The sequence below is a fragment of the Euwallacea fornicatus genome, chromosome 1, assembly GCF_040115645.1.
Source record: "Euwallacea fornicatus isolate EFF26 chromosome 1, ASM4011564v1, whole genome shotgun sequence".
Taxonomy (NCBI): Eukaryota; Metazoa; Arthropoda; class Insecta; order Coleoptera; family Curculionidae; genus Euwallacea; species Euwallacea fornicatus.
In genome coordinates, this window is record NC_089541.1 from 3,767,604 (window position 1) to 4,047,781 (window position 280,178).

General features: G+C 35.2%; 7 protein-coding genes across 12 annotated transcripts; 2 read left to right on the forward strand and 5 right to left on the reverse strand.

Annotated features, from left to right (window-relative positions):
• Positions 1–311: 311 nt before the first annotated feature.
• LOC136339960 (uncharacterized) lies at positions 312–195,411 on the reverse strand. Of its 6 annotated transcripts, XR_010732231.1 has the most exons (8): positions 152,943–153,084; positions 138,783–138,872; positions 120,112–120,317; positions 104,254–104,389; positions 103,625–103,770; positions 93,805–94,072; positions 84,044–85,760; positions 312–323 (listed from the first exon to the last, which is right to left on the reverse strand). XR_010732231.1 is itself a non-coding variant. In XM_066283642.1 (7 exons), exons 2-7 carry the CDS (start codon positions 138,844–138,846, stop codon positions 85,666–85,668), a joined length of 915 nt encoding a protein of 304 aa, XP_066139739.1. In that variant the 5' UTR covers positions 138,847–138,872; positions 195,390–195,411; the 3' UTR covers positions 76,756–85,665. The 6 variants fall into 6 exon arrangements, 5 of the variants coding, with proteins under 5 accessions (XP_066139739.1, XP_066139750.1, XP_066139719.1 ...); XM_066283642.1 differs by lacking the exons at positions 312–323; positions 152,943–153,084 and adding an exon at positions 195,390–195,411 and having other exon boundaries at positions 76,756–85,760; XM_066283653.1 differs by lacking the exons at positions 312–323; positions 152,943–153,084 and adding an exon at positions 161,630–161,659 and having other exon boundaries at positions 76,756–85,760.
• Positions 12,379–16,685, reverse strand: LOC136338968 (acyl-CoA Delta(11) desaturase-like). The gene is made up of 6 exons (XM_066281822.1): positions 16,495–16,685; positions 14,319–14,625; positions 14,126–14,256; positions 13,866–14,071; positions 13,634–13,816; positions 12,379–13,580 (listed from the first exon to the last, which is right to left on the reverse strand). The coding sequence occupies exons 2-6, from the start codon at positions 14,614–14,616 to the stop codon at positions 13,328–13,330; spliced, it is 1,071 nt and encodes a 356-aa protein (XP_066137919.1). The 5' UTR covers positions 14,617–14,625; positions 16,495–16,685; the 3' UTR covers positions 12,379–13,327.
• Positions 16,820–20,229, forward strand: LOC136338970 (probable glutamate receptor). The gene is made up of 9 exons (XM_066281837.1): positions 16,820–17,122; positions 17,741–17,914; positions 18,030–18,267; positions 18,319–18,532; positions 18,584–18,754; positions 18,807–19,042; positions 19,097–19,305; positions 19,357–19,622; positions 19,679–20,229. Exons 1-9 carry the CDS (start codon positions 16,883–16,885, stop codon positions 19,941–19,943), a joined length of 2,013 nt encoding a protein of 670 aa, XP_066137934.1. The 5' UTR covers positions 16,820–16,882; the 3' UTR covers positions 19,944–20,229.
• Positions 36,367–38,804, reverse strand: LOC136350714 (4-pyridoxate dehydrogenase-like). Its single transcript, XM_066302730.1, has 7 exons — positions 38,586–38,804; positions 38,313–38,528; positions 38,006–38,265; positions 37,375–37,811; positions 37,125–37,325; positions 36,728–37,070; positions 36,367–36,671 (listed from the first exon to the last, which is right to left on the reverse strand). The coding sequence occupies exons 1-7, from the start codon at positions 38,764–38,766 to the stop codon at positions 36,432–36,434; spliced, it is 1,878 nt and encodes a 625-aa protein (XP_066158827.1). The 5' UTR covers positions 38,767–38,804; the 3' UTR covers positions 36,367–36,431.
• On the forward strand, positions 108,553–110,399 carry LOC136343277 (glutamate receptor ionotropic, delta-2-like). Its single transcript, XM_066289892.1, has 3 exons — positions 108,553–109,255; positions 109,310–110,350; positions 110,395–110,399. The coding sequence occupies exons 1-3, from the start codon at positions 108,553–108,555 to the stop codon at positions 110,397–110,399; spliced, it is 1,749 nt and encodes a 582-aa protein (XP_066145989.1).
• LOC136339943 (UDP-glucosyltransferase 2-like) lies at positions 171,412–215,324 on the reverse strand. Its single transcript, XM_066283588.1, has 4 exons — positions 215,157–215,324; positions 173,510–173,886; positions 172,049–172,885; positions 171,412–171,985 (listed from the first exon to the last, which is right to left on the reverse strand). Exons 2-4 carry the CDS (start codon positions 173,763–173,765, stop codon positions 171,486–171,488), a joined length of 1,593 nt encoding a protein of 530 aa, XP_066139685.1. The 5' UTR covers positions 173,766–173,886; positions 215,157–215,324; the 3' UTR covers positions 171,412–171,485.
• Positions 215,325–259,274: 43,950 nt separating this feature from the next.
• On the reverse strand, positions 259,275–264,006 carry mmm (missing minor mitochondria). Its single transcript, XM_066290999.1, has 16 exons — positions 263,811–264,006; positions 263,599–263,753; positions 263,391–263,544; positions 263,072–263,334; positions 262,902–263,017; positions 262,596–262,850; positions 262,385–262,546; positions 262,139–262,325; positions 261,531–262,007; positions 261,218–261,477; positions 260,992–261,163; positions 260,214–260,335; positions 260,015–260,156; positions 259,790–259,961; positions 259,512–259,735; positions 259,275–259,459 (listed from the first exon to the last, which is right to left on the reverse strand). Exons 1-16 carry the CDS (start codon positions 263,951–263,953, stop codon positions 259,275–259,277), a joined length of 3,189 nt encoding a protein of 1,062 aa, XP_066147096.1. The 5' UTR covers positions 263,954–264,006.
• Positions 264,007–280,178: the final 16,172 nt, after the last annotated feature.

Sequence of the window (280,178 nt, forward strand, 5' to 3'; positions counted from 1 at the left end):
GTTGCAGTCATTAATGTTTTTCCTAATGATTCATAAATTGCTCTTTCAAATATTTTGTCATCGACAATAGGTTTGTTTCTTTTGTAAAATGTTTTGAGAGGTCCGCTAGTTTTAAAATTATCTATTATGTGTTTGAGGACCTTTCGGCGTGGTTTTGTTTTTTTGTTATGAATATTGACTAAAATTTATAACATGTTCTGGTTAATACTTTGTTAATTTCAACATAAATGATAAGCATATTGGCAAAATCTTCGTTTATATAATTTGCGGATGTCGTCATACTTAAAGTAGAGTGCTAAATATTGAAAAGTGTGTGTTTGCAACTAAATTAAAATTATTAGGTTCAGATACAAACAAATGAATTGGAAGAAGTACTTATTGTTGATGTTAAATATGTATTCGTTGAAAGAATAGGGAAGGTTCTTATTTAAAAAATAAGAGTTTTTTTACAATTGTTAAATGCTAATTTTGGGATACCTTTTTGATCACCTTGTATAAAAAGGCATGATTTAACTCACTGATCCAAGGGCGTTAAAGGTTTTGTACAACAGCGTAAAATTTCATTGAAAAATTCTCAGCCATTTACGAATGATTACAAAATACATGAATGCCTGTAACTGTCATTTTTTTTTGTAAAATTCTAAATATCTCGGAAACCGTGAAACATGGGTATAGAATATTGCAGATGAAAAATGTTCATAGTATTTCATAGCATCGAAATTTGATATAGTAAGCAAGGTGTTCCATTTAAAATAGGCGAGTTGGCATTCATTTTCGGTGTAACCGCAAGTGATGTTTTTATAAATAAAATATTTTTAATCAATAAATCACCTTCACTTTGACATGATACCTAAATTTACACTTTTTCTTAGTAACAGGTTTCAAGATGCGGACAGAAATCAATATTCGCGGGACCCCCAGTGTATGAACGTTATTTACTATTTAATGTGTTGCAAATCTGTATGAACCAGGCTTGATCGTTGGGAAGTCTACAATTTTTCGCGATATAAGAATTACGGTGGTTGTCTGATTCATGGATACATATCATCCGACATTTCATTTTGCCGCAGACACTCCCCCAAATTACCGCCAATCCTGATCATTTGTCTTGGAGCGAAAAATATTTCCCTCGTATAAAATTCATTTTACATGTGACAGAGAACATCGCTCTTTCGGATTTCATCCCGAATAATCAAGCCGAGGCGAAATGCAAAAAGTGCCGATTTGTTTTTCCTCAAAATTATCATAAATTTGCATCTTGTTTCCCCTCCGAGTGTTTAGAAGTCATTAGCGTGGCTCCTGCGGGGGTGAGTTCTTCTATTGGCCATTTACCATAATTTAGTGAGCCACTTAATTGCCCGGTTTCCTAGGGTAATTGCATCGTTACCGCTGGGCTAAAATTTTTCTATAGCCGCGACATTTGTCGAGATACTCGGCTATATTTTCAATTAACAATTCCTCAAAATTAATTTGCAAGTGCCGCACAAAGACAATAGGAAATTTGCTGGCTGGATTCAGAAATGGAGCACACCAAGTCGGGCTCATTAAGCCGAACTTGGAAACACATTGCGGGCTTAAGTAAATAATTTCCATAATTTTGATATCACTGCAGGCGCTTGGCTTTAAGTAGTTGCTCTGCTCTGCACTCCCCTTATTTTCTGGAAAACTAGTAAGATTTATTTTAGACCTCGGGCAACATTTGCAATTCATTAACATTGCAGCCATATCCATTCTCAAATTGATTTCGTTCTCACTTAAATCTACCGCTTTTTCGTGGGTAATATTATGCAACGTAAGGTAACTGTGCGAAACGATATTCTCATTTTTACCCCGTGCAGAAAAATTATCTCCAGTAAACTTAGTGGTTTTTATATCGTTCTCACTAACGGAAAGAACCCTCCGGAAGTCGACTATTCCCCACATAAATTTCGTCATTACAACTCAATTTCGTTTTCGATTAGATTCAAGAAGTCCTGTCTCTTCCGTATAGTTTCAGCCTCAAACGATGTAATTACCGTTACCTACTTCCAACTCTACCCTGAGAACATTGAACCGACGTCTTAATGAAAAATGTCGTTCGGCTCGAAACTAATTTTATAGACTGAGACTGCGAGATAATAACCCTGAATAATAATGCGTTTAAAACCGAGTTCAGTGCCGAAATCTCCGGCATGATATATTGCGGTTGTCTTTGAACAATACGCCAGTGCCGTAATTACAAAGGGTGGGCATTATCACCTTGAACCCTGCAAAGTTACACTAAGCTCGGCGCAAAGATTATAAGACACTTCAAGTTAATCTGGGTTATTATCGCTTCATAGCCTGCTATCGTCTGGAATGGAATTAGTCCATCGTGTGCGTATCACCTGGAAAAGAGAGATAAATGCTGGATACAGCTTATTATTTTCAAGTTGCTTCGTCAATCCGGTCCTCAACTTTATGCGAATTTTCACCTCAAAATTTAGTTGATTTGGACATGCTGGCGAAATTTCTCGTTCCCTATCGGATTCCGGCTAGCTCTTAGAATTTTCAAATTGGACATCTTATTCCAACCTGTCTTTTCTTTCCAAATTTCCAACAAATGAGAATATTTGGAGTTGATTGACTGTAATACGGTTTGTGCTTCTGGAATGGAAGTACTCTGGGGTCCGACTCTTATATTGTTAGAACGAATGGAAAAATTGGAGACCAAATGGGACAACTGAAACTCGAACTTGACAAGACTACAATTTGAGCACTAATGCTTCCCATGTTTGCTTATGACAATGATTTTTTTCCTAAAACTTTATATATAATTTTGCCTCGAATGCCATCATAGCTTCCAAATAACGAAGCAAGGGAGCACGACAAATGTTTGAAAGTGAAAGGAGGGAAGTTGAAGAGAGTGCGAACTGTGCAACTTATGCCAAATTCTGGGAAATAGGAGGTCCGGGCCAGTAATTACAGTTTCTCCATGCAAGGTCTCTTAGGAAAACTATGCATCCCGAATATCTTTTCGTTGTTTGTTAAAAAAACACGTCAATTTTTATAGGGAGATGACATCACTTGGTAAAAAAGTTGTATTCAAAATATCACTCCTTTACCCCTGGACCCAGCCCTTTGAAATTTTTAAATTGAAAGAGGGGCTGTGTTATATTTCGTTTCAAAGATAATTTTATTCTCTTCATAGTTAAGTTTTAATTTTTTATTTTTGTGCGTCGATTTTGTAGAAATGAAACAAAATCCAAATAACTTGATTTCAACCATTTTTACTGATATACTTTTTTTTGTCGTAAGAACTGTTGAAACTGACCTCTATTAACTTCCATGCACACATCCAGCTGATCCTCAAAATGTCGTCGCGCATTGCCTAACATTTCTGGTGTTGTTGACGTGCACTCTTCGACGATTCAGGCACGTGATTCCCTGAGGGACTCAGATTATGTGTCAAAGATTTTGGTCTTCAAATGTCTCCGTAAGAAAAAATCCAGGGAACTAAAGTCAGAGGATCTCGCGATCCACTCTACTGGACCTCTTCTGCCAGTCCATCTTTCAGGCGATTCTTCATTTAGAAATTGAGAGACAGCGGCAATGTAGTGTGGAGGCCCTCCATCCTGTGGAAAAACTGGTCTTCGTTCTGAGAGGCGGGTATCTTGTTCAAATATTTCAGTTATACTTGTTGGTATGGCATCTTGTAGAAATTGTAGAAAATTTCTTCCATTTAAGTATCCGGGAATGAAAAATGGTCTAACAAACTTATTACCCAAAATCCCCGTTTAAATGTGCAATATTTGTGGTTGTTGAGTATGGGTTTCTCGAAACAAATAAGAATAAAAGTTATTCTAGTAACGACACTTATGTCTGTTAAGTTCACTATTTAAATAGAACGAACATTCATCACAAAATGATGTGTTAGACAACAAATGTCTGTTTAAATGTAACATGTCAGTAAAGGATTCACAGAATTCTAATCAGCGGTCGAAATAATCTTCATTAAATTCTTGTACCAGTTTTATGACGTAAGGATGGAATTTTACTTCTTTTTAAAATTCTATGAACAGTACCTTTTGAAACGCTGGATTAATCAGCAGTCTTTCGTACAGACGTTCCGTTGTCCATCTGAACATATCTCAGAACCGCAATTTGGACTTTATCACCTCTCGCTGGTCGGTCAACTTTGTGTTATTTAGTTTGGACGGAACCAGTCTCATTGAATTTTATTGACAACTCAAATGCATAAGGGCGGCATACTTTCTCAGAATAATTTATATTGAAGACATTAACTGTCGTTCTAGCAATTTTTTTCATGACACAGACTCACAATCTCGATTCTCTCTGGTAACATGTAAACCATGTTAATCAAATTAAAAATTGAACGAACTGCAAAGTCATGTTTTGCGACGAAGCATTAAAATCACTAAATGCAGAAGAAAACATCAATAAACTGTCTTTCCAAAAAATTAGGGTTTATCAATTTTAAATGGAAAGTTAAAAATGCGAGTTTCGTTGGTAGATTTGGAACGTTGAGGCGTTTTAAGTCTCACTTTACACCTTCAGGAATTATTACAACAACATTCACGGTTAAAATCTAGTTATTTAGTTTTTGTTTAATTTCTACAAGACTGACGTACAAAAATAAAATATTAAAGCTTGATCGTGTTGAGAACAAAATTGCCTCTCAAACGAGGTATAACACGACCCCTCTTGTGATATGAACATTTCAAAGGGGTGATCCCAAAGGTAAAGGGATGCCATTTCGAAAACAAATTTTCCTTGTTCCTATTAAAGTAGACGCGTTTTGGCGTTTTTTGACATTAAAAAAAATGTTCTGGATGGACGCTTTTCCCTGGGACATTCTGTATGTATAAAAGGAAATTTGCCGTGTCATAATAACTGTCAGCGTACCGTTATACGCTTAGTTTAAGAAGTTTGAAGGGGTTTTCAAATGAAGCCGACATTTTTATTATAATTTATAAAACAAATTGGGTAGTAAAAGATCAACCAAAGTGGTGCCTATTTATTTAAGCATTTTCTTACCGTAATTATGCCATATTGGCATCTATCTAACTATTCAACAAGACACAAGAATTATTTGATGCAATTGGACGCTTGATTTCAATTTGGACGATATGTGTTTATGGCTCAAATGTGTTAAATTTTATGCACGTCACAGGTTTCATATCAGCAGTGATGCTACCAAAATTAATATGTAGCAGGAATTTGTCAGGTTTTGGCGCAACGCTATCAGTATTTTGCAGTATTTATCAGAGTAACAACAAAAGTTTATAATTCTCAATTCCAACATATCAAAATTCAATTTACCTCTCTAACTGAATTTAGTGGCAACAACGGCCCATTATTTTCCAATTCTCTTTCGAAATAGTCGACAAGGGACGCTACAGGCTCTTCACGCCGATTGAGAAATTGGGTATTATATCAACAATAATAATAACAACATCGACGATAAATAACCAAAAGTGCTATTTTTGTTCTTAAAAGCACAAATTTTTACCGTCAAAATTAATGAACTAAGAACACAACGGTTAAAGCTCCAAATGAAACTAAACCTTCAACACATTAAGCGGCAACTGTGCAAAAAAAAAGGTTTTTTTAGACATACAAATATGTTTTTATTCTTTTTTAGCATATTAACTTTATATGACTTGTCATTTTACGTAAGGCGACTCTTAATCGATACATTTTGTGACGTGAGTAACAAGTTACTTGATTTTTTTGTAAATTTACGTTCTTGGTTCAAGAACATCTGACGGATATAATATAAACAAAAGAATATCGATTACGATGTTTTAATATTTAATCCAATCATTTGCTCCTTGTGTAGGTAACATGACATGATAATATTGATGTCGAATTTACTGCTTCACAATATACAGCATAGCTTCACATATTCATGCTTCAGCTATGCTGCTATGCTATGATGTTTGGGCAGGAAATAGTTCATTACGATTTTCAACTTATTTCCAATAAGACCTCTTACATCTAATTTTACAACGTTTACTCACATTATACTTGTATTTACACCGACCTCGTGTCGTAACAATGTACATCCCAGTTATACGTACATTAAATATTCTTTATCTTTACAGATTGCTGTTGATTTATAAACTAAGATATTCATCATCTGCAATGCTCCCGATAATTCACCTCTGCAGTCGCTTGTAGAACCCTTTCTTACAACCTAAATATTTTTCCACTATTACCTCTAAAACACACTATTATTACGTGCGTTGAATGATTGCAAATTACCTTTCCTCGCCTTTTTTTTAAATAGTTAAATAATGAGCTAATAACATGTGTATGGCTCATTATTTACCTAGCGAACTAATCGGCTGCAATATTGTCATTTATTTCCATTTTTGCATTAATTGTGATTGCCATGGCAGCGAACGTCAAATCAAACGTTGATGTTACGATTAAGAATGAGTGGTTTTTTTGTGTTTCGAATTTAATGTATGCTTAATTTAGGTAAATTTACTGTATCTTTTTTCTCATTTAAAAACGGAAAAAAATCGTTTATACACCAAAACCATGAAATAAATATGACCTCACGTCTTAGTGTCATTCCTTAAACCTTGAAATGCTTTTGATCTGACGTGACCATCATGTCCTAGATCGCTCAATGCTATCGGCTTCAGTATTTCATCTTGGCTTCATAATGATGTCGTTTACAACTTTGGTGTATACATATGATAGGATATACAGGATGAATCTTAAGTGGAGGTGTTCCTTTTAACACGAAATAGATCTCGAAAAACTGAGCAAAATCTTTACGTAACATTTTTTCGAAATCTCAAAAACAACTGAAATATGCGTGTACGAAACTTATAGCAAACATGAAGAGTTTTAATTATAATATTATTCTCTCCGGGATTGCTACAAAAGATGTTTAAATTTGTCCCTTATTGGTTCATCTGCTCTAATTCTCGTTAGTCTTTTCTACAACTCTGTAAAACATCCTGTGGGAAGACATCTTTTTCATTGGATTCTTTCTGCGGCGTTTTCTGTTCGTTCAACTAATTCTTACCTCTGTGTAAATTTCACTTGCAAACACCAAACTTTTCATATAACCACCCAGAAAAAAATCACGTGATTTAAGTTTGGTGATCTTCCCCACTATCTTATTGGTCCGTTACCACCTATCCACTTGTTAGAAAATTGGTTATTTAAAAATTCTCGTGCTTTTTTACTTTTTTGCATACATCCACCTTTAGGTTGTTTTTGAGATTTCAAAAAAGTGTTTCGAAAAAATTTCGTTTAGTTTCCTGATGTCGATGTATTAAACCAAAAAACTCTTAATTAAGATTCACCTTGTACGGGGATATACACGGTGTTTCCAATTAAGTCTAGAAAATTTAAGGGCGTAAGCCTGGATGGACTTCAAATAGAAGATGTCTAATAAACAAATGTACACAAATGTTTCGTTTTCATGATACAGGGTGTTAAGATATACGAAAAACAAAACGTTTTCCTTGACTATTTCCAATATGTCTGAAATAGTATTTTTGAATTTCAGCATGCGAATGTGCATTAAAAAAGTCCCATATTAACATGTACTCAGATTTCTTCAATGCGACAGTGGCGTGCGTTCGGGATCTTTATTGTTCTATTTACACTCGAAATAGACGATGTTGAGGTTGCCGTTAGTTAAGACCGATTTTTGTATTTTTTGTTTCAAATAGAATCGAGAAAAAAACTTAATTAAATATTATAAAAATTGTTAAAAATGACTACCATTACTTATAACGAAATCTTGTGCCCTGCCACTTAAGCTGCCATTTCATCAGTGAGTGAACAGAGAACAGTAAAAATTAATACTTATATTATTTTTTATATCAGTAAAAAAACCAATTAGAGCCATATTGGAAATATTTAGGGACAACGTTTTTTTTGTATATTTTAACCCCATGTATTTTGAAAATGCAGCATTTCCGAACATTTGTTTGTTAGATATTTTCCACTTGAAACGCATTCAAGAACACTCTCTTAAATTTCTAAACTCACTTTTAAACACATCCTATATAATATAGTGAGACAGTTTCCACATAATATTACCCTCTAATGTAGTTTATTGCATTACTATATAGCTTAAATAGGACTTTTTCCCATGATAGGTGGTCAGTTCCCTTATTACAAAGGAAGGTACGGTCAGTTTTAATACTTAACATGTTGATATGTTCCAAATCCTGTTTGCTCCAATTAAGTCCATTGTCCAATGTTAAGTCCAATACAGCAGCGGACGTCCCATCAATCTTGCCTCTGTTCTCGAAAATGCGTTATTGGTTTAACCAGTTCAGACGTTATATTACTTAGTGTAATTCCACATATATACGAATACCGTTGATATTATATTCAATTAGATGAATAATGAAAATGTTGGAAAGAATAATAATGAAAAAATAAAAGGAAAATGAAGAGGGACATCTCGTTTAGTTAGTGAAAAAACACCCACAATTCGGGTATCAAGGGAATGACCTTAACAAGTCGCTTTTTGTATGAGGTTATCAACAAACAGATGCTAAATTATCTCAACAATTGTATTCAAAAAGTTATTAAATTCAGTTGCGTTTCTTTTTGTTAGTAAATTTTTCGTAGTAATTATGTTTCCATTATGGTTGAAAAAGACAAACAAAATTACGCAAAGGTTACGTGGTGTCTTCTTTGGGTAAACATTACTATTGTTATATACGGTTCTTTTACTTTTCGGAATTGAACTTTGCTTATAAACCTGAAGAAGGTCTCGTACTCCGCATCCCTAGGCATCCCGCTAATCTGTTTAACTTCGGCCATGTGCCTTGAATAATGATCGATTTATATGGTGAAAGCATGGCCTAACAGGGCAATGCTTGCAGTTTGACGTGTTTCTGTTTTTCTTCGAATTCATAGTACAAACAAGGCTTGATTGAGGACTTTCTGCCAACGAGATTTATTTTTCTTGGCAAGGAAACCTCGCATGATTTTCTGCCATTTCTGATTCCACCGGTCCATTGGATTTACACGTAGATTGTAGATACCTACGTACCTCAGTTAAAATTTTCTTCTTTTCGCCATATCGCTATGCTATATCGCTATTGTTTACTTATAATGCCTCTATCTCTAGAAAAGACACTACGTATCGACTCTCCACGACGCTCAACGATTCGATTGAATTATCGGTGGAGAAAATTCTTATACATAAAGTTTTACATCTATGCAGAAATAATCCTTCATAAAATGGAAAGAAAAGAAAAACAAAAAAATTTTGGAAATGCTCCAATAAAGTGACTGAAAGTTAAAAAAGCGGGATTGTCTAATTTGTCTTGTAAGGCAAGGGAGGTTCACAATGGTCCAGTTGTGAGGATTCTCTTTCTATCTTGCTTGAATTTGCTGCAGTCTTTCAGTCATTCTTGTCACGTGTGTGTCTTTGTATAAAAGTTGGTTGGGAGCTTAATCTTTGTAATCAGTCTTAATGTAACTTGTTCTGTTATTTGTATGTATTATTTCGTTTTTTCCGTTGTAATTTTTCTTCAGTGTGTGTTCGTGGTCTAATAGTGATATACAGAGGAATTTGTATATTTTGTTACAGCTTTTGTACTGGTTCCTTTATCGTTATGCGCCAGTGATCGAAAGTGTTTTGTCCCTTTAGTCATTTTTATTTGCTCATTTCAAACTTGTTCAGTGAATTTAAGTTTTTTTTTATCGGTTGTTCTTAAGTATTTACGTGTTTTTTTGGTTCAGTTGCGTGACGTTTGATGAGAATTCAGGCAGGTTTTTGATAGCATTTGATGTTAGTTTCTATTTATAGAACCGTACAATTGTGTTGTCTGTTAGGGCCTAAGTCGTTCTACCGATTATTTTGACAGGTATAGTGGGTGCAGTATCGCAAGCATATGTGTTCATATATAGAAAGAAAGTGTCGCCAATCCTGATTTTTAGTTAATTTTTTTTTTATTTTCGCACTTTTTCGGTATTCAGTTTTCTAAGTGAAAGTTTATCATAGATGACTTCGGTTGACAGTAAGGTAACTTAATTTGTGTCACCAAAGGCAGTGTTGTCATGGTAAAATGTGTCAAAACGCCGGAAAGCATTTTAAGATAAATATTTATTTCTTTTTTTCCTTCGAGCGTAAGTCCGATAGAAAACTAATGAAAATTGAGGTCGACTGAAAAGCGCCTCGTACTAAAATTCAATTACTGGCGGCTGTTTTAGAATCATGGAAAGTAGTAACTGAAAAGTATGCATCCAATTTATTGTTGGGCATTCCTGATAGCCTGCAGACGTGTTTGAGGATGCATTGCCAAGTTATCGGCAAATAATATAAACTTGTGGACCTTTATGTATAATAAAATTTTGTTAGGAAAAAATGCAATTTAGAGGGTTTGATTGGAAATAACTACTGAAAATAATTACTGGAAATAACGATATTCAGTATTAGTTTTTTTTTTCGCAGTTAAAATCGAAATTAAATGCAATTTACGAAGATAACTGCTTCGTAATTTTTCATTTTTGAATAGAAAAAAATTAATTGTTCGGAAAATGTCCAACGTCGTACTATCGTGATTTGCTGAATCTCAAAAGGTCATTTAGGGCTTCTTATTTAGAACTCAAAAATTAGATCCATTTTTGGTCAAACCAAAAGTGACAAAATATTAAAAATCATTCAAAAATATTCGTAATCTGGTCCTGTATAGGTGGTTAAAATTTCAAATTTTTATACGAAAGAGCTTCAAAAAAGCTTTAGGGTGGAACCATATTCAGTTATCATCCGGTTTTCGTTGAGGCAAAAAACATTATTGTGTTGTCGTATAATATATAGAATTCAGCCATATGCTGCATATCCCATAGATGGTTTTAGTTAAATGAAAGTTAGATCCTTGACAAATTTGTGTTGCAATCGTAATCGAAATATGGAGCTAAATTCAACCATTACCGAAGCACCCTCGCTACCCTTCACATAAATTAAACCCACTTGAATTTGAAATGATGCAGTTCCCAAGTTTGTGTGTATCTAGACGCGTTTAGCTGTTTCTGTAGCTAAGTTTGTTTGCTGCAAGAAACTTTAGGAGATTATGTCACTTAACTAGAATCTGTCCAGGCTTATTTAAAGTTACCCGCCCGCTTAGAGCCAAGTTGGTACAGGCTGTCTCCCAGGCAGCAGTCCACCCAGGAGTAATGATTTGTGTGTGCATACTCAAAGCAAAATCTATCACCTTTTATATTTTATAAATTGTTGTGAAAATGTCTGAGAAGAGTGGTAAAGAATAAATCTGTGCTATTTAATGGTGGCGTATAATAAATCTGCCCAGCTTTGTAGGCAACAAAGAATGCCCTTCCAAAGGGAAACAACTCCGTAAATTTACGGGGCGGGCCTCCGTCGTTATATCAAGATTATGGAAATTATTTAGATAAACTCCTAAAGTGTTTTCAAGTTGGTTTGTTGGCTTTGGGGTTGTTGTTTGTGGCATAAGGAAAATAGCTAAACAACTTCGAAATAATATCTACCTTATACCACGATTATGCAAATTTATGTGATAGAAGTTCAATCATGCATGAGAACACGTCTTCCAAACAAGGCGAAAAAAATGTAATGAAAAAGCGAGAATACGAGATCAGGCTAAAATTGGGAATACATTGCGAGTTTAACAGAATAATTTGCATAATCTGGATTTCCCTGCGGGGGTTTGCATTTAAATTTAAGGTGTTGTTCCCTTTTGCACTTTCTTTGTTTTCCGGAATCTGAGGAAGATTTATTGACATGCAAGAAACAACTCAGATTTACATTTTATTGGCTCACTGGAGTCGACACACCCTGTTGTTCTGCGGTATTATTCCCGGATTACCTCTTGGGAGGTAAACGATGATCCATTATCGGGGTTGTTTTGCAACCTTTATAGCCAAATTGACCAATACGTGTAACATTTATTGAAGATGGAAGGCCTTTGCTGGATTAGTGTCGATGGGGAATATTTGCAAACGAATTGAAATCGAAACAATAATTAGTTTAATTTTTACTTTACATTGATGAATTCTATTGACGCGTGCCGGGCGCTTATCGATAATTAGCGGACAAATATTGGTACGCGTCAGATAATTCCCGTTGAAATTGTTCGATAATTGCGATTTTTAAGTGGACATTTTAAAATGTGAGGAAAAACAAACCATTTAGTATCGGACTTTAAAAATGTAAAAAAAAGTCTAATTGCATTTGATTAAAGACCCATTTGTCACCATTATTTGTTTTGATCTATATGACCAAAAACCAGTATTAAATGCTTCGTAATATATATATATATATAACCATATTTCTCTGATAAATGCCTATAGATGGATAGAAAAGATAGAGTAGACGTGCCAACTGCAGTCAGATCTCAGTTTCTAGATAGGATTTATAATAGATAAATAAGTAGATCTACTAAATAGTTAGTTTTACATTGTGTCTAAGCTCATGTAATGAACAAAGATATGATGCGAGGTAAGAGGCCCTAAATATGATTTGATCGCGCAATGGTGACAAATGAGAACTTGAACGTAAATGAAGTAATATTTTTTCTGACACGAATTTGTGGCCTTATGGATACGCGTTTGCTTTTGAACGTTACTACGGGTATCTCGATAATAAATCAAAAATAAATATTTTTAAAAAGTAGTATATGTCGAAGTTAACTTAATTCAAAATTTTCATATTCCTATCACTTTTAGATTCTAGTAAACTTTTAAGGACCCTATTGGGTGAATAACCCTTCATACATATTATTGAACGCGTATACTTATTGATGTTAAGAAGTTTCTATTTGGGAAGTAGCAATGAATTTTGGGCTCATAAGCTCCAATTGCTGTACATCGGATAATTTCTGGTTTTAACATTTTATGGATTTCCAGACATCTACATCTATTAGTAAATGTCGACCTTCTCAGATGTTTTTAACTTCATCTTTCTTTCTTTCTCATCCTAATTATCTTTGGTAATTCTGATACTTTTTTCCATTTAAGTTTTTTTTTTAATTTTAAATCGCATACCCTTGAATTTTAAGAAATACCAAAACTGGTAGTTATATCTGAAAAGTAATAAGCTCCTAAGACAACAAATAGAGAAGAGGGCTTGTTTTTCGATATTCGAGAGTATTGTTCTGTAATCAACGTTCTATTTTTAAACCACAGGGAATAGTTATCATCAGTTAAATAATGTTCTTTCTTATACGATAAGAACCTTTGATTATAACCCATTCTAAATCGATTTAGAAGCAATTAGCGACATAACACGAAACTGTTCTTCACTTTAACCAGTTAAATCCACACCTCTAAATATGTTGTACGATGTTAACTTCACCTTGAAACGATATACCCACTTATTCTAATATTGTGAGAGTATGTGTGAACCATCTCCTTTGTCCTTAACCATATTGTCAATAATTTCTGAAGATGTAGTCTTCAACTCGTAAGCCCAACCCAGCTTGGCGAAAAGATCCAACCAAAAGGTGGTGAAATTGGGACGACGGCCTATTTCAGCTGCTCTGTAATCCCAAGGAAATGAGTGATGGTAGTTGTGCCATCCTTCACCGAATGAGACCCATGAAACCAGTTTATTTTCGGTTGGTTGAATGTGCCTGCGGATATTTTTGAATAGAGTTAAATAATCTTGCGAAAGTCTGACACTTACTTGTTATAGGGCTTATTACCGTAAAAATGGGCAAAGCTGTTAACCGCCCATGTAAAATTAAGACTTAGGCAATATCTTGCTATGTTTATATGCGTGGTGAGTAGCCACGGCTGGGCGAAGAATACAGGGGGTATTATGATGGGTAAGATGAAGCAAAATATTAATTTAAACCATGCCCAATGTCTGGAATTTACAAGTCAATCCCAAATTTTCAAATTTCAATCCCATCTACCTGATGTGAAATGCCACCAATGGATCACCGCATATATCACTAACATCAATCATTTTCCCCTTGCGTATCACTTCTGGGTGCTTTTTCATGCAAAGCCAACCAACATGTGCAAACAGGAATCCTCGATTTGAGTTATGGGGATCAGCCTCTGTTTCGCTGAACTTGTGATGCACTCTATGATCTTTTACCCATTCAAGTAATGTGTTCTTAGGAAGTATTTTAGGCATAATTTTCCGGTAAATTTAGCAATGATTACTTACTTGTCCAGCTACCGAGTAACAAAAAAGAAGGATGACTTTCAAGGGAAGAGTTGCTTTGAAGCATTTGTGGGTCCAATACCTGTGGGCCCCAGCGGTGATTCCAAAAGCCCCAATTTCACCGATAAGTAAAACTGTTATGAAATGGAAAAAATTAAAATTCATAAAACAAAAATTATAAAAATAAAAATATTACCATAACAGAAAAGCCAAAAGTCTTTTATGTAGTTAAACGTTATTAGAGCGTGAAGCGTTAGTAGATGTAAAACTAATATTCCTATGAGGTTCCCCCAGTAGATTTTGGTCTCAAATTCTCCTAGGAAACATTTGTATCTCCCTTTCTTTTGAATTGCTTGTGAATTTTCATAGTTGTTTGCGGGTGGCAGTTGAATTGTTTCATCTAATTTTAGGTGATCTTTAGTATCGCCTTTCAGATTTAATCGCAGTTCTGCTTCGTAGATGGCTTCAGTCGATTGCCACTGAGGTAGAATCATTTTGAAAGTCTGAAATGGGGTAAAAAAGAAACATATTTAAAATTGAAGTTTTCTGATTAAAGTTCGATTTGAGACCCTTATTGTTCAGATCAATTCATCATCTTAATTGAATGTTAAGTGAGCCTTTAAGTAGAAAATTAAAGGACATGAGTAAGAAGGATAGACAAATGGCACGAATGTTATCTCTTGATGTTGTTAGTGAGCGTCGTTCTTAGGTTCACTTTACTGTCTTAAGTTGATTTATCTAATTTCATCTCATTTTAATTAAATATCTATTCTACTGAAAAGTTTTTTGAAACATATGAAAGATTTACAAGCTTTCATACTTCTATGAAAATTCGTTATGAGCTCATGTTCTCATCATTTATTCGCACGTACCAGCTGGCATGAATACCTGTTTGATTGTAGTTATTTAAAACAACCGCAACCCTAACCAAAAAATGCAGACATTCGTGTTCAAATTACTTACTAATTACATTCCTAAGGTTAAGATCTTTAAAATGTTTCTTCAATAGCCTTATTATAGTATTTTGACGACTTTGTTGACTTCTGTTTTGACTAATTTCACGGCTGATTATATCGTTAAGCGCTGCATCTTAGTGAAATTTTCTTTCTTTTATATTATATTTCACATGTCTATCTTTCTCTAATTTAATTTGCATTAGTTTGATTTTATCGTTTTTGAATAAAAATTATTTGATTTGCTTCTACTGAAACTGATCAACTTCTACGAACTTTGCGACTCGGATTGATGTATGTTTATGCAATAAAACATGATCCGAATTATTGATCGGTGAAAGAAAACTTCCTCGAAATCGAGAAAGTTTCCTTTTTATTGAATTCTTGATTACCTATTCAGAGAATCAGTAAATCAGACCAGGCTGGGTCAATTTAAACTATTGGGAAATTCAGGTTGCTTTTAAAAAGCTACAATAAAACATTGTAGGTCTGTACGGATATTCAGATTTCATGAAAATAATTTTCCTAAACAACAGCAATGAATTTAATGACTATTGAATCGATTAATTCCTCTCCCAAACGAGCTTTCGACCTTTTTGTAATTCTATTATTTTGGCTTATTGTTTTTTTACCGTTTTTATTAAAATTGTGTATTATCAAGAGGTGTTCTTATCAATGGCTTGAATATAAAGAAGACGAAATATGGGGATATAAGATGAACTTCCTAAAATGCTTATAAATGAGATTGTGAGTGAGAGTGATGTGAAAATCTGTGAAAATGGGAATTTGATTCAATCATGTATTTTTAAACAAAAATGAATTTTCAATTATCCGCTTGTGTTATCTTTGAGTCGTGTTTTTTTTCGTCCCAAAAACCCAATAACATCACATTGAAGTTTTTCAAAAATTTTATGTGAAATCGTGTAATATAGGAATTATACGGAAGGGCGTTTTCAAGACTTGAGATTTTTTTGTCTTATATTTAAAACAATTTTGAACATTTTACTTCGGCCCACATTATTATTTAATGTTGGGAGATGGTAAGATTTCTCTGAAAATGCCATTAACAAAATTAATTCATTAACGGTAATGTCATTTAATGTCTGTCGGATTAATTACGACGTGGAAAGGAAAATCAAAAACAAACTTGATTATATTTCCTAAATTCAGCTGATATTTCCCAGTCAGGTTTGGAACAAAATTATATATACCCACCTGCACGTATTTACATAGGTATATTGAAATATAATTACCGGTCATTAATTGAACATGGATCTAATGTGTCATTAATGCTGAATTCCTTTGGTATTTTAGTAGAGATGTGCATGTTTTGAAATATTGTTATTCATTCAATTCAGTGGAGGGAAAAAATTTCCCTCCCTACAAGGGAAACTTTTCTCTTTCCACTTAATGACTCACTCTATTTAAAGGGCATTCCTCAATGTCTTTCTTCACAAATACACTCAGACCAGTATGACGCCACTAAGTTACTGTATTCTGGCCTTTCTGTTGTATGGTCACCAGTTTCAAGCTCAAAAGTTTTATTGGGACAAATCTTATATCGATTTAACGGATTTAAATAAATACGAAAAGTTAAATTGCACTACCAAATTGACGACAGAAATCATTTAGCTAATTATTGACTATGCGTCATGGCGTAGTATTAATTTGCTGTACATTGTCGATAGTTCGATAAACTCAGGTAATAATGGTTGTTTTTAGTTAACAAACGGAATGATATTTAAACAATAGTCATTTTTGTTTATGATTTCGATAACCTCGGTGTGCTTGGCGTATACTTCATTTGATGTTATGGGAGGGCAAGCTGCTATCAAATTCCTTGAGAAATCGTTTTCTATTTTTTCTTATAGCATGCAATATGAAAATTATTCGACTCTACCTAAACAACTGCTTCAACAGTAATGGTCTTAGCGTGGCCTTTCAGAAGAACTTTCATAGAGATTCAAGTCGCAAAGCTCAAGCCAAAACCGTTTTAATTGTTTCTTTTATAACAAAAGGCATGAACTTGGAAAGCTATTCGGACCAGGTCAGTATTGTAACCTTGTTAAGGGGTTCCTTCGATAAATGAAACCACGAAAACGCCAATTTGGTTTACATAAAATGGACTGTAACTTGCATTTACATCAAATAATAAAAGATTTTGGTCTAAGTAGGAAAAGAGAGAATGCTTCCACACGAAGAGACGAAAAAAAAGAGAAAAAATTACTTCGATCATCCCTTAAGTACTAAACCCGAGGAATTCCAACCAGGGGCGTACCACCACCAAGAACCTTTACGGGCTATGGCTACGCCGTATCCCATAAATCGCGGCCATTTGGGGAATATCTATACTAGTCGCTTTTTTGGGAATATTGCAGCCCCAACAAATTGCCCATCATGGCAATAGTCTCGACCGAAAAAGCTTCCTTTGACTAGTAGCATATTCCCCAGCCAAAACGTACCCTTAGTTTTGGCCTGATGGGCCATGTGGTCTGGCACCCAGATGGTATTCTCAGAATAAGTATCGCTGTATATGGGCGTAACTTAAGGGATAAACTACAAATATAGAACAAAAACCAAAATTAACAACAACAAACAAAAAACCAATAACTTAAAGTCCCTAACAAACCTCCTAGTTAAAATTTTCTCAATCGGTTGTTTTTAGTTGAACCTCTTTGACGATGACCTTCATTTCAAATGGCTTAACATTTACCCGGATTTAGACCTGACCAATAAAACGGATAAATTGGTTTTGGAGAGGATGAGATACAGTGAAATGACCATGGGCATGGACTTGGTCATAGCCGTGTCGATCGCAAAAAACGCATCTAGAGATGCTGTAAGCTGAGTTCGGATACTTTAACTATTATAAATTTTGTTATTATAATAATATAATACAAAATTTATATAATTAATAAATATAATTAAATAATAATAATAATATTATGCCATAGAAAGTGCGACTTCTGGAGGGGTGTAAAAGGTTTCAAGCTTTGCCAATGAATGTGGCTGATAAGGAAGTTAAAAGAATTTTGCCTTTTAATACATCATTGAAAAAAAATCAAACTTTTAACGTAACGTTTTCTGACTTGTGTAACGAACCTAGACCGAACATCAAAAGCTCTTTTTGTATGCTACAGGTTTACAAAATAAGAAAAAACAGCAACACTACTATGGTGATCATACCTCTAGGTAAAACTCAAACTCATTTCATTTCGTGCATGAAGTAAAACGAACTTAAAGGTTATTGGAATTATGAAGTTGGAACCGATCAACTAAAAAAATTTCAAACTGACGAAACTAGAAGAGATTTCTTGCAATCTCCTTTGATATTTGGCAAACAAGAATCCAGCAAAGAATCTAAAGCGATTAGCGAGGAAAGCTTGGTTGAAGATGTGAACGATATGGAGAATCTTAATAAGATTGCTGACTATATCACTGCCTATCTTAACGCTACGTAATTCTTTTTACTGTTTCAAATAAAATATTTTTAATAAGAAAATTTTAGACAAAAAGATATCGTTTTTCCTAACCTAGGACTGAAAGCTGTAAATGGAAACTGGAGCGGACTTCTCGGAGCAGTAATAGACCAAGAAGTAGACATAGGATTGGATAGTGTGATTAAAACCCCTGATTTATATAACGAAGTGATTTTTACCCATGACATTATGGTTTCTGAGCAAGTCGCTGATTTTTTTTAATTTAATTTACTTGAGACAATCAAATTGCAGACGAAATATTTATTTAAAGCCAGAACAATCCAATAGTGCTCGAAATATCTTCATGGCTCCTTTTTCTCCAGACCTGCTTTTCCATGTCTGCGTCACTGTCATGATTTTTGCAGCTGTTATGGCTCTTTACATAGCAACAAGAATGGAGAAATTCACTAGGTGTCTTGGAATGCAATCACACGTTATCGCTATATCTGATGCTCTGTTTTGGATAATTGGAGTAATCAGCATGCAAGGTATTCGAGTCTTTCATACAACGAATTTTACTTGCCCTACATTCTCAATCTTAGGCACTCAAATACAACCAAATTCCGGCTCTGGAAACATGATAATTTTGTTCTCATTGTTCTTTGCCCTAATCATTTACAACTCGTATTCCGCATTTATCACCTCGATGCTATCAGTGAAACTGAACCGAATTAGGACTATATCTGATTTATTGAAAAGCGACTACGATATTGGGTACATTAAAAACAGCCCAGATGAAATATTCTTAAGAGTAAGTAAGAAAAATCTCCAAGATGACTCAGAATTATGAATTAGCTTTCAGACTGTGATAGAGCCAGAGTTGAATCAAATATACCTGCGAGGTTATTTACACAATGATATCAAGAACATTACCGAAGGGTTGCTAAAAGCGACGAAAGGAAACTATGGCCTTTTCGCCACTGGTCATATGGCAAGGAAGGAGTTTCTGAAAATAAGCGGCTACAAGTGCAAGTATGAGATAATGGAAATTCCAGCCCCTCAAGCCAAGAATAAAGTCGCCTTTCCAATGTCTCATATTTCCCCGTACAGAAAAGTTATAAATTTATGGTAATTGCTATAAATTAATAATCATTACAATGTTTGTATCATCCTTACTGTCTCAGTCTAATTAGAATGAAAGAAGGAGGAGTTCACCACTATATCAACTCAAGGATAGCTCCAAAACTGCCTCAATGCAACCAGCAATCCAGCTATCAGAGTGCTAGGATCAATGACATAGTGACTTCCATTGCATTGTTTCTCATTGGATTTGTATTTTGCATCGTGTTGTTTTTAATGGAGTATTTGTGGAAGAAAAGAAAGAAAATTTGCGGCAAGTTTAGAACTACCTATCGATCCATATCACTAAACTTTGAATTTGTAAATTGAATATTAGGTAGATAGTGTAAATTTCTGTGAACTTAGATAATTTGGAGAAAGCGTGGACTCACTAAAATGTGTGAAAATTCCAAATGCACAAACTTCTTCATGCCCAATATTTCTTTAATTTTTTTACTGCGAAAATGTCTTGGGAACACTGTAGCTACGAAGGAGCACGACTATGGATTTTTAGCTTTTTTATTGTATTAAAGATTATTAAAATTTTTACTTACGTTCTGCATTAATTTTAATAACATTTCACTACAAAGTCTGTGCACTACTGCCATTGGCAGCACACGCCATCGGATATTTGACTAGACACTAATACAGCTAGGATCACTTTTTATTTAATTGCTTTAGTTAATATTTGCAATTTGGATAATCACCTGGCGATGGTATGTTTAATTATAATTATAGATTTAATATGTTTTTGGTTATATTTTTAATTTGTGTGTCGGAAATTTTAATGCTCTTTCAAGTGGAACGATGGTAATCTCTGGCGAGATTGAATCACTCAAAACATATCTCGAAATTAGAAAGAGAAATTTTCATTTTGACTTTATTCGTGTTTTCACTTACCCTTTTCTCTTATTAGGACGAATTATCTAAAATCTAACACAGAATTTTTTTTTCAAAAGACCACCTTTTTGTATTGCTGAGAAAATAGGCTTAAAGGGTTAAAATTCCCGAAATTTCCAAGAAAACATTTTATAATTTTGATTCCATTCAGTTTCTCGATTTTACTTTCGGAAACCATTGCGTGAGAAAATTTCATAACTTTTACCAGAAAGAAGATTGTTTTCTTACTTGTACTTTTGGCAAATATGTATAAAGATTTATAAAGATTACGTTCATAATATTTCATAGCGAAAGGTCTATTTTTAACTTTAGTTGAATCTTAAATTTACATTTTTTTCAGAAAGCGCCATGTTGGGATGACCCTTTTGAATTTTGTGGGAAACGACACTGTTTTGCCATGAGTCACAACAAAAAACATTCGATTTCGAAATTGAAAAATAAAAACTCTAATTAATCTAAAGGCTCTTCGCTCTGTGAACATAACTTTTAGATCAAAATAACATGTATATTTAAAACTTTTCTTGATTCATTTAGAAAATGGTCTTTTTTTCCAAATTCATACTATTAAATTTTAAAGCTTTTTTTAAATTTCGTTGATCTGGGTAGTAATAAATTTTGCTGTAACAAAATCGTAACAATCTCGAGTGAATAGTAATAAATTTAGAAATGAACTCGGATATGAAGCTTCTACAGTTCTGCTTTGAGCGGTTCGTTCTAATAATTTTTCAGTTTTGGGCAAACTGGGGCTTTTATCGCTCTCATTGTGGTAAGTAGTTGCCTTGTGAAGGTTTACCCTTAACCCCGATTTCGCTCTGGTGGTTGCCTACTGATCACATGTTCGCATACGCTATATATGCTATATCAAATGTACTTAGATTTCGACTAGGAATTTGAATATGCAAAAATATACTGGGTGTACCGTTAAAAAAAATTGCAACTTTTTTCGATATAGCTTTATGCGCTATTATGTATATTTTATTATTATTTCAATTTGAAATTTCAACATAATCCTACATGTTTCTGTTAAAATTATTTTTGAAGTTCCTACAGGGCTGTGAAATATTTTCTGCAAACTCTATTGTGGGACACCCTGTACACAGTTATGAGGGTAACTGTACGCCAAGGTCCCGAAAAATGAGAGAATTCTATTTCGCAAATCTAACTTGCTGACTTGAATTATACTATAAGATGCTTCTTTCACAATGGGGCGGGTTAAACATTTTTCATGTTCTCGAAGAAAAGCATTTTGATTTACGATTACTAACCCGAAACTGCCCGAGAGTTTCTCCTTTGTGTGTTGATAAGTTTTAGAAAAAAATCCAAATAAAATTGAAGAAATTATTTTCCAGAATCCAGATTACCGTGATTATTTTATATTCGTGAGAAATTTTAGACAAGTTTCAATGTTTGAAACGGAACTTTCTTGAAGCACAATTGCTAACCTGAACTAACCTAAAAAACTTTTTCCGCTAGGAGGATGTTTTAGGTGCTACAGGGTTTCCAAGAAAATCACAATTCCCCATTACTAACTTGAATTGACTTTTTAAATGTTAATTCATCAGAAAAGATTTTTTATTATTCAACCCTCCATAAATATTATAAAACACGAAGTATTCTTTAACAAACATTTCAATTTAACCACTCCTAGCTTGTTTGCTCACACAAACAAGGCTCTTAAGGCTTTAGGCGCCTCTAAAATTACTTATACTTACGACCTCAAATTTAATTTCACAGAGTTACTTTAGAGCGCAACATTTTCATCAAAGTTAGCAAAGAGGAGACAAAAGTTTTCTGGGGTCCGTTAAGTTTTGGGAATGACAGTCCAATTAAATGAACTTTACTTTATGTAATTCTGTTTAAGAACAAACAACTAGAAACATTTAATCATCGAGAAGAAAGAGAGCAATTTGCTCTTAATTAGGTACAGCTAGTGTAATTATTAATAGTAGGTTCAGTGGAAATGAGTTATTAGCTGTGGTATTCAATAGGTGTTTGAGTAATATACTGCATATTTGCAAAATCATTATCGGTAGATTAATGTAATTTCAAGATCATTTGTATCACTCTTTAATATTGCAATAAAAGGTTGTGCTTAGACTCGCATAAATTTAAATCCATTCTTGGGGTGAAAAAAGTGGACTATTCTAGTTGAAAGTTCGGAAGTAAACAGAGCAAAAGAGGAGGAAGCTAAGCAGAGAATAAAATTATTTGGATTTGATTCAGATAGCGCTCTGGAAACGTTGATAATCGCATCACGTCGTTGTTCTGAACTGAAGAGTCTAAGGGCTTTTTTACTTGAATATTTATTCTTTATTTCGTGGAGTTTTCAAGGTTCTAAGGCCAATAAAGTTCACTTAATTTGCACTCAAGTCGTTAATTAAGAGGTTTTTGAATTAAACGACTGGCAAGCCCATAAAAGAAGTTCGATTTACCGCAAGTTCTACATATTTTTTTCGTTTTTTGCCTATATTAGTTCTACGTCAGTGCGAATAGTTTCAAAAAGTTCAATAACATAAAGAGATGACATTGCTATCAGCCTAATTTCACATTCAATCCATGTTCGTTCATATCTGGTATTATTTATTTACTAACTTCTCCAACATCGTTCAAATTCAGAAAAGGGCCAGCAGGGTCCTCCTACAATATTTATTTAGAAAATAAGGCAAATATTTAAAATGAATCTGAAATTTTTTTAGGCAGAAAAACATTAGTCGCAACTGTTTGTTTAGACATAGCAATTTGATACGTCAAATGGCATAGTTTACATGAAATTCAAATGCAACGAATTTGAATTGAGTTAACTGCCTTATTTCGCAGAGGTTTCAAAACAGTTGTGCAACGGTTGGGCAAGTATTGCAGAACTGTTTGAAGTTTGTAGGGAAATATATGTGCATTTAAAGCTATTTCAAGCATAGAGCGTTATTCGGAAGAAATCTCGGCCGTTGCACAACTGTTGAGTCTTCTGAACGAGATTAATTTAGTCAACTGTGTTATTTTGAAAAAGAAACATTGGCTATGTCAGTCTTAGGTTTGAGATAAAATTGCGTCTCTTTGAATGTTATTGATCTGAAAACTTCTATTACTTCATTTAAGGAGCAGAAAATATTGAACATCGTCTGGTTCTTAGTTCAGACACTCCCTGGTTTACATGGTTGGAATGACGCCGCTACAGGAAAGTTCTATTGATCTTCTGTCGATCGAAGGCCGCAAGTCGGATGTTTCTTGATCAAGCACCCTAGCTAATTCTACTTTTGGTTCGTTGTTCACGTAATTTTGAAGATGGGTTTCCTTATGGTTTCAGAGATTTTTGCTTCTTACTGCCTTGATTAAAATTTAGGACTTAGTTGTTACTAAATTTTTAAAATTTGTCTTTTTTATTTGAGGCAAAGTTTCTGATTTTACTATTTGACAATTTTGTACTGAATGGTTTCTCTCTTAATCTGTAGGTAAAATCCTAAAGGTTGAATTGGCTCATTTCTTATTCCTTAAGTCTTCCCTTGAATAGGAAATTCCCCAATTCTACTGCCGTTTAGGTTTCCATTTAATTTTAAAGAAGTGTTTCTCTTTGACCCAGCAAAATCTTTATTTAAAAATTAACAAGATTCTCTCTGATTATTTTAGGAAAACTTTTGGCACTACTCGATTCACGAACAAATTTTTTTACTAAATTTTCAAAGCCTGATTATTATTTGAAGAAAACCCCTTAAAATTGATGAACTCATTTATCACTGAAGCATCAAGACTTTTCCCTACGTCTTCAGGAAAAATCCTTTAATTTTCTAGATGTTAATTTATTTACTGAATGTTCTAGTTTACATTTTGCTGTTATTGATTTTTCTAATATTGAGTCTTCGAGATTAATCTCTTTTTATCGAAATACAACCATAAAGACTTGTTTCTCTTTCTTTAACCAGAAGCTCCGAGTTTTCAACTGAGACTTCCTACTTTCAAAAAATTTTATTTATTTTTCATGAGGTAAAGGCGAGAAACTAATACCGTCAACTCTTATATTCAACTGTGCTGTAAGGTCTCTACTTCGACGACTTGTTCATTTGCTATGGTAATTTTCGAACTTTGCGTCGTCATCTTACGGTAAATCCTTTGGTTTTAATTTGATGCATTTCTTATCGAATCGCTAAAATACTACTGCAAGAAAAAAAGAAGGTGAATTTTTCATTTAAACTTTGCGAGTACTGTAAAATAATGAAGTTATTTTTTTGTAGATTCATACTACTGTCTGTGACATCTATGTAAATTGTCATGTTAATATATTCAATTTTTGTAGGACTGGATGTGTTTTTGTAAACATAAAAAAGTGAGCTTTTCAATTTTTACAATGCCTGATTTTGTTGAGCGAAGAATTTCCATTAAATTCAATTTACTGAATGAATATTCGGTTTCGAAAACATTGATGATATTGCAGAAGATATTTGGTGATGCGGTTATGTCACAGTTTTTTTTTTATAAAGGGTGCAAAGAGTTTAAAAAAACCCGAGAAAGAGTTCAAGACGGACAAAGACCCACACGACTATCAACATCTACCGATGAAAGCTACGTCAAGGAAATCAAAGATTTGGTACTTCAGAATCATTGATTGACAATCAGAGACCTTGCTGATGCTTAAGGCATTTCATATGGATCAACGTTAATCATTTTAAGAGATACTTATGCCTCATGCGCGTTACATATCAATTGGTTCCGAAAAAAACTAAATTTTTTTATTCAAAAAGCGTGGCGTTCAAATCTGTCAAACAATGATTTCTGATTACCAAGACGTCATGAAACACATCACAAGAGAAATGAGACCTGGTTTTATAAATGCGACCCCGAAAAGGTGAAGCAAGACGGAAAGACTCGCGCCAAAATCGTTAAAAAATCAAATTCATGTCGATAATTTTCATGGATTCTTGCGGTGTTGTGAATGATCGACTTCTTCAGCCAGGTCAAATTGTTAACACAAAATATTATTTGAGTGTTTTGCGTCGTTTGCCTAAAACTATTAACCTCAGGCCAGAATTATGGGGAGTCGATTATTCTTGATCATTGCACCGTTCGATATTGCATTGATCCTTTATGAACATTTTGCTCTAAAACTCGACCCATATCGGTCCATAACCCCCTTATTCACCTGATTTAGCACTGTTGGATTTCTGGCTGTTCAACAAGCTCAAAAGACCACTCCGGAAACACCGTTTCGACTCGATTGAGGAGATAAATATCGAATCGAAGAAAGTATTAAAGACCATCCCGGAAAAGACTTCTCTGACTATTTGCAGGATTGGAAAGAATGTTGGCATACGTGCATTGTGTCAGTCGGGGAATACGTTGAAAGCGATGACATTTATTTAAATGAAGATTTTTCATTTCATAAATAAATTCATTTTACTTTTAGGTCAAAGTAGTAGGTCTACCCTGTTGTATTAAAATTCCAAGATTTGTCTCTCCTTCATCCGACGCACTTCTTGCATTTTCGGTTTAGCCATTTGCTAATTAATCTTCGAGGCTTTGCTTCTCAGACAACATCCCTGGATCTTCTTAACACGAATTCCCCACTGAACCGTTGAATCGTCCCACTTCTTGAGGCAAAATTCCCGGATCCACTATTGATTCATTTTCTCTAATTCGTCCTTATGGAAAAATCTGTTCGAGTTTCGCTCGCACCTGCTCTCTCAGGGATGCGTTGTTGTGCAATAAGAAAAGATACCAAAGTACGTTGTATACACCCTGAGGTTTTCATTATATGGCGTCGCCCTAAATCATTAACTAATTATACAGACTCCAGTTCGTTTCATCTAAAAATGAAATAAAAGTTATTACTTCACAGTTGGGACAAAGTGTTAGTTCAGCGCGCAGGTGTACGAAAATGCTTTATGAGCCATAACGGATAGTTTATATGACACTATTCCAGATTTTGGGTAACTTCTACATGCATACACACACGTAGGTCGCGTTATAAAATGCAACATAAACCGTAAGAATAACTGCCCTATTTCTATTTGCTCTATAATAATTTTTCGTCTAAAAAGATGACAAAAGTGGGCCATAGCTCAGCTGAGTCAAAAAGAAAACAAAAAACAAACAATAGCCCTCTCCCAGATAAGGTTTTTATAAAAATTAGCCATAAAAGAAGTAATATGGACTTCCGGAAGAAACTCGCTCCCATTATTTGCGATAAAATCTAGACAATTTAGAAAGTTTTAGAATAAGAGTAAGAAATAAGAAGCTTTTAGAGCCGGAATCTGGGAAGAGACCCCATATGTCTGTTTAAGCTGTTGTTTTCCTAAAGAGGCTCTGAATAAACTGCGTGAATCGCAATGAAGCGGCCCTTAAATGAATAATTTCTCCAAATTTTTCCTTAACACCCCTCCCCCCCCTTCTCTACCCCCTTCTCCATCACCCTCCGCCATTTCATTTGATCGAAATTCTGCAATAATAATGAGCAAAAATACTTGGTTTTGTATCGGAGCCGAGGGAGAAACAATCGCCCTAATTCCTGTTTCCCAGCCTTTTGTGTTGAAACGTGTTCAAGTAAATAGCTAGAGCTGAGTTATTGGCCGAGCATTTATTAACCGCCCAACATCAAAAGACAAAGGCCATAACTTTGTATTGTAACCGGTCGGAAAATAAACAATTCACATCAAAGAGTTTGAATCAATTCCGAATCATAAATCTTGTAGTGAATCTGTTGTTGACAGGCCAATTAGATGAGCTTTGTATTAATCCTCAATTTATATAAATGAACTCCGGCCTTTTAAATGAATGAGCCCTTCGATAGGTCCTCGAAGCGGAGGTTTGTGTTCCTGATTTTTTTAGCTTATCACGAGCAAGTCGTATTTTTGTTTTATGAACGACGAAGTCAACAGCAGCGATCCTCGGGCTATTTGAAATTACATTTTAGGTTTAATATTCGTCGTGTATGTATATGCCTTCGGGTGGTTCCCAAGAGGTAAATGTGTGAAGGAATTTGTTGAGTGTCTATACAGGGTGTCCGTTTCTGGAGTTCAACCGTGTGAATCTCGGTAACAGCAACACATTCATATGAGATCGGTTAAAGTAGAGTTGACCAATTTGGAGTCCAACGATATTTTGGCGGTTTACAAAGATATATAGCTGAAGTTTTAGGAAAAAGTGTTTATTTTCCTTTGGTTTACTTGGAGAGTTAACTCAAAATTATTGACACTTTGTCATTGCACCACTTTCTCTCCTACACCGCGGCGATATCAGATTTGAAATCCGACGTTTAGATTTAGGATAATCATCATCACCCTTAATTTTTCTTATGGGCGCGATCTTCGATCTTCACATTAAAAAGAAATATTTTTGTTTCGTATTAAGACGTGTCCATAAACCGAATGGAATTAAGGTGGAGACTTTACAGGCGATGGGTGGTTCCGTGTTTCCATTTTTTTCGGTTAGAGAGATGAAACGAACGCCCTCTATAAGCACCTTCAAGAAATAAGGTTTTTTATTAGAATTTTCAATATCAGACAATCTCTAAAGTGACTCTTTCAGTCGCATTTCTCTAATACATCTGCCAACTTTTCCTTAAGGCTCTAGCAATCACTTTCACGTCTTACGTTTTCAAGTACAACTTGTTTGTTCCCATTTTCAATTGGTTCAGACGTGTTTGTCCTTGAACAGAACAAATAACTGGCCGAGTCCATTTTTCCCTTTTTGTGCCTCGCAAGGCCCACCTTTATTGCTTTATACAGAACCAATCCATTATTTTGGCCCTTGGCCTCGTAACGTGTTATATGAAAATAGAGCAATTGTTCTGAAACATAATGTATCTCGTACTTAACAAGAGAGATCTGAAGTGGGGTTAACGATTATTAGCAGTTGTAACCCTTTTAATTGTCTCATTAGTTGGAAAGGGTGGTGGATTTGAGTAATCCATGTAAGTGGGAATTCCTTTTAAATCCTAAAATTTAGAATATGCTCGAATTTTATTTTAGAAAGAAATAAGAGTAGCAAAGCGAGGGCGAGCGAAGCTGTGCGATTAGATGTTTGGAGCTCTTTTCGCCCCCCAATCGACCCATTTCTGCTTCATGTGGGCCTCTTTTTCTTCGCCACTCTGCTCGTTTTCTTCACGAAGGAGAGCGGTTTATCCCATTCAAGAGTTGAAAGCTCCTCCAGGAGTAGAAAAACGGCTGCGTAACATTGAACCTTCAAAGCTCCGACGCTCTGTTGAATCTTCAACGCGTATGTGTGGTTCTTCTTGTGGCGATATAGATAGTTGATGAATCGATTACTGTTTGCTTTCGTTCACCCATCGTCCAGCTTGAACTGAAGAATGGCAATCTGCAGTAGGATTAATAATGATCCTTGGCAATATTGTTCGAAAAACTGTCACATAATTTGTTAAAATTCTTCAATATTCTCCAGTCTTATGTAACGGTTCGTTATTACTACTCTAAAGATCGTTTTGCCGTATACCGTGCCGTATACAATTGTTGTAAGCATATCTAGCTTAGAGCTCCAACACAATGGTGCTTTTCCTGGGATCGTCGTTTTGTTACTCTTAACGTTTTTATTACTAAACATCCTTTTCGGTCTTTAAATTTATCAAAAAACACAATTTCAGTGCATGTTAGCTGCTCGCAACATGCAAGCTAAAAATGCTAAAGCTAAAAATGAAACAAAATATTAGTTGCAGCTCGCAGGTGCATATAAACGGTTTACGAGCAATAACTGCACTACTTTATTCCGCAGGAGTGTAGCATGTTCATGCGCATAATATCTTAACCCTGCGAACTGAATATACATATATGTTTTAATGTGGTCATATGATAATGAAATTTGTGGTAATAACAATTATTGTTAAAATTTAAGGTGGTAATTCTAAAATTTTTGTTACTACAGATTCAAATTTGCTTGAGGCCCTCAGGAGAACTTTTCCTACTGAGGCACTATTCAATGGGTTTTGGTGTACAATGCATCAAATATTACAGTTGGTATTGTAATCGAAAAGCACATGACACTCTGAGATAATAATATAGTTTCCAAGTTAGTAACAATTGTCCATTAATTGGCAAGAACGTAACAATAATCAGAAGTTAGTAGCATGTTCTGATGAAGACAAAAATAGACTGGAAACTTAAGTTTTTTTTTTTGTTGATCTTTATTGATATTCGTTCGTATTGACATCGACGAGGGCAATAATTATCATTAGTCGACTCACATTAACGTACGCTGTAGATTACTGTTTTGCATTGTCTGGTGTTGATAAGGCGACAGGAACTTAACAATTGTTTGGTGGATAGATGATATTATCCAAGACTCGAATAATTGTCTAGATGTTCATTGTTATTCCTCAATATGATGATTATTGTTTTTTATGCGAAGAAAGTTGCAAAAATCAGATTAATTGAGTAACTGTGTTCTTAACTTCAGAAACTTCTGGGTGGGATTTCAACCTAATAAAGATACAGGATGTTTAATTAAAACAATTCACTTGAAATATTTTGGATGCAAAAAATTATTTCGGAAAATCCCAAGAGAAGTCGATTTTGCTATAAAAGGCGACATTTTTTGAACGTAAAGTCACGGATGTAGGTTCAACCCCTGCACGTGGTGGCATCCCTTTTCGAGAATCTTAAATCGCACGGGGAGTTAAGAGGCACATCTTTTTCAAAGCATTTCAATTCTCTTTCTAAATATGGCGAAATTTTGTTGTTCTGCGTGAAAAACAAAATAATAATAGTAATAATAATAAACTTAACGGAAAATGAAAACGAAAAGAAAAGGATGTTCGTCACCAAAGACTTGATAAGGTGATGGATTTTAGGATTTTACATGAAACAGTACGCTGTAGACAGTGAAATTCGTTGATTTGTTATTATCCTCTATTTTGAATCAAACGATTCTAATCCTGGTTTACACCACTGCAGAGAGATTTTAAATTGTCCCTCTCTATTTCAAAAACAACGAATTGGCCTGCTCACTGCAAGAACATTCAATGAAAAACATCCCTATAAGGATCTCGGCCATCTCCACGTGATAAATTTCCCTATAAGATTCATCTCGTGCAAGAACTCAATGGAGATGATGCAGATCTCCGAAAACAATTTTGTCAAGAGATGGTTGAAAGAAGTTTGGACAGCGCTAATTTTTTATATTCTACATGCTTCTCTGACAAATGCACATTCTGTACTGGAGTAATTCGAATTCTAGAATTATGAGCATTTACAGTATACAGAAAAGTTCAATGTTTTGCTGGGACTTTGGGAAACAATTAATGGTCTATTTTTTCTACCTTACGACTTGATGACTAAACCTTAATTGAATTTGCTCCATGATTCCACCTACCCTCGCTTTATAAAAATTTTTGGAAACGACAATTAGATTCCAAAAAATGATGTATTTTTTCAACAGGATGATGCTCCGCCACTTCATGCAGCTCCTATATGTGATTTTTGACATCAACATTTTCCCGAACACTGGATTAGCAAAAGAAGTTTCATTGAATGGCCTCTGCGATTGTCAGATTTAACACCAATGGACTTTTTCTTATGATGCCATTCAAAAAGTGTTGTTTATAACACGAAACCCAGCTTTCCGGACGTCTTTTACTATCGAATAGTGGTAGCATGTGATGAAATGACCTGGGAACTATTACAAGGTGTTTGGGAAAATGTTGAACAAAGATCTTATTATTGCACGGAAGTTAATAGGTCGCAATTAAGAAACGATTAAAAACTTTTTTTCGGTTTATTTCACCGACTCAACTGACTTCCACGACTTTACGTTCAAAAGATGTTGACATTGAAAGCAAAATCGACCCGTTTCAGAGTTTTCTCATGCATCGAAAATATTTCAGGCGGCCTGTTTTAGTCGGAACACCCTGTAGATTTGCAATTTTCGCGTAAATTAATGGGCCTCCTACGGCATTATTATTTTATTTCAGGTTTTGTCAACGACCTCATAGCTCGCTTTTGCACCTTTCCATGCTAAACTGGCGCCTCTATTTTGCACGGCCCCCCATATTTAACCTGGCATGCTTTTCGAGCAAATTATGCACAGATAAAATTACGGTCTGAATGTAAAACGAATTACCGCTTGACGTAGCCATATAAAGATGAAAAACGATTATCATAAGCAAATTTTACCCTTGTAATTGCTTTTTCGCATCGCTCGTTTGGGTTGTGACATATAACGCCTATTACAAAGGAATTATGCCGGGGGATGAAATTTGTCTGGTAAAAAGAAAACCCTTTTGCAGCTTTGTCAGTTTAGCTGATTGCTACATTGATTCCTAGTGGGTATTATGGACTTAGAAAATAGAATTTTGAACGCAAATACGAGAGATGGATTACGAGCTACTGAACTTTTGGCAACTAAAGACATACGTTATTAAATTTCGGCACAATGTTCGCTCTTTGTGATGGTTTGCTTGAGAATGTGCTGTGGTTGTATTTGAGTGGCCATCAAGCACCCTTATTAAACTCGTGGCTTCACTCATGCTGTATTAATATTTCAATTAGTTACCAGCACCATGCTGTATCTGTACAATCTGTCCTAAGCCACAGTGGCAAATAAAAATAAGGATTGAAGATTATTATAAAGCTCGAATATGACCGTCAAATACAAACAACGCATAGAGGAAAAGTCCAGGTTTGTTGACACAGCTCCTTAAGAAGGAAATGGGATTTTCCACCTAAGCCCCTCGCTGTTGGATTTGTTTGTGCTTTATCATTTTCCTTTTAAAATCCCTCTAGCGATAAAGATTCTGGAGTGGTCAAGTCCAGGGGGATTAACTAAATCTCCGAGGCGGTTTCGAGTTTCATGCCCAAATAAAATTGCCTTCGGAATAGTTAAAGCAAGAATGTTCTGTAAGTCAACAAACGGTACAATTTCTACTTGAGTTATGTGCAGAATCTTGGTCTGATAATGCATATCGACGGCAGATTTATCAGATTTCTATATGTGAAATTCTGATGGAAAAAGATTTATAAGGTCGATGTTCTAAAAGCTTACATGATCCAAGTCAAAAGCCTCGATTTTTATATACGTGAACAATAAATCTCAACGGTTTTATTTTCCCTTTATCGCTGTTCAAACTACAACACCTTGGGTCATAAAGTTGGTACACCGGTTGAATCCCAAGGGATGAAATAAATCTTCGCCTAGTATTTACTATCTCCACTCCCCCTAGGAGATATCTATAGAGCATTTTTTTTTAACAAATTTCAGGATTTTGAAAAGAGTCGAGAATGTCACAACAAATTATGAATTTGTACACATCTAAACCTCGTTAAGCCAAAAATATTTGTGTCCCCCATTTTAAGTCTGCTCGGACTCCAAAACTAAAGCTGTTCTGTTTTGGTTGCCAGGCCCATGAACAATAAAACTAAACTTTCTCTATAAAAATGCCATTTTTATCGCCGCTCTACTGAACTCCCGCTAAACCTTATCGGATGGAGCATTAGGGCATATAAATTTTTATTCCCAAAACTTGGATGATTTAGATAATACACTTTTGACATAAACCATATCACTTACCTATACCTCGGGAGATAACGGCTAAAAAGGGATTATGGGGGGTTCAGACAAACCGCTATATTTTGTTTCGCATTTCAGCCCAGAGGAAAAAAACACTTCGAAAAGTATGCAGTAATGGATAACCAAGTGGTTTTTTTCTATTATTGCACTTCCTCATAACGAATCGTTTCACCTTCAAAATCTAAATCAAATATTACTCGGGACTTTAAAGCTCAATATTTTTTGCAGGGCCCGGCGAACTTTCAGTTAAACAACTCCTGAAGGAGTAAATAGTCCGCGGCTATTTATTTTATCTCCTGGGATTCGGCCATTAAGGCGAATTTATAGCCGAAGGTGCAGGACTTGGAAAAGTGATAAACCAGAAAGGGAATTTTAGTGGGCCCCAGATTAGGATAATTGCAGTTACTCTCTTATTGGATAATTTATTCCAGAATAATGCCAATTTTTCAAAACCTTTATAAATATCGTTATAAAGAACCATTATGGCAAACATATGCGTAACAGTGACAAATTTATAAACCAAGTGTCAGCTTTGGCGTATTAATAAGCGACTATGTTAAAACAATGCGAAATGTGACTGGAAATGTGTTTATTTGAGGAGCTTTAGATGTGACGTTATTTAATAGTTAGGGTTAGTCTATCGCTGTATTGACAATAAATTATTGTAAAATACCAAATATCATATAATTTACAATTCGGCTTATATCTCAGTTTCGTAAAGCTCGTCACTAAAATATGATCATCAATTGTGACCTGCAATGTCACCCGAAAGAGGAAGCCAGAATAAAAGCGACAATAATAAACAAGAAGCAATTGGAAATCAAAAGACTGGAACAAACATGAAGAACAAGAGAGGGAGAAACGAAGACAAAAAGGGAGATAGCATATTTCTCGGTAGTTCTCAAATCCCTGCAATAATGCTTTCGCATACTTTTATATAAGCTGGAAGAGAATTTATTGTGATAGTGCTGCCATTTTATTGGAGTACTTCATCTAAAACAAAATTCGCCCTCAATCAGATTTGCAAGTTGGTAGAGAACCTAAGGATGCTCTAAAAAATATCTATATGCTCTATAAAGACGTCTGTAAGGGCATCGATGAGTTTATCAAAACATTTCCCGTGAAATACGAATTTATTTTTAAGAATATACTACAGAATAAAAAATTGAAGTTGTGAATTATCAAATCGAACATCAAAGCATAAGATTGTCAAAAGTAAAGCAACGTGATTGGGAATCAATCATCAAACAATTTCCATTTTCCAAAGCAACCAATGGAAAACTGCTATTCTCCTCAATAAAATACTGACAAGTTGACCCTTGAAAATATGTTTTTTGAGGAATCTTTTTCTTACAACAAAGACCTAATTCCACAAACTACTTGAGTTTTGAAGAAAAACTACTCAATTTCACGTACTTTGTCTTCTGCACCTTGAAAACTCAAGAAACTGGTGTTGCTTTGCCGCTCTGTGAGCAATACTGTACTTTCCCTTTTACGGCCAAGTTATAGAACGTATAGTTGGTAGTATATACGTTGATAGTTGTAAAAGTACTCAACCTAACACTTAAAAAAAATGGAAAATATTACATTATTTGTCAACAGAGTCTCTTTTGAGATTGACACATTTTTCCCAGCGAGCTTCTCTTCCCTATTTCTAATAAGAAGTTTTATTGCTTCAAAATAGACATCAACTTCTTTATTATTTGAAAATCTCTTTCTACCGAGCCATTTTGTCAAGTTTGTAAATAGAAAATAATCTAAGAGGGCTAAATCTGGCGAATAAGACGGATAAGGAAAAAGTTCGATACCAAGTTTATTGATTTTGGTCACCACAATAACGAAAGTGTGAACTGATGCGTTATCTTGATGAAACAAGATTTTCTTTTTCGCTCAAACGCTACAATAACTTTGTATAATATTTTCCTTTAGAGACAAGGCAATAAAAATTATACCATGTGTTCCTAAAAATTTGACGCCATCTCCTTTCCTGCAGATGGAACGGTTTTCGTCTTCTTTAGAGTCGATTCTCTCCCTTGAGTTCATTGTTTTGACTGCTCTTTCCTGTCAGGAGTAAAATGATGGACTAATCTTCCACCTATAATCGTGAATCGACGCCAAAAACTCAGCTTTATTGCTGAGAAACTTTGCGAAACTCTTCCTTGAAACATCTTCAAGGCGCTGTTTTTGCTCAATTGTGAGTAATCACAGCACCCATCTTTCGCATAGCTTTCGTATATCCATTGGTCGGTCAAAATGCGATGTCCAGTACTTTTTGAAATGTCCATCATATCTGCTAATTTTTCGCGCATTTTTTCATGACAATATCAGGAGTGATCGGAGCTGAAGTGTTATTGGATTGACTATTGCGGAGGTCGTCTTGGCAGCTCGTACACTGCCACTCAATATTTTAGAGTTGTTAACGAAAGACCAGAGTCCCCTAGTGTAGAATCCAACTCCGTTTTGATGTTGGATAGGCTAAGACCTTTCAAATAAAGGTATTGAATCACGTATCGATCATCAATTTTTTCCATGTTTATCAAATCTCTAAAGGCATTTACTAAAAACGGTTCCAAAGTTAAACAAATGAATGTAGTATCTTCAGATTTTAGATGCAAGCTTTTTAAGGTTAGGTCTTTGTACTATAGGCAAATTTTTAACAAAAAATTGCCATCTATATGTCATGTCTGGTACTTCTAGGACTATCCTCGTAAATTATTTAAAACTATTTTAAAGATATTTTAAAGCTAAACAGAAAATACGCTTGTCAAAAAATCCTATAAAAAATTGATGGTCCTGCATGAGATTTCGTAAAGGAAAATCTCAACTACGTCAGTGTCATGCTCTCTTAGCTCCTTGAGCTCCTCTCAAGCTCCTTTCTTTTCTTCCTTTACTCCTTGTTCGAAACCATGAGAATTCAAGATGAGATAACGGAAACAACTGGTACGCTCCCTTTGTTGCAGTGGAAACATAGACTTTCTTATATTTTACATATTTTTATGTTTTTTATTCTCGTTTTGTTTGTTCGATTTGAATACGGAACATTAAAAAATGCTTAGTTTCATCTTTCAAGTTACTCACTACTGTTAGTTTCTAGGCCGAAAGGAAGAGACGGAACGACTCTATGAAAAATTAAAATATTCTTCTAAAAATTAAACCTATAATCACGGTATCTGTCACACTAAGACATTTTATGTGTTTTTATCTTGTTATCACTCTAGAATCTGATTATGGAATATTGGAAGAATCTTTCTTCTCTTCTAGATCATGCTTTGACCACTTTTCTAGTGATTTTCTAAGAACTTTATGACAATATTTCTCTAATCTTACTAAATGTACACTAAATAAAACTCAATTTTCATTTTTAAAACTAATATATTTTAAATTATCCAATTGCCTTCTTGAGACAAGAAAACAACTTTACGAACATCTAATATATTTTCCACGCCTTGCGCAATAACCATATTGTTTTTTTATTACATCAGAAATCTTCTCTGCAATCATCACTACAGCTGCATTTGGATGTCCAGAAATATGATCTGGAAATATTCCTGCATCAACAACTCTTAGTTTCTTAATTCCATGGACCTTTAAATTGGCATCTACTACAGATTCTTTTGGATCATTACCCATTTTGGTCGTGCTCACCGGATGAAAGAGCTGCAATAAATTATCAAATTTCAGTTCTCACCAAATTTCATTAGAAGTCAACTCACAGTTGTCGACAGTTCCTTTACATTACATAACCAGTACTTTTTGGTCAATTTGCTCAATTTATCACATTTTTTGGAAGGAATCGTGATTAATTGTGCATTGAATTCTTTGAAGGTTCGAGTATTGTTGAACTTCAGAGCAACCTCGACTCCTTTGTACATATTTTCCAGGTCAATACCCTCTGGATCCGAAAAATAATTGGGATCGATTACAGGGTAGTCTCTAGGATCTTTCGATTGCAAAGTGATACTTCCCCTGGATTTGGGATGCAATAGTTCTATGTTTACAGATATGTCGCTGTGCCTCCGCAGCTGTTTGAAGCTCTCAATGTATTCATCAGTATAGCTAAGAAATTATTTTAATACACTTCCTTTACATATATTAAGTGGAGATTTTTACCCGAGAATCGAAGCTATATCTGAAGTGATCATGGGGGGTCCGAAGAAGAAAAATTCAATTTCAGGTTGACCGTCGTCTGGCCCCATAAAGTTCCAGAAGCTAATGGTTTGCTGGCCTAAACTTGGGGTCAGAGGTCTTTTATTCTCAGTCCACAGTTTCACGTTTTCTTCCATAGATGTGTTGTAAAATGTCCGATTGGTCCTTGAATATATTGATTATAAAGGACTTTTTTAGGAATATTCATTACTACCTATAAAAAATTCCAGGGAAAAATTGATGGTCTTGCATATTTTGGCCAACAGGCAAAATTTTTTTGATAGGAATTCCATGTTTAGTCAACTCATCTTTTGGACCAATTCCCGACAACATGAGGACCTGAGGGGAATTCACCGCGCCAGCAGATAAAAGAACTTCCTTTGAGGCCTTGACGGTGCACTGTTTCCCATTTCTCACATAATTAACTCCTACAGCTACGTCTTTTTCGATGAGTATTTTAGTCACATAGGAATTAGTGCTAACCACAAGATTGCTACGGTTTCTTGCTGGGTTTATGAAGGCATGGTTGGAACTTGACCGTGTATTCCTATCCAAAAAGAATTGCAATCTGCTAACTCCATCTTGGTCCTTGCCATTATAGTCCTTCTCAGTTTTTCCTAAGTCGATGTGGCAATCCACCAAAGCTTGGGTCTAAATTTAGAGAAAAAAGGTTGAAGATTTATTACTTGTAGTATGGAAGACAGGGGCAGGAGAATCATCACATAAAATGTTTAAAACTACACCAAAGCAAAGACTGAATCTGCGTCTCTAATTGATTTAAGAAGCAATTTTTACGAGATGATTCACTCTGTTTTTCTGTGCCTCAGTAGTGTTGGGGATTTTACCAAAAAAGGAGTATCATTTGGGATTCCTATTGCCTGGGGTCCATTGAATCCGTGGTAATATCGATCTATAGGAGAGCTAAAGGTGGCACGTTCGGGTTTTTTGAAGTACGGTAGAATCTCATTATAAGACCAGCCAGGAGCAGTTTTACCCCAATCATTGAAATCATCATGATGGCCTCGAACGTACATTCCGAAGTTAATGGAGCTGCTTCCTCCTAACATTTTTCCTCTTGGGTAAGGACATTTTTGGTTTCTAGATCCTAAGATTAACGGTCAGATTTGCAAGCTTTAAGAATGAATTACTCACCTAGACACATATTTTTTTGAGCAGTGGTATTGTAGCCCCAATTATATTGACTTCTGTGCAAGTAAATGTTCATGCCCAACATATCGGAGAGTTGAGGAGTCTCAGGACCTGCCTCCAATGCCAAAACTTTGAATTTTTTTACTTCTGTCAGTCTGTTTGCTAACACTCCTCCAGCAGTTCCCGTGCCAACGATAATGAAGTCAAATTCTTCTTGGGCTAAAATTTTTCATGATTAGTGTGATTTTGTATAGTGCAAGTTAATTTAAATCGTACGACAGGGTTCATCTGTAATGTCAGGATTCTTCTCGTAAAACCTCTTATTATTAACTGGAAAAACGTAGTTCTTAGAATTCTCCATTAGCTGTTGCACTTTTCGTGTTAAAGTGCGATAATCTTCTTCGCCATATCCACTAGCTGCTAAAGCCAGTAGGTACAGTACGACCTTTGCAAACATGATCCTTACTTCACTTGCACTAGAAAATGATTGGTCTATGCTGCTCTCAAGTGAATTTATATGGAAAAATAAAAGCCCCACTTAGAATTTATGGCTAAATTATCTAAATAGGTTTCCTTTAAGTGGTTTAAAGGAAAAAATAAACATAATTTATTATTTCGTAAAGTTAGTGTTTTTTTTTGGGAACGTCATTCTTTTTTTGATATGATTTATGGAGTGTATAGAGAACTCTTTTAATTGTATTTGTTTTTAACAGTCATTTTTGATAGTTACCCGCCTTTGGAAAAGTGTGGAAAGTTCCTTATAGCTATTCAGAAAGAATACAAAGAAATACAAAATTTTATTAATTTATCCCAAAAAGTTGTGAAAATACTATCATAATAAAAAACTATTCTTAGGAGCCAAACTTTAACACCCTATATATCGAAAATGAAGTGCCTTTTCATATATGTTTATACGATGCTTTCGTCATATATTGAGGCCTGAAGTACTTCGTTGAGTTTATGACATTGTGTTCAAAGACACCTTATCGACAAAAACACAGGGTCTTTGGTAAGTAGTATAGGATACTGAATAGCATATCAGAGGAGGTCATTCTGAATTAATTGAACCAAACATATCTATATACCAAGTGTTCTTGATATATACAGTGGTCTTGACTATACTTATATACAGTTTTCTTGATAATTAAGTTTTTAATATTTTTTTATTTCACCGTGATTTTCTACAGTTATTGAACTGGGAAAGATCATCAAGCCCTTTTATTACAAAAGTGTACCAAACTTTTTTGTTATGTATGAATGGGTTGTTTAAATTATTTAACCAATAAAATCTAAATTGCCTTTATTATTTATCTAGAACTTCATAAACATGTTTTTTTTAGTTTGTAGTACAGCAAATGGTCAAATTCAAATGTGGATTTTATTTGAATACTTGGATGTATGTTTATTCATTTTTTTTTTTTACTTTCTTAGGTAATGGATTTTTAGTTCTTATGGAAAGATTCTTAAGAAACATTTTAAAAATTGAAGCAATTAGTCTTAATGGTCTTAATAATTAAAAGTTTTAATACTTTTAAGTATCTACCAAGCGCATTCGCCAATACTTAAACCAGCCATTTATTATTATATTAGGATTTCGGTTTCTTATATTTTTTAAAATAATTTTTAATACGATCTGCATATTTGCATTATGCAGGGTGGCGCATCGAAAACGAAACAGAAGCATTTTCAAGTACTTGAAAATTTATTTTCGAAAAATGCTCGAATATGTAAACTTTATATTCGCCGGGGACACATTAAGACCGTAAATATATTCCTTTCACATTAACTCCTTAGTCTAAATGAACAAAATCCCTAAAATCTTAGATGAAAAGTAGAATCAAGTAGTACCTTCTTTAAAAGGTCTTTCGATTCTCCTTATGATTCCCAATTTGACTAATTTTGATTCAGGAATTTTCGAGAAATTTGATCGAAAGATGTGTCACATGATATGAATTAATAATATAAAATTGGCAACAATTGAGGTAAAAATAAAATAAAGCGGATACTTTTGACTGACTTTTCAAAAGAATTCTGGTAATTTCAACCACTTGAGAGAGTGAACCCCTCTCTCAAAAGAAATTTATTGGAAGTACCGATCTATTTAACGAGTGATAAATCACTCATTTATTAATGAAAAATACTTTTTAAAAAGCACACATCCAATATCGTCCTACGTTTTAATTAATTAATTAAGTGTTCGAAGTGGCGACTATCAGTTTCTAAACAGTAATACAAATTTTGCTCAAATCACTATCGTATAGTTTGGAGTATTTGAGGCTTTATGTGATGGCATTCATTTATTATTTTTTGGCAAAGGTCTTCTAAAGAGTTCAGTTGAATTGCATAAATTTTGCTTTTTAAGCGACCCCGCAGAAAAAGATCCAAAGGTGATAAATCTGGTGACCGTGGGGACCACTCAATAGCGCCTCCCCTTCCAATTCAATGACCTGGAAACCGTTCATTTAAATACTCTCGGACACGTAATGCGTAATGGGGAGGGGCACCATCCTGCTGAAATAACACCTAGTCCTTGATATAATTTTCAGTATTTTCACATAATTCTGTTAGTGCCGGATCAATTGCATCTTGTAATAATTTTAAGTACGTGTCACTAGTGCGATTTCCTAGTAACAAAAAAGAACCAATAAGATAATCGCCAAAGATACCAGCCCAAACATTAAATTTTTATGGATACGGAGTATGCTCCTCATGAAAAATTCTGGGATTTTCATCAGATCAATATCGACAGTTATGCCGAATCTTCATACCGTTTAGAAAAACTGAACATTCATCAGAAAAGCAGATATTAAATAGATAATAATTTCCAATTGTTCATTCACTTATAAGTTTGCAAAATTGCAAAGGGCGTTTACAATCATCCTCATTCAATTCTTGCAATAAGTGAATTTTATATGGATGAAAATTATGGGCCTTTAGTATTCTTTGATTAGTGTGTCTACTAACTCTGGTTATAGCACAAATAGATGAGTACTTAATGTAGGATCCAGATGAACTTGTCCTAAATCCGCAACGTCGATTTCTTTATTTCTGTAAGTATTTCCATAGTTTCTTTTTTCATTAGCCACAGAGCTAGATTGGCGAAGTTTATAAACCAATTCCAAAACGTACTTCCGTTGTACGTGATTATCTTCATGATTCTGTTTGAACAGTTGGGCGATCCGGCTGACGCACTGATGATTTTCAAAAAATAATTGAATAATTTCTACGTTTTCTGCAATTGAATAAACCATTGTTGATTTGCAAAACGTAAATAGAATTATATATTTTGTCTAAGACGTGTTTATTTTGTTAGTGTGTGCCAAACAAGTTTGTTTTCTTCTTCTTTTTGTAAAAGTATTCAAAACACAAAAACGATGTTTTATCTTTTTATCGGAATAAAAAGAAATGAAAAGTACCTGTTTTACGTTACTTTTACTTTAGTGGTTGCCATTTTCACAATATTAATTCATATTAAATGATACATCTTTTAATCAAATTTGTCAAAAATTGCTGAATCAAAGTTAGTTGAATTGGAAATCATTATAACGAGAATCGAAAGACCTTTCAAGCAAGGTACTACTCGATCCTACTTTTCATTTAAGATTTTAAAGGTTTAACTCACCCCGGCTAGGGAGTTGATGCGAAAGAAGCGTGTATACGTTCATAATGTGCCCCCCTCGAATATAAAGTTTACGTGCCCAAGCATTTTTTGAAAATAATTTTTCAAATACCGAAAAATGTCTTTATTTGGTTTTCGATGGGCCACCCTGTATAATACTTAATACTAAAAATGATATTTTATTTTTCAATGTAATGAAAGGAAGTACTCGGGAATTTCTTAGTTGATTTTGAAAAAACAAAAAAGGAAAGTAAATGGACTTCACGGTGAGTTTTGATTGTAAAATGTTATTAGATTTTATTGCAATTAATTCTAATTTGTTTTAAGTCTATTTGACAATAAAAACAATAAATGTCAATTAGTGTGTTTCACAACGATAATTTTTACGTTTAAAGTCTTAAATGTAAATTACGCAAAATGACGTCTTTTAGCAACGAGGAGTACGGTGATATTATTTATTGTTATGGAAAAGCTGATGGAAATGCCGAGATAACTAGACGATTTTACCAACAGGGTGTTCCAAAACGTCGGACTCTACATGCAAATAAGTTTAGCCGGCCCTATAGTGACAAGAGAGAAATTGCATCAATTCACCGGAATTTAGGCCCCATAGACAATCACAATAGGCCTGAAGAAGAAGAGCAAATCTTTCTTGTCTTTACACCAGATATATTAGGAGAGTGACGATCGAACACCACCTAAATTTCTAATGTCTAGTTGCTCCTAAATGCCGAGAAGAAACAAGAATTTCATTATAAAACTGTGCAAGGCTTGGAACCCAATGAGTCAGTACGAAGATTAGAGAAGGTTTGTCGTTTTTTGCTGAATTACGATATGGAAGAGACAAAGTTTCTCAAGAGGATTCTTTCGACAGATGTGTCAAAATTTACCAACGAAGACATTACAATTTACATTATTGGAACGACAAGGATGATAATTCTCATATGAAAAGACAGATTCCCTTTTAACATAAGTTTAACGTTAACGTGTTGAGGCGAAGGTATCACTGATTCATTCCATTGTAGCAAACTCTCTAGTTGGCCTCTAGTCTTCTGACCTTACATCTGTTGATTTTTTGCGTGAGGGCGCATGAAATTGCTAATATACGAAGAGGAGATTCAAAATGAAAACCATGTGATTATCAGAAGTAATTATGCTGTCCAACAACTTAAACAAAAAAATGCGACTTGGTATGACCACAACAACAATGAGAAATAGAGAACGCAGATGTATTCAGAATGGTGGTTCTCATTTCGAATATAGTAGATTTTCTTTGTTTTTTCAAAATCAATTAAGAAATTGCCGAATACTTCCTCTCTTCATATTGTAAAATTAAATTTTATTTTGTAGCATTAAATATTATATAATGCGATAATGCAGGCCGTATGAGAAATAATAAAAAACTAAAAACTTCGCATATCTAGAGAACTAAGTTAAGATAACAATTGACTAGCCTAAGTTCTGGCGAATGCGCTTGGTGGATTCTTAAAAGTATTAAGACTAATTGTTCGAATTTTTAAAATGCTTTATAAGAATCTTTTCATAAGAACTGAAAGACCATTGGTTAAGGAAGCTTTTTAAAAATTTGAATGAACATATACTTAAGCGTTCAAATAAAATTCATTTTTGAGTTTGATTCTTTGCTGTATTACAAACTAGGAAAATCATGTTCATGATTTTCTAGATAAGTAACAAAAACATTTTAGATTTCACGGTGTACATAATTTTAAAAATCTATTCATACGTAAAAAAGTTTAGTATATTTTTGTAATAAAAGGGCTTGTTGTTGTTCTGCATTTCAATAATTATAGAGAAGCGCAGTCAAATTAAAAAATATTTAAAGCTTAATTATCAGGAAAAATGTAGCACTTAGTATACATATAGGCATATTTGGTTAAATCGAATCAAAATGACCTCCTCTTATACCCTGTTTAGTATCCTGCACTACCTAACAGACGTCCTGTATATTTTATACCTTGAAAACTAATGGAAACTTTACTGAAAATCCTTTATAGCTACAAAATCTCCTTTTAGATCAGACAAACGATTTTAGTAAAGATCAAGTGAGTTTAGTGCATTATTCCAGAATGAAAGAGTTTTGTTTGAAAATTCTTGCTGAGATCTTCCTTGAAATTTCTCTTTGAATTAATAAAAAGCGTTCCATTAACCTAATTATCCGTAATTTTCAGTAATCTACTTTATGTTATTTATTCTAGGAAATTGGTTAACATTGACATATTAAAAGATATTTTAACGCACGTGTAACAATTATAAAATTGCACGTGCTCTAATTTATTTATTTGGTGAATGTGTTATCTAAAGATAACCACTTTTAAGTGCTTAAGTAGCAATTTCTAAATATTGTTAAAACTATAACAATAAATATGAATCCGTCACGTTAATAAAATGCAAATGCCATTTGCTATCTATTACTCCCTATTCATTGTGTTAAAGATTACACAAAAGACACATTTAAACGGTAGAAGATCAGCGAACCCATCTAGAAATTTTAATAAGGCATTTGGCAGTTTCTGGCACAGCGGTCTACTGTAAAAAAGTAAATGCCAAAATAACTGCTTTCCATGATCAAAAACCTAGTGAAAAACACATAATTAGGAGTACGAATTGCCGACTCCTTTTTTCCCTTTTTTTTTGTGAAGAAAGGATCCCTCGGTATCGCCGCTTTCATTTTTGTCTTATAAGATAAACTGCCATAATGCATACAACCATGGCTTACCGGACAAAAAGAGCATACATATTGCAATACGCAGTACTGCACATATTATACATGACAAAAAGGCAGAAAATGTGGTAGAAAGACTTCTGACAGTAACGGACAACAAACTGAAGTCTTAACGTTAATAGCAGACCGTTACGTAACTAAACCAAAAACCCCGTAAAATACTTAGAAGTAACAAGTAAGAGAGAACCAAAATTCATAAATCACAGTCCAAATATGAGAATAGAAATTATGAATACGAATGAGCCTTAGCGACGATTCAGAAGCAAGTGGATAGAAAATGGCAGTCAAAGTCGAATCTCAATCATCAAGGAAGATGGACATGTGACATATCGTGAAATTGAGGCATCATTGGGGATTCCATGGACTTCTAAAAATTTTTCGTGATAAATTGGGTGTGAAGAAAATTGTGTCCCGTTGGGTACTGCATCTATTGATCAAAGAACAGAAAGAAGCTAGGCTGAAATAGTCTCATAAAACTCTAGACCGCTTCAACGAAGGAAACTCTTAAAACGTACGCAATATCGTCAGTAGTGAGGAATCGTTAATTTACTCATATGAACTCGAAAATAAACGCAAGTCATTTCTTTGGGTGTTCCCCCAGACAGAAAGAAGAAAAACTAACAAAAGCCATCCATTTTCGGAGTGTGTCCAAAAATGTGGTTGTACCATTCATCTCAAAAGCAGGTCATGTAGTGGCAGTTTCCTTGCAAGATCAAGGCACTTTTATTGCCGATTGGTATACAACCATTTGCTTGCCGAAAATTATCACGTAGCTTAGAAAACCCAACCCTAAGCGATGAATCGTCCCCAACCAAGACAGTGCAAGGTCGCACGCACCTCGGAAGACAATGTAATTTTTAAGGCAACAAAACATCGAACTGTCAGACCATCCTTCGTACACTCCCGATCTATGTCCGAACGACTACTTTACCTTTCCGAAAATCAAGAACGGACTACGTGGTCAAAGGTTCCAGTCCTCAGAAGAAGCAGGCGATGCCTTTAAAAACGTCTTTAGTCTGTACCAACAAATAAGTGGAACAACTTTCAGAAATGGTTCCAGCGAATGCAAAAGTGCATTTGATCTTCGTGGAGAATATTTGGAAAAATAACAGTCGTCAAAAACTTTTTATTCTTTTAATTCAGCTCTATATGCAAAACTTAAAAGAGAGCCCTGGTAAAGGGACAAAATAAGGTATAAAAGTAAAGGAATCAGTACAAAAACTGCGACAAAAATGTATAAGTACAGCGGCAGACCATTAGACTACGGACATATACCGAGGGCGAATTCCACGGAAAAAACGAAACAGTAAATGCAAACAACAGAAGAGAATGCAGGAAGACTGATTCAAAAGAGATTTCCATTTACATTTACAATTACTATGCGAATGCACATTCGTGATAAGAATAAGAAAGACTGTAAAAAACATTTTGAATTCTTTTTGGCTTATAAGACAAAAAAACAATTCGGCTTACTTTTCCTTTCAACCGCTTTATCGCAACATTACCAAATATAATATTTTTTTCATTTCTTTTCTTTGCACCCTATCAATGAGCTTTTTGACTGAACAAAAGCTATGAATGAACATTTTATGAATTTTATGAACGCTCTGGAATTGAAATTGAAATAAATGCATAAATTTTATGCATTATGAATTATTTTTATGGCTTTAAACTCACCAATACGTTCGCTGCACGAGTTTTATTCGCTCAGAATCGCAAACACGTGTTAGATGGATGGAACATATGTTGGGACTCCGGCTAATCTGACAAACTGGCGAAGTATTTATTATAAAATTTAGTTTTTCCCAACAAATTGTGATCAATTTAGACATTAGGAAATTACATGTTGGAGTTTTTACACATTACCGAGAAAAAATCAGGTGTTTGAAACTTTTCTTAAAATCAGCTGATGTAAAATGCTAAATCCTCGTAGTTCACGAGCGCAATAATCCACAATAAAAGAAAATTCTGATCGTTAATAATCCCATATGAATTACAAATCACGGTAGACAATTTTGCAAATAATGCAATGGTGATCACGGAATTTTAATGAAGAGTTTTAAGATAAAACCCCAGATATATTATCATAGAATATGCTACAATTGTTAATCTATGATACGTCACTCGAGGATTTTCAGGCTACTTAACCCTATTCAGGTAACTCTAGATTTTTCAGGGTTGTCCCGGTTTGCGACGCCAAATGCAAATTTCACTTTAAGTTAGTTTTCAAATATGACATAGTTTAGCCCCTTTAGTACAGGTTTCGTAAATCCCAGGGCAAAGCCCTATCCGCGGCTGTACGTGGTGAATCCTGGATGCCTCTGATCTCAATAGACGGCGTCAGGGGGGGCATTCGATAAGGAATTCAAATAGAAATGTATATAGCTTGGAGCTCCGAGCGGGTGTCTTGTTGGCAGCATCCGACTTCAGAGGAACAGTCATTTTGTTGATAGAAGAAAACCTAATTAAACGTCCTGCTAACAAGGGTGAAATATAGTGAAAGTGGCGAATAACGATGTCGATTACAACAAGTTGCATATAGCGATAGAAATTCGAAGGTTTGGTTGGATTTGCATTTACCCCGTTTTAAAAATGTCCGCAAAATTGATATTTTTCGTTGTTTGCTGGCTGGATATATACTGCGTGATATAGAAAAGGGAAAAACCCGTAAAAGTAGTTTTATTTAAATCATTTTTGGTATGCGCATTGGTATAGGGGAATAAAAAAAAAGATTAAATTTTCAGCTATATTTTTCAATATATATACGAGTTATCAGGAATTTCAAGTTTTTTTTTATTATAAAAATTGCAATGAAATATCAACAATATGACTGCAAAATATCATTTATTGGTGTACAGTATGCTTTCAGATTAATCAAATATGCCTAGACGTAGAATGCAGTGAAATTTTCATCAATTGAGCGAGTTTTAGAGAGGTCGAGTAATGGGTCTATGAAAGACTGGTCGGTCATTTAGGGAAATCGCCATTAGATTGAACTGTAATGTACACACTATAGTGAGATGTGATTAGGCATGATTCCAAGAAGAGCAAACACGCAGAAGGAGAGGTAGTGGATGATCTCGAAGAACTATAGAACGCCAAGATCGTCGCCTTCTAATTATGGCCCAAAGAGATGCATTCGTCTCAAGGACGCTGGCAAACCAGTAGTTTACTAAGCATGGAAAGCCCATTGGGATTCGAACCATTTATCGCCGCATAAGAAGTTTTGAACTGATTTTCTACAGTCCCCATTTTGTGTTACCCCTCACCTTAAATCATCGTTAAAATCGGCTGCAGTTGTGCAAGAAACGGATAATATCGTGTTTAGTAACGAATCCAGATTCTGTTTGGTTATGCATGATGGTCAGACAAGAGTAAAAAGAAGACGAAGTGAAAGACGGGATCCTCAGTTTACAATACAGAAGCATGTGTATCAGACTATTGAGGTAATGGTTTGGGGTGCTATTGCATATGATAGAAGATCACCTTTACTTTTCTCTAGAGGTAATATGACAGGCTAAGGATATATCCAAGAAGTCCTGGAACCTCATCTCGTGTCTTATCTGGAAACTCTCGTTAATCGAGTTTTCCAGCAAGACAATGCACGACCAGATGTGGCTAAAGTTACTCTAAATTTCGTTCAATAAAATTCAATCAATTTTCTACTTTGGCAACCTTGATCTCCAGACCTTTCACTGGCTGAACATGTATGGCATATTGTAGGTAGAAGATTGCATAATTTACCTAATCCCCCACAAACCATAACGGTGCTATGTCATACTGTCCAGTTAGTTTAGAATTAGGATCCCCCAAACGGACATCAATCACTTCATTAGATCCTTGCCCGGACGTGTATAAGAATGCATAAGACACCGCGGAGGACCGACAAATTATAATTTTTTTTTGGATTTCGACAATTAAATTTGGTAAATATTTTAATGAAATATTTGTTTTAGCGTAAGAAACATTTATACCAAAAATGATTTAAATAAATTTTTTTTTACGGGGTGTTCTCTTTCATACGTCACGCAGTAGAGAATAGTAACCGTAGTGTAAAGTTGGCACTGGTGGCATTTTTTGAAAAGTCATTCAAAGAATGAGCGACATTTTTTTTTAAAACAGTAAAATCCGAGAAAATGTTTTCATTTTCTTTTCTTTTTTTTTTCTATCATGTGCTAATACACATATTTGACACACCTGCGTACGATTGTGGTTTTTCTGTGGTTTATACATAAAACTGCTAAAATGCCTCTGTTTTGTGAATTTCGGTCTTTGTTTGCGGAATTTCTAATTGAATGTTGACAGTGTCGACTTCGTATTGCAATTACTATAAATAAACAAAAGATCTATTTATTTAACCCATTTACCGACGCTAAACAACTAAAAGGGCGATAAAGGGGTTTGTTGCTTTAATCCATAGAATCTGAGTTTTTTATGTACCGATATTTTCGTTTGAGTTTTGTCTCAGTAGATGTCTCAAAGAAATTGATTATTTACAGAGAAGTGTGAAAAGTATTGGAATCATCGGAAAAAAATCTGAATTACGAACAAGGACTATATCAATTAGAAACTTTGTTCATTGTATGCATTCAGCTCGTTTGCGTTCTTGTAATTTTGTTGTGTTTTAAAAAATTACTTAAATAAAAAAGAACAATTTTGTCCATTGAGAAGAAACGTATAATATATAATTTCGAAATCTAAAGCAGATAAACGTAACAATACCGTTGCAAATGAGTTGCGCTTATCGCTTGCGACATTTTCTACAATTTGGAAAAACCGAGAAAATACCAAGAATGCATTGATAAAAATTTGTTGTCAAAGAAAAAACTTAAGTTATCCAATCATGGGGATATTGATCAGGCATTATTTAAGTGGTTTAAAAATGAAAAAAGTAAAGGATCAGCAATCAGTGTTCCCAATATTGCGAGCAAAAGCGAAACAGTGGGCCAAACTAATGAATAAAGACCCGGCATATAAACGCTCAGGAAGTTGGATTAAAGGCTTTCTTCAAAGACATACCAATGTTTATGAAAAAATTAGTGGTGAAGTAGCGTGTGTACCAGTTACAGTGACGGAAATATGGCTCAAAACTGGGTGACTAGAAATTCGAAAAAAACTATCAGAATGGTGAGATTTTCAACGCAGGTAAAACATGTTTCTTTTACAAAATAATTCTGAATAGAATACTAAAATTTAAAAGAGAGAAGTTCACAGATAGAAAAATTTCCAAGTAACGAGTTTTTCTTTTTGTTGCTATAACGGAATAACAAAACTTAATTTGATTATTATTAGAAAATCAAAAATATTCAGTCGTTATCTGTGACCTACACGTCTAATAAAACGTTTGAAAAACGTCAGAGCTGTTTATAAAAGTTTTGCAAGACTGCGACACTGAATTAAAAAAAAATGAAAAATTGCTCTTGGTAGACAATTTTCCGACGCGCTTGAAAATGACAATTTAGAGAATATTAACGTTCAACATCTATCACCAAACATCACATCAGTTCTACAGCCAGTTGATTAGGCTACCATAAGGTCAATGAAAGTTCATTTTAAAAAGCTCCAGCTAACGGATATTATTGAAAACAATCAGCAAAACGAAAAGCGTATTATTTATCTTTTGAATGCCATATCAATGATTTCTAAAGCATGGATCAGGATATCCCCCCTAAAAATCACGATTGGTTTTGGAAATGCAGATTTACAATTAGCACCAGAAGCTGACGACTTTGAAGGGGAGCATGATCTTCCTTTAGCTGAGGTGGCAAGAAGGATAAATTATGATTTTGAAAAAGAGAATGATGTACCTCTTGTTATGATAGAATAAAATTTCGCATTGTCAGATGAATTATGAACTGATCTTGTAAATGGTGACCCTCACTTGGAAACAAATGCTGGTTTATTTGTCAAGCAAATTTCAAACGAAGTGTTTGCCATTCAAGAAATCCAACATAAAAGTGAGGAAGATTCTGAAGGTGAATAAGATTTTAATCACCATTCATTTTAAAAGTCCTACAGACTGTAAAAACTTCGAACAGTTTTGCGTTATACAGTTATTTTAGCGACAAAAGACTTATGACCAAAATCAGTTCCGCAGATTGATTTATTTTAATTTACGATGGAAAAGTAAACAAAAATTACTGAATGCTTGAATAAATAAAATGTTTTTACCATACATACGTAAATATAAATAAGTTAGAAGTTGTTTTAAATCATTTACGTGTTTTTATTAATGTTATAGTTTTTCATTTTTCAAATATATTTTTGTGTTTTTTTCGTGTTTCTTTAATCATAAAGAAAAAAGTCTTGATGTAGCATCGACCGGTTCGTTATATCAGACTTTCACTGTACAAGAAAAAATCCTGATGTTGCCTGGTAAAATGCATTTACTTCAGACAACAGAAAATCCAGTTCTGCTACGAAAGGCTGTCGCAATAATTCTAGGGGATAATCGACCAACGGAATCTCCGATGTTTGGATTATCACATAAATAACGAAACTCCTCTAGAAACAACGAACAAAAGCAGGAAGTATCGCTTTTCGGGGACCAAAGCCAGCAAAACATGAAACATTTAAAAATTCATTTGTTCCCACGAACTGGAACTCCACCACGAACTTGACTAGAAGTCTTTCCGCAAGTAGACAAAATTCAGTATGGGAGATGTTGAAATAATAGATTCACCTTCTGAATAGCAAGCAAGGAAAGAGATTAAAGAATCTAATAGAACATTCGTTTCCTGCCGGAAATAGGTTTAAAAAAAATGACCACTACAGGCCAAGGTGTTTATGTTGTACTGGAAGGGCATATATTTACAATTAAAGCGAGGGGCATAGAGCTGATTCCATGACTTTCCTAAACTACAGGGAATTACTGAAGAAGATGAAAATTGTAGTGGTAGGCTGCAAAAATATCTTCAAGAAAAACATCCAAGAAAGAAAAAAATTTTTCAGCTAAATTCAAATAGCGCAAGAGCTGCGCTACTGGAGAAGAATCTTAGTTAACACAATATCCAGTCTTTCGTAAGACAGAGACCTAAGTCAAATCTCAGTGACAGATGTACATATAGACACAGCCAAAGACTTAAAGATGAGGAATGGTTTCGGTGAAAGCGAGTTGGCGTTGGTGAGACTAGAGTCCTTTACGTATCGTTTTATTAAAAGGACGAATAAAAATGCAGGACGATATACGGGATGAAATATTTTAGAGTTTATGTAGATAAAAATATAAGGCGGAACGCAAAAGATAGGAAATATCCTGATACTATGCTGAGGACCATTACCTTATGTTTGAACGAATCTGACTAACGTCTAATTGTGGGATATGGTACTGCAGTGCAGAAAAGGGGAACTAAATGTTAAAAAATATGCAATGGTGGTCTTTTATTATATTTATAGGAATTTTTCAAATCGATGAATTGTTAAATATGTAATGACTAAGAACAATAGAAAGCAAAACGGACTCAATGCGATGGGTGGCTAAAGATGTCCATTAGCGACGTAAAGGTTTCGCATAAAAAAAATGCAGTAATAGCTGTTTTCAGTTCAATACACTCTCTTTTTTTAAGATTTGCGTTTGGTTGAACTAAATTATCACACTACAAGATAAAAGCTCATTATAAAGCACATTGAGTGCAGCTGCGCAAAAACAGATTTTAGATTATGCCATGAAACTAACAATAAGGCCATAATTATTTTTGAAATCCGCAACTTATCCCCTTTTCCTCTTTGTTTAACCTAATTTCTTATTGTTATTGGATGGAGAGCGAAAAACTCATTTTCTTGGTTTCCAAGCCAAGAATATAGAAGTATATATTTAGGGTGCCTCTGTGATACTATAGTTCAAAGGTTCATTTCAAAGTTTCATTTTCTCACATCTGACATACCAAACTAGTCGGAATTCGTAAGGTACGTTTGATCATATGTTCCAATCTGGAAATTATGATAGTTTGTGCTATGATATAAATATTTTCTCTATGTTAGAAAATGCTGCGTGTCAATGTAAAAATAATAAACACACTATTTGTTATCCATCATTCACTCTTTGTTTTGACGAGCAACAAATCTAAACGGTAAAAGATCCGCAAGTGTACTTCTAGACATTAATACAGCATTTGACAGTGTCTGGCACAGTGGTCTACGTTATAAATTATACAAAGTTCAAACGCCAAAAGACCTATTTCATATAATCAGAAACCTATTGGAAAAGAAACGAATAGTACAAGTACGAATTGGCGACATTCTTTCTTTTCTTTTTTCTGGTCAATAAAGGCTCTACTTTAATGTATACTGCCGTGATATACAGTGTTACTGGTAATTCGACATATTGCTTTGGAGGGATGATGGGGCATGAATTAAAGAGTAAATTGAACCAATATAAGCATATTTCAAAGTTCATTTGTTTATGAGTTTTTTTTAAATTTTAGGTCTTAATGATTTAAGAGTGATTTTTCAACAAATCCTTTTTGGACTTTTTAACTTTCACTACATAATCACTTGTCTAACGTTATGACCTTCCGTATGGAGTGAAATATGTCCGGAAACATTTGCATTATGTGAAGATTTAGTTATTATTTAAAATTAAGTGAAATTGTTCATCTAAAGCATTTCGACTATTTTTTTTTGAATCGCAAATGATTCGTCGGACATGTAATACCTCATTGAACAGCTATTGAAATGAGAACATTTTTAGAGAAATGTGTACGCATGCTACATTGAACATTTTTTGAAAGCTACTACGAAGAATTTGGGGTAGTTGATCTTCAAAAATTATTTTATGAAAATGTTTACTCAAAGTCTTCATATAATGCAAATGTTTCCGGGCATATTTCATTCCATACGGAATATCCTAATGTTAGACAAGTTATCAAATAACAAAAGTAAAAAAATCTTTTAAAAATGTTCATAGAAAATCACTCTGACATCATTAATACCCTTAAATAAAAAAAGTTGAAATAAATCAAAATCTATCGAGTTTTAGAATATTCATAGATGGGTTCAATTTACTTCTTACCTCATGCCGCATCATCTCCCCAAAGGATGTATATATGTATGCATATATCAACAAAATTATCCATGCTCCACATTCGTTCCTGTCCTTTTAACAAATGTTTTATTACATTTAGCCATGATGAAGGCGTAACTTCCTTTAAAACACATTGAAAATATTAATGAGATATTTTCACATTTCTAATATATATGACCACTGGAGGATTTATCAGGCGTCTAGACATTTCTTGACCCTTTTTTTGTGTGGTCTATGGCCATGACTAATTTCTTCATTATTCAGATGGACTATAAAGGGACAAAACATTTTTGATTGTTGACGTCTAAATATAAAGGGATCAGTACGAAACCCGAAACATGATGAAACAAGAATAACTGAAAGACGGCAACAAATTCAGGCAAGATGGAAAGATCAATCGTCGGAACTGGATCATTCCGTACCTGGTTTAGAAGACAAATAAGACAATCCCGCTTTCTTTTTCCTTCAATTTCTCTAGAACATTTCCAAATGTACTTTTTGTCTTTTTCTTTTCTTTGCGTTTTACCCATGACTATTTATGTATAAATGTAAATGTTTTTATCGCATTATTTTGGCCTAATTCCTGGCTAAACTGAACGCGGTGAAATAGTGCTTCTGTGTAAACAGTGTGAATAGTAAAAGAGTGCTAAAACCGAATGGTAAATAATTTAATTCCGGTAATCTTTTCTGTGTTATTAAAATTCGACTTTTTGTTTTTGTTTACTGAATTTTTTGTGAGTTTGATGTATCATGTCTGTCGGTGTGCACAAGGTCGACGATTGGTTATAAAAATTTCCTTCTCCAGAACATTATGAACATCATTTGACGCCGGTTGGTTTGAGAGCGACGCTGAAACATGGCCCCCGTTACAAAAAACTATCTATTATTCCACCCCGATTCAGAACAGAGAAAGTACGTTTTTGCGATGTGTCGCGACACACAGACGAGGATTAGACCTATCATATTTCTAAAAGGGGGGGTTTGATGGTGGATTTCAGTTTTAGACTCGGTTTATCATTTCTTTCGATTTACCCCGGGAGAAAAGCGTGAAATATGAGGTTCTTGAACACTTTTTTACGTATAAGAAAAATGAATGATTTATCGTATTCAGAGATTATGGGCGATGTTCAAAATAACGTCGCGTTATTATAGAATGTCACCATTCTTACTACACCGTGCCTTTATGTTCCAATATAATAGAACAATCTCCAAGATGAGAGATTCAACTTGAGTAAACATTTTGTCATTAATTTTTGCAAGCATTATCATCATTAATTTCTTTAATGATACAACTTTTATGATCAAATATACAGGGCGCCCACTTAACAGTCCCTTGTATTCCTATGAGCTTAATTGTAATTTCGTAAAAAAGCCAATTATGGAGATGTGTACGAGGTTAATTAAGGTAAGATTTAAAAAATAGGGGAGACCCTGCAGCATATCCCAGAAAAGCGGGCAGTCGTGCAGTGCCGTTTTTTTAAATGGCATTCTCTACATTTTTTCACATGATAAAATCCTCTCTTCAGCGTGCATGTGAGTTTCTAAATTTTCTTAAACTAGTATGCAGTGATTCGAAGTCACGACGTTTTAAAAGAAATTTTAGACGTTTGCAGTGCCTCGCAAAAAAATTAATATCGCGTTCGAAATGACGATGAAAATTGTTTATTAAGATCTCGGGTTCGCACACAACGATTTCCTAATAGAGGATGTCCTGATGTAAGCAATCTAGGAAGTCAAAAGGAGTGTGCTGAACGGACAGGAAGTGTTAGTTATGAAAACAAAAGTCTAAAGAAGAGGGTCTGATTAGGAGAATACAAACTGGACATCGCTTTATCAAAAGTATAAAACCCAAGCATTAGTATAAGAGAAATTAGTCAGACGCTGTCAAAGTTCGGTTGGATGAACTATCAAAATTTAAAACAAATAACATCGAAATCGTGACAACGCATACCAAACATGCAGACGCATGGCCATAAATGCAGGTACTCCTGAGGTCATTAATGCTTTCACTAATATTGGATTCCTTTAAACTTTCTAGGTTAATTATCAGGATATTCTCTATTAGGAAATCGTTGCGTGCAAACCCGAGATGCTAATAAGCAATCTTCGTAATTATATGAACTGCGATATTAATTTTTTCATGAGGCACTGCTAATGTCTAAAATTTCTTTTAAAACATCATGGCTTGGAGTCACTGCATCCCAGTGTAAAAAAAATTTAAAAACTAGTACAAACTGAAGAGCGAATTCTGTCACGTAAAGAAAATGCTGATGGCGCTGTTTAAAAAAATTACCCTTTATGATACCCCGATTTTTTGAGACACCCTGTAGGGTTGCCGCTATTTTTGAAAATCTACCTTCATTAGCCTCATATAAACCTCAAATAACTGATTTTTTTATTGAAATCACAAATCAATTCATAGGAGTCCGAAGGGTCTGTTAAGAGGACCTGTACAGTAAACAAGTTAAAAATTTCAATATTTATGTTATGCACTTACCACTCTCACTTTAGTTGTATCAACAACACTTTACTAAAGCATAGATTGTAGAAGTAGCTTACTCAATCTCTTAAGAGAAACTAGATGCTCGACAATACGGTACATCTATATCATTGTTGCTAAAAAATCATGAAACCTTATAGGTGGCTAGTTAAAACACGCATGATCTCCTCTATAAAGGTCATCTCAGGATAATAACAATTAAATGTACTACATTTTCATATTAAATTCTAATAATAATCCCAGAAATCGGTAGTTCTCTTGGGCTTAGCATATGATTAATGTTGGAACTTAATGAAATTAATGCATAATGGTAATTGATCTATTGTAAAATAGATTATGGAGATTTACTTGTTAAATTAGAATTTTCAAGGAGTTTTTTTTATATGTGAATTCGTCAATTAGTTAAGCAAAATTAAATTGTTTGTTAAGGAGTGTAATAAGAGAAAAAAAATTTAAATAAAGATTCAAGTATACAAGACAATTAACATTTTATATAATCTGCTAGTTTGTAGTGCGAAGAACAGAATAATAAATTTTTTCAAAACTTTGCATTACATATATTAATTTTCGGTAAATGCCTTTATTTTTGTGAAAAGATGGGGTATTTAGAAAACGTCGTGGATCAAATGTATAATTTATATATTCAAATGATACCAAAGAGGTTTTATTTAGGTTTTGGTGAGCTCGGATTAAAACCCATGAAAAGTGGTACAGATAGTGATTCCTCAATACTAATGCAACTAGCAAGTTTTGTTTAAACTTACTTTTCCCATTTTCTCGTAAACCTCAAGTTATACAAAAATTCTAATCCAAAATAAAACGCAGCTAAGCAGTTGGCTGAAATTTAATTATAACACTGCCATAATTAAAAATTTTAATTTTCATTCAAAAATAAAATTTTAAATATACGCAATAAAAGATCTATATGACAAAAAATATCTTATGAGCCCTCCTTGTGAGTTTTAATTTACCTTCAATATATCAAGGTCCAAACAACTTTATCTTGAAAGTATTCACGAAAATCAAGAAACTAACCGTACTATCATTTTTTATTTATTCTCGTGTTAAAGTTATCTAGATTTTAATTTTTCGGTTCTTAGAGCATGTTCGAATTCGTCTTCCGGAAAGTAATACTTTACCCAGAACCTAATTTTTATCGTGAAAATTTATGTTCATAAGTTCAGATGAACTAATTATGAAACATTTGAGAAACCTTTTGAGAGTAATTTTTGTTAGACGTGAGATCTCTGACTGTGAGAGTAAGCTATCGATAAAGTTAAATTTTGCCCAGAACTCAAATTTTGAGATGAAGTCCTGATCTATGGGGTCAAGATATAAACCATGAAGTTTGGATTAACTAAGGGCCGAATTATTGAAGGGCTGTCAAGTTTAAATGAATTATACAGTCCTGTTAATTTGAAGATCGAGCCTCGGAATTAATTCCTCGTTCACAGTACGTTAATAATTTGGCACTAAAGATAAAATTGATATTACAGAAAAGTTTGTCTGGAAAATAATTTCCATGGAAATCGAGCATCCAACCAATGTTCCATCTTTCTTCTTTCGTTTCCAAAGAAATTAAAGTCATCTTGATAAAGCTACTTGAACATTCATTTCCCGGCATTTAAGGCCATAGATCAGAGTACTGACAAACATTATCTGAAAGGTAATTCACCTTTCGTTTACCGCTAGTTAGTTATCTTCTTAGCGGAGCTACCTGAATATTATTTCTGCGGCCCTTAGTTTCGAAATGGGTTCACTAACAAAGAGAATCATTTTCATATAGAAGCAATATTTCAGATAACGTTCAAATTAAAATTATATTTGGTGATAATAGAGTACTTAACAGAGGGTAAAGTTATAACATGATTTTAATTTTAGAGCTGAATTCAACATCCATGAACATTTCGAAGTAGTCAAGAATTTTTTGAGACTCTGCAGAAAAGGATATCTATATGGTTAACTCTGCTACAGCTAAACTAATAACTGATCCATAAGAAATAAATTATATCATCAACGATGGAAGCTCGGGAAGCTGCTTTTAGAGCTTGCAAATTTCTTTAATGTCGATAAATCAAGGTTGAGCTAACTTGGTCGAGTGGATAATTTCTTTAGAGTCTACAAAAAAGAATAGAAATTTATTGGTTTTCATGGCTTCGATCGATTGGCTCTTAGATCCTATATATCAAAGTCCTGATAACTTAATCAAGAGGACGTTTTCCATGAAAATGGAGAAATTGATCACATGTCTTTTTTCGATATCCTTACCAGTTAAAGTTACCAGGCGATTGATAAGTCGATCCTTAGTGTGATAAAGCTTTAAGACAATTATGCGGCTAAGGGTAATTCAGATGATTAACCTTAACGAATTTCAGAGCCTACAAGAGTAAAAATACATATGTAAATCATATTAAGCTTAATTTTTTTAAAGTGAACTGGAATCTACAGAAACCATCGGCTTTTTAGCCGATTAAAATTTAACCACAGTTGAACCTGAAGAGTTAGGGCATAAATGATATTTTCGATTTCAACAATGCAAGACTCCATCTAGGGGGTTACACTGGATTCAGAATATATTTCAAAGTTTACAACTTTACACCTTGAACCTAGGTTCCTGTAAGAAGCAGATAGAGCTATTTCAATCAATTAATTTCAAGAGTTTGTAGAGCAGGTTCGATGAACATACCAAAGCTATTCTAGCCACTATTATTTTCAATAAAAAAGGATCAATTCAAATTGGATTTATAATCTAAAGGAGTCAAATTTGGGGGTATATTGTGGGGGAAAACGATTAACCTTGTCAAATAAGTTATCTCTATCTAGAGCCTTAATTTAAGATTCGATTACTCTTGCGGTCATGCTTGAGTTGGAGTAATTGTCAACATAGGATAGTGCAGGTTCTCTAATGGTGGTAGTACCAAGAATCACTGAGGGTCAAATTTGGCCTTTGAATGAGGGTTTATGTTTGAAAATTAACAAAGGATTATTTGAGAATAATCTGTTTTTTTTTCTTCGTCGTGTTTCCACAACATGAATGATTATTCGTTAAAACCGTCTATTCATTTTATTCTAAATCTATTTAGATTTACACACGTATAGTGTTCAGTCCCATTCACGTCCACATACAAGAATACAAGCGGAGACATTTTAAGTAGAAGGTGAATCTTATTTGCACCAAAAAGACAGGTTGCGTTTTCAATTTGCTCGTGGTTGAACGGGAAAATTACATTATTTATCTTCGTTGGTGACAAATTGGAAAGCCCCGAGAAAGCTTTATTTGTCGGTGCGAAACGAAAACTATTAGCGCCTCGCAAAAAAGGTGGACCAACGGAGAAATAGGGAAGTTTCTGTCGAATGGAAATGCTGCTCTACTTCCTATGGATGCTGAAATTGTGATGTCAAATACTCCTAATTCCACAATGTAAAGAAAAACAATAATTGGGATATAACTTATTTCTAAAAAAGAGGTACAAGAAGTAACGCGCTTAAAGTACCCGGAATCTGGTAAAAGCCCTTATTTTGGGTTCATTATAGTTAAGCGGCCCATTCGCTCTCCTTAATGGCAGTTTTACATTAGGGAGTTACTTTTGCTCTTGGCTGGGGCAAATGCAACTAGAAGGAAAGACGTTTAACGTGAAACTAAATTTTGAGAAAGTGGGTTAAGGTCGGGTATTCGAAGCGAGAACGAAGAAAGGTGATGTAAAAAAACGGTCTTGTGAATGAGAAGTTAAAGAAGTTAATAATCAATTGTTATATACAGGGTGTTTCATAAACATACCGACAAGCAATCAGAGAATGTAGAGCTCATAAAAACAAGTATTTCGAACGAATAAAGTTAGCTTAGAAATCGTTTCGATAAGTTAGTATTGTTCATTCTAAATACTTGTTTTTATGAGCTCTACATTCTCTGAATGTTTGTCGGTATGTTTATGAGACACCCTGTATATAGTGCGGTTTTAAATTCCCCCCTGTTAACTTTTTAATAACTTTTTAATAAACAATTATATAAAAAAATATAGCTGCATTAAATAGAATAAAAAATACTATTTTTTGGCATTTGTTTATTTTTTTAATTGTTGTTTACGTTACCGGTAGGACGAAATTATCCATTTTTTAACTTGAACCATGAGTCAAGTCATACCTCAAATTAAGGGTCTTTCAAAACTGCATTCAATTGTGTGACTATCAAAACATTTAGCAACCAAAAAGATAAGATAATGGTGATAAAACTTGTAGATTTTTAAATTCTGAACATGATGCCGTCGAGAAAATTGGCTTTAAATTAAGTAAATTTTTGAGACTTACAGTTATACAACTTTGAAAGCATATTTTGGCGATTATGGGGAATTTCTTATAAAACACGTCAAACTATAGCTTATTAGGTCCTCTATGATCTCCAGACAACTAATTTCGCAATTTACAGTGGTTAGCGCACAATACCGATTTCCGTGGAACTTTGCAGCTGTCAAATTATTCCGAATAACCAGGAAATCGTTAAGTTTAAAGATAAGACACCTTGACCAAACTGACCATAAAATTTAACGAGAAATCCAAAAAGAAGAAAAAAATCGGAGCGTTCCATTCAAAATAAGGAAGTTACATATCGTTACATTTTTTGGGGCCATCATTGGGCACATTGGAAAGTAATTTCTGGAAATACGACTTTATGTACTGTGTGCTCCTGCAGAATAAAAAACTTGTTAACTTTATTGGTATGGAAGCTAAGAAGGTGGGATGCACTGTTGCAGGAGTCTATATATTGGGTGTTTCAGTTTTAGTCTGCATAACTTTAACAGCGTATGGACGCCCAAAAATATGTTTTTCCAGTAAAACACATGCGCCGTTTATAGCCGTTAACAAGTCCAAAATTTTGTTAAAGACTATATAACCCTTTTTGAATTTTTTTTTCATTTTTTAAATAAAGTTTGAACCACTTGTATCTGCTAAAAGAAGCCTTATTGGAAGTTGTTTTATACAGCAAACTGATATAATTTTCGGACGTTCCATATTCCGTTAAAGTTATGCGAATTAAAACTGAAACACCCCGTATTTTTGGGAATTCCTTGCTTCCCTCTACCAGATAAATATACGTTAAAGCCAACCCTTGTGGTTTGTCCAATTTTCGATTCTTCTCTCCTCCATCGCATCCAATAAACTCTCAGCCTTTCAGCGGCGTATAAATCAAGATTTAATTTTCTTATACACCCAAGACATAATTTATCGATCAAATCAAGTTGAAGTGGATGCAGAGAGCGCCCCGGGGAGTTTCAATTTTAAGGGAAAACAATCAAATAAATTTCTGGCGGAAATATCAATTTGCAAATAAAACAATAAATTGCAAACACTTCAATATTTATGCCTTGCCAAACGGTCGTGCTCTCCATCGGGAACTTTTAGATAAAATCTGCGGCCAAAATAATAAAATACGGTCTCTATATCGTATAAAAGAACTTAGTTGCTTGTTCTTCCCCAGTGAATGTTTAGAGTTTTACTTCCATTTTAATTCTTTAATAACACAAGCGAATAGAGGAAGTTTGAGCGTATTAAACAATCGATATTCTCAAATGAACCAGCATGTCTAGTAATTAAATTAGTTTTCCTTTATCAGATTTTACCTCGAAAATATAATTCAGGATTATATTATTAGCTCTGGCACATTATGAGTTCCGACTAAACCCCGGCTTCCCATGTCAAAGTTTCCTCATTACATGTCTTTAATTCCTGAATACACACTTTTATTTGGCTTCAAAGTTCTAAGCTTTTATCAGGACGGGCTTATACAGATTAAGAGGATTTTATTTACAAGAGAGAACCTGCTAAGCCTGGATAAAGGGCTCGTAATGAAAAGTACACAATATAATAGTGGTTAGTTAACGGAAAATATAGCTTCCACGGTCCACGGTCGGAAAGGGCTTGTTGGTTAAGGTTGAATAGGTAGGAGGTTGCTCTTTTCGTTTTTGTGAGATTTCTCTACAAATTTACGGTGGGAGAGAGAATTCGGGTAAAGTGCCGTCCGCAAGGAAATAACGTTTAAACACCTAAGATATATCATATTGATCCGCATTTATGGCATTTAAAGGTTATTCCAGTCACTTTGGAATTCTTAAACAGATTCCTGAAGTAAATTTAAGAACTTCTCGTTACACTCGACGAATATTACATTACTATTTTCCCCAGGTGACAAATTGAAATGCCGGAAAGAGGTTTTCGTGCGAAAGGAAACTATTAGCAGCCAACAAAGAGCCTGCTATAAGAAAGTTACATGCTTTTGAGTGGGAAAATGATTTTTCTGCGCTCAAAAATGAGGTTTCGAGTGGGTACAGAATGGCGAATCTCTTTGTTAAAAAAGCCGTTATAATAACGCTCAATATTTACTGGATACTTTTGATGATAAAGGTGTGGGATTTCAGTGAGACAGTCCCAGTAGAACGATGAGCAGAACATCAATCCGTTTCTTAGGGACACATGATAGGAGATTTAAAAAAAACTGTATCAACATTTCACCACGCTAGGCTCAAGGCTAGTTGGTAGACTGTTGTTCGAATTCTGTTTGGACTTTTCGCCTATATCGACGGATTGATATTTGATTTGGGATTAACTGCAGGGTGTCTCAGAATGGTGGTGCAAAATTCGAAGACATTAAAGAGAACGTTGCGATAGAAAATGTTTACATATAAACCCCAAGTTGAAAACGAACCGTTTTGGCTCGGAAATAATTTTTGTCCAATAATGTTTTCTTGCCGACACAAAGAGACATCGGTATGTAATTAATTTTCTATCAAAGGCAACGCAAAAATAAGAAAATTATGGTTGTGGTTTAAAATGGCGACCCCTTACCTCGTTACATAAATCTGTCTGTAGAATTATCGAATCACGCATCCTTTCTAGCATGTGTGGATCCTGCTGAACGAAAAGACAGGTTGCCATTACTCTTCCTAACAGTTTGGTGGTGACAGGGGTTTCATAGACCAAGGGCTTGAATCCCAGAGATGCATTCCCAGAGGTAAAAATCCTAAGAACTTAAATCGGGACTTCGTGCTAGCTAATAGAAATCTTTCCATCGAGCGCCCAAAAAATTCTAGGGTTAAGTGATTCTGCACATGGCGGGGGTAATGTAGAGGTGCATTTTCATGTTGAAACAACATTGTATCTTGTATCTCTACAGGAACGTTTTAATAAACCTTATCAATAAAAATACTTTAAGTATCGATGTCTTTTAGTGTCAATGCTAAGGCATTTCATTTTGGACAAACATTGATCCAGACACAAAACGGGTGATTTTCGATTAGGCGTTTACAAGCAAAAATTTTGTACAGCGATTTTCCCTACAACTTTCTCATGTTTGACACCATCTTTTTGAACACTCCTGTAAATCTGTGGTGATAAAAGAACGTCAAATCAGTGGCTGTAAAATCCAGTAGTTACAGTATCAGCAGCTACATCCTTGATTAGAATGATTTTTAACAGAACAGTTAAAAAAATACCGAAATCGGTAAAATGGCGACAATAGTTCAACTAGATCCAGATGGACGTCAACAACACAAATTGTGGAGCGTTAAAGCGTCCACCAAAAGTCTTTTCCGGTACTTTACTTTTCGTACATGATCCACAGGGTCTTGTCCAATCATTAATGCTTTTGTTCAATCTCGATCATTGACAATATTTTTAATTCTTTCTATATGTTGCTTGTCCACTTATATGTGAGACATTGTGTGCGTTATTGAAAACTTTGTACTCTTGAGTGAAAGAGGAGCATAAGAGCTTACTCTTTGGAACTTCAAGTTAACATCTCTTTCAGGTGAAGAGATACCCGATCTAATAATAACTACTTTAGGACATTACCAATATATGCTATGCTAGCCAGATTTTCGAATAGCTACAAATAAAATGTGAATTTATGACGATCGCTAGCTGTCCTTTAAGAGCACATCTGAATTTCACTCCAAAAGCTCATAAAATTCGGTTTTTGCTAAAATCTAAATCAATTATCAAAGTATTATATTGTCGAATAAGTTAAAATAATCTGCGAAAAAAATATAGAAATTTGTTGATTGCTCTTGAGAGCTTAAATGTCTCATAACTTGTAGTGGTATGACACGCACTGGGGAATTTCGCAATTTTTTGTGTGATATGTTTATAACAACAAAGTATTGGACGGAAAATAATAATTTGAAAAAAATAAAAAAGAGAAAAAGCACTATCAATATACAACTGCGATTGTATAAAAGGTGAATTAGAAAACTTGTTGAATGTTTGTGAATGCTTTTGAAATAATTTTGAAATTAAAGACATTGAAATGTTTTGAACACGATCTATTAGAATTGGGATAATTTGCCTCTCTCTTAAATCCGACAAGAAAACCAAATTCGTAAAGCCCTCTTTATATACTCCACGAATTTCGAGGGTCGAAGATCGAGGGTTCGAAATTTATTTATTTTTTACTAGTACTATACACTCTACTCTTGACACAGGGTGGTCCTAAACTAATGGGCTAAAGATTATCTAAATATGCTTTCCGAAGCATGTTACTAGCTGGCTAAATTTCTCTTACACTGAAGTGAACAATTCTAATATACAAAATGTTACTGTTGCTTATAGGTCTTACAATAGTTGGGACATTTCATCTAAATTTTGATATGAAGATAATCATTTAGTTTCTGTGTGAATCGCAACTGGCAACGGATCTGTATGGATCATAACCGAATCTTAGAAAATTATGATAAAAAAACACTAAACACGTTTATATATTCAATAGTGAATTAAATTTCTTGCAAAGAAATAGTCAATGGTGTAATTCAAAAGAGTTAGGGAGGGTAAAAAGGTATCTGACTATATCGAAAGTGTTACCCTATAGATTGTAATGATCGCTTATCGATCTGCTGATTGAAAAATTAAAATAGACGATAGATTTAGGCAAATCGTGCCATTTTTGCAAAAAGAGCATGTGAGTTACATTTTCAAGCAAATGCAATGTAATCACATTCCACATTTAATTCCAACATTCGTTTAAGAGAAGCAGTTTCCATAAAAATTGCTAACTTCCATTTCCCTGAGAACCCGCATTTATCCTTGATAGAGTTAACTTTATTCAAATTGTTTAGTAAGATAATCAGTTGTAACTTAGCCTTTGGGAATAAATATAGTTTTTAAATCGGATTTTTCGATGCTCGATTTATAACTTGTGTATGAAGGTTAGTTTAGTAGTTAGGTCCCACCCTGTAGAATTCACTAGCTATTTTAAGGTTAATTCGAAAAACGATTTCGAAATTTGAGGCACTTATATGGGAAAAATCTGTGAGTGAAAGTATTGCTGATGCTTCAGAACGTTTGCTGACAGATATAGATTTGCTGAAAACAAAATCTGTGTCTATGTTAAAGAATAATACCAAAAACTCTTTACTAACTTCTTCAAGGGGCAATTCATCATTGTTCGCACAGGTTTCTCGGCCCTATCGATTCTTTATTATCGACAAACAAACTTCCGTAAGTTTCGATCAAGCAGAAGAACTTTGGGAAAAAGGTAAATAACCGAAATGGACAAGCCATTGATTTTGTAAACACCGACAGTTTAACTCCAATTTTCAAACAAAACAACATTCGGACTAATGGCCGATTTATCTTAGTTTTCTTTTTCGACCGTTTAGGAGCAGAAGTTTTTAGGTTTTATGTCGGAGCATGGGGAAAAGAGAAAAGTTGCGAAATAATAGGAAGTTTTGGATAAGACGTGGCCGAGTTTTTCCCAGAGTTGTTCGGGTTTAACGAAGACATTTTAGCAAAAAACACAATACCGCTCGCTGGGTGTAATTTCTCCGGCAACATTTCGGCATCAGGATCCATAATGGAAAATAGTGGGCGCAGCCTTCTTTCTTGTCGACTGATGCTAAACCGCAAACAAGGGCCCCTGCTTTAGCCCCGGAAAATAAGAGTCGCTTCGGGAAACTATTCAGGAAACGTCGACAGGTTTATTAGGAATCATTGCTTCCTGGTGTCGGATGTTGGTTAATTTACTGCTGAGTGTCTTGCAACGAACGATATATGATTCCGAATCTCAGCATGAGATTCGTATTGGGAGAACCAGAAGCGCGTATTTTATTCATTTTTAGGACTATTTATTTTTAGAATGCCTATTTCGGAGAGTTTAGATCGAAATCGTTATTTATATCGTTGCAACTCTGAGAGAACACTTCGGAACAAGATTGAAGAACATTTCTGCAAAGTTTTTCAATACGTTGCAACAAAGAAACATTTTAAAGGTGAAATCTCCGAGATATAGAAGATTGCGTCTAGTTTCGGATCAAGAGAGTCCAATGGAGACATTGATTTCCTCATTCGGCAAACTAAATAAAAGTAAGTGAAATAGTGATAAAATCCATGCAAAGTTTACTTGGAGACCACTTTTGCGCACTTACAAACATGCAACAAGAAATTGTATCGCACCATCTTCCTGCAAAATTTTCTTGTTACTCATCGAAGAATTGTGTGTCGAGGATATGTGCGTGTGACAGAAGATCGTCCCGTATCCTATCAGTAAAATACACAAACGTTTCATCAAAATAAAAAAATAAAATTCTGCCGATAGATAAAATCTATTGCACGTACGGAAAATAAATCGCGACTATCTTAGAAGACATGCAGAAAAGTGATCTAACATCAGTGTATATTCGTTCTTTGATGTGGCGGAGGAATAAAAGCAATCGAACCCCTTGATGTTACTATGATGCAATACGGTTTCCGCAAATAACGCGACGTTGTTTCTCAGGGTCGTCCATCCTTGCTAGGGGACTGTGTTAAGTAGGACAATCTTCCCGTCATATTCCTATCTTCAGATGGGCCATACGGGGTGTTAGGAAAATTATTTTCTTAAATTTAACCGATGATTACGCACATTGCTTTGAACAAAAAAGTTCCTTACAACAGGTTTTGAAAGCTTAATAGTTAAAAAAAAAACATTTAAGTTGGTAACCGAAGAGCTATGATAAACTTATAATTTCAATAAAATGATGAGAACGTTACTTGACAAATGTTGATTGTTTGACGTGTAACTAGAAAAGTTGATTGGTAAATGTAAAGTTAGGTGGCAACGCCGCACTGAACGTGATCGAGGAAACGACATTTGCTTTTGTTTTGATTATTTTTTGCAATTCGTTAATATCCGACATCTGATAAATCTGACCTTTTATTAGTACGCGAATTTATTCGGACTTATTACAATACCTACGTGAAAATGTATTCTTGACGCGAGTATCATGAGATGCTTTTCATTTCTGGAGAACCGTTACAAAATTCGTTATCCAGAGAGAAAACTTTCAGTTCGACAAACGGAATTTTTTATCGGGTAAGGGAAAATTGATTAAAACGATGTCGTACATGCATGGACTCAAATGGTGGACACTTCGAACATTTAATGTAAAAAAAACAATAACAAATTTGTGTTTCGGTTCTGATGTGGGCGGTATAAAGTGTGGAACATAATACGTTATACAAATTAGAGGTGACAACAATAATTCTAAGATAAGTGGTCCTTGTCAAAATAATAAAATAAGAATACCGTAATGTTTAAATTTTAACTATAAAACCTATCGGACCCAAAAACCGTGTAGAAATGCATATCTAGTTAATACCACTCTTTAGGAATGTATCGAAATAAAAAAACACGATGAGACGTTGCCAGGTCGCAACAGTTCTTTTTTGTTTTTCGGGGAAATCGTTGTATTTACGACCTCTGTTGCACGGAACTTTTTTGTTTAAAATGATGCTTTTGATCATTGCTTAAATTTACGAAAGTTGTTTAACTAATACCTTGTATATCGCACAAAACTACACATAGCTACAAAATTTTTGCATCAACTTAGTTTTTGGATATTTTATTATGCGGTACGAATAATGCGTGAAATATTGAAACATATGAAAACAACTCTAAGGGCATATCCATTTTTCCTTAGAATCTCTGCTATTGGCATACTAAAGTTTTGCCGAATTGTTAAGTGTATATAGTGATCCTGTCTTTGGTTAGTAACCGGTCTACGGACATTTCCCGGTCTAGCTTGCATAGAGTTGTCTCTAAATAGCGATTCCATATGGGTAAACCGTCCCTTTGAGAAACGCTTATTCGTTCAGCGACAAACCTCTGTGAATATCCTTTTTCCACTAAAGCCACTATTCATGCATGATCAATTTGTGGTATCACTTGATGATGGCCTGTTTTGGTTTGAAGCCTAAAATGGTACTAGCCCGTAATATCAAAATAAACGTCGATTTTTTTATTTCAGAAAAAAAAATGTAAATATTTTTTAGTGATATAAAACGGGCATCGTTGTTAGTGAAAAACCGTAAATATGAAGGTAACAAAAAAAAATTGTGGAAAATTATTTAAAAACTGAAAATTCAGGCAATGTAAAAGTTTCGAAGCTATGTGCATAACATTAGAAAAGTAACAATAAAATGGTTTTTATTCAATTTGGTCGATGAAGTGGTCTGTTTACTATTTATGTACTCTAGTTTTTATTGCATTTAATATTGAAAATAGATTTCTGACTTTTGTTTCAAATTTGTGACCGGCTTAAAGTCTGTGGCTTTTACGGGAAACCTGCAAATAAATTTTGTTCCGACTTCAAATTTGAACAATTTCGTATCCATTCATCGAAAGTTGGCTTAACTTCGGGCATTGTGTTAAATATAAAGTAACTAATTGCTGGTGGAAGCACGAAATACTCCTATAAAAATCTCGCTATAGTGCAACACCAGCAGCCCGAATCCGAACTGAATATAACGGAGACAATTTCCAATGGCTTTTCCTCTGACAGTTGTCTCGCTGGTTATATAGGGTGCTTCAGAAAGAAAGTGTCATAGGTCAAAAGTGGATAGACCATTTAAAATGTAGTTAAATGCCACCCGAACGAGATCCTAGCCTGACTCTTCTTAAAGATATAATATTTTTAGTAAATTTTAGCCAAAATCCGACAATTTTTTTATCTAAATCTTCTAGTTTTCCACTTCCTACCACTCAAAACACAAATACAACTACATTTTAAAAATTCACATCAAATTTAGCTTTTGCTGATAAATGCCCTTTATAAAACCCAATGGAGCCGCCTAAAAAAATAGGAACATCTCAAACTCCATTTATTACTCAACGATAGCTTGCGCAAAAAAGTTTCCAACTACTTGCTCTACTCTTTGCGATTTCATCAAAGTTGTCCTATTTAACATTTCAAACGATATATCGACTTTTGTGTTTCTTGTTTCTAACTGTTTGATGTGGTATTTCCAATAAATAAATTTTTGAATCTCAAAACTGGGCATACCGTTTAACAGTACCTTAAATAGGACAACTTTGATGAAACCACTAAGACTTAGCTGGCAAATTCATTGCGTGAGCTACCAATGAGTAGACGTCTACATTGAATGCAACAAGGCAAATATTTTAACAAAAACCATCCTATTTTATAGGAACTTTAAAAACGGATTTTAAAAATTTAGTCATATATGTGTTTTGAGCTGTAGGACGTGGAGAAATAGCAGATTTGGATGAAAAAGTCGGGTATTTCACGAAATTTACTAAAAATCCTATATCTCCAAGAAGGGTCAGGTTAGGGCTCTTATTTTAGCTGCATTTAACTATATTTTAGAGTGTCTATCCAAATTGGGTAGGGCGGGTCTTGACGATCGATGCGTGGTTATATCGCTCCAGCTACATTTTTTTTTTATCAAAGGGAGTATAACAAAAAAGGTCTCTAGACGGATCGGGATATGATTTCATTCAGGATCTAAAATTACTTCTATTAATTGACAAGGAATAACTACTACCCAAAGATAGCAAATGTGCTGCTTGAAACCGCAGAGTATGAAATAACGAACATTGCCATGGCGCGGATTAAAACCAGGTAGGTAAAATTGAGTGATTGAAGAAATTACGAGGATAGATCCAGAAGTATCCACTTAAGACTTAGAGAAAAAAGAATAGGAAAATATTGCATTCTTTCTCGAGATTGATATGCGTTTTCTAGTGTTGTTCTATGGAGCAGCTTTAAGTGTTTCAAAATAGACATCAATCGTGGACTTCACCTCTTTATTATTAGCAAATATCTTTCCATCGAGCCATTTTTTGAAGTTTGGAAATAAAAAATAATATGAGGAGGCTAAATCTGACGAATAGGGTGGGTGCGGAAAAAGTTCGAAACAAAGTTGATTGATTTTGGCTAACGTATTTATGGAAATGTTGAGTGGTGCGTTGTCTTAGTGAAGCAAGGCTTTTTCGCCATATACGGTCTTTTTTCCCTATTATCTTCGCTCAAACACAGTAATAAATGTATATAACATTCTCCGTTTGTTTTTCCCTTAGGGAGATAGTCAATAAAAACGATCGCATGTGCATTCCAATAAACTTCATCGTCACCATTTCTGTAGAGAAAACATTTTTCACCTTCTTTGGAACCAGTTGTTCCCATCGAAACAATTATTTCAATTGCTTTCTCATCTCAAATATGAAAGGATAGATCCATGTTTCATTCATGGTAATGAATCGATGCCAAAACTCGGCTTTATTGGTGCGAAACTTTGTCAAACATTGCCTTGAAATATTCTCACGACTCTGTTTTTGTTCAATTATAAGTAAGCGCGGCACCTATCTTAAGCACAGTCTGCTCATATCTAATTGTTTGGTAAAAATGTTTGTGCAATTTTAGCAGACTATCTTCCTGTACGGTTTTGTGTATTTTCACCAAAATATCTGGAATGTTCAAGTCTGGAGTGTTATTCCCACTCAATATTTTACAGTTGTTAACGAAGGACCAGAGTTCCCTTAAATAGAATCTAACACCGCTGTGATGTTTAATGGACTAAGCCCTTTCAAATGAAAGTATTGAATCACGTATCGATAACCGATATTTAATATTTGCAGAAAATATTTAAAAGTGTTCACTAATAACGACTTCAAAAAGATAATAAATCAACGGAACTCCTTAAACTTTAGACATGCGCTTTTTATGTTTAGTTTAGGTCAATTCAACTTACTTCAGGTTAGTTCAGCTTTTTTGTAATATAAGCAATTTTTTAACAAGAAATCGCGATCTATATGGCAGCTCGAGTACATCTGGAACTATTCTTATTAATTACATTTTCCTAGTATTGTTGAAATCTTATAGTGAGAACATTGAGAGAGCGAAATATTGATTCGTCGGGAGGAAACTCAGCAAGACTTACTCGTTATCTATCATAACACATTCTCTATCATACCTTCATTATTAAAGCCAAAACCGCCTTTTACCAAAAAAATCCTTATTCTGGAATGTGAATGCCTTATGTTTTGCTTCTTTCAATTTCCAAGGAAATTAAATTTAAACGTTAAAACGTCCGCTGCTCTGGAACGTAATTTAGTAATTTAGCAACATAACAAATTGAGTCGACTAGTACGTAACATTTATTTATTTTAATTACCGCTGTAGCAACGTTTTGCGAAACGATGTTGCCTGTCGGCACTTCAAATGTTTGTTTTCCCTAGTTAGGAAAACAAACAAATGTATAGTACACTTTAAAATTTGTTTAATTTTTTTTAAATCCACTTTATTTTCAACGACAAAAAGCCCATAATCTAAACTCTAATTAAATTGAAACGAAGCGACCGGTGCTACTGTGAAAGCTAGACCTTTAAGCACACTGGCATTGAGTGTGTAGCAAAATATCGCAGTCCAAACGAAGTTAACCTGGACATAGTCTATTGTGGCAATTAATTTGGGAACTAAATACCTGTTAATGAAGATCCTAATTTGGACAATGTAATTTGAATCCCCTTTAGTGCTATCGTTGGAGCGTGTAGTCCCTTTGAGTATTTCGCATTATTCACATAAGATGGTGGAAAAGCGCAATTCAAGTCTCTTGGGAAAGCCTTGCACTTAAAATATGATCATTCTATCAGAGCGTGGAGAATTACGAACTTATCAGGCTAACTATTCAAACTTGCAGTAAATCATCATCCTTTGATCCGTGGTAAATTGGGATAGGAATGATTATGCCTTACTCTAGCAAGTGATAAAACGTCTACTCGAAAATTCTATAATCCTCCGGTAAATACCTACCTTTACTGCGAGCATCAAAGTTTTAAGCTTACATGGTTGCAGGCTAATCTTAAATAAGAGGATTTTATGTAGCATCGATCCAGGATGAACGGATAGCTCTAATGAAAAGCGTGCTGTAAAATAATGATGAATTCGATATTCGAATTCATCATTCCGTATGTAGCGGAATATGTTTAGTGCACTTCGAATCAGAAATTAAATATTGCATCACTAAAAAGAAAAATGAAACTAGGTATTCTGCTTATAATTACATGAATGTTGCTTGTTAGTTAGGGAAATGGATTTGGACTGAATGGAAATTTAAAATGAACGCTTAATACATCTACTAGAGTAAATCTCAATATAAACACATGCCTAAAATTAAGGATATTAAAGATTTTTATTAATAAAATTTTCTTTATCTGCTTTGCAGTTATGTATGTAGCAAATCCTGGTATCTGCGACGTTTATTAATTTAACATGCAAATAGGTGGAATTGGTACACAGTGTAAACTATGTAAAATAACTTTTTGCGGTATATGGAAAACCTTTAAGTTTGGCATATGAAGTTGTTGAACTGTAGGTGTCTTATAAGGGGCCGATCGATCATTGTTCTTCCGTCGTTTTAGTTTTCATTATTTTAAAAATGCTGAAACGACATTTAAGTGAAAATGAAATGTTACGAGCTGTAGAAATGCTTGAAGCTAGGCTATTGCAAGTTAGCCTATTTTCTTACATGCCGGTTTAACGGGCCCGTCACCGGTTATACGGTAGCAAAGTAAACGTAAGTTAATGGATTCTTTTACACGTTTGACCACTCCTGGTTGTGGTCAAACATGTGAAAGAATCGCTTAACTTACGTTTACTTTGCTACCGGATAACCCGTAACGGTTAAAGTGGCAAGTGTGAAAGTAGGCTTACTGTTACCGATGTTATGGGAACCACCCAGACCGACATCTCTTGACTCTAGACCTGTTATCGAAACTGGCAGCGTACGACAGAAATATTTGGGTCGGCTAAAAGTGACACCTCCTCGTATGAACCGTTATGTCCAATTGGACACTCGAGCAAATAATACTGTGACTGTAAACCTGTTACTTAATCATCTACACGGGACTCATAATTTGACATACCATCTACAAGAGAGTGAAAGAAGGTAATTTAGCTTACAAAAGGCTTTAGGGGTGCCAACCCCTAAATCGTGGGAATCGCGCCGTCGCACTAGCCTAGACTCAAGGATAAGTGATATAGGAATCGGATTAATGGAGAAGTATTTTGTTTAGTGGAGAGCCTCGATTCGGTTTGCATCCATATTCTCGAAGAGTACGTCTTTAGAGGGCACTCGGTATACGAAGTCGAATTCAGCACACACAGGACGTTCACAGCTACAGAAGAGCATCAATCATGGTTGTGGACAGGAATTTTACTTGGTCGTGGAATCAATCTTACTTTCCTAAATCGTTTTTTTAATAACATACGATTATGTCAGGAATATTCTAGAATCTGTTGTTGTTCTATACAAAATCATTATCGGTGCAGATTTTATCTTAATGCGCGATAATGCCCCTCCACACACTGCCAGAGTCACTAGAAATCTCCTGGAAGATAAAAAAAATAGAGTTTATATATACAGTCGAGTTTCACATGGCACTGCGTACTCTCCTGATCTCGACCCAATTGAATATATTTAGGACGTCCTTCAGGGAAGGGTTGTTCGAAACCAAAATGAATTCTAAGACCGAAATCAGTTAATTCAAACTCTCTAACGGGCCTGGAATTATATTAATCAGCACGATTTGAATAACCTGATCTTGAGTAGGGAAAGGCGATGGAGGACCAGTATAAATACACGGGCTTGACACATTCCATATTAAACTTTAAATTTATATGTTTTTTTGAAGAGTTTCTAATAATTCCTTCTACTACAATTTATTTTTTGCATACCCTTAAATCGCCTTCTGTGCAGATCTCTTTGTTTGAAATTTGACAAATAGAGATAAAAATGACTATCATAGATATGTTCAAGGTTCGGTTCAAAGTGAAAGAAATTATTTATTGGCACAATCTAGAATATCTCAACATTTTCAGCATGTGTGTATTGCAAGAATTTTAATATCCCAATGTTGCGAAACACAAACTCGTTGTTTTGGGATCAAATTAAGCAGTCGTCATCCTGTGAAATTAGCAACACTTTCGTAGGCTTAATATTCCCTTTAATATTAAGCGGCACTTATGCGATTGTTCGGCGAAATGTCTTCCTTCCTTTGGGTTTGGTGCAAAATAGTCTGCGAATTCCGTACATAACTAGGGAATTATACTGTGTTCATTTCGTGCAAACGGTTACTGACAAGGTACGTTGCCCAATTTTCCAATTTAATTAAATTGTTTTGGATAAAGTAGCGACTTGGCTCCATTGTCCCTCGAGAGTGTTTCTAAATTAGAGAAAGATTGGGTTTTTGCATATAATCTAAGCGTGCAATATTAGCAGCGGCACTTAAGCCTAGATTCCTGGTAGCTTTGAGGAATGAAATGCAGCGCTGTCTCATTGGATCTAAAAGTTTAACAGTGGATTTAGACGAGAGGTGGAGGAGAATATGAGAAAAGAAGCAAAAATTAGGAAAAAATAACCCTCTCTATCTTCACATTTTTCAAGGTCCTCACCACCTCTGAGCTAAGCGGAATACCGGGCATAATATTTCATTGTCATTGAGAGTTCCATCCATTTTCTTAAAAGTTTTAAACTTGGAAGGCGAACTTGAAAAATGCGTGGTTATTGTTTTACGGCATAAAAATGTAACAAAATATCGAAAAAACAATTCTCCTACTCGTATGCTACAATGTAAAAATTATCTCGGAGAAAACACGTACACCACAGCATTTCATTAAGTTGCAAACCCCAAAGAACTCGACAAAATAAAAACTTGAAAATGATGTCTAGTAAGGGGAACTTAAATGCAACATTTTCAAGAATGCAAAAAAGCTGCAATTTAAATATTCCCGGTGGATTTAAGGGAAAAAAGGGACACCACCATGATGCCATTATTGATTCCAAAAGTTCGGAAGTGAGATCATCACAATCCCCCCTTAATATCGCATATATTGTTGACTCTAAATTCATTTAAAGTTAAAAAAAAAAATGTAGCAAGAATTATGATATTGTTCCGCCATCCAACCCAAAAGGAAATAACAACATTTCTACCTAATATTTTTATCAACGTTTTAGCGCCAATATCTTAAAAAAACCAGTTGAAATATTTACCTAAAAAATTTATTAAATGTATGATCGAGCTAAATGAACTTTATGACTCAATATGGAGCTATATAACTTACTGTAAATGTAGATGTGATACTTATTTTAATTTCCCAGATACTGAGATTTTTTACATATTTTTTAATGAACTCTGAAATACCTCATAAAGAAGGTGTTTAAAATTATGATATGGAAATTGTGGAGTTTAAAATTACGTTTCCAAATGTCCTTGAAAAGAATTATTCAGTGTCCATGTAGAATCCAGTTTAGTTGATTAAACTTAACATTGGCATATCAAATCGTTTTTTGGTCAATAAATGTATTAATGAAAACGATTAATAACATATGCGATTTAGCAAATGATTGGAGCGATCATGTCAATAGATTGAGATTATTAATCGCCCATTAATATATAAGTGAATTTCAATATTTTTCTTCTTGAAAAAAAAATTGTTTTAGATTTATTATAAGATAACTAAAATAATTAATATTTCCATTTTCAAAGGGAAATTGAAGTGTTGTACGAATATTGCAAGACATTCGTGGTTGTATTGCTGGAAATATACGAGTTGTTTACGTCAAAAATACAATCTCGATGACAGTGGTAGAACCTTGACAGGAAGCAGAAAGACAGATGACAAAAACGTTTCTATCTTACCTTTGACTGTCGAGTAAGCGTCAAGGAGGATCACAATACTCTGTTTTTTTGATTTTGCGTATACTTGGTTATCTAAAATAAAATAGTTTATTGAAGTAAAAATATTTAAAACTAAGAAAAAAACATTTGCTAATTAAAAAAAAAAACAATTTATTGGCAACAAGTACAATATTTCAATGCAAATATCGCGAAACCGCATCTTTGTCAAAACGACCCAATTATTTGCAATTTTCATATTTCGTTTAGTTTTGGAAATACCGGGACCGGAATTGATATTTTTCCAAAACGAAGTTCTTTTAGCTAGATTTTCGAGCCATCTGACCCTCAAATGAGGCAGATGTTCAGTTTTTAAAGTGATCATTAATCAGCTAATAGAGCTGAGAATCGAACTTGAAAAAATGTAGAACGTTCCTGGAAATTTCGGAATTGGGAAAAAACTAGGGCTTATTAAAGTTTGATTGGTGATGTCTCATAAATCAGTTGAGCAATTTCCCTTAAAAAAATGATATTGATTCTTGGGGTAGTTTTTAAAATTGTATCTAATTCAAATGGCGTCCACCAAGGTTTTGCTGTACGAGCAGAATTGAATAAAACAAAACCTCTCAATATAAATTTTTATTTAATATACTGCAGGTATACTTTCTTTAACAATAAACATTCAGATAGTTAATCGTAGTTCCTAAATATTGACGAAATATTTTTATAATATGTACTTACAACTTACGACTAGATCTTAGGCCCGGTCATATAATCCATTTAAATTAAGAATAAGACACACACAGTGTTAATGGGGTCAACCCGAACTAACCTTCAGATATACAACCAGGCCACAAAACTGCTACTATCGCAAAACCATTTCACCCTCATATATTCAACCCCACAACAAATAAATCGTATGATTTGTTATAACAGATTTGTTTTATGTTCTATTGAGCCATTTATATTTATACATTTAATTCTAGAGGCGGGTATTATATACATAGAATACTTGAGTTCCTTCGTTTAGTTTAAATGTGGAATTTTTAGCATTTATACAGAAGAAACAATATTGAAGTGTGCAAGTAAATCTGCTTTACGATCGTTCCATTGGTTGCAAATGATTATTACAGATATATGGAAAATTAAATTGAACATAAATCGCCACAAAATAATACAGGGTTAATCTCAACATATGGTATAAATGGATACAAAATTTAACTCTTTTTGGATAATTATGTTCAATATTACTTTATGCAGGTGCGTAAATACGTGCTTTCTTTTCTTTAACTAAATGTGGAAAAGGAATTTTAAAATCTCTTCGACTTTGAATTATCGTTCAGAACTATCGAGGTTCGAGTATTTTTAGAAGTACCGAAAAAAAGGATAAGAAAGATAGAACGGAAATGATTATGAAAGGAGCGAAAATTATAAAATGAAAAGCAATAAAATCTGTTTTGGAATCAAGTCCTTAATAATAAATTATAGTGAATACATAAATAAAATGATAATAAAATAAATGCGATTAAAGTAAAATAAAAGCTGAGATGGAAAAAATTTGAGAAAAAAATTACAGAAATTGTCTATCAAGCATTACAATTGGAATTTAATTAAAATCGGTATGTTTAGAATTTTATACACATAAACCCAAAAAATTCGAAACTTTCAAACGGTAGAAAACGAATCTTTTTTTCTGTTGGACGCTAAGTATATATGATATGATGACATTTGTAAATTATTTTTTTACTTAAAGAAAACAGTCCAGTACAACTTGAATATGGGTAATAACCGTCGAAAGAACTGCTTCTGTTTGTTTTTTTTCTCAATTTACTTTCTGTTATATCTTTTATTGCAATCAATGGAATTTCCGCAAAGCGAGTGGGATGGTAAATTTTTGCATTTTGTAACTTTAACGTCCTTCACACTTATCTCTGTCCTACCTTGCGTAACTCTTTTCTATCACAATTTTGGTCGTTCTGAAACATGAATCAAACATAACATAAAATGTTATTATTCAAATTTATTTAAATGAAAGATACTGATGAATCTGCCGTATTTACGCATCTGTAGAAAATTATTTTATCGCTACTTTCCCCAAAAATTGGTAAGTTTTTTATTCATTTATTCCATATTTATTTTTCATTTAAATCCCATTTTTTGTTTAATATGTCCAATTATTTGCTTTATTTCGTTGCTATCGTTGGTGATAAATTGCCACCAGTCGAATGATCGTAAAACAGATTTTGTTTTTTTAATACTTATCTGATGCTTACTGTAGTCACTTGTGCGTCAGCGTTAAACATTCCATGGTTTTCTCACAGAAAATAATTCTTCTATTTAATTCTCGTTTATATTCGTAACCGTTTAACCCGTATTCGAAATTAGGCCATACCAAATGTCTATATGTAGATTTGATGAGTTATTAATTATTAATTTTGAATGTGCGAGTCTCCTTTATCCAGGGAAAAAGCATATTGGGGCAACATAATGTAACTAATTAATTAACCACCGTAAGTTCTCAGTCTATTCGTCCCAATGATGCTTTGCAACTTTCTCCATAAATTATTTCCGGATTCAGAAAGGTTATAAAATTAAGTAATTAACTTCCGTTTAATAAAATTAAACGCAAATGAATGAAGGCGTAATTTAGGTATCCGCAGAGACTTAACAAGGGTCCGTGTAGTATTAGCTGATAAGCGGAGCTGCCTATAATTTTCGGCTAATGGCTTTGGGGTTCTTTCGTATACCGGTCTCTTGTGTGTTTATCGGACGACGACAATGTAAAGCTCTCGAATCCTTTAAACTATGGACTGGCCACGTTATTTCATTTATCTAGCCCGGATATCGGTCGAACAGTTGTGGGAATAGTTTGGCTTATGCTAAAACGGTAAGTGCATCTGAGAACTAAATTCGTACTATGCTATAAAATGCTGCTGTGAGAATATGTTGCGGAATAACTTTCACCAATAAATATCGACAGGTTGAATTTTCATGTCCAGAGTAGCAATCAGCATCATATACGGTAAATATAAGTTTCACAATAAAAGAGAGCTAGCTTCGGGTTAATTTTTTTTTAGCTCGGAACGAGAGGAATTAGGAGGATGTGTATTTGCCGTGAAGAATTCCTAGCTTGCCAAAAATCTCCAGATTATGTGGATTGCCACACGATGGATCCGGTCTTCTCTGACTCCGTTTGATTGGAGTTTTGGTGCTCTAATGCTTTTCATTCACATTCAGTTCAAATATACAACAGCTCTTATCGACAATAGGAAAGTTTTTCTCTCGTCACACACACACACACACACATACGTTTATACACACAGAGAAGATAAAGAACTAAACACTTCAAGGGAAATGTAAAGACATTGATGCGCCAGTATCGGCAAGACAAACGGTTGGAAGCACGCCAAGAAATCGCCCTCATCATAAAGGAAAATTATACTGGAAAAAATTTAAAAAAAACTGTGATGGCGCAAAAAACAAACTTCATTGGTGCCATCTATGAAGATGGTACGACACGTTGCATAAAGATATGGCTGGTGCATAGACTGGACACTTTCAGATAGCCTTCAGTACTTTGGCCATTGGTTAATTTGGTGAACATAAGGGGAATTTTGTGAATGATTTCAACGAAAATAATTGTAACAACCTATTGGGCCACACGTACAACCTAATTATGGACAGAGAATATGATGGAGCATTAGCGTGCATATCAAAAACACAGTGACGCAAAAAGACAAATTAAAAAGTAAAATTTAAGAAGGTTTAACTCTTGAAATTCACGAACACATAGTAAACTAGCTGAATAACTGTTTTATAAACAGACAAAGATTGCAGCAAATTCAGGCCAGGTGGAAAGGCAATAGTTAAAACTGGACCATTCTGAATCCTCGTTGCCTCACTAGACGAATAAGACAATTTCGGTTTCTTTTCCCTTCACCCACTTTATCAGAACATTTCGAAATGTAATTTTTTCTCAGTCCTTTTTCTCGCATTTTATGAATGATTACTTATGTATGGGTGTACGTATTTTCGTCACAGCGACAGAAAGGCCAAGCGGTCGACAGTTTTTTGCCTTAGAAATAAAGATTTTTTATGATATTACTTCTTCTATTCTATATTATTTATTTTAATAATAACGACATACAGAGTTTAAATAAAAAAAAAGGACAAATATTAAAGAGTGATTTTACATTCGAAAATATTAAGAAAGTTCGTTTAAACATGGGCCCTCAAAAGCCCCCTAACGACCCTTTGAAGATGGCCCTCAATAAATGCGGAAACGCATATAAAACCTAGGAGGAGGAGGAGGGAGCTACATTGCTTAACATATTCTTGTACCATTCAACGTTGATGTCAATATTAACATCGAAATAAGATTTCTTCTCTAAAATTATACACGAAAGGTACTCTTGAAAAATTGTCGTAAGACGAACCTTTCAACAGATGTGGCGCTTTAAAGGAAACATTGCAAGGTAAGAAACTGAAATTACGTAGTGAAATTGTCTGGTAAAACAAAACTTTTTTTTAATGGAAGTTACGAAACGATATCAAAGGTTAAGGAACGAGTGCAAAATCAATTAAAAAATTTCACTCGGCTTCTCACCTTGCAATATTTTTTTTAAAGCGGCATATCTCTTAAACGGTTTGCCCTATATTTTATCAAGAGTACCTTTTCTATGTAATTTTAGATAATAAATTATATTTCGAAATCGAATTATCATAAAAATTAAAGAATACAGAAATATGTTAAGTACACTTAGTCCCCCACCCCCTCTAGTTCCGCATTTCTTGGAGACCACCTTCGAGGAATCGCAGCTCCCTTAGGACGATTTTGTGGACCTATGTTTATATCAACTTTCCTTCATATTTTCGAATACAAAGTCAGTACTTAAAATATGCCCCCTTGTTTCATTTACACCCTGTATATTGCTTTTATTTTTAATAAACTTATACACTAACTGCTTTATGCATTACTTACCCGATATTCATCTATCTGACGAACTTTGAAGATAAGCTTATTGCTTCCCTTCGTGGCGTGATGATGACTAACGACGAGAAAACTTTGATTAAAAATGTGAAACTTCAAAGAAAAACTCGCGAAATCAGGAAGCAATTCCTAGCAACCACATTTTTACGGAACGAGGGCAATTACTTTAAACCTAAATTTACAGTGACTAAACCTCTCCAAAACCACAGGAATATTGTTCCTGACGTCATATTTACTCGAGTATTAGACTGAAACTTCATTTTGAAAATCCGGCACGGCAGTAAACAGGGCTCGTACCTTAAACGGGGCTGTCCATGGTTTAGGGGATTTTCCAGGGATTAGCTACGTCGTCGAACGCCAAAACCTATTCTCCCTCACACATTAATATGTTTGGGTTGAGGAGGGTTATGAGCAGTCGTAACTCAATATTAGCTTCCGAAATTCTGTTACATACCTCTGCCCTGGTTCTGTCCTCTATTTTCACACAAATGGAAAGTCTGAACGTAAATGGAAGACTTAATACACTAAGTTAGGTTTCAATTCTCGGTAAATGTACCTCTGAGCGCATGATAAGACTAATTAGATAGCCTGGGGAAGACATGGGATGAAACACATTCCAAGACCCACATATCATTTGAGTAATTTATATTCATCATACACCAGAGCATGCAGTGTAAATAATCCCAATCGAGCAGATGTTTCAATCGTGAATTCCACAAGAGATTTAACAGAGTAACACTAACTCGCGTTTCTCCTTCAGCAGCATTTCCCTTTGGGCAACTCGGAGGTCCTTTGTGAAAATGACATCCTCTGGCTGCTTATGAAAATCAATAAATGTATGTAAATCTTGCGTGCTGAGATGACTGCTTGTTATGTAAATGTGGGATAGTTTATGTATGTGCCTGCTTTAAGATGTCGGGACGTCGAAAAAGAAGCTTCTGCTTTGTGACGAACAACAATTGGGCCAGGAAAATGCCTCCGTTTAAAGCCGGATATTATGTAATTCGAGACTGGAATTTTCTTTCTATTCATGAGATGTACTGAGATTATGGTAATTTAGGGGGTTGTCATAAATTGGAGCAAAAATCCACATAAGAATAGTTGATGAATCTATAGAACAGAAGAGCTCAATTCCCTAAGGCAGTTCAGTTCGATGCTATAAAAGATCCTTTTATACGCAAAACTGAAAATTGTTGGTTATTTCACATTTTTCTCGTCGATTTATATTTTGAAACATAACGTTATTGAGTATGATTGAAAGTTTATTTCACGAGATTTGTGTAGAATTTAGTATATGTCATTTCTAGATCAGGGCAGTAGTCCTCATATTAAAATTTATAGAAACTTCTCAATCTCCATTTCTTAGAGAAATGTTAATCACGACTGCAATTGACCTTCGACAAGAGTAACAATTTTCGAAATTTCCGTCAGTCGCGGCTCGTTCGTTAGAGTGGAATGAGTGACCTTTCAAAAATTAAGTAGAAAAGCGTTGTGCATGTTTTAGAATTTTAGTTCATTGCTAAAACAAATGTGTCATCAAAAACACATCTAAGTGTTAGGTGTGTTTTTGATGTATTTAAGCTCAGTAAATTTAATATCCATGCATGTAACAAACGCAACTAAGAAACACTACAAAATTTACTAAACAAATTCTGGAGGAAATGCCCTTCTGGAATCAAATTACATGTGTATTATAACAAAAAATTACTAATGTATTTTAGCAGCAAATAACCTGATAAATGTGCATATTTGTGACGGCCTTTTTAACATTAATGGCCCTAACGGCTAGCATCTGTTAAGGATTCTTAACGTTTGCCGTCCATTAAGAGCAATTTATCATGTGCATATTGAGGTATGTTAAATGTAAATAAGAGTATGGGGTAACGATGAAATACTTCTCTGATATAAACCCTATTTAATGGCCACATTAAGAACGCAGCAGGGTATCTCGGTATCGGCTGGCTGCCTGCACTTGCTGCACGTCTTTTAAAGGGGCCCTGAGAGTTTTCGCATGACAACAAATGCTCGTGCAATTGCAGCTATCAACCGAAATCTCTGTCAACAGCCGTCTCGTCTCGTCTCGTCTCGTCTCGTCTCGTCTCGTCTCGTCTCGTTTCGTCTCGTCTCGTTTCGTCTCGTCTCGTTTCGTCTCGTCTCGTCTCGTCATCTGCGATCGCACGCGACTTGTTTTCTGCCAGTAACGTGCGTTATTTATTTGTTTTGATTTGATAGTTTTTGTTCTATCTTTTTTTGACATAGAGGGTGATGCATTAACAATAGGATAACCGAAAGTTGATTGTTTCGAATATATACAGTGTGTTAAAAGTTAAAATTTCAATTACGTTTTGTGCCAATGCTCTGAAAACATCTAGGTTGGTCACTTGAAAATTTGTAAAGTTATGTTTTTTTAGGGGAGGAATTATGTCTTCTAGAAATTGAAAATACACTTGCTTTGTTTTGCGTTTAATTTCTCGTATTATCATTTTTAGACATAGTGTCCGTTAAATAAACCTTTTTCCAAAAACGGTTCGAGATTTTGAAATGAAACAATAATACATCGTTAATGGAAAAATAATTGTTTTTTCAGATTTAGAATCGAATTTCATGTTAGACATGCCAGGTAAAACGTTATTACCTGTAAATTCTGTAAAGTTAACTGTAAATAATGCTCTGTCTTAATAACGCGAAAATTGCAAAGCTTATTTCGTTTTTTACCTAAAAAAACGTAACTACAAATTTTCAAGCATCTGACTTAGTTATTTCCAAATAAGGCCAAAAAAAATTAAAATTTTAACTTTCAATACCCTGTATATCTGAAACAATCAACTGTCGGATAGAGCATATTTTCTCCAATTGTCACCATTTGACTTGTAGTATCTCTAGCTTTTCGTTGCCTTATTGTTAATGTATGTGAATGTTTGCACACGTTTTTGCTAATTTTTAAATGAATTTCTAGTCACAATGCTGCCGTAAAAGCTGCCACTGATTCCCATGTGCGTTTAGTATTCTGTTTCAGCTCAAACCGGAGACTGATAAACTTATCGCTTATGAGGTACTTAACATGAAGCACTTAGAGGGATGAAGGCTTATTCTCAGTTTATCATTTATATTGAGAACTAGTACAAATTGAGAAAAATTTTAGCATAGAAAATTGCAAAGGAAAAGGTGCTATTTAAATAAGTAAACGATAAAAGTAGGGCATGAAGGGCCAATAAGGTTTCACCTAGGGAGCCCGCTCTTCCTTAAAGAGGTTCAAGATTGAGCGCTGGGTCGAGAAGTGGTGATTAACAAAGCCATCAAATGGGACGTGGTGGATTCAGTTCATATAACGTAACGGGCCTTGATGGTATAATCCTTGCAATGTTGCCGAAGGGACTGGACACAGACCTTCAAGCATGGTGAATGGCTGTCTCTTTTCGCTTTTCAGTCCACGCACGTGTTACATACAAGAAAAGCAATTTCTGTATAACATTTAAGTTCCATATTTCAGCTTAAATTTTCATGTTAAATCGGGTAAAATAGGTAGATAAGCGTTTTGTCTATCTCATAGGCTCATCGCTTATTCTGGCAAGGTTTAGGACCCAGTCATTGCTTCTTCCTTACATCAAGGGCGGGTAAAATTGGTAAAACTTTAAATTAGAAATTTAACTTAAAGGAATCCCTAAGTTTTGCTTAGAAAAAAGTTCATTAATGGAGGAATTGCGATTTAATCATTAGCGCAATGTTTCTGAATATTAATCTCAACATGACTTCAATGTGTTTTTTCACTTTTGCTGCTGAGTCTAAAGTACCAATAATGTGCCCTACATTTCTCATAAATGTGGAGAACGCCCTAGTTACCTTTTAAGCACAGCTTTAACAAAGTAAACTTTAAAGGGCTCAATAAGTTATCTTATGACATTCATTGTCGATAATTTTTACATTATGTACATCGATCACATTGTTCAAACCTATGACTAATATATTACAAACGGGAAACATTTATCTTATTACATCGCTATTATTGATTGGTTAGGTCTTTGTGTAAATTATTGCCAGATTTTACAAAAATTTAAAAACCAGTGGGGCAGACGCAAAACATTAGAAATCTCATTTCCTACATTTCGATTAAATGTTGCGTCACTGCTTCACTGATTCAGTTAAAATTATTCATTAATACCTAGCTAAATAGGAATATTATTATTTGAAATTGGTTTTAAAATTACATTAAATTCCAATGCATATTTCTGCAACGGAATGAGCGGAAAAACAAACTGGGAATTAACAGACCTAAAGTAGATTCGTTGTAATTTTAATTCAACCACTTAAAAACTTAACAGTTGTTGCAACAGTTGATTTAGTGTTCGTTGTTAATTGTTCCAAATTGTTAAAAAATAATTATTATATCATTCTCTATCACTCAGTGCTAAACTTAAACGTAACTTGCGTTTGGAAATATGCATTGTTGTCTGGTAAAACTAAAGGAAATAACACAGTCTCTTATTCTAAGGTCGCAATCAAGTTTCCTCTTCCCTTTCTTTTATTCACTAAAGCAAACTTCACTAAGTCATCGGAACACAACTTTCGAAATGGACGACAGCACACAAAAGAACATCGTTATGTTGGGAATAGTCGACCTCCATCTGGCACTGTTTCCAGGCTCTGAAACAAAAGTTTTATTTTACACAGAAGGTAAATGTCGCTTCTAAATTGGTTCCTGAATGATGATCATACCGGGTGGCCGTTTGAAAACGAAACACGCGCAGCGCTGAACAGCAAAGAGAATTTATGAAAAAACTCTCGGACACGCAAAACTTATTTTTGAGGGGGAAACATTTTAGGCTAATTGGGACTTCCCTATCTGCGACCCCTCAAGCGAGAGGGTGTTCATCTCCAAAATCTTAAATGGAAGAGAGGGTCGAGTACTTTACGACCCTCCGAGTTTCAAGCCTCTGCTATCAACACAACCAAGACGCCGGCTTCCTAAAATGCGCAAATTCAGTTATCCACGTTCATTTATTTTACCTTTTCAACTTTACTACGATAAGTTCAGTGCTATTTCCTTTATTTTGTTTTTATTATGCAAAAAAAAGGGATCTTTTCTAAGTACTAGTAAAACACGAGGAATTATTTTTTTGTTATTTATCCGAAAATGTAACCGGACTACATTTCAGCATTAAAAGTATCGGCGAAAGAAGAGCGATAATATTTCGTTGGGTTCTATATTTTAAGTGATACTTAATAGAACCGAAAGTAATGTAATAAATATGGCATACTCAATTGCTGAAAGGGTACAAATAATATTGCTTTCTTTTGGAAACAATGGAAATACTAATAGAACGGGTCAAATCTCCAATGAATTACATCAAGACCATTTTAGTTACGTTCATCGAAATATGTTTTGGATTTAGCGCAATAAATTCGATAAACTCGATCGGTAAAAAATAAAAGTGTCAAGCTGAAAATGCGGTTGTGAGTGAGGCTACCAAGGTGCCGGTTTTGGAACACGTTTTTTAACACTTTACATTAAATACAAAAAAATTGGAGGTGGTACCTCATATCAAGCGTATGAGCATTCTAGTGATTTCAAAAAATATATAAATTTCATCCGTACAAAATACATCTAATGCAAGAACTTAATGAGGATGGTGTTGACAGGCGTTTGCAATTTTATAGAAGCTAGTCAGAACGGACTCTAAATGATCAACAATTCCTCTTTAATGTATGTTTCTCAGACAAATTCTTGAACGGTGCCATGAATCGGCGTAACTACCGTTACATATCTGATGAGAACCTTACAATTATTCACCGCAAAAATTGAATGTTTGGGCTGGAGTTTTGCTGATCCTTTGCAAGGCAAAATGGCAATTTTACTGGACAACGGTATTTTGAGTTATTGAAAAACGCCATTTATCCGGCATTAATAGGGATAATTTGAAACGATAATCAATACCTAGAAAATTATTTGATACTTCAGCCAAACGGTGCGGCATCTCATTATGCACTGACTGTTCGGCAGTATTTAGATCAACCGTTTAATGGGAAATGGATTGGAAGAAGAGAGCTCATGGAGTGGCCTCCCCGTTGTTCAGACTTAAATCCATTGGATTATTTTTTACGGGGTTACTTAAAAAGTAGCATCTATGTCCCCGAACCAGCACCTTTGGATGGCTTACGCTAGCGGACAATTAACGAGTGTAATCAAATCACTCCACAGATTCTTCAAAATGTTCGACGGCGGTTTGAACAAAATCAATATTTTATGAAGATCGAAGGTCCGAAGTTCCAACATTTACTTGTAATAACTCGACTTTTACGCACAGAACGTAAAACGTAATCTCTATTTTTGTGTCAGAATCTAATTAAACTTAAGTAAAACCGTTGTAAGTTGTTAAGTAAATGTTTATTGCGCCTGCGTAAAGACCACTGTTTTCTACTGCATTATTTAACTTTTATCCGAATATTTTTTGTTACCGCAGTACAGTGGAACAAGTAAAATAATTGAACGTAAAAAACTGAATTTACCTACCCTTGGGAAGCCATTATTTTGGTTGTTTTGATTGCAGAAACTCAAAACACGGCGTTTATAAAGGGGCCTCTTGGGTTTTAGATTTTGGAATTAAACATCCTTCCACTTAAGAGGTTGCAAAGGGAGGAGTACGAAGCAGTCTAACATGTTTCCCCTTAAAAATAAGTTTTACGTACCTCAGCGTTTTTTTATTATAAATTCTCTTAGCTCTTGTGAATTGAGCCTGTTTTGTTGTTAAACGACCACCCTGTATATTTTGTCTAAATGAGTTTCAGAAAAATGCGGAGATAACAGTTTATTTTAAGCAGCTGCTCCAATCCAGTGTTACCTTTAAATGTAGTTATGACACTTAAGTATTAATTGCTCCTATTTAGAGAACTCAATAGTATAACCGTTTTGTTCGTAATGAACTCCTGCAGGAATAGTTCCCTCTACCAAGACATACCACAAACAATGAACAATAAGTTACCGTTCACATCACATAAACTCTGCTGCATACTTGCTAAAATAGTTCCAAGGGACTGAGTATCATGTTAATTGGCAAAATTAGATTGCATTAAATTTGCTTTTGAACCTGGTTGTTGCATTCCTCCTTAAAGACAATCATCGCTAAGTAAATTTAAATTACGGCATTTGATATTACTAGAATAGCTCTACAGGTAGAATTAATAACCGGTACTGGATCCTCGCTTCGGTTAGTAGTCTCGAATGAATGAGTAATATCGGTCAAAATAGGAATTTGTGTATAAAGTTTGACAAACGCTAATACAAGACATGTAAATCCTATTGCATTGTAGTATTAATTACCTACATGGAAAGAGCAAAATATACCCCCTTTATCCCCTTAACGTCTCATCAAAAAGTCTCTCCTAAACAAGCAGCTTCCCAGTAAAGTAGATTTATCACCTTTAGCTTTAATGACAACCTTAACTAACCCAAACTAAAGTCATTAAAGCAAGTTTGAAAACACCCATCTCGGAATAAGTGAAAAACTTTATAGCCGAGATAATGAACGTCCATATGGCACGGTTTGCCCAGAATCTAATAAAATTTATCTGGAGCAGCACGATATTGGAAGGGCGACTCTTTAAAATAAAGCAAGAAAATTCGATTATTTAAGGAGTTTTAAAATTTGTTTGGGGTACTCAGGTTGCATATCTAATGAACTGTATGAGAACTAAGGAGATAATTCAAGACTCACAATGGAAGCTTCAGGGTCATGTTCTAACGATCAAATTCAATTCGATTGAAGTTCGAGTGAATGATGGGCTTAATTTTCCAAAGAAGAAAATATAAATTTGTTTTGGATCGAGTAAAAGGACACCTCATTGAGCAAGCGCAGAGATGACTCTCGAGATAGAAAAAAAAGATGTGATTTTTGCATATTGGACAGAAGAAAAGAGTTACGACACGTAATCTTCCTTCATCACGGAATTAACTTCATGGTGAAATAAGTTAATTTCTCGCTTGGTGAATAGCTCTTCTAACAAAAATTCATTAACATTTTTCGAGGTTGTGTGTTGAATTAAGATTTTCGGTCTCGTCACTAAATGTTGAATTTAAATCATTTTCCATTCCCTTCATATCCTTTTTGTTTCACTTCCTCTGGGACCCCTCATTTAGTTCGGTCTCTCGCTTCGTCGTTTTATTTTTCTCTGACTAGAATTTTTGATACACACAGGCGATCTTAATCAAAACTCTCGCAAAATCACAATCTTTGCATTCTGTATCAGATCTATTTCAATTATCATCTTGTTATTTTCCGCCTTGTGGTTCTTTACTTCGGAATGTTTATAGTGTTATATATATAGATAGCACACGATTGTGTGCTACTTATAATTCCCTGTGTGCATATTCCTGATTGGTATATCGGAGGACGCGAATAAATTTTCTTCAGTTTCGATGTCTTTTTTGGCTTCTTTTTACGCTCTGTTACGGAAATTGAGATCTTCGTTTGCAGACCATTAACCTGGAAGATATGTCGACAGAGAAATGATAACCGCAAAAGACATCACGTGAAGTATACGAAATATGCACACATGCCCAAGAGTTTGAAATATTGAGAATTCAAATATGTATACCCTTCGTTACTGATGAGGGTAGAATTGATCTGGTCTACGATTTAAGAATAATGGTGTAGAGCGCCCCAGGAAGACAGACCCTACTGAAAATATGTCAAACTCGTGTCCCTTTTGAAGGTGAAAGAGTTATGTTTTAGGGTGGAATTATGAAAGAAGTACGTACTCTTTTACTGGTCCTGAAGTGAAAAATCTGTTGTATTGTTTTCATCAAGAATGTTTTATGTTCAATTGTGCGTTTATTTCGAGGAGCAGTGTGTAAAAAATTGATTTTTATATACCTCCTTATCGAACTACTATAGTACAAAATTATCTTGAAGAGAAAGGAATTCAAAGAATACCATGGCCTGCCAATTCTCTCGAAATAAAATGCATAGAACCTCTCTGGTATATGTTAAAAAGCCACATTAAAAGAAGGAATAATTCATTTTTTACCCTATAAGAATTTAAAGTTGCTGTACATGAGGAAAAGACAAGAATTCCTCGAGGACATATTGATCATTGGATCAATGATTTGCAGGCATGCATACAACTCCATGGAAGTAATACAGAGTATATATTTTTTTATAATTTTAGATTTTTTTTTAAATAAAAATTTTAATCTAATACAAAATAATTTAAAATTATTCGTATTAAAAGAATAAATATATATATTTTTAATTGTTTATATAATTTAGATTTATATTTGGTTTATTCGAATTCCCATTGTTTATGTGGATAAAAAAATATCATTGAATCTATAATAAATATAAATATTCGAAACTTTTGATATGTGTGTAGATTGATCATGAGTTTAACACAGATCAGGTTAATATAAGTTTCGAGTCTATTGACTTTCATCACATCGATTAATAATTAAGCGTTTTCTTGTTTCTCCACGTTATTTTACTGTGTCTAAAATTTGGTGTAGAAAACAGCCTTTTAATGACTAATTCAGGTGTTATTGTTCAGTTTATTATTATATTAAGTGTTTGAAAGTATAAAGTAGTCGCTTAAAAGACACAAAAACACCGTGTGAAAAGATGTGTTTCCACGTTGATTCTGATCAAGTCTCGACTCAAATGAAGATTGAATACAGTTTCCGAAATAGGAATAAAGTGAAAGCGATTCACAATGCTCAAAGAAAGGAGCGACGAAGCGCTGAGGACTGCTTCAGTTTGAGTGTAGGAGGCCCAGATTAAAGTTGGGGTGGAACATAGCTTTTTAGCCACAAAAGACGTAAAAGTAATCCTCAGCTTACGAGTAGAGAGAAAGCTTACATCGTAATGAGATAAATGAGGGTTGGAAATTGATGAAAAACTATTCTGGCAAAATGAACTATTACAAAAGAAAGATTGGAAAAACAAATCAGGTTTCTGACATGCAAAATTCATATTTTCAGAACAGCAAACTCGGTATAAGATTCGAAATAGGAGTGATCTCCAAAAAGTGAGAAATTACTAGACGCTATTTTAAGAAGACTAAAATACATTTAATTGTGAAGCATAAAATCGCCATAACGGGATTACTCGTTATACCTGCATTTTAAAACTTTTTTAATGTAGTTAAATTCTCAGCAGGAAGGGAATTTGAAGCCATTTATGTATATTACAATAGATCTGAAGCTTAGGACTTCTAGATGTTGTCCCTCGGAATTATCGATATATTTATTTTGTGAATTTACAGAGCTAGGTAGAGAAAACTGCAGTAATAATATTTGCAGTGAATACAGAGTAAAGTATATTATTTTAAATGAAAGAATCCGAATAGTGCTGTCAGTAGGTCCAAAGTTCCATTCAAGTATAGAACATTTAACAATCTTTCCCATCTTCATTATAGATATGTTAATTTGGTGAATTTGCAAGAGGAAATGTTGCAGAGGATGAAAGGATTTTCATAAAGGTTTTGTCCAATCCGAAGTTCCAGGTCACTAAACGTAGATTATTTCAATAATTTTTCCCTAAGAGAGAATAGAGACATTTGTTTTACAAATTTACAGAGCAAAATTGAAAAGTATTGGAAATTTCATTAAATTTGCTTTTAAATTTTAAAAAAGTCTCCATAGAGCTTCTAATAGTAGTTCCGAATTTTCAGGCCTCTAAATGTGCATTGTTTAAAAATCCTTTGCCGTAGTAATTATCAAATGAAGTCAAATTTGCAGAGCGAAATGGAAAAATTTGGCTCTAACAAAATTTACAAGCAATATAGGGCAAAGTTTGCTCTTTGAAGCGATAGAGTTCACATATAACTGCAGTCTACAGAAAAAAATTGCTGGTGCTTAAAATTAGATTATTTCAAAACAATTTTCCAGGATCAGATAATTTTGTAAATTCTCAGAGCGAAGTGAAACAATATTGCAGTAATTAAATTTATAAAAAATTTAGTGCAAAATATGCTCTTTCTCAAGATATACTTGTATAAAGGCGCCAGAAGCTTCCAGAAGTTTTACACCTTTGAATATTGATTATTTTTAGAATCTCTCCCTTCGTGCTGTACATATTTATTTTTTAAATATGCCCAGTGAAATATGTAGTAAGGAATAAAATTTATTAGACATATGGGAAAAAGTATGGTCTTTCAAGAGAAGTAATCTGCAAACTGGATAAAATTTCCGTCAGTACCTCCCAAGTTGCAAATCTTTAGATGTAGATTATTTCAAGTGTCTTTTCTTCATCATTGCGAAAATATATATCTTGTAAATTTGCAAAGAGAAATTGAAAAATGTTGCTGTATTGAAATTTCCAAAAAAAAATTATAGGGAAATTACGCTGTTTTAGATAAAATAATTCGCATAGGACTGCGGTTAATAGGTCAAAATTTCCACACCTTTTAATGTGGGTCATGTCAAAAATATTTTCCTTCGCCATTAACAACATATTTGTTTTGTAAATTTTCCACGCAAAATGAAAAAATATGACAGTAAAGAAACTTTAAGAAAATATGAGAAACATACTCTCTCAGATGAAAGACTTCTTGTAGAGTCAGTAGATCAATAATTCCAGACCTTTAAATATGGATTATTTCGAAAATTTTTCCCTTCGTCATTATAGACATAAATATTTTCGTCAAATTTTCCGAGCGGAATGAAAAATGTCGTAGCAATGGAAACTATAAGAAATATATGTTAAATTATGTCCTTTCAGACGAATGAGGCCGCATAGAACTGCTGTAGGTATATCCGCACTTCCAGACCTCTGAATACTGATTATTTGAAAAACCGTTTCTTTCATCATTATTTATCTTGAATATTTATAAAGGAAATTGGAAAAATAGTGTTCTAATAAAACTTAGAAGAAATATAGAGGAAAGTAGGGTCTCTCAAATTAATGATGCCACATAGAGCTGCAATGTGGACTCTCAGTGAAGAAATGAAAACATTCCTCAAATATGCGGAATACGAAGTATGATTGGAAGCACTTCATAGCTTACTCATAGGTGACTTTGATTTAAATGTATGTTGCTTCTGAATAAGTACTGGGACTACACAAATTTTAATGTAGAACTGTAGATATGAAGAGAGAAATGCATTAACAATTTATTATTACCGGAAGGTCTAGAAATTTAAAAGAAGAAAAAATTGATGATTGTGGTTTCTTCACTCGAAATTAGTACATGAAGAGAAACACGAGTGACATAAATATCGTAAATCATTCTTGACACGAGAACAGATTTGACACGTAAAATTACTTCACCTTACCTGAGCAACTACTTTGAGTAAACCCGTCTCAGCGGATGACTTTCGTAACTTTTAGCTCATTTGAGCAATTTGAGTAAGTAAAACCTCGTTCCCGAATACTAAACTTCTTCTTTCTTTAACATCACTTTTAATGCGTTTAAAGACTAAAGTTGGTTTATAACTGTTATTTATTTATACGATACAATTTTGCTAAGAAACTTTTCAAAATCCGGATTCACATGTCTTGCTTTCCTTCCGCAAACTTTCCGTTTTGTTCGCCGGCGTGTATTTTGAAAGTTTCACTAATGATCTAAGTTTGCAGTTTAGTGAGTTCGAAATGAGCGTTATGGGAACTTCTAACTGCGTTTTAAGTTGTTTTCTTATCTGCACAGAAGAATAATCGTATATTTTTAATTGGCAGGATTAACTTAGAAAAATTCTTACCTCCTAAAGGATCCAGTTGACTCTGCGATTGCGTGGAGCCCAATACTTGAGCCTGTTTCGGGTATTCTTGAATGGACTTCATATCCGACCCCTTGTAGATATTAAAAAGCGACGCATTACAGCGAATATTCATATCTCCATGGACAAAATTCGCCTTGTTAAGGTTTATGGTGATTTTCGATTTGGTATATTTAAGGTCCGGCTCATTTCCAGGCTCCACCTCTGTGGAATAGACTATGATGAGGTCGGAGATGTTTTCAGCAACAATCTGCGACAAAGAATGAAAAAGCTAATGCAGTTTCCGAAATTACTGTCACTAATGTTGGTGCAACAAATTGAAAATCGCGATATGAAAATAATACCGGCGCCATTTTCGAAAATAATCAGCTCTGCAAATTTCACGTAATGCAATTAAGCCAAACCAGGAAATTGATCGAGATGCGAAATTGCAATTTCACAGTCATAAATAGCGGTTCGGGTGGAATGTTGGATATAATAAATTGACCTAATATTGACCTATAATTTATTTTTATTGCTGCAAAAAGTATATAAAATATACAATAATGTTATAACATTAGAATGATCATCATCAAATAACAACCATTAACTCATAAGAGGCATTATACAGGGTGGCCATTTAACAGCCATTGGGACTCCTACGAGTTTATTTGTAATTTCATAAAAAAATTAATTATGGAAATGTATATGTGACTAATGAAGGTAACTTTTAAAATTAGTCACAACCCTGCAGGGTGTCCCCAAAAAGCAGGATATCTTAAAGTGTCATTTTTTTAACGAGACCACCTGCATTTTTTCACATGATAAAATCTTCGTTGGATTCTATGTTAGTTAGAAATCATGGCAACTCATACTGAACACTCAATTATTTAGCCATGAAGGCATGTTTTCCCGAAATAATGAACATTTCCATTGACATTTACGATAAATAGACATTATTTTATACCGAAATAAAGAAAATAGAATTATCTTTCATCTTCCCCCGTTAAAAAAACAACGTTCTATATGAAAAAATCAAGAAAATTGAAGTTAAAAATATAAAAATGAAATTTGCTATTGTGAACACTCTCTATGTATTTTTGTTTAAATGAGTATTCGCGCTTGCTAAGGTGATTCTACACGTGACTTCATTTTAAAATAATCACGATCTGACCAAAGGGGGGAATATATGTAGGAACCTTGTTTTTTTAAGAACTTTTTCTCGAAAATGACTGCGTTCTCTGATTTGTTACTTTATATAGTTAATGTTGGCTATAAAAAATACAAAGCATTTTTTCAATACTTATTAATCGTAAACCAGTAGTGACATAAAATGTACACGTAAAAAATTTGCGGTACACTGTAAAGGTCGGTAAAATCGTGTGCAACAGAAATACCAACAAATTTTCGTCGATTTATGAATACTCCCTTTGCACGAACCTAAAAAGTTATGAAAATTCGGAAAATTCCAAAAAAAGGCAACGTTTAAAAAAAACATGTTTTCTTTAGAAGTTATTGTTGATCATTTTTTATAGCGTTAAACAAGAAATATGGAAGAGGTTTTTTGAACATTTGAGTGAAATTGGTCAAGTAGTTTTCGAGTTATAGTTTACCACGTGCGAAATTTTGAATATTGAGAAAACCGCGTTTAAAGTTTTAAAAAGAGAAACGCCCAATGTAAGCATTCAAACTTTCCTTGGGGTTCTGCAAATGGTCATCTTAACAGTTTTCGAGCAGACCTCCCTTGACAGTTTTTCATATATCGGCAAAAATTACATTTCATGACGCCCCTCTTTTTTGGGACACCCTGTACGGTTGTCACTAATTTCAAAATTTACCTTGATTAGCCTTATATACATTCCCCTAATTGTTATAGTTGTGATATCACAAATACACTCATAGGAGTTCGAGGGGTTGTTAAATGGACACCCTGTATGTAGTGATAAAATTCAATTGGCTTTATTGCTAAAAAATACGAACATATCCGCATTGCATCAATTCAAGTTCCAATGACAATCTGTTGGGAATTACATGGGAGACCTGTTATTCAATCGGGATTTAGTAAATTAATAAACTCCATAATACCTCCACTAGTATAGATAACACTGTCCGCTCATGTAAACTGCTTTAATTAATGCTTCGTGTCGAAAACCACATTTAACCTGGAAATTTTATACGTAGTTGTTAGGTCCGTATACAATACTGTACCACGAAAAGGTCAAAAACTAAACCAAACTAAAACTTCTCGATGAACCTAAATTAGTTTTTCAATAAAACTTCGGAATTAAAATTGACACGGGGCAACTTCATGTAAATATTTTCCCTTGATATTTAATCAGTGGAGTCGAGCTTAGTTGGAAAACTTTGAGCTGTTGTGAGGTTTTGATATTGTTTTTCGTGTAGGTTGGATACAGCTCTATGGGATAAGTTAAATTAGTTCCATGATTGGTACTGTCGAAATTTTTACTGCAACTGATTTTTCGCTTCGATTTGCAAGCTGTTTCGTGCTAAATTAGCGCTGCTAATGGCCAAGCCGTTGCATCTTTTCCTAAACGAAAATACCATTTATGCTCCTTTTCCTTCATTAAAAACTATTTACTGAAATAACAATGGGTCACAGCCCACAGGCTGTCCAAATATTTATCCTAGACCCATGATGGCTACCCCAACATTTATTCTATAAACTTAATAAATTCGACGGCTTCGAAAGTTTGTCTAGCACTAGAGCTCATAATAATTGTTTTTGGCATGGCGAGTGAGACCAAACAAGTTAAATGAGTTTATAAACAACAAAATTTGGACGAAACTTTGTTCGAAATACGAGTAATAATTATCTTCGCTCCGGTGAATCAGACATAAACATTTTAATATTAATGAGGTTTAGCTGAGTTATTGTCCACTAGCATGAAACCTAGTTAGTTAACCTCGTTTATACTTGTTTCGGGGTTTATTATTTTCACTCGTAGTGTTGTTTCATCGCACATGAACTTTCTCATCTCGCATATAATGCTTCAATAGAGCATCCACTATAGAACAATACTTGATTATCTTAGGGACAAAATGCGGCGAATAGCGAAACTACGGTTCTCAAAGAGCCTCTATTTAATCATTTATCATAATGCCATATATATGTGTTATGTATAAGCACACATATAAAAAAATATAGAGGTTTCCTTTAGGGTCAAAAAAATAAGCCAATTTCAGTCAGTGAACGTGGAGGTGAGGGGCATAACAAATTGAATTTGCAGGGTCTTCTGAACCCTGCCGACACAAGGGACAGGCACCCTTGTCAATTCATTTATTATAGACTCAAATATGCCGGAGGCATCTTGCTGATCGGAGGTACAGGTTAATATGCCATGATGATTCGTTTTATTGGGCGAGATATTCAACAGTTGCGACTTCAGTCTAGGATAATTTAGCATATTGGGAAAGATTTTTTGAGCAGGAGATCTTATGGAATTTCTAGCAAAAATCGACCATATATACAACGGGAAAGTAGTGGGAACTATGAGGCAAGAAAATAACTATTCGTTTCCAAAATAGACCATACATGGACAGTGCGCGCAAGTTTCGCAGCGCCCGTAGGAAGTCGCGGAAAGTAGAGGAAAGAGATCAAATACTCTTCAAGTCTTTATTGTCCAGTAAAGAGGAGATTTTTGTGTTCAAGCTAACCCTCTACGTTTAATTATAATGTTAATTACTACGTTATTAAGACACGTTTCTGAATAATGAATGTTAAAAAAATTATACATAGAGGACCAATAGCCCTGCATGAATTTGTTAGACATTGAAGGAAATATTTTTCATTAAAATGCTGCAACACTTCAAATATTGTTTTTTGTTGTGCATTTTTTTCACGTAACACATATGTGTACAGGGTTACTCGTGAAGTAGATAAATGTACTTTTTCATTTTTTTTTTGTAATAGAACCTCATGTATAATATGAATTTTTGGAGTTTTAGGAAAATTCTAAACCTATTTCATATAACATACCCATACTTAAATCGAACAGTTTTCGAAAAAAAAATACAAAAAGTAGAAAATAACAATAAAACTATTAATACACAAAAAATAACAATATAAACTATTATAATCTAATGTACTAAATATGCGAACTATGCCCCGTTGACTTCCTTCCTGATAATGGGCAATCCGCAATTCAAGTTTCTCCAAAGCGTTTCTTATCATTTGAGGAGCCATTTGTTGATCTTTTTGAGTAATATTATTTCTTAACTCTTCTATACTGGTGGGCTTACTTAAATACACCCTATGTTTTGGATAACCTCATAAAAAAATTCATAAGGATGAGGTCAAGAGATCTAGCAGGTCGTTCTAGTTGTTACATTGCGCAAATATTTTAATAACTGTTCATTTTAGACATGGATATTTACACGAAATATGTTCAGAATTTCTCAAAGAACTTAAAAACGTGATCAGATCAGAGGTTGCATAAGGAAAAAATGAAAAAGTACATTTATCTTCTACATAGGTAACTCTACACACATGTCTGTTAGTATGAGTCAAAAATGCACAATTAAAAATAATATTTGACGTTTTCTACCACTTAAAAAAATATATTTCTTTCAATTCTTTACATATTTATGGGAGGCTTTAAGTCCTCTATGTATATTAGATCAATCAGTTTTTCAATTATAATATAAAATCGTAGTTTATTAGTAGTTGAGTATTGATTTAACCACCATTGGGAAAAGAACTTTTCCCTAGAAAACGAAAAATGGTGGTACCAATATGAACAGAAGTTAAATTTTTAGTAAAATTATTTTTTGCAATTGACATAGCGGTTCATCCATCAATAACGTGCTGTGGATAGTACTTTATTAACATATTATTAAAAAATGTATGATAATTATTGAATGTCGTTTATTCTCATAAACAAGAAAAAAATTCATATGCTGAAACGCTTTATTCAAAATAACAGTGACTCTGACTTTAAGTTTTAAACATATTTCAATTCGTACCTTAAAAAATTGAAGGAAAAGCTGTCCGACTTTGGAGCATAATCCATGACTTTCTTTCAATCTCAAAAAAAAAATTATAGGATTATCTTCTTTAAGGGCATCAATCGCAATATGTTTCGAAAATGAGTTAATAGTGCTTTGAATGAAATTTTTAGTGTGATTTCAGTGGCTTCAGGTTTTATTGGTTCAAACTTGTTGCAGTTTGATGGCAAAATGCAAGTCAAAACTCACATTTAAGAAAGTTCAACTTTATATTTTAGTTAAAAAACTGATCTATTTATAAAAATAAATCCTTAACATAATCCTAATCTATTCAAAAAAAGTGTTTTAGTAATGGAACAATTCTATTTCTGTAACTAACTTAAAAACGAAATAACGAGGATTCGTTCGCCTAAATTGAACTTTTCTTTTTAGGTGGAAAACGAAAGGTAAAGAAAATTTTTAATTACTTTACTGGGCTTATTTAAAAAAAAAAAACATATCAAGAGTGCTCTAGTCATTTTTCTCCATGTCCTATAGCTATCGAGAAAACCTATATACACATAAATTTGCTAATAAAAAGTCCAATTTTCTATGCAGATCGTATAAAATCGTCAGTTTCTTGCCAAAAGAGTATTGAGTTTGAGCTCTAAAAATGTTCTAGTGGCGCATTTTGGAGAACAAAGCAACCAGAAGAGACCGTTGTCGTTGTGAGCAATGTATAGTTTTCTTGGCAAATACAAGAAATTCATTGAAATAGATGAGGAAGTAGGGGCGGAAAATGAGAGATAGCAGTAGGGATATGTAATATGATATTTCCTAACCTATAATAATGTTAATAATGCTAACATTCCATATGTATTTAAATGAAATAGCAAATGGAGATATCAAAAGCAACTTGCTATCTCAGAAACTTAAAGAGATATTCCAACAGCGCTCCAACGAATTTATAGGGTGTTAGGGGACGCGTAGTGTCTATTAATTATTTAGAGAAATTTATCCAGAAATTATCCACAGTGACATAGAGAAGAAGTAGGTTGATCCTCCATAAGGAAATTTTGAGACAAAATACTAGTAGCAATCTTAGAAATAGGTAATGCTTTCTACTTAATTGAACGACTGACTCTTTCGTCGACTCTAGTACTTAAATACCGGAGGTCAAAGCCCTATCTACATACCCACGTGGTGACCCCTGGAGGCATCCTTTTCGCAATCCGGATAACCCACTTCGGAGTACAAAGACAGAGGTAATAAACGCGGAAACGGAAGTATGAATGTTTAATGGGTGAAACCGGAGAGCGTTTGGACACGGGCCTGTCGAAAGGCCCATCTATTGCATCATCAGAAACCAGTTCTCAGGGCAAACCCAGAAATAAAGGACGTAGAAGGTCAAGAAGAAATGACGAAAGCATCAAAATCCTAAGGACGACCATACAAGTATTGAAGTCAAAATGCAAGGAGAAGCATCTCAGGAGAAAATGCAAACATAGAGCAACAATAAAAGCAAAAATTCCTGTCGGATGCGTACACATTAGAATTGGTAACAACACGATACGGGACCAGAAGGGCATAGAAAAAGTGGCTTGAAGGAGGAAGAGTGGCTTTTCCCCGTAGGTTGAAAGGACATATGTATTTTGAGCATAAGGAGGCGCGAAGCCATTATGAAGATGCTCTCGCACGAAGAGCGGAAAAAACTACAACAGGACCAAAATGACCCAAAGAGACAGAAGATGTTTTCAAAATGCAACAGATGAGAAAAATAGCGGTATAAACTAGCAAAAGGCGAGTGGAGTAGACAGTAGTTACTGGCAGTTCTTTCCGTCGCTGACGATATATCTCTTACGGACAGTTTCGGAATCGGAAAAAGTTTTTTCAATCTGAGGTTTTCAGCGAGTAGGCCTTCGGTGAATCCCACATTGCCCGGCACCAGGACACCAGAACGAGTACCTTTTGAAAATTGTATTCGTGACAAAAAAGTTTTTAAGTATTAGAATACATCTACTATGAAGTCCAAGAAGCTTAAGAAGTTCAGTTAAAATTATCTTAAACTAAAGGCACTTTCAAAATATCGAAAATATTTATCTACATAATCATTTATTCGAAACTAACGGGTAATTACGCACAGAGCTTATCGGAGCGAGTTATTTAATAATATTTGCCAACCTGATCAACAAATTATCGATCTGTGCATAAATGATGTTCATTTCCAGAAAATGAGACTATCAATCATTTGGTCTTCCTGCGGTTGTTACAAAAACTCGGGCATAAATAATCATTCATGAAATGGAAAGAAGAAAGAACAATAAAAAACAGTTGAGAATGTTTCAATAGAATGGCTGAAGAAAAAAAGATGGGGAATCGCCTTGTTTATCTTGTAAGTCGAAGATGGTCCAGAATGATTCAGATGTGATGATAGTCTTTCCATGTTCCCTAAATTTGTTGTAGTATTTGTTGTTAAGTCTGTGCGTATATATAGTAATTGCTTGGATTTTTTACCGTTGTAATCGGCATGAGTGCAATGTCCTTTATTTGTGTGTATCACATCGATTTTTTCCCTTGCATTTGCCCTCAGTATGTGTCCGTAGTCTGACAAACGTCTGCACGTAGATTATCTTTATTGCAGTTTGTATACTGATTCTTTTGTATATTTAGTTATTTTTCTTCTCATATTTCGAACGTAGTGATTATCAGTTTTAAGGGGTTTACCCTGGTTTTTAGTTTAATTATGTGTCTACTATTAATATTCGGGATTTTGCTTTAAATAGTTAATTTGAGAGTAGAAGTTACTTTTTGGTGGCAGTTGGTGTAGCCTCCATTTATAATATCATGTCATTGCGTTGTCCGTCAGCGTCTAAAGCCTTTTTACAGCTTTCTCCGGAGTTTTGGATACAATAAGTGCAGTATCGTCACCGTGTTGCAATGTGTGCTGTTTTGTCCATATGTTTCCTGTCTTTTAGGCCATGGCTGTATGTCCAATATATTATCGCGGCAATATACATTATAAAGGAAGGATGAAAGCGACAATTTCTGAGAGAGCTCTTGTTTAGAAGAAAAGACGAAAACAAGATGTCATCTATTTGTGCTTTTAGATCCTTGTTTCCGATAAATATTTAATGGTACTAAGCAGGTATTGTAGCATTAAGATTACTGTGCCAAACGTTGTTAGATACCTTATTAATGTCCATAAGTGGACTTGTCGATCTCTTATCATTTAGATGCGCTATTGCGTGTTATGAAGAACAAATACTGGGTGAATAGTCGAGTGTTTGGATTTAAAGTGAAACAGTTACGTTTGTTATACAGAGCGTAAATGAAATAGGGAGACATATTTTAAGAACTGGTTTTACATTCGAAAATATTTTAAAAAGTTGTCATAATCATGGGTCCATAAATGCGTCGTAAGGAAGCTGCGGTTCTTCAAAGGTGTTTTCCAAGAAATGCGGAATGGCGTGCGGAACCAGGAGGGAAGCTACATGTACTTAATATATTCCTCTGTTCTTTAACTTTTATGACAATTTGACATCGGAGTATGATTTATTGTCTAAAATTATACAGAAAAGGTACTTTTAATAAATTGTCGAGAACAAACCGTTTAAGACATATGACGCTTTAAAGGAAATGTCGCAAGGTGAGAAGCTGAAATTGAGTAGGGAAATTGTCTAATAAAACAAAACTAATTTTTTTGATAAAAGATATAAAACGATAACAAAGGTTGAAAAAACAAGTTCAAAATCAATTAAAAAACTTCACTCGGCTTCTCACCTTGCAATGTTTCCTTTATAGCGGCATATCTCTTAAACGGTTGGTGCTACAACAATTTATCTAGAGTACCTTTCCTGTGCACTTTTAGACAGGAAATCATACACCGATGCAAATTGTCATAAAAGTTAAAGGAAACAAGAATATGCTAAGTACACATACCCCCCTCCCCCTTCTGCACGCTATTCCGAATTTTTTGGGAGCAACCTTCAAAGGACTGTACCTCCCTTAAGAGGTTTTTGCGGACCTATGTTAATACCAACTTGTCTTCATATTTTCCAATATAAAACAGTTCATAAAATATGTCCCCTTATTTAATTTTTCCCCCATGTTTTTCAATGAGTTCCTGAAGTTTTTTTTTTTAATATGCAATCAAAAGCTTTATTTAGCACCGGAAATAATGTGATTTGTTGGTCTGTAGTTTAGCATTATTCCTATTTTCCTTGTTTCTGCAATAGTGTTATTCATAGTACAGTTGCACTATATGTAAAGCCCTTCAAGATTTTACTTTGAATTTTATTTTCTCCCAGTGCTGGGTTTTTGGTATAAGTTAGTATGAGTGAATTATTATATGAAAATATTCCTTAAGCCCAAAATTACTTATGCATTTTTCAGTAAATATTGCCGTGCAGTCTACATAATTATTGTTGAATAAAATGACTAAACGGATTTTTCATTAAGTAAGTAAATACAGCGAAATGTACCCTCAGTTATACAAACCAACCCACAGGCCCCTTCCTCAACACCTTCGTTTTTGCGATACCTATCTCTAAACCCTGTACAGTACGATTACCGCATTGGCCCACGTTTGAATTAATAAAACGGCCTTAACGATTACGTCGTCTGGAGTTTCTAAATGTTCAAGAAGCGCCGAATTTTCATCTTTACGGCCCTAATCGCGAGTGAACGGGACTTGAATGTTTAATAACGGATTTTGACAGATTACGCAAATGAACATGGAAAGTGTCGGGGAATTGGGGACGTGGGCTAAATATAATCCGTCAAATGGCAAACATGTCGATATCGGGAAAACAATCTATTTCCCTTTTAGCTGAGTCCTTGAGTGATGATTTTCCATGCGAAACTTTGTATTTATACTCACAGTTTGATTATTGTTGATAATCCAAGTGAAATTCATCCCTGGATATGATCCTGGCAAGAAACACTCGGCCTCGATGGATTTCCCTATTTCCACCTTTGTGCCATTGTGAAAGAGGATTTTGATATTAGGGTTTTGGTCTGGAATACCTGAAAAAAAACAATTACGTTTGTGTATTTGGTAAAAACCATAATGAAACACCAACAAAACAGATAGGACAAGAAAAGGGACATTTCCTAGGATTTCTCTGGCCAACCCATTACTGGGACGATATACCTTAATAATCCCCGAGGATGCTTGCTTAAGTAATAACTGCTTTTTGCTCACAAACGTTGGAAATGGAAAATTGTATGGAAATGTAATTTCGTAATGGATTAGGGAATTTATGTTTCTGCTTGGCTGACAGTTAAGTTGTTCGCCTCTGAAATATAAATGGATGGAGAAAATAACTCTGGGTGTTTTTGGCATTTTATTGATTTAAGGATTTGGATGTTTTTTTTATGATGATAAGGACAGGCTCCATGTAACCTGAAAAATTTCAAAAGACTTTCAATTCGGAAGACGAATATCCTCCAAAAGAAGTTGATTTAAATAAGTCGAACGAAACATTTTTTCGTAATATATTTACTCACCCATGACCGTCATATGGGCCGACAAGATGTTCGTATGAAAAGATGGTGCATCCGCTGACACTTCGCACTTGTAATTCCCCGTCAGTTCCGGGTTGAGATTCCTGAGGGTGACGGCCTTTTCCCCTGATTTTGAGTGCTGGAACAAAATTTATCGACTCAAGGACTAAGGCCAAACAAATTTCCAGGTAGCTAAACGGCAAGAGCTCCTTTTTAGTGCTCACCAGAAAATTCAATTTGTCTTCTGGTTTTAATTGCCGGGAGAAAATTTAAGCAGTTGGGAAACCGAGATTATTACAGAGGTTTCTTTTGTGGCCCAAAAAGGTAAAACTTTGACTGTCAGTATTTTATAATGATTGCTTGAGAATTCGCTCCTCCCCCCCTTAGAACTTTATAGCGTGACATTGATATTTGCTTAAACACTTCTACACTGCAAATTAGTAATTTTAATTTTTAAAACTATCGATTCAAAACAAATTTTTACTTCCTACGAAATGAAGGAGATATTTTTCCTAATTAAAAGTTAATTCTTGATCTTCTCGGATTTTAAATCCAAAGGCCTCAATAGAACTTTCTTAAATTACATTAAAAAATCTAGAACGTTCTGAGGGATCGGCTGAAAAAACTTCACTTTATAAAACTGGGAAAAACTAAAATTGTCAGTAAATTTTTGATTTTTGAATACAAAAAAAGTGCATATAATTCAAGAAAAAAATACCGGGTAAAAGTGGAAATATTAGACACATACTTACTTGGTATGTTTTGGGTTTTGTAGTCGCTAGAAATGTTGAAAATGTGAAATATTAACGCCTGGAAAAACTAAGTTTCCGTTATAGGTAAACAGGCGATAACCCCCGTTGTTTGTAAAGCCCGAAAAATTACTTTAAAATTACTCAAATAATCCAAAATATTCTGACATGAATCAGCTTAGAAAAATGTGATGGAAAAATAGGTATGATGGTCATTTTCACTGACTTTATGAATCTACAAAACTGAAAAAAAAAAGAACTGCATGATTTTTTGTAAATTATGGTTATTCGAAAACTCTCGATCTTCCATCGCGCTGAATTTTATCGCATTACATTGATATCGGCTTAGGCACTCCCAAGTTGCAAAGTACCTAATTCTATTAGAAAATGGCGGTAATAAAATGAATATTAATTCCCTCGGAAGCGAGCGAGATATTTTCCCCAACTAATAGCCACTCCCCGATAGATATATATTCCCCAGATTAACTTTATTACACTTTCAACTAAGATGGAACAATAACGATTACAACTTTGTTCTCGGGGGCAATGTTGCAAACTCGTATTACTGTAATATGGCCAAAACGACATTAAAGTTTATTAGCCCCCAGCCACATTAGAATGTCGGCTACTATCTTTAGGAGTATGTGCCGTCGAGATGATTTATTGCTAACCGAAATCAACGGTTTTTCGCCATTATGAGAGCATTAATCACTTAAACTATTAAAACCTCTTTGAATTATTTGGAGGTTAGTTGGAGCCGAGAACTCTCCACTAGCAAGACCTTAAACTATTTTTTTGATAGAAAATTGCCTCGTTTCCTAAAGACTTAACTATTTTAATACCTACTTCGTCTCTTAGATTTTTAGTGGGCACCTATATCCAGTAAGTAAAAAACACTTATGAAGAAAAATTCCTAATTTATATTCGAATCATAGACAAATGGTATATCTTATACAAAAAGTTGTATTTTTTAGATTATGTAGTAAATTTACTGTACTTTTGCTTGGTCACGAACAAAGTAGAGGACGTGATGGCCGTGCAAAGTAAATATATAAATGTTGGAGTAATTATGTCCAGGAGTAACACAATTTTAACAGAATTAGCACGAGTTTAACTTCTAAACTATGGAAGATTTTTTAGCTAAAGTAGAATCGCTTTTTCAAAAATCAAGTACCTTTTAAAAACACAAATTTATCAGGTAAGATTTGTTCAGGTCAATGGGATTTAACTCTGGTTTTATAAAACGAAATCAATCGTACAGGTCTATGTATTGCTTCCCAATTTCAGAGTTACAAGTCGTTTTCTGCTTGACTATGCCACTGAAAAGTGCCATCTACCCCTCCCCCCCAAATTAAAAGTGTTCCTCAAAGGAGAGTTTAACTAGAGGTTGAAAACTTTTACGTCGAGGAGATCTAATCTTAGACTGTTAAGTGCTACCAATGACGAAACTCTATACATACTCTGTACATGTTTTTTTCTTCAGCTTCTCTTTCGCTTTGCTCCACTTTTGAGAAGAAATATGCTGAAAATTAATTCCACAAATAACCCCTTAAAAGGAACTGTATCAAGAAATTTAAAATTTAGAATTCAAAGACACTTTAATTTGAACTCCAAATTTCATCAATCACGCAGCCTATCTTTTTTTCCACCAGTTCGAAATATGACTATAATTATATAATATATATAAGGTGTTTCAAATTAGTAGGCTCATCTGCTAACCACAGATTGCTTGAGCGAAAATAATTAAACTTTCCTTATGCGACGTTTTTCTTTGGCGCTTTATACCCATCCTACAATGTTGAAGTTGTTGAAAAAAGAAAATGTATATAATTTCGGTGTTTCTTGATATATTTTAATTAAATTTGCTGTGTTGCACAATACGATGAGGCAAACTTTGGCTGTCATTTGGATAAAACAATTTGAACCAAAGCGGAGAAAATGAGAGGTCAAGGACACTTTCCTTCCCAACCTTTTTTTTGCCTACACCAGTGATGAACGTGTTTAATATTTTAAATTAAATGTTCCTATATCTTAATTTTTCATTCTTGTAAAACTTTTTTTTTTTGCCACTTACCTCAGAGGGTATTCCAGCATATTGCCTCTCAATATATGGCACCTATTTTTCTATTACGTTGGGAAAATATCTCTAAAAACAGGATGTATCGTCACATGACTATCTTAAATATCTTGTTATGGGTAAAACAAATCTTTTCCTTAGTATTTCGTCTAGATTTTATCCAATTTCAATCAAAAACGGACAACGATTCTGAAAAGTTCAAAATAAATAATAGTAATACAACTAAATGGATTGAGTGAATCTAAATTGTTATATAGGACTAATGTCAATTAAATCTAAAATTCAGTATAATTGCCCCGTTCTTTAATGCATGCCCTTGTATAAAATATTGAAACGCAAAATGTTGAAGTATTCACAAAGTAAGTGGTAAGTTAAAATTTTACAAGAATAAAAAATTAAGATAAAAGAACATTTAGTAAAAAATTAATCACGTTCATCATTAGCGTGCGTAAAAAAATGTGGGGGCATCGTGTCCATGACTCCCATTTTCCTCGTTTGGGTTTGAAATATTTTTATCCAAATTATGGAAAAAGTGCCCCTCGTTGAATTGTGTACAACCGCAAAATTTCTTTACAATGTGACAAGAAACACCGATGTTATTAACAATTTTTTTAACAACTTCAGCACTGTGTTGTGAGTATAAAGTCGTAATAAGGACAGTCAAATAGTTTTCGCTCAAGAAGTCTACGGTTAGCGGATTGGCCTGCTATTTTCCAACTCCCTGTATAGTGTTGTTCTTTATCTACGCAACTATGCAATTGATAATTATAATTCATAAGATAAATTCAGAAATCGGTCTCTTAGAGAGTAGTTTAATTAGTGGATCGAAATTCTGACATCAAGAAGATGTGCGTTGGGGCTATGGAATGCCGTCAACTGGGCATTTTCCAATAAATCTAACTTCACTCGAAAGTTACAGCTTCCCTTCTACTTGATACCAGATTTAGTAAGAAAGTTTTTTAAGGTAAATTCAAGAAATCATTCCTCGAAAAGGACTTTACCTAGAAAATTTTAATTTAAAGGTCAAAGCAACTTGTGTTTGAGTTTTGAAGATACAGCTCACTTTCTATTTGACTACAAAATTGAAATGCGTAGTTTTTAAAAAATATTCATTTCCACCTTAACACCTTAATAAATGAAATTGTAACGTATCATTTTCGCTCCAGGCCTGGTTGTTAAATTTTAATAAGACGTCCTACATGGATAAATCATAAATTCAATGAACATCACCCGTGGGCCCTCTAATTTACTTCCAGGAGGTATGCACAGCGCCAGCTTCTAATTATGGCACGAAACCATCAGCCATTCTACATGAGGGTAAATAAAACATTTTGAACTTTTCTCTCATTAGTATTACAAAAGCCAGCACTTTTTTGAACAGTAAAAAACGTAATTTCACATTCTCCCAATTAAATGAAACATTCTGTGGCATCCTTAATTTTGCTACTATATTCCATACGATGCTCGAAAATAATAATGGACTTACACAAAAGCCACAATCCTCTGGCAATGAATATTGCGAGACATCTTTTTAATCTAATTTTTGAAAACGCTAACACGTTGTGCTACATTTACGAAAAGGACGTCTACTTAAAGGAACCATTACTAAAACAAATTGGAAAGCCTTTAGTAATGTTAGAATTTAAGAATGAAACCATAATAAGATCAAGATACATGTCCAGATGCCAGGGATACATTTTGAATATAAACCGCTTTAAATCGTTCAAAGCGCTCTTGAAAAGACGAGATTCAAGCACCGATCTAATCAGAAATCGCAGGAGAATGGCCATTCTATACAACGATAAAGCCCCAGTACGTTTTCCTGAATTCTTGGGATTATATGCGCTCGATGTGATGGAGTTGGAAGTTTATTATGACAAACAAATATCCCTTAAAGGTTATAGGGTGGTTCGCCTGGAAAGCGACGAGGTTGTGTTTCAGTGGGGCGTTAACGATAAGGGCTATTCGTTCGATGGGAAAAAATTTGCCCAAAGGGCCTGGAATGCTGGTTCGTTTTTTAAAAAGTTCAATTACACGTTCAAATTCGCGATGTTTAATTGCGAACCGTTTATCTATGTCGATGCGGATAAGGGGGTTTTGGGGGGGCCTGAAGTTAGCCTGGCCAGGGAAATGACCAGGGGTTATCCTGTGGAATTTGTTTTTCCCGATAGAAAAATTGGTAATTTTAATCACTAGTAAGTCTAGCAGTGTTGTTCCTTGATAGGTGTTTCAGCGAATCCATGGAGCTACGTCTTGAGCACGGTCGAAACGAAAAAATCTGATATGGCAGGTTGCTCTCAGTTCGTCACAAATATGGGCAAGAACAACGTCGACTTCACCCTCAACATGAACCAAATATGCAACACATTCCTAGTTCCCAAAGCTCGACCGTTACCAGCGGCATTTTTCCTGGTCCAGCCCTTCAACTTTAATGTTTGGGTTGCATCTAGTTTTCTAATGATCTTTGCCACACTTACCCTCTTAGTTTTCATGAAATATTGGGGAAAATTTAGCAACTGCAAAAGTGCATTACCGGAAACTGACTATAGCTCAGTTTTAATAAGTGTTGTACGGGCATATTCTTTTGGCAATATGCAGCTCTCGCGACATGTCTCCAGAATTTGGTCTATAAGATTATCCTTTCTATGTCTGATATTTCACAGCTTCCTCACTAGCACCTATTACAACGCAGGGCTTAGCAGCAACATTGCCATACCAAGGCTCGGTCGCCAAATCAACACTTTGCAGGATATAGTGGACAATGGACTTGTATTCCAAGAGAAATCATACATACAGAAAGACTTTATCCATGTAAATTCCTCGTTGTTTAACAACTTGGCTTTGCTGTACCGACAAGGTGATCGAACGAAGACAATCCTCGATGGTACGAGTGTAGTAACAGTTAAAACCCTTGAAAATTCTTATGTGACTGATTTGTACGGATTTAAAGGCGAAGAATTGCAGAACTACAGGGCTTTGAAAGAGTGCATTGGGAATTTTTACATGGGATTTGCCTTACAGATAAATTCGCCATTTAAGAGAGAATTTGACAGGGTGGCCCAGAAAATTATGGAGAGTGGTATTATGAAGAAGTGGCTCAATGATAGGATATACCCAGAGAAGAGGGTGCAAGACCCATTTTTCTCGTCATTTAATAGCAATGTCCGGTATACAATAATTACGTCTGAGCGTTTATTTGGGGTTTTTGTGCTGCTGATTGTGGGGTATGTCTTGTCATGCATATCACTAGTTTTCGAGATATTGTACTGTGAAGGTGGGTATATTCTTTTTCGTAGACGTACTGCGTTTGTTAATTAGAATAAATATAAAAATCCCACACTTAATAAGTAGTAGAATTTTAAGCAATATATGATGATTTTTATGATATATTGGGCAATTTACCCCAACATCAGCACTTTTTCAAAATAAAAAGGACAGGTATTCGAATTTCAGTCCACTCTACACTCTCGAACATAAAATTAGGGTTACTTCAAAAAATTTCTCAAAGCTTGTACAAACCAATTCAAGGGGAACCTTAGCCAGCTTAGAATGGCTTCTCTTTGAAATCTAAAATGACTTTAAAGAATAATCACCTGTTTCCATGAGCGGTCAACAAGAAAAGCGGTCCAAGACCAAAATTCCTGAAATGCGTTATCAGAATTTTTTGTTCTGTGTCTTTATGTGAATATTGAAAATTCTACGACTAGTGTCAATATAATTATCATTTTGTTCTTTCGTTAAAATACCCTTAAATCCTATCGTTGAGGCTATAGAAGGTGCTCGTGGATAGAAAGAAATTGCTGGAAACTCTGAAGTAAGTCTATCTAGTCTGGAACGAGTGAAGATGAAGGGACTGAATTGCTCACTCCAAGACCCATATCAAGATGAGGAACGGATATAACAGCTGGAGATGATAGTTTTTTTGTTTTTATTACTTTGAGGAATCGAACGGTTATGGCAATCTTCTTTCGAACTCATCTGCAAGAAGTAAAAAATGTAAAGTGAGTGGACCATTAGAAAGCGACCTCATGCTGTTAGATTATCTTCTCAACCTAGAGTTATAGGGCCTCTGCCTGCTTGTGAAGAATGGCTTGAAAGGTTGAATTTTGCACAAGAACACTTATCTTGATAGATAGAAGACTGGAGTCGGGTATTTTTTCCCGATGAATCTCAATTTTGAGTTAAGGACAGAAGCGCGAGAGAGTGGTGATGACCAATCAAGAGATGTGTCCAAGCTCCACTTGGTAGATGCTCAATTATGACAAAGTAAGAATTTATTGTGAAGCTCATACGGAGTTAGTTTTTATCCGAAATGGGACTCTAAACTAAACTGTCAGCGAGTCTACAAGACCATAGTGTACCATTCATAGTTATTCTTGGAGACAACGTAACCCTTACGCATGATAATGCACGACTCCACATGGTTACCGTTTTTCTCGACGAAGTTTAAATCACGCGATTTGTCTGGCCTGCTCAAAGTCCGGATTTTAATCCGATAGAACATGTTTGGAATGAGATAAAGAGACGCTTACGGAAACCTGTGCCCGCTCCTAGAAATTCCAGAGAGCTTCGCGAAATGTTGGTGCAGGAATGGGACAATTTTCCGCAAAATTTGATCCAAAACCTGATTCGAAGCATGCCTTGTCGTCTATAAGCTGTTAAAAGAGGAAATATTCGGTACTGAAGTCCACAAATACTGTAACGCTCGAGATAAATGCATGTTCTTTAATTACATTATTTTTAATATATTTTCTGACAAGAACAAAAATTCATTTTCATTCGAGCAGTTACTACAAAATTACCGCATAAAGTTAGTAAATTATGTTAGAGGTGAAAAAAACTTGAATAAATTATGAACTATTAAATTAAATGCAAATTACGGAATGACCCTAATTTCATGCTAGGGAATGCAGTTCCGTTAGAAACACGTAAGGGCGAAAATGAACCTTTTGTCCAACCGAACGGGCGAATAAATTTCTTCCTCGAAATTGCAAAAAAATTACTTCCCACTCACACATGGTCCTAGAAACAGGAGCCAGATTTCAACAGCTTCTTATCATCTACAAGTGACCAAATTTCTACTTCTCAAATTCTTGTGTTTTAATAGAATAGGCTAATTTGGTAAAGTGAGAGGAGAACGCTCAATACAAGTGATGTGGCTCCGGTCAAAATGTTCAAAATACTCATATTCCAAACTTGAAGGGTTTGCGTAAGGGAAAGCAGAAACACATAAATAGAATTTTCGTTGACAAATTTAATGGATTTATGTACATTGCTTGCCACCGTTTGAGGTCATTAAAATACAGTTTTAATAATGTTCCTCTGAAACTATAAAATCAACGTGAAATGGACATAAATCGATCAAATTGATCAAATTAAGGTTTATATAACTTTAAACTGCGATAATTCTGTTTAAACGTTCCAATACCACCAGATGTCGAAGATTTGCCTGGAATTATAGGAATAATGCCAAACGTATCCAATTCAGCCAAATCCATGAAACCGAACTTTGTATAAGGTCCAACACGGAGTATTTGAAATTATGGCTGAGTTGAAGAGGTTTTATGGATGGTTTTTTTGATAGCTCCTTAGGAAAGATGGAATTTAAGACTTCAGGTTGGAAATTTTTTGGCTCTTGCTGCGTTCTTCTTGTTCGAGCCGAATGAAAATTCTAAATGTATGAAATTGCGGTAATTTGTTCAATTTTCAGATTCATTTGGAATTACATGAAAATATCTTTCAATGGCTTATATTGGCTTAGTTGGAGCAAACTGTGCTCGTTAGCTTTCAGCTTTTAAATTCGGTTTCTATATCCTATTAAATTCGCAAAAAGGAATGAAGCTTTCCTAATATCCACTGCGGTTTAATCCTTCGGAATTCTGTTTTAAATATGTACGTAGACAAAGTTTTTGTTATGAAAACCTGTGATTTTGTGCTTTTCAATAGAATAAAAACTTACGTTGTGCTTACCACGTATGGCTCACACGTTAAGTAAACAATGCTACCAATAATTCATGGTGTTCAAAGTTTAGGGACGAAATTCGGCTTGGTATAGAAACGGGTGCTTAGCCTCTATTTCCAATTACCCCACAAATTCTTGCCTAACATACCCAGACCGAACTATGTGATTTGAAGTGAAGGCAATTAAATTTCCCTTAAAAGTTTGCTCTCCGGGGGTGCCACTTTCGGTGGAAAGTTTTCCTTTGGAATCTATGATTATAGAGTTCGTTTTATGAAGGTTTTCCAGAAAAAAGAATGTGTTAGGTTAACAAGGGTCGAGTGCCACATCCGAGGATTTTGTTCGGAGTGATTGCGAGGGCGAGACCATTAAAATTAATGACTCAAGAGAGCGAAGAACAATAATCGTCTCGGCATTTTTAAATATGAGTGAATTGTTTTCGGACGTCAGAAGAAAGGCTTCGCAATGCCATTTCATTTTCTTTTATTATGTTTTCCAGAAAAGTTTCAGCTCGTTACATTTTATCGTAATTGAATTCTAAAGCAGACTTTAGAACTCAACACAAATGGAATATTTATATATTTATTTAGAGCTCGATTTGGGATTCCGTTTATCAGGTACCAGGGAGAAATTTTGAGCTGAAGAGTTCAGGATGACTTTACCCATATTTCTTATTCACTCTCCGAATTTTTAGTGACTCGCACGATAAAATTTGATTAATGTTAATTTAAAATCATCGTATTAAACAGAAAATTAAGCGCAAATCTCATTTGTCGCTCTGTATCTCAAGTAATTGAGCAGTGAAAAGGTGGAAAGAATCCTAAAGGTACTATTATATGGCCTATTGACCCTGTCAAAGACGAACGCGCTTGGACATGGAACTGACTTTCTTGACATGGTAGGGGAAGAGTTACCCTACCTACTGCGTTTCTAGCTTTATGCTCGACCGGCGCGCGCAGTGCTTAAAGTGCTAATAACTTAGAGACCGATTAACTAACTTGGAAAAACTTACCAAATAAAGCGAACACTAACGACCTACCAAAAACATACTTTTCTCATTATTAAAATTCCGTAATAAAAAATGACATTTTTCGTAGGTACCCGGCTGCTAATTAGGAGGCAAACGAGCAATAATTGAAAAGTCGCAAAGCGTAAGCTTAATTCCCGCTGCTTGAAAAACAAACCTCCCTTTCCTACAACATCCTTTGCAAGAATTAAGTCTTATTTACCATGCAACACAAAATACAAATAGTTCAAAAACTATTTAAGAGCCTTAGCAAGTGGTGTCAGCAAATATTCCCCAAGGAAATATGGTAATTGCCGAGTGAAACTTTAAGCTCAACTAACGGTCTTATTAATTAAATCTTACTGTAGCTTCCATAATAAAACTATTAAGTACATAACTTTACAGCGTGACATTGTTGTTACTTAGGAATAAATAGGGGCTAGTTTATGGCCAAGTTTCTTGTGCCTGATAATTAATTACTTGCTTTGGGGTATTTGAAAGACAGCAGGTTGCCTGCCAGTGCATTAAACTAATAACTGGGACACACAAGTGTTGGCATAAAATATCTGTTTACTGCTGAAATATTGTCTGATTTTCCGTTTTTCGAAGCACGCTGTAATCTAGGTCTTACAACCATTAATTTGATTCCTAAAATGCAATTATTATAAATCTCCGAACAAAAATTGCAAATACTCGAATTTTTCATTGGCCAATAATTTAAATGCGTAACTTTTACTTCTCGGACTGCATAACAATGCCGAACTATTATCCATACTTTATTACCCCAATTCCCGGAAATAATGTCATTTTAAAATCCGATTTAAGACTGAACGAAGCTGAATAGCGACTTTTCCAACAAAGCTTTAAAGGGAAACTTAAGAGAATGCTATTAGAAAAATATTGGTGCTCCCGACGCCAATGACACAGACCGAATCCTTTGCCCCATAATAAGTTTGTAGAATAGGATAAACTTGTGTTTGGAGACGTTTTACATTAAGAACTTATTTTCCTAGAATCTTCTTGTCCATGGAGGATTACATACATTGCGGTATTAACTAAGTAGATGAGATAAGCAGGAAGCTCGCAAGATGTAAGACAAGCCCATACCATGTTCCTATCGATCTATGATCGACCGAAGCGCCCCGAATATCGGTTTCTACCCTCAAACCACAGACGAGACGTAACCCGTAAATGGCGCTGTATTAGTAACTGAAGCAACTACCTGCAGCGTCGCCCTCTACCTTCCCACCGCCACAGCTCAAGAAATCGTGAAGGATCGCGGAAAACCGGGCCAGTATTAGCTTGAAAACTACCTAATTTGCTCTAAATTAATTAAAAAAAAATGCACTGTAGCGGATATTTTGCATAATTCAAAGCCTCGACTCACTAAGAGAGATCAACAGGGCATTCGAAATCTCTCGAGCCAACATGAAGGGCAGCGCTCCTAGTTATCTTTTTCACCCCTTGTCCCAACACCACTATGCCATTCCACGTCAATGCGTGATCGACTGTGGATGAGCCAAACTGATGAGTGTTAAAGACTCGAAATTGTTCTTTGGGGTGCTCTAATTGATAATTCCGAGGTACAAGTATGGAATACTTGTCTCGAGGGGGTTTAGAGATTCGTGTTGATTTCAATTAACGAGGCAAGATTTTAAGTTGCGAAATATATTCGCCGTAGTGCATTTATTTGTCTATTTGCAGCACAGTAAAACCCTTCTCACATTTTAAATAGATGATTTTAATCCCTGCAGAAAATAAGAAAATGGCAAATATGGTCCCTCATTATTATTCATATTCCCCTCTTTATAAAAATTCATAGCTGCTTCCCTAGTTCTCAAACCAATCAAGATAAGGACTCCTTAACGGAATTTAATTTTGTTTTATTGTCTGCAGGCGTAAAATCCCTGCTCATTACTTTTCACCGAGATTATATTTTAAAGCGATGTCCTTTGAATTCAAATAATAAAGTGCGCTATCTGGCTAGAGAATGCGTCATTATAAATTTTAATATTTTACCTGAGCTGGGAAGGACCTCGAGAAGTCGAATCGTTCTGTTTTTATTGGAATTTTTCAGCGCTACGTCGGATTTCGTGTTCGCTATTTTATGACTAGAGTAACGATGCCGGCATTTGGATAAAATAAATGTAGCTTCCCAGTTTCTGTTATGATAATCCAGGCGAATGAATAAATTTCTCCACTTCATTCCAGGATTTCTGGAAAGATTTAGCAAACACTGCAAGTTTAAACGTGCATTTGCAGCTTTTTTATTGCAGGTAACGGACAATCGCTTTGTACGAGTATGAGCGCAAAACGCTTAAGCAATTTATTATGAGCGGATCCCTCCAGGGAAGATAAAATAAGCTGCTTAAATTTTGAGCTTGTCAGACAATGTAAAGGTGGTAGCGATGGGGATGATTTTCCTTATAATCTGGTTATACGGCTCTGTTACCTACAGTGAAGAATTTTGTTATAATTTTCAGATTTCATGGAAATTGAATAAGCCTCTTTCCTTTAAGGATGTGTCTGCTCAAAGGAATTGCAAAGTATGAATTATTATTCGTACTGAAGGCAACATTGACAGTCAGGCCAGGGGCTATTGAATGGCAAAGTTATCCCTAACATCCAGGGCCGGCCTTAGCAAGACTGGCGGCCTGGGCGAAATTTTTAATCACCCCACCCCCAAGCAAAACCGCCGACCAGGGAGGTTCGCCATCTTTCCTAGTCTGCCCCCCCCCCCCCCTCCGGGTCGTTGCCTAACCTTGGCCCCCATAACGACTAACACTCTTTGGATACGAGGACATTCTCAAAAGTACCCGAGTTGGCATACAGATGGCGATTTTTTTGCCAACAATTTGCTAATATAACAAAGACCTAACCTTAAAAAGCTTATATCTAAAAAGCTGCCCAGACGACCTCCACAATACTCGGCCCAATGGCACTCCAGATTTGACCACTCCAGAGGTGGCGATGAAAATCTACAAAACTGTACTCGAAGATTGACATTTTAAAATGTACTGTACATCATCGTATTTTTACCAAACAATTGGATGTGATAAATGTGGGCGCAGGATAGGTGCCGGGATTATTCACAATTGAACAAAAACAGCGCCATAAGGAGGTTTCGAGGAAGTGTTCAGCAAAGTTTCGCAGCAAGAAAGTCGAGTTTTTGCATCGATTCAGAACCATGGACGAAACATAGGTCCATTATTTTACACCTGAAACGAAAGAGCAGTCAAAACAATAGATTCAAAGGGGAGAATTTGCTCCAAAGAAGGCGAAAATCGTTTCATCTGCAGGAAAGATGAAGTGCATTAGTTTTTTGAGATATTCGTGGGATAATTTTTTTTCACCATCTCCCTAAAGGAAAAACGATAAACGGAGAATATTATACAAATTTATTTTAACTCCTAAGCGAAGAAATTAGGAAAACGCGAGCGTATTTGGCGAAAATGAAAGTCTTGTTCCATCAAGACAACGCATCAGTTCACACTTCCCTCATTGCGACCGCGAAAATTAATCAACTTGGTTTCGAACTTTTTTCTTACTGTTTTGAATTTAATGTAATCTATAGATAGTTAGTTTTAAGTGTACGTTTCAATAGGGTCGAGGGTGTAGCGTACCCTTACGGTACGCCCATGGCCACTCTTATCGTGTATATTAAAATTCTCTGCCATATTCTTTGGCGGCACTAGAATTCTCAGCCCCATACTTTGTCCGCGTGGGAATCCCCAGCAGTATGCTGCGTCGGCTCAAAATTTACAGCACCAATTCCAATTGGCCGCATTTCCAAAAAAAGGATTTTCCCCTACGGTTTAAAACTGCGGGCAATTTAGATGTGCTTAATTGCACCCCAACCAGGGTACGCCCATGGTCATCACCAGGGGATTGGAGTATTTAAGGTTAGCAGAACATATACTGGCTTTCTTCTGTTTTTCTATATCGCAGCGCAGAAACTGCGACGGCGTTTATGAATTTGTAAGCTACTCTAGTGCATAATACATTTATTCCGAAAAGTAAGAAAAGCACTTAATTAATTCCAAAAAATTATCGCAATTGTAGTTTTTTACTCTTATCCACCCTGTTCGCCCGATTTAGCTCCCTTAGATGATTTTCTTCTTATTCTATTTTTTATATATTTTTGCAATTTGAAAAAACGGCTCGGTGGAAAAAGATTTGCCAATAAGGAAGGAGTGGACTTCGAAGTTGATACCTATTTTGAAACGCTCGAAGCTGTAAGGGCATAGAACAGTGCCAGGAAAACTGTGTCAATTTCAAAGACAACTGTGTTGAAAACTAATGTGATGTTCTCCAAACATTTTTTTCTGATTGTTAGGTCGGGTACTTCTGAAACTATCCTCGTAAGTTTAATCCTCTCCAAATTTCTCCAACCCATGTTTCTGCCATTAAGGCATCATTTATTTAAATGCGACAAATCTGTGTAAGTGAGAGATGTGGAAATTATGGCCTTTTGACCTTATCAAAAAAACAGTAAGGATAATTGAAATTTTAATCCATTAATAAACTATTGAGCGATGATAGCATGGGTTCAACTCTTTCCGGCGCAAATATCCTAAAAAGTGATAAATTAACCCTCATCGTTCCTCTGCATCTCCTATATACGATTAAAGCGAAACTCCCCTGGCAATTGCAAGCATGTATCTCCTAGCATTACCTTTTATCCACTTCATGAAAGCTCAAAATCATCAATAATTCACCATCCTCGCTAATTGGCGCAAAAACAATTCACATCGCTGTAAATGATGAAAGCTGTATCCTCGGAATTATCTATCCTTTGAATCGTTATCCATTCAAAGTTGCAACTTTCGTAATTCCCGATTTGAATTAGGTGGAGCACTAATAAAAGAGAACCACTACTTGGGACTAATTGTGCCCTTGCTGCATTAGATTTTTCAGCTGCAAAATGTAGCAAGTTCTTGTAATAAAAGCGTTTCTTTGTGTTTAACTCCTTGTCTGCATGATTCTGGGCTTAATCAGAGTTGGAGTAGGCCCCTTTATGATGATTGAGCAGTTGTCTATCTGAACTATTGTGTACCTCTAAGGCTTGACTAACTCAGAATCTAATGAAGTAACTATAAGCTAAATTATATTCAATTTAATCAATTTGAAATGTTCATTGATGTGTTTGAATATTGGTAAATGACTCACTTGGAAAATTTGTAGGTAACTTCCCATTAAACTACCACTTCAGGAGCCTCTGAACCTAAACATCGGTTAAATTGAATCCCAACTTAAAGAGCTTTTGTTTAGTCCTATGTACTCCCGCATGTTAACAAGGCGTAAATTCGTATCTAATCTAAGTCAAAACATTATCAATAACTCATTTGCTTTATATTGCTTCGATATTAATTGTAATTATAGTGATTGAGCTTGCCTAATTTTCAATATGAAATTAAGCGCTATTGTGATACCGGAGCTTTTGATAGAGAGATTAAAGCGTGAAATCTCAATTGATTTCCTCGTCACAAGCTTCCTTATTAAGGACTCCATAGTTTCCATTTTAGTATGCGCTATTGTACTTTTAGGAAACAGTTCCTTATTATTTGGGTCCTGAGGATGGCGATTTAAAATTCAATCTGAGTAGCGTAACGTAACGAGCACACATTTTTCTCCTAGAGATAATGAAGGGAATTTAAGGAGATATTTTTGAGAGAATTTTCTAGCATTCTTCAGACTGCATTGTGGGCAATGTTTGTTGAGAATTGAAACTAAACCTATGTAGTTGAACAGTCATGAGCTCTAGAAGAACATAATTGGTAGGAATTTTAGTCCCTTGCTCTAAACTCAGATATGATCCGAAACTCGAACAATTTCCTGCAAAATTACCAACTCGCTGAGGCTAAACTTCCCAACAACAAAACAAAAAAGAATTCTCGAAGACATAAACTAATTTCACTCTTAAATACCAGCAACTTTCAGCGAGAAAACGCATTACTTTGTCAGTGAAAAAGCGGTGATAGAAATCGATAGTTAAATTATAAAGGCCGCTTGCAGCTTTTTATTTCCACTTGTAAAACTTTACTGTAATTAATTATTTACGGTTACTTACATCCACGACAACATGCTTCACATGGAACGATCGTTCAGGAGGAGACTCTCTGGGCGTATATCGATAGAATTCTTCATTTTGCCAGTACCACTTTATCGAATACAAATCGGCCTCTTCTAGATCGTATTCGCACTTTAACGTTACAGTGTCTCCAGTTCTTGCTGCTTCTGGAACTTTTATCACCATCGATCTTAACGAAGATGTTTCTGAAACAAAAGATACATCGTTATTTAGTGCTTTAATGAGTAATCAAAATTAGTGTCTTTACGATTTCTTGCCGGTCTTAAAGTCGGCTTTAAAAAGATTTTGCCCTATTTATCAAGACTTAAAACTAGAATTAATGTTACGCTTGTCAGTAAATAAAAGTTGACAATGATCGACATTTTTTAAATCCCAAAATGGATGCTTAGTTACCGATTCATGGGCAGATTTCGTCGCTTTAGGGTCATGTTTAAAAACCCCTTTCCCGATCTGAAAATAGGCTTGAAAAATTGGAGCTATGCAGTGATGGCTTTGAAGTATTTTAAGAGGCGCCAATATTTGCTTAGAACGGCAGAACTCTCATGTAACAAAAATATTTGAACACAAATCGTTTTTTTTTTTTTTCGAATTAGGAACGTTCCAACACGTTAAATTTCCAATTGAAACCAAATAGTTTACAATTTTATCAACTTTAAAGTAGGCTTTAAAAACTAAGTTTTAAAAGCTGAAAGTCGCCAACGTTCTCTTCAGTATATTTATGTAAACTCAGGTTTTTCGATTTTGCTTAAAAGTTTATTAATTGTGGTTTTTAATTAATTTAATAGTGTGTACTTACAAATTTTTGCACTCTTAAAGTTGGCGTTTTTTTGTAATCTTGCATAAAAACTACAGATTTTACACTCTTAGGTAAAGCGTATACATATATAAATTCCTAGTTTTAATTAATGATATATCCAGAAGGTCTTTTTTACTCTTGAAATCACCTTCGGCAATTGCTGTGCACTGATTTTAGAGCAGAAAGTTTGCTGCGATTTCTGATCGAAGGCGCTTTTCTACTCTCTCAGAAAACATTAATTTGGCACTGAAAATCAGTTTACCTATGATATTTTGTAAAAGATTTACCACCTAAATGAATATTTTGAAAAACAAAGAGAAATTCGTACAATATCAGAAGAAATGTGTTCCAAAGTATCTGTAAAGATTTTTCGGCAAACTTAATTAAAATTTCAGATCGCCAGCACGTTTAATAAATCTATGGGCATCTTTTAGACAAAGGGACTTAAAAGGAGATAAAAACTAAAACTTAGAAGGTATCAAATACTGATGCATGTTACCGAAGCAGGGGTTCAAAGTATCATATCAGCCAAAAAATAAAAGTTTTTCGAACTCTTTTTCAACCAATGAAAATTTGCGAGCCATCGAAATTGAAAAAAGAAATTAATCATAGGAAAAAGACAGTTGGCTGGAATAATTAGAGCAAACAAAAGTTAAAAGAGTATTTCGTTCCAAGAATTATAGATTTGATAGGCGAAATCTGAAGGAAACTGAGAAGAGTGGATTCGTTATTCTACTTGCCACAGAGTGGCAAGTAAAATCTGATAGACACTGAGTAAACACAACGTAATAAAGCGGTAAAATAAAGTGTAGTAAAGCTCTGCTAAAATAAAATCTGCACATAGTAAATCCTGAAGTAGTTAGTAATGGGATCCCTATATGTAAAAGTACATAAAACCTCAACAAGCTTCTCGAAGCGTAATGAAATCTGAGCTTTAAAATGCCTTTCCTTCTCTACTAAAATCTCCATTAGCAGATTAATTTTTCGGCGCAACTAAAACTAGCAGTTGGGTCCCAAAAATAGGAAAACATTTAGGAAACGAATGTGCCCCAGTAGGAAAGTTGTCCGGAATGCGGTCTTTTCCCCTTTTCTAATGGGTCCTCGACTGCTAAGTAATGGAAACCAGTCGAGATTTAATTACTCGTAGCTGAGTAATTTAATTCTCTTCTAGTCGTTAGTGAATTAGGAGTCAAATGTCAGTCGTTGTTCTCATTTGTCATTTGAATTAGAATCAGTGTAGAGCTCGACATTTAGGGTCTTGTAAAAGTGTGAACTTCTTTTGATTAATATTGCACTAATTACAGCATAATGTAGCACATAATAAAATACCAATACTACCATCAGCAATATTATTTTCAAGCTCTAATTCTGCTGATTAATCAATAATTATAATGAGCACATTGCTTTTATTCACATTGTTGCCGTTTCACTGGGATAAAATAATATTACATTGAACAATTACCAAAACATATTCCAGAGAATTAAATAAATAACGTAACAATTTTGGTTTGAGGTTTCAAGTATAATGGGATTCATTATTTTATTTTGTGTTTTGTGGTATCACTGCTCGGGGTTGATATTTATTTTTAATTTTGAACCCAAAAATTTTAAATATCTGTCGAATTCCGGCATAAAATATAACTTTAAAATAGAATAAAAATATGAATAAATTACACATCTTTAAGATGTAAAAAAAATATGGAATCAGGGCTATTCTATTCCATATGTTCGTTTGATTGATTTTGAAAAATCTTGTAGTAAGTAGAGCTCATCAAACACATGACACTATACACGTAGGGTTACGTAACTAACCTTCCGCTTTAGTTTCGTACCTATTCATTTTGTAAATATGCGTTAAGTTCGATAAAGGTTGGACAGTAGTCATTACTTTTAAGATAGAAAAAATATCCCCTGGGGCACGGCACTGGTAGGCATTGGCTAGAACATGAGAATTTCCCATGCCATGCCTTGTCGATGTTGGAAATCCCCGCAGTAAACCTGGTCGGCATTGGAGCTGCATATAGTGAACTTTGTCGGCGCTGGAATTGCCCGCAATAGACCTTGTCGGTTCCACAGCTGCAGTTCCAATTCCCGGTTAAGACGCCACGGTTTGATGCGGCAAATGGTGCAGATACACAGGCACCCTAACCAAGGTACGCCCATGGTTTATCACCATGGGTGTTGGTATTTAAGAATGGAAAAGGCATGGAGGGCCCTCTTTCTCCCCCTTGTTTTTTTGGGATACGGTCGGTCACTGTAACGCAGTCGTCGTGTCCGAGGTCATCAAATTCATTCAAAGTCACTCTAACACTCTCTGTATATTCCGCATTAATAAACGTAAGCTTGTATACCTTCTCTCTGACCTGTGATTTCATTCAAAAGATATAAACAACATCATATATCTAAAGTAGTATCAAAACCCGATGCTACATACAGAAATAATCACTATCACCACTTGAATTTTTTTTTTAATTTAAAGTTTGATAAATTGCGGGGGGCAACTCTGAATAAAGTAATCCCAAGATTTTCTAAACCGAAAAAATGTCAAAATAAAAACCGAAGTAACGTGCGAATTTATACCTTAATTGGGAGTATACATCCTGTCACAAACCTACGACAACAAGGCCACAAATCAGTGATTTTTTTCACTTTATGTGTATGTAAAATTATTTTTGCGCTCGCACTAAATTGAACCCGTACGTGAGAGATTGAGTTTTGATTGGATTTTGATTAACATTTCAGGTTTTGAATCGGAAATCGTGACGAAAGAGGGGGGGGGGGAGAATAAGTTCGATGTATTTTATCATTCAATTTAAAACTATTTAGCAATTTATACGTAACCATTACACAATTATGGAAAACGTTCATTAAATTCAGTTTATTTTAACATTAGGTATACAAAACTGTTTAGTTCTCATTACGAATACATATACAGACTAAAACTACATATTGAATATTAATATCAAATTTTCGTGTTTTATGAGCTGCACATAGAGACAATGCCATTATTTGTTCTGATCGGCCATTGATTAGGAAAAATGAATTTTAATATAATTTTGTGTATTGCTACATGCATCTAATTGCTACATTAAATTACAATTTAATTTTGGCTTTTAATATATACAGATTTTGTTACAGAGAACGTTATTTTAAAGAAATTACGAAACAAGTCGACCATATACTCACTAAAAGGAATTAAAACGGTTTGAAAATGTTTTTTTTTGGCATACGCTCTTCATCGCTCTATATAATGAAGCAATCTAATAACTTAAGCAATTCCAAACCCTTCTTCGTTTGGGACATTTTTCTTTTCTCGATCTACTTACAATTCTTCGAACGAAATTAACTTTATCTTTTCTGAAGAAAAGGAATGATCAACCTCAAAAGCTCGTTTTGCTCAGAACACATACTTTATCAGAAAATATATAATCGTTAAATAAAGTCTGACGCTCCTACGAAGAATTATGAGCCAAGTTGTCCACGATGTGTTGTATAACGTTCTTTATTTCATTTACAGCGTAATAAAGTTGGTGGCGGTAGTCGTACGACGAAAAATATTTAAAATTTATTCGTCTTTTCTTGTGGACGCTCTCGCATATTTTCGAGGTTACAGTGTAGTTTTTGAGCCAAATGGAGATAAATCTTTTATGGTGTGAATTTCAACTATGCGCTAGTTAATTCATTGCTCAGAATAATACTTTTCGTTTCGATGATTTAATGCTCCAGACCGGGAACTCCATTCGAACAAATTGCAGAAGATATAGCACGTCGTAAATTCACTTACAGGTTTAGTGAATTCTATCCCTTTAATCATTGAATTAGTTAAATGAAATAAAACTACAAAAGGATTCTATTTTGGCTCATTTAACTTCAAAAATGCCGGCATAAAAGACAAAAATAGCCGATCCATAGCAACAGATGTGAAGCTCTTTTCCATGCATTAATTTAAATAATTTGCATGGAATTTGCATTGTGAGCAATGCTAATTCACATATCAGGGCGCGACTAGCAAAACACAAACGACGAAGGCTGCTCCTGACAAGTTTATTACTAATTAAGAGCTTGCAATAGAAATGCTAATTTGTTAAAGATTTTTTTTATTGCAGTGCAGTTAGATTATGAAGGCATTGCACCGAGATCGCAAAAACATAAACACCGTTTATAATTATGAGAAGATGTGATAGATTTCGAGCACTGAACAATTATAAATCCTGAATAACAGAATTGGTGTTTGTTCCCGTTCAATTAGTGATAATAATTTACATGAAGGCGAACACCACTATAAAACGTTAGCGGGTTACACCTCCGGCGAATGCTACTTTATTATTTTCTACCCAGGCAATCTGAATAATTTTGAATGGAATTTGCATATCAAACAATGCGATCACACAAATCAATGACCGAGCGGCAAAACGGGGGCGCCGAGGACTGCTTTTGACAATTTTATTAGCAATTAACGCCACCCGGCAAACGGTTTCTCTGCTGCTTTTTTATTGTAAAAGGAAGCTGAGTCATGACATTTAAAGATTGAAACCATAACCGTAAATAGAAAGAAGGAATAATGTAATCTTAGCGATCGCTACGTTTTTTTTTTTTTTCATTACTTAAAGCAATCAATCTATCTTGGAGAATGTACTTTTTTAGAAATGCATTTTTTTTAGTTTCATAGTTTTCATTATTTTATAAAGTTTTATAATGCTTTCAATTTTTTTCATAATTTATCGAGGTATCATTCTTTATCGCCGAAAGTTTAAAACTTCCCTGCAAACTTCCAGATGCGTCTCACGTTTAGATTTAATGCAGCAATAACAGACTAATACCCTAGATCCAGGAGGTAAGCTTTAAATGAAAAAAAAAAACCATAGTCACGTTCGAAGGAAAGCTACGCCACTGACTTCCTGCGAATTTGATAACTCCAACCTTGGTTTGTTCTTGAAAAAATGACTGCGAAAAGCTAAATACGAATATTTAGTACAATAAAAACTGTCTAATCTGTAGACGCACCATACGAGTTTTGAAATAAACAGATGCATATCCGCTTTTGAAAAAACCTTCCGCTGCCAACTTTATAAGACCGAGAGTTTCAAATTTTATTTATAATCTGTAGAATTTTGAAAAATTTGCTGGTTTCTAAGTTTCAAAGATCAACTCTCCAGTTCGCCAAGAAAATTTAATATAAACGCAGACTTCAGGCTGATGAAGGAAGGCAGTTTTTAAATTTTGTGCATATTTGAAACTTAAGGCCGATAGAAAATTGGGGTTTCAAACTTTTCTGTTTAATTATTTTGAAATTAAATTAGTTGAAAGATGGCATTTTTCCCGTGATGACTATGCTCATTTCACATTTTTCTTTCGCAATGAATCATCCACACTTTGAAAATCGATTTCAGACCGATCTCGAAAGAGTGTTGGTTCCTTATATCAAAAGTTTACTGGAAGGATTCTTTCGCATTTCTATACTTCAAACTCACTGAGTTATTCAGGTGAATTGATGCGGTTGACCGTTTCCCCACACAAAAACGAATTCCAGCTTTGCCAAACAGAGAGATTTTTACCTTTTACATGTGGGATTTTTCCAATTTTCCCTTATGTCTCACACTTTTCCTTCGGGAAAGAAATCTTTTTTTAAACAAGCCGGAAAAAGTTAAAGTGAATATTTGCTTCACACAGATATAGGAGACGGGTTTACAAACATTTCTCACTTTATTAAACTATTCTAATATTTTTATTTCTAGAATTAGCTTTTCTATGATTATTTATGTGAATTGGGAACGTGGTGAATACAAAATCTAACCAATATTAAGGAAATGCTTTAAACAATCATTTTATCTAGAAGAATCACGACTCACTTTGCTTAAAACTCATTTTAATGGTCTAGTGAAGAAAAGTCACAATAATATTGAAAATATTGAACCGTTAAGGAATCACAGACTTTTATTTAAAATGTTCCTGTACTTTTTTGTATGTAGTTTAACCTCTCCACAAAGTTTCTCCAGTTCTTTAGAATGAGTATCTCTGTCGCTATCTTTACAAATTAAATCCTCAGTTCACAGCTACAGCAATGTACAATAAATATTTATATAATGAGTACGAGGTTTTATGAATTCAATCTGTCGTGGACGGGCGAGCTTCCGAACGACTATTAGACCCGCATACCTATGATTCATCGTTCCGATGGTGCAAATCTTTCAGAACTTTTTTCCAAATTCTTAATGAAATTTTGCCATTTTGGCCCTAGCTGGGCTAGCAGAGCCTATTCAACTTTTCTATGATTTAGACAAATAGAGAGGCAATCGTTGCAAAATTTTACAGTTTTTTTGGCCCTGAGGACCTTCGACCCACCATCATTTTTGCGGGTGACATTCGATAGACGTTATTGGGGCACAATTTTTTTCAGCGCTACATCTACTGCAGTTCGTCAGAGTTTCACAGCTACGTACGATTGAAATTATTAACATTTTGAAAATTTTGTACTTTGTATTTTCTGCGGGAACATTCAGTTTTTCGGCGAAAGATTCTTTCGGGTAAAATAATTGTATGAGAGTTTTCTTTGAACCAACATCAGACACAAATATTTTTGTTTTTGAGATATCGACGTTTAAAATTAGATACTCTTTTTACTACTAGTCTCTAAACGAGAAAACAATGTTTACACATTTTTAGCAATTTTTGCTATACGCCTGCTAAATAGAACTCATTTTATATTAGATTATGAATTTGAGAAAAATGTACAGGAGCGCTTAAACTCCACACCTCATCCATTTTAGGCAAAAACAGATGGGCCTGGCAAAGTAATTTTTTTACCATATTAAATAAGGGAACGTGAGCTAAAATAAATCTTCAAAACATTGAAATACGTTAAATATGGAAACCGACGTTCGGTATCGCGTTGCCGACGCCTTTTTTTTTTGAAACATACTTTTTTTCCGAAAATGCCAACATCGATACATTGTAAACAAATTCTATATAAAAACTTTCGGATCGATTGCATAAAAATATATTGATGTTCAAAATTCGAAACGAAAAAAAAGTTTTTGAAAAAAAAACATAGCGTCGGTGTCGCGACGCCGAGCTTTGCCTTCCATGTTTTAATGTTTTTACCATTTATTTCAGCTTACGTCCTCTTATTTAATGTAGTGAAAAAATTATTTTGCTGAGCCCATCTGTTTTCATATAAAATGGGTGAGGCTTCCAGCTTGCATAACCTTGTACAATTAAATGTTCTATCAAATGGCACCTGCCCGTGTTCTCTGCGATTTTTGTTTTTGAATTACGCTCATGCTCATCAGTTTATATTAATTATGTTAGCATTTATTATGTTTTAGAATAACTTCTAATATCTTGAATAATGAAATTCGGTATATCACAAACTTTCCTTTTGGAAACAAAATTGTAATTTGTACCAATGCACATCCACTTTCCATAAATCTCTTTGAATACTGATATGAATAGTACGCTTTGAGAACTTGTTTATGGCTTATACTGTATAAAGTTTATTGCCCAGTAAAAGTAGGGCGAGTTGTAAAAATGGGCAATTTATAGCCTGTATTTTTTGACGTATAATTATATCCTTTGCTGTGAAAGTTTTATGTTCCATGTTATGTACAATTTACTGCTAATACAATGCCTTGGATGAGCTTAATCATTCTAATTTATGACTTCATGATTAATTGGAATGTTATCCTATGAGATGCAAAGACCCACAATGCTAGACAACTTGATAAGTTCGCAATGCTCCTTTAACTCAATAAAACTAAAACAGAGCAATGAAAGTCAGCGATCCAGAGCAAAGAATCTTTTGTGCAGTCCTGCAAGTGTCCAACAATAAGTCAGCATTATTTACTGCACGTTTTAAGACCAGACATTCTGCTAGAGAATAGCAGCGGACTTGGCTGCATCAATTAATTTTTAATATAGAATGCAGCTGTTGACTGTTGCGACTCGCTTTTTGACGTTATTATTATTGCCTGGGAGCAACGCTATGCAATATGTTGCAGACGCATATTATGAAGTTCTCTCTTTTATGTTTTAGAAGATTTTATGCGCTATTAAAAAAATACATAAATCATACATTGTTCTAGATAGTTGCAATTGGACCACCATGTAGAACCGTGACGTAAATATTAGGTGATGTTATAAAGGTCAACTGAATATCTACGTTCCTGTTCAGCTGCAAGAGTGGAACAGAATAAAATGTACTCACGTGTTCCATCATGAATAAATAGCAGATTGTTGTTTTGTACAATGTTGCCGCATGATGTATTTTTACAGCGATTATAAGGATTTTAGCAATTTCCGCTTAAATAGCTCATGCTCTATTTGCAAACGTAATTTTCCAAAAATATTGAACAGGCCCGCTTCTATTGAACATATTTTTTTACCAACATCGAAAGAGCGCGTTATCGTCATCGCTTTTATACGTAGCGAAACAAATATACGGTCCACTGAACCGATTTGTTCACATTGGAGTCATTCGATCAGGGCCTATTAATTTCGCGCAATGATGGACACAGATTGTTTAGTGTATTCAGTTATACTTTCATTTTGTAAATGGATTATTTACAGATTGACCCTTATGTCCGAAATGATACCATAAATTAATTCGTGCAGAGGTCACCTTCACTATTGGGATTTGGATACGTTTTTCCCTTAAAGAATATTTTAAAGGTAAAAAAAGTTATATTTGAATTTATGAATGATATTACTGCAAAATCGTAAAAAAGCGAGATTTCTTCCGATTCATATTAGGTAAAGCTCGGAATGCTAAAGCAAATTTTGCCACTGTTCCAAGGCAATTAATTTACTGTATAAGTCAGATAAAGAAGCGGTGCCGGTGCCCGAACAAAGCTTCCTGGTTAAAATAAAACAATAAGTTTCTTCGGGTCGAAATAATTAATTTTGTTAGTTTCAAACACTATCTACTTGTTTTTGTTAGAACTCTCCTCTAGTTGCATAGCAAATAACTGAAATAAATTTATAACTACGTAAGAAAGTTTTGCAAATGAAAATAGTTGCAAGAGTTTGCGTCGAGTTCTACTCAACAACAAGGGAATATGAAATTTGTCGAAATAAGTACTCAGAGGGGATTTGTAAAGAAGTTTCGTGTCACATACGAGAGGTAATTTTCAATATGTTAATGCAAAGGAAGGTTTTTGCCTTTCACAAAGCACTGAATCGCCGTTTCACTAAACATCTTTTATGGCCAATAAAAACTTTGGCCATATTCATCCGCCAAACTTGGTTTATTTTGCACTTAATTTAGGAAAAACAATCTATAAAATCGGACCGGATTCGTGTTCTACTATCTCCGACAGAAATCCAATCAACTTTAGTCGGTCTATTTGTGTGTCCGGCTCGTCAGACAAGGCTATAAAAGACTTTTGACGACGACTATACTTCATAGCGAGACATGAATTCTTTTATTCTTGTTTTATGTCTGGATTCACTGGACAAGGCGGCAAGAATTTCAGCACTTTTCTAACAAATTGTTGAACAACAAGCGTTATAATAAAATTTATTGCATCAAACGAGTCAGTTTTCTACAACATGATGATGAAAATGTTTCCAACAATCGTAGTATTTTCTTCTGGAACTTCCAACAGCTTCCATGGTTTCCGATCTGCCCAAGCTCTATCTATGGCTGTCGACACAACCAAAAATAGAGGGCCGCAACAGGCGGCAAAGAGGGATAGAAAGAAAGGCGGCGATAGCCGGATCAAAAGGGCCAGAATAATGAGTCCGAAAAGCAGCGAGTAAAGAAGAAAAATCAAATCGAAGAACATTAAAGCAATAAGAAATTACTTTAGCGAAAAGACCGATAGAAACAGAATGTTGGTTCGGCGATAATCGATAAAATGCAAAGAAATCAAGGGCAGGAACAGAAAAGATCGTTGAGTGCAAAAAATGTTGCATCCGTTAAACCAAGAAGGAAAGGGATAAATAAAGGTTGCTGGTATTAATAAGAAAAAAAGAATTGGATTCGAAAAGCGCCGAAATAAAAAAAGGACAAAGCAAAAGCGTCAAGTCAACAAGCCCTCGAAGTCCACTAGAAAAGAAGATTGACAAGAGTCGTGAGAAGAAAAAAGGCTAATTCGGTAAGTACCCACTCAAGTAGATAAAATAGCTCACAAACGCCAGAGAAAGTAAAAAGGAAGGTCTATAGTACACAAGCGAAGACGTGATGATGGTCTAATGAAAGTAAGTAGCTTTATTAGAACTGAAATGAGAAATAAGCTTTTTCCGACAAACGTCACGTAGTTAATGAAAACAAAATCGACGAGTTGCGTAAGTTTGATAAAAAAGACTTGAGTTGATAAGCGCCATGTCAAAACCAGATGATACGGGAAAAGAGGGTGATTCCCACAATCGACAAGTCAACAAGATCCGAGGAAGGAAAATGTGGCTTAACGAGCGCCAATATTGAAAATAAGGGAGAATCGGACAAGCGGCAGGTGGGTCAAGAATGAAAAGGAAAGTAGAATTGAAAAGCGATTGGGGCACTAAATCAACATATTATCCGCCGCCTAAACTGATACCACTAAACAAACACACCGGAGCAACAAAACATATCCATCAAGCGCCGACCCAAAAAAAATAAAAAATAAATAAGGATCCAGTAGAAAAAAAGCCGAACAAGAGTACAAATATAAATAAATGTGAATCTGGTAATCTCTACGTCGAACACGAAAATTAACCACGAAAAGCGCCAAGTAAATAACAATGCCAGACCAACGAGGAAAGATAAGTTCAACAAGCGCTAAATTGAAAAATATAGAAGTATCCGACTAGCACCAAGCTAAAGAATAAAATGGAGAGGCGAAGCTTGGCAAATGCCAAGTTAACGTGAATTCTGGCACAAAAAGGGGATGGACCGAGGAAGACGAAAAGCGCCGATTCGGCAAGAATAATGGGCCACCAAGAAAAAATTAAATCGGGAAAAGGAAAAATGCAACAATTACGAAGGCAACAGGAATATCAGGACCAATAAAAAAAGGAGGTGTACGATAAATGTCAATTTAGAAAGCAAGCCGAGAGCCGCCAAATCTGGAGGGGAAGGAAAGGAGTTTCGGTAAGGTGCAGGGAAAGGTATTATATATGTGTGTTTGTTTATAATTTAAGTACAATGGATTCAAAGACCTTGTCGGAACCGGCTACTGTATCTTGTTGTGCCACCGAAATATAACGAGATTCCTTGGAAACGTCTAAATAATTCATATCGATGTTATATTCTAATCTCATTTCGATTAATCCATTTCGGAGTGTCTTGAACAGAGTTTCTCGAAGTTACCACTAGGAAATTCTCAGACACTTAACCCCACACTCTTCTATCTCAATTTCACGGAAATTCTTTCTCAGACAGCAACCCTAGCTAAAATTGTGCCAGTGTACTTTACAAACCACAAAAGGTCCTTTTCAGAAATAACATTTTAACGTCGTCCAATCCATTATCTAACAAAACAGTGTTTGCAAGTTCCCCTAGAGCCGGATCCATTGTAGCCGGAATACTTGTTCCCCTCCCTTGACCACTCCGAAACCAAACACGGAATAAGAATAAAAGCATCGATGTATAAAGTCGATGAAACTCTTTTGTGGATGTTAAAGTTGATTGAATTTGTATCCTGCCATTACTGAAGTGAAGGAGGAGTTAGTGTGTAAACAGATTTTGTATTTCATTGGTATGTAAATTATAAATTGAATTGAGATAAACTTTAAACCGATGAGGAATGGGAGTTTTGTAATTTTCCTTTATTCCTTATTCATTCAAAGATAGAAATAACTTTCAATTTTATGCAGGTTTTGGCGCAATGGATTGTTGAAGGTGTAACAAAAATCACGGATTATATTGGAAGTGTATTTTAGGTTTGTTCGAACCGTCAAATTTAAGATCTCCTTTTCGTTGCATGTTCGATTCCTCCCCCATAAATATCCCGCATAAACTGCTGAGAATATAAAAAGGAAAATTGGTTGCCAAATATATTCAGGGCAGCTTAGGAAATATTTCCCTTGGTCTTTTCCGTTCAATATTTCACACTTTAAAAATCCACGCTGCATACGAAATTTATCCCGGTAAAACAAAATACGCTATCGTATATCTTTTGAAAATGCAAGCACTCTCGTAGTTCTTCTATCATATAAAGGGAAAAGGGCCGTCTGAAACATGTTTATTCAAAGCGAAACTTTCGCAAAAGAAACGAACGAAAGAATTTGTATAATCCTGGGGGCGTGTAGTTAACGACGATGTAAACTTTTTTTTATAGACTCATTTTTTAGTTTAAAGAACCGTTTTCAATGTGAGAAATTAATGTTTATATGCATGTTCGCTGATTAACTCTCATTAGTATTGATTGACTTTGATCTTTCAATTTATACAATCACAACAATAATCAAGTCCATTGATGACTCGCTAATCTCCTTTGAACCCAATTTTCACAGCAAATTTGAAACTTGACTGGCAAATACAATCCGGATGGCTTCATGAATAAGCCATCCCATACCCACGAATTCCCCATTAATATGCATGCATGTCGGTTACGATAAGCTAATTTGTACGAAAATTAGTATTTCTTTGGAAAAGTGTTGTTATCGGGCTTGTGAGTAAATTAACGCTTTATTGCTACGAGGTAATATTATGGTGCATTATTTAAGAGGATTTGGAGGCCAATAATGCCACTTCAGCCGCACTAAAATTCGGCATGTTCATATTTTAAATCGCAGATGTTCGGTAAATTGAAATAAGGGTGGATTAAACCAGAGTACTATATGTAAACAATAATAATTAACACGACAGAAATTTAGTGCTTGAGTTTAGGGAGTACATAATTGCTGGAAGTTTGTGCCTATAAATTGCAGCTGTAAGAGACATCCTATAACAGCTGACAGGAAATACTCTCATTCTCTGTTTAGAACTTTGTAACAATTTCAGCACTCTAAAATCATTCTATTACGATATAAATCCTCAACTTCCAATTTTCCACCTTGTTCGAGTACGTAATATCCAGACAACGTCATTATTAATCTCGGCATTAAAAGTTTTTCCTGGATTTTTAATATGGAAATCTGCTTAGCAGACGAGGATCGGGCTGGGATTTAATTTTCCAGACCATTAGCCAAATTATCCAAAATATTGGGCAATTTTCCTTTAGGCGTTGAAATATTAAATCTTCCAGGTTATAGGCCACAAAACCAAAAAGTCTACTCGAGTAATTCTTGAACAAATTGCTTATTTTTTGGCAAAATGATCTTGCCAAGATCAATTTTTCTACTTAAGCGTCGATAATAATATACCTAATTGTAGGAATAAATCACGCTCGAGCTGGAGGTCTAAGGGCTATGTCATCACAGAAGGGCGCCAGCTGCAAGCATTCAAATAAAACTGTTATCTCGCCTGTTGATAGGAAAAGTTTAAAGAGGTTCACTTCGAAATTGGAAATTCCAACGTTTGCTCCCTTATTTGAATCAATATCTCAGTCCAATCTTTTTTGCAGTAATTTTAATATTCTTCATCATCATTTCCTTCTTAAATCTCAAATTTCCTCTTAAATGGATGCAAATATCTATTAGAAACGTGGCGATTAATCGATCCTAATTGGCCTGGAATTCCGTACTATTAATTATCAGAAGCGGGTGCATCTATTTAAAGTTTCAATTTGTAGGTCAACCGCAAAGAGGGAGATTTGATTGAGTGTGAAATATAGAAGGCAAATTATTAAAGATGTTTCACATGATATTTTAAATGAACTAGAAATTTTGAGAAAAGAGCGTCAAAACGGTTGAATGGAAGCAAAGATGAAAAGATCTGAAGAGCGGGAGGAGACGCGGGAATCAATCTCAACTTAACTGAATCTTCTGAGAATTCTATGGTTGCTCAAAAAATGAAACTCCTTAGGAAATGTCAGAAACTCTTAAAAAAATACCAACAAAATGATTTGAAATACAAAAAGTTTGAGTAAATTTTGCAAATTATAATTAAGTGTGTTTCTGCTTTTTTCCAGTTTTCGTTCAGATTCTTATAATTTATGGAAGCGAATGACATATAATGACAAAATATTTTTCAATCAGGTAAATTTGAATTCCTAAGAAATCTGAAAATGTTCGTTATTAAATAAATTCAGGCTGCTGAAGGTTTCTCCAAAGGTCAATTTTCCTAGTGAAGGATGTTCCGGTAGCTCAGAAATCCAGTAAGTTCTTTCAGAACATTAATATTTATTTACAAAAGTTTCTATGGTGGTCAGAATTTATCACTTCAAAAGAGTTTCTGTTAGTTCGGAACACTGTTATAAATAAGTTTGGGTTCTTCAAAAGTTCAGAAAAGTGCTTCATCATATGAGTTCCGAGTTCTGATTAGTTAAGGTACATCCATTGGTCAGTTTCCGCCTCAAAAACTTCTCCGGTAATTCAGAAATGCAACAAACTCCTTAATAAAATTAATCCAACTTTCTAAAATATTTACAAGTTTTCTCTTTTAAATTCAACCTATTTTTTCCAAAGAATTTTTCAACTAGCTTAGGTTGGTTCCCTAAAAAGTTTAGAAAGATGCAGATGAGTTTATATTACTTTATTTCCCAAAATACTAGTCTTCCTCTTAAGGAAAAACTTTGAAGCACCTTTGAACGTAAGAGAACCTTAAAAAACTAATATGTAAATGCCTCTGTGAACATACTCGGTCCGTGATCTTGAAGGGGTCAGAAATATGTCTTTTAAATACAGGTTTCACTTCTTATGACCATTTGCGTTAATTTTCGCTAAGCTACACTTAAATCTGACGGAGTTTTAATTGACAGTTTTGGATGTAATTGGATGTACATGTCAACTGAAGCCACACCTAGACTTAAGTTTGGCTTGTGAATTTACGATGAAGACAAGGATTAAAAATCTGTTCGAAACCCAAAAAATTTAGCGACTCCATAAAATTTTCTTCTAAAATTAGTTATTATTTCTGAAATGAATAGAAAAAATTCATTTGTAATAAAATCCCTAAGTAAGGTAAGGTTTGCAAACACATAAATTTTTAGCGCCAGTGCCAGTAATATCATCAACACCGATGCTTCAAAATTTACGAGTCTACACACCCAAAATCACTGGCATTAGTCAACAGGCGAAAATGATTCATGCACATATAAACCGCTTTGGTATCCTAAAGCAATAATTCGTGCCAATTTACTAACGGGTGTATCAAAAAATTCATAACCAAACGAGCTTTGGACAAATTTTGTTTACTGCATGCATGTCGCAGCTAAGTTCGGCTTTAAATTCGACATTCACGTTGAAATATTTTACTTGCAATTAGTGAATTAACTTTTGACATAAAAACCATTTTTGAAATTGTCTCCACAGCAATATGTACCAAGAAGTCTTTGGTAGGCCCTTTATATTAAAATAAGTGGACCTTTTTGGCACCAAAAGTTACATCGAATTTGGCACCAATGAACGGCGTAAGTTGTTAAATCACCACTTAAGCTTGGTTTATCTAAACTTGGTACTCGTAAATTTTGATGTCAATTAGAAATGCATTACAGTCACAATAAAAGCAATCTGACATAAATAAATTTCGTATGTTTATTTACCAATTAAGGTTCGTAAAGAGCCTTAGCTGGCCTGGCAATAGGGAGAAATTCTATGTAGAGTTACAGAGAAAAGATATAGAAATTAAAAGCAACTAAAAATTTCCAATTAGAGCATAATTTTAGTTGTTCTGCTTTCGAAAAACTACCAAATCATTAGTTCCCTGGGTTTAGAGGAAATGGCACAGTCCGATAAATTTGCAAAAAAGGGGAAGGCGCAAGGAGAAACGCCGACTTTTTATTAGTGTTTATCATACAAATTTTATTTACAAACTACTTATAATAAACCAAAGTATAAGACTTTTGGTGAATTAAACAAGGAACTAGTTATGTCGTCCGTTCCTGGCATATTTCATTCCAATCCATAAAAAGTTGATACTGTTGCAAAAATGAAGAACTATAGAAAAATTGATTTGAAGGTTCAAAAAATAGTATATACAATGAAAGGAATAATTTTTCTGCACCACTTTTTTCGTTATTCCGAACATTATGAGATGAGAAATTGAAGGAACCGATGTGGAGGTCAATGAAAATCGTGAGAAAACCTGCAAATATGTTCATATTACTCCAAAATTTCCACATTACTCGTGTAACAGCTTATGGAACTCTTTCACTCCATAAATCAACCTGATTCAAATTGTGTTTTTCCTTGTTAAGATAAACCAATACATTTCAATGGAATCAATTTCCTCCACAAAACCCAATTCGAAGCCTCTCCCAACCCAAATCAGGCAACTCAAATTTCCTCCAATATCCCAATCCCAATTCAATTTTCAAATTACATTCACCCTCGAATATTTATACGCATGATAATTCATTGTAAACGAGCCTAAATGTATTATGGGAATATTTTGTTCCGGACCTGCATATAATGTCGATATTATGCCTCTAGTCGTTATTGAAACAATGGGATTGTATTTGGGAGAAAATCTTTCCAATCTCACAATTAATGAGCTTTCAGATTCACTTAAGACTCGTCAAGATTGAGGATTTGCTGTGAATGCGGGTCTCGGTGGTGTTAGAACAAATAGAATTCATATTGGCAAAGTTTTCAGTTTTAGCCCTGACTTGAATATAGAAATTCGATGTGAAGAACGTATTTGTTTAAATCAGGCGTGTCTGAAATTTCATACATGACTGAGGAATTTTTCGGGTTCACACTCACTACTCAGCAATTTTTAGTTTTTTTCATCGTCCGCTTCTTCTCTCTTGGTATTAAATTTTTTCTTCGTACGTAAGGAAATCATCTTATGCAAACCACGGGAAAATTTTAAAAGAAAACTACGGAATGGCTTCTCTTTCAGCATAGCTAAAAGGATTTTTCCGGCACGACACAATAACACTGCGGGGAAAACTTTAAACTTGCCGGAATAAAGCCACTTTCTATAGATTTCCTAAGAGAAGTTGAAAATTCCGTAATCGATTTACGACAAAAGTCAGGTTGCGTAGTTCTGCTTCGAAACTAAATGTAAAATTGGTTCTGGGGAAATATTGAAAAATTCTCTCTGATTTGTAACTTTAAAGGAAGCGGTAATTCTTGTAATCTCGACCATTTCAGGCATTGCAAGAATAAATTAGGACCCATATTTGAGATTGGAATGTAAATCATGTGGAAGAATTACAATTCTCATTCCCTCCTTAAAGAATAATTTGCATTTAAGACGGACCACAGTCGCACATATTCAGCGACCTATAGAATTTAAAGACTCGATGAAGAAGTTCATTGTTCTAGTTAATATTTGAACTTATCTCCGGAAGAGACTTAAACACCCTTAAAACTTCCTGGCAAAGTTTTTATGTTGCAGAAGTAAACTTTCTTACCCGAATCGGCTAGATAAAATTCAGAGCAATTTTTCTCGACCTTTCTTCATTAAACTTAATTTCGTCTGGCATATCCCACTTGCTAACGAACACCCGAAAATCTGGGCAGAGACGTGAATCTAATTTCATCTAAAATTAAATCGTTTTGTGCAAATTAGCCAGTTGGCAAAAGCGCTGAGGCCGTAAATTTATTTCGTTCGGACATTGGCTTGGCAATTCTGGAACATCCAAAGTTGGAGCTGTAAACTTCCTATGTGCATGAGCAATTTAAGTCACAGCATGTGCATGGGCACTTAGAGGACATCAAATTCTTGGTTATGTCCTGCGTCAATCTGTTTCATTGTTCTCGCGCCAGCGGTTTTTGTATTTATTTCTTGTTTGGAAACTGGTCGCTGCGTTGTTGAGTTTTATTGCGGATTCGTGTTATCCAGATATTAGACCAAATAGCTACATTACTGGTATAAGATTCTTACCTTTTCCTAGCAGGAATACTCCTGATATCAGCAACATTAGCCTGGCACTAATCTCCGGTAACATCTCGAAGACTATTACTTTCCGTCAATCTGTAAACAAAAAAAATCTTCAAGTTTCTCCGAGCTTCTTCAGAGGAAAGTTGTATTCCCACCGCACTTCTAGAGTCTAATTTACCGAAGCGAAAACTTGTCCACATGAGAGGGGGAATTTGTTTACCGTTAATTCATCCCAGGGGATCCTGATCCCGTCTCGATTTAATCCTATTATCATCGGAATCACGATCCGAAATCTCCAGACGCTCAAAAGGGAAACTGAAACGTGAAAGTTTTTCGATGGCAAAGTGCGGGTTCGAGAACATTCGACAGGAACGGACACTGAGGAGGGCCTTAAGCGTATTCAAAAACTTGGCACGTAAGAAAACGAGTTTCGAATTCCGCGTTGTTTCAAACAAAGATAAAGCCGAATTGTCAGGTTTGATGATGCAAAATTAACCCTTGGAAGGAGTCTCGCAATTGCGGGTAAAGCGTTTTTAAGATTGATGTTAGAGTGGCCGTCCTGTAAGGAGAATTAACTAAATCTATTGGCTCGGAAGAGAATTGGAAAATGGGGACAATATGAGGGGAATGAAATAAATGCAAAGGAAATAGTTATTTGCCAAACTAGTAAGTGAAGTGCCACTTCTAGTCCGGCAAATAATTTTAGGTCCAACGCAAAGCGGAGGACACCAACATTTCAGGGAATAAAGGGCACTTTTCAAATATTTTCGAAATTTCCGCATTTGCTATTTACCGCAGAAATCAACACGGTGAAAACACTTTCGCAATATATTACGTAGAATGTACTTCCTACGAACGCATGTGCGCTAACTGTATCGCCTGTTATCAGCACAGTTATTATTGTAAATGCGTTACAAATTCACGTGCGGTAAATAAATTTATCGCTTGTCTGTCAATGTCATATGCTTATAAAAACTTTGACACTGACACATGCCACTTGTATTTGCGGCTGAAACAACGTTTTGCCGCACATGAAAGGTGAAGTATTACTTTAAGCCTGCAAAGGCATGCGGTAGAGCCACGTTGTCATACGCTTGTAAAGGAGATGCTTAAAATTTCAGGGCGTCCAATGTTCCAACCATAAAACTCCATTATACAGAATGTCTTAGAAACATCGGTGCAAATGGGTATAGCGCGCTAGCGGACAAAAGAATAGAGCAATTCACTAAAATATACCTCATAAAAAAGGTGCTTGTTTTCATTCTACAAGATATTTAAGTTTTTTTCCATGTAAATTGGAAATAAATCACTTAGCTTTTATTTTGCGGACGTGAAATTGCTGCTAGGGGAGTTTTTGGGTACGATAAATTCTTTAAAATTCTTATCCCAAGCCAGTTGCCTAGAGGTGTTACCTGTATTTCACTGAGGTACAATGAACATGTCTAATGTTTTTACAGATTATAACACTTTCAACTCTTCCAGATTAAAAAGATACCGACTAAAAAGCATGTATCTTTAACCGTTTCCCAGATATCTTTAATTAAGTTCTGCGATGCACTGCGAAAGATTTATGAATACCATCAACGGGAATGAAAAATATGTATAGTGTGTTTACATATGGACAAACACCCTTTAGAACTCGACATGCCACTGAAACGTGTCTAGAACTATTTACCAATAATGGACAAAAGCAAATCGTCGAACTTTTAAATACCTTTACGACAAACTGGTTGCGACTGGTCCATTTGGTTCAAAATCAGATAACGGGAGAATTGAAATTCTCAATGAAAATCATGAAGAGGAAATTTTCGCCCGAATACTGGAGGATCTAGAGCTTAGTACGGATTGGATTAGGTTCCATCAGTTTGCTTTATGAAACCTATTAAGTGTGGATTTTTTAGCGTCTACGTAGACGTAAGGGCAGCGAATATAAAGCAAGTGCCAAAGTTACAAAATAAAAATTTGTAAGGAAATCTGCTCTCCGGCCATTCCAATGGCGGAAATTAATTTGAAAAGTCCATTGAAACAAACATAAAATAAAGAATAAAATACGAATTAAAAAAAATGAATAAAAACAGTAATTCACGGCACGCAAATCGATGTCATTACATTGAAGAAATGGATTAAAACATACATTTTTGGACAAATCACGTTGCGCCGGAGTGTGAGCGCTTCTGCTTCAATTTATGAAGCCCTCACTAAATCTCAATAAAATGCTCAGTTGCAATACTTCCTTTTACTCATTAAATCAGAACCGAATTAAAACCCGCCATTCGAAGGACGAGTCTGGATTTTAATTAAAAGAGGCCATTGAATCCTCTGCATCGATGTCCATCACGTGCAGCGGCAAGCAGTGACTGGCCAATGCTGAAATGATCAGGATTTGCCTTCAATTTCCTGCTGGTTAAACGAGGAATCTGCAAGTCGATAAGGTTAGAGCGATGGGATATTGGGTTTCGGCGATATTAGAGTTTTCCTTTGAGCTTTTCGGTGCGTGAGAAAGAGAGGTAATCACTCATTGTCTCGTTCAGTATTTTCGAGTTCTTTTCAATATTGTGTCTATCTTCAAATAAAACTTCTTGAAACTAAGAGCCCCTCAGAAGAGTATTTCATTTTTCAGCCAAATGTTTAGAAAACTTTCAGCGTTTCTCTGCAGTCACTTTAAAGCCCTTTGATGAATCGCTGCTTGCAAATTGACATTCCCGTGCTTGTGAGCGATTACACACTCTTATGCAAAGCAGAACGAACACAAGACGGAGTGCCACGTTTGATCGATGTGTATCGCTAAAACTGAGACTGTAGTTAAGATAGAACTGGGTTGCCTTCGGATGGCCGTTCTTACTGTTCAGGTTCCAACAAACACTAATATTGGATAAAGTTTAATACCACCGATAACAATCGGCAGCGGTGGCACAAAGCCGCCAACAAATCCTACTTCGAACGAATGTGATTTCCTACATTCCATAGAAACATTTTCCAATACCCACTGACCATATCTGGAAAGATCCCGAAAGCAAGGATCCTATTTTATAAGAACACCGACAATAACCCCCGTTCTTTTCTGTTTTCAAACATCTACTCCTCTAAGCCGTTCAAAGAAATATTGCCCCTGGGACCGTAAATTGGCGTGTGTTTATTTCGTTAGTCTGATTGGAAGGCAGTTTAAGACGACAATATCAGGCCAATTTGGGATATAGATAGAAAATAAGTCACTCCAGGAGCAGAAAAGCGTGTTTTGGTTTTATTTCTACAGATATTTCTCGTTTCAGGGGCTTTAACTAAGAATGGGGCTAATTGGGTACAATCCCTATAGTGGAGTTTTTGTATTGCTTAAAACCATCTCGACGGATCATATTTTCAACGGGGCAAGTTTCGGTCTTAGCGATACGGGTTCTCTTCTAGAGAAATCCATTAGTTTAATATTCATTGGAGCGAGCCTCTCCTTTTGGAGAAACACTAAATTAGATCCAGCGAGATAAAGGAAGCCTCGACGCAATCAAATATGTCACAATCTCTTCTACGTCTCTTCCAATTAGCTCTTTTATCCCCAAAGCCTTAGTTCCAAATATTTCTAAAGGAATAAAGTAAAAACGGCTTCCTTTCAACGGACTGAATTATTTCCTATCTATGTCCCAAATTGGCCCTCTATTGTCGTCTTAAACTGTCTTCCAATAAGACTAACGAAATAAATACACACCAATTTACGATTCTAAGGGCCATATTTCTTTTAGTGCCCGGAATTGGATCCTGCACTTGGAGATAAAGTTTGAGTTATGTATTAGGCATTGTCTTACAGTCTGAGGATTTCATTTTCCTTCCTTCGTAATAGAAGGTAATTGAAATAGTGCAAAATTTGAGACACTTAAAGGTGTCGCAGAAGTAAACTTTTTATTTCCCCCTATAAATATTCTAATGCGTATTAATTAAAGCGGCGGAACATCAAAGTCTTCTTGGATCGTAAAAACAGGAGCAACTAATTGCCCAAATTTTATTCATAATTATTCTGGATTTTAGAAGGCAAATTTTTCATAATTTATGGTACACGGAGGATTAAAGCACAATTAAGAACGAAAGGCTTTCTGCCGGTAATACGAAATTTACTGAGGTCCTGTAAAAAAATTAATTAAACCTTTACCTTAACCTCTTCAAGCAAGCACGCTTCAGTAAGGGTAATGGTCTATCATAAAGTGCTAATAAATATTACTAATTTCGAGTGATAGGGCAAAAGATTAAATTGATTGTATACTATTGTTCCTTAATACTGATGAGGAATTCTTATTTACCCTACAACTGTGAAAATCTATACTCTACCTCGATTACCGCAATCGTCGTCCAGTGAAAACATTGTCGAACATTAGGTACAAGTCCAGTTAAATATTAGTGCGTTATAAAGTGTTTACATACCCAAGTGCCGTAAAAGGCTTTACTGTTCCAACGGCCACGATTCAATATCGCCCACAAATATTTTTGACCCTGACATGCGTCACTTTATTTTGCGAGCAGTAAAATTGTTTATCGCGCACGTACCGAAGAGTCCTACTTTCCTACATGTCAGAATAGACCAAAAGTCAATTAATTCCACAAAAATAGGAACAAACATTTTTATTTTGTTGAAATAATTGTGAAATTTATTTTCCTAACGCATTTTGGAACAGTGCGCCATTGCGTCATTTGTTGCTGGGGATTGCCTTTGAGAATTGGAGTAATTTATAGCGTTGTAGCTATTAACAGGCATGGTAGATACAGCAGATTTGAGAGTTTCTAACCAGGATTAACCCAAACTTGTCCTGTTAAGACCTGTTTGCGACCCTAGTTAGAGGTGTTAAAACCATAATCAAATTATAGCTTTATACTCGTGTATAATGGCCATCATCCCCTCAAGAGAAATGCGCCACTTATAGAGCTGCTCCAGAGGAGGCATGACCCAAGCAGTTTCTGGAGAAAAATTATAGGAGAAATAACCTGAGAATAGGCCGTGCAAGTCAGTCTCGCACCATGGGTACAAATTAAACTGGGTATCCCGTAGGTATTAATTTCGAGTAAGATCGAAACTGTGACTTCGTCAGGTTGTTTAATCATTAAGGCTTCAACATTTTTTTTATAACTCTTGAAAATTACCGCTAGAAATTATCTGAAGCAATTCTTCTGCTGTCGGATCTATTTGTCTAGCCAGATCTAAACTCTCCTCAACCGTATTATAAGTATTAATAGAACCCTTTTCGGACGTGGCGCCACATAAATTCGAAATACAAATACTAAAGAAATTGTAAATTGAAAAAATATTTAAAAAATACCTAAGACATTCCAAAATTTGGTCAATTTTGAGTAGGAATGCCTCTCAGTTTTTGTCAAAACTCCAAAAAAGAATTCTTTATTTGCATTACTAATGGTTTTTTTACAGACCTATCTGATTTAGAAAATAAGTGTGGAAATGAAAAGCTTCGTCTCTTTATGTAATTTAAACGTATTGATATTTTCATTAATTAGCACAAAGAAGAGGATTATTACTATATTAGCGAACCACTGTGATAGGTCAATAAGCATGGCCCGACTTACCAGATGCAGCCCTATAAACCTACAAACCGTTTTTCTAGTGCGCAAGAGAAAATTTCTTGATCTTTCATTAAACACGTACAGTGCATTAATAACCACTATAGTATTAACCTGATTGCTCTAACGTTCACCCGAGAAATTGAGCCATATTGTCTTTGCTAATTGCCGACTACTCGCCAAGAAGGGACTACTGACTTGAAAATAATAAACCCTTCTTCATAAACACTGGAATTCGGCAGTCTGACTCCATTGCTCAATAACGATTAAGTGTTTAATTATGAAAATTGAAACATTCTGTAGACATAAAAAAAACATTAACTTTCAGATGGAGATTTAAAGCCCGAAAGAGAAAGAAAAGTTACTTTCTCCAGGATTAAAGCGTGAAACTAAATCACATTAAAGTTTGAAATTGAGTCCAATTAGACGACACTGTGTTGGCAAGAAAGTTGACTAAGCTTTGTTATCAGATACCAAACAGGTCAAATCTTGGAACTGATTCACTTTTCAGCTTGGCATCGAAAACGATTATTCAAGAGACTCACCGCCTTTAATTGTTCACAAGTTCAGGTGATATTCCAGAAGTACTCTCTGGATGGTGTTAAACCCTTATAGGTACAACAACCACACAACCGCGGGAGTCACTTTCGTGACCTGAATTGAAAAGATTTGAACGAGCTTGCACTTGAGGGGAACAAATTGATTCTCTTTTGAAACCAATAAAGGGAAAGGGCTCATTGAAACCCGAAAACTGGTGGTTTGTGGGGACTTTTTAAAATGTAAGTTGGACTGATTCTATCAGCTGTTCGCGAAATTTCGACTTTTCTGATAAGTTATTATACATTGAAAAACTACTAAACCTTCAATACCAAAAACTAAAGTTAATGTCCTTTGACCTTAAAAAAAAACTATGTAAGCACAACTGTCTTAGTCATTGATCCTTGATCCATCAATGTCCATCATCCATCATTGACATGGTCGTTGATGTTTCAGTAATTTAGCTACTAATTTTAGAATAAATAAGATATTTCGATACGTTCGTGACCCCAATTCCCTTTTTAGTGGAATTACTCGGATGCGGGGGCGCGGTCGAAAGCGATTCAAGTCGATATTCGTGGAAACAGAACCCTTCCCTGGTACTGCGACACAGTTTTTCTAAGTTTGGTCGTCTCCATTTGCGGATGTTACTGTTCGTGATAAAATGCGATTAAAAAAAACCCATTCTCATCCTCTCAACTTAACTGCTAAGTTCAAAACTCTTCAATTTGCAAGCAGCTCTGAGGAGCTATTACAACTTTATGCCTCATTGCAACTTTGCGCTTAATGAACTCCGCCACCCACCAACACCGGGTCATTCCTACTAATTTTCGTCAGTTCGATTCATCTCGAGTCGATAAAACTCAGCCAGGGATCGACGATCTTAAAAACAGGTATGTTGGGTCTGTAGGAAAAAATCCTCCCAGCGCCATCTGCCGTGTTCTTTTTGCCGACCATCAACCTAATCTACGAGTGTCAGCACCAGGATTTAATGCACAGGGTCGATCTATAGTCAAAACTAATGAAGATGAATGCAAATCATCGTAGGAGACCTCTGAGGAGATTAAGGCCTATTAAGACTTCATGCATCATTTGGTCGCGATGCAGCAAAAACGACAAACAGATGGCGCTGGCAAGATATTTTCTCGCAGCCCTACTATACTAACGGGCAATATTGACAAATAACTTAACATTTGATAACATGTTGGCAACTGACTAGAAATCAATCGAATGACGAAATTTCGTAGGATTGAAACCGGTATTTAGAGCATTCGAGTTTATCTTGAGCACTCCAAATACCTCTAGTGCAGAGTTGCAATGAGGTCGCAAATAGACCTTAATGTGTTCCGTAAGCAGATTTAGAAAAGATAAACATAACTTTGATATTCTGTAGAACTAAAATTGTCAACTTCTCTGTAGGTGACTGTTAATTCCTACAGAATTGTTGTTCGAATGTCCCAAAAGGTTTTGCGGAAATTAATAAGTTTTCATTTTTCAACCAAAATTTTAACACTGTATTTCTGTTAGTAATGAAATTGCAAATAGGTGTTCAAGGAAACAAATGCTCAAATTGACGAGCGTGTTATTTGACTGTTGGAAGAGTTCGACCACAATGGCATCACCCTGTATAACGAAATCAACCTCATATATCAGTATTCGTTTTCAACGTTTCAAATAACCGTCTAGTTTTCTCTGTTTGTCACCGCTTAATGACCAAAAATTAATTTTTGTCCCTGACATCTGGAAGTGTATAGGAGACATCAGCAGGCATAAATAACCAGTAAGTTATGTTAAGAGGCTTTAAAGTGGGTCCACAGAATTTTTTTCGACAAAGAATATCGACATGAAAGAAGGGGCGAGATATTAGTCTCCATCCGGATGAGATAGTAAATTTTAGTCCGAGTTTAGGATTTGCTTGTCATGTCAAGAACTTTGAGAATTATTATGTCGTTTCCAGCTCTCAATCAACTCAGCCTTTCTTACTCAAATTTCCGGCAATTTTTCCCAATCAGCCGACAACAAAAGCTCATCGCTGTCCATATTTCCTGATTAGGACAAATTTTCCTTTCAGCCAATAAATATTCGTTATCTCAAAAGCCTTTGGCCTATCTCTGCTCCATTCCCAAATGCTTCTAATTAGCAGGAAATTGGTAACAAATCTAGATCGGTTGTAACACGGCCCTTAATTCTAAACGTGACTGACTAGCAAACCTTTACACAGGTTAAGTAAACAAGGTTTTAATTAAAAAAATTCTTTCATAGTTCCCGACAGGAAACCGAAAAAAGCCGTTCGTTCTATCCGATTTGGGGGATGTTTGACCAGGCGAAGTCGGTACTCCAAATTTGTGTTCTGTGACAAAATCTAATACCCGTTTTGAGTAACTAATTTCTGTTCGCAAAGAAAAGTCTCGCTTATACAACGAGTTTTAAAAGTTTCTGTATTCGCGACACTTTTTAAATGCGCCACTTCAAAACTAATTCATATTCCACAAGCAAACACAATAAAAACAAGCCAGCTTAAAAGTTATCTCGCGGGGAAAGCCACTTTGGATTTTTATGCTAAAACCTGCAGGCGAACTTGTGTGCCGCAAACTCATTTCAAACATTAAAAATTTATAAAATAATACATTCTTTCGTATTTCCTGTTCAACGCAGGGCTTCAAAGTTCCCACTTTCAGCGATATTTCTCTTGTGGAGGAAATACCAAAGAAATTGGATTTCTTTTTAGGTTGGATACGTTTTCGGATGAGGTACTTTGCGGTATTGCTTCATCATCATCAAATTTTATATCGAATTGGAACACACTACATATTTAATACTCGGCCCAGGCTTCAACTTTTTTCATTTCCTGAAGACAAAGGTGTCACTCACTGAATCTGTTCTTTCTGTTATTTTCAACTTTGCCTGCGAAGTTGTTTCCTATAATCGGATTTTACATCGACTTTCCACATCAAACAAACTTATGTAATTAGAAGCATATTGGAAGCAGTAACCTCTATCAATATAATTGACTAAAACGGAGCTTTGAGAAAGGACACGAGTGGGTCTCTGGAAGCCATTAATTAGCCTTCCTAATTAAAATTTTTGACTAGTTTTTCGGCCAAGGTTTCGCCTCAAATCTTCCTGTACGTTTCCTCTGTATTTGTAACACTTTGATGATGAAGTAGATGGAAAAGAGGAAAAGCTCCTACCCATTTAAATCCCCAGATTTATGTCTACCCATGTCTCCATATGCATCCAAGACTAAGAGGTAACATTTTCCAGCCCACAGCACTCTTTTTCGGTCCTGCCTGAATATTTTCGTTAAGCTTTATATTTCTTCGAAACAGACATCTGAGCGCTCAAGTAGAAAGCAAATCTTATTAGATCTAAAGCTGACGCTAACATGACGGCTACGATAACACATTTTAGTCGAAAAATATGATTTTCCAAGTCGTAGTTTAATAGCCAGTTTCGAGTTTACGAGCTGGAGTTGCAGTGCCCTTTTGGGAACAAACCTCGCTGCCTCAACTTTATTTTTAACTCGGTTAGCGACTTGAAAAATGTACTTTATTAAAGTTTTGTCGCTTATTAATTAAACCAGAGAGACTCGACTTGAACTCTACGAAGTTTCCTGTAACTGAAGTATATAGAATTAAGAAGGGCCCTAAATTGTTTCCTCGATGAAATTGATTAGTTGCCAATTTCCTTGTGATTAATAGGCTGCCGCTAATTTAAGGGAATTCAGAGTCTTATCAGAATTTCGCCAGTTGGAAGTGACTGGAAAAATAATTCACGTGTTGATGGGGCTGCAAATTATCTCCATATTTTATAATGGAAAACTTTGTTTGCTAGGTTCATTAAATTTTGCGAGAGGAAGGTAAGTCACGAAGATTCTCTTGAAAAAGTAGCACATACTAATTTGACAATATGAGCAGCCAAAATCCTAGAAAGCCTCCATTTGTGCAAGTAGCGATTTTCCTAATTTGTTGGGTACAACAAGAATATACACTATCGCTTATATACAGAGCAACTTTTTAAATTCGATATTTTTTATACCAACATGAATTTGATTAAATCTATTATATTCATTGTTAATTAAAATTAAAAATAAACATATCAATGCTAAGGTTTATTTGTGAAATGTTTTTAAATTGTAACTAAAAAAAATATTATAAGAGATGTGGTTCAAAAGTAGAGCAACTAAAATATTTCCAATGTTTTCCCCTGAGAATTAAATCTTATTCGTATCGATTAGCATACCCTTTATTTTTTATTACTTCCAAACTTCTGTCGTTCATACACTTCAACAATTTTTCAATATAATCTTCAGATATTGAATTCCAAGTATTTTAAACTTTTTGAACAAATCCACTGTATTTGTTATTCTTTTGTGATAAATATTTCTCTCAATTTCATCCCAAAGGTTGTCTATAAGGTTCAGAACGACGTCGTACGCCAGCAAGACCATTACATCAACATTATGTACGGTTAACCACTCTTTAATTAATTTGATGGTATGCTTCGGGTCATTGTGTTGGAACGTCAACCGAAGGCTCATATTTTCTTCTGCCTAGGAAACCATGTCATTTTCTAGAATATTGCTATATACATATCGATCCATAATAGTATAAATTTTTATAAATGGACCCATGGCAAACCCTTCGAAGCATCTCCAAACTGTAATACCTCCACTTCCATGTGTAACTGTCGATTTAGTATATTTCAAATTAAACCGTTTATTAATTGTTCTTTTTACCCAATGTATTCCGCCTGATTTGAACAACTTAAATCGAAACTTTCATGTGAGAAACGGACAGTTTTCATATGACTATTCCACATGCTCTTTCACAAAACACAATATATCTTATTTATTTTTCTTTGAAATGAAAGATCTTGTTGCTGAATTTCTCTCATATAAACCAGTGCTTCTTAATTTTCGTTTTATGATACTCACTGATCCTAAAATACAAAACTATTGTATGCGACTTACCCTCTTGAATGGATCTTGGATGGATATTTTAATTCTTCTGTACATTACTTTATCAGTTTATCGTTTTCGGTTACACTTCGGAAGTTTATCTAAGGACCCTCTATTTTTAAAGTCAGCAATCCCCCTTGATATTACTGATTTATTCAAATTTAAATCTTTTGTAATTTTACACAGCTTTTCACGACTTTAAAGTGTTTATAAAATTCTTCTTTTTAACTGATGTGATAAATGAAGAGCTCTTTGCACCTTAAAATAATGTCAGTCAATACTGCGAGTAACAAACTCCATATCATACAATAATATAAATAAAGAAATTGGTTGTTCTACATATGAACCTTGAGAAAAAGGAAATAGTCTGAAAAAATGCATTAACAAAACGTATTAAAAATGTATTTCTACCTTTGCAATATTTAGACAAACAAGAAATATATTTTATCAATTCTGAAAAAATATATTTTGGAAACATGCGTATTTAAAATGTTTAATTAATTCCTCTACATGTAAGCTATAGTATAGATATTTATGTCGACTCGAAATGTAATGCAGAACATAACCACTAATTAACATACGGGTGTCTCATTTAAGAAATCTCAGCTGGTGATATTTGGTAATTTTCTTAAAGATGGGGATACCTGCGAAAAAACTAAGTACGTCACTGGATTCTGCATAAAAATGTGTACGATTCGATTCCGTTTTCACCTGGTCGATAATTTATAAAATAACTGAATTACCATAAATGTCTAAAAATGCACAATTTTAAATTTCGCCGCGTATTTCAAAAACAAAGAAGACCGTGATGAATCTGTTTGAGACATCGTTTGTTTGACAAAAAACTGACACTGGTTTACGAAAACCCTAACCCTCGAACTGCAATAATAACGGGGATACCTTGCAAAAGTGTTGAAAACTGAACATCCCGTATATACTCTAGCTCTCTCTGCATACTCGTGTTAATCGAGAAAAATCGGAAATTTTAATTAAAAAAATTTGCAACTTTTCAGTACATAGTATTAGAAAAGTTCTCAGTCTCTAATAGCCACTTTTCTGAACATGCGCCATCCAAGAACAATATTTTTAATCCAGGCAAAATGAAAATTTGAACTGGCAAAAATCTGGAGCATTTCACGCCCTATTCAAAGGGATGTGTGTACTCCAGACAAAATGATAATTTCAACAAAAATTTTTTTGACTACTTCACACCTGATTCAAGAACTATTACAGAAATTTGTGATTTCTATAAACTTAATTTTTAAGAATATCAACTGATACTGCTCTGGTACTGATTATGTGAAGTAAGACTATAGTTTTAAGTAGTACAACATCCCGGCAAATTGAAAATTTATCAACTAACAAAAAGGGGTTTCGACACCGAGTCTGTTGCATGAGATGTAGGTCTTAAGTATCGGTAAAAATTGAATAATTGGCAAACTGAACGGGCGAAGCTGTAGAACATATCAAACTAGATACACAAAGTATTTTCAAATTTCTTAATATCTGTTTCCCAATTTTTCATAATATTACAGATCAAAGAGAAATGCCTCAGGGCTGAAAATGTCACATAAGCTATTAGCTTTAGGTACCTATAAATTCAGGCAAATAAGAAATTCATATAGACAAATCTTGGATCATTTCAGACAGAGCTCACAAAATATTACAGAAGTTCGGTAGTTGTAAAACGCCAATTTTTCAGAATATTCTTCTCCAAAAAGATGTTTTCCCACCGCGATTTTATTGTACGATGTTGATGTTGAATTTCAGAGTCTGATAAATTGATGAAAATTCTTACACAAGCCTCACAAAGTGCTACAGAAATTCTCAATTTCTAATTACTGAAGAGATTCACGGATTATATTCAATTCAAAAGCCATATTCCACTCATTATATTGTATGAGACGATCTAAAATTCCCTCTAGATCAAGAAAGGTGGAAATTTGAATAGTCAAAAATTTTGAACATGTAGGAAAAGGGGGCAAAACCGCTAACCATAGATTCTTTGAACATAAAGAAGTCTGAGGGCAATAAATTGGATTCCTGTTTCTCAAAGCTTTAGGCTACCCAATATATACAATTATATATTACAGGATGTTAAAGTTCAGTTTTAATTTTCTTTTTTCCTCCTCGTTCTTACAGTATTTGAAATACAAAGTTAAAATTTGGAAGATGTAAGTCATAGCAGTGCACATAGATAGACTTCTTAATTGTCTATCTATTGATAAGAAAATCGTCATTTCGAAAGTTTTGAAATTTATTGTTAACACCAATCCGAGCATTGGAATCTACCGAATTTCTAATAATCGTTATTTGACGAACTATTTACCAAACTATCCCTATTGTAATTGCCAAATTGGCGAGTTCTCAATATACACATACATTTATATGGCAATATTCACTTACACCGGTTTATGTGATTCTGCAATATTCAGCACATTCTACCGGCTTCAGGCGGGAATATCGAATAGTACCGCGAGCAACGCGTCGACACTAGTTGGCATTTGCCGAATACCGAATGTTCGCTATTCGAAATTCAAAGAGCCTTCCATACGTACGGATCTACCTAGCTCTAAACGAAACTACTACAAGAGATCTTGGTCAACTCAAGGACAATTGATAATTTGCTTGATTGATGAATATCAGACATGGTGGTCACCTAAGGAAAATAACATTTTTGGAACTCCACAAAAGATTAAGTCATAAAATCGGATCAGAATGGACCAAAAATGGACAAAAAAAAAGAACCCATTATCGAGTAAATTATGACTATATTATTATTAAACGAAAGAAATAGTTCTAGTTACATTGTGACGTAGAGAGAGTAAATAAATTTGGGGTTTAGTTCCGATCCTACTCCATTCACGGAACGCCATAAGGATTACATCCAACACAAAAGGAAAAAACCATAATTACATAATAGAAATGAAATAATTGAATAAAATATGGGAAGAAAGAGGCCCTCAAATATTTTTAGTGAAAATGGAAATCCCTTCTTACGGCTCAATGTGTATGATATGTTATGAAGCACTACTTTAACCTAATATAATCCTCTACTTGAACTAAATGCCACTTTCAGTACTTGCCCATGCCCCTCCCAACCTTCCAGTACACACCTCTCAAACTATACTCAATCTCCACACTCCTCATAAACTCACTCACTCACTCACGTCCGCACTCAAAACTTTGGACTTTTCGAACCGGCCCGGTAAGAAATCGGCGCGTAACTGATGAGGAACGCAAAATCCGACGTCTGGATTCTGGCATCCGAAAGAGGAAACTAAGAGGAACACTCTATCCAGGCAGAGGCAGCAGCGTCGCGAGCTCATTGCTTTCCAGAATCGCGCAAGGGATGCATTTTGCAGTTTGTTGTATTTTGTTTTGTGCTTTTGCGAAGAACTGCATCAGCCCAGAATCTCAATGGCAATCGAATGTTTTGATTTCGAGAATTCACTCTTCGGAATTTATTCCGGTTTGATTTTCTCTTAGATAATCGTTTTAAGGGAGATTTTGGCCGGATAGGAGGAGAATTGGATAGATTCAAAAATTACATAATACTAAAGGGAAAATCTTGACATTTTTATAGGATGTTTGTTGTACACCAAAGAACTTATGTTTGAATAGAAAATCGTGGTCCAGCGCTGAGTACGCGTTATAATTTTACTCACATCTCGGGAGAACTTGTAAAAGAGAATTAGGAAAATGCGCCCAATCTCTTAGTTAAGTCACCGGTTTTAAATGAGCAGTTTTTGCGACTTTTGACTGAGAAAAATCTTAATTGAACTCTACCTTGACTTAATATTCGGAGGATATTATCCTGAATTCTTGATAATGAAAAGATCGTAAAAGGGACAAGAAATCCCCCATTTTTTTAGTAAATTAGAAAGACTTTAAAGGGAAAATTTTTGGTATTTGATGTGTAGAGAAAACCTAATTAGATAGAGAATATTCTCTTTAATTTGACTCTAATCTAATAAACAAAGGCCCCGACATGGAAACCGATGCTAATACAGTATAAAATTCACAAATTTCTACTGAATACAATTTAATCTCGGTAGCAATCAGAAAAACCTGGAACTACTTCCTATGTTCTTCATTACATAGTGACGACGTAATTCTTCCTAAAGAATCTTCTTCCAATTAAGGATTCAGCTGAAGGGAGTGAGAGATCCGAGGAAACAAGAAAATTCGTAGTTCCCATAGATGATAATCTAATGGAAAAAAAATTGGTAAACGTGCAAGCATACGCATGTTTCTGTTGTTTGAAATGACTGGACTGGGAAATATCTCAGACAAATATTCAGCAACTTTCCTAACGTCATGTGGCGCAAAACCATCTTGTTGGAATCAAAGGTTATCAAAGCAGTTGAAACAAATGTCGTTGTGGATGTGATCCGTAAGGTGGTCCTCAAAAAGTGCAAACACCCATCTGCGGCCAAAATGGCTCTGTAAATGTATGGATCAACGATCGTATCACCAAATAAACTAACCCATGCATTTAGCCCGAAACGTGCCTGTAATCGATGTTCTTGGTCTTCGTGTGGATTTTCAGTGAACCGGACATGTTCATTGTGACAATTGAATATGTGGGAGTTAGTAAACTTGCATCCATTCGTAAATACTATGTTAGGCAGAAAATGGGAATTTTGCTCTAATAGTGCCCTAAAATATGGCTAAAAGACTCTACCCTCCGTGCAGTATCTCTTGGATCCAAGACTTGAGTAATATAAAGCTCAAACGGGCGATATCGATATTTTTCAAGATACTCAAAACTACTTCGTGAGATTTGTTAATTTTTTCTTTTATAACCCTCGGCGATATAAAAAGATTATGTTGGATCTAATGGAGAATTCAAAATAATTGTTGTTTATTATTTATCAGGAGGTGTTAACATGTTACTTGGGGCCCGTAAAATTTCCATCTCTTTTCCATTTGGTCTATGAACACTTCTTTTTGGTTTAGAGAAATCACCGGACTCGGCTAAATTTCTATGACGGAATAAAAAATAATTTTGAACTGGCTATTATCTATGTCAATATCGCTGTATGTATGTTACCGAGAATCTCATAATCAGTTCCAGAAACGGATACCTTATGTACAAAAAGTTCCAGATCAAAAATCTCCCTGCTACAAACTTCATCGTTCAATGAATTTTCGGTGAGTCAAATCACGATGTAATCCAAAGTCTTTGTTTTAAAACGTATCTTCAACAACAAAATTAATCGGCAAATTGTTGTTCTCAAGAAAAAAATAAAAAATGTTCCGATTATGTAAGAAATTGTTAGGAATGAACTTCTTGACATTAAACTCGCAGTGAACTATTATTAAATTTGTATTGAATCTTACAAAATGTAGTTGCCCGTCCCCAAGCCAGAACTCTTCTAAAATTCAATCAATTTGCGCCTCAATTCTTTACCGTCCTTGAAATAAACATTGACTTATTCTTCATGAACCCAGACTGAATTAATCATACTTCTCGTCAGTGCATTCAGGTCACTTATCCTGTACACAAATTTCAGCTTCCTCCATTGTGGTTTCCTTTTTTTAATATCAGTTTCATTTAATAGAGAGACGCTTCTACGTGTCATTTCATCAAGACGAGTCGGTAGCAGCTTGACGTCATCGCTGACCAGACCGTGGTCGAAAATTTGACTATTGCCCTGAAGTCGCCCAATCGTTCCATTAGAACAATCAGTCACTTCATCGAATTCTCTTTGGGTCGACATTCAGGTGAGTAAAAAACCTAAAGCCTTTCTTTTTTTTTTAATTATAATTTTCTCAATTTTTACGTGGTAAAAAACTTAATTAAATATCGAATATTTCTTCTAAAGGACTTTGGGAATTTGGTGAAAAATTATTCCGGACATTTTAGATCGGGAAAAACCAAATGAAATTTAAGGAATTTTCTAAAATTTTTAAGTGAATTACTGAAATGAACTGCCATAAAACGCAGAATTTTCTGTATTTTTTATGTCCGACTTATTCGAGTAAAACAAATAAAGGCAGGGAAAAAATTGTCCCCAATTTTTAAAGAAAGCAGAAACCAAATTAAGGTAAAGAGATGAATAAACTGGCTTAAGAGGCGAGTTTTCTGCAATTTACAGTAACTAGGAAAAATTTTAATTAACTGAGGAAGAAATCGTCATGGATTTTTGAGTACCGAAAAAACTAACTTCAAAAACCTAATGAAGATGAGCATTTAACAGAGAAAATTAAATATTATTTTTTCACACTTTTGAGACAACTACAGCTATAAAATATAACAAAACCTCAACTCCAGATTTCGAATTCCTCCTCAGGCCCTGCAATTGTCGGAATTTATCTCCAAAATAACGAGAAAATCATCTCCGCTCTTTGCAAATGACATTTGAGAGACGTCAAAGTGCAAAATGGTCTTCACGCTCTTAAAAAGTAAAAAATAATGATTAAGCCACTATCAATATTTGTTTTCAAACACGCAAAAATTTAAATTACCCGGCGACATTTTGGGCGATTTCAGCCTGTAATTTTTCACATGCCACATACTTTCAGATTCATTCGAGTTTCACAAAGTTACGTCTGTCCTTTGTAATTAAATCTTCTTCAGACAAGAGTTTAATTAAACTGAGGAGGAAAATCCTGCCGGAAAATGGAAGTTTTTAAAGCACTTTGGCCGGAAATGATGAAATAGTTTTAAAAATTAAATTCTGAAGATGAAGATTTACTGCCAGCTATTTGTTATTTCACCAAAGCGGCCGCTCTAGGCCAAGAGAAGCTGTTAATTTCACACAGAAACTGATTACAACGTTCTTTCTTAGTGGTAATTTTTTTTTGTGTAAAAGGACCTTCTAATTGAAATCCAATTGCTAATTCGCATTTGCCACAATAGCTTCGTAAAAGGTTCAGCCGTAACGAGTTATTCGCACACAGTTAAAAACTGCGACTATCATTTTCCGTTTAATTGCAATTTGGATTTTGGACCATTATTGCTAGGTAGGTACGCTAAAAATGTTGAAAAGTCGATTTTTTTGCGATTTTGCAATTTAGCGAGCGAGTAATAAGGTCAGATGTAAATATCAATACCAATTTTCAAAGCGGTATCGCGTTTAGTCGGTGAGCTCTGGCAAATTTTTGGAAACTCTGTATCTCAAAGAAAAAAACCTTTTTAGCATCAATTGTTCACTCTTAGTACAATAAGCTTTTATAGAAATCAAAAGAACTAAATCGGATCTCTGATAAACAAAAAGGTGAACGAAAATGGGGCACTGAATAAAGCCTGCATTTTATCATTTAGATTGGAATTAAACTTTTTCTAATTTCTTTTAAACACTCCTTTGAGACTGTTTTATAAGACTTTAATTAAAGAGCTTTAAAGAGCGGGACTTAGTAATGACGATTGCCAGTTTCTTCTTTACTTACGTAAAAGTCGATTAGGACTATTGACTGGGGATTTTTTTGCGTTTAAAGTATATGTGGCTTGTGGATACTTGAGGAAAGGAAAACTAAACTGTATTTGACGTTTTCGATTCCATTCAGCTGCAGTAATACCAGTTTAGAGTGCCAGGCAAGGAAGATCTGCAAAGGCAAGTCAAGTAAATGATGATAAGAATTAAATTTGTTATTATTTCACATTTCAAGTCATAAGTGCGCTACAATCAAAAAGCTTTCATTTGATCAAGAGCACGAGTACGAAACGTTATTCACAGAACGGTAGGGCAGGTTAGATATCTGAAAATGCAAAAAGAAAAACATAGAAAAATGATCCCGTAAACGCTTTGTTATTGAAATAGAACGTCTTAATGTTTTTCGCAAACCGATTTTCGATCTATTCACAGAATGTTTCAATCAACTCTATAAAGTGATTTGGTAATAGTCAAATTATAGAGCTTTCACGTGCTAATAAAGTTCCCAAAGGTCGTTACAACATTATCTATTAAATTGAATCTGGTTTTGGACCTATGTTTAAAATATTTAACAACCTATTCACTGACTGTTATCAAAATAAATCCTTAGTTTTGAGCCATTTAAAGTGATTTTTGTACTAGACAAAAGATAAAATATTTACGTACAATGCATAGCAGCATTTGAAACTTTAATCTGCACAATATTTTTTGTCCGTGGGTGTGTCTTGATAAGAAACTACGAGTATCAATTTGATCTTGTGCAATTTGAAGATTTAAAATTCTAACTTTCAAAGGTAATAGCCTTACTCGCTCTAACTTTACGCTACAGCTTAGTGCAACCTCTGCAATAAAGCCTTGCAGCGCTATTGTTCCCTAACTGTTCCCAATAGATGAGTAATGAAACATTTGTAGACGTATGTTTACCGTATTCCTTGTTGTGTGGAATATTGTTTAATCTATTTCAGAATAATTTTTCTACAGATGTTTCAATTCTGATAGCATTTTCGATTGTTCCCATCTGGTTTTCCAATCACCATTAGTTAGCCTCGATGACCTCATAGTAACGGAGACTATTGCTGAAAAAATAATATTATTTTAAGATGACCGAATTCTTGTGTTATTGTAACCAAATATAGCACTCAAGTTTTGAAAAATTTTAAACCAGATGCATTGATCCAATCAAATGTAATGATCCAACTTAAAAAAACTTCTTGATTTTCTAAAAAACATTAGTAATTTTGGGAAACCGACAACTATGGCTTAAAGGACAACAAATACGTATACAGAAAAACGCACGTATTGGAATACCTTGAGAAACTGCTCTTCTTGTAAATGGCAAAACCACTGAGAAAGCGGGAGAAAGACTTTCGACATTTACGAACAATACAACGATATGGCTATGGTATTGAGATATCTCGATATGTTTTTGATTCTTTTCTTTTCTTTGCAACTTATGAATGATTATTTATGCATATATGTAAGTGTTTTCGTTACAGAGGCAAGAAGGCTGAAACCTCGACAGCCTTTTTCTCTGAAAATAGTCATTTTATAGAAAACATTAATATTCAGAGGGATGAAGGATACGAGTTTTTGAACACGTAATATATTCCTGTGGCTCTAAAGCTTGAGTGGATCAGCAAAAAGTTGCTGAAGTCACACATTTCGTTCTGGTTTGGAACAGTTTATCAAGAAGCAATCAAAAAATACTTATTTTTTTGTCCTATTATGACTAAAGGCTATTCGGTAAAGGAAAATGTGCATGGTTGTATTAAGTTTTACTAAGTTTTATTAACTGGGTTTTTCCGCGTCTCACATTTCTCATATAAAAAGAGCCTAGTTGCAGTCGTAAAGTGGGAACCTACACAGCAATTCCCTTTAGAAGCATAGCTTCGAAACTCCATTCAAAATACCTCTATCTCTAATAATGATACCGCTATGAGAAACACCTCATAAGATTCTGGATTTTATTTGTGAACTCATTAATTTTTGTCGAAACAGCTAAGGGATAACATAAATTAAAAAGCTTTTTTATACTAAACGTGTAAACTTCCCATATTCCCAGACTCCCAGACGTGTCCATATAAAGGACACTTTTCGCATTTCGAAACTTGAAGAGAAGCACCTTTAGGGACTTAGCAGCCGCGTTGACTTTGTCAACTTTTAACGCCACATGGCAAAATCTAAATTATTTGAGCATACCTTATTCATGTTATTGCATGGAAAGCGGTGAACTTTTCAACTGGGAAAAGGACGAATATATTTGCAATTTGCACCGTGTCATGAATTCATATCGTGCATGCCTCGAACTATTTGCCAACATTGAATTTCCCGTATACCGTGAAATATGCTACGCTATCAGCTTATAGGTGTCTATACGATTTGTGATTTGTGTGTTGCGGGGATTTTTTGTAAACAGTTTCATCGGGACACTAAATCTGTCACGTGCTTTTTTTGAATAAGCATAAATTTAAATGTAAATTCGACCGCTGGAAATATAAAATAAACTCATCGTCGGGTCATCATATGCTAGATGTGGTTGTTTAGTTTACAGGCAGAATTAAACTGCAGCAGTTTAGTGTGCCAAACACGATGAATATTTATAACATCGATGCGCTACTGCTGGTTAATTAAAAGTTAAACGATTCTATTCGAGGGAGAGTCATTTATATTCTATGTGCTAACTTGAAAAAAAGGCAAGCAGGAGCTTGCAGGAACATTGAATATGTTTTAAATTATCTGTGATAAAAATAGCTTGAAATTGTACAATGCACCTGAATACACGTGATAAATTGGACAAAATATTCTAATTTAAAACACGTTTCCAAGAATATATTTAAGCACAATTGCAAAATTCTGTTTAGACCGAAGACTAGTCCCTTAAGTAAATATACGCAAATCGTCTATACTGTCAGCAAATAAACCAAATTGCTACTCATTTAGAATTCCTTCCATCGAGTAATAAACTGAAAGGGATATCGGAAAGCGTTTCCTAATATTTACTTAGTTCGAAATACTTTATTTGCGACGAAATTTCCAGTTTCTGGCAAAATCGCATGGATACTGCAGACCTCGCCTTAATATATTAAGCCTCCGTTACGAACATAAATAGGTCTTTACCTAGTTTAATGACGTAGATATTTACCTACCTTGTCGTTTAACGTATACATCTCGGAAATATGTAATTAAATTCTCTACTACTCCAGAAAACTCAAGATTAATTGAACTTAGCCATTTTGTGCTGGTTAAACTTTACTTGCGTCCGTTTGTGTTCCAAATTTAAATTATTTTTAAACTCATCCATTTTTTATTTTTAGCCTGTGATGCTTCATTCTCTATTTCGTGCCTAATGCACAAATAGCTAGCAACAACTGACCGGAATAATACATCTTTCTCCCATTTTTCATCCATCAAACCCTAATATTACCGAGCTCTTGTAACATAGTCTTTCAAAAAGTCGTTAAAATTATGGCACTCAGCTTTGCTAGTGTGATAATGTCGTATATTAAAACTCTCATTATTTTTAGGTTACATGGCTTTCACGACTTTTTAGTTTAGGGGGTATAAATTACTAGCCCTGGTTATATTGTGTGCATTTTCAGTGGTTAATTTACATACAGCATCATTTTTCACCCCAAAAAAATTATGTGTGGCTTTTAAGGGGTTATTTCAGAGTATCATTGTACAACACATGGAGAATCTGTACGGCATGTTTCCTAAAACGAAAGTCCCCAGTACTCAAATGAAATTCATCGTTTACTACTGTTTAACAATTTTGATAAAAGATGTTGTTAGGACCTGAGCAATCGACAAATTCGTCGATACTGGTTCATTGTGTATAATTAAATTGTATATGTTTCGTTTTAGTTTATACTCCTAGTTAACCACTCTTCAAGTTAACGCAATCAGCGTTAACCGTTTCTTAAATTCATGTCTAAGTTTAGGTTTACTTTAAACCTGAATCTGACACCTTTTTTAAATTTGGCTATGCTGGAAAGATGTCTAATTATGGCTTATTTAAGCCTAGTTTAATTTTTGATTATATCAATTGGATTTCTTTTAACAAGTTTATAACATCTTAGACTCACCCACGTTTAGATACGCGCTTGCTCTCGTTAAGTCTCGAATATAGGCGCGGTCACGTTTAAGTAATTTCTCGAAATAATTGTATTAGAAAATCAATAAACTTTAATTAAAATAGTGAAGGTTTTTGATCAATTTTGCACGAAACGGTTGTTAAGACATGTCCCTTATTCTATTTTATTAATTTTAAGTTGTTTAACGTAAGTTTAGCCCTTATGTTACGCCCATGGGCACCACCATTTGTTGGGCAATGTGGTCGGACTACCTAGAGTTTAGTGCCCAACATGCGCAAATAGTGGTTGGTTTATATACGGAATTTTCAACAATTCCCTTTGTCGAACCTTAAATTTAGACATAATTCACGTTTCTCTGAGCCAGCGTAACTGCAGCGATCCAGTGAAGGGCGCCAGGCCAGAAACCGTCCTGGACCTCCGTGCTGGGATACGTCTATGGGGTGTTGACCCCTAGGTTCAGCACTTAACGACAGTATGAAACTGATAGGAGGCGCTCACTCACTCATTCACACACTCACGCTCGTTTTTTCTCATCTTTTTCACTGATCGCTCACGTTATTTCGACCGAATCTTGTCATGAGAACATAGCATAGTGGCTCGATACCGGCTTTGGCATAATCTTACTCGTGTTTATCAATACTGTTTATCCCACATATCATTAGCGTTATCAATAAACCTTTGTCATCATCAGAAAGGGAATAATTTTTACACAAAACAGTGTCTCTGTGACTGCTAACTCAGAGTGGTGCGAACGTGCTTATCCAGCCCATTATTATCTTTGCGGTCACTTTGCGGAAGCCCGCACTTTAACCTTTCCAAAAGATTATTAGGCACTTGGACCTGTGAGTTGATATAAGTGTTTCAAATCACATTACTTATGTCCAAACATTTGGTCCCTTCACTCGGACCCAACAACATTGTCTCTGAGATTGCAAACAGGGTGGTCCGAACGTGATATCAAATCCAACATCACCTGGGTTGCCAGTTTGTGGAAACCTGATATTTCGACCACACGAAAGATAAAAAAAGAGATTCTTGAGTGGCACCACCCGAACTTAGTTCTTCAATCTCAATTCACAATTGGTCCTTCCATTCTTACCTCACAAATATATCCCATATTCCGGTGCGGTCCCATTGGATCGGACCAACTGGATTGGTTTTGACTTTTATCAAAAGCGAAGTTTTTTTGGACGATACCAGCTGGTTCTATTCCATACATTGAAGGTATTGTTGGATAAAGAGAAGGTAATCTTGATCAACTGGTTGGACTGTAGACTAGCCGAAATTTTCCATACGGTTTTTTGGATTGCCCATGTAAGATTGCCGTCCAAGTGTTATTCACATTTCTAAAAGTCCTTTTTCCTTCAATTTATTTGCCTAAGTAGTTTTTTTTTTTTATTTTGGTTATTCACTGATTATTTTCTCAGCTGTGCGATATTACTACCCATGTAAGTTCTTGGGAAAGAGGTTTTGGGAGAGATGACTATGACACACGTTTGTAATGTTGTTTCCAATTTAACTTGAAAATAATGAGAGAGCACTGAACTAACTTTCCTGGGATGAAGCAACCCTATATTGAAATTAAGTGGTTAACAAGCACATACTACATAATCGTTTCTAGAGTCAAGATACTCCAGACTGGATATGTGAAACTCATACACCGCGCCCACAAAAAGCAGTTGCATGACCACGTATCATTGACAACCGAATTTTAAAGTCATTCTTTTTTGAAGAAAACTTTAAAGCTGAACGCTACTTAGTCTCTTCAAGTTTTAAATTGGTGTCCGTACTAGCTATTATGTGTCCCAACGAAGCAGATCCAGATATACCCACTGAGACAATTTCATTTCAACAGGACGGTGCTTCCCATATTTTGATGTTAACATCGCAGGATATCTTTGTAAAACATTGGCAGGTCGCTAGATTGGATGACGTGGCACAATTGAACGGTCACCCAGCTTCCCAGACTTAATGTCATTAGGTTACTTCCTTTGGGAATATCGAACAGATTAAATTTATCAAAATAGGTTAGCTGATATTAACGACCTAAAAACAAAATTAGAGCGAACTCAAATAAAATTCCGGCTGAAAAAAATACTGGAATTCCATCTATGGAGTGTACCATCGCCTGGGATCATGCTAACTCGAGGGCGGAGGAGATTTTTGGCATTTGCTAGGTTAAATAACCTCTAGATGGGACTAAGAAGGCATTCATTATTTAAATTTTTTAAACGATTTTTTATTTCTTAATACCACTTAATAAGATGAGAGAAAATAATGTGGTGCGATTTCGTTATTCTCGGGCTTTTCAGCGAGCGAACACACGACATATGTTTAAAAGAAAAATGGGTGGGGTTGGAACTAGGAAGTTGAAGGGGAATATTCAATTTTATTGCCAAAAACACGTGCAATTCAAAACCAATTCACGCGTTTAAGGTTTTTTTTTAAGTTACGCGTTGAGAAGACATTAATTTAATTTCGAACTTTTGTCCACCCCTGTATATGTAACGTTTTCTTATCGATTCTCATTAGATCTGGAAAGAGAACAACTCCTGACTACTACAATCCAAGATTGAAATTGAAAACGTGAGAGCGCGACATGTAGTATGTGATTATTCAGCGAAAGGACTTCAAATTCTAGTGTTTGCATTTTAAAAATTTGAATGTATTGAACTGAACGTGAAATAAAAATGGAAGCCTACCTAATGTGATCACCAAATACTAAACCTTGAGTTAAGCACTCAAATCCTTTTGGCTAAGAGGATTTCGGTGTGCTCACGAGAATGAAATTACCGGATTACTCTGCAAGATCCTGTACCACAGTGGGGTGGACAACCTAATTATACACAACCTAATTATCTCACAAAAATATTTCGAAAGTAGGACGGATTTTTAAAACGAGTCGTACAAACCGAAAACGAGTTTATACGAAATGGCTCTCCAAGAAGTGAAACTGCAGTTTTGAGCATTATAATAATGCCCAATAAAATTTAAACATCCCTTTCTAGGAACAGAATAATATGAAACCGAGTTTCGTGCAATTTGGCTCACATCCATGGATATTGGCAACTTGCTGTGGAATACGTTGTAAATTTAATGACATAAATAGCAACCGCTTGAGTCTCCTCCAGAACCCCACAGGGCACTTTTATATTTCCCAGACTCATGAAATATTCATTTACCTGTTTATCGAAGGCAAACAGAGAATATCGGTTTAGCACAATGAACGTGCTCGGTCTGGAGGAAAATTAGACCTAACTCTTAGATGAATAATGAAGTTGTACTCCACTTTAAAAATCTAGATTGAGTTTGTTGGGGAGAGCATTTTATGGAGGAGAACGGTTTTTTTATTACTCGGGGGTTTGGTTTTCTTTTTATAGGTAAACTCGGTTTATGTAAATCGCGGCTCTGCCTTAAAGACGTAGATGTATTTGGAATAAATGCATTCTCGTTGAAAATTGTAATATTACCCACATACATTCGAATCTAATTAGTTGTTTTCGGAGCTCCTTTCCAACTTGTCAAAACACCGATTCCCATGCACGTTCAGTATTCAGCGAGAAACTTTGCTAATGTCCCAAAACAGCAACTGTCCATTTAAATTCCTGGAAATTCTGGTGTAGCAGCACAACAAAAAGTGTAATATCAGCACAAAAGCCGACAGATGCTTCGCCGTATTCGCGCCACAAGCAAATATCCCAATCTTATATACGATTCAATTCAAAGCAAATGTAGACGACTTACTAACGGGGCCAATTGCGAATTAGCATTACGAGAACGACTAACGCCGTCAGATTATTCGCCCTTTAATTAAACGCCAACGGTGTGTCTCTCTTTTAAATGCAGCTCACTTCACAGAATATTAGATTTTCGGGAGTTTGATGGTTTGTGTGTCTAGGGGTTTCGATGTTTTCGCGAGTTTATACCTTTATGACAAAATAATGGAAACTCCGAAAATGAGCTCAAATAAGTTAAGTTTTCTAGGTGTGCCTACTTGGGACGCAGTCCCCATCTTCATGATAACACTATCCTTTTACCCAGTTTGAAAACTCTTCAGTTCTCGATTTCAACACACAGCATAACAATTTTATCACCTTCTTTTTAATTTCCAATCACGCCTGACACACCAACTAAATGGGCATAACATCCGCCCTTTACTAAAAGTTTGCACGAACACCCTTGTTAACGTGCCATTTTCTTTCTCTTATTATTTTAGTTCCAGAGCAAGAGCCTCTCAGCAATTTGGTCTTTCTTCCCCTGGGACAAAAACATTTACATCCATACAGAAATAATCATTTATAAAATGCAAAAAAAAAGAAAAAATCCATTTGGAAACGTTCCAATAAAGTAGTTGAAGGGAAAGGGGGGCGGGATTGTCATGTTGTGACGATTGTCTTTCCAACTTGCCTGATTTTGTTGCAGTATTTGAATTATTCTCGTTATGTGTGCACGTTCGTACAGTAATTAGTTGAATGCCTTAGCTTGCAAATGAGTCTTTAATCCAATCTGTTCTGTAGTTTGTACGCATTGGTTAGTTCTTCCGCCGCATTTGCCGTCATAGTGTAACAATGGTCTGCAAATGGACTAGCAGTACCTAGATATTTTTGCTGCAGTCTTTGTACTGTTCCCCATTGATTAAAAGCGTTCTAAATTCCAGGTTTTGGTCAATTACTATACCCAAGTATTTTACCTCATTCTTTGGTTTAGCTGTGCGACTCTCTGCCATTAGCTTTGCGTACTCCGCTTTAATTTAATGCCTAAAATGTACAGAGCGTAGCTTAAATTTGATCATAGTGGTCCGATTCAACTTCTCATCCTTCCACCTATCTGTCCTTGCGCTCTTTTGATAAAAGATGATTTGCTAGGTGAGAGAAAGGGAACTCGAATCTAAAGGTTCATTAGTTACTTTTATTAGTTTACGTATTTGCCCAGGCAGTAGTTAAATACAGATTTAAAGCGTAAGAATAAGGTATCACGGGGTGAATTATAGCAGTAAGCTTGTTCCGGTAAACTCGAGAAGAACTTTTTAGACATCTAATTAAAGAAAAATAAAAAGAAATAAATCTTGCACTCGGGCTTCGAGGAGCTAATGAAAATCCTGACGGGTGAAATGCGATGAATCTCTCGAACAGCCGAAGTGTGTAGAAAGCAATAATTTCTAATAAAGCACAGGAGTGCCGCCGACGTGGCTTTTTACAAGCGTGCCAATTTCGGATTGTTATTGCCAAATTGCCAAATGTTCCTAGCGTATACTTACCAGAAAAACAGGGATTTCCAAGGGATTTTCTTGCGTCATTTCCATGACGTTGCTGGGATTCATAAAAATATTCAATGTTTTGTCGAAGGAACCTAGCTGAAATTTCTCCATACGGTCTAATGAAAAGTCCTCGATACAAAGTTCAACTTTATTCTACAGTTATCAGTGACACCTATACTGAAAGTCCTCTTTGCGGCTGGTTTCAACTAACTTTCTGTAAACTCCATTAATTTTGATAGCAACTCCTCTGAAACTTGCCCGTCAATTTAAGCTGTTACATCTACAACTTCGAATCACCGATTAAATTAGCACTTTACCACATTGAAACTTGGTAAATATTTACTTTGGAAATTCAACTGGTTGAGGTTGGAATTCCATCAAAGGAAGTTACCTTGACCAAAAAACCGCTTCCACGTGCATCGCATTATTTCCCCTGTCTTCTTGTTCAAATTTAATTACATCTTATATCTGAAACTGAAGAAGCAAGTTGCAGTTATTCGGAACAGCAAACGATATTTTATATGTTATATGTAAACTTAGTTTATTGAGGGGCCTATTTACCCCAACGCGCTCGTCAATACAAGCTGTTTCAGTTCGGCTTCGGCGTCAGTTTGTAGATTTAGTTTGTATTTTGCACATGATTTAGGGTTGTTTATGGTGTGTGGAATGGATATAAGTTTCAGGAATTATGCCACATTATCGTGCAAAATTGCTTTTGAGATTTTTCTCTGGGTACGTGCGTATTGAATTTGTTGGAAACTTTCCTGATACGGCCAATGCGGTTGGGATTTAATTCGATAGAGAGAACTCATGGCAGGTTTTCAATGGGGAGATATGATAAGCCGTTATTGGTTTCTTTTCATGTCAAAAGTGGAGTTTAGTCAAATTAATACACATAAAAATTTTTGTGGCGTAGGGGTTTCATCATGTGTTTAATTGACATCAAACGGACGAAGGATGAGAGTTTCAAAATTCATTGTAAGTCCAAATAATATGGAAATATTTGGAACCTGTAAAAAATTATTGTAAAGAAACGACGTTTCGTAATTATGCCAATGCTGATCTTTACGAAATGAATTCAATACGAAAAATTGGCATCTTCTCAACAACGGCCACTCCATCTATTTTCACCAAGGCGATATTCTTTACGCAAAAGTGTCCAGAGTCCATCAAGCAAAAATAAACTGAATACGTTGAATTGAACCCCCTTTATGTTGTACATAATTAGAGGCGATATAAATTTTGTAATGCCTGTAGTGGATTTGTGATAAAAAATTAACTCTGGGTTCAAAATTTTATTCATGTAACTTGACCACCATCTGAGGTATTTAGAAAATATGGTTGATAGGACGCCATCTGCAAAGAGCTCTAACTCATTTCCGTATTAATCTTCACAGAAAGTTTTTTCTTTCTTATTCTAATTTAAATGCTCGCCTTCTGAAATATATGCACGCTATCGTCGAGCACCCTGTATAGGATATTCACGATTTGATTGAGGTCCCAAATCGAGGAGGAGGAACAATTTTCAATTTCCAGATGGATCTCGTTTATACCTTGTTCCAACGCGAATGATTCCCATCTATATTTCCATTAAAAATCGAGGGAATGAACTGTTAAAATCAAAGTTTCCTGAAATAGATTACAATGAGATAGCTACTATGGGGTTTTCAAGATTTGATTGATAAGTACTAAAAGGATGAAAGAGAAGGGTTTTCAAATTCCTGATAAAATTTCTGATGGGTCACGTTTATACCTTGTTCCAACGCAATGATTTTCACGGTATTTCAATGGAAAAAACGCGCAGATAAACCTTGCGATAAACTGTTATGAGGTAGTTGCAGTCAAATATATTTGAATGAGGAAGGCGATTTATGGTTTTCATGTTTCATTGAAAAGTATTAAAGAGGTGAACAAGAATAATTTTTAAATTTTCGACCAGATATCGTTTGTACCTTGTTCCAAAATATTGTTTTTCAGGGGATTTACATTTAAAATTAAAGAAAATAATCCTTAATAGAACTGATAAAATTCAGTTTGTCCGAAATACATTAAAATAACATACCGAAGTTAGAGGCTTCACGACATATTCGACAAATGACCAATAAGAGTTTTCAATTCCCTAGCGACTCTCACAACTGCATTGTTCAAAATACTCGAAATTGAGGGAAAAAAATTAATCAAAAATCTTGAAGATTTCAATAGTTCGTGCGACACGAAAAGATACATATTGAGGAAATTTTTTAGGCAGTGTTTTCGAGATTTTTCATGTACGTGGACGCAAAAATGCCCTAACTTTAGAAACTTTTATTTAATTACGTAGAATTACCTTCACTAAGTTTATTCAAATTTAAAAATGTTCCATGTAAATGTTAAACGTACTTAGATGAAATGTGGAAGGCGACTGCGAGCACGCTTTCAAAAAGGATTAAATAAATCACGAAAAATTCACAAGTATTTTTTGAATCTACAGAAGATTTCATTGCGGCCCACATTTCTGAGGCCAAGTTGATAATAAAAAACTATATTTCTTGAATGATATAATGCAAAAATTTCTTACCTCTGTATATCAAAACCTATCTCCATCTCAAACGACCCCAGTTATGCAATTGCGCTACTCACAAAAGAAAATTCCTCCGTGATGTTATTAAGTTTTTCCTTATACCGAGTAAGTGCACATCTTGTTTACTCAAACGACATGCAGCATGCCTTAAGTGCTTTCGAATTGCACAAAGGCTATTTGTATACATTTTCCTGACATTCTAGGTCTGAAAGATATGTATGCTGAAAGATTCGCATCTTTCTGGCTTCGCAATGCAATTTCGACGGCATAAACGAGACGCTGAAAGTGGCGCCTTTCACTCGAATTGGAGGTTTTCTTGACACATCTAGGGTCGGTTGTTTGAAGAATAAGCGTACAAGTGGCGTTTTTTTTTAAGGAAAAACTGAATCCTTACCAAGTTCACTTTTGTACAGTTTAACGGTATTATTAAACATTATTGTCTCAAACAAAGGACTAAGTTTGAAGGAGGGGCATCGCAACGATGTCACGTCAAATTTTCCAAGCACCAAATCCTGAACAATACTGGAATGCAACCTGGAATATTTCGCTTACAGGCATTTGCGAAGCGCACCTAGTTTGAGGATGCAACAATAAATCAAGATAACTTGCATGAATGATATTGCTCCAAGCTAGAAAGTTATTTTTGAATGCATTCATGAGGTTCTGATACACCAAAGTTGAATAATAATGATTAAGTTAGAAACAGGAAAATAAATATTTTCAAAAGGTTAAAGAGGGAAGTTTAAGAATATTCTTGCATTCGAGTGTTGAAACCTGAAACCAAACTGAAAGTTGCTTTACTTTCGAATGCTTCTGAATTTTTTATGAACCAGGTTAATTTGTTATGAGGGAGCGGCGTCTTAATTAAGCCGAATATTGGCTGTATTAAAATTAAAATTGTGTTTTAAAATTCAATTGTGTGGGTCTACACCAATAACGTTTTTGATTGCTTCGGATGTGTAAACAACGAACGTTCTTGAAGAATTTCGACATATTACAATTTATTACACAGATCTTTGACTTCTGAATGGATACATCTGTGGACATTTCGCACACCCCCTATAGATCTTTGTGTTTGACGCCGGGAATTTTAAATCACACACAATCGACCAAGACGCCCATAAATTCTATTTCAATGCATAATTCATCCCGCAAAACTACCACCTTATATTCAAGAAACAATCTTGGAGCTGTAAACCGCCGAAAACTCAATATAGGAAACATTTCACTCCTTTATTAGGAAATACTGCCTAGCCGCACCTTAAATTTTAATTCCCATTATATGAGAACATTGAGATGGAAAACGAAAACATATTTTTCTTTCTGTGTTAGTCATTTCATATATTTGATTATTAAGCTTATTTCGCATTCTTGGACATAACTTTCCCGGACATTTTATCTTCTCAAAAATTATATGAAAGTAAGACGCTTTCGTCTTTTCATCGTTCTTGTTATTTGTTACTGATAACTTCATTGCTGCATGTCAACGACGTATTTTTAAAATGAGTCTGAGAACTCTTCTTTACCTTCTCTGAGAATTTCCATGGGACAAAATCCAAACTTTCTATTATGAAATGTTGAACTTTTATCTGCCTCAATTCCTACAACTTTCTGTTACAAAATTGATTTTCGGAATTATGCAAATTTTCGACCTTCTAAAATTACGAAAACATCAATAAAATATGCTTTACTTAAAGCTGTGTACTTTCAACAAAACCACTAAACCAGTGGAAGAACTTCGTTTTCCACACCTCTTAATTTCGCGTTCCACAAATGTTTAACTTCAAGCCTTTATCTTCATTGAAAATTTGCTGAGAAACTTAATATTTTCGGGTATAAAGCTTCTTATGATGCCAAATTACATGAGCGGAGAGTATAATTTTGATTTGAGATTGCTTATTTCTGCGAGGACTTTATGAAAACTTCTTTATAACAAGTGCCAAAGTCCGCGCTCTTAAAAATGGTCTACGTGATACCCATAATGTTTTTTTATAATTTCGTCTGAGGCAGATGTTATTTGAGGAAACGCAATTTCTGATACTTCTTTCATCTACGCTTTCCGACAGTTTTATTGGATTAAGCTCCCAATTTCATAGATCTTCCCAGGATCAAGTTTGATCATCTTTTTTCCCTTTTAGTGTAAACTTCAGTTTACTCCTGAAGTTGCTTTAAAATCATAAAAATAGCTGTTAAGTCTAAAAATTCAAGGTTATTGAACTTTTACTTGTAAAACCACAATCCGCAATTTCCTTCTCTCCAGAGTACACAATTTAGGATTCAAAACAACAAATATCAGTAGTTACATCTATAATTTGCTTTTGAAGGCAACATTCAAAAAACAAAAAATATTCTATTTATATTATACATTAATTTTGTTTAATCTTCAGCTCAATTTTCCTTCGACACAACCTTTTAGCACAAACATAGACGCTCATCAATGAAACTGTGAAGGTGCTAATCAAACACAAAATTACATCTAACATGTAGAACTTATAAAAGGGTAAAGTGGAACCTAATACTCTCAGATGAATAGCACCATTGGTCCGAATAACATACTCTATCCAATAAATTGCCTCACGTAAAGGCTCAATTGGCCTATCCCTAAACAACTGAGACTGAGTCCTTGCAGCCTCACGATACCTAGGATTTTCTAACAGTTCTTTAGCCAGAGCATACAAAACCTCTTCTGAGAAGTTCTTGCTATTGTAAGGCAACGTCAATGCATAACCATTATCTTGAGCCTGAAGGGCGTTTTTGTGGTTTTCGGGAAATATTGGGATCATCAGTGAAGGCACTCCAAAATGGGCGATCTCCAGAAGACTATTGTAGCCTCCATTATTAATAAAGAGCTTAATGTTTGGATGACCTAGAATAAATAGAATTTGAGACATATAAATGAATACACAATAATTGAGCTTTTCTAAAATACCTAAAACGTCCCTTTGAGGCACCCATCTCCTCAACATTACTTTCGGAGAGCTATCAATTAACTTCTCTCCATCATACTTCCACAAAACCCTCAAATTCAACTTTTTGAAGACGTTCATGAACACTTGCTTTTTCCAGTCTGGAATATTCCGCGTCCTCACGTTGAGGCCCAAACTGAAGTAAACAGCCCCACTTTTAGCCCCATCCAAAAAGTCTTGTAGGTCTTCAGGCAGTTGCTCGGGGGGATCAATGTGAAACCCTGCAATTTCCATCGCATTCGGCACAAGGGGGGTTGCTTGGCGGATTGAGGGATGCGAATTTAGGAGCACCAATGAAATTTTGGCTTGGAGAGTTGTTACATCTGGAGGGTTGTTTTTGAAGCGTTTCTTGTAAGCTGTGCGAATGAGCTCATTATGGCGAGGAATTAAGTAGATAGAATTGAAAATTGAGCCAGAAAGATAATTTATAAAGTTGTATGTTCTTTCAAGGAATGAGAGTGTACTGTATGAATTGACAATGTTGAGAAATGGATGTCTTACATACGAGGGGGGCAAAGGGTTGCCTGCAATTGAATTCGTATAGGGATCTATTAATCCATAATTGGAGAAGGCGATCACTGGACACTTGAATATTTTTGAAAACACCAGAAGAGAATCGCTCCAATAATAATCTATTATGATAACATCAAATTTCTTTTTATTGTTTATAATGAACTTCCTCACATTTCCATGCCAAAGTGTCTTGTTATAAATCTCCAATATGTTTTTTAAATAATAATCTTGGTAGTGAAACTGGCCTTCTGTTTGCAAAGCTTCATAATTGAGTTCCTTAAGCTGCCCTAAAAAACATAAAAATACGAGGTGAGTCGGACGTTTATATTCGACATCAATTAATGTTTTTCAAAACGTCAAACATTTCTTCAAATTTAGAATATGCAAACTCCGTTCGACAGGTTAATCAACGATTTAGATGAAAGTGTCCCAGGGTATTGGATTGGTTACAATGGTCCTATTAGTTGGACTTCCAGATCTGCAAATCTGACACCGTTAGACTATTGTCTGTGGGTCTGGTGTAAAAATGAGGTGTCCAGAATAACAGTGGACATTCGAGAAACACTAATTCAATGTATTAGCAATGCTGCAGCTGATAATAAAGAAAGAAATGAAGCAATTATAAGCGAAAGAAATGCTCTTTATAGATAAAGGAGAAAATATTTAGAAGTTAATGGCGGTTTTTTGAACATTTATTAAAACAACACTATGATAACCAAAACGATAATTCGTGAATTTTTTATGAAACTTATGTTTTTTCTGATGACTTGTAAACAAACGAAGATCGGATAGCAACATTTCAATTTTTTACACTTATTTTTAATGTGCCAAATACTTCCAATGTTTGGCACAATCCCTTTGTTTCACCCTGTGTATATATGTACGAATCATATACTAAGTGCAATACTCACTGTCTGATTTATCAGCAAATCCGCTTAATATCACATCACGTACTGACCCATTCCTTAATCCCAAATCAAATTCATGGGCACTGATGGAGGTAATCAGATGCCCTTGATCAGCCAATCCTTTGAGTAGCCGCTGATACAGGTAATTATCGCTTCTATCGGCCAATGGAAATATTGCCAAGATATTTGCACATTCACTGTTATGATGTAAATTTAGTATCGTTACTAACAGAAATAGAACAGTTCCGTCTAGATCCATTTTTAATAATGCTAACTCTATAATAGGAGTAATTCGTACAGTAAATAGATTGCAGGTATTTGGTTGATGATAAGGAATCGATTTCGTTGGATTAGGAACCCCGAATTTGTTTAGTGTTTGTCTAAAAGTTAACAGAGAATTAAAAATCGATTACAGAGTTTCACATAGTTGAAATGGGATTAATTGCAATGATTAAATGATTCCAAGTTGAGAAAAACGATATATGTGTCTATCAAAATTGTTTAAGACTCCTTTTCTGGGATGCAAAATTAGTTCCCGCACTAAAATCCAGTGATTTAGTTTGTTCCCCAGGGAGGTCAAGAATTTTCGAAATGTATAGTAAGACAGTAAGTTTTATCATCGTATATATTTGAGTTTCTTTCGGCCTCTCTTTTCCCGTATTGAAATCTGCTCTTTTAGCGTTTCTCGCATCACCTCACATGAGTGACCCCGACTCACCAAAGATTATGGTAAAAAAATGTCGAATAATGCGCATTTTTTCATCATTGTACTGACAATTCTCATTATTGTCCTCACAAGGCGTACTGCACCAGCACAGCAAAGGAACCCATGCGTGTTTCGCTTGACAGTTTCAGGCCCAGATATGTACCCTTCTCTTGTTTGCATCCCTTGAGTTTTACGGCGCTGTGTTGAATATTAGAAAAATTTTAATAATTTTTCCCTTTGTATGAATCGTACGAAGGGCCAAATTATGCACTAATACTTTTTGCGACTTATCCCTTTTTTGAACTCTTGGTACTTTGTCGAATCATGTGTCCATAAATCCGAAATCTATACTACCATTTCCATGTCTGATTTCCTGAATAATTGCACGTAAATTCGAAATTACTCAAAATCCCCGTGAAATTGTGCATAATCCAATTTACTGCTACACATAAAACTCTACGCCAGAAAGATATTTGAAGTATGCATAAAACCTTTAGGACATTTCGAATATATTCCTGCGATCGCCATGTAAGAATAAATGAAACCATAAATCATATTTTCACTCTGCTGAATCGCAAATGCAAATTTTATACGAACGTGATGGCAAAAATTTTTAAGGACCGCACTCACATGGTTTGTTAGGAATTTCACCGTCCGTTTCATTCATACCTTTCAGGTTATTACACAATGTCGGAAATTTGCTGAGAAAAAAATGGAACAAAGTCAATTTTCTTCCTTTTTCCCAATTTTAGATGCCCGGAAGATGCTCGAAACCTATTTGCTCCCATTGCTAATACCAGTTGTTAAACTAATGTGGATCATGTTAAATCATCCGGGCGAATTTCTTCCCCGTAATCACCCCCCCAATTTAGATAACATTTCACACCACGGCCACACGTAATGGTCGACGCAGTTGTAACGGGACCATTAGATCACCCATTAGGGCATTGAGTCTCTGATTTATTTTTCTTAATTTTTCCAGACAAACGATTTATCCCTGTTCACCCATTGTGCCAGGAAGACATATTGAACTACCCTAAACCGACCCGAGTTTTATATAAGGTGTAATTTTTTAAGATTAAAAGAGCATTTATACCTGTTGGTGATTGTAAAGGATCGTGCATATATCAAGTTGCCACTGAGGATGGAGATGATTAATTCCGGGATTTTTTTTATTAAAGTATGAAAAGCTCTTAGAGAAACAATGATCCCTGGTCACACCTGAACCGCTTAGAACCATTGTTTTCGAACTAAACCATATCCGAAGAGAGTAACTCGAAAAGCAATTAAGCCCCAATCCTCAATAGAGACTATGACGTGCTAAACTCAGCTGACCGCTTTGCATTAATTCCAACTTGTAATTCGGGAACTTTATTGTGTGGAGTACGCCTTAAGAATGGGCCTTTAAACTTCATTTAAGTTTCCCTCTTGAATTGTTATGTTGTCAGTAATAGCACTGATCTCTGTTTGAAACGGGACTCAGCTCGAGGGTTTCTGCGGCCGGACTAAGTTCCTTTAAGCGCAGATTTAAGATTGATTTTCCATTTAATACGGCGTTTCCAGAATATTATGGATACGCCCAATTGTGTTATATAACTACGAAGTTCCAGTGATTCAATTTAATCAATTTTCACTAAGGTGAAACAAATTGTTCGTACGAGAGGTAACCTACGCAACGTGAGTACGAGAGTGGCGAATTATTGCGAAAACGACACGAGACGCAGCAAAAGGTTAAATAAGTACGAAAGTTCGAGGAGAACCGTCAAATGTACGGGACGCCCTAAGTAAAAGCCTGGACAGCTATCAATCGAAGTTTCGAGGGCCGCATTCGGCCGTCATAACAGCTTCATCAACTATCGTACCGTTGTTTTGCGTTTGTTTCAGGAACCGGCCGTCAATTACCGATCGTTTGAAGGGTACCACATCGTTCAGCGGCGATTATCGCGTTCCCTTTTAACGGACCTTGAATCATCTTTAGATTAAAAATTAATCCTCGATAAACGCAATGAAGTTATTATCGGCAAAGACGGAGCCAACCTCGTACCCGTACACATCTTATTGAATTATTGCCTCGAAAGGCGTCAACGTCTTTCTTAATTAATCATTTAAATTTGCAGCAAATTTTCAATAGCTTATTCATCTTGCGACTTTTTAAATGGCGCCCGTGACGTCCGGATTAATATGGTGAAAGATACGCGTTGCAGGCGACAGTTAACTTCAAAATTAAATTAATGATGTCGCTTTTGATACTGTCAAGTATTAATAGAGATACAAAAAAGTTTCAGGGAAAAGTTGTAACATCGAGGCGAAGAGGTTTTGCTTTACGGATGAGTTCCACGGTTCGCTGTTAGTTTTGTTGGATAAGCGCTTAAGTGAAACTTCACCTTTGAAGTCCAGAAAGGCAAAAGTCAGCAATCGTATGGAGATAAAGGAGTGGAGAGCATTAATTTATTTGGTGTTGAATCAACCTATTTTCCCACATCTGTACAAGACAACAACAATATCCCAGGCCCTAGCGCTTCCGCATATCTTTTTATGTCATTACCCGTTATGATAGAAGCTGAGACGCGTAATAGTATTCCGCGTGGTAAAAACAACGAAGATGGCAACAAAAACAACTTAACCAACGACAAAGACAGAGGATATCAAGTCACAGGTTATGACATAACAGGTAATGGAATAACGAGCCATGCGCAGGCATCGAAGTTTGAGATGTAGTTGTCTTTGTTGTATTGTCTTTGTTGCTCTTGGGGGATTGTTATTGAGTGTGGAAGATGGGATAGAAGTGATGAGTAGGGGCATCGCGTACAGGGAAGGTCGAGTATAACGACGACGAGGGGACCGGGTAAAAGGGGTCGTTATATTCGGTCGTCGCTGCATCAAAGACTTGCTTTTTTTATGATTAAAGAAACATAAAAACGGCACAAACATTTATTTAAAAAATCAAAAACTATAACGGATAAATAATAAAGCGTATATAATTCAAAATAACTTCTAAGGTATTTATATTTAGGTAAGTATGGCAAGAACACCTTACTTATTGAAATATTCTGCAATTTTTGTTTGCTTTTCGCGACATAAGTCAAAATAAAGCAATTCCATGTTTTTCTCTATTCAGCTGATTTCATTCAGAAGCCTTCTCTCGCTGGAACCACTCTATAGCGCAAAAACTCTTCAGGGTTGAAGGGCTTATCGGGCTGTAGGGCTTCTATAATTGATGTTGGCTTGAATGTTTCGCCACCTTCAGAGTCTTTATAACTTTCATCTAGAATTTGCCGAATGTTGATGACTTCCTTTGCAATTTGCTCGTCAGATAATACACCGCTTGGTTCCAAATGAAGATCAACAATTCATCTGAAAATGTAACGTTAGGAAAAGGCACATTATCTTCTTTTCCAAAATCATTATTTATTCTTCTTGCCACATCAGCCAAAGAAACATCGTCCTTCTCTTCAAATTCGTCAGCTACTGGTGCTAGTTGTAAACTTACATGTGTAAAACCATTCGTGATTTTTAAGGGTGATACCCTGATCCATGCTTTAGAAATCATGAATATTGCATCCAAAAAATTAATAGCGCGGTCTTTGTTTTGCTGATTGTTTTCAGTCATCTCCATTAGTAGGAACTTTCTAAAATGAACTTTCATTGAACTTCTGATACCCTAGTCAACCGCCTGCAGATCTGATATGATATTTGGTGGGGAGGTATTGAACGTTAATATTCACCAAGTTTGATATTTTTGAGTGCGCTAGACAATTGTCTATCATGAGCAATTTATTTTCATTAACTCAGTGTCCCAATCTTCCACAACATTTATAAATAGGTTTAATGCCATCCAGACCTTTTTTTTACACATGCAGGAAACAGGTAACGTTTTAATATTCTCGAAGCGACGAGGGTTTTTTTAATTTTCGAATAACAATCAACTTACGTTCCTTGGATCTATATTGGTAGAAACAAAGATAATAGCTTTTTCTTTGGACATTTTTCCCCTATGCGCTTTTCTCTTTTAAATTTTAATTTTTTGTTCGGAATCATTTTATAGAAAAGACAATTTTCGTCAGCATTAAAAATCTCGTTATTTTTGTAATTTTTTCGAATTTCTGATCACACAGTTTTGAGCTATTTTCCTGCAAAGCGGCTTTACCACTAAGATTTTCATACACAATATTATGTCTGCCGGAAGCGTTTAATACAACTTTCTGAGCATTTATATTCCGGGTATTTTTTCATTATTTTAACAAACTGTTCCGGTTTTCCTTATGTTATTAGGGACACTGTTTGCTAATTCTTTACTTACAAGTAATGGCTAATCAATACCCTGATGATTTAATAACTTAATTATTTTTCTTTGGCAACAAATTTTCATCAAGCGCGTTCTTGATATGTACTCGTTTTTTCCAAATTGTAGAAAAAGTTGCCTGCGTTAAGTGTAACTCGTTTGCAATGGTATTATTGCTTTCACTTGCTTAAAGTATTGAAATTATAACACCGTTCTCCTCAATGGACAAAACCATTCTTCTCGTGAAGTCATTTTAAAAACACAACAATATTACAATAACGCAAATAAGTTGAATAGATACAATGAACATAGTCTCAAATTTATATAGTCTTCATTCATAATTCAGAATTTTTACCCATAATTCTTATTTTCTCTATACTTTTCTATAAAAAAAAATTTAATTCTTTGAGCCATTTACCCATACAAAACATAAATGAAAATATCGACACATATAAAACTCAGATTCTATGGCTTACATCAACAAAGCTTTTCGTCGTAGTATTCGTTACTTAGTGTGGGTAAATGGCTCTAAGAAATTGACATTTTATGTATTTATAATAATTGCAATATAAAATCGACACTGCCAGCTTCCAATTAACAATTTCGCTAAAAAGGACCGAAATTTTTAAACATTTGTTGTTGATGTTTTAACAGCTTTACACGTAAATCGCAGAAAAACAACAGCCATACATAGGTGTGTAAAATACGTATATTAAAAATAAATTTTCTAGGATTTGTCTGTAAAACCACTAAATGCACTGCTTTTTAAAATTTGTCGATGAATATTTGAATGACTTCAAAGAATGGCGACAGTGTCGACTTTATACTACAATTACTATACTATATATCCCATAGCGTCGTTATATCCAGCTAGTAAACCACCAAAAATGTCTTTTTTGGGGACGTTTTTGCAATAGGGTAAATGCAAATCCAACCAAATGTTCGAATTTCCATCGCTATGTGCGGCTTGTCGTTATAATCGACATCATTATTCGCAATTTTCACTGTAGTTTTTTTACCTTTTTGGACCCTCTATTGTAAAATTTTTTTTACAAAAATAAGATACAACTTTCTAGGAATTCTCTAACATGTCTGCTTCATCTGGCCTTCAAACGTTGGTTGGGGTAAATCAAATTTCGCAAACTAAAGAGAAGGAAACATATTTTTGAAACAATTTTAATATTAATTCTTTGATTTTTTTGTTGCTGCCTTAGTGATTTTGCCAAAGCGGCCAATCCTATCCAATGCGCCCCTGCACTTAATCAATGCCTAGTCCTTTTGTGAAACGTTCTTTTCGTCCACAATTCCAATGTAAATCCAATGCATCGCCGTCGCGGAAATTGGGAAAACAGCGTTAGATATTTTGAAACAAACACACCCATCTTAATTATTCTTGATCCCGCTCTTAATTTGAGTAGTTGCCATATGCCTGACACGGTCGCCTAATCGAAATCACCCTAGGGATAATACAGTTTGGAGACTAATTATCCTTCTTGAAATTTAACGCTAAAAAGAAGTCAATAAAGGCTTTTCGACAAGTTCAATTAGAGGCTGTATTATTTATGTGTTGTCGATTTTCCTTCGTCCCATAAAACGGGCAAACAACGATTGCGTCGAGTAAGCCATAATAAAAACAAATTTACACCATAAATTATACAAAGAAATTAATAAAATTCATCCTATTTAAGAGCCCGTTAAACCGAGATAAGGCCGAGGCTAAGACGTAAATGGCGGTCTTGCTCATAATTGTTACACGAATAGTAAGCGGCGTGAATATAATTCTGATATCTCGTTAGTTATTGAGCAAAAGTAATTTTCGAGAATATGCATCTTCGAAAAGAACTCCCTCCCCTAATTTCCATACGCAGCAGATTGCAATTTAGGTCTCTTACCTTAAACTGCGTCCCATCAAATCCGCTTTATGACGTCAATTCCCCACAAAAGTTTCCTTGAGGTAATTTGCGTAATACGCAACGCGTGAGTGGAACCTTTCATATTTTGCGGCAGGCCCACTTCTCTAAATGAGTGCTTTGCAATTCCTTCCTAACGTAAAATAATATATCTTTTATGTTATGCCATTTGCGTTTGACAAGGCGAATTTTTCCTTGCGAGGGTAATTTATTAGAAATCATCCTGCAAGACCGTAATCCAGGAAGGTAATATGAGAATGGTCTCTCCTGCCTATAATTTTCAAGACGGAGGGTGCATAAAAAAGACTAATTGAATTCTACGAACGCGTTTCGATCAAAATATTATGTTTAACTAGACAGATGGAAACGAAAGGTTCGTTAGAGTCTTGATTTCACATTATGAAACACAATATTATGGAGTCATAAAGGCATTTTTAGGAGAAAAATTAAGCTAAGGGAGCGATATAACTCGTCTGCCTTGAAGCATTGCGCACTTCCCTTGACTGGCAGCTCGCCTCCCCCTTAAGGAATAAGTCATCCGAATAGAAAATACGACATACCAGTAATCATAAAGCATCACGAGCAAAACGAAACCCTGTACAAAATTTTTCCTCCATCCTGGCCTCGAGTGCTCGTTTAGGTTAAAATTTAACCTGCAGGGCGCGAAAAGAATGCTACTCAACGTGGCAGGAAAAAAATAAATATTGCATTAGCCGAGGGAAAAGTGTAATAAAATTGCAATTTTTTATTGCGTATTTACACAAAATGGCAGTTTTAGCGTCGCCAAAATGCGGACATCTCCGAATATTATGATAATGCGGATTGGCTTGGAGGAGACCTACTTGGAACCATCAACGTCAGGCCAGTTGAAGCCGAGACTTCCTGGCAAGTTCGTGACATATTTATGTAACGGTTTGCAAATTGAATAACCGAGTTATCTGCATATTAAAGCAAGTGTGGGTTTAATAATATGCGCAGGAGGCATTTTCACATAACAATACGGAGCAACAAACGGCAAATCCTAGCACACGCGTATGTTAGGAAATAAATCAATTAGTCGCAGCACAACGAAATGCTCTATATAAAAGAATTAGTAGCATATTGTCGGCAAAACATGTCCCGATACTAATAATCTGTTCACATCCTACGAGTCTCCAAAGGCGAACGTTACGAAGGGGATCATGCCAGATCTTCAACGATAAAGTGTCGAATTTCCGCTGCGATAGCGATCAGGGTTACATTCCCAGACAAGTAGACTTTTTGTGTATTTGATCGAAAGTAGCAAGAGAAATGCTGTATGTAACTCGCAAAAGAGTTTCATAAGGTTCGAGCGATAGCCGCTCTCGCATGCGACTCGTGCGCCATATTTCACGCTCATGCGCTAAGAGTTCTATTTTTCGCTCGTTATGTAAATAACTAAGAATAAACCCCTTCGGATACCACTTTGTCAAGGTTAGTACAGCATACAAATTTCAGTAATCGAAAACACTTGTCATAACAACACCATTACTTCCAGACTTGAAAGGAAAACTTTGTACTCGTTGCAGTCTTGGCTGACCTAGGGATTTAAAAGTTGGAGAATTAAAAGGCTTTATGGTATTATTTTTGTCTGGAATGCCACAATAAATGACGGATTGGCGGAAAAAGAAAAACTGTTTTCGGATAAGCTGACATAACGCTAAATCATGTTTTTTGTTGCTAAATGAAACGCTAAGGGAGCAACGAAATTTAAAGAATAGTGGTGTGTTTGTTGGTTGTGGATACAAATAACTTATGCAGTGAGTGGGTGGACATGGGAATGATACGCGTATTAATTTGGCTGAAATTGTTTGATTTGATAGAGCATAAGAGAACGGCGGGGGGCGATAATCGTCCGAATGTATTAAGCACCTTCGTGCGAGTCGCGTACATTGCTTTTCCTAAGGTGAACGATCATATACGAAGAAAAAAAGGTTGCCTGGCAAAGCTCGAACTCAGATCATGACAAAAACAATCTTAAATCACTCATCGTATCTTCAACACAGATCTGCATTTGCTTCGTAACAATCGACTAAACAATGCTTTTAGTATCCGATGATATATGTTTTTAATATTTAATAATATATTTCTCCTATTTTTGCATCTTGTCTACTTTTTTAGGCGTTCGTGGAAAGAAATTTTACCGACCCTGAAAATTTCCTGTTTGCCACTCTTTTTCAGCCGAACAATCTCCGAGAAGTTTCCAAGTAAAGTCAATTATTCGCCTCTGCATGACATTGACGTAGGTGAACCTAATTTTCAAGAGATTTCCAACGTCGAAAGAAACTTGTCTATCTCTTGAAAAATACCTTTGCCAAGACGCCTTACGAAAGTAAACATAACCGACAGAGAGAGTAGTCACGAAAACGAATGTTAACACGCGAGTGTGTTAGGAAAAACAAATGAATAATGAACGCAATGCAATCAACTACTCTGCGTGAAAGAGTTATTGTTCTATTGGCTGACACTGTCACTGGCTTTAAATCATTGCTGTAATTTCTAATCACCTTTTTTTAAGTGGCTAAACGCAGTTAATTTCGATAATAATACTCACCAAAATATAATGAATTCTCAAAAGGATCGTCTAGTCATCCATTATGAAAGATAAACACTGTCGGATTCCCGCTACGATGGCCCGTAGGCGAGTCTCGATGCGGTAAACTTTTTTACTCCATTTTTTTTTCTGTATATTGTTCATGGTGGTGGGAAAAATAGCTTACATAACTCGCAAGAAAGTTTCTTAACGCGTAATGTTCACTCGCGTGACTGCCGTCCTTGTCTGGGGCTCATGCGTTAAAAGTTATTTTCTTCGCTTGCTAGGTGAATGACTATTATAAGCTTATGCAAGAAACCGCTCAAAGGAACGAGATTTTTTTTTTATCCGAACATATTTCCTTGAGTTGAAAATACATAACTAAGTCGAGTAAGAGCAACTATTGTTTCCGCCCGACACGAAGTAAAATATAAATAACTTAGTGAAGCTACATTTAACTTCAAAAGCCCTCCTAATGCAATACAGGACGATGATTTTTGTCACTTTTCAGGAGTTTCCTAGTTGAATTATTATGGCTCTTTCTGTCTCTAAGAAGTTTTTGTTAGGTTGGTCGAAAACAATGCAATAAAGCTTTGCAAGTTGCAAACTTTAAGCTTGTTTGCGATTTTCGAAGTTTCGAATATCCCGCGATTAATGACGGCTTTAAGCGAGTTCTTTCGACCCCATTAATAGAATACTTGAGCAAAACGGAGTGCCATAAACCATTTTTCAATTATTATCGTCGGCGATAAGTAAACTTTATGCTTCCATAAACTATCAAGTTGAAACCCCCGCTGACTAATTTTGTTTCGCTGGGTTTAAAAAGTCTCCAAGCCAACTTATTTATCGGTCTCCTCAGGACATTAACGTAGGTGACTGGAATTTTGAAGAGAATGCCAACTTTGGAATAGGTTTTCTTTGCTCAAGGTACACTTGAGCTATTCCCAGAAAACACGGTAATTTTGTATTCTTACGACAGTAGTAGACGACAAAAGTTTCAAGCAACTTTTAGAAAGTAAAGTTGTTTTTTTTGTAGCATGAAGAGAAATATTCTTGAATTATAACACAGGGTGGAAACTAAACCTGGAATATCGTTAATATCTCAAAAAACGTAATTAACTGTATTTTTTTTAATATCATACCCTGCTTATATTTACTAACATTAGAAGAAGCCTTTATCACGGCAAATTTAAGCGTAACATGTAAGTAGAAGCTATCGACACTAACCTCAACAACAAACTAAAATTAATTAATTTTTAGTTGAGAAGTAGGAGGATAGTTCCAGAAATACCCGACCTAAGACTTAAAGAGAAAAAACTCGAAAATATTATACAGGGTGTCCGGCAAGTCGATACAATAATTTTAGGGGGTGATAGATTACGTGATTCTGAATCGATTTAACCAAACACACCTATATACCAAGTGTTACAGTTTTCCTGATAATTCAGTTTTTAGTAATTTTTAATTTAACCGTGCTCTTTCACAATTGTTGGATGGTAGAAGAACACCAAGCCTTTTAATCACAAAAATGTACTAAACTTTTTTATTGCCTATAGATAATTGTTTAAATTATTTAAATGGTAAAATCTAAAATGGCTTTGTTACCTACTTAGAACTGCATAAACATGATCTTCCGAGCTTGTAATAAAGCGAAGAGTCAAATTCAAACATGGATTGAATTTAAACGCTTAGGTGTAGGTTTATTCAAATTTCTTAAAAACTTCCTTAGCCAATAGTCTTTCAGTCATGCTGAAAAGATTCTTAAGGAACATTTTAAAAATTAAAAAGAAATTAACTTTTTATGTACCCGAGCAGCGCATTCACCAAAACGTTATCTACTAAAAATGATATTAAAAATGAAGATATTTGCTAAAAACGCAAGTGTGCTGGATAGCCATCATTTTGGAAGAATTTGTATTTGATGACATTATCAAGTATTCAGGTAAAACTATTGTTTTTATCACCCCCCAAAATTATCGTATCGACTTGCCGGACACCCTGTATATTATATTATTTCTCAACATAGTCTCCATTTAGACTGACGCACTTTTCCGGCGATGTTCTATAGCTTCTATATCCTGTTTATATTAAGAAGCTTCGGATCTTTCAAAATAGACATCCACTTCGGATTCCACCTCTTCATTATTGGCAAATTCCTTTCCACCGAGCAATTTTTTCAACTTCCGGAATAGAAAATAATCTGATGGGACTAAACCTGGCGAATGGGACGACCGAATTGATTGATTCTGAGCATCGCGGTAATGGAAGTGTAGACCGGTGCGTTGTCTTGATGAAACGAGACTTTCTTTTTCGCCAAATGCTATCGCTTTTTTCCACTTAACTCGGCTCAACGAGTTCTAAGGATACCAATAAAAATATAAACAGGGTGTTCCGTAAAAAAAACGCAATGAACTACTTTCGCGCCCTTCCTTGTAAAAAAACCGAACAACTTTTTCTTCCATCACGTTCCGTACATCTGCTTATAGAAATTTCCCAACTTCGTTAAAATGACGTCAACGAAGTTTTGAGACATTAACGATATTCCAGGCGCATTTTCCACCCTGTATATAAACACAAGACAAACCCTCTTTAAAGCCCCCAATTTCGCTTCAAAACTCCGACAATACCAGCTTAAATTCCCTTCTTCAGGAATCGAAACGGCAAACTTCCAAACTACACTCGCAAAGTCTGAAATGAAAACTAAAGCCGAAAGAGGCATTAATGTGACTTAAAACGTAATTAACAACTGAAACCTGAACTTCCAGAGACAAAGAGAATTTGCTGAATAAACTTCGTTATGTTAAACAACAGGATATTGTTTCATTTACATTTCATTAAATTACAAATCTTGTTGCCCTAATCTCCCCCCCCCCCCGCATCACATGTCTTGCCGACATATGTGAGATGAGAAGATACAAAAAATTACCAAGAAATGTCCATTTCAATTTCGACAGGTATGTCCCAAATTATCGCCAGAAATTACTTTTCATTGCCAAAATGCCGCTCCCTATATTAATCACCAAAAATGCGAATGAAAGTAACTGCGTATCTCGAAAACGAAAACAGACATTGGAGCCTTAGAACAAAAAAATAATTTGCAACAAGTGATTATATCCAAAAATGAATAAATTTCCTCGATCAATCATCACCTTCGCCTAATAAATGGCTTAATATGAGTTTCTAATTTGGGATCTTTCTGGCGCCTTTCTGAGGATTGAATTGCAAATTGTCGACATAAAAATTTATTCCATTTTTCATCGCTTCGCCCCATTTTATATTTGCCTAGAGATAATTATTAATTGGCCTTTTCGAGACGAAATCCCCCTTTTAAATGTCGGATTGCACGGCATAATTAGCGGGAATTAGCGATTGGTTTTAAAAAAGGGCGGATTAGTTGCAGATCTCCGTTTTTATAATTCAATTACAAACCTTCGTTACCAGCTGCAATTAAATAATCAAATTAATTAAACCATTGAACATTTGAGGATTTAAAATAAAAATACCTTTACCTTGGGACTAATTATTATTGGTATGGAAACTGCCTCTAAGTAAATAAATCCAAAAAAATAATTAAATCCGGCAAGCAATTTTAAATTAATTACTGGTCCAAGGGATTTTAATTCAAAAGGAAACAACTTCAATTACCAAATCCACTGAATTATTGCGAAGAAGGCATTGTGAAAATTTTCATTTGAGTGGACTGGCTGATCTGAAAAAATGATCTAATGAGAAAAAGTAATTAACAAACGTACGAACCGCAAGTATTATGAAAGTTTCTCTTATCTTCATCCTTTCTCCCTCGACAACAAACGACATCCACTAAGCAGGTGTACAAAGTCACAAAAAAGCTGAGAATATCGTCATTATCCCTAAAATCTACTTAACATAATTTTTTTCCGGAGAATTTTTAAGATGATCATGGCATCTCACCCTTCATTGACACTCACTATAACATTTAATATTTTGGGCGAGACAAGAGTGCCATAGGTACTTTAACTCGTGCCTAATTATGGAACTTGCTCGTATCTCATATTTTCAGAATATTCTAACATAGGTGTATGCTTTTCTTTACCAGAAAATTCACTTAAAGAAACCTGCATATCTTGTGTAATAAGTTCGTTCGTTAGTTCACTACTCCTACTCATAACTTCCGAGTTAAACGGGGGAACTTTACGTATGTTTCACAGTGTTCGAAATCTTTGAACTTCATCGTACTCGCGAATAGATTTATTTAGCCTCGATGGTGTACCCCCACTCGTGCTCTTAACTACGGAAACAAGTAAAGAAACGAGTTCGTATTTTTCGTATGGTAAGAGCACTGATTTGAAGCCCATTTCTTTTAAAAAGACCCTCATCCCTCGACCTCGAAGTTGCGAATGTATAAATTTCTTTGAATTAAAGAGTAGATTTATTGAGTGTCGGTGACACGTCTTCCTCCTTGCTTATTACCTCCGAGTTAACTGGGGAATTCCACTTTTTAGATGTTCAGGATACACGTAGACGTTTACTCTTTCCAAAAAAGGAACTTTCTAGAGCTGTTCATTTGTAAGTTGTAAATTTTTAAGCTCTGCTGCATTCTCGAATCAATTCATAAAATTTAAATGCTTTGAGCAACGGAGCTCATCTTTTCATTTCCTTAGACGCATATACGTTTATAATACATGCACATACATATTAATTTTTAAGATTTTTGCTCAAATAATCTACGAACAGTCGTTTGAGAATTACGTATTTTCAAACTATTGTGTATTTGCAAGATGATTTATTGATATTCCATAATACGCTGCCACTGCTTCTCATAAGCATAACATTCGAGTTAAATATTAAATTTATATTATATTCTTAGGATTTTCAGGCTATACATAGAAGCTTACCAGGTACATGTTTCACTGAACCCCCTGGTTGGTTTATTGTCTCGATAACACTCAAAAACTCGTTCTGACAACTTCCCAGATACTCTTTGAAATTGTTAAAAATAACGAGACGTACTAAAAACCCTCAAAAATTTCAGTCGACATTTAAAGTATGACAAATAACGATGAACGTTTCACTACTTCTAGCGTCTGTACAGGGTGTTTCATATACATACCGACAAACAGTCAGAGGAGGTAGAGCTCATAAAAAAATATATTTATATCGAATAAAGTTAAGTCCTAAATCGCATCGTTTCCAAGATATAAATATTTATTTTTTTTTATCTTTTAAATATTTGAAAAACGGTTTAAAATAAGAAGATGAAATTAGGAACGGACTATGGCGGGATAAATGTGTATGTTCTAGAGTAGGCAGAATATGTTCACCTACACCAGTGGCGTCCGTACGGCCATTCCATGGTATGTTTTTAATGAAAAAAGTTGTAATTCACCAACTTTTTTTAATATTAATATATTTTTTTTAATATTCCATTCATTTTTAATTAAAAAAGCGCCTACTAGTGTTTCGTTGCTCAAGTAACCATTTTCAAAATAAAAAATAGTTTCCCTTACGTCTGTGCATACCCAAAAACCGATAGAGATTTCCAAGTGCGATTTTTTTTATCTTTTAGGAGAAATTAATTAAATTTTCCTTTGGTAAGAGCACATGACATAAAGACAAACATGTGTGAAACACGTCTCACCGCAAAATAATGCTCTTGTTCCGAAGTATGGTTTAGTTAAATTCTGAGCCGTTTACATATGTAGAAACGTTGAATAGCCGCATGAACGCCACTGGTGTAGGTGAAAATATTTTGCCTACTCCAAAACTCGCACATTTATCTGGCCGTATCCCTATGTTCATGTCTTTAACCCAAACTGTTTATAAAATATTTTTAAAAATTTAAAATTAAGCACTCTATATATTGTAAACGAAGCGATGTTAGACGTGACTTTGTTCTAAATATTTGTTTTTGTAAGTTCTATATCCTCTGAAAGTTTGCCTGCATATTTATGGGACATCTGTATATTTCAAGAAACTTTCTGACAAACGTCGAAAAACTGTCAAGAGGACAATATCAAACGTAGGGAGTAGGTCAAAAATATTTGACAAATATTCATCAACAATATAGTGAAAATGCCGAAAGATTCAACATTCTATAACTTATTTTATACATTTTATTTTGTGAAATTGCTTCATTTAATAGCGTATTCGGTCACCCGCACCAATGCGCGTCGATGCTGCATTACGCGTGACTATTTCTACTCTCGTTTTTTAAATCTGAAACATTGTAACGTCTTAAAGGGACGCATGTAGCCTTCATAGATCATACTCAGTCGCACTCGGTGCACTGTTTGGATGTCCGACTTCTCCCGAAATCTCATCAAAATTATAGTTTTGTTCAATATCTGCGCGCTATGCAGATATGATTAAAAACTCACAATACATACAAAATCAGCGGGTTTGTATTTAACAATTTTAAAGACACAATATTTACACTGTTTTCCCACACGTTTTCCACGTTATTTTCCCTTCCATTACTGCATTTATTTACTCTCATTTTCTGACCTAAAACGAAATCACTTCGGCGCAAATACAAAACTTAAATGGACGTGCCTCAGACATAAGTTTGTCGCCGTGCCTCGGGAATATAAATAAACCCTCTCTTAGATAAGCTTAGTCTATTCGCACTAAAAAATTCTTATTCGATGGTTAAAATTCCGCTCACTTACGGTAACGACGTGAGGTGTCGGATAAATAATTTAACTTGGAGACGCCTCGGAGATAAGAAAATTCCAAATAGTTAGAACGGGATTCTATTGCCGCACACCGCTTTGAATAAAAGGAGAATATTGTATTAAATTTGATGGAAATTGATAACGTGGCTTCATCTACAAAAACTCAGTGTGTCGGAATCTAAAATTTCAAAAACACTTAAGTGCAAGTGACAAAAAACAAAATTATCTAACAAACGTTAAATCCTAAATTCTGAATGAATTAGTTCGATAGGGGCGCATTCACAAATGCAAACAATCCGGAGAAAAATACCGCCGATGTCACCAAATCGTAGAGAGCGATTTGTCTCCACCGTTTCCTACTTTTATGTTTCATTAAGTTTTTCCAGATATTTACCAACGAGACATATCTTTTGTGCCTCACTGGCAATAAATTGTGGAAACTCATCGTCTATCACTCATTCCATTAATCAGTGCCACGTCCTAAGATGAGTGTCATATATCACTTCGCAAAAAAAGTGAATTACTGAAACTCTCGTTACCCTCTTTGAGGCTTATTTTAATTGCAGCTCGGGTCATGCAATTTTCCTCATTGCAGAAATACAAAGATGTAATTTAATTCAAAAATAAACCAGATTTATTTCATCTAATTTGCACAAAAATTGTGGGTTCTCTCCGGATATACAACAGGAATGTCGTCAATAAAATCTAATTTTCAGTAAACACGTCGTATTTTACGTGTTCCTTTATCTCTAACGGCAGCTTTATGAAATATTTATCAGTCGGAATATTACGTGATTATGCATTCCGTAAATGGCCAGCAAACTGGAAAAATTCCGAACGTAGGACTCTCAAGCGACAAATATAGGAGAAAAACAGAGGAAAATCAAGAAAATGTCTACCCGACATAAATCTAGTTTCATATCACCTGTCTCGTTTTCGTTTCTTATGGAAACTTACAATTGCACTTTATTTCCCGTTTTCTGAGTGCGCCGACAAAAATGGAAATTCAGTAAATTAGATCATAAGGTTCACTCAGTTTTTCGGAGCATTAGTTTTAGGGCAGTATTATAATATGCATTTCCATATAGAATGGGACTGAATAATTTTGCTCATGACCGTTCATCGACCAAACATTACGAGTGTTAGTAGAGACTCTAACGAATAAATCAGACGTATCGACTGCAGCGAAGATAAGTTATGGAGGTTTTGTTATTGCTGGTATTAACGCAAAATATTCGTAATAATTTCAATCGAGTTTCAGTTTATGTGAATGGAAAAATCCTTTTCCAAGTTTGGCGGAATATTACGTGAAACTTGTCAGTCCGTGTTCTTTTTTTGTTTTTCCTTTTCCCCAAATTCGCAACATTGTCCCGAAAGGGTCAGTCGACATCAACCCATATTACTCAAAATAAGATTGAAAATTGGAACATCTGAAGCACAAGCACTTCCGAAGGGAAAATCATTTGCATTCCTAAATACTTTTGCCAATGTCTGAAAAACGGTGACAGAAGAGTTCTCGTATTTCCGGTAATTTCCATGGTTCTCTTAATGTGTTTTCTGCAATGGGACCTCCACGCACCCCCCGTTTGGCCACCCTTCGTTTGGCTCATAAATACGTCCTATCTTATTTCATTCAATAGCTGCAGTCAAAAGAACTTAAACGGCTTAAAAATATAGGGTCAAGAAAGTTTCGCTGAAATGAGCAAATCGAGCCAATTCCTCTAAAAAACATAAGTTCTTGTCAGCCAGAATTTACAAGAACGATTAAATTGTAAGTTGCTAAGCTTCTGGGTTTCGGTTTCCTGAAAAATCTATTTTTAAACATCAACTTTTCCGAGTGCTTTCCGCTTACATCCGGGCTACAAGAAATTCCGAGAAAACTTTTGTGGCACGTTGACTGAATGTTCCCCCTTTTCTGAACTTCTGTAGCTTAATATACTTGGAGAGAATTATTTCGTTTTAGTATATTTCTGACATCCGTTGTTTTAGCCTTATCGAACCAGGAGGCATAACTCCATTTCGAGGAAACGTAGTCATCAGTGAAAAGCCATTACTAACTCGTATTATTTCTGCAGTTTCCTCGCCAACCACCTTAATTAAGGGTATCTTTAGTTAACTGAAAACGGGCCTTCAATAGAACCCAAAACAAAATAGAATGCCAAAATTGGTGCTAACGTCCTCGCATGTTATTAAAAAACGCTATCTCAGAACATTTTCATCCCCCGGCAATAAATACAACAGTTTTTAAATTGTCATTAAGTCGAGGGGGGTAAGCCACGAACCGTAGCAGTATTTCCAGGCAGCCTTTCACTTAGGTGCCATACTTTCAACTAAATTGACCGGAAAGATTCGACAAAGTATATCTACACTTAACACCTTCTGAAACGTGAGAAATTTAAGGAAAAGAACATATTCTTTACATATTTGATGTGTATGTTGAGAAAAATAGCAAAACTACGAAACCACTTTTGGAATGACGTGAAGAAATGGACTTTGAGTGAAATCATTCGTCCACTTCCAGTGAATTCCCTTCGAAAACTACGTCATTTATAAAATCGAATTTATGTATAAACTAGATTTGGGTCACTCTGAATAACTGCGATATAGTTTACGAGATTTAGTAAGTTCGAAAGCGCGAAAATCCGATAAGACCGAATTTCAAGTGTACACAGCGACACCGTAAAATGATTTTCAGTCCATTTAGCTTTAAATTTGATACGCCCCGGTCTTATCCTGGTCGTGGATGAGAGGCAAACAATTTCACAACGTAGCACCAAGTTACTGAGATTAAATTAGAATTTAGACAAATTAATGCGGTGACTTTTTAACCACCTTCCGACTCCACTATCGATTAACCGACACAGGAAATAACAACCCTTTTAACGCTGAGTTTCCGGATTGTTTACTATCCCAAAACCAGCCCTAAAATAAATCACGGAATCAAAGCAAGAACTCGTTAATTCCTACACCTTGTTCCATGCAGGATGCCTCTTGTCGCCCCCTGACGCGATAAAATTAATGGGCTACTTACAGAACCGTCAAATTGAGTGATAATAATTTGTTGTCGATTTACTGCTGATTAGGGACAATAAGGTTAATTGGGGCTATCCAGACAGGAATACGGGGACAGAAATAGGTATTCAAATGATATGCTCTAATTTTTCGAATTAGATCCGATTCACAGTCCAGGTATTCTCGATCGCAGCTTGAAATGAGAAAATGATGGGGTGTTAAGAGTGTCATAGAGCAACCATTCACAAGAAATTTAAATATTATTGAGTTCCGAATGATGTTGGGTACATGGAAAGGCTGATGAGGTTTTGAACTAAATCGAAAGAAAGGGGAGAAGAGATAACAATTTTATTAAGTTCGATCAATAAGTGCTAATATTTTATTAGTCTTTTACGCCAAGAGGTATATCAGTATCTTGAGCAGTCCTAATTTGACATCTTAACAGTATAAATATTTACTTTTAGACAAACTATATAACAAATATATACATGGTGGGTTTTTTAAAAGTATATATTAATGTACAATGAAAATTATGCCGGCAATGCGAAAATCCAAAAACACCCCTACTATAATAGGATCAGGGAGATGATTTAGGGTGCGATGAACTCACTGCACCTTACCAAATAGTCCCCAGCCACCCGAAGTTATTTTTTAAAATAGTATGGACATGTTTACGACACATCGTCGAAAAAGCATTTCAATGAGGTTTCAATGGTACCAAAGTTTCTGGGATTCTACCCTCAAATATAAACGATAATGTCTAAAATGCAAAATCGATAAATAAGAAACTTGGGCGTAGAATTGAATAATTTTCAATCAAGGATGCGTAATAGAACTGGAAATTAATTCAAAGTTTTATTCTAATTAAATCAAAGAGTAAAATTTGCACTCAGTATTAATAACTTTCGATAATGGATGTTCGTTATTTTCCATGCAAGTGTACAAACGATGTTCATATTCTTGACGTACATTGACAAAAGTTTCCGTAGGAATTGCATGACACATAGTAATGATTCGCTCTATTGCCTCTTCAATTGTTTCTGGCTCGATTTTTAACATTAAAGATTTCAAGTGCTCCCACAAAAAGAAATTCAACGATGTTAGATCGGGAGACCTGGGGGGCCGTTCCATCGCTCCTCTTCTTCCAATCCACCTTGTGGGGTAATTGTTGTCCAAGCACTGCCTAGCGGGTAAAATAAAACGTGGCAATACCTCATCGTGTTGAAATCTTAATAAATTTTTGTCCAGTTGTAATTCGCCATTTTCGTCCTGCTAATTTCCTAGCTAACGGATTATTGATGATTCAATAAAGTTTTCTAAATGGTCACACTAGATTTTACCATTCAATTTACCGACAGTAAATAAAGATATTGTGATAGCTTCTTCAAGGATCCCGGCCCAAACTTCCAGTTTTTATTGATATTAAAGATTTCCTTCTTTCATAACATGAGAGTCTGAATCAATCCGGATTGTACAATTTTACCTATTGAGAGTGTCATTCAAGTAAAACGTGCATTTATCACCGAAGTAAACGTTTAGCAGTAATCAGGGCTGGGTGGCAATCGAAGCTTACATTACCTCGTAATATTCAATTCGTCGGTTTGATCATCTTCATTCAATTCATGATGAAATTAAATTTTGTATGGATGAAATTTGTGTTATTTCAGAACTTTTAGGACCGATGCTGTTGATACTCCAGTTAAAGTAAATGCTTAACGGATAAACAATGATAGATTTTGGGAAAATTGTCCAAGAACTTCGATTTAAATAAGCTCATTTATATATATTAGGTCGATTCCTTTTTTTATTGCTCACAGAACCAGTTTCTTAAAGAGTCAATATATTTATCTCCTAGCGAAGGAAGGATTAATGTTCGTCTCAGAATATCGCTGGCAAAGCACGTCTGTAGTTCCTAAAAGACAACATTCCTCAGCGTCATAAATAAAAACAATTTCAAACCATTCCGCAATTTAATAAACCATATATCGATTGAAGATTTGTAAAAAGAACTGTGAAAGAAAACTAGAATAATAAAAACAGGATTCGACGATTCACTAGTTAGAAAAACATTCATGAATACTGATAAAAGAAAAATACCATATTTTTAACATTATTAATTCTTCGATAACAATGTGCGTCGAGAATATGAATATCGTTTGCACGCTTGCATAGAAAATAACGAACACCCATTATAACAAATTATTAACATTCAGCGACAAATCTTACGATTTGATTTAATTACAATAAAATTTTGAATTAATTACCAGTACCATTACTTATTCCTGATTAAAAATCATTTAATTGTACGCACCGTTGTCTCACTTGTGGATTTTGCATTTTAGACATTATCGGACACCTTTAAGGGCGGAATTTCAGAGACTTTGATACCATTGAAATATTATTGAAAATGCTTTCCGAACATATTTCGCAACCATAGCCGTAATATTTAAAAAAATAACTTGGAGTGGCTGGGGTGTCTTTAGTAAAGGGTAGTGAGGTCAGCATAACCGCAATCATCTTCCCCCATTATATTATGGTATACGTGTTTTTGGATTTTTCTATTACCGACATAATTTTCAAGATATTGACACTTTTAAACGACCCACCCCGCATGACAGAAATACGAAAGAAGTGTTGGAGAATGAGAGCCAAATCTTATTGGGTCCAGACGAAAATCGTACCCGGTTACCTCCAGTGCATTCTTGAAAATCTCTATTCCATGCTTGTGTAATACATTTCCTTCCGCACTAAATGCGTTAGTAAACTAACCTGTGTTTTGTTGCTGACTTGATCCACCACATTCCAACATTGGCGAAATCTTTCGAACCAACACAATGGATTCCGTCGTTAACGAGATAATGGATCATTTCACAATGTTTCTGGATAACTAGTAACAGATATCACGCAAATAAATTATTCGGCATCAAAATCAAGTTAATGAATTTATACAATGCATTTGTAATAATACCAGGAAAACCGCACGTACAATATTTGACATAAATTCATTTGCACAATGTTTAGGTGAATTGGCCTATGATCGGAGCAATGAATTTTCAGACTAGTCGGTCAAGCACAAAATGACTTTGGATGCTGCGAGAAAAGTGCTATGTCCAAAAAGCTACTGAGTGATTCTGAATGCGTGGAAACACTTTCGTAAATCCCGTAATAGAACGAATTTTGTCGCTTACGCGTCTACTTTTCCCCTAATCCGAAATCAATTTTCCGAGTACACTTATTTACTTTTCTTTAATGCAAGGTCGTTGTATTAATATCGCCGAGCTTGCGAACACCAACAACAATGACCCTTTCCACTTCGAGCAGATTACTGTCGATAAGTTCAACCATCGAACATACATTTCAAATAGAAAGCTCACTCAGCCCCCGCACCTTGATCTAGGCAGATTTAACCAGCACCGACAAGATTTGAAAATGTCAAGTGTATTTACAATTCCATCGCTTATTTTAGCTCATTCTTGATTCGGGTTGACATACTCTCAAGTGTAAATTGCACTTTGTAAATACTAAGTATATCAGGTTAAGATTCTTCTCGGAGAAATATAGGATGTGAATTTGGTAGTGTAGTTCCAAAATGAGTAACTCTGAAGTGCTCAATTATTGCTACGTTAAAAACTGTCCAAAAAAATATATGAGCTCTTGCACATTTGCATAACTTTAACGAAATCATATCTATCAATAACAAATAGTTTGATACATGTACGTTAAGACTGTAGAGACAGATGAACTGCTAATGCGATTCTGAGGGCATGGAAAATGTGTACAGAGGATGCTTCTTATAGGTTTGTGAAGTGAACGTTCCTCCACGGACGCTACCTTCAACATGAAATAAAGAATTTATTTATTTAATAGCATAAATGTAATATTCACATTACTGAGATCCATTACGAGTTGGGAAATGTTATATTATATAACTTTACTTGCTGCCCTCATCTCCCGTCCCCACTTCCTGACCTACTTTAATTAAAGTCTAGCGTTGTTTTCAACGAACTATCATTGTCCATAACGTTTATGGTTTTTTCTGTTTGCTTTGTTCTACCAAAATACGCCATTAAAGTATATTTTGAATTTCAAAAAGTGTATTGTTGGATAGCTAACGAGGGTGACCATGCAATGTTTAACTTTGGAGCCTTGAGTAAAAATAAAAAAACAACATCACAATACAAGGACTTTTTTGTGTATGAAAACGTTAGATGCTGCAGTAAGATAACCAAAAAAAATGTGAAGGCAAAAAATTCGAGTTTATTTCAACTAAATTTTCCTGTAAAGAAATTTCGTAACGTAAAGTCACAGTATAAGAAAGTTTCTTTTCTTCTGATGCAACACGCTATATGTTAATTAACATTTGAATGGTATTCTAAATTCTAAACAAAATATGGGTAACACACTGTGGCCCTAAATTTAGCTCTTTTCCAGATATAGAGGGGTCAAAATGATTTTTGATGATTATACTGGGAGCCCCACCGATGTGTAATCCGTCAATATACCTTTCGGCAAAATTTAAATGGTAATTATGTAGAAAAAAAGTGCTGCACATGTTTTAAAATTAGAGAAAATCATACAAAATCTGTCAAAACGGTGTGATATTGCTAACCATGATTTTTTTTTTGATGGGACGTTCTACAGGAAATTCTGCACAATTCCTATGAACCTAAGTAATAATCATATATAAAAGCTACCCTGTATGTACCGGGCAGGCATGCATATTTGATTAGGCGATATTTCTATCTGGCTTTTAACGTAAAAGACTTTAGCACAAACTCATCTCTCGAAAAATCGGATTTATGAGAAAATCTCAAGAGCTCTTTCGGTGCCTTAAGACATTAGTTATACTCAGTCTTCCAGAAAGCAGAAATACTTCTCGTAAGGCCCTTAAGGACGTCATATAAATTTGAAATTAAAATAAATGAGCTACTTAGAGATAAGCACACTCAAAGGATAATAAAAATGTAATATAAGAGCGTAATCGGACTTCTAAATTTTATACTCGTCGGATGAAGTTGGAAGTTGAACGATCGCTGAAGAATCGAGGAGTTTCCAAACGACCTTCCCTCGTTTTTCTTGGAAACAGTATACAATACATAATATGGTTAACGAGAGTTGTAAATTCGATACGCCTCGTCTCCCCTATAACTTTCGTGAAGCGCTACAGGAGATAATTCCATTAAACCACGTAAATGTTAACAAAATAAGTGAAGTTGCCCAATATTCTAGGGTAGGAAAACTTCCATGCTCAGCATTGTCAATCAAATCGCGGAAATATAATTTAGGCTTTGAAAGCCATTTATGAAAACTCGATACATTCGTTAATGAAATGCGTTGGGGGCCGGAGGGGTTGTAGAGAGAAAAGCATTAATTGAATTCAAAAGAGATGATTACCTGTTAGATTTGTACTTCGATTCAGTCATAAACCCTGCTAACATATCGCTTGTGTGCTCTTCATCAATACAAATCTGTGTATGTAAGTAATTAATTTAGCAGCAAGGGGGATACGTTCGTTAACACAATTAAAAGCAGCACAGAGGGAAGCTGAAAGCAATTCCTGAAATTAGCGAACAAATAATATGAAATATACAACCGAGGAGGGTAAACCCGTAGGAGCGATGAGGAATTTTAGATTGTAGTAGATCAGTAGCTATTAGCATTAATTTACCCTTTTAATTTATTATTCAAGTGATTATTGCGGCATATGGATATCTTTGTGATTCATGATACACATTTTGGTAGGAAAATTTCAAATCTCACTGATTGATTTATGTTAACTTTGTTCTATGCCGAATGATGAATGCTGATCGTAAAGCAGGTTCATCTAAAAATCGAATACAAATGTCATATACCCGGTGATATTATTTTCGAAATGCGACATAAATCAGAAAATAAATTGTTCACCCTAAACCCACGCAGTTTTTATTACATGCATACATACATACCCTTATCTTCTTTGTCTTTCTGGGTCCCCCTGATATTATTTATGAAGCTATAAACGCGCGAAAATACGTACGTCGGCATCCAAATATTACTACTACTTTCGAAATTCAGATGGAAAACAACATTAAGAAATGAGGCCGGATTATGGTTTTATTTTATTATGGAAATTACATGCATTCGTGTCAGTGAGGGAAAGTAAAGTTTCAGTAAAGCGAGTTTAGATGGAAACTTTAGAGAAATTCAAACCTAATTAGCAAATTTCATAAATTAATTTTTTTCCCGCCAGTAAAAGTATCACCGAATTAAGCAGGAATTTAGATTTTGAAATGGTAAAATACTCTATCTCTCACGTTGAGAGAATTCGGATTTGGCCCCCCGAAACCGAAACAAAACCTCTTTACGACCTAACGGAGCATTGTGAGCATTGTAAAACTGACAATATTGTTAAAATTTCATCAAACAAGACTCCATGAAACTGAAATACTCGTTTAAATAGCTGATTATATTGCAACTGATAATACGAGAAGCCAAAGTCGGAACGTAATTTCGACTATTGCATGTAAATTCCATTATCTCAGGAGAACATTATACCTCAAAATCATACCGTTACTCAGCACCAATCAAACCGTGTGCAAATACACTGCGTGTTATTTGAAGTGAATAACGCTAATTAGTTGAAAAATTAAAAACCCACGCTTTATCAAAAAGAAATCTAAATTACGTATGTCTGCGTAAGTTATGCAAGCGCTTGCACAAAGTAAATTATTCCAACAACTAACATATTGCAACAATATTAACAAAAATTTAAACGTGCCTCTACGGGGTTGCCCTTATTAGACTTTACATTTTAAAAATCAAATAAATACTGTCTAATGAAAATAAAAATATTTTTCATTGAACTAATATATAGTCGATTCTATGAGATTTATTCTCAATTTAAATAACTGTTAAATTTTTAAAAATCGTGTCTCCCAAATGTCCTCCATCGACTACAATGCAATTTTCAATTTTGCTATTTTTTGCAAAATTTTGCATCGCCCGGTAAAGCAAATATCAATCCATTCTGGCAGTTTCATTTAGAATTCGCACTTTTAGCTCCAGAATTGTTGCCACACCGCATTAAACTGTGACGTTCACACTGCGGAATTTTTGCGGTAAACACTCCACGAGAATTTTCATGTCAATGACAAACAAGCAGGGATAAAATTTTTCGAAAATTGTTACGGAACTACTCATTTTAATAATTAATTTAAATGTTAATAAAATTCATGAATTTTTCTTTCGTGGAGCAATATGTAGATGGATCTTTTACGATTTTCTGTTTCAGACACCTAGGCAGACTGGAATTATCTGCACCAGCAGAACCAATATTTTTTTTATCGATGTGAAAGCAGCTTCATAAATAAATAAAAACATATTTTTTAATTTTTTTCAAGTTCGGTCCTAAATCGTACCTCTCCAGGAAAAGAAAGTTGCCCAATTATATGCAATATCCTTTGAAGAAAAAAGTTACGTGCTTATTTTTAGACGTTCACACTAGACTACTCCCTTAACGAGAAGTGTAAAGCACATCTTCTTGCATTAAGACCAGCTTCATGCAGCCTGCTTCTAATCGTATACAGGCTTACGTGAACCCTAGTGTTTACACAAATTCTGGATACAGAGAAAATTCGGTTTCGTCTGGCAGTGTTAATAACAAATTGATGTTGTCTTCTGCTGGTAGCTCGCTGTCTGCAACCCCCATGTCGTATTTTAGCACCGCCGGTTTGCAAGTAACGATTTCATACGCGACTAATCACACTTTATGAGACGTTACACAGGGTGGTGCATTTTTCAATAATATAATAATCTTAAAAAAAACTATTAAACCATACTTATTTTCTTTAAATAGATATTATTTATATTTTTTATTAATTTTTCAAACGAGAGGTGCAAATGTTATTTTTTTGGTTCTTAATTTTTTCCGCCGATATTATCCAACTGCTTTCAACTAAATTTTAGGAAAATGTAGGCAATTATAGATAGCATTTAAATGTGAAAAAAAAAGATTGTAAAAAAAATTGTTCAGTTCCGTCACGTTTTTTTGGGGCACCCTATATATAATTAGAAATATTTTCCTGAAGTACGTCCTAAGATACTAGTAAAGTATGCACAATATTAAAATCCTACTTTCGATGATAACTATAGAAGGCAATAGGGGAAATATGCCACCCTGTCCTTTTAGGATACTGGTTGTTGTGTGAGATTCCCGTGGTGCAAGATTGCAACAATAGTAACAAAATGCTTTGAAGAAAGTCTTCGTTGAGGCATTTTTAGATGTTAATTTTATGAATAAACTGAATAAAACGAATTTGGAATTCCCAAGCCTCTTCAAAAAAAAATTTAATATAAAATATTGATAACGTCGACAAAAATGGTATGTCGTTTATTTTTAACTTGCCCAAACGATTATTTTACAACAGACCGTCTAGAATTGCTAAGATATCGAAACATTATCGTTGCTCTCTAAGACAATCGAAATATACAGGGCGCCTCTAAAAGCTTTGTACAAAAAAACATGACGATTTCACCTAATTTCCCTTAATCAAAAAGTGGATGGTTTTCAAAACTAAGGAGGTCAGAGTGAAAATTAAAAAAGCGAAAAAAATTAAATACTTGGCTTGTAATGCTATTATTCTGAACTAAATGTCACATCAGGGGGTTTCCGGGGGGCGAGAATTAAGACTCAGTTTTCATTTCCCTTTGCACATTGTAAAGGACGCAATCAGCGCATCTACATGTTTACATAGTTGAAACGAAAAAAATCAAAACATTCAACTAATCTTCAATTCTTATCACTTTTTTAAGATCTTAAAATTTTTATTTGACTATACCAATGTTTTTTTATTTATTTTGCGGCTCTGTACAAATAATTATCTAGTTTAAAGTCATGTTTCAAGGCACGAAGCGAACCTTTTTCAAATATCACAAGAAGGAATGCCCATAGGGACTTGCACGAAAATATGTTCTTTTCATAAAACATGTAGGAAAACACAAATTTCGTGACAACTAAATTTTATCCCAGGTGATGAGTAGAGTTATGTCCCTTTAAAGAGAGTTCACCAAGCGCCGAGAGCTCCCTCTACAATGTGCATGGAAAATGTAAACTGATTCTGATTTCTCGCCCTTAAAACGCCCCCGATGCGGCATTTTGTTCAGATAGTAGCATTACAAATCAAGTTATTCGTTTTTCCGCCTTTTTTTGATCTTCAATTTGATGTCCGGAATTTTGAAATTCGTTCCTTTTGTGAAATAACACGAATAGGATTAAATCATCATGTTTTCGCCTCAAAAAAATTGTGGTGGAACTTTGTACGTTTAAGAGACGTTTAGATACCCTGTTCTTTAAATACCTTTAATATGAGAAATTTGCATGATCTCACTTCAAAAGACGCGCAGTGTATATTGCAGATTTGAAGCTGTCTCGTAACATTGCTAATGAGATCTCACGTTTCAACTAAAAAGGACATTTTTAACAATGATTCCGTCAAATGCAATAATCACCGGGACTACTGTAATAAAATGTCTTGTTAAAACCGTAGGAAAAACACTTAAAATACATTCGAGAAGCTATAAAAATTACGAATGGAACGCCTCTACCAACTACAGAAACACGCGAATGGTCACAATGCTCAGACCGATAGACAAGATTTTAATACATATTAAGAGGAAGTTCACCAATTACATTAATTCACAACTGCCAAACTGAAATATCGAATACACTGAACAAAAAGCGGGTTTTCTAACACCTCACCCCTGGAATGGTATTACGAGCAACCGGGACATCATTAATTCCCACACTATTTGTACTAAACAAGATGCCGGTTGTCACACCTGACGTCTGAAATTAATGGCTCAGCTCGTAGGCCTGCCAATCTGCTTGAATGACAATTTGTTACCTACACCTTGCTGATCGAGCATAATGGAGTTAAATCGAACTAATATGGGGCCTCCAGCCATTCGATATGTCACGAGAAGCTTGTACCTACCCAGTTTACATTTTCATTTCGGTTAAATTTTAATCAAATTCTTAAAGTTCATTGTTCCGGAAAGTCCTCGAAACACGTTCACTGAAGTAACCAACAATAAAACCTCAAGCCACCCCAGGCAGCGGCTTTTTGTCGGGGGCAAAATCCCCTTCGCATCTGAATGTATTTCCACACAATACTTTCGAGAAGGCGAGAACATGCCTTTTCCGACAATTTCTCTCTAGAAAATTGCACATGACGGATGTGTGGTGGGTGGTCGGCTCGGCTGGAGTTCCGAACACACTTTCCAGAGAGCGGAAACTGTTTATTAAGTAAAAAGGCCCAGAAAGTCCACCGAGTCCGGAAGTTTTCGGCGACTTAAAAAGCTTAGACTTGACGAGTGTTTGAACGCTCCGTATGTCACGTTCAGCTTCATAAAACTTTTTGTCGACATCTATGAAGTTTTTATAATTTTAAAGGAAAATGATTTATTCGCCGGAGCTTTGATATGGGAAGCCTGCAGTTACGTTCCGGGTAGTTTCCTTAGTACAGGCTTCGTTCTCGCGCATCCGCCATCCAATAATAGGATGATACTAATCACCAGTGGTAAACACCAGTGGTAAACACCAGTGGTTAGTCGGGCAATTCTGATAGCCCTTTTACGAGGACAATCCCATAAGTACTCGACCTAACACTTAGAGAAAAAAATATTAAAAAATATTACATTATTTCTCAACACAACCTTCCATGCGATTGACGCATTGCCCATCGACGTTTCGCGCTCTTCCAGCTTCGAATCTTTCAATATCGACATCAACCTCCGAGTCCACCGCTTCATTATTGGCAGATCTCTTTCTACCGAGCAATTTTTTCAAGTTTGGAAATGAAAAATAATCTGAGGAGGCAAAATCTGGCGAATAGGGTGGATGAGGAAAAAGTTCGAAACCAAATTGATGGATTTTGGCCATCGAGATGACGGAAGTCGTCAAGAATTACAGCTGCGTGTGGGAAAATTCAAGTAAAAGTTTTTGTGAATATTAGAGTGAAGTTTCAAAACAGACTTTATTACTGTTTAGGAAATAACGGACAGAATTTTGGACACTTAAACATTAACGAGTAATTTTTCTATAATTCAGTTGATGCCTCAGCTTGTTTACGGGTTGAACGTGATTTTTCGAACACCTCTCGATGAAAAAAAATGTATATTTGGAAAATTAAATGAAAGAACTTTCAAGTGAGGTATATCTCAACCGCCCTTCCTGTTTAAAGTTTTAGTAATTGTTCCCATCTCCACTAGAGAGTGCATGCAATTGAATGGAAAACTGACCTGAAGGATGTCTGCCTTGAAAATAAAATCGAGGTCTTTTAGCATATTTACATATTTTCAATAACGACCGAGATATAGAGGGTGGTTGGTTTTCAAATTGACGCGCTGTGCGTAGGTTCGCTGATGATTGAAAGATAAGGATTCTCCATAACGTGAAAAACATGCATTTGAAGCCAATAAGAATATGGGGCGTATAACCCACAATTATATATATATAAATATTTTTTTTTAATAGAGGACGAACCAAACAATAGAAGAAAATTTGAAAAATTACTAGATCTCAAAAATCGGTGATACACACATAATTTTTAAAGCAGCGCCGAGTTTTAACAAAAAACCGAGATGTATTAAACACATTGAAAAAAAAAAAATGTGAACGGTCAATGGGAAAAAATCGTTGCGTCTAAATCGAAATTGTGAAAAATTCGCAGAACCTCTAAAACAGGAAAAACGCCATTGATTGACGAGAACACTGAGAGATCATAAATTGTAACTTCGCCACATTGCTACAGAAAAATCACAGGTGTTCCGAGCACGGAATGACGAATTAATTAAATTCAGCTTTTCTTGACATGATTCTAGATTTGAATTTTTAAATTCCCACGAAGTTTACCAATTCTACTGTTCATCATATAATCTGAGTTCCAGGTAATGGTTGCGTGAGATCCAACCTCTGTGGTCACAAAAAAAGTTACAAATTTGTAAGTGGTCCGTTGAAAACTTCTACTCATATCCGCTACCCGAAAGGCTGATCACACCTCTTCTTGTTGGACGATGACGATTGCACGAAACTTTAGGCCTCCAAAAAAAAAGTTCAAATTTCCTAATGGCCGAACAGATACCTCTCGTCGCACCCGTCAGTCGAACTGCCCATCACATAATCTTATCGTCGGATCGCTAACGCACGAGATACGAACTTCATGCCCGCGAAAAAAATTAACAAATTATCATATGATTCAATGAAAGCTCCTCCGCAGTTGGATAAACTGCTCCACATATTGAATAAAAACTTCTACTCACTTGAATAAGCTGCTATGCACATTCAGTGAAAACTTCTCCTCACAAGTTGCTCATGGCATCATTTTACTGTCGAATGGTGGGTACGCGAAACGTCAGCTTTGGGTCCGCAAAGCATTAGCGAATTCTCTCAGGGGGTGGAACAAAAACTTCTCTCACCACCGGTTCTGCTAAAGTAGATTTTAAAAATTAATTACTCAAGACGCAGTAACTTATTTTATATCTCCTCTGAGGATTAATATGTTTCTTCACCTCTTCGCAGAACAATAGAAGGGAAAACCGGAAAAAGGCGCTGCAAATCTAGGGTTTCAACCCCGTGATGTGGTAATTATGTAAATTATTCAGTTAAATTCGCGAAGTGTTGGGAAGTCTTGCTGGATGGGTCCGTTTGTTGCGGCTTAAGTTGTTTCCAGACAAACATTAGAATAACGCAGTGCTTTGTTTGGGAAATAAAATCATGTCGTAAATACGTGTCGTTGAAACAAAGGCAGATGACAATAAATTTATCAGGGCAGGGGTGTCTTAGATTAGGTGCTACTTTCTTGGGGCGGGTGCTATTTATTAAATGAGTATATTTTAAAGTGGGGTTAAAGCTTTTGTCGAGTCCGTTTAAGAGGCACACTTTAGAAAATTACTTTTCCATTGTTCTCTATATTAATACTCAATATTATCTTCAGCTGCTTCATTAACAGTTTTCGAACCAAAAATGTCTCCGTCCAATTTTCTTCGAATTTAACAGGATCTTGATCAAAATCCGAATTGATTGAAGTGCGTCGATGAATTCTCTGCAAAGATTTTTTTTACAACGTACACTTACGAACTCTAACACATCACGCTGTTTGATAAGGGTGCAGTGGATATTAAATCTGAAAGTTTTGGCGAATAGTAAGCACTAAAACTCCTAGTCGCTCCTATGTGCCTAGACACTTCTTGGGACATGTATATCGCACTTTGAAACTCCTGCATATCTGAAATACACACAATGCCAGCCTTGGACCCCCTCTATATAAAACGAGTCGACCTAGTTATTTTTTTACTGCGGCAAAAAATTACTCGTATTTAGGGAACGAGAAGGAAAGTAAAAAGATGTCGATAACGAATCCTCGCTTTATTTTCAATATTTTTATAAACATTAGCACTGACAACGCAGTCAGCCAAGTAACTAGTGTACTCGTTCTGTTCATTTTTGTGCATTAATAATGCAAAGTCGCGAAATTTCTGCACTTAATCAAGCAAAAATTACCGATTTACGCGACGCAGGGCGTCCTAATCATCAGTTATCGCAAATCTTGGACAGTCCTAGATCGTCTGTAGTGCACATAGTAAACAGATATCCAGAAATTGATGCAGTAGAAAACAGACCACGTAGTGGACGTCCTCGAGTGTCTAGCGAACGGGTGGATCGTTATTTGGTGCAATATGTCCGCAGACACTGCACAGCTTCAGCTTCAGCTTCACCTTTCAGGACCCACATTCAGGGAGCGTTTCGCCGTGTTACATCGACGCCTACAGTTCGAAGATGACTCCATAGTGGAAATTTACATGTTAAAAGACCACGACCGGTTCCCCACTCTACTTACAAAACATCGTGCTGCCCGTTTCCAGTGGGCCCGAGGGCATAGGGGTTGGCTTTTGCATCAGTGACGGTCGGTATTATTTACAGATGAAACCAAAATTGGACTAGTTAGTGATGATAATCAACAAAGAGTCTGGAGAGGACCAGGTCGTCAGCAGCGCCTGAATTTGCCCCGTGAAGTTGCTCTCTATCAAAGGTGTACTGTAATATTTGGGACGGGAATAATGTTTAACCGTCGAACCTCGTTAATTGGCATACCACAGGATATGACCAGCCAAATTTAGATCGAACAAGATATTAGGTCCATTATCCACCCCATACGTAACGAATTAGGCGAGAATTTTGTGTTTATGGATGGCAACGCCTGATATATCGCACAGGAGCGAGACATTCGAAGCAAGAGGTTTCAGTAAATTAAATTGGCCCGCCAACTCGTCTAATATGAATCCCATTGAAAAAATATATAAAAAATCATACATTTGTTAGTTATTAATTTTCTCAGCATCCCAGTTTGTGGAAAATCCTCCTATCACAAAAACAGATTCAGAAAACAACAACTTTTATCAATCTATTTTGTTGCGTGGTATTCCGTGATGAAGCATCAAAATTATAATATGATAGATGCTTCCGATTAGACATGACCAAAAGCATGTTTGACCCTTCCCATGGGGCCGTAATGTATGTGTCCTTCTCGCAGGACCCAACTGCTATGCTTCCAGCTTAAACGATTAAAGGTCCTGTATTTACCTAACTCTACCAGAATTCAGTAATTTACAAAATAGCCGTCAAGACTGTTATGGATTAGATAATCACATTGAAACTACCTTTAGTTCACAGTCTCAGGGGCACCGTTTCGCGCAAAAACGACCAACAACCTTTCTACTTATAAGACGATCTATTGGTGAAAACAATAATTTACATTCTGAACGATATCGATAAACACGAGCAATGAGACAACGCCAAGAACGAACCACTATCAAGATCAGTGGGACTATTTAAACGCCTCAAGAGCATTGTCTGTTTCCATATTTAAAACTCCTTAAAACTGGTGTTCATCTAAGTACTGAAAAAATTAGTCATCGTCATAGGCCACATAAAAAAATCCGTAAAATATTCCTAGGTACCTTATAAACCGTTCAGTAGTCCAATATATTCAGAATTTTAAAATATCTCATTAATCATAAATTTCAACGTGCATTTCATGTACATAATTTTTTTTTAAAAAGGTTCTAATAAATATATTTTTTTATTAGTACATAGTCAAGAATCTATTCAGGTATAAGTTATCCATCTCTGCATGCACCTGATAGTTTCCGATTATTTCTAAACGTGAGTTATATAGCCATCCGTAGCATCAAAGGGCTATTTGCATCTACATGTGGTCATATGTATTTCTTCGCATTTTCTCTCGTACATATAGAGTATTATCCCAGATATAGACGCCCAACGCCATGAACAACCGAAACGTACTAATAATTTCGATTTTGACTATTCAGAAATATTTTGAACCGCACCGCATGTTTACCTCTGCCCCATTTTTTGTGTGACCTGTCTTGATGACTAATTTCTTCTATATTTAAACATGGTATGTTATTGGCATGAACAGAAATATAAAAAAGATACCCCTCCTCAGAGGATAGCACAATTGCCATGCCGACTTAGGACTTATACATACAGGGTGTTAATTAAGTACGTGCAGATATTTCAAGGGATGAATCTCTGACCGATTCTAATACAAAAAGCTTCTATTAACATATGGTCGCAACGGCTCCGTTTAAGAGATACAGAGTGTTTAAATTTTAATTTAAATTTGGCTTTCTGTGAATATTTTTGGACACAGATGAGTCGATCGGATGAAATTTAATAGGTATTCCCCAAGAGTACTTTTTTGAATCAAACTAAATGTACAATAATGCAGTTAATACAAAAGTGACCTACCGTGTGGGGCAAAAAAGTTAGGGGCAATTTAAATTTGATGAAACTCTGTACGTGGCGCCCTCTATTAGTAATAAAAAAAACTAAGATAACATTTGGGCTTTGCATCATAAAAAACCCGCGAATATTAAATTTCATCAAATTGACTCATCTGTGTCCAAAAATATTCACAGAAAGCCAAATTTAAATTAAAATTTAAACACTCTGTATCTCTTAAACGGAGCCGTTGCGACCATATGTTAATAGGAACTTGTTATATTGGAATCGGCCAGAGATTCATTCCTTGAAATAACTGCACGTATTTAATTAACACCCTGTATATCTACAAAAGTCCCGACATATCTACTTGACTACGAGCGCATGAGACTACTTAACGTACTTTGACATTCCATTATCTTTAAAACTTACGTCACGTTTATCTTGATATCAATTGGCGATACGTATAAAAGTATTAGAATAATTTTCGCAAGAAAAGAGCAATGCATAAAAGCTGTAAGAAGCGTCTTTAAGAGCTTTGAAAGAGCTTCTAGCTCCGACTCTAGGATTATTGCTAAACCCTCCTGTCATAAGAAGCGTTAAGTAGCGTGATTCAGAACCAGAAGTTCTTGTTTTTGCACCCTTTCTAGACTACAAAAAGGAGCTTTATGAACTAAAATCAGGAACTATCTAATTAATTTCTCATACCTACAATTTGCTCAAAAACAGTCAACCATAAACTACAATATCAGAAACTCGCAATAGATTTTCCGACAACTTTCTATACGTAAAAGGAAGCTTCGACAGAAAATTAAATTTTATGGCCGGCCATTTGCCATCTAAGATATTTATGTGACAATCCTTTACTCTTGTATTTTTATCTGGAAACAATTTAATGGATGATTCTGCCTTGTAATGGAGAACATTGCTTTTATAGATTGCTTTCCAGTGTGCTTTATGTAAATTTCCCCTGAAAAATGGGCACTTGCGGAAAGGAGTTTGATAAGGAATTTTGATTTAATAAGACTGGCCGGTTATAGATCTCCCATTATACACGAAGGAAATTCCGTTTTTGAGAGATTATGGTTTATTGCCACTTATGAGGGCCTTCGAGGAATATATAGAAGAACGTCTAAATCTCGTTGCTTTGGAAAGCATGTGCGAAATAATATCGCGGTTAAAAGCAGCCGGCTTGCAACTGAAAGGGAATAAAAAAGACCACACAAAAGTTCTCTTTTGTTGGTGAAAAAATGTGAACAAAACATGGGCGCGATATTTTAAAAGCAGACATTATTAAAGAAATCTTTTAGAGCTGAATAATGCGTTTAAATCAAGATTATGAGCACAATCAGTTTAAAAGCGTTCCCTAGTTTCTTAGCAATATGACTTAATTAGGATGCGCTGATAATATTTTGAGCTAGCGTAGGGGCCCTAACTTTATATAGCTCCACTTCTTCTTGTTCCATTTTGTTAATGAAATTTTCTTAACTTCTTAACGACTCCTAATTAGGTAGTTTCACGTTTAAAATTTCCAGTTAATTAGGTATTTACACACGAAATAATCCTTCTTGGATACATTTAGGAACAGTTTAGTATTCAGTTGATATGAACATGAATCAAAACAAAGCCCAATGAAAGGCAGTCTCAATGCTGAGGCAGCGTGAACTATATTCTATCCATTTGAAGCGGATCGCTCATTGTTATGGGGTTCCTTCGATAAACGAATACACGAAAACGACAATTTGGTTTACAAAAAATGGACTGTATTTAATTGCACTTATTTTAAATGACAGAATTCGTTGGTCTAAGTATGAAGAGGGAGAATGTCTAATTGGCGGGTTACACACTATGATTTTGATCACACATCCGAAACCGACGCCGCTCCAACACGAAGGGAAGAAAAAAGAGGGAAAAATTACTTCGATTATCCCGTAAGCACTAAACCCGAGGAATTCTAACCAGGGGCGCACCACCACCAAGAGCCCTTACGGACTATGGCCGAGCCGGATGCCATAAATCGCGACCATCTAGCGAATATCTATACTAGTCGCTTTTCTGGGAATATTGCAGCCCCAACAAATTGCCCATCATGGCAATAGTCTCGACCGAAAAAGTTTCCTTTGACTAGTAGCATATTCCCCAGCCAAAAAGCACCCTTGATGGGTCACGTGGTCTGGCACCCGGATGGTATTCTTAGAACAAGTATTGCAGTGCATGGGCGTAGTTTAAGGGTTCAAATACAAGTAACTAATAACTAACAAAATTAACAACAACAAAAAAAAACCAACAACTTGAAGTCTCCAACACTCATGTTTTTAAATTGTTCTGGAAATAACACCTTGGTCCGACCAATCGCGCACCCTCTGCTAAGACATCAGACGAACACTCTTGTTAATTCTTGTTATCATTATGTTTTTATTATTTTATTTCCAGAGACAAAGAATGTCGACTTTTTGAGCTTTCTGCCTCGTAATAATTTCAACTGAGAATAATGTGCAATTTCACATACATAACAATCTACAGGGTAAGTTTTTAAAAAAGTATAAAAACCACTATCTTGAAAATTATGCCGGCATATCGTTTGTACACTTGCATAGAAAATAACGAACGTCCATTATAAAAAATTATTAATATTGAGCGAAAAATCAAAAGGCATTGATTTAATTACAATAAAATTTTAAAATAATTATGAACTCTATTACTTATTCCTAATTGAAAACCATTTAATTCTACATCTAGGTGTCTTACTCATAGGTTTTGTATTTTAGCTATGATTGGATACATTTGAGGGCGGAATTCCAGGAACTTTGATACCATTGAAACATTATTGAAAATGCTTTCCGAGCATATGTCACAACCTTACCCGTACCATAAAAAAAATTACTTGGGGTTGGTGGGGTGCGTTTGGTAGAAGGTAGTGAATTCATCATACGCTCAATCATACTCCCTCCTCTTACTATGGTAGACGTGTTTTTGGAGTTTTCTATTGCCGGCATAATTTTCAAGACATTGGCATTTATACGTTTCAAAAATCAGGAGGGTGAGACGTTATTCCGAAATGCTATTTATTATTATTAATTGAGGAAGCGCTTGTCAAAGACACTCATTTCTACAGCTCTCTCGTATTTATCTCCATTTTTATTTCTCCGAAAATAACCCGTTTACAACTACATTAAGACGTATTAAAAAGCTAAAACCAGCTCGTCACCCCATTTCTACAGCCATTTCATCTCTTGTATCCACCCCATAATGTCGCTGGCTATACGGACATTCTTGTCACCCCGGGACCTTTTATCCGGCCAATGAATGTTCGTCACTATCAAATGATACTTAACCCCACAACGGGGTAGTAATAAAGTGTTATTGACATGTGGCGAGATTAGGAGCTAAAAGTTCCATTTTCTAGGATTTTTCGTGTGGGAATTGATTGTCTCCTAAAAGCGTGTAGGTATATAAAATCGTTTCTCTTGAAAGCTTTAACACAGTTAATGGCGCTTAATATCCACTAGATGATAAATACGGACATCGTGCCCTTTGATGCAACTTAATATCTCCGCATTATTGTAAGCCTGTGACCTAAGTTAAGCTCAGTATTGTGGAGTAGTTAGGTCGAAAGGCTGTGAATTAACATAATAATAAGTTTAAACAGTGAAGTTAATAGCAGAGTCCCACGCCCTCTCTTGGTAAGGGCTCGTAAATTTCGGCTTTTCGTCGAGTTGTTCCAGGAAAACTCTCCCACAAATTAATTCCGCCAGCAAAACAACACTGTGTAGGGTTTGTCCCTCATATCACGGGCCCTCAGTAACGTAATAAATTTTCCTGTTATTATTTCCCCTTTTTAATTCCCCTCTCGTTACGACCCAATCTTAGGTGAAGTTAACTTCATTCTTAATATTTGCTAAAGATAATCTATAAAGTGCACCGTTCATACATATTATTACAAAATTTTATGCCAGAGCTCGAAGAAATTGTCCTCGAACTTTATTTCCCAATGCTTTTTAAATTTCCTCTTGGTTACGACTCAGTAATTTTTTTTGTTTTTCAAAAAATGTAAATGAAATTCTTGAAACGCCAATTCAATTCGAGTGCGGACACCTCGTACATACCCCTCATCACATCGCTGCAGAATGTTCCCTAACAAGGGCTGAGTTTCAGATCGAGAACCCTCCTATCGAGAACGAAAGGCTTTGGAGTGGATCCCCAATCGGGATGTCCGTTTACGAATTTAATCAATTCCTGGTCGTCTTTGCCTTTGTTAGTTTTCCTGTTAAGTGTTGTGCTCCTTCTTGCCATGCGAAATGCGATATACAGGGTTCACCGCTAGCTGGTCCACATGTGACTGCTCGTTAATTCAAAAAAATATGTAATCGATAAATACGAGGCCTAGATACTTACGAGTTGTCCTCATGAAGTTGTTAGAACATTCTATAAACTTTTAGATGTTGAGATATGAGAGAAAATATAAGATTCATGAAGGTTTATACCCCTAGTTTAGGAAACATTGTGGTTTAAATTATGAAATTCGGACATCTTTGGAGATTCATACTTCGCTTGTAAAAATAATTTCAAACGCTATAGATAATAGATAAACCGCATTGTTACTAAAAACTTTACTATTAAAAAAATCCCATATTTTCATTGATCACTTGATAAGAGCTCCTTAGGTACCTAAAAAGATATAGGGTATCCTAGTTCAAATTTACACCCTATGAAATATCCTATTTCGCAAAACCTGACAAATTTAATAAAAGAAATAAAAAAATAATAGTGGACGACAAGACAACAGCAACTTCATATACGAAATAAATTAAACGGGAACAATTTATTTGATAATCAAATAATTTAAAATTAATTAAAAAAGTATTATAATAAAAATTGTTCAAAATAATCGCCATTATATCTCACACATAAATTAGAACGTCGCCATAAAGACCGTCGAACATTTTCCAAGTTCCGAGCATTTATTTTAAAAGGAGAGTAGACATTTTCCGTTATAAGCCCGCAAACATAAAATCTCGATGTGTTAAATCGGGCGATCGAGGAGGCCAAGCATGACCTTCCCATCTCTGTGAATAGATTGCATTTAGCCAGTAGTCCACTACCAGGCAACAATGTGAAAGACACCCGCCTTATACCATTAAGTTATGTTCAAATCTTGAGCCAAATATCTGAAAAACTTTGGGAGCTATAGAAGATAAACTGAAAAAGATATAAATCTTCAACGTCCTGTATTTCCTTAACGAAACATTTTTTAAATACATAGTTTATACGAACAACCAATATTCATTTCAGACGTAGAATGCGTGGATAAAACCCTGTTACGAAAAACCGGGCACCCTGTATACAGCTCGCCCTTTGACACACAAATTAAAAACTGCGCCCACGCTTAACATCTATCGATGAGCAAAATTACATTTTAATACCTATCTGTGTTTACGACCAGCCATCCATCCACACATTAGTGGTGTATCCTGTAGATGTCATATAAATGATTAAACTCTATTACCTCCTTCAACTAATGAAAGGATCAGACACCTAACCTGATTCCCTTATTATTGAAACCTTGGTTAAGCCCCCATTGAAAATTAATATTGCGCGTTTATTCTGAAGGATCAATAGACAAAGGTCCGCTTAAAGTAGCACTGATGCTTTCAAACCGGTTTAATCCTTTGAAAATGCCACAATTGTATTCCCCGGTTGGAGGCCTGTATTATGGAGAGGTTAGAGAGGGACGCCGAGAATTAATACAATAATAACCAGAAACAATGAGCGGTAATGAGCAGAAGCTCGTTGGCGTTTTGAAAAGCTGACGAATTAAGAGGTTCAGAGTGGCTACGAAGATTGTTTATAAATAACGTTTCTCGATAAGAAAATAAGTTTTTTGGGTCAGAAGTTATTTCCGCATAATACCGATTACAATAGTATATTACAATGCAACATAAGAAACGGTTGATTACTGTCGAGGGCCAATGTCGTTAGTCCTGACGCTACGCGTTTCAACGAGCAACTCGGTATCTGGACTACAATAAACGAAATAATCTAGTACCAAGACATTATATTGTTTATCTCGACGCTACACGTCTCGATAAACAAATTAAAATTTCCATCGAATATATCGGACAATTTTATTTTCAACCACAAATTCCCGAATAACATTTAAAAGTGTGCTTGAATACTTTGTTACTGTTTTATTTTATTTAAATAAATAGGAACTGGGCTTTCCATACATATTTTGTTATTTTTTTTGTTTCACTTCATAATAATTATCCAATTAGAGACATCAATGTATATTTCATACATATTAATACAGAAATAAACCTGAGATGAGGCGGGAAAATCGAGCAGGGAAATCAGGACCAAAATAAAGCAGATAATCGGTGCCGGAAGCGGAGGGCAATAATGTCCAGAGTCTTAAAAAATCAGTGATGCCATTATTGCACATGCGAACGCAAATAAATAATCGCATTGCACTTTTGAAAGCAATCCATAGAATAGATAGAAGGCAAGCTCCCTAAAACTAACATAGTAGCAATCAATCACAATTAAAGTAGCAGTTTTCCGGGAACATTAAAATGTTAAGACGTTCTATATGTCGCACCATGAAATAAAAATTTGCTTGATGTGGTGCAGCAAAATCTCCATCTACGATTAAAATTGTCTTGATTTGCAAAAAAGAAAATGAAAGAAATAGCGGTTAGCAGAACAACAACGAATAAAACAACCAAATTTTCTTCAACGAGACACTAAACGCTTACCTTCCGCGCAAGAATGTGATGGGGTGCTCAAACAACGGTGATTCACATCGATTAAGGAATGTTACTGAAGGTTCAAAGGTGGTAGTTCCTGAAGGGTGTTCGGTAGTGTGACTAGCCGAAAGTGAGGTCTCTAGGCTTACCAACGCTTCAGCGACTTTAGACGTAACAATCGATTATCTAAAAATAATGTGCAACAAAAGCGAATAAATAGAAATCATTGAAAAAGTAAAATAACAAATCACTAAATTACAATGGCAGGGCATGGTAATGGTACGGCAATAAGAACTTTAAGATGGAAGTTAATTAATTCATCAAAAAGGTGAGCCGCAAGAGCAAATAAATTCAATAAAAATGGCATAACGTTCCCAAAAAAGATCCATAAAACACTTGGATCAGACGAGGCAACAAGGTGACGAAACAAATTGAGGTCTAATGACAAAATCAAAGAGTTCTGGGAAGTCACCCTGAAAGTGACAACATTGCACTTTTCACCTCTTTACGCTCGTGCAACCTATTGGCTGAATACTACATCACGTGCCTCACGTCGCATATAGCGCTATTGTCATTGTGACAATAAAATACGCGTATTGACGGAATTGATATTTCATGTACTTTTTAATTGTAAATTTAATAGTTTTATACATTAATAATTATAATTTTTTTAAAATTAAAAATAAGTTAACTTAATTTTTGTTTGTAATTTTTCGAGGATTTCCAGACATACCGCCACATGGTATAACAGAAAATTGGTACAGCATGTGGTGGGAGAATCTAATAACATGAAAAATAGGAGAGATTCTTTTTCTATTGTACATTGTTTACCTCTGGACGAATGAAAATTATTTCTTGCCGTTTTTTTAACCAAATAATAAAACTTTCTTTGTTTCGTTAAGTATTTTTTTATTTAGTAACTCTTATTTACGAAATATTTACAGCTCCCCCCCCCCCCCCCCCCCATGGAATACTAGAAACATTGGTCAAACTTTTCGTTTCTATTGAACTGACCGACAAATTCAAGTTCAAATCCTACTAAAATACGTGAAAAACATCATATAATTGACAAAAATATATAAAATTGCTCCTAATCTAACCCAAATTAACATTTATGTAGGCCGGAAAGGCCGGATTGGCCCTTTAATCTCACCAAAAAGATTAATAATAAATCAGTTTTAAGGGTGCAGGGTGTAATAAAACAGCGATCTCCCAGATTTATTATCCTCGCAGATTCGTAGGAGATTTGTCTGTTTCTGGCATAGGGGGGATATTAGAAATGAAAAATTAAACAAGCTTGAAGGCCCTTTTGTCTTGTACTTTGTTCGGAGGGTTCGAAATATAAACTGAAATGTCTTTTTGTATGAAACGCAATTGCATTTGCCGCTTCTAGTCGCTCATCATCTATCGCACTTGTCCGATTAAAATGCGTTTTACATCTGCAAAACCAACAACGGTTATTTAGGACCAATATGGGTACGAAAAATGAAATTGTTTATTTAGGGAATTGAAAACTGCAGGATTTAACTACAAATATTTATCGGATCTTTAGGTAAATGTTTGCCAAGATTGATCAGCTTTTTATCGATTGCGAGTGATAAATAATAGTTATTTTAATCATGATGCCAGTCAAGGGTCCATCAACTAATTTGTTAGTCAGAAGTAATTAATACCACATGATGGGTTAACCGAAACGCCCTTGCACACAATGGATTATGGGGCCCTTCGTCGGGATACCGATTTGGTAACGCCGCCGATAAATTCGCGTCTTCTCTATACTAATAGAGGCATTCACCATGCTTTATGGCATGTAGCTCTAATGCAATTACCGGCCTTGTCAGTGAAATTATTATGAACTGAAGGAGATGCTTGTTTGACGGCAGCGGATTTAGACGTATATCACGTCAGAATGAATTAGATCAAAAATTCCATCAGAGAAATCATGTGATAAAGGGAACGGAATATTTTTTATGTGTAAATTTCAACGAATTTCGATTAATTTATTTAAGTAATTATCAGCATTAATCGTTAAAAAAAGAGGTTTAACTATTCCTCGAAAAAAGCCATATTCTTCAGCAAAAATTCCATCGCATTTATTTAAACGGCAACGTTGCGCGTGTCAATTTACGCACAACGGTATAGGCAGAACGATGGCTCACGTCATTTTTCGCCTACCCAGGCGCTGTTGCCGCCGTAAAAAACAGTTTTTTTGTCAGCTTAATTTGAACTTCGTCAATTTAAAACACAATTTTGATGGATAATTTAATGTTGCGATTTTCTTCGATATATATATAATTGATTATGCCTTTCTTCAAGAAGTATTTTAATTAGATAGGGAACAAGTTTATTCTTTCGAAGTAAAAAATTAAGGAATGTGTCAAAAATCCAAAAAATCTAATGACAAATGTTTCGAAATAATGGATTCAGTAATGATCTTTTTTTTGTATAGCAAGTCCTTTTAGATATGTCCTTACAAATCTCTCCTGCAAATTTCACTATTGCCAACCTTTGCTTGAATGGTAAGTTGGAATTTCCAAAAAGGCGGATCAGGTCTTGTTTTAAGTCTTCCAAGGGGAGATTTTTCTGGTTTACCGCTCCAAAATTCTTATTGAGATAACCTTAAGGCACGCAAATTAGGGACAAGAGTTTTCTTAGAAGCGGAGTTACGCAACGGATTTCAAAGTTAGTAACTGCTACATAATTCTAAGAGTTTCTGAAACATTCGCTTGTCTGAAATTTGTGTCGCTTCCTCGGTAAATCCGGACTAGTTCCAGAAGGCTCTCCAGCTTTATCATGTATCTCAATAAAACATACACGAATATGCTGACACATATGTATGGAGTTTTTATTTTTTGCCGTCTAAGAGTTTTGCTGTCCGTGTTTCCACCCAATGATTTTTCAATACATATATTACGTATCAAGACAGTTCTGGGCCAGTGGACGTTTCTGTAAATGAAAGTGATAGATTCCAATGAGTAATGGAATGTCTCGCTTCAAAAAATATGGTTTTAAATAAAAATGGTAAAATATATCGATGTGACGCTCATTTATCACGTCTCTGATTTATTTGAACAGCTTCGTCTTGTTTTGTTATTGATGAACAAAAAAAGTTCATATTGAAAAATTCTAGTGAAAAGTGCTTAAAACGAATTTAGGTTTATCGTAATTTTTATAGTGAAGCGCTATAGAGAATTTTTTCTCTCTAACTTCCTTCATCAGTTGTGCCCAGCGGAGCGAAGTTGGGATTGTCATTCGTTAAGATGGCCCCGCGGGTATATGCCTAGGGATTCAAGAGGGAATACATTTTTGTTGCCGTGTCTCTCAAGTTTTAATTACTCTTGCCAAGGGAAAGTTTTTTAAAACCGGGTTTTCCTAACAAGGCCAATTAATTATAAAATTTGAAGCCGCAAAAAAACCTAAATAGTGCGAAACCTCAAGTTTAAAGTTGTTGCCTATGGAAGTTGATGTACTCGGACTACAATTGCAGCTGACCTAGATCTTTTGGGACCAAATGCCACCTTAGGATCTTCCTAAATAAATACTTAGAGATCGTTAAAGATACAACAATTAGAAACAAATTTCTTTCTACTAAATTCTTTGAGGATTGCAAGTCACACCAACGATCTCATAGAGCATATAATTGATTTCTCATGTATAAATTTTTCTCTAGAATTCATTTTGCACATCCATTACTGTAACGCGATAAAAGAGCCCCGTCCATCCGAACTTCAATTTGGACGACGATTCTTTTTCCAGTGACAGCCGGATTAGGCGATACCAACGGTTGATACTCAAAAAAAGGGCGCAAAGAAAATGCAATTTAAAATTTTGCTTTGATGTTAAATTACGGTATTTTTAATAAAGGAAGAGCAATAGCTCCACCTAAACGGCTGGTTTTAATTTCGAAGAAGGATCGTAAGGCATTTGTCAAGTTTTACTAAATAAACGTCGGCTTTTCGAATTTTGTTCATCAGCCAAAGTGCAAATTTTAGAAGGTTGAGCTCCGGTGTCTTTATTTGATGAACACTCGAAATTTGTCTTTAATATAAATAAAGAAATGGGAGAATATCAAATTAATTATAAACGCAGAAAAGAGTTGACTTCGGGCGAAAATTGGGTCAAAATTTTGCAAGATCTAGAAACTTCTATTGCAATGAATGTGTGGCAACTCTAATAATTTCATATTATAATACTTGTCACATCTTTTGTTAACTATCATCCTGAAAGTAGTCTACGATATGATGAATTTTGTTGGTTCTCTTGTAACTTCTGAACTTCATAATAATCACTCTCAACACTTCGGCGGACAAATTCCATTGTCAGATTTCCGTTTACGACAAATTACGTCTAACTTTGTTACTTTAAAGGACGTAGTAATTTTGTAAATTAAATTTACTATACAACAATAAATAATATTTAATTTTAATATTAGAGTATTTACTGTAATAATCCGGATCGCTTATACATGTTACATAGAACTTTGTCAACACTCATCATCGTTCATTGGCCATTTGCGGGACGGCAATTTATGAATCGTTTTTGTATCCAGAACTCACTTAATCAAGAAGTGACATAGTATTGTAGTATTTTAGCATTTCTTTCATATCCTTTAGGCGTCATGTACGACAGGTGATGTTGCCATCATCAAATTAGAATGTCGTGTGACACGCAATTACCAAACTTTGTTGAAATTATTTCAATTTTTACTGAGAAAATTTCTTTTTTATGGCACGCTATTGCATATCATTCATCGACAACCAATTGCTGCAGAGATTGACAATTTAAAACATATTTTCTTAAAGAACGAATCTTTTTTCCTACTTCTTTCAGCAAAAGTTGAAGTCAAACTCCAATTTTCAAAGAGAGTAAAAAACATAAATAGAAGCCATTAAAAGTCTAGCCATTGAGGCCAAAACTCCCCTCAATAATTTCCTTCCAATTTTCACAGCGCACTGGCACTTCATCGATGGATGGTAGTTTTTTTAATTCCCCATTCTTGGGGAGATTGAAATATGAGGGAAAGTTTTCGTTTTGGAATGCCTTTTAAGCTTTTAACCGGCTTTTTAATTTTGTTTTCTTTCCATCAGGCTGCTAATTCCCTTACTTCCTTCCAGTCTTTCGTTTCGAGCAAAGCAAACGGCGATATATAAGCAACTATCAATCAAATTCTATGTAAATAATCGAGGATTATCTTTGAGGACAAAAAATGGTCAAAAAGCGACAGAGGTCACTGGAAGCCAGATCATTCAAGCGAACTTTTAATATTGTTTTCTTTCCATTACGAAGCTAATCCGGGGGCGTCCTTTTCCATTCAGGGTGACACGAAAGAGGTTACAAGAAACTAGACAAAAACTCTGTTAAAATATGATTAACCGACTACAATCATGTGACCGACCAAGATGCCGGTGCGAAAAAGGGGTCGGTTCGCAGACATTTCGCATTTGTAATTCCCTGTCAGTTGTCTGTGAACTCCCCAAACACCCCGAAGGGTGTCGACGTTCTTTCCCCCATTCAGAAACCTGCAACTGATAAAAACGAGGCTTGAGGGAACGTTTCGAAAGGAATGTCTCGCATTTCCGGAATTTCAAATCAAATTAAATACCTCCAGGGTGTTGTTTGATAGTTTTGACATGCTTCAAAATTTCAGTTAAGGGTATTAACACCTATTGAGTCCGAACCACGAAAAATGAAAGAGTTGACGAATTTTTAATTTCATTAAAGGCAAACTAGTCGGGATAAAAACACGATGTTAATTAGAACCCCGGGTCAAGTCCGTAAATTTTGCGTAATATACATTATTGCAATTTGTTTGCTTCCATTCGGAGGACCGTAATTACACCAAAACAACACAGTACAACCCCGTAAATTTCAGTTTGTAAAGCGGGCGTACAAGTTTGTTCCTTTAAAATCGGAAAACTCGGATTAGTTCATTAAAATGGGTTTTTCAATTATTTTAGCCCGAGTAGTATAAATTAAAAAGCTGGAAAATGGAGAAAGGACAACCTCGTGTTCCTTTTTAGTCTCCAAATTCACAAAATCAGGTCAGTTGAGGTAGCTTTAAGATATTTTTACAAAATATTTCAACTCTGTCAAAAACATCTAGTTAGTTAAGTTTACATCGAGAGCCGTGAGGAGAAAACCATATCGGTTTATGTCCCGAGTATAAGTTACCGCAACGCTTGAAAAATATTCATGTCTTTTCTAGTCGATTCACAACATTTACGAAAAAATCAAGGAAAACCACTGATTTTCACAACCATTATTGTTAAAAGACAAAACGATAGAGAACTAGGAAATTGACAAACTCGCGCCCTTCAGTAATCTTGGAATTTAAAAAAGTTGTAGAACTCTTAGCCCTGATTAGTCTATGCATTGTCGTAATCTCTTTCGGATTACTCGAAAACCTTTGAAGAAAGCTTAACTTCCCTCAGCTAACATGCGATTTCAAACCGATGAGTAACATTTTTCTGGATAATTCTCGAACGCGTCGCGAACGGGTAGTGTTAACCCGTGTTGCTGCAACCCACACAGAATGGATTTTTTAAAAGTATAAATGCCAACATGTTCAAACTTATGCCGGCAATGGAAAAACCCAAAAACACGTCTACCATAATAGGATGGGGGAACATGATTGAGGATACGATGAACTCACTACCCTCTACCGAATGTACTCCAGCCACCCCAAGTCATTCTTTTAAACAGCGCGGGGGGAGGTTGTGACATATCATCGGAAAGCATTTTCAATGGTAGCAAAGTTTCTGGAATTCGGCCCTCAAATCCATTCGATAATGCCTAAAACGCAAAATCCATGATTAAGGTACCTAGGCGTAGAATTAAATGACTTTCAGTCAAGAATAAGAAACAATACTAATAATTGTTTCAAAGCTTTATTGTAATTAAATCAAAACGCAAAATTCATCGAATCATGAGTAATTTGAGAATATTTTGATAAATTTATCGAAAATTTTCAAAAATATTTTTCTCTCTCGCAATATACAACTACTAATGAGATGTTGCTCATTTTTGGAGACCGATGTGGTTTTGGAGTCCGCATTCTATCTGAACCGAATAAATACGACATAAAAGTGTATTTCTTAGCAGATACGAAAATATTTTACACTGCCACTATGGAAGTGTACGTGAGGCAGCAACCACTTGGACCACATAAAGTAGACACATCTAATATATCTTTAGCGCAAAAGCTATACAAACCGATTTGTGATTCAAAACTTAACGTCCCGATGGACAACTTTTTCCCCAGTGGTAACTTGGCTGATAATTCACTAAGGGGACGTAAGTTGGCGATTGTTGATGCAATGAGGAAAAATAAACCTCAGATTCCAGCGGAAATGAAAATAGATTGATATGAAAAGTCAATAATATTTACATATCAGGAAACTTATACTTTGATATAAGCCATTCCCCGAAAGAAGAAGAATGTTTTTATTCTCTCTACCTTGCATTATCGACAAGACTACTAACTTGAACTAACCTGAAATGATTAAAGGCTGCAATCAGTCGAAAGGTGGTGTCAATATGGTTGACAAATTATGAGCGTCTTACAACTATGCCAGAATTATCATTCGTTGGCCAGTGGTTTTATTTTATAGCATAGTGAATGCAACGGACATTCACGTGAATGTTATGTCGGAATTTCACAACATGTAGAACAAATTACTTGGACGAGTATTCCTAAAAAATTTTAAATGCGCATCAGTAAAGAACGACATAAAGAAAAGACTAAATGGTGTATTTCCAAAAACGTTAATGTTGCAGATTGAAGAAATCAACAACATACACTCGGAAGTATAAAATTAGGATCCCTTGAAAAATTCCTCAAAGTTTGTACAAACAAAATTCAGCGGAGCACTTTTCCGGCTTAGGATGGCTTCTCTTCGATATCTCAAACGATATTGAACAATAATCACATATTTCGATAAGCGTTCCATAAAAAAACGACTTCATACCAACATTCCTGAAATGCGTTAACAGTATTTTTTCGTTCTGTTTCATTATCTGTATATTGCAAATTCTACGACTGGTTTCATTATCATTGTCATTTTGTTAAAATGTCCTTAAATCCTATAGTTACGTGACGAATTGTGGCGGCTATAGAAGATGCTCGTAGACAGCTCGTAACTGCTGGAAATTATAAAATAAGTTTACCTAGCCTGCAACGACTTCAGATGAAGAGACTGAACTGTCCACTGGAAGACACGGATCAGGACGAGGAAGAGCTACAACTGCTAGAGATGACCGTTTTCTCGTTTTTATTACTTTGAGGAACCAACCGACTAAGGAACTTTCCCTTCGAACTCATCTGCAAGAAGTTAAAAACGAAAGTGAGTGAACTGTTAAAAGCCGATCTCGCACTACTGAATTATCCTCTCGATCTAAAGCTACAAGACCTCCATTTTCTCGTGGACACTGGATTGCAAGGTTAAAATTTGCACGAGAACCCTTGGCTTGGACAGTAAAGGATTGGAGTCGCGTACTGTTTTCTGATGAATCTCAATTTTGACTTATACACAAACGTGTAAGAGTGTGGCAATGACCAGTCGAGAAATATGCTCACGCCTGTACTGCTCAACGGGTTCCATTTGATGGAGGCTCAATTATAGCATGAAGAGGAATTTCTTTTGAAACTCGCACGGAGTTAGTCGTCACCCAAAATTAGACTCTGAATGAGTAAAGGTACTTAACAGAGGCTCTAGAAAACCATGTTGTATCGTTCGGGGTTATTCTTGAAGAGAACGTCACTTTTATACGTGATAATGCACGGCTTCACACTGGTCGCATTGGTACTTTTCTTGGCGAGGTTCAAATCACGCGATTTACGTGGCCTGCTCGAAATCCGGTTTTTAATCCGATAGAGCATGTTTGGGATGAGATAAATGGACGCTTACGGAGACATGTGCCGGCTTCTAAAAATTTCAGCGAGTTTCATGAAATACTGGTGTAAGAATGGGACAATCTTCTGCAAAATGTGATACAAAACCTGATTCAAAGCATGCCTCGTCATCTACAAACAGTTATCGTTGCTAGAGGAGCGATAACTGCAAATAGCCGATGCCGAAGTCCGCAAAATCTTGCATGTCTGTGATAAATGCATATTTTTTAATTTCATTATTTTTAATAAATTTTCCAGCAAGAATAATTTTTTATTCGAGCTTTCAAAATAAAATAACCATATAAAATTAATAATTATATGACAAGGGAAAAAATTTTAATTCACTATAAGCGATTAATTTAAATCCAAATTACTATAGAGGAGGTCCTAATTTTATGCTCGGGGGTGATTATCTGAAAATAGCAATCAAATAAATACGTAAGATAAATGTTTTCACTGTTCAAGTAAAAGAAACAGGAATACAAAAATACGGTTGTTTTAAATGAAAACAATTCAAGTGTCAACTTTTATCTCAAAAATTTATGTCTCACACTGATTATCTTTTGCAAATATGTTTTGAAATAAAAATTTTCCCTTCGTTCAGTTTGATAAAAGTTCCTAACTTGTTTTTAATTTAGTTTGTTTTGATTTATGTGTTTGAGTTTTCTTATAACTGAATTTTTGGGTGAAATGGTTTGTTAAATACTTACAAAAAAAATATACTAATATTAGTCCTATATAGAGATACAGTTACAAGAATAAATTTGTATTTTAATCAAATGTTTTTCAAGCAGTGTAGAACCTTTTTTTCAGTCGGTCTGCCAGACCGAAGTTAGCTGCCTGATTGAAAAATACATGTTATCTCTGAAAGGTTAAAATACCTCAGAACCTGATTATTGCAACCCAATTATTGCAAGACCTTCTAACTCTATCTCAAACCATCCTAAACCGGTAAATTAAAATAATTTCTCTAATTTCAGCCGAACCTAAATTCAGCGGCTTTAAATTGGATATTCGTAATTCTACCACCTAATCAAGAGGGAAATGAATATTCGTCAGTGTTCGTTAAGGAAGATTAATTGTATTCCCAACTGGTTCCATCCCTTTTTGCCGGTTTAGTGTCAGTATTTCATGTTTTTAAATAAAAAGCGAGGGAAATCTGAAAAATAACCGACTTAATCCGTACCGTAAGTGACGTTTTGATTGAGATCTTGAAAAAGGTTTACATCTCGGATTTGTAAACCTTTTCTTAATCAGCTGTATTTCACTTTCTATTGATACATGTGCTGTTGTGTCAAGCTTTGGAATATACGAACCCGAATATACATATGTAAAACAGCACATTCGGTTATCACCGTTTTAAACGCAAAATTTCAGAGGCAAAACTTTCCCGAGTGTGACACGATTATTATGAATAATTATTTTCCATTATACTTAATTTGGCATATAAATTTCGAAAGGATTTAGCAAATAGCATTTTTCCCCGGTTTTTAACTCCCCACGTGGCAATTTATCATTCGGCTTATTTAATTATAAACATCTCTATCGAAAACCGGGCGTCAAACGTAAAAAATCGGGGGTCAACAGTAAATAATCCGACAACTCTCGACTTTCCAGCCAATCCATCACTTTTTTAACGAATCGCTGGAAATAATTCACTAATAAAACCCGTATCCCTCCCTAAATCCTAAAGATTGAATTGCAGATTAACTCTTGATAATTAATTCCCCTTTTTTATCGTTCTTCTTCAGCTAAATTCGGTGAAAAACCACCGTTTATCTGTTTCCCATATTGCCGCTGATTTGATGATTTATTCAATCACCAATGCGACGTACATATAGGGTGTCAATTTGAAAAATTCCCACCCCTATTATCTTGAAACGGGATAGATTTTTTAAAAATGATTGGAAAACATCGATTTTTTTTATCGAGACGGAACAACTTTTATGTAGAATTAACAACACCTACTTTAACCCTATACCCCCGAGCCATCCTGTCAAATATTTTAAGTGGTAAAGGGGGTAAGCTCTATATCATATTAAATGAATTTTCATTCTCAAGTCAGGGCATTATGGATCGTCCTAATTTCATTTTTCCTATTCGTTTTTTGGTAGCATTGAAGCTAAGACTTTTTTTATTCAAACACACCTTACGATTAAGAAATTGTTGTAGTAAAGTTCTGGATAACCATTGTAAATTATAAAACAAATAGTTTTTCTTATCAGTGATCTTGAAAAAAAACACTCTGAAAACTGAAATTTCTTTTTTTGAACACTTTCAATTTATTAGACGTTCGAAATGTTCTTCATCATTTTCGAAGCAGTAATAAAACCTATTTTGAAACTCTTGCCTGACATTTTCAAATACCGCTTCTGGAATAGCCCTGCTTGCCTCCGTGATTCTTCTCTTCAAATTGTCAATATTGTCAGGATGGGTTCTGTAAACAACCGATTTTATATGCCCCATAAAATGTAATTTGAAGACCTTAAGTCTGGTGATCTTGCAGGCCATCCTATCGGTGCCTTTCTGCCAATAAATTTGTCGAGAAATTGGTCGCCCAACCATTCTAGTTAATGTTGTGGAGCTTCATTTTTCTAAAAATGTATTTGTTCTTCTTGCAGAAGATTTCAACCAACATGACCTCCAAAAGAGTTGTTATCAAAGGATCAATTACGTTTTCAAGTAAGTTTAAGTACAGCTTTCCAATTAAGTTTTCCTCGATATAATGGTATTTCCGAGAAAACCAGACCAAGCATTACCTTTTTCTGGTGACTGTGGAATTCTCTTTCTAAAAACGTGGGGATTTTCGTCACTCCAATATCGGCAGTTCTGTTTATTAACCCGACAATTAAGGAAAAAACGAACTCATCATTCAAGTAAATATTTGTTTAAAAAGAATTGGTTATTGCCAATTAAGTTGTTCATGATTTTGTAAAAGTCGATTCTTCCATCAAAATCGTTGTGATAAAATTCTTGTAAAGTTTGCATTTTTTAGATATGAAATTTATTTAATTTCAGTATTTTTCGTATAGTTTTATGTGACATTCCAGTTTGCCTTACGATCGTACACAGTAAATTACTAGATTCTGCAATGAAGATTCTCTGAATCTCTATTTGAACATTTTCATTTAAAACATGCTGAACAGCCGTTTTTTGTTTGCATTAGAACCTGTTTTATTTTTTATTTTTTTTATTAAGCCGAAAACATATATTTGACTCACATTTGAATTAGAAGTTTTAACATTAAAAACCTTCCGCTGTTCTTCCTGCAAATCTTTCTTGTCATCAATAAAGAAAAACAATTTCAGTCCTTTTCTGAATTGGGTATACCAGTTTTAAAAATACTCGCAATAAAACTCGCAAAAAAGAATTATTGCGTTAATTTTAACGGATTTAAATACACGTCCATACATATATGATATGATATAAATACAATTACATCGACCAGTACCCCAGGTAAGTAAATATAATAATATTTTCCATGCAGGATAATTTTTTTTTAAAGAACTGTATTTTCATGCTGCAACAGGCAAAAATAAGCAATAAAAAAACTCATATTTTACGTAGATATTTCTTTTCGAGGGCCGAGGAAATTTTTTGATTAATAAACAGTTTCTTCAGTAATTAATGCATTTTTTCTTTTGATGGCCATCTCGACAAATAATAAATCAATAGGTCAGTAAATAGATTTATTACAACAATTTCCTAATCGTAAGACATGTTTGAAAAAAAGTCTGAGTTTCAACGCTATCAAAACACGAATAGAAAAGGTGAATTTAAAATGATCAAAGACGCATAACTTGATAACGCACAGGTCGAATGTGACAATTGAGGTACCAAAATGTAGAGAATGAAAAATCCTTTAAAATGATGTCCCCTTAACCCTCTTTAAGATTTGAGATATTTGAGAAGATGTCTCGAGGGGGATGAAAGAGGCGCAGTGAATTCTACATAAAATTGTTCCCTCGAAAACGATATTGACATGTTCCAAATATTTTTTTTATCTATATAATTTTGAGATAATAGGGGTGGGAATGTCTCGAATTGACATCCTCGATGCTTTTTGAACTGAATTTACTCTGAATTTTATTCTATTTAATTTGACACATATTTTAAATTTCGTCCTATTTGTTGCCTATCTAGGTAATACCCATCCATTAAAGGCTGCAATCTTCTTGGAGTACATTAACAGGATTGCTCGTTTTCAGTATTCAAGACAAATCGTTTAATCTCAAGGAAAGACCATTAAAACACCATTTCCGTGAGGTAATCGGATGTCCTGAAAACGAGGCGATTGCGCTAATCAGAATATAGCTGCTTAAGAGTTTAATGTTCATTTTTTGGAGATATTGACGAAATTACACATAGGACAATGTTGTAAATTATGCCTAAATCAACTAACTTTCTTAGTTTTATTTTGGAGAAATCTACTCATTTTTAGCTGGTAAAATTTAGAGAAACATTTCTAAGTTGCGTTCGTATCACGTCGTTTGTATAAAGATCTTCCTCGCTTTAAATTTATCTTGATGTGCATGTAATGTGATCATGCAATATAAACATATGTTGTTTTACTTTTCATAACCCATTACAAAAAATAAAGCTTTTCGCAACTGAAAGAATTCTTACCAGGATATAAAGGAATATTTGCAAGGACTGCTATATTCGATAAATCGATCGATGACCGTTGTTAATTAATTCGATTTATATATGTCAGGGTAACATTAGGAATTTTCTCCATCATCAATAATTTTAATGTTTTTTTTTATATTAATTGATAGTAAGTCAAGGCTGACGAATTCACTACTACCTGACCGCTACTTTTCCTTTCTTTCTAATTACTGCCTCCTTCACTTTTCCCATTCCCCGTGGTCTTCTCGGCTCAAGGGAGTGGTACCTGTTCGTCCTGGTTTTCCCACGGATCGAAACTTCACATATGGCCCTTAATGGCGTCGGTAATAGTAACCTCGTTCGACAGTGCTTTATCTCCACGATAAACCTGTCAGCCTGCTCTTCAACCTTATTGCTAACTCAAATTTTACATTTCTAAACTTAAGAACTAATAAATCTCCGACATATACAAGTACATAAGCCCAGGTTTAGACTCTTAATTGAATACTATTTAAGTGTACGTGGTGTACGAAATATTATCGACGTAGATTAACGGATTTCGCAGACTCAAAATATCAAAGATTCGTTAGTTTCTCTATAGGTTTGTTAGTCATGGTGAAGTCCTGAAAGGCAATATAAGGTACAGATACAGAGAGTAGAAGATAAAACTCTCTAAACAGATCTCGTAAATGGCAATAGATACAGACAAATAATTCGTTAAACAATATACTTTTGCAACAAAATAATTTTTACGCAGACTGTCATTGTAGAATTTGAAACAGAAATCGCTTTGGAGTAAATTTTTTAGGATTTGTTTAATGATAATTTCAGTCCCTATCCCTTCTCAGGAAAAATACATAAACTCATCAGCTATAGAGAAAACTCGAACATTTCATATGGATCTGTACAGGAATTTCTAGGCCTTGTGGGAATCTCGGAAATTGGAAGTAAAATCAGAGTTTGTAAAGTAAAATTCAAAAGTTCGCCACTATTTGAAATTTCATTTTACCACCTCCATATTCGGCAAGTCTACGCACATACAACTTAAGCATTCTTAGACTTTTTTTCAAATTTCTAGCTCGTCGCATTCGGAAGGAACAGGGCTCAAGATAGACGTGATGAAAAGACCACAAAAGGGCCTCTAGAGTAAAAGATTTAAAACTTAAATGACTTAACTAGTTTAAGATCTATACGAAATGTCCCAATAGGATTTCTTCCATTCTCAGATCTCAATGCCACATAACGGGAACGAATTTTTTCGGTTCCCTCGCGACCCACGACGGACGAGGACGACTTTAAAATTGGGTCGAGTTTCACGTCGAAATTTTCATCCCTGATTTACACCCTTTAGATGAGCTCCCTCGGGCAACCGTTAAATACCGTGAAGGTAGCCCGGACGATGCCCTTTTTGATGCCACCGGGAGGGTCTCCCTGCGTCTCATAGGAGGGGAGCTATTTCGTCCCGCTCGAATCCTGAATTCGTAAAAGAGAAATTGTGGGATTTCTTTTCCATTTAAATCTGTGAGGTCTGAATAGAGGAATCAAATGTGAGGAGATTGAGGACTAAGTTTGTATGGTGCCGTTCAAGCATCAATTGCTTTGATCCATCCTGCGGTCGAAATATGAGGCTTCTACAAAATGCCAGCCTAGATGACGTTGGACTGTTGTCACGGTCGCACCTCCCTGAATTTGCAGTTTCAAAGACACTGTTTTGTGCAAAATTGATCAACAACCTTTACTATTTTAATTAAGATTTATTTATTTCGTGATACAATAATTTCGAGATATTATGTCAGCGCGTTCATATTCAAGAATAAACGCATATCTAAACATGTGTGGGTCTAAGATTTTACCGACCCCTTAATGAAATCTGATTGCCTATTTAAACTTAAACTAAGCCTAAAGAATGTAACTAGGCAGTTTCCCACGATAGCCAAATTAAAAAAAAAGGTTTGAGAATATGGTCTTGACTAAACATAAACATAAACAGTGATTATTTTAAGAACCGACTGACACTCACTGCAGTCACTTGAAAGGCGTTGATTAAGGGTCTAAACTAAATCTAAAATATACAAATTAATATACACAAAAAGGATTAGTCGATCACTTAAGTCTCAACAAGTTCTACTGCCCATCCAAAACCATTAAAAACCGACACTTTCGACGTTTACCCGTTTGCTAAATCTTGGCACCCTTAAAACGTTCTGTCGACTTGGCCATTTTTCGGAAAGGCCTTTTAAAAAAATAAAAAATTTTAACTTTGGGACTTTGCTTCACAGACCTAAAAAGAGGAGCGTTGGAGAGCCAAAACATTCTTGTTTGGGCGTTTTCAACACTAAACCCTCGCAACGAGCAACCCCCAGCCCCATGACTCCCCGAAACTATGCGAAATTTTATACGCCGTACAACTCAAAAGGACAAGGGCAGGTAATTCTCCCACTTGATCGTATTGGAGTAACAAATAAGAAAGACAGGGACTGATCCTCGAATTTGCAAATCTAACTGGAGACAAAACATGTGATTAAGTTGGCTTAATTGGAATATTATGTGACAAGTGGGCCATAATCATATTAAACCAAAAAGAAGAATATTTGAAATTTCCTCAGTTGCAAAAAATTCCTGAAAATTTGGAGATATTGAGTATTTTAAAATGACATCAGTACCTTTTTCGTTACTATGCGCGTGGAGTTGTAATGAATGCAAGCAAGAGACAATCAGGCAACAAATAGGTGCGAGGGAGACAGACTGCCGTTTCCCCTTCCATTGTCAACGACCGGCTACCGTCGTTATCGCGCAAGCAGTACGCCTTAATCCACGGGTGAGTGTAGTTCTGTGTGACTTTGGAAGATGCAAATTACGCGCATATTCCATTCTATAACAAATGAAAATTTTTGACATTAATAACCGCAGCTAGTTTCCCGGCATTTTCAAAGCATAAAATTAGGAAATAAATGTTCACGAAAATGTTGGTTCCTAATTGTAGAGTTTCTGTGTTTAGTTGTCCTAGTACCGATGCCAAACAAAAATCCAACGCAGTTAAAAATCGTCTCCATTCCTCTCTCGACAAGTGCCAATAAACCGCACACAACCCCTCAACATCCGTGCCATTTTTAAGTGTCGTCATACATACAGTTGCGTATCCCACTTGTTTTAATTCCCTTGCAAACAGAAGCCATTTTCCAGCACGTGCTGGAAAATGCACTTTACATGCTCAAACAATGCAGTAGCCTTTTCGATTATAAAGTGTTACTTTTTTCCCTTGTTTGCGCTCAGCTCGTTAACGAAAACAAAAGACAATGGCGGTTTTCAATTCCAGAGAGCGGTACAAAAGTGGGTTTGTTTATTGGGATTTTAAATGTTTATTGAATAGCCGCCTGTTTGTAGTCTATCCGATATCGGGCCAGCATTGATGGGAAAGTTTGTCCGAACATTTCCAGGTGGCAACATCGTTTAGGTCAGCGTAATGATTCAAATAGCCCTCTCAATTTAATGCTAAATCCTGATGCCTAATCCTAATTGTTAGAATAGTAAATTGCGTTAAAAGCTTCTAATTCTGGCATGTTTGCATCACAGTGGCATGCTAATTTAAAGGAATACACTCCTTAGCTATACTCTCTTAATTAGCTGGAATAGGCAACAAATTGTCATAGAGCCCTTTCTGGTCCGAAGACCATTTATCTGGCACGTGAAGGCTGTCGGCTAAGGTCCGTGCTTAAATGGACCATGGTTTCCTATTTTAACAGCTCTCGCTTAACGGTAAGTGATTCATCTTAGGTGTGGAAAGGGAAGTCATCATTCAGGAGGTTGGGTATACTGTCGAGCTTCAGGTGTTTAGAACCAGGTTATTTAACTCGGGCTGCGATTAAAGAAGCATGGAATACCGGTTGTTAAAGGGACCGTATCGATATAGAATCGATACCTCACCACGCCCTAAATTGTAAAATTAGACCTATAAACACTGCATTCCTTTCAGAAATTGTTTCCTAAAAAGCTTTGTGCAGACATGAATATTTCGTCGCGCAAGGAATAACACAACGAACCGAACGCGAAATAACGCACCAAATTGGGCAAAACAACCCGCAGCATTTTCAAACCTGCATTGGGCTCCCTCCAAATCGGAACTTTGTTCGGCGTTCGGTTCGTTGTATTGTTTGTTGTTCAGGTTAACAACAAACCGCGCGGCAAATGAAACATCGGTTTAGATGGGCCCCCAAAATGGGGTGATATTTCCATCCCTTGTCGGTTTTCCCTCAGTATCCGAGGGAATGCGTGCTCTCATTTGAAAATAGGGCAAGACTGCGCAAGTCGTACCCCTTAATAAAAAAATCGTATAAATGTGAGGTCAAAACTTTTATAAATAATGTTGTAATTTATTATAACAAAACAAGAATATTTTCATTTTTTTTTGTCATGAAATGAACGAAATTCTCAAAACCTTGCAAATTACGACTACAAAAACAAGTCTCTTAAATCGTACCGCCTACAGCTTAAATCGTATCTTAATACAATTAATCCGTTGAACGCAAACGTCACGGATCCGTGACGTATGTGTTTTAGCCCCAGTGCACACGACAAAGATGTGTCATATGTAGGCTTCCAGTTTATTTTTCAGTACGATGTGTTAGATTGGTTAAGTGAGTGCCCATATTGGCTAACGCGTAGTTAAATCATCTGTATATCTAAAAATATTCCAAGTTTGAACTTTTTTTGTTTTGAATTACATAAAATATGTTAGGACTTAGGGAAGAAAAAATTATTATTTTTCTAATAAAATGGAAGCTTATTCCCTTCAAAAATGATTTCACTTCTAGGAGTTGAGTACTTTAATCTAACAGCGATGAAAGCATTAACCAACAATATAATAAATATAACATATTTTTTAGTAATATGTATACAGTAATATGTATATGCTTACATAAGTAATATTCAGTGACCACACGAATCACTCACATACTTCTCTATTAGTTTTTCAACTCCAGCACATTGGTGATGCACCCATGATTTACACTTTAAGCAGTGAATCATGTTTTCCTCTCAATCTTCAGCACAGATGTAACAAAATCAATCGCTTTTTGTTACATTGCTGTTCTGCTTTTTAATTTTGATGTTTGTCACTTGACAAGTTAACTGTCTTTTCGATGTTTCCAATTTCCCTGAATTTCATGCAGTAGTTTCCGATAAAACAAGTTTATAGGAAATCGGTCAATAAACGAAAGTAACGCTTTTGTAATCTTTACAGTTAGTATGATATTTATGTAAGACATGACTGATGTGTTTTTTTTTATCACTTAATGAAACGAATTTACAATCTACTTTAATATATGTAAAGAAGAAAGGAAAAGGTTATTTATCTCTTTATTTCTTCTTTTAGCATATTAAAGTAAAAAAAAAAAATTATGCGTTAAAGTCTTAAAATTATTATCATTTATCAGTATCTCATCTAAAATATTACCAGTGAAATAGAATTTCACACTTCTGATAAAAATAAAAGCGGTAATTTTTTATCTCCTTTTGAAAGTGAATGTGATGAATTAATTACATTCCGTTTATCTGTATTTAGTACTTCACATGATTTTATATGTGACTATTTCAACAGTTAACTTTTTTTTTGTTCAAAATGGTTTATTCAAATTGCGGAAAGAGTATCGATTATTGCACTTCATTATGAAAACGATACGTGCGCTAATATTACAGTGCTGTTATTTAATGACCTACATGGAAATAAGCATGTTAACCGAAAATACTTTATTGACCTAGTAGCCAAGTTTACAGAACCAGGATCGCTAACAAATCAGAAACGAGTCGCTCCGACTCAAATACGAACGAAAGCTAAAACGAAATTTAATACAGTGCCTTTATCGCTGCTACGCACACGAAGTTCTAGTAAGTGCAAGCAAGAGACAACTAGGCGATTGATAGGTGCGAGGAAGACAGACTGCCGTTTCCCCCTTCATTATTAATGATCGGCTACCGTCGTTGATTCGCAACCAGTACGTCTTAATCCAAGAGCGGTCGTAGCTCTACGTGATTTTAGAGAACGCAAATTACGTGCACAAATGCAAGTTTGAATGCAAAATTCAAAAGCAAAATCGATGATAAATTTTAATGAAGTCTTACCTCTACAAATACCACGATAGAAATGATATTTTTAGAACGTGACATTTGAAAAAAAAGCTCTTGTTGTGACATAATCCGTCTTCGGATTGAGGCGTACTGCGTGCGAATCAATGACGATAGCCGATCGTTGACAATGGAAGGGGGAAACTGTAGCTTGTCTCCCTCGCACTTATCACTCGCCTGATGGCCTTCCTGCTTCCGTTCATAAGACTCCATGTACATGGCAGCGAAACAGGTACTGCATCTTCATCTTAAAAAATTCAATTCGCAACGTACGTTTTCGATATATCAGACATAAAGCTTTGTCCAGACCTGAAGATTTTGCCGAACAACGTGCAGTACAACGAACGATGTTGTAAACAAAACGCTAGTTTGGACAGAGCCACAAACGCGTTAGCAAACAGTTTCGCTATTGTTCCCTATTTTCAGCTTTGTACAGGCTGAAATATTGCGCCGAACCACGAACCACACGGCAAACGGAACACTAATTTGGACGGGCCCACAAACGCGTTGGCAAACAGTCTCGCAAACCATCTCTGTTCGACAAATGATTTGCGGTGTTCTCATCACTTTCAGTTTTTGGCCGAACATCAAAAGAAATTCGTAGTTTGCGTAAACTTAGCCATAAAATCACGAAGTCTTGCCAAATATCCCAACTGGTCTATCTATAGTGCATTTCAAATTCGACTTTCACCTTTGGGATGTCCAAAAACTAGAGCAGATATGAAATAACTTAAAAAGTGGGAAAACCGCGTATTTTAGCGCTTGACCAAATGCTGTTCTCAAAATTTGAATTTTCGCAGTATTTTCGAAGATATTCGGAAAAAAACTAAAAATTAGAGATGTTTTTTAGCAGTTTTTATTGTTTTATCAAAATTTGACAAGGAAGCTCAAAACCGCAAGTGCATTTTTATTGCCACTTTTTCTGAATTACACGATGATGTTTTCAGATTTGCTATCCCACTAATTTCTTGTCGAAAAATTCAATGTGACGGCCCTTGAGAAAACATAGAGTTGGTGATGATCGCTGAAAAACGAAACGTCGTATGGTAAATCTGAAAACGTTATCGTGTACCTAAGGAGAAGTGGCAATAAAAATCTACTTGTGGTTTTGAGCTTCCTAGTCAAATAAAGCTCAAAAAAATAAAAACGAAATCTCCAGTTTTTGCTTTTTTTCGGATATTTTCGGAAATACTCCAGCTAAGTTCACGAAATTTCGTATCAAAGTGCTTTTTAGGATGAGAAATTCAAATTTATAAACAATTTAGAAATATCTTCTAGAGGGCGCTACTCTGAAACGAGCTAGGAGATAAGTTTATGAGAACATTATATCTTAAAACTACTTGAAAAATCACCCTGTGAAATATCGAATACTTATTCAATAACACCTTGTATAGTTGAAATCTGTCTATTCACCTAAAATCGTTTGGGATTTATTTATTCAGAAGGAAACTAGGATATTTTGGTACAGATACCATAAAGAGTATCACTATCTTAGAGGTTGAATAGAATTATAACCCCCAGTGCATTGTCATTTCTCACAAATTTAGAGTTTTAAATCTGTCCTGGACACTTATTGTGTCATCGTTTCAACATAAAATTCCATCATAAGGTAATGTTTTGGGAAACACCCCTTAGAAAGCTTTACTGTTTGAGGAGTTGAAGAAATAATTTTTGAGCGGACACCCAGAAAGCATAGAGGACAAATAACGTAAGAAGGATATAAAAATCAAAAGTTGTGGGAACTTATTACACACTGGAAGTTCTCAAATTTTATTAACCCCTCAGATGGTGAAGTTAAAGAATTTGCTTATCAAAACATCCTAGATTCCCTCCTGAATCAACAATTCAGAGCGACGTAATTTCGTAACCTGTTTTCGTAATATCTAGTTTGTACTGTGGCTTATAAATACAGAGCGATTCCAAAGTTGGGGAAATTCAGGAACAAACAAAGCTAAAGTGTGAGTTTTTTTCCCTTGACACTTTTCCGAAATATTGATATTACAGAAATATAGTATTCAAATTTTATTCAGACAATGAAAATTATTTTCGCAAAACCACTTGAGATATTTAAAGAAAATTTTGCTGATATTGATAGGGACAGAGAACGCATATTTTTTAATATAAAAATATTTTCAGATCCTCCAGAGACCCGTGTACCAACAGGTCGTTCAAAATATTGAAAAAAAATCTATACCTGTATTTTTTCAGATAATACAAATAATTTTATAATTTCGAGTTCCTGCCAAAATATTGTTTTTCTTTCCATAACACACACAATTCCATCACAAAAATTTCATTGCTGTTTAAAAAATGTGAATTCCGCAAATTTTAACTTTGAAGTTCCAAATACATGATTTCCTAAGATTTTTATTTTTTTTTTAATATGAAATGAAAACATTTTTTGACTTCCCTTTTACACCGTGCAATTTAGGACATTACCTTTCAGGACACCCTCCATACGTGTACCTTGCTAATGCTTCGCTCCGATCCATTTTTAATATTTAATGGCAAAGAAACTTAATGCATGGAAACCACAAATACGTTCCGTTTGTCGTTCAGCTCGTCGAAATCAAAAAGTATGATCAGGTTGTTTGCGATTCCGTTTGCTGATCGGTTCGATGTATTGTTCGTTGTGCGGCAAAATGTTCAAGTCTGTGCCGTCCACAAAGCTCAAGAAACAAATCGTTTATTTTGCAACTGTCTATTTTGTAGAGGACTTTATTCAAGTTTGTAATATAAATTATGGACAATTTCTCTGTTTTCCTTCTTCCAATCTAATTAATCGAGGTACTGGAAACCGAAGTTAACCTTGCATATACAGGAACATAAACAAAAGGGCATATCGAAACTGCCGTATTTCAGGAACTAAAAATACAACACAGATAGGAGCAAAAGCAATTTTTACTGCACTGCAATAATGTTTTTATATTGCAAAATATATAGGTTTTCCTGATAAGCTTGCAGAGCATTTAATTAGTTTTTAACCTATGTATACGTCCATAGCCCGAAGCGGTCGTATTCACTGCAGGTTTTACGGAATTATCTTTTTATTGGAAAAAAAAGTGATTTGATTCACTGCATTTTATAGCTGATCACACAAAGTAACATTTCCGGATAAAACTTCTTAAAGGATTGGCAATAAAATACTAGTCCTGAATAGAGTGACAATCAATAGAGGAGCACAAGGCGAATAGTCGAAAAGAAGTCGGTTTGCCGCAGCAGCAGCAGCGTTTCCAATAAACCTCCTGTAAATTCATAGATAGTGCTTGACTTCGAAAGAAAATTAAATTTTATGGCCGCCCATTTGCCATATCCGATATTTATTTGACAGTCCTTTATTCTTTTGTATTCTGTTAGAAAAACAATGTAATGGTCGGTTTCAGTGGGGTTCATTAGTTAATAGAATTTCTACGAAATTTGCGTACAAGGCAAATAGTTCATAGATACTAGAAATTATCCCTAAAAAGCGTGTCACGTTAGCATATTATTAACTTAGGATACATAATGTGGAATTTTGTTCCACGTTGGTTGACTATGCCATAAAGAATGTGTTTCGTAAACATACCGCCAATCTTTCAGGTGACGTAACACTCATAAAAACAAATATTTAGATCGAATAAAGATAGATCGGAAATCGCTTCGTTCCGGAGACACAGAGTGTATAATCTTTTATTATTTTTTAATTCGTTAAATGTATTTCAAAAACCGTTTGGGATGAGAACATGAAATTAGAGATACGCTGTGGCGGAATAAATGTGCATATTTTGTTGCTCAAGCACCTAATGGAAAATAACTTCTCATTCCTATGCCTACCAATAGGCCGGTAGAGGTTTGGAAGTGTGATTTTTTTTTAATTCTTTAGGGGAAATTAATTAAATTTTTTCTTTGTAAAGGTAGAGCATATAAAAACAAATATATGTGAAACATGCCCAATAGCAAAATAATACTCATCTTCCAAAGCATGGCTCCATTCAATTCTGGGCCATTTAAATATGTAAAAACGTTGAATGGCTGCAAGGACGTCACTGGTGTTGGTAGAAATGCTCTTCCTACTCCAAAATATGTATATTTGTCCCGCCATACGGTGTCTCACTTTCATGTTCTTATCCCAAACCTTTTTTGAAATATTTCAAAAATATGAAAAAAGAAAAAATTCAACACTCTGGAAACGGAACGATTTCGAACCTAACTTCATTGGACCTAAATATTTGTTTTTATGAGCTCTGTATCCCTTGAAAGTTTGTGTGTTTATGGAACACTCTATATATAGCGTATGTAAGTAGTAGTGTATGCAATTTTTATCTTGCATATTTATGCATTATCCAGCTTTTCGACATTTACATCCCGACTCAGACGAGCTCTAGAGGGTTTAGGAACGTTCCGCTTTGCAGCGCAAAGAATATTTTGTATATCAATACTTAAACGAATTTAAAAAACATCTTGACCCAAAACCAATACCCTACCACAAAACCAATAAATTGCGCTTTTTTTTAACTTCCTACTTGACAAAAAACTGTAATTTTTTTTTTTTCACTAAAGTCATCCACATTCCAATACTTTTCCGATACCAACAACGTGGAAAATATCAAAAGTTGCGAGAAAGGCACAGCGCATCAAGATAATCCAGATTGTCATAAATCAAATAAGGAGCGCTTTGTTCTATTATTTTTTCAGTTTATTGCAGTATTTTCTTGATTGGCTAAACAAAAAATGCGCTGCAAGCTTTCACGATATTATACCGGCAATAAAGATGAAAAATTCTCTGGAATGAACTCTTTGTATCATACATTTTTTTTCGTTTAACTGAATGGCTCAGTTGCGATTCTGAAAAACAGAAATTGTTTTTCTTGGGGAGGTTTAAATTTCTCGTAAATTTTCTCACAATGAACGACAAATTTAACTTGACTTGCGGTCCAAATAAGTTTCAAAATTACGCTCTTGAGGAGTTCTCAGCCAAGCGCAATATTTAATTAATTTTCCAGTAGTCGCTACAGACTATTCTTATTTGTTTCATTAACAGGAATTGCATGTACAAACTGAGAGCGAACCGTGTTTATCAAAACTTCTAATATTCGAATTCAAATTTTAATTAAGACTAATATTACCGTAATAAAATGAACCAAATTTAATTTTATTCTCATTAACGAGGTTTTAGTCAGTTTTCCCCAGCAGCTCATATAATAACATCGAAACTTGGGATATTCGTGTTCGTGTTTGTTTCAAATTTCAGTGACAGTTACCAATATAGTTAGCGGGTTTGAATGTAAATGAGTTGACTCAAAATGAACTTATTTAGTATTGCGGCAAAATTACTTAAAAATATCATGAAAACACTAATGGTGGGAAAAGAGATCATTGAGATTGTTGTATAAATATTTACCATCACTGTGGCATTTGGAGGCGAAATTACAAAAGCTGCAAAAACAAAAAGGACGCTTGAGCACAAAGCAGTTGCAACTTCAGAATCCATGGAACTATATAGAAATATAAATTGCAAATATTCCAAAAAGCAATTTACTTTCATAATTTAATAGCCTGACCTAAAAAGCAAGATCCAATAAATTGAATCTCGGAAATTCATATACCTACGTACGAAATTAAGGATCATTCATAAATAAAACATCCCCTTCGGAGACTTTCGCCGATCAAAAACACGAGGTCCCAATTCTCTTTGATCTGACTACATATTTTTGCTTAAAATGCGCTTACTTCAGACAACTCAATACCTCTCGAACTTATGATATCTCTCTTTCTCTTTTTGTGTTCGTTTAAGAGCATTTCGCTTTCAAAGCGCTTCAAAGCCTCAGAAAAGGGGATTTTTTGTCGATAATAAATTTCCAAACCTCAAAAATTCTTCTTAGAAAAATAATTCGTCGGAATGGGTGTAAAAATACAAACTTTCCTTTTTTTGTAATTTAACTTTCTTGTACGGGAAGTTCTTTAGTAAAATCTGAAATTTTTGAGAGGGATTTTTTAAAGGCACCACCAATAAATCACACACTTAATGCCGCGCACTAATTCTGGAATAGATCGGTTCGCGTTTTTGTATTGGTCCTAAATCAGTTTGCCAATTTAATATCCCGGAAAATAAATATCCATCGAGGGAATTCGGTGAAAATATATCACTTGCTTTTATAGCATATCTACTAAAAATACACTTCAAAATGCCCTAAAATTACATGGAAACAAAAAATACGCTTTATGAATTTACCGAACATTTTATTGAAATAAGTGATTTTTGGCAAATGGAAATGGATTTTGTGGTTATTTTATAATAATCTGCTGGACGTAGTTGATAGATTTGGAAAATAAAAACAAATTGATATTAACATTGTCAACGGAAAATTGAATTTTAGCTGTTTTAACTGCGATTGAACATAATACGGAAATAATTGAGACAAAGTTACTTGAACAGCGTAACAATCCTGCAAAGTTTCAACCAAGCCATAATGGCTTGAAGAGATTCATGCGATTCCTGCTATTTCACCTTTAAATCATTATTATGAAATAAATGCTCTGCAGCTTTGGTATTTCACAATCCAATCATAACTAATTTCAGCGAGTCCTTCCAGAACGAATGATTCAAATCTAACCGACAGGTATTCTGGTTATTGTTCGGTGCATTTTCGATTTTACCCTAATTTTCTTGTAATCATTATAGACAAATATTGAAAATTATTTTATTTCTTGGAGATGTAGTGTTTTATTTCCCCATACCCATTATTCCTCTCAGTACACAGTATGTAGAGAACACTGATATTACGAGAATAGTCCCAGAAGTACCCGGCCTGACATACAGATGGCGATTTTTTTGTCAAAAAATTGACAATATTACGCAGACCTAACCTTAAATTGTTTATATCTAAAGTTTGAGGGTGCTAAGTTGATTTGTGTTTGTTTTGGAACCATTTGTAGAGAACGCTTTTAGAGATTTTGTAAACATTGAAAAAATTGGTCATAGATACGTGATTCACCACTTTCATTTGAAAATTCTTAGTTCATCCAACTTCAAAGCGGAACTAGATTCTACTCTGGAGGAATCTGGTCCTTCGTTAACAACTGTAAAATTAGGAGGCAGAGTTTAAACGCGGTTGTATCAGCTGCCAACAAGACGTCCGTAGCGGTTGTCCTCATGACACTTCAGATCTGACCACTCCAGATATTATGGTGAAAATTAACAAAACTGTACTGGAAGATCGTCGGCTAAAATTGCGCTTGTTAACAGACATGATAGGAACTTTAAAAAGTTCTATAAATCGAATTTCAGCTGGACAATTGGATATGAAAAAGCTGTGCGTAAGATGGATGCCTCAATTAGTCACAATTGAACCAAAACAACGCGGTGAAGATGTTTCAAGGGGGTGTTTAGCAAAGTTTCGCACTAATAAAGCCAAGTTTTGGCGTCGATTCATAACCATGGATGAAACATTGGTCCATCATTTCACACCTGAGGGGAAAGAACAGTCAAAACAATGGGCTCAATTGGGAGAATCGATTCCAAAAAAGGCGAAAACCGTTTCATCCCCAGGAAAGGTGATGGTGTCAGTTTTTTGGAAGACACGAGGGATCATTTTTATTAACTATCTCTCTAAAAAACACAATAAAACGTGAATATTATACAAATTTATTGCAGCATTTGAGCAAAGGAATTAGGAATAATCGACCGCATTTGTCGAAAAACAGACTTATTTCATTAAGATAACACACCAGTCTACATTTCCATCATAGGGATGAACAAAATCAATCAATTTATTTTCGAACTCTTTCCTTGCCCACCCTATTCGCCAGATTTATCCCCTTCGGGTTATTTTCTATTTCAAAATAAAAAAAAAAATAGCTCAGTGAAAGGAGATTTGGCAATAATGAAGAGGTGGAGCCTGAGCTTAATACCTATTTTAAAACATTCAAAGCTTCTTACTACAAAAAAGGTATCGAATTTTGTAAAGCAATAGAGTTCCATAGTGACTACCCCTGCAATTCATGCACATTTACGAGAAAATCTTTAAATACCAGCTGGCAAGGGAAATGACCAGTCAACGCTCACTATCCGTAGTCATCAAAGCATTCCCAGTTTTTCAAAATGAAAATGTTTCAAATACTTTACTCAAAAATGCTTAATATTAAATTTTTTTTATTTCTTTGTTATATTCTATTCAGAAGCTAATTTAACTGGGCTGACTTATTCCCTCCTGTCGACCTGAGAATTAAATTTTCAGTAACGACTTTTCAGTTGTAAGATATGAATATCTAGACCGTGGTTCTTCAGAACTTCAATAATTTCTTAGGTTCCTTATAAGCATCTCTGATGTTCTTGTGCGTCTCTATAACCTTCCGGGATCCATCTTATCGGTTCCATTAGTTAAGACGAGATAGTGAAATTGTTATTTCTAGAAAAAAATATAATGCTATAAGAAAAAAAAGCTTTATCTTGATATTTCAACGTCTTTAATGAAAATTTACTTCAACTATAAAAATGGAAGAACAATGAAACTGGGTGTTTTCTGTTTTTAAAGAGTAACCGATATTCCGACTTTACATTAAAATCTGTCTCGAGGTTATCCCATGTGCGAAGAATGGTTGATCATACTTTTATTAAGTACTGATATATCGACCGATCACTGGGTCAGTACCGGATGATACGTAACACACATATAGCTGGTTGGTAATGTGCACCACCCTGTTCCCCTTTCATTTGCGGTACTCTTGATAGAAAAGTTACGAACGTCTTGAGACAAACTGTTCTTCTCACACGGGAGGGAATTGATAATTATGTACATAAAGAAGATGTTGCGTTTCATGCTTCTTCACCTGCAATACTGACTACGACCATATCATTCTTTACCAGGTATCCAAAAATTGGACTAATATCATGTTCCAGATTGCCTATGTAACCTCAGTCAGAAATTTGTTAAAAATTGATCGTTGATGTGAGTTATCTGCGATATGAATAAGCAGATTTCCCCAATTTAATAGCAGACCTGATGTCACCAGTTCCATCTTTACTTTCAGATTGATTATCGTTATCTGTAAAATTTCTTCATAGTAAAAAGTCAAACTGTTCGTAAAATGAAGGTAATCCCAAAAATAAGACCTTCTAGTTCTTCAGAAACAGAATTTATTTTTTTTTATAATTAATACATCATTTTAAAATCGAAAATTTTTCGATGTTTCTGCATAATCGTCACTTCAGTCAATGTATTTTTTAGTTTTTTTTACGTTTTTTTAGTTTTTGTACGACCATGTCATACCAGATCGCAGCATTGCTATTAAGAATGCTCTGAGCCGTTTCTTTCATCTCCTCATTATTGCTGAAGCGCGTTCCGCCCAAATATTCTTTTAACTTAGGACACAAATGGTAGTCATTGGGTGCCAAGTCCGGATTATAGGATAAGTTCATGTTGATTTGCCATCCAAGCCTTTGCGGGAGAGTAGAAGTCGTACGAGCGACGTGAGGGCGAGTGTTGCCATGGAGCAGACATACCTCTTGCTCAATATTCTTCGTCTTTTATTCTGAATTGTCTATTTAATTTTTTCGAAAGTCTTCCAATATCTGTCTACGATTATTATAGTTCCATAATCGGTAAAGTCAATTAACAATAACTCTTTCGATACGAAAACACAATTGTCCTGATTTTGCCGGCAGACTGTGCCACCACTTGCGGACGTTTTTGACATCCATGCACGATTCTCCATGCACTTCCATCAATTGATGATGAATTTCTATAGGTTTAATACCTTTCTCGTATAAACGAGTAACTGGTTGAGCTTAGCACCTGACGGTAGCAACAAGTGAGAGCTCCATTAAAAACGAGTGCTTAGCCAGTACTAAATGAAAAGGCCAAGTAAACGATGGTTTACTTAAAAGTGAATGAAACAACGAACAATAGTTAAGAGCCAGGCGAAATGTGTCTCTGCGGCTTTAGAGCTTTGCAGACTTTACTTTTGAGATTGCCCTCGTTATACCAAAGAATCAGAGATTCGCACTATGTGTCACCGATTCCTGTGGTCCAAGGATCAGGGCAACAATGGAACTTTGGCAATTAACATTCTTTCTCGTGGCACTTTTTTTTCAGCTTTTGAATATTTTAGATTTTAAACGTGCAAAGGAATCAAGAACAGAATTAGAACGTGCAGAGAATACTTTAATGTTGAATCTTTTGACAATAGAGTTCCACGTAAATGTCAAAGTTCTTTGCCTACACCATTTCCGTATTATCGTTACTTTTATCCCGACATCTAATCCTTTCTATCGTCCGGTCGGTCCACTCCACGCCCTAGATTACCTCCAATTAGAAGTGGAATCCATTTTAAATTGAAAATGGCCCATCATTCTCAATAAGGTCAAAAGTTTATCCCTTTTCGTTAGAAACTCGGATTCGGGAAAGTTTTACTAGCCCTTTCGTTTCCAACTGAGGTTCTAAAACCAGCTCTTTAATGATTTATTGAAAATTTGGCTCAGATTATTAATGAACCGGTTAGCACTAAGGTTTATGTTCATTAGCTTTCATTCCACAGTATCTACCAGGTAGAACCAATTGCTGGAAAGAGAGTAAAAGCGAAGCGGATTTTTTCCGGTTCGCAGGCAATAAAACCGGAACGTGAAAACTGTCTAGAAGACAAAACTCTTAGGTAATTGCCCATCGTAAAAACAATCTTTAAGTTGGTTGAAACAATATCAGAGGGCTTCGTGCCAAGTGTTCATTAAGCTCATTCTTAGAATAAATGGGGCTGGTCCTCTGTAAATTATTACATTAACCGTTAACTTCTTTATTAGTTTGTTAGAGCGCCCTCAAGAGTAGCATCGTTTAAAGTAATTTGTAGGGAAAAAGGCTTGTAAATTATTCGTTGCTACCTAAACTTAAAATGTTAAACTTTGATGCCAAGTTGGTCCTTTAGAGCCATTAAATATGCAGGGGTTCAAATAGGGGTGGACCATGGAGCAAGTCCCCTCGGAATACTGGTACAAAATGCTTTGGGAATTATTGCATTTGATTGTTTAGTTAGAGAGTTAAATTACTGCTTAAAGTAGAATCAACGTTAATCCAGATTTGATTGGTTTTATTAATTAATGATTTTGATCATCTCACATTATGATCATCAGATATGAATGTCAAAACGATGAGGACTAAGAGTTTGCAAGTTAAAAGCAAACTCATTACCAAAAAAGCAAAAATTATCTTTTTTTCTTGCAGTGAAGGTCAAAATATGAGAGGGATTCCAATTAGGTGAAATCATGAACTTTGTGGACCTGGAACAAAAATTTTCCCGCCCTGAAAACCACTCTGACCTGAAACTCACGGAAACAAGTCCCTGGCTATCCCATATCCCTATAATTCCATTTCGTTGTCTGACTTCGCACACTGTACTTTAAGTAGATGAGGACAATTTCATTACAGAATAACCGAAATAATTTATCCGCATTACATGACGTTTCCATGCAAACAGCTGAATTATTAATATTTTCGTCACTTGTTAGCTGGTTAAATATTAATCTTAACTTGCGGGGCGCTAGAAGAATAAGTCACAAGTCGAGCGTCTTTTTCTTCATGAAGTTGTAAATAAAATATTCCCCGTTTCTCTGTTTTCACGTATTTAATTTTTTGTTAGGTGAAATGGGATGTTCCAAGTAGAATTTCTTTTGTCCACAATGTTTATGGAAAGCTAAAGAAAATCTGAGGTCGTGTATGGACTTAACGTTATTTTGGTTCAGGCGATGATTTAGACATAGCTTGTTGCGTTCTTGGGCAGGTATGAATGGCAATTTATGATTTTGTGACTCATATGGTCACCAATTGACCCTCTCTTTGCATTTTTGATGTTTCTTAGTGGTTTGATACGGGATTTAAAATTAATATTAATCTGTGAGTGTGGGTGATACTAGTAATAGTAGTCATAATAAGATTTTTTTTCCGTGAAAAGCACATTCGACAAATAAGAAAAAGGAAATCTTTACCTGGGAAACTAAGAGGCAATAAAATAGATAAAATCTTAAATTCAGTGGAAAAACGCCCGATCCAAGCGAAGAGAACAACAATAAAAACTCTGATAAGCTTGAGAGCCAAATACCGGGGGACTGCAATAAGTGTTATAATATATTACAAACAGATTGGGTTATGAATGATGTTTTCAAAGTGAGCAATTCCATGGTTCACCCGTTATCAACATTTGCAGAAGGTTCATTAAATGACGATTCAAGCGTGAGGTCTAAGAAAATAAGATTCATCTACAGAAGTAAAAATAATCCAAAGAAAATTTATGATAAACAATAAACGAAAGAAGGACGAACTAATAAACATGGAGAATATACTACAAGATCTTCTTAATGCTCTGGGGAAAATTACGAAGATTAGTGAAGGTAGAGAAAGTGACAAAGAATAAGTAGAAGTTATACGGAAATAAGGATAATACGTAGGAAGATTACTGCGTTACCATATAAATTGGGACAATTAGAGCTTGAAAACTAGAGATTAAAAGAAAGGAAGGGAAGGAAGAAATGAACGAATTGAAAGACGGTTTCACTGAGAGCAACATAATTAAACCGCATAATGAGTTGGAGAACCACGAATTTTAATTTCATTCGGTAACGTGAAATTCCAACGAAAGAGATAAAGTGGATATGCGAATCCGATTGAAATGCAAGAGTCAATAATACGGTTAACAAAACAGTTCACAGAACACCAATGGGTACCACAAGAACAAATTAGAAGATTTGAGAGAATTGCAAGGCTGAAAAATATTATATTACAAGTTCCAAACAAACAATTAAATTAGTTAAGAGAGAAGTAATTGTAGAGAAAGTGGAAAGAAAAGTCAACAGGAGAAATAAAACAAACATTGGATAACAATAAAAATGTAAAACTAAAGGAAAGCGATGGCACAAATCCTATATTAACAATAACAGGCATTTTAAAGGGATACATAATCACGAAATTGTAGAAGAAAAAGTGAAATTGAGCGAAGAAATAAAAACAAAAATAAAATATTAAAAACCGAATGGGATTAATTTAAAAAAAAACAGTAGAACTGGATATTGCAAGTTTCGCCAGAATTGGCAAAACTTTGAATTAGTTGAAGTATATCTTAAAGAGCATTTATTATAAATTTTCCGATACGTTATAACTACTCCAAATTTAGACATATGACGAAGCAGCGCACGGAAAAGATGTGTTATTACGAATGTGAAAACAACCATGATGGAACGTATTATCCCGATGAGGAATATCCATGCCTGAATTGCACAAAGATGAAATAAATGAATAAAATCGGAACAGGACAATAAACATATAGCAAAGGATGTTAAGTGTCCAGTATATAACACGCCGCTAGATAGTAATAACACATAACTGGAAAACAAATCAACAATTGTTTATTTGCGGTATTATGAAATATAGTCTTTTGACGAGTTTTTGTAGACAATATAAAAGCACATGTATATGGCAAGAGTTCAATTTATGTAAGTAGAAAATTAATATTTGGTATCATGATTCATGTAACTACTGTAGGAGAGGAAGAGTGAGCAATTATGTGTTGTAGATGTGAACTTAGAACTAAGGGGCGAACAATTTAAACAATTAGCGTATATTGGCCCCCCAGTTCTCACTTTGATATCTTCTTGGAGAAGCCACAAGAACTTTTAATTGATTGCCAGGATAGAATTGCCTTTGATGGGAAACTTAATGTTAACTTCTTAGAATATTTTAGAAACGTTGCAAAGTTAATATCGATGATCGGCTCTTTTAGTATATTTCCTACCGTCCATAAAGACATAAGAATAACAGCAAATAGTGCAATATGCATCGACGAGTTTGTAACGAATTCTAAGGGAAGCATGAGTGCTACTGTACTGCACCCCTGTATACCTAATGATACTTTCAGAAATCAATACTGGGTATTATGATTCCAAGGCCAAACTTTGTCAAGAAATAATTACTTAAAGAAAAAAATATTGTTTGCTTAAAAAAATCATTTAGATGTAAACTAGGAATTCTTGACTCTATAGGGGAGAAAAAAAATTAACAAGCAACGAGATGTGATTATCAATATGATTCAGAATATTTTCAACAAATACCTTCCAGCTAGGAAAAGTTCAACAAAAACTTTTACCAAGAATATTTTCTGAAGGAACCTGAGATATTAAAGTATAAAGTGGAGTCATATGTTTACAGTTATTGATTGAAAAATGCAGATAATAGATATAAAATATCATACATGGAAAAAGAAACTGTTTAATGAAGGGATAGAAAAGGAAAAGACCTGCACATAAAATCAAAATTTTAGATAATAATAATCAAACAACTTGGTCTATAAATAGAGATACGATGAGAACTTGATCAATTTCGAAATGAAAACCGAGAGTTGGAAATATACTAACTACATCTAATAACTTTAATGGTTATTGCGTCACTGTTGCTCTATAATTAGTGTTCAAACTGCAAGTAACACCATTTGACAGTGACATGGGATTCGTTATAATAGACATTGGTTTAAAGTTAACAGACAGATTTCTTTTTCCTAACTGTACATAAAATTTAAATTAAAACAAGTGCATACCCTGACAAAGTCTCTAATTAATTAATTAAATTTGTAATAGTGCCTATTGCTATAAACGTTAAATAACTCTATTACATATGGCGCAATGCATCGGAATAATTTAATTATTATTGAGTGCTCTAAAAGTTTTAAAAAATGTGTCACCTAAAATAATTTCCTTTTATACCGGTTTAATTTTGACGCAAACGCAAAAATGTAATAGAATTCCGAAAAAAATATATTATTATCATAATTCATTCATTTTATTCCCCTCTAGATTAAAATAAATTAATTGGTTTGGAAAACGCGAAGGAAAAAAGTCGCATGATGCTAAATCTGGAGAGTGAACAGACCAAGACCATTATTATGTAACACCCAATTAACACAACAAAATACAGTGGAAAATAAATTAAAAGGTTTTTGGTGAAATAGTTGTTTTTTGAAAACTCAACAACTCGCAAAAATAGTTGTCTTAACAATAACCGGTTAAAAGGAGCAAAGCGAAAAACACGATACTCTAAAATGGCATCAGCAATTTTGAATTTAAAGACGAGTGAATACACAAAAGTTTATATGAATTCCATGAAAAATATCCTATTGACATGCCGTGCAAAATATTTATATGGTTAGGATAAAACCCTTTATGTTTCAACCTCTTTATTCCTAAACATTATTATTCCACGTTCCCGCTATTTCAACGCAACTTTGACGAACCTCTGTCATGATTCAATACTCTAAAATACAAGACTTTTCCCTAACTAATCTACGCCAAAACTCTTGAAAGTATTTAACCTGGCTGCATAAAGCTGCAAGAAAACCAACTCAACTAAAAGCTATTACGACCTCCAAACCTCCTGCGATATTTTAAGAGGGTAATAAAGGGCCATTTACAAGAGAAATATTTTACTTTCTTATCGTTACTCCCATCTGTTTCTCTTCATAAACATCGTCAATTATATGAAGGCGAATTTATATTGCCCTTTCAGATACGCTGCGATCTGAAGTTTATCATTACGATGCGCGATGATGAGAAAAGCTGAGAGAAAGTCGCTTAAAGAGACAATTTTGAAGGTCCTGATCTTTAGACCGAGAGAGTTAAGAAAAGGTTAATTAAAATTGTTTTCGAGGGGGTTGAGATTTCAGATAAGCTCCCGAACATCGCACTATTTATAGAAGCCTTGTATTTTGTATTCCCGGCAGCGTCCAGATGAGTCAGCAACATTTACCGACAATATTGGTTTTAAAGTCCAACCTTAATGGCGCTTTTTTGCTAAACGACCGAGCTTCATACACATTATTAATCCAGACAAAGCCGTGGTGCCCACTGTTGAAAATGATTATTATTATACCAGTGAGATTTATGATCCCGCTTTATTAAACCCAAGACAGTCCACCGCACAATAACTTAAAGGATAGGATATTCCGCACTGACAGGGGGTAGATGGGGATGACTAATATTTCCTAACTATCGGTCTGACGCAATTCTGGTACTGATTTCAACTAAATGGAGTCTATGGATTTGGAATAAAAGTGTCGAAGATGACATGTTAGTTGAAGTTAGATTACTTCTAGCGGACGGGAAAGTGCCATTATTCGTTCTTAGCCTTGACCGGCAGTTGGCCACGGAGAAAAAATCAGAATCACTTTTGTGTGCACATGCTTTTAAATATTCAGTCCCTAGCCTTTAAAAATTCCTTCATTTCTTTCTAAAGTTTGTCGGAACTTGATAGCTCGTTTTGAAAATTTATAGGCAAATCGAATACTGTTAACCGTTACTTTACTGGGTTATTATCAATCTCCTTTCTATTCTTCTTTGTATGAACTAATATGCCTCATCAATGTTTCTATCTGAGAAATAAGACAATCAAGACTGATAATTAATTTCAGAGTGAATACAAGGGATTTAGAGTGTGTCGGCTAAGAATTATGTGAGTAAGAGTAAGTATATAAGAAGAAGAACGTAAAAACGCAAGAAAGCTATTTCTACATTGCCAAGAACTTAAATGCTAAAAGCTTTGACAAACATTAATAGGCGTTTCACTAAAAAAGAGTTCTATTGTCAGCAATATATAAGAAAAATTGCCAGAAAAACGTGCATGAAAAATATGTAGGAACTAGAATGAATCAAAATACGCTCGAAACATAAAGATAATCAAATATATCAATGGAAAGAAGACTTCGAGTTATCTCGTGAACTAGTACAAATGAGCAATTACAATAATTAATTGGTTGGGAAAACCCCAAGGCAAACAGTCGCATGGAGCTGAATCTGGACAGTGAGCGGAACAACACCATTATGCAGCACCCAACCATACCTACTATAAACTAGGAAATAAATTAATTTTTTCAGTAAAATGCTTATTTTTTAGAAACTCAACAACTCACTAAAACAGTTGTATTAACAATAACCTATTGTTTAGGCCAGGGGCTTCCTGAGTTCCTGCCTAACAGTAGTGACTGCCTCACTAGGCACCCACAGGGGAATCGAAATACGCTGGTGAGGTTTCTTAGTTGATTCGAAGGACCAGACGGGCTACCGTCATAAAGTAATGGGGTTCCAAAGATTCGAGAAATGATATACTCGGTTACACAAGTTACCTTGAATTTAATGACAGACTAGTTGAATTACGAATTACAGGGTGAGTTGTGACTAACTTATTAACAATATTGCCCGTGTGTGGGGTTTTATGGCAACGAGAGCTAGAGAGGTTTGTTGTTTTCGCGACGGGATGAAAAACGGTTCTGGTTTTTGCTCCAAGAGAAGTTCGTGCCCCTTCCCGCAGAGGACGCAGGTTCCCGAGTTTGGGTTCCCACGATTTCATGAGAAAGTCGCCACCTTGATGCTTTCACACCATTACCTTATCGCTAACACCCTCTGGTTCATGTCCACTTGCGCGTGTGTTGCCACATTTCATCCTAATTTACTGCTGCCCTTAATGTGTTTGGGCGATTTGCACTTCATAAATCAGGGTGAATGTGCACCAGATGAGAGGTGATTAGCGCGGTACCCATGGTTTGGCACCCAGTGGTATGTCAAGCTTTTGTTTCTGGTTTCTCTCTTTACCAGATTTATTACCCAGATGTTAGGGCAATACGTGAGAGCGATTTTTATGTTGGAGTTTTTCCAACACCTATTAGAAGAAGGAGTAAAGAAGATACTGTAAAACGACAATAACAATATTAAATTTATATGTGAATAAGTATTATTGACCTCAAGAGAAAAAATTAAAGAACAGTCATCAAGAGGAACCCACTCGATTCCCTAGGCCAGCTCGCCATGCCAATCTTACAAAATAAAGACTGATATTAAGAAGGAAAACTGCTACATTGATACAGGATCAGAGGCCCACCTCACCAATGAAGAATCACTTGAATTTGACACCGCCTCAACACCAGAGTGTTGATGTTGAGGCCAGACACACCAGATGAAGAATCGGTTCGTCAGACTGATAGCGAAGGAACTTACAAGAGATTATCATGATGTAACCATTGAAAATTATATTAGCCACAACACATATCACTAGAATCTCTCCAAACTAATCGACATAAAGGCGGAAACTATGTAAATGTAACTCATTACTAATAGCTTGCACAAAAGACTTATTATGATTTTATTAAAGAAAATGTCTTTAATAAATGAGTAATTAAATTTATTTGAGTTAACAATAGGAATCTATGATCCAAAGACGGGTATATTTGGATGCTCGACAATTTAACGCAGATATTTGGACGAGCGGCAAAAGGACGAGTATAACAAATGGAGACTGGCGACAATGGGACGCATCACTAAAGGACGCGGACGATACTGGAGTGCCTAACAGACCAATCATTAATATGCCATTATTCTTGCCTTTAAGGTTACTGTAGCTATACATTAAGAATAAAATAAATAAGGTGGCCTTTTTCTTAATCAACCAAACACGTGCATTAACAAAACAACAAAAATGCAGAATGCGACAAAAAAGATTGAAAAAGAAGAATTCTTTTATTAACTTCGCAGAAGAAATTGAGAAATAGCTGAAAATCCATCGGCACGACTTACTTGAAGTTATTTTTTTAAAAGAATTTTTCACGATTTTATTCCCCAATTCTCATTTCCATTTCTTCGGTATTAACTGTACTAATGAAGGGAATATGATGTTAAGGAAACTAGTACAGCTTGTAATTATTAGGACAGACCTACTAAAGAGAATGTTATAAAAATCGTGAAAAAGGAAATTAACAGCGGACGTCTTCTATTTTCTGTTTTTCATTTTTCACCTCCACAGATACGAGGACGTTCTTATTCGTCCTTTCTCTTCCTCTTTATCTGCTTTTTTACAACGTCTTTTCCAATTTTATTTTTTTCACGAAATATCTTAGAAACAAGTAATAATTTAGTAGTTTCAATCGCATCAAAGTGAATAAAGCCTGTACTGTATTATGGATGTTTGATCTTAGTTAATGATATTTAATTGGGTTCTTTCATTGTCACCTGGGACAAAACAGGATAATTTGTTTTTGGTGTTGATCAAATCCTAAAATATACTTCCCACTTCATTTTTAAATTGATTTAAGGAACATCAAATGAGACATAAAACTATTCGAATTTAAACTTAAATCATCTCAGATCCACGAGTGATTCCACGCTTCCCGAGTCATTTGAATTTATCTCGCAGTGGAAAATAAAATATGATAATACCGCAAATTTTCTTGTTTTAAGGCTCACAGCAAGAGGCCCAAAAATGATTTCTAATGGTAAAATATGTAAATGTATTGGCGTTACGAAAATTACTTTTTTTCTACCTTCGTTAAAACTGCGCCAGATGTTTGAATAAGCTAAAGCAACGAATCGCGTATGCAGCGAATTTTTGCATTAAAATTTGTGAGATTTAGGGGGTAAATGAGAAAAACTGAACTCTCTAAAAGAAATAAAAGAAAAGGATAATTGAAAAAATAATTACTTATTTTCATCCACCCCTAATTAAACGGGTGAATAAAGTTGGCAAAATACGCCAGGAACTTTTATGGTCTCCCCCTATCTTAGTTTTAACGAGGCATGAGGACGACTATTTTAGGTTTATTGTCGAGATAAAGTCTCTTGTCGAAATCCCCTCAAAAACAGCATATTTTCTAGCTAGATCCCGGGTTTTGTACGCTAATAACCTCCGATAATCCCCGCTAAGATAAGTTCAAAATGTGACGAGCAAAGTTTCTCGCTTATTCCGGCTCGAAGTAATAAAATTTATGCCTCTCACGCTTTCTCGCTTATGCCCAAAAAAGGCAACGAAAACTAACTTTCCTAATTTTTCGTTTACCGCAACACGTGCCAGTGTTAACTGACCGTGAACTTCGAGAAATATGACTCACACATCACAATAGTTTTCTGATGTGATGTGTCGGGGAAGTTCAAGAATGCCACCTGTGCGATAGCCTCCCCGTGCCGAAATCGATTAGTCCCAAGCGATTTGACTAAAAACACGAAATAATGGAGTTTTGGCATTTACAGTGTTTGCTCAGAGAGTGTTTTTTGTGTTATAATTTGAAAAACTGAGTGTAGTCACAATTCGCGCCTTTCCACTTTCCTTGCTTCCAAACTTGCGACGTAAATAACAGTAAAATAATTTGCATTTTTAAGATGAGTCTCGGTGCCCAACACGTCCATAAAACTTCATTTGCGTTAACTGGAGAAGTTTAAAAAGAGATATAACTTAAAAAGGAATCTCTTCTTTTGGCGTCTTTTATACACCCCCGGTCTTAAACTTCTATCCTGGCGAGAGATAATATTTTTATCCAGGTTTATGACTCGCATTAGTTTAAGGCCTTTTCACGGTTTCAAGTCAATTAAGACGTAATTAAAAGTCCAAAAAAAAACGAAGTTTTTCGGCAGTGGCGCTTCCAAGCAATTATGTTTAAGGCGATTAGATTTATTTTGTCTAATTGCCAAATCGATGCAATAAACTTGAGGATACCGTTTTTTAATTTAATAATCCCAGCAAGTGGACCTTGCTCAACCTCACAAAAGAGTCTCACTTCAGGCAAAACATCTCTTAAGTGTGATCGACTATTTCGGTTCATAAATATTTCATGAATCCCCGGGATAAAAATAAGGCTATAAAATTTTAAGTATTTATTAAAAATCGATTTAGGGCAGACAAGTGCCTTTTATTCCTAAATTGCTGGAGATTTATTGTGAACGACCGACGTCTTGTTCCTTCCCTTGAAGGTTTTTTCACCGGACGTCTTTCAATATTTTAAATTTCAAGACTCAATTAAGAAAATCACGTTTTGAAAGTATTGAAATTGACATTTCACTTTATTTACTTAAAGAGCACGTGGAGAAGGAAAAATTTGTTTGCAGACTATTTTAAAATCTGATAAACTATAATTTGTTTTCTAAAATTTTGTTTTGCAAATGGATAATATGAACGAGGTAAATTTTGAAAGTTAACGTCAATGCACAATGAATAGGCGAGGCGGCTCCTTTTTGTCTTAAGTAAACCTACTTACAACTCAAAGTCCTGCTAAAACTGGATGTAAACTAACTTAGAATCAAACGTCAGAATGCCCGCTCTAATTGCGAGGGTGTTTACGTTAACAAGGGTTTTCGTCCGAGGTCTTTGTAAAGGGAAATATTATTCTCAGTTAGTTTGAACTGAAAATAATGTGCAATTCCACCATTCCAACAATACTTACTGGTGTGTAAAATACTATTCCCAAAGAAAATTAAAGAAAAAATTGAATAACACTTCATCAGCCAGTTAGTTGTGAACTGCCAGTTAATCGCCAACTGAACATTGAAAAAGCGGTTCTGAAGAAACGGCACTTTGAGCATTTCCCTCGTGCACGTGATTCTGGTTAAAGTTGGTAGATAGCGAACTCAGGCATCAGGAAAAGTATGCATCAAACAATTTGACTCACCTGTTTTCTGCAACCAACTTAGAAAGACGAATTTACCACCCGCGCCTCACTAGCAGAAAATGCCAGTATATTGAAGATAAATTTCACTGTCACACACACACACACACACACACACACACACACACAAGACACTCATTGCGTGGTACAGAAGAAGTACCAGAGGTAGGTATTTCATGTGACCATTACCAACACGTCTATTGCTTCGCCTGTACGACCATTCAATGATTAACAACTTCAGAGACAGCAAAGCAATTTTACAATCCAAAGAGCGTCTAATGTCGATAACTTAGCAAGTGATCGTGTGACTTCCGACATGACAATAGTTCTGATCGTGGTGTTATTAATGACAAAGTGGAAGATGAAGACGAGGAGACAAAGTTCAAAGTTAATTTTTGCCCGGCAAAATGTTCAATGAACAGATGCATTTTAAAACGTATTAAGCCAATAAGCACAAAAACTTCAACTATCCACCCTATATATTCGTACTGACGACCAACCTATAGACAACGCAGTTAACCAATGGAAAATCGGCAAGCTTATTCATAGACATTAACAAGGACTTCGACAAGGTCTAACAAAGTTCTTCTTTACAAAGTACAAGAACTTCAAAGATCCAAATACCTGCTTTACATAATGACATATGTGCTTAAAAATAGACAATTAGGAGTAAGCATCGACAGAACCCTATCCTTTCCCTTCGCTCCCCAACAAGGCCTACCCCTCGGATCGCTGCTGTTACCGTTGCTATACAATTTGTTCTGTTATGACATACAGTACCTTTTCCGTTACTATGCACGTGGAGATTTTTAGTGACCGCACGCAAGAGACAATTAGGTGATTGATAGGTGCGAGGGAGACAGACTGCCGTTTCCCCTTCCACTATCAACGATCGGCTACCGTCGTTGACTTGCAAGCAGTACGCTTTAATCCGAAGATAGGTGTGGTTCTACGTGATTTTGGAAGGCAAAAATTACGCGCATACATGCAAATTTGAATGTGTCTTTCGAGAATAAATTTTAATGTAATCTTATCTCTACAAATGCCACAGTAGAAACGGCATTTTAGAACGCATCAATTGAAAACCAAGCTTTTTTTCTGGCATGATACGTCCTCGGATTAAGGCGTACAGCTTACGAGTCGACGACTACAGCCTGTCTCCCACGCACTTATCAATCGTCTAATTGCCTCTTGTTTGCACTCACTAAAACTATGTTCATAGCCGTGAAATTTGCACTAGACGGGATGTTCCAAAAGAAATAGCACAAGAGCAAATCGCACTTCGACTAATTACAAAGATTAGACATCCAAACAACCTGCTGCACAAGCTTTCCAACCAAATGCTTTACTACCTCACAAACATGAAAAAGATACAATAAGACAGCAGCTGATACGAATACAGAAAAAAATGCAAAACAACACTCATAACTGGATTATACTGGACCCTCTCTGCATAATCAGACTGGCAAAACGTTCCTGCTTCCGATTCGCCAGCACAAGTTTATTCGAATATTTTTATCGATAAGCTAAATAATCCCATTTATTATATACAAGTTGTTGAATAACTGTGATAACAAATCCATATAGGCTATCGATTATCGAAAAATAAGTCTAGTTTCCTTAATAAACAATTGTTCTAAGAACTATAATTTCTGAAATAGAGAGTGTTAAAATTCTAATTTTTTCTCTCTTCTTTTTTAGTTCACTTTAAAACTACTATGACTATTGAAACGAAGATCGATAAATCTTTATTTCTTAATCCAATAAATAAATAAATATTTATTTCAATACCTTTTTAATTGGGAAATATCGAAAAATAATTGTTTATATAACTAGTTAAAAATCCGTAATTTTCACTATGGAATGAGATTTTGCGATAAAGGAAAGTATTATAGCAAATAACGTTTTTTAATGAGCTTCATGAATTTATTGTTATAGTTTTTCTTTATAATGAAAAAAAATCGCAAAAACAGCATAAATTTAATCATATTCGACCTGCACTGTGCATTTGTGGGTTTCCGCAGCTATTCTAGCTACTGATGCTATTTGTTAACTGCGTTACGGAAAATAAAATCATTTAATCACCAGTTTTGGTAGCAATCTGAAGGAACAATAAAATATCAAATTTTTGCTTAGAAAGAAGTGCTTTCCTGGTACCATTTGCGAACAAAACAAAACGCTCAGCAAACTAATCAAAAAAAGAGTTTTGCCAAATTACATTACCTGCGTTCTCCAAATGTCTGTGTAATAAAGCTGTCTTTTTTCCGACGCGGTTTCTTTATACGAAAGAAGGAAAACTAATAACAGTTAACAATAGAACCTCTTTAAAGACGCTACCGGCTGTGCTTGAAAATGAAATATACTTTTAAGCTTCGGAACGTATTCACCTAACTTAGAAAAATAAAAGGTTTCCCCATTTTATGCCTGAGAAAACATCATCCATTGAGGAATAGGTCTGGGGTGCTGCTATTCAGAATTCCCGCTCATCATTATGTGGGATTTTTCCAAAAGTTTCATAATTGAACGATATTTCATTAATTTTTCTTTTTCTTCTCCCAGCCGGGAAAGACCTTTTTAAGATTAAAAAAAAACTTAACATACTAAGCAAAGAATATTCAATTTTTAAGAAGAAATTGCCAGTTTCCCCTGGAATTTTCCCTGAATATCTCCTTCGGTAAGTTGAAATAGATAATAAGGTTTTGCCACGTTTAGGAACGTCATCAAGTTAACTCCAAAACAGCACCTCCCATATCCATTGATAATATCCAGTCGAGCGAAAAATGGAAAAGTTTTTATTTTTCTTACGTAAATACGTTTTCACGGCATATCTAAAGAATTTCCAACTGTCGAAAGCACCCTTAAAACCCTTTCTTTGCGAGGATCGTTATTTATAAACGAATTGCAGACAGAAGAGATAACAATTGTGTTCTTGTCACGAATACGTAACAAACCCTCAGGTATCTTAAAAATAAAAATATCATAAACCGCAATATTTTTTGGATTACTTTCCCTTACTGAATAAACACTTCCAAGAACGCAGTCCTTATTTATTAAAAAGCAAAGCATTTTACAATAAAACACCATTAGGCTTCTTTTTTCAACTCTTGTTCATCTGGATTATTTTCTTTACTTTCTTCTTTTTGATTTTTAGACTCAATCACTTCTATTTGATCCTCATTTTCTCGTCTTCTCAGCAACTTTTTCTCCTCCTCATATCTCTTGGTATGAATATGAGAATGGAACTTACTTGTATCCTTAGCTTTGCTAGCTGAAATTGAATGGTGACATTATTTGTAGGGGCCTAGTTATCCGTTTTTTACCTACTAACAAATCCTTAAAAGTAAAGTTGTGTTTGAGAGGATGTGTTATGATAAACTCGTTGGCATCCTTAGAAAGATCTTCATAATACATGTAGCAATTTGCCAAGATATCTTCAGATTGTCCTCCACCATATGGGTCTGGTGGAGATGGAGATATCTCTTTAACAACATCCGGAAATAAACTCGCGACGGTATCTCGAAAAATGAAATCTCCTTGTTTTAACCTTTGATAAAAAGGTTTTACAGCGGTTGTAAATTCCTAATAGAGAGTATATTACCTTTCTTTTTGTCTTCGTTTCTTTCTCTCGTTTTCTTCATCCAATTTCAGCAAAGGCTGTCGCCTTTTCTCTAGTTCTTCCGTGTCCAACTGCTTCTTTTTGATTATCATCGCCTTTATTCTAGCTTCGTTTCTCAGGTGACGTTGCTCCCTAATCCCGTCTATATATTTTCCTATAAGCTCAAGAAAAAACTATACAATAGTTGAGGTATAAAATCATCTAAACCTGGTTGGGGGCCTTTTTTAACAGGTCTTTCAGGTAACTTCATATCTTTTTTTTTCTCTTTGGCCGTCTCCTCTTTAACTTTTTCTTCCGCTTTTTCTTTAATTTTCGTCAAATAAATTTCATTGCGCTTATTGAAATTCTCCTATTAGAAAAAGCGTCATATACTCTCTCAGAGTATTACAAAATTTCTTATACGTACTTGCCAGCTTAGGAACAACTTTTTCCTGTTAATTTCTCTATTAATAAACACTTCCATTAATTTCTTAATATGTGTTGACTCGGCCTCTGAAGTTTGTTCAAAATAGAACAACCTAAATGATCCTACAACAAAAACGTTGTAATAAATGCCCACGTACGTTAACACAAGTTCTAAAATTTAATTTCTAGTAAAATATACAATCAAAAAATTTTAAAAGTCAAAGCGAAGTAGATTCTACGACGTTTTCTTCTGTCTTACAACTCACCTCGTACGCCATTTTGTCAAGATTTTTTTTTAACTTCAATAAGATTTTCTTGACAATCTCCAATGATACTTTTCTTATGTATATGTCGGGGAAACATTAGGAATATTCTCCATCATTGATAATTTTGATGTTTTATTAAGTAAATTGATAGTAAGGCAAGGCTAACGAATTCACCACTACTCGACCGCAACCTTTCCCTTCTTTTCAATTACTGCCTTCTTCACAGTTCCCATCCCCCGTGGTCCTCTTGACTTAAGGGATGGTACCTGTTCGTCCTGGTTTTCCCACGGACCGAAACTGCACACATGGCCCTTAATTGCGTCGGTAATAGTGACCTCGTTCGACAGTGCTTTATCTCCACGATAAACCTGTCAACCTGCTCTTCAGCCTTATTGCTAACTCAAATTTTACATTTAAAACTTAAGAACTAATAAATCTCCGACATATATAACATTATAAATTTGAGCTACATGCTGGATTATTTTTCTCTTTTAATATGAATCTCTGTCCTACCTCGCTCATCTCCAATACCATAAATAGCCCTGTCACCCGAATACGGATGAATAGCTGAAGCAGTTAAAAGTCCGTTGGACATGACTTGGGTGAATATAGGACTTTTACTATTAATAGGCAGCATCCAGTGACTTAAAACTCCTGTCACTGAATGAAGAATTATCTTGAAGGGCTATAGAAACTTAAATGATTACCCCAGAGTAATTTGTGATTGGTGTTAATAAACCTGAAATGGGTTTAACTCCCCTTTAGTGAAAAACTGCCTACTCCTCCTCCACAGAATCGGTCTATCGGGAAGATCTTTCCTCCACAATGCAAAAATCTTCCCTCCAACCGAAAGTGTCGTGTTGTCCTCGCAAGAAGTATGAAGTGATGTGATAGGTCCATCATGGTATTTTGAATAGAAAATATACTTTGCTTGTTTAATGTTAACAACCTCTTCTGAATCAATGTCTTGACCCTCCAAGTGAAGCTCTACATAGTTCCCTATGTGATACAGGGCAATGAAAAAAGACAATCAAGTTTTAAATCAAACAAACCCTCGGCTGTGCCTATCTTAATCTCAGGTCTAATATTCCTATCATTGGTCATAATAGGCTTGTAAATAACCCTCTCTTTAATGTCATGTTTCTTTAATTGGCTAAGATCTTTTTCTTCATAAGTTAACCAACAAAATGATGTGTAACTTCTTGTTATCGCCTCACTCTTGTTCTTATCATCCTTTTTATTAACATTGATTCTACATCTCGGCTTTAGGTTCAAATGTAAAACCCTATAGGGAGATTCCTCCTGTTGCAAGGTATTAGGTTTCTGCCTAAAACGGTTGAATCTCTTGAGTGTGTATTCTCCAGGATGCATTTCAGGTTTGTCTTTTAGATCCCAGATTAGAACTGTTCCATCGAGACTGCTGGTCACAAATTGCATTGAGTATTTTTGGTTTCCCTCGTCGTCAAGTTCGAGAAGAGACAATGTACCGGTTCGGGAAAAATGGTGATGGGGTTCCACCCATGACACCCCTAGAGAGAAAAAGAACTAGATTAAAGACGATTCATATTATCGGTCAGGTCAGGGTCTGTCCATGGTCAGGTCAAATATTGCAATATCAATTTTATATTGATGTTAAGCGCGTATATCTTCAAATATTTACCACTAACAGCGCTCTTGTGTGAATGCCTTAGATCCGACACTGCTGCAGGTCTTACAATCGCAATATCATGAGAATCCTTCATCCACCCCATCAACGAATGCAGAAAATTTCTGTACTTATGTTGAAGTGTGGTTAAAATCTCTTTTTCTTCAACTTTCTGAAGCTTTTTTCGTAAATCCCACACAACCTTTCGATAAAATCAATGCAGTTCTATCATCATTTTAATAAGAACTATCTGAAACTTACGATCTGCCCATTCTTACATCCTCCAATCAATATGTTTTCATCAAAGTCACAAAAGGAGATTCTATGAATTTCTCTTGGAGACTCCAGGATTAGTTTCGGTTTTAGTGTGTCCGAAAAACTCCATATAAGCACAAGATTTACAGTGTAAACAGCTGTGTACACCTATGTCTAAATTGTTAAGAATCAAATTAATTTCCAAAATGAAATTTACCTCATCTCCCTTTTGAAGCCCAGTATGAAATATATTAGGACTGACGTCACAATAAGCAATGGCAACGATTCCTGTCCACATTTTATGCCAACAGATATCGGAGATCATCTTTCCTTTGCACAAATTGACCTCCATGAAGGATAGATACTCCACTAAGTCCTTAGAGAATTCGGTCCAGGTGGTACCTTTTGCCCAATTTGCGGTCTTTACTAAAGATTCATAGTCGTCTGAATATAAATTTATGGTCCCATTGACCTGCGGATTAAGAAAATATAAAAAATCTCATGAGGCTGAGTATACACTTACTTTGAGTAGATCAGATAAGTTGTCCAAATACTTATTAGTGTGTGCGATGGTTTTGGGGCTATCTATGGGCCCAGTCTCGTATAGATATTGGGTGGCAACATTTCTTGGGTAAGTACCTGGATTTTTAGATAAAATGAAACTCCTATTAAGCAACAATTGGCTTTACTAACACGTGGTTTGTGCTTCGGCAGACACTAAAGCTGGAGCCACCTGTACGGCACTATCAATCCTTCTCATGTAAACATTCGATAAATTCTCTTCAGCTGTACATCTCAGCTCCATGTACCCATCCCTCTTGTTTTCAGCCCTAAGCAGTCTAAATTGCACCTTTCTAGGGAAAATAGGATATCGAGTCTCCACTTCCACCTCCAGCAAGGGTCTGTTGGTTTTCACAATTGATTCGTCCACCTCTGCTTCAGATCCCATTGATTGCATGTAAAATTATTTTTCTTGATATAAAGGGCTCTTTAATCAGTAAATTACTAGTACCACTGATGAATGCCCTTGTAGAGTCGAGAATACAAACGTTCGTCCTGTTCCTGCCGCAGCTTTACTATGATTTTCTGCACATTGTCTGTGGCCTCTTCAGTTACGCAGAAATAAAATTCATCATCTTTGTCCTGAGTTTCATCGGCAATGTAACCTAAATTGAATCATATAGTTTGTTTATGTAGGTCTTATTAAGGTGGAAAAACACCAATCAATATTTCAGGTCTCGGATAGATGAGCATTTCTTCTCGTAAGGGTACAAATTCGGAGCGTTCTCCGTGTAACTCTAAATTGTCTTGAATCAACTTCTTCTTCACATATGTCCATGGGCTTTCTGACGTTACATTTTTCCCCACAACACATCTATGATAATGCATACTGATGTCACTTGAGGTTCAGAATCTCCTGAAAGCATCTTACTCTACAATCTTTTGAGTCGGCTCCGACAAAACAATCCTCCGCACCCCAGGGATATCGAGGAGATTTCGGCGCTTCTTCTTTTTCTTGCGCCTTCTCTTCGGGCTACTCAAACCTCTGCCGTCCACCTCTTCTGTGTCTTGCATTCTCAGAGTTAATTATTGAAGTTTCGTTATTCACAACAACCACCCTTTAATCTCAGCATTTAAATTACTGTCGAGCAAGCAAACTGCTGAAGGTAAACAACCCGTATTGATCAAACGCCTAAGGGCGGTTTTTCACAACAGCTGTATTTGGGTTTGTTCTGCTGTTAATGCATTTTTGCACTTCGCAGACTAAAGTGGTTTATTTACTCCCAATGGAGTTACAAATATTTTACTCCCGTTTAGATAATTAGTCGTTCGTGAACTAAAACGCTTTTCCATATTCCTCTATATTTCCTATATTCTCTTCCATATTTTAAATCGATTAAAAAAAATCGATTGTCACTTTAATCTACTTAGTTCCAAAATTCAATCTACCGGGTACAGTATACAGGGTTGTTAAAATCCGATCTACTGTTATTGCTATCCTCTAGATGTAAGAGTTACTGGGTCAGTTAAATTAGAACAAATGTGCCAAATTGATTACCCTTACAAGAACCAAAAACAATATTGCCAAATGATATTTAGTTTCCGAGTTATTAGGAGAAAACTAAAATTTTGCCAAATATATAATATCTGGATTTTTTGTAGCAGAATTTTAACCACGTATTCCATGCATAATAATAATATTAGTTTGATATATAATCAAGAAATGTTTTGTCAAAAAAATACAGAGTGTTGAAATTTTATATTTTTTTCAATTTTCCTTTTGTAGCTCTTAAAGTATTTGAGATATTTAGCTAAAATTGTGAGTATAAGTTACCTTTTAGGGTCTGCATTATTGGACAATATTAGATGATCATCAAAATCTATGGGGTGATATTTTTTGGGGTTATATTCAATTTAGAAACTTTTATGTGTTTTGACCATTTTAGTACCTTTCACCATTTTTCAGTTATTTGCAAAATGGTGAAATCATGCTACTTTTTTCATCGAGTAGGTCTAGTTGGTTTCTAACACTTCTCACCTTTTCTGACACTATATTTCCTGGCACACTGCAAAGTAGGGATTCATTTATTGACAATTTATGAATAAAGCAGATTTTTAACAGAAGAGAAATAAAAGTATAATAGTAGAGAAGAGGACAATAATAACTTCAAATATACAACAAATTAAACAACGATAATTTATATGCAATTTCTTGACAATGATGTATCACATGATAGACTTAATTGATGCTTTAGTTTAAAGAAGGGCACCTACATTTATTTCTCAATAAACTAGTCCTGTCCTGCAGCTCTAAATGATGATTGAGCTCTAAAATGCAACTAGTCTCTTATTAAATTTTTCGATTCTAATAAACGTAATAAACCGACCCTTCATTTTAAATTAAACTGAACATCTTTTAATGAACACACGGAATCAACAATTACTATCATCGGATTATTACTTTCGTTACCGTCGAAAAATTTATGAACTTATAGCTTGATTGACAATTTCTTTGCCTACATAATATTTCTGAGCAACATAATAATTGAATTTTTATTTAAAGCTGCCGGACGAACCTAGGGTCGTGAGAAAAAAATAAAGATACCTTTTTTTTAAACTAAAACATTAAACATATCAACTATGTAAGACGTCATGGTAAAAGGGTTACTTAAGACATTCAAAAACCTGCCAAAAAATATACAGGTCCGTATTTTGAAAAATGTAAGTTATTGTCATTACCTTAAAAACTAAGCAGTATTTAAAATTTAGAAATGTATTGGTTTGTAAGCATAAGAGAACTATACATTTTTTGTATCAAACATTTTACTAAAAAACCCTTAGTTTTTGCTTCATTTCGAAACTTATTTTTAGCTAAATTTGAGTTTTTTAATAATAGTTTGAAAACCAAAAATCATTTGGCAACATTGTTTTCAACTTTTAAAAGAATACCACATTTGGCGCATTTTCTTTAATTACCCGACCATATAACTCACCGTTTAAAAGATAGCAATGACAGCACATCAGATTTCGAACACTCTGTATTATCAGATCAAAATCTTTCTCTAGCCCAGAATGACCCCGAGTAATCGATTCATATTATACTTTATTTTATTTAAAGGTGTCTCAGAGCCCTATAGGAATTTAAAAAAAGGTTTTAATAGAAACATGTAGGATTGTGTAAGGGTACAAATTGAAGTGATAATAAAATATACACGTTAGCATATAAAGCCATGATAAAAGAAACTTCCAATTTTTGAAATGGTACACCCTGTACATTTTTGCATATTTGAGTTCCTAGTCGAAATCTACGCACATTTGATATGGCATATGCTATAATTAAAATCAAGAGATTATGACATCATTAGTGATAAAGAAAATGTATACTTTTAAAGAAGTCCTTTTCATCACCCATTGGACAGGATTAGGTACTTTATAGGTAAAGACAGTCCGACTTAACTCCACTGGATTTCTTCTTGCGCAAATCCTTGTACTAGCTAGGGAACTACTTCGACGATTTTATCAGAATCCAAAGGAGAAAAATTTGAACAAATTCTTGAAGGACCGCTTTCCTAATGTAACAATAGTAAATATTTATTTTCTAACTGAATCTCATTTTTTGTAAGTGTGAAAGTTGATTTTTTAAATACTCAACTGAAATACAATTCACAATCTCTCGATTTTAAGTATAGCGCATGCTATATCAAACGTGCCTAAATTTCGACTAAGAATTCAAATACGCGAAAATATACAGCGTATACCATTTAAAAAATTCCAAGTTTCTTTCGTCATACCTTTGTGCGTCATCTTGTAGGTTTTATTATCACTTGTGTTTGTAGCCCCAACATAATCTCACTTGACTCTACTAAAACATTTTTTTAAATACCTACAGGGTTGTGAAATATTTTCTATAAACTCCACTGCGAAACACCCTGTATAGTAAGAGTCATAGTAGAGCTATCAACAGTAACGACATTAGCCGACAACTGTCAGTGCTTAAACCGCCAGGAAGTGCTTGCCGCATTCACGATCAGAGCAATCTTCAAAAATATAAAAATATGAAATCATTCACCGAATTACTATTTATCTTCAGATAGCAATAATCACTTTTCGAGACAGCCCGTATAATACACTACTCTTTTTGATATAGTAAAGCCCAATAATTTGTTTCACGTGACGATTCCAATTGATCTCAAAGTGATTGAAATCAAGTGCATCCAGTGGAATCGTCCGGGAATCAGTCCCTTTAAGGAGAATTTTTGCCAATAAAAAGTGCATAAAAAGACTGAGTACAATTTATTTTACACTGCCAACAGCAGTGGAAAATGAAATACTCTTTCGACTTCAGACCGTCCTTTCTAGAAAAATAAGAAAAACAAACCTGCTCCAATTTTTCGCTTGAAGGAATAATATCTATTGAAGATGATGTCTACGGAGCTAACTAGAGTGTAGTGACGCCTTTTGACGGACAAGCTATTGGTTGTTCCTTGTCTTCAGTGGAGGGCTAGAAATTAGCTCAAAGTTACTATTATTTTGCCTTGATTTAAAAACCAATTCAGCAAAATCAATATCGAACAGCGGCTCATTCGAAACACATCAAACGCAAAGCACTCTATCAAAATATTTGAAATGTGCCCTAAACTTTAATCTTTCCCAGTTGATATCCTGACATTCACGACTCCATTTTCGCTATGTGTCGATAAAATGCATCAAGTGAATACATTAAGGGTTTGTAGTGCCATTTTGGCCATCAATAAAGCTAAAAATGCACCATGAATCGAAGTAAAATTGTCATCCGAGAGTATTTTCAACTCTAACAAATTCCCGAAATGCATTTCATTTTTGCAAATTCATTTTATTTCGCCTTAAAGACGTGAGCTTCGCCGTGTATGAAATCTGCGTATCAAAGTGCATATTCGACGTTTTAGAAACGTTGCATAACAGACGTTTCAATTTTACTCCCTTCTGCGTTGTTAAAATAGCGTTTATGTTGAATTCCTATAATCACCAATATCGCTTACATTTGAAATCTGATGAAGTTGGTCTTTGTTCAGTACCAAAAATTGCGTGATTTTTTTTCCTCCCCGGCTCTTCAATTAAAACGATTAGGACCGATTTACTCGTATTTCTCCCCGTTTAAAGCGAAAACTATTTGAGAATCTGGCGATACGAATAAATCGGACCGTACATTGACCAGAATCGCTTGTCCCGACATTTCGACTTTTATTATAGATGGGGATTAGATCACACAGTGAGTATATCAAAGTTTCAACCAGCATGGGCATTGTTTTTAAGAAATATGGCTAGATTTTTGTCGTGCTGGTCTACAAATAAAAATTGAGTCAATAATGCAACAAGAAAATAAGACTCTGTGGCGAATTCACGGCAGTTCATAATTCTATAAAAATTTATATCCTTCCATGTAAGGCTAAACTCGACAATTTCTAATGAAAACTTTATATCATCATTTTTAGTCGATCAAAAAGTTTTCCGTGTTTTCAAGTGCAAAATTGCATACGCTTTCATTGCCGCATGACCCTTCCGCTCAGGCATTTTAAGGCACAAGTAACAGTTAAGCGTCTTCTAAACTTGTTATGTAATATACCATATTTCACTTTCTTTCAATACTTTATAATCCGAATCACTCCTTTCTCCACACGTTTTCTTTACATGTGTCTGCGTTGCCTTTTTGCAAACACATCTCGAGCATAACTTGCAAGCATATTGTATGGACACATGCAAACATCTTTTGTAGTGAGAAGATCGGGCTTAAAGGCTTTTCTAATAATACTGCACAGCAAATACAGTGTTCGTTTCAACTTCGGATATCTTACATCATATCTTTTTCACGCTCTCACGTTTAGGATAATTTCAGGGCGTAAAGGGTTCGCCACGTAACCCGTTCATTAGAACTTTTTTAGCCCAATGACATTTGTTTGAAGCTAGATTGGACCTTTTGAATTCAAGTAAAATATTTTTAAGATGGGGATACCACCGATGCCACCAAAAGTAGCTTCCAACTTTGTTGTTTTAAATAGAACCCCCTATTTCTTTTGTCATTTTTGGATTTTTCGTGGGAATCAGTATCGTACGTTAACTAGTGCGAATTGTGGAATCGGTGTTTCGGGACTCATATCGAACCTAATAAGTTACACTTTGACGTATTTAAATTTGACAAAAAGTCTTCCACATTACCGGAACAAGCCTCCGAAGTTGTATGAGTGCAAACATCAATAATTAACTTGCTTCAAATGGGATACCCTGTAGTTTGGAACATTTTCCAGTTGGGAATTTGATTCTGTATCAAATATTATTAAATGTTGTGTGGATCGATTCTGGACATGTACTATCGCTCATATGTAGAACAACTTTCTAAATTCAATTTTTTTTCCGTAACAACATCAATTTGTTAAAATCTATTACATTAATTATTAATTAAAATTTTTAAAAAATATATTAATGTTAAGATTTGTTTGTTAAATGTTTTAAAACTGTAAATTAAAAAAATATTTTAAACCATATGGAGCAAAAGTAAACCAACTAAAACATTTCTTATATTTTCCCTTATCATTAAATATTTTATTTAGCATCTAGTAATAAATCCTTTTTTTAATTACTTCCCAAGATCTGTTCTTAACACACTTTAATAATTTTTCAATGCAATCTTCAAATATTGATTTCAAATATTTGGCACGACTTTAAACAAATCCACTATATTTGTTATTCTTTTATCATGAACTTTTTTACCAATTTCAGTTCCAAGGTTCTCTATGGGATTCAGATCAGCGCTTTGAGCCGGCCAAATCATTACATCAACGTTATGTACGGTAAACCACTTATTAATTAATTTGTATGCTTCGGGTCGTTGTCGTATTGGAACGTCCACCGAAAGCACATATTTTCTTCTGCGCGGAGAAGCATGCGATTATCTATAATATTTTTATACAGATATTGAGATATCGATCAATAATTCCATAAATTTTAATAATAGACCCATGCGAAACCCTCTGAAACACACTCAAACTATAATACCGCCACCTCCATGTTTAACCGTCGATTTAGTCTATTTCGGATTAAACCGTTCATTAATTGGTTTTCTGACCCAGCAAATTTCGTCTGATTTAATCAGTTTAAGTCGACCTTCATCAGAGAAAAAAATTATATTCCATTTTTTATATAACCAGTTCATATTCTCTTTCGCACAATGCAGTCTAACCTTTTTATTTATTTTTTTTTTATATGAAAGGCTTGTTTGCCGATTTTCTTCTACATAAGTCAGCGCTTTTTAATTTTCGTTTTATGGTACTCACTGATACTGAAACACATAACTCTTGTGTGCGACTTGCACAGTTGAACGGATCCTGGATAGATAACATTTTAATTATTCTGCCCATTACTTTATCAGTTTTTTATTTTCGACGATACATCGCAAATTCATCTAAAGTTTTTCTATTTCCAAGTTAGTTTTAGTAAAGTTAAAAATCACCCTTAACATTATTTATTTATTAAAATTTTATTCTGGTGCAATTTCATACCGCTTTTAACCACTTCAAAATGTTTCTAAGATTTTTTCTTTTGAATGATGCGATAAATGAACAGCTCTTGGTATCTTCAAACATTCGCGGTCAATACGGTGACTAGCAAAGTCGACATGATATAATAACATAAGTAAAGAAATTGGTTGCTTTAGATACAAACCCTACGGGGGGCAAAATAGTTTGATAAAACGACATTAACAAAATGTATTGAAAATATGTGTGTACCTTTACAACGTTTGAACAAGAAACAAATATATTTTATTAATGCTAAAAAAATATTTTTTGGAAACATACTTATTTAAAATTTTTAAATAGTTGCTCTACGTATGAGCAATAATGTATATTTGTTACGTGTCTCGATGGGCCTTAACATTCGTTCAAATTACAACAGAAGGAAGTGATGTATCCGCAACACGTTATTCTGTTGGTTCATTGTGTTCATTCAAAAAGCTAACTTTAAAAAATTGCAATGAAAAAATCAAAAAGTAAGTTTGGAACGTAGTTGGCGATAAATTTCCTATACTTCAAATTACGGGCGGGTGTTGAATTGTTTTGACTAACTGTGTTCGACACTTCCTCATTTGTGCTGCATTCGTGGATATTTTTTTAATAGACAAATGATTCTGATGAGACACTCAATTTTGAAGTTATTCAAATGTTCTGCATTTTAATACTCTGTTTGGTGTTAATAAACCATTCCGCGCGTACTTTGCAGATCGAAACTGCAACGGATTCCAAAACCGGGGGGCAAATATTGAAATCTCGATATTCTCACCCAATATCATAAATATCACAAATATTATGCAACTCGCATTTTAATCGATTGAGCCAATGACTCCATAACTGCCATATTTCTTTTCAAATCGCACATACGTATCGAGCATAATCCTCGTATTTCTTCGGCTTGTTATGTAAAACATTTTGTCAAAGTTTCCTATTAACAACTCGCAAACTTTAAGCGGCAGCACCGAACTGTCAAGCCAACCGGAAAGTATTTTATCGATGTTGCAATGAATTTCCTTCACTTGCAAATTGCTTTGAAAATTTTCCAATTTGTTCGCCTCTGCTTGCCTTCGACTGACTGGAGTGGTTCTTGACTTGAGTTATTTTTTGTTGGTCCCGAGTCGATTGGTAAATCAAAATTGCTTGGCTTTCATGCGATGCAAGATTATTCTTTGCCGATCAGATACAAGAAATTTCCCGAGAAACTGAGAAGAAAATAAAAATATTTTGAATATAATGAAGGAACGTTTTCGGTCGGAGATTATTTACTGAGACAGCAAACTTGTTTTAATTTAATTATATCCAATAAACTTTGGAATTGGAATAATATACCTAGTTTGCGACGCTCGGAAGCGTCTTTTAAAGTTGCCACGAGAAATCAACTTTAACTTCACTCGGGGCCAATTTTCCCATGAATTCCATTTATAAAGGGCTCCTTAGCTTCTAAATGAAACGTACTTAAACCCTACTAAACTCACGATGTGAAGAGCAAGTATACTTCATGTTACTTTTCCATTAACAATCCATAAAAAAGTCGGGCTCACAGTTGCGCGAATTTCAATCTAATCGATCGGCGATTCAATTAAGAACTCCCGCAGAACATCATCCATAAATAACACTCCACGTAATTACACCCAAAGTTTCCTTGCATACTTGCCCCTTATTATAACATACTTTTAATACGAAAGTATTTCAAAATTACATATTTTGCGAAAATCTCAACTTAGCGTACTGTAAAGTAAGACGTTCATCGAAGTTAATAACATAAATAGAAGCGCTGCCGCTCGTTAAAATTTAAATTACACTCCGAAGTTGCGATCGGAATTTTCCAGAGTTGCAATTCTTTTCGGGCTTACTTATAACGAATTATGTTTCTAAGTTTGTTATTCCCGTCATTTAAAAGTTTTGGACTTGGAATGGTTTTCTGGATTTCTATAGTCAACGGGCCTAGAAAGTTTTAGCCATAATAACAAGATTGCTGATTAGTGCGATTATGCAATAAGCATTTGAGTGATTGAGAATTGTGTACTGAACTGAAACGTACAAAAATTAGAACGGTTTTTCTTCGATACGACTGACGACATTTCCAAATTTTTATACAGAGCGATCCATTGGAAACGAGACATGACGAACCCCGACATGTGGGGGTGAGGAAAATATGACGAATGGACCAAACATGTCTTGTGCCAATGTTGCGTGTTTCAGAATTACAAGGGTCTTAAAGGTTGAAATTTGATTTTAAAATCCTTTAACAACTTATACCTAGGTGTTGTAAGAAGCCAAGTTGCGTATCTCCTAGAGGGCGCTAATTACAACTCACCACTTCGATATATTTGGACGTATATCTTTATGAGCGCAGTTAAGGACAAATTCTATTAAATATATATATTGTATAATGAAAGAACGTCTATTTTTACTCAAAAAAGGTATTCTCGTTTAATCCCGATATATATCTTCGTGTGCGAGATTTATACCCATAAGCTAATTCGCGTCGTGCCATTCCAAATCCTCAAAAACGATGGTGGCTGCTAGCGCGCTAACATTTGAACAACGTTTTTCCACATTGGTGGATCGGCCATGCTAGTAAATTTCCATGGCTCGCGACAAGTCCAGCCCTATAGGTCAAACACCATAACTTTATTAAAAATGAATAAATAAATAATTTATTAGCTCGGTATTATTAATTTTTAAGTAAGTCTTTCGCCACATTAAAAAAATGAAAAGTCATTAAGAGATGAAAATGAAGTCTTGTTTACGCAGCTGCGTTAAAATGACCTTCTAACTCGATATACTTCACTATTCTTTTTTTCTAAGATCTTTTTATTCTAAATTACACATCGGCGTTATTCCTGATATCATTAGGTTGAATTTTTTGCCACAATTCTTCGCTAGTTCCTTTGTACACAATTGCCTCCGTGCTTGACCGTATTGAGAAGTCCACTGGATTAAGGTCTGGACTTCTCGCAAATACAAAACGGAAATAACAGCTTCAAGCCCCTTACAAAGGAAGAAATATTGTGTGTACAGATAGTTTAAGGACTTCTTTGACTTTTCAAATGTATTAAAATTTTTACTCACTTATGTACTTCGACGGACGATTTCGTCTATTTGCTGCCTCTTAATAACGGACCAATTACGACCGATCCACGTGGAAGTGAAAATAACCAGCTTAAAGCCGCTTCTAGGAGAAGAAATGATATGTCTGCAGAGAGTTTAAAACCTCGTTTAATATTCGAAATTGATTAAAGTCTTTACCTGTCTAATACTTCAACGGTCAGTTTTGTTCCATTAAAGTCTTCCAATAATAGATACAGTACCACTTTATTCGCGTAGTAGTGAGAACTTAACGCCTCGTTTAGAACAAAAAGTTAAATCTGCAGCTATTTTGATTTCCGAAGAACCTTTTTCTGGGCAAATAAAAAACAACGTTTTAAGCATTCATGGAAAATCCAGAAAAATTCATATTTATCTCATAACTTTCCCGAGTCTTCTACCTCTTTTCCCGTCAATTTCGGGGTCATAAAACGCATTTATCTTCCAAAAAATTATATTCATATTAAATGTCCACGAGTATTCTTGCTACTTGCTACGTTTCATTGCATCATGCTGCATGCTCCTTCCGAATCTGCATTTATTTGGTTTTTTGTTTTTATTTACTAGGAAATTTTGACGTAATGTAAAATAACGGGTTTTCATATAATATTATTGGTTGAAATGAACAAATTCTAAATTGGAAAATGGAGATGAAATCATAATATTTCAGAGCGATATGGGAGCAGGTTTTTAAATTTTCAAAAATTGCCTATTTATTTGATTTCCGGATAAATTTTTTACTTTTAATTAAAATTTCTATTCCAAACGACTGGTTCAGGTACACACAAGGAAATCCATACGGATTTAAAAAAATAATCGCTTTTGCTCATTAAATCTGATTTCAACGATTACCAGTTAGTTATTATCCTGGTACGAAACCTTATTAATAGTGATCAAATACAAAAGCGAGTAGAGAATTATCGCAGGCCGAAATGCGCTCATTGTTTACGTAAACGTTATGTAAACTGAATAGACTGGTCAGCCTTTTCAGCCGCAACTCGAATAACAATCTACAATACTCAAAACCGCGAATTTGTTCACCAAAATATCCAGGCGTTCATTAAACTAATGGCATCGAATACTATATTGGCATTAATTAATTCTCTGTCAACAAACGTTTAGTAGTAAACGTGCTGCATATATTATTGTAAATAGGTAGAGGGTAATAAATTTGCTAAATCGTTATAAATCGCCGAGATTACAGTAATACATTATACTAACTAAATTTAATGAACTTTGCAATTTATTTAGGTTTCTCCCTCCCTAAATAAAATTAACCGCTGACAGGAACCCTAAATAACCATAAATTTTCTGTAATTATAATTGCTTTTGCAGCATTTATCACCGGAATTACATATGAATACGATATACAGTTCATGTTTAAGTGACAGCATAAAGTATACGACGGTTAAGATTAAGCATTTAAGAATCCGCAAATATCTCCAATGACAGGCTTCTTATTGAATTCGTTTCCTGCATTTATTCAAACTATTGCTAAATTTACAAGTATAAAACCTTCCTTGACCTTCCAATGGAGCCCTATAAACAATTTACTTTATATTAGTCCCGATCCCACTGGCCCCTAAATTATCTGATATCCGGAATTATAGGGCATTCGTGAGACATGCCTCGGAATACATTGTTCAGTCTAACGTAATAAATAGAGGAACTGCAAACCATCTCCCAGGCCCTGATGTCCTTTTACAACCACTAAACTCATGAAATATTTATGAATCGTTGATGAAAAATATAACGTCGGGCTTTCCAGGCATAAAAATCCCTGAGGGAATAGGAGACGTATACCCGAAAGTATTTTGAGTTAAAAATAAACCAAATTCTTCATTATTTTTGTGCAAATTGCAGAGTTGTTGATCAAGCAAACTCATGTTCGGGATTTAAAACTTTCAGGGTCCTCTTATTGAAAGAGCCATCTCCAAGCTAGGTGCAGATAAAACGTAGAATTAATTTAAGTTGTGAGAAGTGATATTCATCTTCAAGCATAGACCTGGTAAGTTTTCTATTTGAAATGAAAGTTCCGACTTTATATAACCCCTTAACGTACCATCTCAAAAATTCCCGGTTAAAAAGTTCGTTCCCAAGTTTATGTCAGATCCGAGATTTAAGGCGATGCCATCTAGGATGCTATATCTTTTTAAGGATGGAAGACGTATCTACGTTAAACTGGATAAAGAAGAGTATATTTATTTAGAAGCTTTTTTAAGGAAAGTTCTACTTTCAGGTACATAAGAATGAGATCCTTGTCGTTGAAATGTCTATAAGGGAGATGGAGATTCGCGCAATTATACGAGGATAGTCCGAGAAGTACCCAACCTAACACCTAAAAAAAATACATTCCGATAATGATGCATTATTTCTCAACATAATTTGCTTTAAGATTGACACACTTTTTCCAGCGATGTTCTATGAAGAAGCTTCGAATCTTTCAAAATAGACATCAACCGCGGACTCCGCCTCTTCGTTATTGACAAATCTTTTTCCATCGAGTTATTTTTTTAAGTTTGGATGTAGAAAATGATCTGAAAGGGTTAAATCTGGTAAATGGGATGAATGAGGAAAGAGTTCGAAACCAAGTTGATTGATTTTAGCCATCGCGATGACGGAAGTGTCAATCTTTCGTTTTCATCAAATGCGGTCGCTTTTTCCTAATTTCTTCGATCAAACGCTGCAATAAATTTGTATAATATTCTCCGTTCATTGTTTTTCCTTTAAGGAGATGGGAAATAAAAATTATCCCACGTTCATCCCAAAAAACTGAAGCCATCGCCTTTCCTGCAAATGGAACGGTTTTCGCCTTCTTTGGAACCGATTATCCTCTTTGAGTCCATTGTTTTGACTGCTCTTTCGTCTCAGGTGTGAAATAATGGACCCATGTTTCATCCATAGTTATGAATCCGCGCAAAAACTCGGCTTTATTGCTGCGAAACTTTGCCAAACACTTCGTTGTAACATCCTCACTGCGCTGTTTTTGTTCAATTGTGAGTAATCGCGGCACCCATCTTGCACAGAGCTTTCTCATATTTAATTGTTCGGTCAAAATGCGATGTACAGTACTTTTTGAAATGCTTATTTTCCAGTACAATTTTGTGAATTTTCACCACAACATCTGAAGCGGTTAAATCTGGAGGGTCATTGGGCCGACCGCTACGGGTTCCCTCTTGGCAGATCGCGTTAAAATCATCCAATATTTTGTTGTTAACACGTGTTAACGCATGACCATATTTCCCCAGAGTAGAATCTAACACCGCTTTGATGTTGGATGAACTAATACCTTTCAAATGAAAATAATAAATCAGGCATAAATGACCAATTTTTTCGATGTTCACATAATCTCTAAAAGTGTTCACTAAAAATAACTTCAAAACAAGTACAAATCAATGTGGCACCCTCAAATTGTGCACATACGCTTTTCAAGGTTAGATCTTTGCAATATCGGCAATTTTTCACCAAAAAATCGCCTTCTACAGAGTGTTTATTAAGTACTTAACTCAAACTTCAAAAGGTAAATCTTCGACCAATTTTAATATAAAAAATTAATATAAACGTAGTTTCGCCGCGGCTTGATTCTTAAGGTAGTTGCCTCTAAATAGAGTTTTGTTTTCTGCTTTGATCATATTTTTGTTTAATAACGTGGCAATTTAGCGAAATCCTGGATACTAGAAGTATCAGTAATGAGATCCTCAATATCCACTTAGTTTTTTGTATAAAGTTAAAGGACGCCACATACGATGTAACACCTAGATTTAAATAACCATAACTCTTAGCATTTGTCGCTGAAAGCCGCCGTTATAAATAAAAAAAGGATTTAAACATAAACCTGCGTTGAAAGTTTATAAGTTGAATGACAAAGTTTTTGAAAAATAAGCGGGAAATGTGTCCTTTGTTGATCATATTATCATGGGATAAACTTATATCACTCACAAGACTAAGTCTAAACGGCTTTTGTAAATAAACTAATAACATTTACAATAATTGCTGAAAATAACTGCCGACTACTGCAGTGCGTGCATCAATTCACATTAACATTGATTGACGAACTGTTTCAAATATACCTGGTGTCTGATTATTAATGGCAAACGAACCAAATGTCCTATTTTCTAGGTCTTGTTCATTGTGGACCGGGGTTTTATAAACTAGTCACTTCAAATGACCTCACAGAACATAACCTAAAAGCTTCAAATCTGGTGATCTGGGAGGCCAGGTTTGCGGTCCCGCTCTTCCTATCCAACGGTTAGGGTATTTCTCGTCCAGAAATTGACGCGCAATCCAACTAAAGTGTTGCGGTGTTGCATCGTTCATTAACCGCAGCCAATTTCTAATTTCCAAATCTAGTTTTTCTAAATGTTCAGGAAACCGGTGCCCGAAAAACCTTCGGTACTCTTCGCCATCAAATTTTTGTGAAAGAATGGAAGATCCAATACGGTGACCACCAACAATTTCAACCCAAATATTTCGAGAAATTGTACTTGAAAACGATTTTCTATGACAACATTCAGATTATCCCCAGCCCAGATATGGTTATTGTGAATGTTATTTACGGCATTTTGAGAAACCGAAGCTTTATCTATGGAAAGCGCATGGCTTAAGAAATCCGGGGTTCTTAATAACCTATCACGCAACCAAATGCTTAAATCTCCTCTGAGGGGAAAATCTCTAGGTAATAGAGCCTGCATGCGTTGCATATGATAAGGATAAAGTTTTAGACATCCGTAAATTTCTCACATAATTTTGTTTGTAATATTTAATTCACGATCAATTTTCCGTGTAGTAATTTGCGGATCATCTTCTATTTTATGTCACTCAGCTTCTTCAATCTCGACTCTCGCAGGCCTTCCTAGGACACCTGTTGTCCTTTTAAAAATGCCAGTTTTAGAAAGTCTTCGGTGAATATTAATGAAAGTTTGGACGTGTGAAACCACCCGTTAAGGAAATCGCGCCTGATACATTCGTCTTGCAGCTTGTGCATTACCGTGAGCCATTCCATAGGTGAAATGAATGTCTGCTATTTCTACCTTAGTACACCGGTACATTTTGAACACAACACGCAATAAATTATCACTTATAACATCAAAATGACAATAAAACACTTTTCTTTAAATAAACTGAGATTATTGATTCTGTTGCCATGGCAACCTGTGGATTGTTTTCCAAGGCTTGCTATGCAATGTGCCTACTCTTTTTTGCGTAGTGACGCTACAGAGGAAAGATACAGCACGTCTTTTGCGAATTTTTATTTTTATCTAATCTTCCCTCCTCAACAAAATCAACTCTAACCCACCCTAATACTACCTTATATGGAAATCATACTTGAGTGATCGACTGTTCCAAGTGAGAGTGGATGACAAATTATCAGACCTAAAAAGCATTAAAGCCGAAGATTCTCAAGGCTCAGTTTTCGAATCAACCTGATACAGTTTATACACTGCTAACATGCCTAATGGTCAAAATGTTTTAATCTCAACTTTTGCCGATGATACTGCCAAACTAATGGCGGCAGGAAGTGAGTGTTTACAGGCTACCGCTAGCAAGCAGGAAGAGCTAAATTACTTTGAGAGCTAACTTCCTAAATGGAGGATAGAAGTGAATCAACAAAAGTCTGTAAATGTAATTTACACGTTGAGGAAAAATACTTGTCCTCCGGTTACGTTAAATGAAGTCCTTATCCCTCAACAGGAGTCTGTCAAATACAACATCACTTGGGTTACGGACGAAATACTTAGATTTTCACTTAAACTTAAGGATCGAATCAAAAAACATCTTCATGCCTTAGCGAGTAATTTGCTCAGAGAGCCAGCAACGAGGAGACTGAAACGTTTCCAACCAAACAATTTGCCTGACTGTAAGGGTGGATACGGGATAGGTGTACGTATTGTACATATATTCTGTATACTGTGATTTAAGGGCCACACCCTGTTTGCGTATTAGAAGAACTCATGATTGAGTTTTACACAAGCTCCTTTAGATCAACAAATATGTTCTAATTAGCAAATTTACTTATTGTAATATATTGTTGAGGATTGTAAATAGCAGTTAAATTTCAAAAGAGTCGAATCTTCCCTAATTTGGTGATGGTAATTTGTGAACTGATAGTCCAACATAGTACGTGACTCTAAATAATGTATTTTTTTGCTTATTTTTCAAAAACTCTCAGTCATTAAAGTTAGAAACATCGAACGTAAGTTTAAGTTTAAACCTTTTTTTTGCCAAAACGACTGCTTTCAGCGACAAATACTTAGAGTTACAATTGTTTAAATCCATGTATAACACTGTATGTGGAGCCCTCCAACATTAAACAAACGACTAAATAAATGTTTCAGTTTCTCATCTACGATACTCTGAGTATCTAGAATTTCATTAATTTGACATATTACTGAACAAAAATATAATTAAAATACTGAACAATTTTTTTTTCTGAAGCCATGTATTTCAAGCACCAAATCGATACGGACCCGCGCTCATATGAACTTTTTATCTTAAAATTACTTAAAGATTCACTCTTTAAAATTTGTACAAATACGTAATAAACACCCTGTATATGTCAGGTCGGGTCCTTCTGGGATGATCCTCGTACTTCATATCAGCTCGGATTTCATTGTTCGAACCAGGTCAGTTTCATTTTTTCAGGTTAAAACAGATTAATAAAAGCGACT

What these genes read in the sequence shown, in the direction of transcription:
- LOC136339960 (XM_066283642.1), bottom strand. Translation starts at nt 138,846, where the DNA reads ATGTTACCGGAGATTAGTGCCAGGCTAATGTTGCTGATATCAGGAGTA. An exon ending in AGTATTCCTGCTAGGAAAAG is followed by an intron (nt 120,318 to 138,782) that starts GTAAGAATCTTA and finishes CTTTTGTTTCAG; the next exon opens with AAACATCTTCGTTAAGATCG. An exon ending in TGAAGCATGTTGTCGTGGAT is followed by an intron (nt 104,390 to 120,111) that starts GTAAGTAACCGT and finishes ATTTTGTTCCAG; the next exon opens with CACTCAAAATCAGGGGAAAA.
- LOC136338970 (XM_066281837.1), top strand. Translation starts at nt 16,883, where the DNA reads ATGTTATGGGAGGGCAAGCTGCTATCAAATTCCTTGAGAAATCGTTTT. An exon ending in CATGACATTATGGTTTCTGA is followed by an intron (nt 18,755 to 18,806) that starts GCAAGTCGCTGA and finishes ATCAAATTGCAG; the next exon opens with ACGAAATATTTATTTAAAGC. An exon ending in AGAAAAGTTATAAATTTATG is followed by an intron (nt 19,623 to 19,678) that starts GTAATTGCTATA and finishes TTACTGTCTCAG; the next exon opens with TCTAATTAGAATGAAAGAAG.
- LOC136350714 (XM_066302730.1), bottom strand. Translation starts at nt 38,766, where the DNA reads ATGTTTGCAAAGGTCGTACTGTACCTACTGGCTTTAGCAGCTAGTGGA. An exon ending in CAAATGATACTCCTTTTTTG is followed by an intron (nt 37,812 to 38,005) that starts GTAAAATCCCCA and finishes CTCTAAATTTAG; the next exon opens with ACCCAAGCTTTGGTGGATTG. An exon ending in TTCCCTGGAATTTTTTATAG is followed by an intron (nt 37,326 to 37,374) that starts GTAGTAATGAAT and finishes AATATATTCAAG; the next exon opens with GACCAATCGGACATTTTACA.
- LOC136339943 (XM_066283588.1), bottom strand. Translation starts at nt 173,765, where the DNA reads ATGGATCTAGACGGAACTGTTCTATTTCTGTTAGTAACGATACTAAAT. An exon ending in ATTTGCTGATAAATCAGACA is followed by an intron (nt 172,886 to 173,509) that starts GTGAGTATTGCA and finishes TATGTTTTTTAG; the next exon opens with GGCAGCTTAAGGAACTCAAT. An exon ending in GCCTCAAAGGGACGTTTTAG is followed by an intron (nt 171,986 to 172,048) that starts GTATTTTAGAAA and finishes TATTTATTCTAG; the next exon opens with GTCATCCAAACATTAAGCTC.
- mmm (XM_066290999.1), bottom strand. Translation starts at nt 263,953, where the DNA reads ATGCAAGACACAGAAGAGGTGGACGGCAGAGGTTTGAGTAGCCCGAAG. An exon ending in TGGTATTGGAGATGAGCGAG is followed by an intron (nt 260,336 to 260,991) that starts GTAGGACAGAGA and finishes TTTTTGTTGTAG; the next exon opens with GATCATTTAGGTTGTTCTAT. An exon ending in TTTTAAGGATTTGTTAGTAG is followed by an intron (nt 259,460 to 259,511) that starts GTAAAAAACGGA and finishes ATTCAATTTCAG; the next exon opens with CTAGCAAAGCTAAGGATACA.
- LOC136343277 (XM_066289892.1), top strand. Translation starts at nt 108,553, where the DNA reads ATGGACTTACACAAAAGCCACAATCCTCTGGCAATGAATATTGCGAGA. An exon ending in TTTTCCCGATAGAAAAATTG is followed by an intron (nt 109,256 to 109,309) that starts GTAATTTTAATC and finishes TAGGTGTTTCAG; the next exon opens with CGAATCCATGGAGCTACGTC.
- LOC136338968 (XM_066281822.1), bottom strand. Translation starts at nt 14,616, where the DNA reads ATGATTCTACCTCAGTGGCAATCGACTGAAGCCATCTACGAAGCAGAA. An exon ending in CTTTTGGCTTTTCTGTTATG is followed by an intron (nt 14,257 to 14,318) that starts GTAATATTTTTA and finishes ATTTCATAACAG; the next exon opens with TTTTACTTATCGGTGAAATT. An exon ending in TTGGTGGCATTTCACATCAG is followed by an intron (nt 13,817 to 13,865) that starts GTAGATGGGATT and finishes TGTAAATTCCAG; the next exon opens with ACATTGGGCATGGTTTAAAT.